The sequence below is a fragment of the Macaca nemestrina genome, chromosome 11, assembly GCF_043159975.1.
Source record: "Macaca nemestrina isolate mMacNem1 chromosome 11, mMacNem.hap1, whole genome shotgun sequence".
Classification (NCBI taxonomy): Eukaryota; Metazoa; Chordata; class Mammalia; order Primates; family Cercopithecidae; genus Macaca; species Macaca nemestrina.
Window position 1 is genome coordinate 14,604,409 of NC_092135.1, and position 288,358 is coordinate 14,892,766.

Consider the following 288,358-nt stretch of genomic DNA (forward strand, 5'->3'; position numbering starts at 1 on the left):
GATTTGATAATTACATCTTTCTCACACTATCATGGGTTGGGTCTGCCCCATGACTGCTTACTCAGCCCATCTCTCTCTACCTGACAGAGGTCCTGCATCAGAGAATAAGAATGATATTGAATGATACAATGTATTCAATGATTAGAAAGCAGTCCTCCTCTATCCCCACCCCCTCTTAATTTGGGTTTCCAACATTAATTCAATTCCCTGAATATTTTTGTGAAACTAAAATTACTACAAGTCTTTCACTGACTTTATTAATTGGAAATATTAGACTCAATGAAGATGAGATTTACAGTGGCTTGCACAGTAGGCAGCTTCTGTTGGCTTGATGGTATCTGGGAAAGAATCTCCGTAATCCTCTTCACCATGCCATTATGGTCACACGATCACTGCCTTCATTCTAAGCATCATTTTCCTATCTAAGTGAGGTAGAAGGGAGAGATGGTAGCGTTTTAACCAAATCTATTACTTTTACTCAAGAAAACGAAAAGCTATCTAGATAAACCTTACAGAGGACTTAATCATTTTCTCGTAGACCCACATTGAATTTCCCATCTATGCAGAGCTACAAGGTAGGATAGGAAATACAGGGTTTTAGATTTTTAATCCTCTGTAGTCAAAAGTAGCAGAGAAATGGTTTGGAAATACCTTTTGGGCAGTCAATCTCAGTAGTTGCTTAATAGTTTGCTTGCAATGTAAGTTAATTTTGTTTACATTAAACTTATTTCTTTTAGTAATTAAGAACTCATTCAAGTGTCCAGAGACTTTAATACAGTAACTCTGATTTTTACCATTCATAATTTTCCCACAGTCTCTTCTTCCAACTTTCTAATTATTAGTCTCATTTTTGTTAGTTTGAGCTTAAAGATATACTGCCTCCTTTGTAATTGACCCCTCAACTCTCATACTCTCTTGAAGTACATCTACACTTAGAAAATAGAGTAGATAAAAGATGAATTTTTCCTTTGAAATAGCTTTATAAACCTGCTTCAAACTTTATGCAATCCTCTCTCACACCTGAAATTATCAACTCTTGGGGATTTCACATGAGAGAATTTATGCAATTTAGGCATAGAGTGTATTATAAATGAGTTTGATCATTCATTCATCCAAGATTTACAGATTTGTTTTACTTCTTAACCCATGACATAAGGGTATACAGTATTTTCAGCTTGCTTTATTTCCTGACTCACCATATACAGAATATTTTCTCCACTTATCAGATTAACCTCTAGTTTCCATTATGTGGTAGTCAGAATAATGCTTTCCCAACCAAAAAGATGCCCACACCCTCATCCATGGAAGCTATAAATATGTTGCCTTACATGGCAGAAGGGACTCTGTAGCTGTGGTTAAGATTGATGAATTTGGCTGGGTGTGGTGGCTCATGCCTGTAATCCCAGCACTTTGGGAGGCCGAGGCAAGTGGATCACCTGAGGTCAGGAGTTCGAGACCAGTCTGGCCAACATGGCGAAACCCTGTCTTTACTAAAAATACAAAAATTAGCCAGGTGCAGTGGCAGGTGCCTGTACTCCCAGCTATTTGAGAGGCTGAGGCAGGAGAATCCCTTGAACATGGGAGGCAGACATTGCAGTGAGCCGAGATCGTGCCACTGCACTTCAGCCTGGGTGACAGAGCCAGACTGTGTCTCAATAAATAAATAAATAAATAAATAAATAAATAAATAAATTTATTTGAGATGAGAATTCTCCAACCAGGTCCAATCTAATCATATGAATTCTTAAAATCATAGCAACCTTTCCGAGCTGCAGTCTGCAAAATATACAGTCTACAGAAGGGTCAGAGAGACTGCACTGTTACCAGCTTTGAAGATGAGAGACAAAGGGGCCCAAAGAATGTGGATGACATCCAGAAGCTGGAAAAGCAAGGCAATGGCTTCTCACTTAGAGCCTCCAGGAAGAAAAGCAGCCCTGTTAACACTTTGATTTTAGCCTAAAGAGATGCATGTTGAATGTCTGACTTTTTTTGTTGTTGTTTTAAAACATTAAGTTTGGGGAAATGTGTTATAACAGCAATAGAAAGCAAATGAGAGTTTCATATCTGAAACTGGAGTGCAGATGTAAAAAATACCTGAAATTGCAGAAGTGGATTGGGAATTGTGCACTAGGAAGAGACTGGAAGAATGTTGAGTAGCATGATGGAAAATATGTGTATTGCCTTGCAAAAACTTAGCAAAAATATGAATGTGGATGATTCTGTCAGTGAGGGCTCAGAAGGAAGTAAGAAGCATGATGGAAAACCACGTCCCCCTAGAGAACACCTAAATGGTTGTGAACAGACTGCAAATAAAAACAGCAGCCTTAAAGTTAATGTTGATGGGGGCTTAGGAGGAAGTGAAGAACATGTTATCAGAAAGTAGAAGAAAGGAGATCCTTGTTATATAGTGGCAGTAAGTTTACTGCAATTGTGTCCTAAAATTAGGTGAAAAATAGAACTTGTAAATGACAAATTGGATATTCAGCTGACGAGATTTTCAAGCAAAATGTTAGAGATGTGGTCTGGTTTCTTCGTGTTGCTTAGAGCAAAATTGGAGAGAAAAACAGTAAATTGAGAGAAAGAACTGTTAAACACAAAAGACGTGGGACTTGATTTTGAAAACTTTCAGCCTATTAAGATGAAAAAAGCTTCCAAAATGAAGAGTTTCCATGTCAGAAAGGCATCCTCTAAAGGCGAAATTGAGGATGTGGCTATACAACCCTTTGCTAATATCTTAGAAGGGAACAACAGACTTTTCAATCACACAAAGATGCCTGGAAGAGATTAAAAGTGCAACACATAGACTGTCTCCAGAGAGCATCTGGAAAGCTTAAGAATTTTCTCCCTCAGTCATATAAGTAAAAGTCAAAAATATAAAAGGATTTTTCTATGAAAAATTTGTAGATGGGCCTTTTATGTAATGAGGTAAATCCATATTAACCATACAGAAAACCCACATGATTTTTGGGAATTTCACATAGTAAAACCAATGACAGTTTGGATCAAAAGGGGCAGAGAGTACAACATGAAAGACCTCAAAAATTATCCTGGCAGGAATCAGATCAGAACAACCACTCAGCTGCAGACATATATGAGCAGCATATTCTCTTCTGAGACCAGAGACGCAAGTCCAGGGAGCAGAGCTGTGAGTCCAGAGATAGATCTATGAGTCAAAGAGGATTATTCTCTGGAAAACAAATGTAGTTTACTTAGCTGAAATTTTAAATTGATTGGTGTTAGTAACTGCTTTTCCCCTTTCATTTTCTCCAGTTTACAACTAGTATGTCTAAAATTATTTTTCCATGGCTGTTCCATCATGATTTTTTTTTGGAGCCAATACCTTGTTTGTTAAGTTTCACATGTTCACAAATAAGGAAGAATTGTGCCTGAGAACAAATTAGACCCTCATTCATATCTAACATAGATAATATTTGGAATTTTTATCTGATAAAATTTAGAAGTGATTTTGTTGATGTTTAATGGGTTGATGCTTTTGGGGACCTTGGGATGTGGCGAATGTCTTCCGTATGTGTGAAAGATGTGAATTTTGAAGGTCAGAAGGTGGGCTATGGTAGGCAGAATAATTGACCCACAAAGTTGTCCATACCCTACCACCTCAAACCTGTGTCCACATGAAACATTGTCTTTATAGTTGTGATTCAGATGAAAGAACCCAATATGGGAACATTATCCTGCATTATTTAGTAGAACCAATTTAAAAGTGGCTGCATTGCAGGAACAAAAGTAGCAATACACAGCAGAACAGGTAAAACAGAATCTCAATTTTCTGTCCACAGGACTGAAATGGAACCTCCAATAAACCGTAAAAGACCAAGGAGGCCATGTAGAGGAAGGGACAAAGAAAAGATATGTAAAAATATTTATTTATTTTTTAAATTATACTTTAAATTCTAGCGTACATGTGCACAACGTGCAGGTTTGTTTTATATGTATATATGAGCCATGCTGGTGTGCTGCACCCATTAACTCATCATTTACCTTAGGTAAACCTCCTAATGCTATCCCTCCCCCCTCCCCCCTCCCCACAATAGGACCCGGTGTGTGATGTTCCCCTTCCTGTGTCCAAGTGATCTCATTGTTCAATTCCCACCTATGAGTGAGAACATGCAGTACTGGGTTTTCTGTTCTTGCGATAGTTTGCTGAGAATGATGATTTCCAGCTGCATCCATGTCCCTACAAAGGATACAAACTCATCTTTTTTTATGGCTGCATAGTATTCCATGGTGTATATGTGCCATATTTTCTTAATCTAGTGAACTCCAGAGCTCACCTCCAAGCTCTATACGGGAGGACTGATTCTAACCAGCATGCCAAACACTTTCAGAAATGAATTAAAAGATAGACCACCATCTAGGTCCCAGAATGACCATTAGATGGGACATGTCTTGAACAAATTTGAAGACTACTACCAAGGTTTTGAAAATAGATGTAATATTAGAACCAGGACACTCAGGAAGCTGAATGAAACTAGTAGCTTTACCTAATCAGTTCAATGACCTGCTAAAACAAAAAATAATAACATTTTCATAGGATGTTTTAAAACCTAGAATTTTAAAACATAATATGTAAAATATGCAGGACAAAATAAAAACTCATAAAATATTTTTTAAAAACATGAAAATTTTGACTCCTGTGGAAGAAGATAGTCAGCAACACCAACATGACATGGGTATTGAAAATATCCAATGGACATTAAAGCAGCTATTACAGAAATGCTCTAACTAGGAATGATAAATACTCTTGAAAAATGTGTTGAAATAGAAAGCCTCAAAAAAGATAAATAACACAAAACCAAAAGAAAATTGTAGATATTAAAAAAACCATCAAAATAAATCCTTACTAGATGGAGTTAATATCAGAACAGAGAAGAAAATTACAACTTGGTAAATTTGCAGATAGAGCAGTAAAACTTAATCTGAAAATGAGATTTAAAAAATAGGAAACAATGAACAAAGATGAGGGATCATGGGAAAAACAATGAAATTTCAAACATTTGTTTTATCAAAGTCCCAGAGGAGAGGACAGAGATTCCTTTCTGGAAGAAATGACAAAAATGGGAAGAAATGACAGCTGGCAATGTCTTACATTGACACGAGATATAAACTTACAAATTCAAGAAACTGAACAAACCCTAAGAAGGAAATCTAGTCAGATACATTATAACAAACCAGTGAAAACAAAAGACAAAAAAATTGGAAGTAATCAGAGAAAAATGATTAATAACCTATAGATAAACAAGTATTTAAAAGAATATAAAATTCTCATAATTATTGAGTTCAGAGGGATGTGGCGTAATATTTTTTAAAGATGTAAAATAATCCTGACTTGTATATTCAATTATTGTATCTTCTTTAGGAATGAAGGTGAAATTAAGACACTTAGTTAAAGAAAAACTGAGAAGTGGTTTACTGGAGGTATAAATTGAAACAAACTTGGAACTTAAGGAATAAAAGAGAACAACAGAATTGGAAAATATCCAGGTAAATATTTGTCTGTTCTTCTCTCGAATTGTTAAAAATAGCATTCTGGCAATGCTGATTTCAACTAAAATCAGAGAGTATAACATTGCCAGATCAGGTTTTTACTGTGTGTAGATAAAACATATAAGACACGTATGTAGCATAAAAGAACAAGGGGACCTATACAATGTTAATATTTCTATATTCCAAATGACATGGTAAAATATTGATTCTGAATAGTCTTTAAAGGTGAATATGAAAAAATTAAATATACATATTATTATACGTAATTATAAGCATATGAATAATTACATTAAATGTAAATATCTAAACATACTAATTAAAGTACAGAATTTCAGATAGAATATGTAATATAATTCAACTCTATGATGTCTACACAAAGTCCACTTCAAGTAGAATTAAGAAAAAGAGTGTAGAAAATGTTTTTTCATGCAATAATGAAACAAAGCTACAGTGGCTATATTCATATTGAACAAAAAATAATTACCAGGGAAAACAGAGATATTGATAAAAGGGATAATTCACCAAGAAAACTTAGAACTTCTAAATATGTATGCACCTAAAAACAGAGCTTGAAAATGGATGAAGCAAAATCTAACAAGACTGAAATAAGATATAGTTAAGTCCACAATTATAATTAATTTCAATACTTCCTTCTGAGTAATATTATAGAACTAGTGGGTAGAAAATAAGTGAGGCTCTAGAAAAACTAAGAACACCATAAACTAACTAGATCTGACTGACATTTATAGAACACCCCACCTAAATGTACTTGTAATACTAAACCAGATCTTTCAAACCTGTGCTACAAATTAGACCATAACAAATTTAAAAGATTTAAAACTGTACAAAGTATATTTTCAGACCTTATGAAATTAAATTAGAAATTACTAGGAGAAGTATATGAAGAAAGTGTCTAAACACTGAAACATTAAACAACGCATATGAAAATAATATTTGAGGCAAAGAGGTAATTTTAACATAATTTAGAAAATACTTTGAACTCAATAAAAATGAAAAATTAGTAAGATGCAGCTAGAACAATGCTTAGAGGGAAATTTATAGCACTAAAATGCTTGTATTGGTAAAGAAGAAATATGTTAATACAGTACCATGCTTCCACATTAAAAAATTAGAAAAATAATAGAGAAATAAGCCAAAATTAAATCAAGCAGAGGAAAGAAAGTAACAAGGATAATAACAGAAAACAACAAAAATAAGAACAGAAAAATACGGAGAAAAATGAAAACAAAAGAGGTTTTATGAAAAGATGGGCAAAGTTGATACGACTTTAGAAAGACTAAAGCAAAAGTCAAATAGTTGATAATAGGAATGAAAGACAATATATTCACTGCTAGCCTCACAGATAATGAGACGATAATAAGGAATACTATAAACAACTCTGCAAACATAACTACATAACTGTGGCAATTTACAAGAAATTTCATAGACCTAAGTCAGGCTCTTGGCAAATGAGTCTTAACAATTTCTCTATTTTTCATCCTGGAATTTCTGACATTCATTCCACCTGATCCCTATCACCTTCCAGTATGTGATTGGCACAACCAAAATCTCTACATTTTCTAAAGCTGATCTTGTAATTCCTGTGCTTCATGTTTTTAAATTTCTTTCAACTTATTAGAAAATAATTATTAACATAAAAGCTCTGTCGTGATATGACTTCTCCTATATCTCTACACTTTTTTGTATGACTTATTCTTTGTTTTGAGAAATTATGATACTTGTTTTTGCCCTAATTCACAAATATTTCTCATGTGCACCTAGAATGCCCTCCCAAGATTTAGAGTCGCAAATTTCCATATTTCTAGAAATCTAATTTACTTTCTCATTGAAGGTTGATCTTTTTTATTTAGGTAAATTTAGATGCTGTTTTCCACCTGCTGTTATTGCATCTGTTTATGTTTCAAATACTGCACATATCTCATGTTTTTGCCATTATTTGCATATCTGCCTTCTATTAGAATATAAAAATCTTGCAGTCACTTCACTGACCTGCACAGATTCTGGCACACAGTAGTCACTCAGTGGATGTATATAGACAGGTGTAAAAATGAAGTGGTCAAAATCTCACAGGTTGGTAAAAGAGTCCACAGTGCATAACCCAATTGAAAAATTAGTGCCATACTTTTCAATTCATATCAAAAATGGAAAAATATTACAAGTTAAATATCTGGAACATCTTGTTCTTTAAATTTCCCAAGACAATTACTTGAAATTTATTTCATAAAATATACTATTCATGTAATATTGATCTGCTAAATTTAACATTAAATGATCAGTTTCACATAGATTATCATCTTCTACTTCATGCATCATAATATCTAGGCTAACTTATAAAAGCATTTTGACATTAACCCTACATATACAATTAAGTCTCCTTATCACCCATTTGCTTTGCATGAGTGCACGCAATGTATGTTAGCTTGGCATTCTTTTTCTGGAACAGTGAGTAAAAATACTGTTATATCATTATTAAACATGACATATCATTAAAGATACTCAAATGGAGGTACCAAAGGGATAAAACCATGCAATATTGCTCCATCATTTCGGAGGTTGAAGCTCTTCCAGTGAGGCTGCTATAATTTATAATTTGATTCCTACAACCTGATTTATCAATATCTTGCCCCACTGACAACATCTTTATAAGAGGTTCTTCCCTCTCGATGTCTGGTATGTCTCTTCACCTTCACCTTGTGCCATTTTTACTCAGTCTCATTATACTCAGGGATAAACACTTGGGGAACTTGCAACCACTTATATCATAAATGGGTTTATGTCACAATTGGTTTTAAAGGAGAGACATAATATTTTGAATTATGAGCACTGGCCTGCTCTATGAGGTAATTCAGTGTGACAAAATGACTCATCTGGATGACAGACTATTCATGTTGAAGAGGGAAAATTTGGAAGTGACAGTTTATTCTGGTAGTCTTTTTTTTTTCCTTTGCTTATCTTGCTAGGATTAAACTAGTCAAAAGAGCCCACTTGATTGAAATGTGTCCAGTATATTCATACACCTCTCTTGGAACAGGAAAAAAAATGAGTATCTTGAGCAGGCTTTGATTTCTCTTAAAGGCAACAGAGCCATTTCTTTTTGTGATTTTTCTATGAAGAACTAGATCTTCTCTGCAGGAACAAGTGTCTTGCTCTTGACTGGTTAGCCTGCATTGAACCAGGTCATTCAGGGAGACCTCAGACAGGTCTGCACTGACCTATCTCCATGCAAAAGGGACAGCATTAGTCAGCCCACTGTTCTCAGGGCTTCCAGCAATGTGACAGCTCTGTTAAGAGAGGTGCTGAAGAGAAAAAGTGGTTGTTTGTTGAAAGGCTTACAATGGGATTGCTGCTGAAGTTGAGATTCACGGAAATGATGACGTCATGTTTGATAATTCCAAATCCATCAGGCTTGCAAAGGAATAGGTGATGTCCAAGATTTGGATTGTAGAATTTCTTCAAATGATGGGAGAGACATCCAGAAGTCATTTCAGTAATTTTGTCTATTTAATCTATGTCTTCGTCATCATAAACCTACAGCCTGACCTTCCTCAGGATGGCGAGGAAGCAGTTAAAGGAGTTCCCTGAGTAAATTGCTAGTGCTTCTCTGAATTGGCATGGCAATGGCCACTTGGATGATGCCCAGGAGCTTTATTTAGTGCATTATGCCATTTTTCTCAGAAGAAAACATGGCCTTCTAAGAATAGCCAGAATTGACAAAAGTCTACAAGTCACTTGCTGGCAAGTGTTTGTACATTTAACTTACATGCGAAGGCTTAGCTGTTTAATCAATTCTTAGAAGACTTCATTTGAACTTCACCCACAGGTTCTTTTCTTATTCATTACTGACCTGGCTTCTAGTTAGAACATAGTTTCTCTATGGCTATCCTTTCACCTTATTTAGATTCATCTTTCTCCATACTATCACAGCACGGTTCAACTCCTCACAAATGTGCAGAGTCCTTCCACAATGACGCTGAGTATAGTCTGTTTATGGTGCTACCTGCTCACACCTTGACTACTGCCTCAATATACTCCATATGGTAAGTGATAAAGACAGAGGACTGTTCATTTCCTATGGTTCTATTCTCTCATAATGTTAGCATCTGTATACTTGATACCAAGTAATACATTTGTATTTTTCAAGTGACAGAAGTGTTTCTGAACATTTTCCTGAAGAAATAATTTAAGTGTTCCAGATTCCTTGAAATTTAGTTGCAGCAATGGCTAATGAAGTTATGAAAATTGTTCAAGCTCATCAATCATTTAGAAAAAGTATAATAAAAGCTACAATGAGATGTTGCCTTATAGAATTTGAAAAAAATAGTAAAGGAAGATCTTATGAGTGAATATATAAAATAGGAAGTCATTGCTAATGAGAATAAAAACTTTTATTTAAAAAGCTAATTTAGAAAAGTTCATTAAAAGTAAAAAGTATATGCATTTTGATGCACATTTTAAAAATATTATTTATAGAAAATTTCATCATGGTGTGGTTTATCTTGGCAAAGCACTGGAGGCAAACTGAATATTTACAGAAAAAGTAAAATAAATTGATTTGAATCTAAATTCTAAAAAATTAAAAAAGAATGAGATAAAATTGCACTGGATAATCTAATAGTCAGGAGAGAAATCCACAGATACTGTTGAGGAAAACAGGTTGCAACAAAAAGTATATAATACTATCTCATTAAAATAAAAAACAAAAGAAACCCTTTTACATGTGAATACATATGTCAGCTATACTATAAGGTTTTTTTAAGGTAGATAAGTGATAGGTGGTACTAGTTATATTTTTCTACATAATTACTGCATCATGTCACTAGTTTTATTGATCATGTGCAACTTAATATTGAAACATGTGATATGGTTTGACTCTGTGTCCCCATACGAATCTCTGTCTCAAATCGTAATCCCCACAATCCCTATGCGTCAACGATGGGACCTGGTGGGTGGTGATTGGACCATGGGGGTGTTTACCCCATGCTGTTCTGATAGTGAGTGAGTTCTCATGAGATCTTACGGCTTTATATCTGTTTGACAGTTCCTCTTACACATCCTCTTTCTCACATGCTGCCATGTAAGACATGTCTGCTTCCCATTCCGTCATGATTTTAAGTTTCCTGAGTCCTCCCCAGCCATGTGGAACTGAGACGGTTAAACCTTTTTTTCTATATGGATTACTCAGTCTTGGGTAGTTATTTATAGCAGTATTAAAACATGCTAATACAGTAAAATTGGTACCATGGAGACTGGGATACTGCTCTAAAGATACTTGAAAATGTGGAGGCAACTTTGGAACTGGGTAACATACAGGGATTGTAACAGCTTGGAGGGCTCAGAAAAAGACAGAAAGAGGTGGGAAAGTTTGGAGCTTTCTAGAGACTTGTTTAATGATTTTGACCAAAATTCTGATAATGATGTGAACAATGAAGTCCAGGCTAAGGTGGTCTCAGATGGAAATTAGGAATTTAATGGGAACTGAAGTAAAGATCATTCTTGCTAAGCTTTAGCAAAGAGACTGGTGGCACTTTGCCCCTGCCCTAGATATTTGTGAAACTTCTAACTTTCGATATTTGATTTAGGATATTTGGCAGAAGAAATTTCTAAGCGGGAAAGCTTTCACGAGGAAGCAGAGCATAAAAGTTTGGAATATTTGCAGCCTGACCATGAAGTAGAGGAGGAAAATGCATTTTCTGGAGAGAACTTCAAGAAGGCAGCAGAAATTTGCATAAGTAATGAGAAGCCAAATGTTAATAGTTAAGACCATGGTGCAAATGACTCGATGGCATGTCAGAGACCTTCACAGCAACCACTCCCAGCACAGGTCCTGAGGCCTAGGAAGAAAAAAATGGTTTTTTGGGCTGATCCCAGGGCCAACTGCTTTGCGTAGCCTCAGGATTTGGTATCCTGAATCCCATCTGCTCCAGCTCCAGCCATGGCTAAAAGGGGCCAAGGTAGAGCTTGGACCATTGCTTCAGAGGGTGCAAGTCCCAAGCTTGGCAGCTTCCACCTGATGTTGAGCCTCTAGGTGCACAGAATTCAAAAATTGAGGTTTGGGAACCTCCTCCTAGATTTCAGCAGATGTATGGGAACACTTGGATGCCCAGGCAGAAGTCTGCTTTAGGGGTGGAGCCCTCATTGAGAATCTGCTAGGGCAATGTAGAAGGGAAATGTGGGATTGAAGCCCCTACACAGAGTCCCATTGGGCCACTGCCTAGTGGAGCTGTGAGAACAGGACCATCGTCCTTTAAATCCCCAAATGGTAAATCCACTGACAGCTTGTACCCTGTGCCTGGAAAAGTCATAGACACTCAACATCAGGCCATTAAAGCAGCCAGGGGGTTGTACCCTGCAAAGCCACAGGAGTGGAGCTGCCCAAGGCTGTGGGAGCCCACCTCTTGCATGTGTGCCCTGAATGTGAGACATTCAATCAAAGGAGATAATTTCAGAGCTTTAAGATTTAATGACTGTCATGCTGGGTTTCAGATTTGCATGGGCCTGTAGCCCCTTCGTTGTAGCCAATTTCTCCCATTTGGAATGGGAGTATTTATCCAATGCCTGTACCCCCGTTTTATCTTGGAAGTAACTAACTAGCTTTTGATTTTACAGGCTCATAGGCAGAAGGGATTTACCTTATCTTAGATGATACTTTGGACTGTATTAGTTAATGCTGAAATGAGTTAAGACTTTGGGGGACTGTCTGGAAGGCACGATTGGTTTTGAAACGCAAAAAGGACATGAGCTTTGGGAGGGAATAGGGGAGAAATGATATGGGTTGACTCTGTGTCCCCACACAAATCTCATTTTGAATTGTAATCCTCATAATACCCATGTTTTGAGGGCAGGACCTGGTCAGAGGTGATTGGATCATGGGGGTGGTTTCTCCCATGCTATTCTCCTGAGAGTGCATGAATTTTCATGAGATCTGATGGTTTTATAAGTGCTTGACAGTTCCTCCTACACATGTTCTCTTTCATCTGCCACCATGTAAGACACTCCTGCTTCTGCTTCTGCCATAAGTGTCAGTTTTCTGTGGCCTCCTCAGCCATGTTGAACTGTGAATCAACTAAACCTATTTTCTTTATAAGTTACCCAGCCTTGAGCAGTTCTTTATAGCAGTGTGAAAATGGAATAATACAACATGCATTTAACATTTAAACAAGAAAGAAAACAGTAGAGTTTGGGTGATATAAAACCAAGATCCTCAGTTTCTCATCTATGTATTAAAGTAGTGGCTGTCTTTTCAATGTTCTGTTCTGATACCCACAGAGATTTGCTATTATTTTTTGCCTGACTAAAGAAGGTAAACTTAGACAAATATTATTTCACTGAACAAATGTATTTAAGTTACTGGGACTTACAAGCTAAAAATAAAATAATTCCTTGAAGAAGAATGTTTTCAAGTGGGAAAAAAAAAAACAACACATGAATCTGGGCTGAAATTTGGTGGCATGGCTTATTTTAAGGGCTGACAGTTAAGGAGAAGAGTACATAAAGAGAACAAAAAGATGATTGTGGAGTGACAACGTACTACTCCAGCTCATGATCTGGTATCACAATGAGTCTGTTATTAGACAAAAATGTAATTGTTATTTTATACCTAGTTTTATTTTCCTACTAAATAATAATTGAATATATATTCATGCACGCACACATACACACACACACACACACACACACACACCATTTGTTCTATTTCTTTGAAGAACCTTGACTAATATATCTCATATATCATATATCTATCATATAACTGATATCATACACACACACACACACACACACACACACACACACACACACAGTCATCCTTCAGTATCATCTGAGAGTCCTGCAGATACCAAAATCTGTGGATGTTCAAGTCTCCCATTCAGCCCAAAGGAACCTGCTGGTATGAAAACTTGTCTCTCCATATCTGTGGGTTCTGCATTCCTGGACTATTGTATTTTTTAACCTACAGTTGATTGAATCTGTGGATGTGGAAACTGCAGATATGGAGGGTCAAGAGATATGGAGAAATGGAGAAATGGAGAAAGAAAGACACAGGGGGAGAAAGACAGACAGACAAACAGAGACAGAGAAAGAGAGAGAGATTTATTATTAAGAACCAGCTTACATCATTAAAGATGCTGAGAACTGAGAAGTCCAATCTTCCATCTGCAAGTGGAGATCCAGAAAAGCAGGGTCATAATTCAGTGTGAGTCTGCAGACTTGAGAATCAGGGAATTTAATGATGGAAATTCCAATCCTGAGGCAGAATAGGAAATTAGAGGTCCCAGGTCAAGCAATGGGGCAAAAAAAATGAGGTGAATTCATCCTTCTTTGGGATTTTTTCCTATTCAGGCCCTCAATGGATCAGATGATGTTAACCCATGTTGAAAAGGGTCCCCACCTCTAATGCTAATATTACTCACAGACACACCCAGAAAAAGTGTTTAATCTAGACATCTGGGGGCCCACCCAATTTGGCATATGAAATTATCCATCACAATAGTATACATAAAACCATTTAACAATATAACAGGTACAGCTAAGGTTTGAGTGCTTACTACGAGCCTGCCTCTACTCTAACTGCTGGAGACACATTAGTAAACAAAATTGGGAAACATTGTATCCTGGCAAACTCTACATTTGACCAGTACCCAGAGAGTTTTATAGAGCCAGATTACAGATTCCAGAGCTAACACTTACAAAGAAGAATTCTTTTCCAAGAAGGAAAAGAACCTGGGAAAGCATTGAAGCTGTTACATTCAATTCATTAGAAAAAAAGGCATGTGCTGAGTCTCAGTGTTTAGTGTGCATATGAATGTCCTAGGAAATTTGAGATAATGCCATTTTTTTTATTCCAATCTGAAAAATCTGAGAAAGAGCCCAGGAATCCACATTTTATAATACATCTCTGATGACTTGGTGTTTTGGCACCACACTTTGAGAAACAGTGGACTAGAGAGTAGCTGGAATGTTCACCCATCACACCTTAACCAGAAATTTTTCATATCCCTATCTACAGAGTGGAGGATGTAGACACCATATTAGAAATTATTCCCATCTCTACGTAGTTTATTTGTTCAGTATTGATCAATATATTTGCTCATCCTTCTGACTATAATTTATTGGTGTAGATAGAGGCATTTGAAACTAGTTAGATTTTTAATGGGGCAGTGTCTTCTTGGAACTTGAGCTCTTCCTTTTACCTTTTCTGCTATCATGCTGTTTTTCCTATTTGGGACTCCACAAGACATCCAGCATTATTATTATGCTAAATGCAACATTTCTTCTAAACTATTTTAACTAATTTTTGGTCTCGTGATCCAAGAATTCTTTCTAACAATCAAACAAAAGCCACAGGCCTAGCTTAAAGCTACCAGTCATAAGTAACAAATCTGTAAATGACTCTAAATCCATTTTTTTTTTTCTGTTACTGCATTTCCTCATATACCCTAGTTTTGCCACAAATTTACAGAGGGTCTATGGTTCTTTCTATCTGTTCTCCACTAATCCTTTAGTTAATGTGGTTCCTCATTTACAAGGGACAAGCCAATTCTATTTCAGTTCTTGCAGGGATGTCCATATAATTCCCAGTTCAAATCAGCCTAAATTTCTTGAGCAACACGGAAGATGTGAATGTTCGGTAGTTTGGGTGGGGATTAGGGAAAGGACTGTTTGGCAAACCAGTTTGAACCTCTCCATTCCAGCTGCTGGTTAACTTTTAGAGGAAAAGAGATGTGCTATTGTTCTTCAGGGAGTACATTTACATTGAGGGTGAGGTGTTATTTTTCTTGTTGCATGAGGTTGTAATTCCTTTGTGTGGCTTTCTTTCTCTGTGGGAGAAAAGAGACAGGATAACTACCAGTCTTGCTAAAGAAAAGTAATCTGTCTGGTGCCAAATATCTGCTTTGAGTACCTTCAAAGCTGACCTCCTAGCTTGTCTAATTTATTGTCCCTGGTGAGAAAGTTTATAGCTAGAAACAAAACTAACCTATTCTTAAATTCTCCAAAAGCAGCTCCCTTGCAGTTGTTTTGCAGAGGGGTTGTTGATACATCTTCTAGGCATTAATTTTTTCAAGGTCAGAATAGCAATAGAATAAAGATATAAAATATAAAACTTCAATGGGTAGTCAATTATCTAGGAAAATTTTCAGCCTTTTCTAAGAATAAGAAACAAATGAAAACATGAAAAGTATCACACATTGGGTTGTTGTTGATTGCAAAACTATTTAATCAGAAAACTATCATGGAGTATCAGGCAACTTATATTTACACAAACAAATATGGGCATCTTAATGTCTGACAGAGAGAATACTTGGTCAGGAATCATGAAACTTGGCATCAATCCTGATTTTTTTTATTCAAAGTTTATTTTTTACTTATGAAATAAAAGAATACTATCTACCAATTAAATTGTGTGAAGATCAAACTGATGATGTATGAAATGTGCATTGTAAATTATAAAAGGCTGAACAAACATGAGATTGTCTTTTTATTGTGGTATTATTTACACAAAGTAAAAACTATTCTTTTCAGTGTGAAATTCTTTGTTGATACAATCACACAGTAATGTTACTATAAGTAAATCAACATTTAGAAGAGTTCCATCATCATCTCCCAAAATATTCTTTATGCCTATAAATAGTCAAGTTCTCCTTAGGACCCCGGTCTTTACCAAACATTGATTTGTTTTGTACCCAGTTTTGCCTTGAATTTGTTTTATTTCACTTAGCATAACACAGTTGAGTTTTGTTCATGCTGTTGTGTGCATCAATAGTCTGTTTTCTTGTATTGCTGGAGGGCGTATCATTGTATGAATTTATGACAGTTTCTTTACACATTTACCAGTTGAAGAACATCTGGATACTTTCCCTTTAGATGATTATGAGCAAATCTGCTATAAATAAAAGCATGCAAATTATTGTGTGGACATATTTTTTAATTTCCCTTGAATAAATACCAGGAAGTGAGGTTGCTAGGTCATAGGATAAGTGTATATTTAAATTTTATACAAACTTTCTCCAAAGCAGCTGTGTAACATTATCCAAGTCCTGCTGTATAAGGGTTCTGGTTGCCCTACATGCTCACCAGCACGTGGTATCAGCATATTTGTTTCACTTGAACTGCTTCATTTGGTTTGTAGCCATTATGATAGGTGTGTAGGGGTGACTCATAATAATTTTAAGCTAAATTTCTCTAATGAATAATGATATTAAGCATATTTTCATGGCTTTTTGCATCCATTTATTTTATTTGGTGAAGTATCTATTTATATCTTTTGCCCATATATCATGAAACTCTATTTCTTTATATTATTTCATTTTAATATTTACAATATTCCAGTAAGTTAGGATTTATAGTTCTCATTTTACAGATGACAAAACTAAGCTATAAATACCACATTGTCTCATATGTGGAATCTAAAAATGTCTAACTAATAGATGTAGAGAGTAGAATGATGGTTACCAGAGGCTGGGTTAATAGGGATGGAGGGAATGGGGCATTGTCGTTCAAAGGTACGAAGTTTCAGAGAAGAAGAATGCGTTTTGGGATCTATTGCACAGCAGGGTGACTATAGTTAATAAAAATATATTGTACATTTCAAAATTTTTAAAAAATAAATTTCAAATGTTTTATCACAAAAATATAGTAGGTAAGCAATTTGATTGATATGCTAATTAGCTTGATCTAATCATTAGACATTGTTTGCATATATTATATTATTACATTGTAATAATTGCATAAACGTATGCAATTGCAAAATATAATGGCATAAATGTATGCAATTCTTTCTTTCTTTTTTTTTTTTTTTTTTTGAGACGGAGTCTCGCTCTGTCACCCAGGCTGGAGTGCAGTGGCCTGATCTCAGCTCACCAGTTGATGCCATTCTCCTGCCTCAGCCTCCTGAGCAGCTGGGACTACAGGCACCCGCCACCTTGCCCGGCTAGTTTTTTGTATTTTTTAGTAGAGACGGGGTTTCACCGTGTTCGCCAGGATGGCCTCGATCTCCTGACCTTGTGATCCACCTGTCTCGGCCTCCCAAAGTGCTGGGATTACAGGCTTGAGCCACTGCGACCAGAAAACGTATGTAATTCTAATTTGTCAATTTTAATTTGTCCAAAAATAGTATTTAAAACAACAAGCAAATTGTTTTTTAACTAGTCCTAATGTGTCTTAAAACGTGTACAAAGATTAGTTTGGAACTGGAAACTCATGATAATTTCTTGTGGCTATACTTATTCCACAGAAGCCAGTGTGTTTTCTAACGTCTATTAATTTCTGGTTGTCTTTAGGAAAATTATGTGCATTGAGGATTATTGTTGTACAGTTTTGAATTTGAGTTCAGCTTCCTTCTGTTTTCTAACATTTTTCAGAAGTAACTGAGGGTTGTGCACTAGTTATGTTGACTGACATGGTATAAAACAATTACACTGTTTTGAATCAGGAAGCAAATCTGCTGAAGGAAGCTGCAGGTGATTCATGCTTGAACATTAGATAGATATAATTTTTGGATCACCTCCCTCTTTGGTTTATTCATGTCTCTACACTCCTTGGTTAGTCTAGTGAATAAAAATTATTATTTATTTCTTGATTTTTACTCTATAGGTACAAGAGAGGCTTTTTCTAAAATACATATTTATGAATTAGTACAGATATTCAGTCTGCATGGAAGAGGCCCTAAACATCAATCTTCCTGTATGGAAAATAAAGATTATAAAAACTGCCACATGGAGTACTGTTCATTAAAGATGATATATGTGACATGATTCATACAGAATGTTAGTTAATGATAGTCACTTTATAATAAAAGTGCTTAGTATAGGCCAGGGATTTTGATAAATGGATTACAGAAATCTAACTCCATGTAATTGACATATTATGCAATTAAATAAATAGACAAATTACCTAAATAGTAAATGAAGATGAGATTTAAATCAGGTATATTGGATTCCATAGTCATACTCTTCACCTCTCTACTCAATTTATTATTTTAATGTGAAATATTTGAAATACTCAAAATGTTTGATGATGTTTCCAGTTATTTCTTAAGTACTTTGCACAAGTATATAAGGCCTGATTGTTTTCTTAATATAAACTGGCTATACTGTATAGGCATTACTCTTAAAAAATCAAGATTAACAACCTAATGCTTACTATTCTACTACCAATAACATCCCCTTTGTATGTGTCCATAGTGATTAATTATAAGAGGCTGTAATCTTTCGAATCATGAATAAAACAAACGAATAGTAAGTAGCTAGTTGTAAATGGTAAATAAAGAAAAATAGAAAATGTCTGTATTCATATTTGATCGGGAAACAGAACTCTTATAAATATTATAGATTAAGAACTTCTAACAGAGACTAGACACAACATAGTTGAGAGAGGAGTCTAAGAAGTCAAGGTCACAAGGGCAATTGGAGGATCAGGGAAAAGTACCAACCAGTCTTCCTAAACGGTGCTGTGGTGGAAAAGACACAACTTGCAGAAAAGTCTGGTAAGCCGTGAGGGTACAGCTGCTGTGTGTAACCATGGAGGAGAACTGATGGGGAATTCCGTGGAAGGCTGTAGCCTCTACATCTGGTGGTAAGCTTGGAATTGTTGCTGGTCCACAGAGCCAGAAGTCGGGAATAAGAGCTGAACATGAAGTGGGGTGAGCTAGCACGAGCTGGAACTCACAAGACACTTTACATAGTCTCACTGAAATTAACCTTCCCAAAGTAATGTCTGTCACTTCACTTCTACCCTTTACAACTCATGCAAGTGACTCTGTTGGCCATCTCTAATCCAGAAGGGATATTGAGGAAAGTAGATCCATCTTAGCCAAATTAACATGTTTGTTAAAAGACACAATTTGCCTCTATTTATTTTGCTCTCAAATTATTTAAAATCCATTGAGTTTCTGAACCCATAATGATCTGAATATTCTGAGACAATCTATCAGGAAAGGGAAGTTCATTTTGAGATATTTCTCTTCCCTTTAGATCACTCTTTTTTAAATTATACTTTATGTTCTAGGGTACATGTGCACAACGTGCAGGTTTGTTAATATGTATACATTTATGGCAATTGTTTATGTTGCTGGTATGCAGAGGGACCATTTATTGGCCTGATATTGTCAGAACTAATTTCCAGAGGTCACTGCTGCATATTGACTGAACAGCTTGGTTGATATTGAAGGAAAGACAACTGAATATGGAAAGGAATGGAGAATTTCCTTAGTTAATAATAACAAGGAGGGTGAAGACTATCAGTAAAGGAAGATTGAGAGTGAAGCTCGTTTCAGAGAGTAAGTACAAAATGGCATGTTCTTCTAACAAGGTCAGCTAGTAAAAAACTGATACGTGAGGGGAATGTGGGTCTAAGTTGGGTAGAGAGAAGGGTAATTAGATACACACAGGTTTTAGAAAAGAGAGGAAAAGGTGTGAGCATCTGATACAGTTCTCTCTGGAAATTTTATGACAACATGGTAAATTAGAACAAAAAGTGTGGATGTGTTGTGTTTATTAAATTCTTATTGTGTGTGTTGTTTCTTGCTCTCACATTAATCCTAATCTTCCTCCCTAAAATGGAGAATAAAATATTCCCCAATTTACAGATGGGGACACTGAGGCCTAAGAATCTTGTAAAACATCGCATAGGTAAGAAGGAGAGCTTAGTAAACCAAGTTGTCGTCACCTGCAAAACTCATGTTCATTCCACTACACTGCGCTCTTGCTTTTAAAGTTGGCAATGTGATTAAAATTCTAGGCGGATGCCCGCTTTCTCAGAATTTATTAACTTGAAATTATAGGCACAGAAAAATTTTATATAGAAATTTATCATCGTTTTACTGAAAAATATACATTTAAAAATTCCTATCATCAATAAAAAGGAGAAAAGATAAAATAAGCTATGAAATATAGGTGATATATATATTTATAAATCATGTTTTGCTATTGTATGAGCTTTTGTATAAAATGTACCCAATGTAATGTTAAGTGATAAAAACTGTTTATATTTTAAAGCACTACATGGAGTATGATCTTAATTTTGTTTATTACAAAAGTGCTATGTGATATAAACCTCTGAAAGATGAGCAGCAACATTTTAATGACACATATTCCTGAGTTGTACGCTTCTAGATTAATTTGAATACTCTATAACTTACAATACATTTTAAAGGTTATAAATAAACAAAGACAAGTTAGAGTTTGTTAAAAAGAAACAGTATGCTTTAAATGCAATTTTACTTTTATTGTTAGGTGAAAACAAACATAAATAATATAGCTATAGACCATAGGAATTGAGATTCCCATATGGGATAGGCTGAATTGTGTCCCTCCAAAATTCATATGTTGAAGCCATAACCCCCATACTCAGAATGTGACTGCATTTGGAGATAGGGCATTTAGAAAGGTGATTAAGTTAAAATGTGGTTCAGCAAAGTAGTCTTTATAAGAAGAGGAAATTTGGACACACAAGGAGACACCAGGGATATGGGTGCACAGAGGAAAGGCCACATGAGGACACAACAAAAAGGTAGCGATCTGCGAGCAAAAGAGAGAAGCCTCAGAGGAGAATCCCCTTGCTCACAACTTGGTCTTGGACTTCTATCCTCTAGAAAATAAATGTTCATTGTTTAAGTCACCCAGTCTGTGAAATTTTGTTATGGCAGCCTGGCAAACTAATACATCATTCAGACTTTAAGTAACTGATTTTTCTAGCCTTAGTAATTAGCAAATTTTCTTGTTCAAACTACATTTTCTAAGATTAGAAAAGTGAAACACTTCGTAGTCCTTTAATAGTGCAGAAATTTAGCACTAATTTTCAGCTTTGGTGATGACAGATAATTTATTTATGTGATCCAAATGAGATATATCAGCAATATTTAATACAATGCAAACATCTGGACTAGAATAATGTAAGACCTTATTGTAGGATAGTAAAACAGATATTTACATTAATATGAATCAGTCCTTGAAACCTGATGTTTTTACTTACAATAACTTTTTTTGTTTCATGTTCTTGCCTTTTAATCTTTTCTTTCTCTCTTCATTTCTTTCTTTCTCTTTCCTTCTTTTTCTCCTTCATTTTTTTCTTCTTTCATTTTTTCTTTTATTTAGATAAATATATAATTCAGTGTGATGTTTTCTAATACCCAAAACATTTATGTTGTTATACATATTGCTAAAATGAGGAATTTGGCTTTTGAAACGTTTTTATTACTCAAACTGTTTTTTATTACCCTTAAGATAGTAGCAGGAATGGTTCTTTTTTTTCTATCTTCTTCTTGTCCTCCTCTTCCATACCAGCAAATAAAAGGAGTTTATTTTGTTTATTAGTTTATTTGTTGGTATGTTGATATGATATTTTGGTAATGATCAGTTTGGATTTATAATTTGGGGGAGTGTTTATATTTAAGTATGTATAATAGATACTGATTATTATTTTAATATCAAATCATGTCAAAAATGAATATTCCCAATTCTTGTTCAAATTTAATCAATATTTTATAGCAAAATAAAACAAGACAAAAACTAAACAACAGTATACACTACAAATAAATTTCTCATATAATAGAAGAAAATGTCTAGCAGCTAGATAGATAATAAACTTCTCAGAATGTTAGAATATGAATTAATTCTCAAAAAGAAATTTACTATATTTGAGATTTTGGCATTTTATTTTGGCTTATGTTTTTATGTTTTTACACATGGATATATACATTATAAACCTTATTATTTTATATCTAAGGAAGTACTTTAAGAAAATACTGTGCAAAGAAATTAATTTATTTACAAAGATTAAACATTTATGTCCTGGTGAGAAAATAATTAAGTAAGTTGAATCAGAATACAAATAAAAAACTAAAAATATTTGTTAAATAATGATGAATAGCTTTGGTATGTAATTTAATATTTAAGGTGGAAAAAATTGTTGCTATAATTTTTGAGCAACAGGATTATGCATCAACAATTTAAAATGTTAATAACCTTATATTTCTTAAAATATAATTTTTGAAAATACGTCTAAGTAAGGCAGAAGGTTTGATTTTGGGGAGTATTTGTGAAACCTGAAAACATTCATAAAATATGAAGCTGGTTAAGTCAATAATGGTAATACCATTCAGCAAAAATTTAACAATTAAAGATATTTTGACAAGCATGTTAAGGGTATTGGGAAATGCTCAAGATAAAAATTTGAAAAGAGTAGGTTAAAAGTTACAAATAGATGTGTTGCTTCAATTATGCCTCTTGGATAACTAATGGATCAATAAGTTCATCACTGCTTTAAATGTTTGCAATCACACATATATCTTACTCATTTAGTCATATGAGTAAATATGGCCCCAGCACCAGAGAAATTACTTTGCTTCACTCTGAGCAACAAATGTGTATTAGCCCATTCTCACACTGCTATAAAGACATATCTGAGAGTGTATAATTTATAAAGAAAATAGGTTTAATTGTGTGTCAAACAGCAAGGGGAAAGTCCACCCCTATGATCCAATTACCTCCCACCAGGCCTCTCTTCCAACATTGAAGATTACTATTTAACAGGAGATTTGCATGGGAATACGGAGCCAAACCATATCATTCTGTCCCTGGCCCTCCCCAGATCTCATCTTCTTCTCACATTTCAAAATACAGTCATGCTTTCCCAACAGTCTCCCAAAGTCTTAACTCATTCCAGCATTAACTCAAAAGTCCAAGTCCAAAGTAACATCTGAGACAAGGCAAGCTCCTTCCACCTATGAACCTCTAAAATAAAAAACAATTTAGTTACTTCCGAAATACAATGGGGATATAGGCAATGGATGCATGCTCCCATTTCAAGAGGAAACAATTGGCCAAAACAAAGGGGCTACAGGTCCACGCAATTCTGAAACCTAGCAGGGCAGTCATTAAATCTTAATGCTCCAGAAAAATAACCTTTGACTCCATGTCTCATATCCAGGCCACAATAACACAAGGAGTGGGCTCCCAAGGCCTGGGGTAGCTCAGCCCCTGTGACTCTGCAAGGTACAGCCTCTCAGCTGCTTTCATGGGTTGGTATTGATTGTCTGTGACTTCTTCAGGCACTCACTGCAAACTGTCAGTGGACCTACTAATCTGGGGTCTAGAGGATGGTGGACCTCTTCTTACAGCTCCACTAGGCAGTGCACCAGTAGGGACTCTGTGTGGGGGCTCCAACTCCCCATTTCCCCTCTGCACTGCTTTAGTAGAAGTTCTCCATGAGGGCTCTGCCCCTGCAGCAGACTTCTGTCTGGACATCCAGGCTGAAACCTAGGTGGAAGCTCCAAACATCAATTCTTGTCCTCTGTGCACTTGCAGGCTTAAAACCACATGAAAGTCACCAGGCTTCCTGCTTTCACCCCCTGGAGCAGTGGCCTGTGACTTATCTAGGGCTCTTTTAGCCATGGTTGGAGCTGGAGCAGCTGGGACGCAGGGAGCAGCATCACAAGGTTGCTCAGGGCAGCAGGGCCCTGGGCCCAGCCCACAAAACCGTTCTTTCATCCTAGGCCTCCAGGCCTATAATGGGAGTGGCTTCTGCCAAGTCTCTGAAATGCCTTGGAAGCATTGTCTTGGCCATTATCATTTGGCTCCTCTTTACTCATGCAAATTTCTGCAGTCAGCTTGAATTCCTTCCCAGAAAATGGATTTTTCTTTTCTACGACATAATCAGGCTGCAAATTTTCTAAACTTTTATGCTCTGCCTCCCTTTTAAGCAATAAGTTCCGGTTTCATATTATCTTTTGTGCACACATGTGACCATATGCTGTCAGAAGCAGCCAAGCTGTATCTTGAGAGCTTTACTGTTTAGAAATTTCTTCCACCAGATACTCTAAATTGTCACTCTAAAGTTTAAAGTTCTACAGATCTCCAGAGCATGGGCACATTGTAGCTAGTCTCTTTGCTAAAGCATAGCAAGAGTGACCTTGACTCTAGTTCTCAATAAGTTTCTCATCTCCATCTGAGACCATGTCAGCCTAGACATCATTGTTCATATCATTATTAGCATTTTGGTCACAACAATTTAGCAAGTCTCTAGGAAGTTCCAACCTTTTTCTCATCTTCTTGCCTTCATCTGAATTCTCCAAACTTACTGAAAAAGATCCTGATTCAGACCCCAAGAGAGGGTTCCTTGACCTTACAAAAGAAAGAATTTCTGGTGAATCTGTAGAAAGTAAAGGAATAAAAGAATGGCTACTCCATGGGCAGAGCATCCCTGAGGACTGCTGGTTGCCCATTTCTATGGTTCTTTCTTGATTATATGCTAAACAAGGGGTAGATTATTCATACCTCCCCTTTTCAGACCATATAAGGTAATTTCCTGATATTGTCATGGCATTTGTAAACTGTCATGGTGCTGCTGGGAGTGTTACAGTGAGGATAACCAGAGGTAACTCTTGTCACCATCTGGATTTTGGTTTGTTTTAGCCAGCTCCTTTACCTCAAACTGTTTTATCAGCAAGATCTTTATGACATGTATGTTGTGCCAACTTCCTATCTCATCCTGTGATTAAGAATGCTTTAACTTACTGTGAATGAAGCCCAACAGGTCTTAGTCTTATTTTACCCAATGCCTGTTCAAGATGGAGTCACTCTGGTTCAAATGCCTCTGACAAAACTGTTCCAACCTCTGCCCGTTACCCAGTTCCAAAGTAATTTTCACATTTTCAGGTATCTTTATAGCAATCCCACAATTCTCTGGTACCAATTTTTGATATTTCCATTCTCACACTGTCATAGAGACACACCTGAGACTGGGTAGTATATAGAGGAAAAAGATTTAACTATGCCCATGATTCTGCAGACTGTACAGGCTTCTGCTTCTGGAAGGCCTCAGGAAACTTACAATCATGGCAGAAGGCAAAAGGGAAGCAGGCATATATGCACATGGCCAGCAGGAGGGAGAGAGAAAAGAGGGAAGTGCTACACACTTTTAAACAACCAGATCTTGTGAGAACTCACTCACTATCATGAGAACAGCAAGGAGGAAGTCCACGCCTATTATTCAATCACTTCCCACCAAGCCTTTCCTCCAACATTGAGGTTTACAACTCAACATGAGATTTGGATGGGGACAGAGAGCCAAACCATATCAAAATGTAAAGTGAAAAATGTTGATATTAGATAGGTATTTTTCATACTGTGACATTTTCTCCCTTCCAGCTATTTAAACTCTTAGCCTTTGTTTTCTCTCAACTTTCATACATCTCAGTCAAAATAAAATTATAATTGCAGTTGCACTTTTATTCTTCTAACTCTTAGAGATTACCTGATTCTCAAACTACCTATGGTTTTAAAATAGATAATAGTGGAATTCTCAATTTTCAAGGCTGCACATGGATGTAGCCAATGAGTAACTTGGCTAATTCTTCTCTAATTGACTTCATGCAAGAAGAAGACAGTAGTGGCTATCTTAATAAACAAGATGAGCATGGCAGAGACAAAGTCAGCAGGATTGTATAAATCTGTTCCTGGAAAGATTCGATTTTGAGATCCTTTGATATGATGCATCAGCTCATATGCCACCTCATTCATAGAAAACAGATAGTCTTCCTCTGAGTTGCATTTCAAGGAATTGATAGGGTGAGAACAATGTAATCATGGAATGCATTATGCCAGTGAATGAACTTCTGAACATGGTCAAAAAAGAAATGAAAGCATGATTACTATATTTTAATTTTTCATCTAATTTCAAAAACTACATTTTCAAAATAATAATTTCTATATTTTTATTATTGAAAAGTAATGCATGCTAACTTGTGACAACATCAAACAATATAAAATCAATGTTAATATTTGGGTATGGAGTTAAAGGGTAGAGGGAAGTAGAACACCTTGACATTCCTTTCTTTGGGAAACTACTATCTCCTCAGTTCCATATTAATTTTGCTTTGTTAAAGAGTTTTAGTTAGGACCAATGCCATCTCCCTATACCAATATTATCTCTCCAAGCCAAGTAGCAAACACATAATCTATACTTGGTCAATCATGTTGCTCCCTTCTCTTTTTGCATGAAGATATTGATTGAAAATGGGCAAATGAATCCAGACAAGCCAATTTGAATTATTTGTATATGTTTTCACAGACGTTGGTTGGAAAGCATTTTCTTCCTATGTTGCTACCATACGTCATGAAAATTCTAAAATTTAAGGAAAGGTATGAAAAGTCTGACTTCACCATTTTACCTGGATTCAGTTATGTCTGAAGTCAGACTTTACTCTAGATTTTCTTCAATTAAGGCAGTCAATGTTTATAATTTTTTAAACATGTTATTGTTTGCTTAAACTACTTTGAATTTTATTAATGATAATAAAATATACTAACTACCACAATAAAGCATAGTCAAAACTTTATGATTAAGCTAAAGGAAAACAGATTTGTTTTAGAAGTATCTGCATAAGTTTTCCCCAGTTTCTATACCAGAAGATGTTGTTTTTATATCCACAACCCCATAGACATCTGTTCGTCACCTTTTCTCTGCATCCATTCATTAATTAAATGTAATTAATTAATTAATAGAATTCCTGCATGATGAATGGGAACTGTTATGTAACATATTATCTCATCTGGCTATAATTTAACAAAGGATTTAACCAAAAAAATAAGATTGTTTCTAGTTTTCCACCTGAGAAAGTCTCTAAATATAGTAATTTTAAAATAAACTATAGTTTATGATCAAAAAGGGAGTTTCATAATTTCTACTTAAAAGTCAGACCTTAGAGAAACTAGCCAAAGGAATGGTAATTAGCTGAAGTCTAAATTTAAAATTACTTGTGATTAGAAAAGGAATTATAACTCCTCAAGCTCCAGCATCACAAGTAAGTCCAGAGAGTCAAGTGGGTATGAGAAACTGTGTGGAAAAAAAATAAGACAGAAATAAAATCTCATTCTCAGAAGAAAAAAAAAAAAAAAGGTTTTCACAGTAAAAACGCAATGAAAACATGACTCAATATGTCCCAATAGTAGATACGAGGAAAGTCTTAAAAGTAATTACATAATTTAAGAAAACAGCCTCGTGAAAAATGAAAAAGAAAACAGAGCTTTTAAGGGCAGAAGAGGGTAAATAGGAGAGAGAGTTATCCTTTGGTGATATGGTTAAGAAAAGATGTAAGGAGGATATTTTTGTTGTCTTATTAAAAACACACACACACACACACACACACATTTATGGCATCCAAACTGTAGTGTGTTGAATAGTGACCAAAGACTGAATTCATGTCCCCTTATTTGAATGGGGACTTTATTTGTTCAACATAAGAAGGGGCCCCTATTTGAGAGAGTTTTTTTCAGATGTAATTAGTTAAGGATATTGAGATAGAATCATATAGCATTGTGAGTGGGCCCTAACTTCAGGACTGGTTTTTGTAAGAAGAGTTAAAAATACAGGGAGATGCAGGGAAGAAGGCCATGTAATGCCAGAGGCAGAGACTGGAGGAATGCAGCTACATGCCAAGGAACACTGATAGCCAAGAGCAATCAGAAGCAAGAGAGAGGCGAAAGTCTATTCTTTCCGAGAGCCTTCAGAGGCAACATGGCCCTGTGCCAGCTTGATTTGAGACTTCTAGATTCCAGAACTGTGACTTTATAAATTTCTGTTGCTTTAAGTCATTAAATTTGTGGTAAATTCCTAGAGTTACTGCAACCTAAGGGAATTAATAAGGCACTTTGTTACTGCATTAATTTTGTGGACTTTGTTACTACAACCCTAGGAAATTAATGCACAATTTCACTCTACATGACACACCCCCACCCCAAAAACATTTTTGTTAAAGAGAATATGTTTTGATATATTGACAGAAGAGGGCACTTTTGAACTGGAAATCTTTTACAGCAGGCATTGGCAAACTTTTCCATAAAGAAGTGGAGAATACTTTAGATTTTGCAAGCCCAAATTCAAAATTCAGGATATTATATATTATATTGCATTATATATTATATAGATATTATATATTTATTATATATTTTGTGGTTATTTGCAACCATTAGAAGGGTCCATTTCTCAGTCACCTTATATCTAGAGACACATGAATATTTCTGGCCAATACATGTGAGAAAATGTTTTCTATATTTAGTGTGGCTTCCCCGACTCATACCTTTATATGATGACAGCAGTGGGTTGGATGTGTGACCACATTTACTCAGAATGTGACCTTATTTGGATTAATGATCTTCATCTACATAAATAAAGATCTCCAAATAAGATCACCCTGAATTAGAGTAGGCCCCAAATCCAATGATAAATCAATAATATAGCTTATTACAATAATAAGAGAAGGAGAGACAACACAGAGTCACACAGAGGGAAAGGGCCTGTGAAGGTGAAGGCAGAGATTGGAGGGCAGCCACAAACCAAGGAACACAAGGATTGCGAGGGGCAACTGGAAGCTAGGAGAAAAACATGGAATGGATTCTTCAAATCAGCGCATCAATTTGTGATAACTTTTCTTTTTTTTTTTTTCATTATACTTTAAGTTCTAGGGTACATGTCCACAACGTGCAGGTTTGTTACATATGTATACTTGTGCCATGTTGGTGTGCTGCACCCATCAACTTGTCAGCACCCATCAACTCGTCATTGTGGTAATTTTTCATGGCAGAGAGAATCCAGGCTTATATAAGCCTAATAACACCAAAGATTGGCAGAAAATCACTAGAAGCTACAGAACAGCCACTGCAATTATAATTATTTAAATGTAGATGAGGTTATACTAGAGTAAGGTGGGCCACTTATTCAATATGACTGGTGTCCTTATGAAAGGGGGAAATGTGGACACCGAGACACACATGCAAGGATAATGCCAAGTGAAGAAGAAGGCATAGATTGAGATAATGCTTCTTCAAGCCTAAGAACACCAAAGATTGCCAGAAAATCACTAGAAGCCACAGGAGAGGCATGGAACAGATTCTTTCTCACAGACTTCAGAAGAAAATAGCCTTGCTGGCACCTTGATCTCAAACTTCTAGCCTCCAGAACCATGAAGCAATACATGTTCTATAAGCAACTCAGTTTGTGGCGCTTTGTTACAGCAACCTTAGCAAACTAATACAGGAAAGTTATTCGTTCAAATAACAAAATAAGTTCAGAGGCAGGGTAGATTTCAACTACGGTTTTATCAGATTTCTACTAATTCTCTAAGGCATTCTCTCTTGTATGTGTCACCTTTTGCTCCGAATGGCTTTTCTCATGGTAGCAAAATGGTTGCAGGAGTTCCAGGGATCACATTCTTTTCTTTGCTGTCCAGAGAAAGGGAGAGTATCTTTGTCCCAGCATTCTAAGTAAAATATTTAAATTCAGCTTAGACTGGACTAGACTATTGCTAACTAACTGTGGGATTGATAATTAGACGTGTTGAGTGATCTAAGTGAATCTGGATGGACTTTTAGATTTGAAGGAAAATTAACATTCCTTCAAGTAAATGAGCAGCATAGTCAGGGGAGCATGCCTGAGCAAAAATAAGATACCATGAGAAAATAGGAGTGGGAAAATGAAAGCCAACTAAGGGGCAAATGTATATGCCTTTGGACCAAAAATACATATTTTAACATTGTTTTTGCCTTCCAAATATTTTATATTTCTAACTTGGCAATTTTATACTTTGTAATACCTGATTTAATGTGTTCTTCAAAAATAAAATGCAATTTCTTATAGTTGTTAATTTTATATAAAATTGGTTTTTTTGTTTGTTTGGTTTTGTTTTGTTTTGTTTTGAGACAGAATCTTGCTCTATCGCCCAGCCTGGAGTGCAATGGCACAATCTCGACTCACTGCAAGCTCCGCCTCCAGGATACATGCCATTCTCCTGTCTCAGCCTCCCGAGTACTGGGGCTACAGGCACCCACCACCATGCCCGGCTAATTTTTTTATATTTTTAGTAGAGATGGGGTTTCACAGTGTTAGCCAGGATGGTCTCGATCTGCTGAACTTGTGATCCACCCGTCTCGGCCTCCCAAAGTGCTGGGATTACAGGCGTGAGCCACCATGCCTGGCCCAATTTTATGTAAATTTTTTATAATTTTTGATAATTATTGAGAATTGAATAGTTTTTTTTTACTTTAAAAATGTATTTGTTAATGTGAGTATTTTCAATTGTTATAATGGCAACACCATTTGAAACTCAGGTACATAGTATTTAACATATTGCTATTTTTTAAATGGCATTTAAAAATTTTTTGACTGGCTACCTATATTTACAAGGTGACACTCCATATTTTTCAAGGTATACATCATGTTTTCTACTGCTGAAAAAAGTCATCTGTATTATCCTTATGGAAAGAAAAAAATAGAAGTATATATTTAATAGATAAATAATTTTTCTTTGATAAAAGAACATTTAAAGGTCAATTTTATAGAATACTATTCTGCAAGTTGTTTGTTTAATTATTTTTCAATCCCATTGACCTAGATTTATTTTAATGGCTTAAAAAGAACTTCTGATGAGGAGGAATGCCATCTAGTTTAAAAGTCTTGGAATCCCACTTTAACTAGATGTACATTTTGCTGAGAAAATTTCATGAAAGAAGCATTTGGTAAGCAAGTTTAGAAAATAATGTCAGGGTATGATCTATAGTGAAATGTAATGAGAAAATATTGTATTACTGTGACGTGATCAAAAATTGAAATGAAAACTGCAACAGTATTTATCTAGAATGATTACATTCCAAAGAGCATCTGGACTTCAATGCAGTTTGCAGATTGATAAACTATGCAATTAACCAATATCCAATTTACTACAGTAGCAAGTCAAGCAATCAGATGCGACTAGGTCAGAAATATGCTTAAATACTTTTCTATTTATGAGTTTTAAATATATTTCAGAGATTAAATGAGAGCTTTTCTATTGATGTAAAAACGCTTATCATTACTTTATTAATATTATTTTCTAAAAATTTAGATGATATTTATCTGAATCTTTCTATTCCATAGAAAATTTTCTATGAAATTTTTAAATTTATTTCTTCCTTATACTCTAATTTAATTAACAGCAAGTAATATTGCATAAGACCTCAAACCTTAAGTATGTCAGTGTAAAGGATACTACAATATTTGGTCATGATATTTTTTCCTGCACTGTTTCAGAACAGACACTTATTCACAAAAAAATCCTAAATTCATAACGATCAATATAACGTGATCAGTTAATATTGTGAGATAATTTTCAATTTTTCTTTGTGCAGACTTTGCATTTTTCTTTAGCATTCTTGTATCTTACCTTTTTTAAAGAAGTGAGTTCTATTAGCTGCTGTTTTTATGCTAAATTCTAAGAATGCAAAAAAAAAAAAAAAATGAGTAAGTCCTTATTTTTGTCCTCAGGACAAATTGAGAGGAATGGGAAAAACAGATGGAAAAGAAAGAATTAAACAAGGTTGACTATTTTGTAATGATAAAAAGGAGCCTGGAGTGACATGCAGAGGCAAGCCACTTGTTCCTGGAAGAGATGACCAGTGAGATGTATTTTGAGGAAAAAGTTACCAGAGTTCACAAGATTAATAAAAGATAAGCAGAAGAGAATGGGACTGGGGAGGTAGAAGGGTACCCAAGGGGAGGAAATAATGAGAAAAGTCACGTGTGGAATTAACATTCTAAAATTACTTTTCAAAAGCTAACTGTATTGAGGGCTTTCCTTGAAGCACACACTAAGCTCTTTAGATACATCATTTCCTAACAACCCTGAGAAGCAAGTACAATGGCTTTCATTGCATTATAAGTGAGGGATAAAAATGGCTCAGTAGTGGGTTGAATGTTTAGTGTAAGGCATAGGGTAATAAGATTATGAAGCCAGAGCTAGACGGGGAGCAGTTTAAAGTAGAGTTAAAAATTTGCGTTAGCAATTTTGTTTGCAGGTGGTAAAACACATCTGCAGAGTCTTCTGCAAAGGAGTAGTATGATTCTTGACACTTGAAATAGGTTACTCTGGCCACTCAGTAAAGGACGGGTCCAAGGGGTACACAATGAAAGTACGGAAACATGCTTGGAAGTTAAACTGCAAATGCAAGGAATTCTGGGAACTAGAACCTGGAAGAGTGAGAGCAGGGCAGAGAGGATTCATTTTTACTTCTATTTGGAAGTTTGAGAATGATCCCCTTCTTCCACAAATCCAGCATTCAATTTATGCAGACATATTTGACAGAAGGAATTGTCTTAAAACAAAAACTTATGGCATTAAAAAACCAGCAATTTTATGTAGAGACAAAGAATGAACAATTTTAAAAACTGATATTTCTCTTTCCAATCCTGAAAGAAATAAAATACTGAATTGCAAACAGCCTACAATGCACCCAGGTTTTCTGATATTCATCTAATTTTGTGGAGAAAATGTTAGATGTTAGATTTAGAGTGTGAGTTGTTAATATGCCTGTGTGTTTAAAGGTATTTTATCCACTATTAGGTTTAGTGTCTCCATCTGGAAAAAAACTGAGAAATAAACAGAGAAAGCTAAGTGCTCAGCAACAAAAGAAATAGTGTATTTTTTGTTGTGTCTCTGCTAGGTTGGGTATCAGGATGATGCTGGCCTTATAGAATGAGTTGGGGAGGAGTTCCTCCTACTTGATTTTTTGAAATAGTTTCAGTAGGAATGGTACCAGCTTTTTGTACATCTGCTAGAAACTGGCTATGAATCTGTCTGTCCAGGGTGTTTTTTTTTTTTTTTTTTTTTTTTTTTTTTTTTTTTTTTTTTTTTTTTGGTAGTTAGGATACTTATTACTGATTCAATTTTGGAGCTCATTATTGTTCTGTTCAGGTCAATAACCTTGAAGAACACTGATGCAAAAATCCTCCACATATTACTAGCAAACCAAATCCAACAACACATCCAAAAGTTAATCCGGCATGATCAAGTAGGCTTTATTCCTGGGATGCAAGGACGGTTTAACATATGCAAATTGATAAATGTGATTCATCACATAAACATAACTAAAGACAAAAACCACATGATTATCTCAATAGATACAGAGAAGGCTTTTTATAAAATTCAACATCCCCTCGTGTTAAAAACTCTCAATAAACCAGGTATCGAAGGAACATACCTCAAAATGGTAAGAACCATCTATGACAAATTCACAGCCAGCATTATACTGAATTGGCAAAAGCTGGAAGCATTTGCCTTGAAAACCAGCACAATACAAAGATGTACTCTCTACCCCTATTCAACATAGTACTGCAAGTCCTAGCCAGAACACTCAGGCAAAAGAAGGACATAAAGGACATCCAGAAAGGAAGAGAGAAAGTCAAACTATCCCTGTTTATAGATGACATGAATCTGTATCTATAAAACCTTATAGTGTCATAATGAAAGCTCCTTGAGGCTGATCAACAACTTTGGTAAAGTTTCAGGAAACAAAATCAATGTACAAATATTACTAGCATTCCTATACACCAAAAACAGCCAAGGTGAGAGGCAAATCAGGAACACACTTCCATTCACAACTGCCACAAAAATAAAATAAAATAAAATAAAATAAAATAAAATACCTAGGAATACAGCTAACAATGTAGGTAAAAATATATGTATAATGAGAATTATAAAATAATGCTTTAAGAAATCAGAGATGACACAAACAAATAGAAAAACATTCCATCCACATAGATAAGAAGAATCAATATTGTTAAAATGGCAACACTGCCCAAAGCAATTTACAGATTCAATGTTATTTCTATCAAACTATCAATAACATTCTTCACAGATCAAGAAAAACTATTTTAGAATACATATGGAACCAAGAAGGAGCCTGAATAGCCAAGGCAATCCTAAGCATAAAGAGCAAAGCTGGAGGCATCACGCTACTGATTTTGAACTATAACAGGGCTACAATAAACAAAACAGCATGGGACCAGTACAAAAACAGACACATAGACCAATGGAACAGAATACAGAGCCTAGAAATAAGGCTGCACACCTCCATCAATTGATTTTTGATAAAGCTGACCAAAAAAAGCAATGAGGAAAGGGCACCCTATGCAAAAAATCGTGCTGGGGTAATTGGATAACTATATGCAGAAGATTGAAATTGGACGCCTTCTTTGCACCATATGCAAAATTACCTCAAGATGGATTAAATACTTCAATGTAAAATGTAAAACCCAAAACTGTAAAAACCCTGGAAGATAACCTAAGCAACAACATTCTGGACATAGAAACTAGCAAATATATCATGATGAAGATGCCCAAAGCAATTTCAATAAAAGCAAAAATTGACAAACTGAGTCTAATTTAACTAAAAAGCTTTTGCATAGCAAAATATACTATCAATAGAGTACACAGACAACCTACAGAATGGGAGAAAATATGTTCAAACTATGCATTTGACAAAGGACTAATATTCAGCATTTATAAGGAGCTTAAAGAAATTTACAAGGAAAAAACAATTCCATAAAAGGGGGAAAAGTACATGAAGAGAAACTTTTCAAATGAAGACATACATATGTCCAATAAGCACTTGGAAAAAAAGAAAAGCTCAATATTACTGATAATTAGAGCAATGCAAATCAAAACCAGGATGAGATAACATCTCGCACCAGTCAGATGGCAATTACTAAGAAGTCTAAAAATATAGGTGCTGGCTAAGTTGTGGAGAAAAAAGAACACTTATACATTGGTGGAAGTGTAAATTTGTTCAAATATTGTGGAAAGCAGTGTGGAAATTCCTTAAAGAGTGAAAAACAGAACTATCATTTCATCCAGAAATCCCATTACTGGGTAGATACTCAAAGAAATATAATTTTTTCTATCATAAGAAAAATGCACACATATGATGTAAATAGTTATTTGCAGCACTATTTACATTAGCAAAGACATGGAATCAACCAACATGCCCATCAATGGAAGACTGGATAAAGAAAATGTGGAACATATACACCATGGAATACTATGCATCCATAAAAAGAACAAGATCATGTCCTTTGTAGAGACATGGATGGAGCTGGAGGCCATTATCCGTAGCAAACTAACTCAGAAACAGAAAAACAAATACTGTATGTTCTCACTTGTAAGTGGGAGCTAAACAATGAAAACACATGCACACAATAAGGGGAACAACAGACACTGGGGCCTGCCAGAGGATGGGGGTTGAAAGGAGGGAGAGGAGCAGAAAAAATAACTACTAGGTACTAGACTTAGTACTTGGGTGATAAAATAATCTGTACATTAAACCCCCAGGACATGAGTTTACCTATATAACAAACCTATGCATGCACCCTTGAACATAAACTTTTTTAAAAAAGAAATAAATTCTAATTGTTCTATTCAAAACCTTGGTAGTTTCTTAGAAGCTATTGTGAAGTCTGCTGCTTTCTCATACAAATGGCCCTGACTTTAGCCCAGCAATTTCTAAAGATTAAGCATTTTATGTGTAATTTGCTTTTCTTTGGGAAAAATTATATTTAATGCTGCATGGTATAGTTGTATTTTAATTATGCAATAAAGGAAATACAATACTTTATTAAAAAGTCAAAGAATAACAGTGTCATGCACGTCTGTGTGAAGAGACCACCAAACAGGCTTTGTGTGAGCAATAAAGCTTTTTAATCACCTTGGCGCAGGCGGGCTGAGTCCTAAAAAGGAATCAGCAAAGGAAGATGGGGTGGCGCAGTTTTAGAGGATTTGGGTAGGTAGTGGAAAATTATAGTCAAAGGGGTTTGTTCTCTGGTGGGCAGGGGCGGGGGTCACAAGGTGCTCAGTGGGGGAGTTTCTGAGACTTACTGTCCAGGAGAAGGAATTTCACAAGGTAATGTCATTAGTTAAGGCAGGAACTGGTCATTTTCACTTCTTTTGTTGTTCTTCAGTTGCCTCACGCCATCTAGATGTATATGTGCAGGCTTGGGTTCAGAGGCCTGACAAATAGGTGTTGGTGAGGTTGAGAAATATGTGAATTAAAAGATACTTTCACAGAAGGTGTTGTGAAGTCTGCCACTAATGCAAATCTGAAGTTATTTCTGATAACAAGGCAGGCAGGAGGAAAAGTATTTTCATGGTAAACGGAGCTGAAAGACTCAAGGACAGAGCTGATTCTGTCACTAGAGGATGCTGTGAAACTAGGGGAAAAAATAATAGGTTCTCACCAAGGTTTTAAGAGAGATGAAATGTAAGCTAGGATAAATGTTTTCAAATATGCTTCCACAAAAAATGACCCATTTACATTCTCACCATTGTCTGAGAATTACCATTTAACTGTACCAATTATAAATGTACCTGAACAAGTTTCCTTGCTTTGAAGTTTGTCCTGACTGAAATTATAAAATATCTACTATAGCTTTCTTTTGATTATTATTAACATAGTTTATTTCTCTCTAACCATTTACTTTTGATCATATGTGTCTTTATATTTAAGGTGGGTTTCTTCTAGGCAACATATAGTTAGGTCTTGCTTTTGGACATTGGACATCTCCGAAAATCTGTCTTTTTATTGGTATATTTAGACCGTTCACATACAAAGTGATTATTGATATAGAATTAATACCTGTCATATTTGTTTCTGTTTTCTATTTGTTTCCCTTGTTCTTTCTTCCTGTTTTTGTCTTTCATTGTTTTAATGCTTGTTGTGATTTTAATTCAGCATTTTATATGATTCAATTTTCTCTTCTTTTTTTACTATAACAATTTTACTACCTCTTTATTTTTAATTTTTTAACTGTTTGTCCTAATGTATACAATATACATTTACAACTAATCCAAGTCCACTTTCAACTAACACTATACCATAGTTCAAAGATAATTCAAATACCTTATAATGACAAAATCATTCTAATCCCTACCATCCCTAACATGGTCAGCAATGTCTCATTGCTGACATTCATTTCACCCATAGATAAACATAAAAAATAAATAAAGGTATATACATATAAACGTGAGCACACAAATATAACACATTTTTGCTATTAATTTTTTGAATGAACGATTACCTGTTATTTGCTATATCAATTAAGAATAAGAAAGATAAAAATTGTTATTTTACATCCACTTATTTCTTCTCTAATGTTCTTCCTTTCCCTGTGTAGAGCTGAGGTTCTGACCTATATAATTTTCTTTAACTAAAAAACAACTTCTTTTAACTTTTTGTATGAAGCAGGTCTACTGGTGAGAAATGCACTCATGTTTTGGCTGTCTTTGAAAGTCTGTATTTCTTCTTCACTTTTGAAAACCAATTTTGCAGGATACAGAATTCTGGGTCAGTGGTTTTATTTTCTCCAAATATTTTAAATATTTCACTCCACCGTCTTCTTGTTTGCATGGTTTCTGAGAAGTTGGATATCATTCTAATTTTTGCTCCCCTATAGTTAAGGGGTTTCTCCTCCGCCCACCACCACACCCCACCCCCAGGTTCTTTTATAACTTTTTTGTCTTAATTTAATTTAATTTAATAATTGTCTTAATTTAATACTTAATTTAGGAGAGCTAAATAATTAAACATGCGGCCAAAATACATAAGAAAGCGGCAGTCTTTTATTACAAATATGCACACACTCTTGGGCGAGGTTCTCCAGTCCTCAGGTATGGGGCCAGGGAAGTCGCGCCGGCGCTCTCAGGTGAGGTTCTCCGGTCCACAAGTAGGAGGGGCTGAAGAAGTCATGCCAGTACTGGAAGGGGGAGGGCAGTGGGCGGGATAAGGGCGTGATAGGGGCATCTCCATAGGCATGGCCAGGTAAGTTTCGATGTCTTCAGATTGACGTCACCTGGTGCATGCTCGGTTGATCTGCATCTTCCCGGGTGCAGGCTGCATTTTCCTGCGCGTGGGAAAGTTGGTGAGGAAGAACCCGGAAGCAACATGGATTGTGCCTTCTTGTTCACCTTCCTCCATCTTGTCCTTTCTCCCTCACCCAAACAGTCCAACCTCTTATTGATTATAAGAATTTGGGGCGCCGTTGTCTGTCTGGCTGCTTTCTGCTGTTAGGGGGCGTAGTTAGTGTCTGAGGTTGGCAGTTGAGTGTGGGGATGCAGGAGGATTTGATTGAAGGTGACTTGGGTGCTTTCTTGGACCCTGGCTCAGAGAAATTTTATTAAAATGGGAGCAAAACATAAGGCAAGACAGAGGATTAGTATGGGAATTAGGAATGGGAGCATCTGCTGTACTATGGGCAGCAGCCATACCGGTGGTCCGGGGGTGAAGGGGGAGTTAAATTGTTGAAGCTCCTTTTTGATCTTGTTTAATGTTTGGACGTTGGTGTCAACCAGGCCTGATTCATTTACGTAGTAGCAACACTCCTCTCCTAGGAAGAGGCATGTTCCTCCTTTTTCAGCAGTAAGAAGATCTAATGCCCGTCTATTTTGTGCTGCTACCTGGGCCACTGAGGTGATTTGACCTTGTAAAGAGGCTAAGCTTTCAACTGAAGCCTCTATGGCTGCCTGGACCTGAGTGGAGAGGGTCTGTGTGGATTGAATCGAGTGGGTGAGGGCCTCTGTTCCAAGTCCTGAGGCTACTAGGGACGATGCTAGGGAAACCCCGATAATTAAGGGAAGAAAAATGGCCTGCTTTTGGATGTTATTGCTGGGACTGAGCTGGGAAGCTAGTTCAGACAATTCTCCTTCGCTATATAGGGTTAAGCTAGGCACTAAAGATACCGGAACGCAAAGGGATTGGGTGATGGGGGTATGGTTAAGAGTTTTAGATAGAGTTTGGTTACACTAAAAGTAGCCTCCAACGGAGGCCATCTGGGTCTTGCTGGGAGCTTAAGTGCAATTACACCATGAAGAGTTTGGAGTAGAGTAGCAAAAAGGAAGGGTTTGACTCTGTGGATTACGGTATAATGGGACTTGAGGCAAGGATGTTTCTTGAGAGGAGCTGGTAGAGTCGGTGGTGATATTGAAGGTGGTTGGTAGAGGGACTGCCACTAAGGGAGCTTTTCTGAGTGCAGTGCAAAGGAAGCAGTGGGGGAGGTTTTTTACTCTGGCAGCCTGGGTTAAGTCAAGTCCTTGGCACATAAGTGTTAACCATGAGAATGGGTCTCAGTTATAGAGAATCTCCATAAAAGGTTAGGATTAGTAGGAGTAACTAGGGGAATTAGAGTGAACCGTAATAATGGTAACAAAGGTGTAGAGGGTAAGTTCAACATTGCTGAAATCACAAAGGGCACCCTGCCAAGCTAGGTCTTCTATGAGAGTAAAAAGTCAGGAAACCTACTGGTTGGGGGATGGGTTGGGAAGGAGGGTGTCTATGGGGTTTATGAGGGAAAAGTCAGTTAAGATGAAGAATAGTGAGGAAGTGGGAAAATTTGAGGAGGTTGTTGATCTTTGGGTAGAACCTGGTCACCTGGAGAAAGGGAAGGGGAATAGATGTTTTGAGTTAGGTTAAGATATCTCATCCTAAGAGGGGGGTGGGACAAGAGGGCATGATGAGAAAAGAGTGGGCAAGGCATGCATAGTCCAGGCAGTAATTTAACATTGGGGTCTGGCAAGGGTTAGATGGTTTACCGTCTACCCCAACTACTGAGATAGTGGATGGCTGGCTAGGACCTCCATAGGTTGACAAAACAGAATAGGTAGCCTCTGTATTGATGAGAAAAGAAGTTGGCTTACCTGCTATCTGTAGAGTTACCCTAGGCTCAGCGAGGGTCCCAGGTTTCGGCACCAACTGTCTTAATTTAATTTAATTTAATAATTGTCTTAATTTAATACTTAATTTAGGAGAGCTAAATAATTAAACATGAGGCCAAAGTACATAAGAAAGCGGCAGCCTTTTATTGCAAATATGCATACACTCTTGGGTGAGGTTCTCCGGTCCTCAGGTATGGGGCCAGGGAAGTCGCGCCGGCGCTCTCGGGTGAGGTTCTCTGGTCCACAAGTAGGAGGGGCTGAAGAAGTCACGCCGGCTCATCCTGGCAGTGGACTTTTATGCATTGGTACTGGAAGGGGGAAAGCAGTGGGCGGGATAAGGGTGTGATGGGGCGTCTCCATAGGCATGGCTGGGTAAGTTTCGATCTCTTTGGATTGACGTCACCTGGCGCATGCTCGGTTGATCTGCATCTTCCCGGGTGTGGGCTGCATTTTCCCGTGCGTGGGAAAGTTGGTGAGGAAGAACCCGGAAGCAACATGGATTGTGCCTTCTTGTTCACCTTCCTCCATCTTGTCCTTTCTCTCTCACCCAAACATTTTTCTTCATCTTTCATTTTCTGTAGTTTGAAAATGATGTTCCTAGATGTAGTTTTTCTGCTATTTGTCTTGAGTGTTGTTCTCTGAGCTCGGTGTCTGATATTCATTTGGAGATAATTTTCAGTCATTACTGTTTTAAATATCCTTCCTGTTTCTTTCTCCCTTTATTCTCCTTCTATATTCCTATTTTGTGTATGTTATACCTTATATCATTGTCCCACATTTCTTGAATATTTGGTTCTGTATTTTTTCTTCTTCTTTTTTTTTTTTTTTAGTGTTTTATTCATTTTCTCTTCAGTTTTGGAGGTTTCTATTGAGATATCTTCAAGCTCATATATTAGTTTCTTAGCTATATCCAGTCTATATCCAGTCTAATAAGAAAGTTCCTAAGATAAAATTTTCATTTCTTTACAGTATTTTTTTTTTTATCTCTGACATTTCTCTTTGGTTCTTTCGTAGAATTTTATCTCTCTGCTTACTTTGTCTATCTGTTTTTACATGCTGTTGACATTATCCATTACAGACCTTAGCATATTCATCATAGTTGTTTTAAATTTCTTGTCTGATAATTCCAGCATCACTGCCATTTCTGAATCTAGTTTTGAAGGTTGCTCTATTTCTTCAAACTGTGTTTTTTTTTTGCCTTTTAGTATATGTCTTTGTCCATTTTGTGTTGATAAAAAGAACCCGAGAGTGGCTAATTTATAAAGAAAAGATGTTTACTTGGCTCATGATTCCGCAGGCTGTACGAGTAGCACAGCACCAGCATCTACTTGTGGTGAGGGCATAAGGCTGCTACCACTCATGAAAGGAGGCAAAAAGGTGCTGGTGTGTACAGAGATCATGTGGCAGGAGGAAAAGTCAAAAAGAAAGGGAAGAGGTGCTAGGATTTTTAACAACCAGCTCTCACAGGAACTAATAGAGTATACTCACTCACCCCCAAGAGAGGGCATTAATCTATTCATAAGGGATCCAGCCCCACGACCCAGACATCGTCCATTAGGCCCCACATTTCACAACTACCACATAGGGGTTTAAATGTCAACACGAAATTTGGTGAGGACAGATATCCAAACTATAGCATTATGTCTTGTAACTTTTTGTATAGCCAGACACGATGTACAAGGCAAAATACACTGTTCTAAATAAGCTTTTAGTAATGTGGTGATAGGTTGTGGGGGAAGGGGAAATGTCCTATTGTCTTATAAGTGAGTTTCAGTCTTTTAGTGAGCCTGTAGCTCTGGACTATGTATTTCACACTTGCTTCTCAGTACTCTTCCCTTGCTTTGAATTGTATGCCTAGAGCCAGCTAGAGCCGTATGTTTCCCATCCCCCAGGAAGGTTACGCTCTGATAAAACCCCAGCAGGTTAGGCTCAGGAAACAGTTGCTCCTGAAGGCAGACCTAGTTAAAAAGAACAGAATGGTCTGTTGTATTTTAAAATGGTCCCTTTACCCCTCCTTTTGCTGGAAGCATAAGGGAATTTTTCTCTGATATTCACCTGTAAGAACATGGTCTAGTTCCCAGAGGTAAAATTCACACAAGCATGGAGACCCTTCTATGACCATTTACCCTGCAATCTTTGTCTCTCAGACTTGTCCACACTGAGTCTCTTGCAATTCAATTACAGTTCAATTTTTTCTACCCCAGCCTTGGTTCCTACAAAGGTTGCTGCTTGTGAATTTTTGCTGTGGTAAATTGTGATTCTCTGTAATGTCTGTCTGTCCCTTCAATGTTGTGGACAGCAGTTTGCTCTGTGACTTCACGTATCTTACAGAACTAAGAAGAGTTGTGGATATTTTAGTTTATTCTGCTTTTGGCTTGTTGTTAAGATGGAGTGGCAACTTTCTAGATTTTTACATGTCAGACAGGATACTGGAAAGCTTAAAGCTATTTTAAAATCTCAAAACCGTGTCATCATCATGTCTATTTTATTTTATATGTCCCAATGTTTATAATATTACTGACTTTGGTGCCTTACTGTGATTATGAAATGCTTAGAGACCCAAAATACGTACAATAAATTCTCAAGCTGAAGGTGATTATGGGTTCTGAATCATCAACCAATTGATATTTTTGTTGGATCATTAGTCCTAGTTGATTCCCCAAAGGCAAACTCAACAAATTTGGTGTAATTTGTTACATCAACCATTGATATAACAAAGTTTATGCATGAAAACAAAGCTGTTACTTCAAGCTTTGTTTAAATGCGTAAACTTTACTTGTTACATCAGTAATTTGTTTGGTGTGTTTTTTACATATAAATTCTGTTTTCAACTTAGTTTTTCATTACAAAGTATGCGCACTCTGATTATTCTTAGTATTATATAATTCAGTGTGTCATCTGTTCTGAAAAATTATTAAAAAGAAAAGGTGTTTATCTGTATCTAATTCCAATGAATAGTTCCTTAAAAGTTTTCTCATACCGGATGAAAGATAGATTCTACATGGCAAAATCCTGTCTTTAGAACATATAGGTGATTCATCTACCTAGAACGCAGTGTTGAACTTTCTTGCTGCGCTTATATTGCAAATGACTTTGGAGCTGGATTTTCCCTCCTATTCTTGGTATGATCATGAACACCTCTAGGATTATTTGCATAAGCAACAACCCGTTTCCCCCGAATTCCCATCCGTCATTCTCTACTAACTCTGTTAGAAGCAAATATATCTTAGTAGTTTATAAACAAACATACACTTAATGAAAAAAATTCATGCATAAACATAGGACTTCCCTACCTTTATATTGTAATCGATATAATACACCTTACGTTAATTTTTCACTTTCAGATTTTAATATGAACCCATGACCTTTTAAGAACTGAATTTATTTTTATTTGTATTAATAATGAGTTTTTAATGTCATTATTAATTTTAAATTGTAACAATTTAGACAGTGTAAGCCCTCTTAATATCGTTCTTTTGTGACTTTTTTGGTTAATATTACCGAACCCCTTCCAGACATGTTTGACAGAATCAGCATTCTATGTTTCAAGTCCATATTAAAGGTTTTCCTGCTTCCAAGGAGGATAGCCATTTTTCCAATCGAGAACACACTGGAAAGCAAAATCTCAGGAAAAAAATGAGTATCAGTGTTGAAAAAAATTGCTGTGCTTATCTGACATTTGCATTGATATTTCCAGTTTAATATATTGGAGATTAAACTATTTTGTCAGATGCATTTTTTTATTAGTCACTAAGACGTTCTATGATGCTGAAAAGCTGAAGAGAGTGTAGCATGGAGAATCAGTGTACTGATTTTGGGCCTGAGGTTCTTCTTTAACTTGCTTTGTATTGCTTACTGGATAAATATACTCCAATGCCAAGAGTCATTAATCATAACCAAGAGGAAGATAAACATTTGCTTACTGAACTTGTCTCAGTGAGGGAGGCAAGAGGTCATTAGGATAATATAGTAAGATTAGAGGGACATGAACCAATAGTAGTGAGAACATTGATAAGGGGCAGGGCCTTGACTGTGTAGCCAGATAAATAGATCACACATTATGTGATCTCTACTAGGCATTTTCAGTCTCTAAAAGTTCCTATTCCTGTGGTTCGGATTTCCTAACATACTTGGTTCCCTTTCTTTTATTTGTATAGGCAAAGAAAACAATTCTTTTCTAAGCTGAAATAAGTATTTTCAAAGAGGACTCCACAGAATGTTAATACTAATTCTATACGATTAATAATAAAAAGAGAGAAACAATGTCTCATTCCCAAATAATTCTGCTATATTGAGTTAAAAATTAGCTTATTTCTTAATTGCAGAATTGCTCAGAGCCTTTAGTATCCTTATGTAGACAGTAACACACACAGTTTTTAATATAATATTTGACCATTCAAACCTCTTTTTAAGAAATACTAAAAATTCCGAATATATCACTTGGATAGTTACCTGGAGGAATCATTGAGAATATAAACAATATTTAAAGTCTGGTTTAGAATAAAATATATAAATAATTGTTAGACAATTTATCCATGAAAATAAGTGCACTTTCACACATAATTATTAGCAAGCAGAAAAAAAAATTAACCAAAATGAATTTGTAATTAGTCATATGATGCATTGGCCTTGGATATTTGGCTTTACCTCTGAGGAAGGAGATTTGAGGCAAATATGTGGTATATGTAGATAAACTTGAGAAAGTGACCAATTATTTTTGCGTATTTGGATGAAGAATAGCCTCTTAAAAGCTTTTACATACATTGGTTCATTTTACTCATTTTATTTTTAGTTTAGAAGGAGTCGCTGAGTTTGCTTTACTAAACTGATTTACGTGAGACTGGCAAAACTCTTAGTCTCCTATGACTTTGTTCACCTTTGAAAATGAACAAGCAGTAATTTTTAGGGAATTAGTTGGGTTCTTATTGGTGATTAGCACATAAAAGCTCTTTGTTATGATGAATGGATAGGCCTTCAATGAAGTTAGGAAAATTTGATAGAATGAGACAGGTTATAGGGTGTGATTGCTGCTACTTTTACATATACAGAACCGTGCAATTCCTTACTCTCTTTTATTAATCTTTTACTTTGGGCTTTTTTTTTTTTTTTTTTTTGGTAGAATTTCAAAGTAGTCATAACTAATTTATTTATTTATTTATTTATTTTTGCTAATGTGCTGTGTTACTTCATCAACCTCAGAAAGTTACTTCTCAACCCATTCGCAGATCTATGATAGGCCTTGAACATAATAAATTCTTTATATTCCTCTTCAAATCTCTCAATTCTTTCAGTTAGGAGCCATAGGAAAACACAGTGTTTTAACCTTTTTCTTTCATTATTGGAAGAATAGATAGTAGCTTCAAGGATTAAATTCAATGGTTGATTTCTAGCGATGAATATTTGGACACTTGTTTCCAGAAGTCTTCAAAAGGTACCATGAACTATGAATGTGTGATTTCCTGACATGTAAATATGCCTTCCCGAGACTTGAACATTTTACATTTTGGTAATGTAACAGAAAGGGACGAATTTCTTAAAAAACAAAAAAAAAATACAGGGTCTCACTCTGTGGCCCAAACTAGAGTGTAGTGGTGTAATCACAGCTCACTGCAGCCTCAAACTCTTGGGCTCAAGGGATCCTCCCACCTCAGCCTCCTGAGTAGCTGAGACTACAGGTGCATGCCACCCACACCCAGAAAATTTTAAAAATATTTTGTAGAGATGGGGTATTTCTTTGTTGCACAGGCTGGTCTCAAACTCCCAGCTTCAAACAATACTACCACCTCAGCCTCACGAAATGCTGGAGCAACAGGCATGAGCCACCATGCCTGACTGAATTTCAAGTCAGCCTCTATTATGTTTGTGTTTACATAATGCTTGCCAAGTTCTGTTGGATACTGCACTTTTGGGAGAAATAGAAAATGTTGTGTAAGAAATTATCTGTATCTTCAAACAATTTACATTATTTTTAGTAATATAATGCCCATATTTAAATAATTACTTATAACCAGCATAATTCAGTATCTCTACATGTGCTCTAGGAATACAGTTGCAAACTCTGTGCCAACAGAATATACCAATTACATCTCCTGTATTTGGACATTAGTTTTTGAATATTAGGTGTTCTCACATTCTACCTAATCAGTACTTTACTGTATGTTCCCATTCATGGATCATTACTCTCAAAGACATAAAACAAAAACAAGATAAAAACTTCCTTTCACAACCAGCTGCAATGGTTCATTGCTTCCTTAAAAAGAGTTTTTCTCACAAGCAAAGAAATAATGTGCCCTTGTAGTATTCTGAGAAGGGTAGCTTTTAAAATATTCAGTGTTAATTCTTGGTATTAGAAAACTGAGGCCAGGCACAATGGCTCACACCTGTAATCCCAGCACTTTGGGAGGCCGAGGCTGGCAGATCACCTGAGGTGAGGAGTTTGAGACCAGCCTGGCCAACATGGCAAAACCCTGTCTCTACTAAAAACATAAAAATTAGCCGGGTGTTGCGGCACATGCATGTAATCCCAGCTACTCGGGAGGCTAAGGCAGGAGAATCTCTTGAACCCGGGAGGAAGTTCCATTGAGCCTAGATCGTGCCACTGCACTCCAACCTAGGGACAGAGTGAGACCGCATCTCAAAAAAAAAAAAAAAAAAAAAAAAAAATAGGAAAACTGGGCAGGGCAGTGGGGTTATAATATATATAATATATATATGTATATATACACACAGACACATATATGTATTAGTCTAGCCAAACTACAGCAGTCAAATGTCTCATAAGCTTGAAAATATGAATAAATGTTGTACTTACCAACTGGGACTCTTGTAGAATTAATCAGAGAAAAGATAATCTTTTGACCAACACAATATCTGGATAAATGCTAACTTTTGACCAACACAATATCTGGATAAAGCTCTCCTCCTTTCAGTGTGAAGGCACAAACAAATAAAGAACTACTGATGGGCTTTTGAGAAAAAAAAATACAGGACTTATGGTTCAGTACAGCTGATAAAACAACTGCCCTTATTTTCTCTTTTTACCAAAATATTACAAAAATGGCAGCAAAGGAATAAAAAGGCGCAGGCACATCAGTCAAAGAGAAGAGCACTACTAGGCGGTCTACTCCCAAATTTGGACTCTGACTCACAGAAACTGAGACAATATTTGCTGTTTTAAGCTACTAAGGTTTGGAATAATTTGTTAGGCAGTAGTAGACAACCAAAGATCACTAAACTTTTGAGAAAAGCAACTAACATGATAAAGAGAGGTACAAATGCAAATAGAAAGGAGGAACACTGAGAAAATAGAAGCAATCTACTAGTAGTAAAAAAATGCAAATAACATAGATAATATTATCAGAGATATAAAAAAAATTCGAGCCTCATATGCCAGGCAAGTTAAATCACCTACCCTCTATTTGTATAGAAAGAAAAAGCTATTAACAAGCAGTATTCAGAAAATTAAAAGAGGCCTTCAAACACACACACACACACACACAAACACACACACACACACACACAAATAAAATAGAGAAAAAACAAGCAAATCACCTACCCTCTATTTGGATAGAAAGAAAAAGAAAGCTATTAACAAGCAGTATCCAGAAAATTAAAAGAGGCCTTCAGAAACACACACACACACACACACACACACACACACACACACAAATAAGATAGAGAAAAAACAAGCAAAAAAAGCTGTAGGATGAAGTTGAAGAAACACCACAGAGATCTAGGACCCATAAATTAAAAATAAGAGGAGAAAAATATGGAACATTTAGTATAAGAGTTCAAACTAATGGATATTTATAAGAGAAAATGAAAGAGAGAAACCATTAATAAAGTATCCCAGGAAATTTTCCCAGAACTGTAAAATGCTAGAAAATCAACACGAATTCTTTTGTGTTTTCTAATTGGAAAAGAAGGAAAAAGAGGCTGAGAAAGAGGAAAACATGAAAACTCCACAGCAAAGAATATCACCATAGAATTTCAGAACTCTGGTGCCAAAAAATTAAAAGTATAAAATGTTCAATAGGAAAAATATTGGTCTCACATAAAATAGTGACACAGTGATGTATGTGGTATCAATCTTTTACCTAGCAACACTGGATCTGGGAAACAGTAGAGTTATGCCTGGACTATCAACTAATTGTAAGAGTAGAATAACTCTAATGTTTTGCCTGCCAAATATCTTTCTCAAGATGTTTTTAATCAACAAATTGAAATGCAAGGAAAGCAGGAAATAGGGTTCAACCATAAGAGAGAAATAAAAGGAATGTCTATGTCAGAGGAAAAGGATTAAGAATAACAGCTACTTTTTTGTTCTATTTTTTTATTTTATTTTATTTTTTTAAGATGGCAAATTAGAAGTTTTTAGTGTGTGCCTCAGCCACTTGGAAACAGCAAGATAGTGCATGAAGATCAGCTCTGTGAGCTTTAATTCAAAAAGGAAAACAGGAATCCACTGGAATTGTGAAGGACACACGATATCACAGGGAGGAAAGTCTGGGCAAACAGCCCCTAAGATGGCATCCAGCTTATTAGAAATAAGTGAAGCTCCAGTATGTGAAAGAGTCAGAGAGCCTCCCTCTGTGATTCACCTTTCCGTGGGGATCCAAGACACCGAGGCTAAGGGATGGCATCTTGTTTCTCCACATCCCTGTAGCTTGGGAGAGGTTTGGAGATGCTGTGAGGCAAAGGCACTGAGAAAATCTTCAGGCATTTTCTCAGGTTTAAAACTGACAGCAGGAAGTTGTTTTTAACCTGGGAGCGTACAGAGTCAGCTATTCCCAGGTGACATGACAATGTGGATGTGCAGGCATTTTTATCTTGGGCCAGTGATTGGAGCTACTGGCCCTGCAGCAAGGTAGGAGTCTTCGCAGCCAGAACTGAGGAAATTGTCTCAGCAGCAGGCCTGGGGTGGAAGAAATGCTACTACAGAAACAGTTTTGTCTGGGTGATGAGAGTTGCAGCCAAGGTCAGCTTGGCAATCTAAAGCCAGTTTGCCTGTGTTGTTGCTGAGTGCCCTAGCCTGCTCCCCCAAGATCATGGTGTAGCAGGACCCTCTCTGCTTCTCCCATAGGTAAAAATTCAGACATTTGGATCACTCACTTGCCTGGACCAGCAGTCTAAGCCACCCTACCCTTCATGGACGTAGATTGTGGTGCAGCAGATCCCTCTATACTCCACACCCAGGCAGATCACCAAGTTTTTGGAGCACCACATTGCCTGGATAAACACCTGAGCCAAACCACCCATTATGGACATAGATTGTGGTATAGCAGGTCCCTCTCCACTCCACATCCAGGCAGATTCACCAGGTTTTTGGAGCACCCCCTTGCCTGGATCAGCAGCCTAAGCCACCTCACACTTCCTACTCAGAGATCCTCATTTAATGGAGCCCTCTTCACTTCCCACATAGACAGATCTCCAGGCATTTAGAGCTCTGATTCGCATGGACTAGCAGTCTGAGTTGCCACCCTATCCCTGCCTATGCAGAGATCCTGGTGCAAGGGTTCCTCTCTGCTCAATGCCTGGGCAGATCTCCAAGCATTTGGCACCTATTCTCCTGGATTAGAAGTTTAGGCTGCCTGTATCCCCATGTAGAGAACTTGGGGCCAAGGAGGTTTCCCATCTTGATGCCCAGGCACACCTCTGGGTCTTTGATGGCTGCCCACTAGATTCTTCCTGGTGCTGGTGCTTGTGTCTGCCACTGGAGGATCTGTAGGCAAACCTGCACAGTCCAGTCCCACTCATGTGGCCCTCTTGGGGCTGACCAAGAGGGCCAAACTACTGTGTACTCCATAAATCAGCCAATTGCTTGAGGCAACAGAGTCTCTCTCAGTAAACAAACATCAAATGTATACCCAAACTCTTTGCCTGAAGGTGGCTTTTACCCAAAGATGCCATCTACTGGTTTGTAGGTCAAACTGCACAGCCCAATATAAAACCTACTAAAGGAAGTGCATAGGGCTATAAAAGCAAAGGCAAAAGACTCTACCCAACATCTCTATAGTCACAAATCCTATGGAAAGGGGGAAAGAGAAAGGGAACAAAAACAAAACAATGCTATAGAGAAAGAAAGAAAAAGAAAAATTCCTACTGACATGAAAATAATTTCAAAAAGTAGAAGTGCCAGCATTTCCAGATAAGAAGGAACCAGTGCAAACAGTCTGCCACTATGAAAAATATGAATGCAGTGACATCACCAAAATAACACACTAGCTCTCCAGCAATAATTCCTAACCAAAATGGAAAGGCAGACCCAGATAAAGAACTCAAAGCAGGGACTGAAGGGAAGCTCAATGAGATCCAGTACAAGGTTGAGTGTCAACACTATGAAACTTCTAAATCGATCCAGGAAATTTAGGATGAGATTTAACATTTTAAAAATAAATCAGGTAAAGCTTCTGGAATTGAAAAACTCACTTAAGGAATTTTAATATAATTGAAAGCTTTATCAACATACTGGATCAAGCAGAGAAATAATTTCAGAGCTTAAAGACCAGTTTTTCAAACTAACCCAGTCACACAAGAATTAAAAAAAAAAAAAAAAATTAATGAACAAAATCTTAAAGAAATATGGGATTATGCAAGTGACCAACCCTACAAATTATTGGCATTCCTGAGAGAGAAAGACAAAAGTAAAAAAAAAAAAAATCAAAAAAACCAAAAACCTGAAAAATGTATTTATTTGTAAGAATAATTCAAAAATATTTCCCTAATCTTGCAACAGAGGTAGACATACGGATACAAGAAATCCAGAGAGCAACAGTGAGATACTATATAAAATGAACATCACCAAGGCATATAGTTCCCAGACTTTCCAAAGTCAACACTGAAGAAAACATTATTAAAGCCAGGTAGAGAAAAAAGTCAGATCTGTACCAAGGGAACCCCGTCACGCTAACAGAGAACTTGTCAGCAGAATCTTTACTGGCCAGGGGAAGTTGGGGCCTATTTTCAGCATTTTTAAAGAAAATAAATCCCAGCCACGATTTCATATCCCATCAAAGCTTCATAAGTGAAGGAGAGGCCAGACTCAGTGGCTCATGCTTGCAATCCCAGCACTTTGGGAGGCCAAGACCAGCAGATTGTTTGAGTTCAGGAATTCAAGACTAGCCTGGGTAACATGGTGAAACCCTGTCTCTGCTAAAAATACAAAAATTAGCCAGACATTGTGGCATAGATCTGTAATCTCAGCTACTCAGGTGGCTGAAGCAAGAGAATCACTTGTACCCAGGAGGTAAGGCTGCAGTGAGCCAAGATCATGCCACTGCACTCCAGCCTGGGTGACAGAGCTCACTCTGAAGACCCTGTCTCAAAAAAAAAAAAAAAAAAAAAAGGGAAAAGAAAAAAGAAAAAAAGTGAAGGAGAAATAAAATATTTTCCAGATGTGAAAGTGCTAATGGAATTTGCAATCACTTGACCAGCCTTACAAGAGATCCTAAAGGGAGTTCTCCCCATGGAAACAAAAGAAAGATACCTGCTACCATAGAAACACACTTAAGTGCGTGTCCCATAAACCCTATAAAGCAACAACACAATAGAAACTACAAAGCAACCAGCTAACAACTTCATTATAGAATTAACCTCACATATACGTATTAACCTTGAATGTAAATGATCTAAATACCCCACTTAGAAGTCACAGAGTTGCCTGTTGGATTAAAAAACAAGTCCAGTTGATCTGCTGTCTTCAAGAGACTTATTTCACATGTAATAACATCCATAGGCTCAACATAAAGGGTTGGAGAAAGATCTCTCACACAAATGGAAATCAAAAAAGAACAGGAATTGCTATTCTTGTATCAGAAAAAAAAAAAAAAACCTTAAACAAATAACAGTAATGAAGCACAAAGAAGGGCATTACATAATGATAAAGAGTTCAATTCAACAAGAAAACTTAACTATTCTTAATATATGGACATTCAACATTGGAGCACCCAGATTCATGGAACAAGTACTTTGAGGCCACCAAAAGACCTAGACAGTCACACAGTTGAATAGGGGAGACTTCAACACTCCAGTAAAATCATTAGACAGATCACTGAGGCAAAAACTAACAAAAATATTCTGGACTTACATTTGAACTTGCCTAATTGAACTGATACCTACAAAACACTCTACTCATCAACCATGGAATTTACATTCTTCTCATCTGCACAGGGAACACATTTCAAGAATAACCACATGTTTGGCCATAAAGCAAGTCTCAATAAATTATGAAAATCAAAATCATACCAATCATAGCTTCAGAACAGTGGAATAAAAATAGAAATCAATACCAAGAAGATTACTCAAAACTACCAATTACATGGAAATTAAACAACTTGCTCCTGTGTAATTTGGGGGTAAACAACAAAAGTAAGGCAAAAATAGAAAATTCTTTGAAATAAAAATAGAGACAAAATATGCCAAAATCTCTAGGATGCAGCAAAAGCAGTGTTAAGAGGAAAATTTCCAGCACTAAACATCTACCTCAAAAAATCAGAAAGATCTCAAATTAACAATTTAAAATTACATCTAGAGGAACTATAAAAATAAGAAAAAAACTAATTTCACAGCCAGCAGAAGAAAAGAAATAAATAAGAGCAGAACTGAAAGAAATTTAGACCATAGATTATATGAAGAATCAGTGATATCAAAAGTTAGTTATTCAAAAGGGTAAACAGGATTGATAGATTAAAAGTTAGATTAACAAATTAAAAAGAGAGAAAATCCAAATAAGCACAATTAAAAATAATAAAGGTGACATTACAACTGATTCCACAGAAATATAAAACATCCTCAGAGACTATTATGAATACCTCTATGCACATCAACTATAAAATCTAGAGGAAATGGACAAATTGCTGGAAACACACAATCTCACAAGTTTGAATGAGGAAGAAATTAAATTCCTGAATGGATCACTATTGAGTTCTGAAATTGAATAAGTAATTAAAAATCTACCAACAAAAAAAGTCCTGGACCTGACGGATTTAAGGACAAATTCTACCAGATGTTGAAAGAAGAACTGTTATCTATTCTATTGAAACTATTCCAAATATTGGAGAAGAAGAAACTCCTCCATGACTCATTGTACAAAGCCAGCGTCACTGTAATATCAAAATCTGGAAAAGACACAATGAAAAAAAGAAAACTAAAAGCCAATACCCTTGACGAAAATATATACAAAAGTCCTCAATGAAATTCTAGCATACTAAACTCAACAGCACATAAAAAGATTATTTCCTCATGATTAAATAGGCTTTATTCCTGGGATGCAAGGCTAGTTCAAAATAAGCAATCAATAAATGTGATTCACCACATAAACAGAATTAGAAACAAAAACCACATAATCATCTAAATATATGTAGAAAATGCTTTCAATAAAATTAAGCATCTCTTATTAATATAAACCTTCAACAAACTAGGCAGTGAAGGAACATGCCTCAAAATAACAGGAGCTGTCTATGGCAAATGCACAGGCAACATTATGCTGAATAGGCAAAAGCTACAGACATTCCCCTTGAAAACTGAAACAAGACAAGGATGCCTGCTTTCAGCACTCCTATTCAATACAGTACTGGAATTCCTAGCCACAACAATCAGGCAAAATGATGAAATAAAAGCCATCCAAATAGGAAAACAAGAAGTCAAATTATCCCTGTTCGTGGGCAATATGCCTCTATACCTAGAAAACTCTAGAGACTCTGCCTAAAGGCTCCTGGTACTGATACATATCTTCAGTAAACTATCAAGATATAATGTCAATGTACAAAAATCAGTAACATTTCTATACATTCATTACATTCAATCTGAGAGTGAAATCAAGGATGCAATTACATTTACAATAGACATCGAAAAACCCCACCTAAGAATACATGTAATTAATAAAGTGAAAGACCTCTATAAGGAGAACTACAAAACAGTACTCAAAGAAATAATAGAATACACAATCAAATGTAAAAACATTCCATGCTCATACATTGGAAGAATCAATATTGTTAAAATGGCCATACTGCTCAAAGCAATCTACAAAGTCAACATTTTTTCTATCAAGCTACCAATGTCATTTTTCACAGAACTAGCAAAAACTATCCTAAAATTTGTATGGAACCAAAAAAGAGCCCGTGTTACCAAAGCAATCCTAAGCAAAAGTAAAAAAGCTTGAAGCATCATATTACCCACCTTCAAATTATACTATAAGGCTGCAGGAACCAAAATAGCATGATACCAGTACAAAAACAAACACATATACTAATGGAAAAGAATAGGGAAGCCAGAAATTAAGGCGCATGCCTACAACCATCTGATCTTTGACAAACTCAATTTAAAAAAGCAAAGAGGAAAGGAATCCCTATTCAATAAATGGTGTTGTCATAGCTGGCTAGCCATATGCAGAATAATGAAACTAGACATCTCCTTTCCACCATAGATAAACATTATCTTAAGATGGATTAATTATTTAAATAGAAAAGCTCAAACCATAAGAATTCTAGAAGAAAACCTAGGAAACAGCATTCTGGACATTAGCCCTGGAAAAAAAAACGACTAAGTTCTCAAAACTAAGTCGACTAAGTTCTCAAAAGCGATTGCAACAAAAACAAAAATTGAAAAGTGGGACTTAATTAAACTGAATAGCTTGATTCAGTTTGATTAAACTACCAACAGAATAAACATACAGCCTACAGAATGGGAGAAATATTCAGACATCATGGATTTGACAGAGGTTTACTATCTAGAATCTATAAAGAGCTTAAACAATTCAACAAGCAAAAAAAAAGCTCGTTAAAAATAGGCAAAATATATGAGCAGACACTTCTCAGAAGACACAGAAGCAGCAAACATATGAAATACTCAGCATCACTAGTCATCAGAGATGCAAATCAAACCACAATGAGATATCATCTTGCATAAATTAGAATGACTATTATTAAAAAGTCAAAACCCAACAGATGCTGGAGTGGCTACCTAGAAAAGGGAACATTTATACATTGTTGACGGGATGTAAATTAGTTCAGCTACTGCGGAAAGTGAAGATTTCTCAAAGAACTGAAAACAGAACTACAATTTGACCCAGAAATCCCATTACTAGGTATATGTCCAGAAGAAAATAAATTGTTCTACCAAAAAGACACATGCACTCTTATTTTTATTGCAACACTATTCACAAAAGCAATGGCTGGAATCAACCTAGGTGCTCATTAACGTGGACTAGATAAAGAAAACGTGGTACATATACACCATGGAATACTATGCAGCCAAAAACACAGAATAAAATCACATATTTTGCAGTAACATGGGTGCAACTGGAGGCTGTTATCCTATGCAAATTAACACAGGAACAGAAAATCAAATGCTACATGTTCTTTCTCACTTATAAGTGGGTGCTAAGGATTGGGTACTCATGGACATAAAGATGCTAACCATAGAAACTGGGGACTACTAGGCAGGAGGAAAAGATCGGAGAAAAGGTTGAAAAACTATTGGGTACTATGCTTAGCGACAGAATCAATTATACCCCAAACTTCAGCACCACGCAATACACCTAGGTAACAAACCTGCACATGCGCCTCCTGAATGTAAAATAAATTTGAAACTATAAAAAAAAAAAAAAAAAAAACAGCTATAGAAACACGAATGAAAACTTTTAACAACATGTTGGAAACTGAATTCAAATGGAAAATAAATATGACAAAGAACCAGATGTACAAATAAAATATTCAAATTTTGCTGGAGAAAACATTAAACAATTTATGAAAAACAAACCTGAAAAGGTTTTGAAAAAAAAGTAAATTTAAACATAGTATACTCTGTGGCTGAGGAATGATACAGTTATGCATTTGGATAATGGGAGGGGATTACTAGATGTGCTTCTTTTTTTTTTCAAGAGGAAGTGAATAATCTATCAAATGTATATTTTTAATAATTGGACATTGTAGTGGTTAAACATATGTGCCTACTTGACTGGATCATGAGTGCCCAGACATTTGATTAAACATTATCTCGGTGCATTTGTTTCTAGCCTTGGAGGCTTCTTAAAACTGCAGAGTTAAAACAACAAACAAACAACAAATTTTTGTGACTTATTGTCATGACCAAGTGTCTGAATTCTTGGCAATAACTGTGGTTTGACAGTTCAGTGATTCTAATATTAAGCTAGGCTTTAGAACCACTACAGTAGGTAAGTTCAGCAAAAGCAGACAGACTGGTAAAGACTTACAAATGCGCCTTGGCAAGTAATCCAGTCATTACCTATTATTTTATGTGTTTACTGTAGGAAAATCACCATTTGGTTAGGCAATTTTGTGCCTATGTTATTTATGGCTTTTTCTTACCAAGCAACAGAAAACAATTCTTATTTAACTAAAACAAGAAAGGGGCAAGGTTACTTGAAGGAAAGAAATATAGCCAAACCTGAAAGACCCCATTAGTCTTCCAGACCAGGACAGCAGACAGAGAGGCCTTTTAGTTTTACTATTATTGGGATAAACCAGTTCCAACCATTTCATTATTCTTATCAATCTTCTCAAGATCCCAAAAAGGAGAGGCTGACTGGCCAAGTGGATCACCTGCTTTTTTTTTTTTTTTTTTTTTTTAAGAAGGGATAGTAAAGACAGTACAACGAACAAAGGGTAGTTTTCCAAAGGGAGGGAAAAATGGGATTTCATTACTATTGAAGAGGAAATAGATGATAAACAGTCAGAAGTCATAGATATTCAGTGAAAACTCCACTTTTCTTTCACGCACCCTCATATTACTATGAACACAACGGAACATTAATCCTTTATGAAAATTTCCAACATAGAAAAGTTCAAATATATGTATCATCAGATGATAATTATATCCATTAGCAAAGGCCTTCCTACATGATTCCTTTAATGAATAATCTTCCTTATTGTATTATAATATCACTCTATCAACAAGTATGGCTTCGCAAACATTTTTCAGTTGTCCATCATCACTGTAGAAAGGAGTATATACCTCTACTGTGCTTGGGAGCTTCAGGATCTCTTTTATCTTCATTAGTATTATATTAGGTTACTCTGGTAAATATAGTTCAGTGAAAACATAAGTTGGCAATGGGACTGGTTATTTAGAAGAGTTGCTAAAGCTTAAAAGAAACTAAGCTAGCCAAGGAGAGGTCTAGGGCTCTCCCAGCTTAATGCTTATTATTGGTAGCAGAGGTTCTTTTGGAAATGCATTATTTCAAAATTGTGTACTTTGCCTTTTCTACATATACTTCAAAACACCTTATTACCACTGCTGAGTACTTTTTTTTTCTTTTATTCTTTCTTTTTTTTTTGTAACTTCCAGTTTAGAAGGCACTTAGGAATATTTGGGACACATTGGATGCAAATGTCTGTATGAACATGCTGATTTTCATAGCAGCTTCTATAGTTTTCTATGTATAAACATTATGATTTCTTCTTAAAAGATGACTACAGAGTATAAATAGTCACATAAAATATATTAGAACATATATGGTGCTATGTATTAAGAAAGAAACAGATTATAGTCATCTTCCAGAAAGACAAAAAGCTTGACTTAATCTTCCAAGAAGACATAGATCTCAGATCAGATGAGAAATCTTTTAGTAAATCAAGCTAAAATAGCTCTTTGTAACAGCAGAGTGTTTCTGTGGTAGATAAATGTTTCATTTACTCAAAATGAGGTTTTTTTGAAAATAAAAAAGACTTCCTCTAGAAGATTAATTTGTTTAACTTGGGCGGATCAAAGGAGGAAAGGAATATGAACATACATTGCTGTAAACAAGAGAACTCTCAAAAGGCCTTCCCAAATGTCTAATTTGACCCTTTTCATAGATCTTTGAATTAAATAGAGGGATAACATTATCTGACAAATAATAAATTAAGGATAGAGAAGACCTCCAATTCTATGCTGTAGATGGTTCTTATGATGGGGTAACATCTCAATAAACCCATTGTAAGTTAAAAATATCATATGCCAAAAAATGTATTTAATGCACCTAACCTACCAAACACCGTGGCTTAGACTAGCTTACCTTAAATGAGCTCAGAGCACTTACATTAGCCTAGAGCTGGGCAAAGTCAGCTAACACAGTGAGTATTTTATAATTAAGTGTGACTGTCTCGTGTAATTTATTACATACTGTATTAAAGTGAAAACAGAATGGTTGTATGGGTACTTGTAAACTTGAAAAAACCTAAGTGAAACCATCATAACTCATGGATCATATGTAGTTTGAAATTATCTGCTCACTGAGCATGATCAACGGCACTGCATAAAACGTAAAAGCATACCCAGAGAGCTTACGAGTTTGTGAAGCATTCCTGAAACAAGATCCAGGGTAAAAGGGAAATTCAAAGAAGTAAGTCTGAGAAAGTTTTTCCTTGGAGATTAAGTAATTGGTAAAGGAAGTTCAATGGCTGGGACATATATTCAAGCAAACGACAGCCTTGTATTGCTTGGATGATAAAATGTATATTGAATTCATGGAAGGTACATCCTGGGATTAAAGATTAGTTGGAAATAGTTCAGCCTTTCCAGAGGTGGTAAGGCAGTTCAAATAATTTTAAAACCTAAAATTGGATTAATTTATTTCAGATTGCTAGTGTCTCCAGGCACTTTGCCAGAGAAAAAATAAATTTTCTTTTCTGCAAACAATTGCTACAAAAAATTGTAAACTAAATGTCTGATACACAATGCAAAATAACAAGTCATGATAAAAGGAGTGAAAACATAATAGAAAATCAGTAGAAACAAATTAAAATTAAAAAGTCAAAAAGGGGTTGCAAAAAAATATATCAGGAAAAAAATGTAATTAACAAACTGAACAAAATTTACATACAGAATGCTCCATCGCAAAACTGAGAAATACTTTTTTGTAAATAACAAGCACACACAGGAAATTTACAAAACATTATTACCTAGGTTTGGTTTTTCACTAAGAGAACTCACAGAACCCAGCAAAGAGTTATCCTCATGGCTATGATTTGTTACTACGAAAGGGCACTGTTATGGACTGAGTTATGTCCCCCCACTAACACAGATTTATATTTTGAAGCCTTAACCTCCACTTCTCAGAATGTTATTGCTTTTAGAGGTAGGGTCATTAAAGAGGTGCTTAAGTGAACGAGGCTATAAGGGCGGGCCCTAATCCAATATGACTGATGTCTTTATGAAAAACAAAAGTGGTCACAGAAGAGACACTTGGGACATGTATACACAGAGAAACAGCCACACAAGGACACAGCAAGAAGGTAGACATCTGTAAGTCAATAAGAGAAGCCTCAGGAGAAACCAGACCTGTCAACATCTTAATCTCAGGTTTCTAGCCTCCAGAACTATGAGAAAATAAATTTCTGTTGTTTAATCCATCCAGACTATGGTATTTTCTTATGAGAGCCCTTGTAAACAAATATAGGCACCAAGAAAAATCAGCAAAGGGAAAAAGGCGTATGGAGTAAAGTCCAGAGGAAACCAGATGAGAACTTGCAAGTGTCCACCTGCTGGGTCTACCCCTTGTCATCTGGAACATTTACTGCAAAACTATGAGCAGGAAGACTCCAGGTAGTAGAAGGAGACCAAACTGAAGTGTTGATCTCACATAGGAACTTTAGGTGTCATAGATTTATTCAGTTAAAACAAATCCCATTAACCATAGAAGTCTATTTTTAAAAGCTAGGCGACTTCCTTCTTCAGCTTCTGCATAATGCTTTTTTCCTCCTGGCTCAAAGCAAGAATTCAGGCACAGCCTAACTCTGGCCAGTAAGTTGTAACTGATATGCATGCCTTCCAGGGCTGAAGCAGCATCATGATACTTAGGATATATACACACACGAGAAACACAATTCCAGAGGGAACATGGTAGCCCATAATGACAGAGTTTACAATTGTTAGGGTTTCTCCAGAGGGATAACATTAGTCAGGCAGTAAATTTAACAGGGCCCCTGATGTGGTTTCTCACCATGGAGCTTATCACCCTAGGATTCTCAGTTCACCTCACTCAGTTTAGTCCTTGCTTTCAGAAGAACCACCTGAGGCAGTTAGTTCTAAACATTTCACTTGTCCCTGACACCAGTTCACCTTCCTTTCAGATGTGGAAGCATCTGGGGGTGTTCTGTATGGAAAGTGCTGGGGCTAAACCCTGCTGTCTCAGAGTCAGGTGTGATCATAGGCTCAGTGGTAGATTAAATTCAAAATGCTCAGAGCAGCATGGAAAGTCAACATTGGGGATTTTTTCTTTTCTTTTTCCTTGGGAGTAGAGAAAACTCCCAGTAATAGTTTTGACAAACAAAGATCATTGCCTTTCCACTTCTCCATGCCTACCCTGGTGCGAAGATTTTGATTTTCCTTGTTGTTATAAGGTCAATGTGTTCTTTTAGCAATTATAACTTCATACTTTTTCAATTATTTCCCAATCTCACTGAGGTATTTCATCTTTTTCAAACTTTCATACAAGAGGAGCAAAAGTATTTTCTTAGAAAAACATATTTCTGTACAACTTAACCAGAAAGATGCATCATGTTTGGGAACTGGTTAGGATAAAATCATGAAGTACAAAAAATAAAATTAGTTTACATAACTTTCCCTCCCTTTTATTATAACCACTTACCTAGTAAGCATTCTATAAACAATCGCACTTTTCTGGGGATGGTTGTATTTAGTAGTAAAATTTCCTTACTGATATGCGTGTACCAGGAGAAAGATGTAGAAAATAGACTGAAGCCATCCGTTTATCATTGCAATCTACGGCTGATCCAGAAAGCTAAACACAAGTCAACAACAGTTTGTGAGGTATCCCTCAGGAGGTCAAGATCTCCTGTGAAGTGTCTTTCTACCAACTTCCAGATTCTAGCCCAGATCAGAAATAGAAATACAAGCAGTGTCAGAAATACAGAGTTGACTAGGAGCTCAATGTGACATAGTCCCACCAGAGAATGAGCCCTTGTTGTGGGCATTTGTACATGGCACAGATGGTCCAGTCAACAACAAGGATATTGTCATTGTTTATGTGCCCACAGAGGGGAATTTTAAATTTGCAACAGTCTTAGAATTTTAGTTCTGTTCATTAAGCTGATGCTTGCTTTTAGTTCAACTTAGCCTATGCTGAGTCCAAAACAGCCTGTAACAGACAATACTAGATTTCAGCTTAGAGTCATATCCAGGTAATTAGGATACATAAATTCAGATTCTTTAAAAAGTCAGCGAATTTTTTTCAGCATCAGTAAAGTTGTGATGCTATAGGGCCTATGATTCACGACTGAGTGACAAGCAAGGTTTTCTTGAGCTTGTTTGTCTTGTTAGTCTGAGTCCAAATTGACCCACTCAAAAATATGCACATTACATTAGAAAATCATCAGCCTCTAAGGGTCAGATTGCTGACTTATAAGGCCTCATTAACAACTAAAAATTGTTTACAATGTCGGAAGTGCACCTCAGTTTGGATATTGACTCTCTGTTAATGCTATCTTTATTCAGAGAGCATAACATTAGGCAAAATCAGAGCCAAAGGCATGTGTTACAAAGACATATTTTGTCTTAAATGCTTAACGAATTTAAATTCCAGCCAACCCGTCAGTGATAGAAATCAAAGTTATGTCCCACTATCACTTTCATTTGTAGCTTTCACTGATTGTGAAGATCCCCCTAAGAATTTATGAAATTACAAGTATATACCATTTACAACCATTTTTATTATACAAATAACCACAAAATACACAGCCAATTAAAAAAAATATCCTTTTCTAAACTATTGCAAATTTATGCAAACCCCTGTCAGTAAATTCCACATTTATAGGTTTAAGATTATAGTTGCTGGGGAGATCTAATGGTGATGCTGTTACGGGAAAGGTGACCGGATCCAGACCATAAGAGAGTCCTTGGATCTCCCGTGCAAGACAGAATTCAGGGTGAGTCCACAGTGCGAAGCAAAAGCAAGTTTATTAAGAAAGTAAAGGAATAAAGAAAAGGCTACTCCATAGACAGAGCAGCCTTGAGAGCTACTGGTTGCATATTTTAATGGTTATTTCTTGACTGCATGCTAAACAAGGGGTTGATTATTCAGTCCTCCCCTTTTTAGACCATATAGGGTAACTTCCTGATGGTGTCATGGCATTTGTAAACTGTCATGGTGCTGATGGTAGTGTAGCAGTGAGGATGACCAGAGGTCACTCTCGTGGCCATTTTGGGTTTGGTAGGTTTTGGCCAGTTCCTTTACTGCAACCTGTTTTATCAGCAAGGTCTTTATGACCTGCATCTTGTGCCAACCTCCTATCTCATGTTGTAACTTAGAATGCCTCACCATCTTGGAATGCAGCCCAGTAGGTCTCAGCCTCATTTTACCCAGCTCCTATTCAAGATGGAGTTGCTCTGGTTCAAACACCCCTGACAGTGCAAGGGTGGGGCTGCTGCAGCAAAGGCAGTTAGGTTGAAGAAGTGGCAAGATTGTGATTCCTCCTTCCCCATCCCATTTTTATCCTCAATTAGTTGTCACTTTCTTCCAGCTCTGGAAATGGATTTAGCTGTTTTTGTCCCACTTGGAGAAGAGAATATAGAAAATTTTAACATTTTTAGCCAAAGTTCACATTTGTGACTATTTGGGCTGTTTCTTTTACTACTCGGAGTAGAAAGAAAGAAAGCAAAACCACCAATGCTGCATGCTTTAATCCTCGCTTTAGCCAGGATGGCCAAAAGCAGCTAGAGAGTGCAGCAAGCCAACGCTCATAGAGCTGCATGTATCATTTTCAAATTCCACCGGAAACGTTTAAATCTCTCAGTAGACAGCAATTTCAACTGCTGTTTCATACCATGGCTAACTCCATAGCTACTCAGGAAGTGAAGGCTTACCATTTCCTGGACGGTTGAGCTTTTCTCTTCCCAGTGTTTTCACCATCTTTCAGTAAATCAGGGTCATTCTAGCAAATTCCACTTCTGACACCTACTATACCAGGGGTTCCCAAGACCACTACCAGATTTAACGATTCACTAAAAGGAATCACAGAAATTAAAATGTAGTCTTATTTATGGCTATAATTTATTACTGCAAAAGAAAAGCAAGTTAAATCAGCAAGGGGAAAAGGTGCATGGGTAAAATCCAGAAAAAAAAAAAAAACAAAAAAAACCAGGTTTAGGATTTTGTCACTCTTTTCCCAATAGAGTCACACAGGACACACCTAATTCCTTCAGCAGTGCATTGTAATGACACATTTGAAATGGTTACCAGGGAGCTTGTTATAGATTCAATGCCTAGGATTTTCATTAAGGGTTGGTTACATAGGCATCCTCTTCATCATACATACCAAAATTCCATGGAACCCATAAGTAAAGTAAGTCTTCAGCATAAACAACATAATTTGCGCAAACATTTTAGGCACAGGGAGTTACTCTTATCAGTCTTGAGTATGATAGGAACCATTTTAATATCTGAGTTGTCAGATGCCAGCTGAGGGCCAACTTTCAAACAGGCCTTTCTGCATTTAGTTTCAGGCCTGCTATGCTAACTCATTTCTGCACATAGACCCATTGAGTCTTAATAAATGTTAGAGATTAAGTTCATGGAATCCATTCTCTTATCATAATTTAATTAAGCTTGAATTAATATCAAAATATTATAATTTAATCTCTACATGTTTGAACAAGATACACATTTAAATATCACAGGGGCCAAAGTAATGCTCATAATGGAAATAAAATATTTTGAATTGAATGCTATAATCCTCATTGGAAATCAGGGAAATGGAATGCCAAATCATAATATTATATCACTACAGTCTTAGTATGGCTAAAACACAAAAGAATAAAAATATCAGGATTTGGCAAGGGTGTGAAAAAATTAGTTATTATTAACTATCCTCATGAATGTAAGTTGGTGCAACTGAACTGTGTAAATAACTCGTGTAGAATGATAAATATATTGTGTGATATTTATATATAAGAATAATGTATGCACTGAGAATGACTTGCATTTATACACACATACATATACTTGGGTGATTCTTAAAATGTCAAGTTGAATGAATGAGATCAGGCACAAAATAATAGATATTGTCTGATTCCATCTATATAAAAATCAAAATAAGAAAAAAACTCATTTTTAATGTGTTCTTAGGTATGAAAATAGTTTAAAATCAAGAAAGCAGTGACTGAAATTCATGAAATTGTAGGTAGATAGTAGTGATTGGGGGAGATGGCACAAAAGAGATTGTCAATGTTCTCTCTTTTGAGCTGCATATAGATTAAGCAAGCAAATCCTTTTTGACATTTTAATGAGCAGTACATTTTAGTTTTGTGTATTTTTATAAAAGTGTGTTGTATTTTGAATTAGAAAAAGTTTAACTGAAGAAAGAAGTATTTCTCAGAGGAAGTAAATAAATCATGTAATAACATACATTTATTTCTATTCTAGAGGCCATCCCAGTTGAATGTCTAAATCGGGATCTTTGTACAAAATTGTACAACATTGTACAGCAAAGTTAATGGTATGACAGTTCTTCAAAATGGAACTACATCCCCATACAATCACTGAAACTAATAATACTGCTTCTATACGAAAGTAATAATCAGATATTTTCTATACTGTAAATCTACTACCTCCTTTATGTCATTAAATTATTCTTAATCTCAACACCCATAATTCTGTCTTTTTAGTTTCCAGAATATCCCACTTAGCTTTCATGTATTTCATTATTTATGTAACTGTTGATTTACAAAGTAAGTATTTTTGTGAATGTGTACATGTCACATCACAATGAAAGGAATTCGGAACCCCTTGTCAAAAAACAATACTGTAAGTTATTTCGAAACTATAAGCATACACACACACGTGCACAAACATATCTATATCAACGTACATATGTATATAATTATATAAATATATGTGTGCATATATATTCACATATAAACATTATAAGGGAAATTGAAAATTAAAATGAGGCCAACAGCTATCTTAGATGAGAAATAAAATGTAGATACACAGCAGTGAGTGAAGGTTGAAATGATAAGAAAACAACTGGATTTCTGGGTTAGAAACGGGCAGACGAGGATTGATATTCATTTCCTATGAAATTTTAGAGGGCAGAGTCAGTGATTTTGGAGACCAGAGCATGGATTTGGTTTCCCTGCCTATGTTTGAATGCTTAAAAAGTACTGTAATTAGGGCTGTAGGGATTATGAAGCTGAGGCCTACAATGATACAAGGAACAGAAAGAACCATGTACTCAAACCTGAAGAAGTTATGTATTAACTTGGGAATTTATTTCTGATTTTCTTTCTATTTTTTTTTTTAAAAAAAACCTCTTAATTTTCAACATTAAATCTTATGGTGAAGAGGATCCTACCTATTTAATTTGAAGGCAACCATAAAAGCACTAGATATGGAGGAGTACATTTGGGAAGAATGAGAGAGAATTACCCATAGGGAAAGAGTGCGTGGTCAACAGTGGGAAGAGCAATGAGGAGAGTAAGGGGGGAAAAAAAAACAGCAACACTTGGTATTTTAAGAGGTAAAAATACTAATTTGCTGAGACATAGTGAGCAAAAGTTTTTGGGAACAAGGTTAGAGGGATATGAGGTCAGGTACTAAGTCAGGTATGATTTTTACGGTCATTTTAAAGGATTAGGGTTTTATATGAACACAGTGGGAATTTTAAGTAGTCAAGCATCATAATATGATTTGTTTTACATTTATTATTTTGACTTCTTTGAAGACAAATGATCTGATGAAAGAAGCACGAAAGAGAAATGTTAATAATAATGAGACTATTTCAGCCTTAAGGAAATAAATAATGATAAGTTGAAAGTGACCCTCTGAAAATTGAAAGTAGGCATATCTAAGATATAGTTGGAAAAAAAGACATTAAAAGTCTAATGATGTTATATGTAAAAAGAGGAAAAACAGAGACCCAAGATGACCACCTAATTTTCTGGTTTGAGAAATTGGCAGGAAAGCTATACATTGAAAATTACTAACATACAGATGACATATATTGTTGCTAGAATGGATGAGATTGCCTATGAAGACTATAAAGCAATATATGGTTAAATATTGCTTACATGTATTGACTATAAACTAGATTTCAGGAAAAATGCTCTTCATATGACTTATCTTGTTTAGTCTTTGTTAAAACTCTGAGAAATCGGTAGTGTTCTATACCCTCTTTAGAGAAGCAAAACTATAACCTTAAAGGGTTATGTAACTTTCCCATGGCCACAGAGTAAATGATGGAGGCAAATTTTAAATTTATGTAGTCCAAAGTCAGAACCCACAAGCTTAACCAGTATTATTGCTACATTGAGGAAAAGAAGTGTGCTTTGAAACACACCTGAAAAATGTCCATTTTAAAGAAGGAACAGTCTACAAAGGAGACCGGAAGACAAAAAAGTATCCTTATATTAGGAAGATCAAGAGAATCAGGAGGGGAGTGTGTTTCAAGGTGAAAGATCTGGTCACTCTTGAATATTGCTGAGAAAACAATTAAGAATAGCAATTAAATTTGACATAACTTATCACTGATCTTTACAAGAACAGTTTTCCTAGAGTATTAAGTGTAGGATTAAAATTGGAGGTCTATGTAGCATCAAAACAAAAAATAATATTACATCCCATCTTATGTATGTGACTTAATAAGAATTATTGAGAAGAGACAGAGAAGAGGGAGAGGAACAGAGAAAGTGATAGCCAGAAGGAGGGAAATATTAGACAGATAAATAATGCAAGAGGTGGAAGAGAAAAAAAGAATCAAATTCTGGAGATGTAAACAACAAATGCTCTTTTCATGTTGGAAGTAGTCCAATGTTATCAATCTGCCACCAGGTAATTGGTTGATCCTGCTGAGAAATAATGTCAGGTACTCAACATTGGTCTTGGCTTTTGGCAAGTTAGGTGCACAGCAATGGAAATTGCCAGATTACCTCCTAATCACCTAGCTAGAAGAAACTCCTCATAAGGCCATAAACGTGGGTTAAGATGGAGGAGACAGTGAGTCAGGAGTAGGAGCCATAGACATCCAAGCCACATGGCCATGTAACTGACTCATTACTTGAAGATTTATTTGATCCCTCTATTTATGTACTCCTTCCATTTAATAATGAAGTCCTGCTGTCATCAACCAAATATATAGCTTGGTCTATTATACAACTTATCGATAATGAACGTAATTAGATGGTCAATGGTCAAGCATTCATTCAGCCTCTATTAAGGACCATATCAAGCCAGAAACTTTCTCAAAGGAAGCATAGTTAAATGCTGAAGACGGGATGGCTTTACTCCAAAGTTCTAAAGGATCGTGCTGTGATTCATTTATAAGTGTCTATCACTGTTCCATACAGCCTTCTATCTGCCACACATTCTTTGCGCACCTTTCCATGTACTTAGTTACTAAGCCAAATAGCAGAGCGGCGTGCCCAGAATCCTGGACCTGTTGCAAAGCATTTTCTTTTCTGGATTCCATTACAAACTGAAAAACTTTTGGAATATTTGGCAAATAGTTTTTGATAGCACAATCTGACAAGAAGTGTATTCCTCCCAAGAGCCCCACTAGACATTGTATCTGTGTCTTACTTGTAAGAATGCCAGATGCCAGCAATTCATCCTTTACCTTGGAAGGGATGACTGAACATACCCTAGACCATAGGACAGACAGCTATCTACATTTCTATAGGATTTGTTTTCCACTCTGTGACATATATGTGTTGTATTAAAATGTTTAGCAGTGTTTAGTTTACTAGTTCCATTTAGCATGATACCCTCAGCATAATGGATCAAGGTGACATGCTGTGTTTTTAAGAGGTGAGTGATTCTGGAGAGTTGATATTTCCATAGGGTAAGCAACTAAGATATACTGTGACCCTTATCAGCTAAATGCAAACTTTTCTAAATGGCTTTTATTAATAAGTAAAGAGAAAAGGGTTTTTTTTTTTTTTTTCAAACTCGTAGCTGCTTCATGGTGCCTAGAAAATATGTTAAGTTGCTTCCAACTGTAGTGCCACAAAACAACAATTTTATTAAACTAATGAATGCAGTGGGATAAGGGTTTAAGGAGAGGACTGAAAAGATGGCTTTTTTCTGTTTCATCATGTTTATTGCTTCAGCTTGGAAGACTCGAGTGAGAGTGACTCAACTAGTTAGATGAAAGAATCACAGGGAGGCTTCTTCAGCTCCATATCTGGTGCCTGCCTAGGACAGCTTGTATGTTAGGCTTGCCTTTGACTAAGCACCTACAGGTACTCTGGGTTTCCTCACAGCATGAGTGCCTCAGGTAGTCAGAATTCTAACATGGCGACTTAGCACTCTAAGGGCAGTATTTATTTATTTATTTATTTATTTATTTATTTATTTATTGAGACGGAGTCTAGCTCTGTTGCCCAGGTTGGAGTGTGGTGGCACAATCTCAGCTCACTGCAACCTCCACCTCCTGGGTTCAAGTGATTCTCCTGCCTCAACCTCCCAAGTAGCTGAGATTACAGGCGCCCACCACTGCACCTGGCTAATTTTTGTATTTTTAGTAGAGACGAGGTTTTGCCATGTTGGCCAGGCTGTTCTGACTCCTAAGGGCAGCGTTTTTAATGTGGAAGGAGGAAGCTGTGGAACTTCTTTTGATCTAATAACCTTAGAGGTTACACAGCACCACTTCTCTTGTATCCTATTTGCTAAAAGAAAGCCACATATTGTATTAGTTGTCTGTAGCTGTGTAACAAATTAATGCAAAACCCAGTGTCTTAAAACAAGCAAAGAAAAAAGCCATTTATTATCTCATAGCTTCTGTGAGTGATGATTCAGGGTGCAGCTTAGCTGGCTAATTCTTTCTCAAGATTTTCCATAGGAATAACATTAAGGTGTTAGCCAAAGTCATTTTCTCTCCTGAAGCCTCACCTAAAGGAGGATTTACTTCCAAGATCAGTCCTGTGATTGATAGCAGCATTCAGTTCCTCACTGCTGTTGGCCTGAGGATCTCAGTTTCTCCTTGGCTGTGGACCAGAAGCTCCCTCCATTGCTCGCCATATGGTTTTCCACTGGGCAACATGCAGCATGTCAGCTGGCTTCCATCAGAATGAACAAGTGAGATAAAGCAGAAGAGAAAAAGCAGGAGAAAGAATACTTTTTACATAAGCCAACCTCAGAAGGGATCTCAATACCTTTGCCAGGTTGTACTCATTAGAAGAAAGTCGCTGGGCTCTCACAAAATGAAGAGGAGGGGATTTCACAAGGTGTTAATATCAGATCAGGAGGTTAAAATTATTGGGGCCATCTAAGAGGCTATTTTCTTAATCTGCACTCTGATTCCAATAATTTGTATTCCTCCCACATTCAAAATGCATTTATATCCACCCACATTCCCCCAAAGTTCCATCACATTATATCACCAGCTTAAAGGTCACAATCTCACTGCCTAACTTATTTCCCTGTGTAATGACTCTCCTCAAATAGTAGTGCCACAAGTGCAGCTTCTTAAGTACAATTCCGGTCAATCTGTTGATTTGTCAAACTAGAGAGACACATTCTGTCCTTTGCATAATCAACATACAGTAAGGGGAAAGGTACAGGGTAACTCTTGAAGATATTACTGTTTAAAAGGCGAGGAAATGAGAAGCAAAATGAGTCACTGATAGAAATTCTGAAATCTAGCCAGGCAAATGTTGACAGCTACTTGATTAGGTCTCAAGGCCTGAGAATAATTCTCCACAGCTCTCATTTCCTCCCTCTGAGGCTTTTAGTGCACATTTTGAGTCATACTTAAATTTTGGTACATGTGTTTGAAGTCAAGTAGTATTCTCAGCTTGCTTTCTGCCTGTGGGATTTGAAATTTCAAAAATCTTGTTTCATTCATCTAATTCTGGAATGTTTTTGCTGATGTAATTCACTCAAAAACTTTGTAGGCTTCCTCTGAATATAACTGCAGTTTACTTAATTAGGTAGATACAAAAGTCACAAATTTATCTGACACAGATTTTTTTCTACTTTTCGTTCCTGTGGAGATAGTGAAGGGGCAAGGTCATTAAGCTTCCATATTAGTCTGCAAGTGCTGCCATAATAAAATACAACAGTGAAAACTGGTACTTAGTTTCTATATTTTGAGAGATGACAAATGTTTCACTTTTATAACTTATGATAATGCATGATGAATAAGAAATTTTTCAAGTTATTAAGGCTAGAGGACATTAACACCACTTAAAAGTCGTACAGCATATTAGTGTGTCAGGGATGCTGTAAGAAAATATCACAGACCGGGTGTCTTAAACAACAGAAATTTGTTTTGTCACAGTTCTGGAAAATGAAGGTGTCAGCAGTTTTGGTGTCTTCTGAGAATTCTGTCCTTGACTTACAGTCATCTTCTCTCTTTGTCTTCATATGATCTTTCCTTTATGCATGGCTATGTCGGAATTTTTCTCTTCATATAAGGACGTCAGTCATGTTGAATATGGCCCTATTTTAACTTCATGATCGCTTCTTAACTAAAAACCTCATTTTAAATGAATCACCTCTTTAAATGCCCTTTTTCTAAGTGGAGTCACATTCTGAGGCGCTGGGGGTTAGGACTCTGATGAATTTTCGGGGTACACAATCCTGACCATAACAGTTTTCTATGGACAGCTTGATGTTTGAAATAATTTGTAATGCCCATCTCATCCTTAAACTTTTTAAAAGGGCATTTGTGTGATTGAATAATACTCTGAGATATCACCTTTTTTATTTCTGAGGTTTTAACAGTTTTTATAGTCAAGGCTTTGATTCATCTTTAGATAGTATTTTCCTGTGGGTGACCTAGATTTAAACTTCAATTAAAAGTAATTTCTTAATTTCAACATCTGTATTAGTGAGGGTTCTCCAGAGAAACGGAACCGATAGAAGATAAACTATATATGATTTACATATAGGTTTTATGTTATTGAATATATAGTCTCTGAATATATAGTATATAGTCTATATTTTATATAAATATATAGTCTCTCTATATAAGTTCATTGGTTCATTGGGTGATAAGAGGAACATCTAGGGAAAGAGGCTAACTGGCAGCTGCAAAATGGGTCATGTTACTCACTTGACTATCAATATATATTTTATTATCAGGAGTTGGCTGACATAATTATGAAGGCCAAGAAGTCCTACAATCAAACCAGCTGTTTCAAGATAATGGAAAACGTGGTGAGTCCTTTAGTCAGAAGCATTGCTGTCTGAAATTATAATCCTCTTTTCTGTTAACTGTTAATATTTTTATGGTGGGTAAGGCATTCTGTAAGTTTATAGATGATAGTTTTGGTAGAAGCATTGCATGCAGGGAAGGCAAATTGATATCCAAAGTAAGTGTCTCTTCTAGTAAGAAAAAAATGTCTCCTCTTCCATAATAGAAGTTATCCACTGTAGTCATCTTCCTACCAGGTAGCTGGCTGATCACCCCAGAATCATGCCATTTCATTGACCCAGTATTGGTCTACACTGCTGATAGATTTGACACAGTGGTGGCTGTAGCCAGGTCAGCCTTAGAGATGAAGAGCCCATGTTGCTGAGCTAATGTATAACATCCATCCCTGCTACCATGACCACTTTGTTCATGAGCTCGTTGGGTGATGACATGGGTGGCTGAGGAGAGGCTGATGCTATGCATAGAATGAATTGCCCTGTCTACTTAATTATTAAAATGCTTATCTACTAAAGTCAACCTTTGGTGGGAATGCCCATGAAACACAAATATCTTTAGGTTGTATTGCCCATTCGGACAGGTCTTTTCACATACCTCTTTCATAAATTTGTTTCTCACTAAGTTTTCAATCAGGTTTCTTCGAATTCCCTGAACATCCAGCCAAACCACTTGTTACAGCCCATGAACTGATATATAATCACACATATGGCTATTTATCCTTCCAAGTGAAGTGCATAATCAGGTAGACTGTCTGAAATTTTGCCCACTGGGAAGATTTGTCTTCCTTGCCATCCTTCAGGGATGCCTGAAAATGGGTCCGTAGTGCCACAGCTATCCACTTTTTGATGGTGCTTATCTATCAGACAGAACCATCTGTAAAACCAGGCCTTAGCCTTCCCTTCCTCTGTCAACTTATCATAGGAAACTACGACAATGAGGCTACACACACAAGCAGGGAGAGAGAAGTCAGTGTAGCAGGAGGGGAAATCATAGGCATTTGTGTCATGTCTTTATATAACTTGTGACTTCAGGGCTTGCTTGGCCTCAATTATATACCCACTGCTCCATATGATGGTGGAGTTGTGCTGTACATACCCAGCTTTATGGTTTGGCGAATCAGAGAGCACCCAGCTAATGATACTCAGCTCAGGTTGGAGGGTAACTTGGTGGTCCCTGGTCAATCATTCAGTCATGACAAAGGCCCAGGCTACTTTCAAAGGAAAGTTATTTATGGATAATGGCAGGAGCGTTTCAGCAACATCTGGTGGAGGCAACCAGTGTTGCAACTCATTGAAATGACTGACAGCAATGAAACTCCAAATGGTGCTGCAGACAGAACCATGTAAATATAAAAGTAGCATTCCTTTTAGGATAAGTGGCATTGGAGTTCAGTGGCTAGAGTTGGTGTCTCTTGTTCTGCTCTCTAATCCACAAAAATCAACTTTTTAGCCCCCAAATATGTGATAATATGCAATATTTTTCTTTCTGTGCCTAGTTTATTTAACTTAACATAATCACTTCTAATTCCAACCATATTCCTGTAAGTGACATGATTTAATTTTTTTAATGGCTGAATATATTCCATTGTATGTATTTACCATATAGTCCTTATTCAGTTATTCATTGATGGACACTTGGGTTGATTCCATGTCTTTCTTGTTGTGAAAAGTGCTGCAATAAACATATGATTGCCAGTATCCATCTGATATATTGATTTTGTTTCCCATGGATAAATACTCAGTAGTGGAATTGCTGGATTCTATAGTAGTTCTATTTATAGTTTTCTGAGAAATCTCTGTCCTGTTTCCCACAGTGGTTGTACTAATTTACATTCCCACCAAGAGTGTGTAAGGGTCCTCTTATCTTCACATCCTAACAGTATTTGTTATTTTTTGTCTTTTTAATGCTAGTCAGTGTGACTCAAGTAAAATAATATCTCATTGTGGTTTTGATTTTGATTTCCCCGATAATTAGTGATATTAAGCATTTTTCATATACCTATTGTGCATTTGTATGTGTTCTTTTAAGAAATGTCTATTTATGTCCTTTACATACTTTTTAATGACATTATTTTTTTCTCACTGTTGAGATTTTTTAGTTGCTTGTATATCCTGAATCACTTGGCATATGAATAGTTTAAAAATATTTTCTGCCATTCAATAGGTTGTCTCTTCACTCTATTGATTATTTCCTTTGCTGTGAAGAGGGATTTTAACATAACTCTATTTGCCTGTTTTTGTTACCTTTGCTTTTGAGGTCTTAACCATAAAAATCAGTGCTTAGACAAATGTCTTGTAGTGTTTCCTAAATGTTTTCTTCAAATAGCTTCATTTTTTTCAGATCTTACACTTAAGCCATCTTCAGTTTATTTTTGTCTATAAGGAGAGAGAGGGGTCCAGTTTCATTCTCTAATGTGCCATGGAGAAGACTTCTTGAATTGTATGTGCTTAGGAATATTTAAGCTTCTTATATCTGTATGTCTGAATCTCTTTCTAGACTTGGGAAGTTTTCAGCTATAATTTTATTAAATAGGTTGTCTATTTCTTTGGTTTTGTCTTCACCTTTTGGGACTTTGGAAATCCAAATATTTGGTTGCTTTGTGTTGTTCTATATGTCATGTAGGCTTTCTTCATTTAATTTTTATTCTTTTTTCTTTATGTTTGTCTTATTGCTGTCCAAACCGGGCTGGGGGCGGTAATAAGAGCTATTTATGACAAACCCACAGCCAATGTCATACTGAATGGGCAAAAACTGGAAATTCTCTTTGAAAACTGGCACAAGACAGGGATGCCCTCTCTCACCACTCCTATTCAACATAGTGTTGGAAGTTCTGGCTAGGGCAATCAGGCAAGAGAAAGAAATAAAGCGTATTCAGTTAGGAAAAGAAGAAGTCAAATTGTCCCTGTTTGCAGATGACATGATTGTATATTTAGAAAACCCCATTGTCTCAGCCCAAAATCTCCTTAAGCTGATAAGCAACTTCAGCAAAGTCTCAGGATACAAAATTAATGTGCAAAAATCACAAGCATTCTTATACACCAATAACAGACAAACAGAGAGCCAAATCATGAATGAACTTCCATTCACAATTGCTTCAAAGAGAATAAAATATCTAGGAATCCAACTTACAAGGGATGTAAAGGATCTCTTCAAGGATAACTAAAAACCACTGCTCAGTGAAATCAAAGAGGACACAAACAAATGGAAGAACATACCATGTTCATGGATAGGAAGAATCAATATCGTGAAAATGGCCATACTGCCCAAAGTAATTTATAGATTCAATGCCATCCCCATCAAGCTACCAATGAGTTTCTTCACAGAATTGGAAAAAATTGCTTTAAAGTTCATATGGAACCAAAAAGGAGCCCGCATCTCCAAGACAATCCTAAGTCAAAAGAACAAAGCTGGAGGCATCACGCTACCTGACTTCAAACTATCCTACAAGGCTACAGTAACCAAAACAGCATGGTACTGGTACCAAAACAGAGATATAGACCAATGGAACAGAACAGAGTCCTCAGAAATAATACCACACATCTACAGCCATCTGATCTTTGACAAACCTGAGAGAAACAAGAAATGGGGAAAGGATTCCCTATTTAATAAATGGTGCTGGGAAAATTAGCTAGCCATAAGCAGAAAGCTGAAACTGGATCCTTTCCTTACTCCTTATATGAAAATTAATTCAAGATGGTTTAGAGACTTAAATGTTAGACCTAATACCATAAAAACCCTAGAAGAAAACCTAGGTAGTACCATTCAGGACATAGGCATGGACAAAGACTTCATGTCTAAAACACCAAAAGCAATGGCAGCAAAAGCCAAAATTGACAAATGGGATCTCATTAAACTAAAGAGCTTCTTCACAGCAAAAGAAACTACCATCAGAGTGAACAGGCAACCTACAGAATGGGAGAAAATTTTTGCAATCTACTCATCTGACAAAGGGCTAATATCCAGAACCTACAAAGAACTCAAACAAATTTACAAGAAAAAAAACAAACAACCCCATCAAAAAGTGGGCAAAGGATATGAACAGACATTTCTCAAAAGAAGACATTCATACAGCCAACAGACGCATGAAAAAATGCTCATCATCACTGGCCATCAGAGAAATGCAAATCAAAACCACAATGAGATACCATCTCACACCAGTTAGAATGGCGATCATTAAAAAGTCAGGAAACAACAGGTGCTGGAGAGGATGTGGAGAAATAGGAACATTTTTACACTGTTGGTGGGATTGTAAACTAGTTCAACCATTATGGAAAACAGTATGGCGATTCCTCAGGGATCTAGAACTAGATGTACCATATGACCCAGCCATCCCATTACTGAGTATATACCCAAAGGATTATAAATCATGCTGCTATAAAGACACATGCACATGTATGTTTATTGCAGCACTATTCACAATAGCAAAGACTTGGAATCAATCCAAATGTCCATCAGTGACAGACTGGATTAAGAAAATGTGGCACATACACACCATGGAATACTATGCAGCCATAAAAAAGGATGAGTTTGTGTCCTTTGTAGGGACAAGGATGCAGCTGGAAACCATCATTCTTAGCAAACTATCACAAGAACAGAAAACCAAACACCGCATGTTCTCACTCATAGGTGGGAACTGAACAATGAGATCACTTGGACTCGGGAAGGGGAACATCACACACCGGGGCCTATCATGGGGAGGGGGAAGTGGGGAGGGATTGCATTGGCAGTTATACCTGATGTAAATGACGAGTTGATGGGTGCTGACGAGTTGATGGGTGCAGCACAGCAACATGGCACAAGTATACATATGTAACAAACCTGCACGTTATGCACATGTACCCTAGAACTTAAAGTATAATAATAATAAATAAATAAAAATAAATAAATAAATAAATATTGTTTTTAGTTATTTTCTCAACATTTCATAAATTTATTTTTCATTAGAATCTGTTGCTAGATAATTATTGTATTCTTTTGGAGGTGTCATATTTCCTTGTTTTTTCATGTTTCTTGTATCCTCGCATTAATTTCTACACATCTGATGTAACAATTCCTTCTTCCAATTTTTTGAACTTCTTTTCCTAGGAGAGGACTTTGTCATAAAGTCGTACCTATACTGTTGCTTGGGTAAGACATTTTGGCTTTTATTCTGGGTGCATACACTAGTGCAGTCTCCACATAATTTCTTCTGATGGAAACAGTATCAGTGGTGTGTCTGATTTCCTCAGTTGCTCGGGGTGCGGTTCTTCATGGAGGCTGTGGTGAAGTTGTTGCTGTGGATGGGGATGCCAGGTGGACCAGTACACAGGCCCCTGTGGTAGCAGCCGTGGGCCAAGCATGCCTGTCCTTGGGCTTGAGGATGGCGTATGTTGGCACTGGTGTTAGTAGATCCAGGTGGGCCAATTATTGGGTCTCCAAGTGACTTGCTTGGGTGCTGGCAGTGGCAGTAGTGGGCCAGGAAGTTGCATGGGTCCTGGGATCCCTGGGCAGTAGGCATGGTGTAGGTGATAGCTGTAACAGTAATGAGACAACTCTCTGGCTCCCAAACAGTCCATGCTGATGTTGGTGCTGGCTGTGATGAGCTGGGCAGACCAGTCTCTGGACCCACAGATGGCATATACAGGTCAGTGCCAGCTGTGGGGGTAGCATCAGGCTGCCTGAGCCCCCAGGAAGAGCACTCAAGTGCCAAACACGGTGAATGGTGCAGGGTGATCCCAAGTCCACAGTTTATGTGCTTGGACACTGGTGGGGGCAAAGCTAGGCCAGGCAGACCTGTCCTCAGGCTCCCTGGTAGTGCGTATAGGCACTAGCTGTAGTCATCTGGTCTGGGATGATGCCCAGGCCCTGGTTATGGAGGTCTTGGGTGTGGTCCTACTGCTGGGGAGGGCAGGTTTGCTTTCAGCAACTGTAGGCAGGCAGCTGGTGAGTATGTGCTTCAGCCTCAGGTGGCATTTGTTCCTCAGGGCACTTGTTAATGAACAGTAACACCCCTGCTTGGCTGCTTGGCATGGGAGGGTCACTGCCAGTGCATGCTTTGGCCCAAGTGGCAGCAGTCAGCAGCAGTGGTAGCTGCATGTGGAGGATGTCACTGTGGCTCTAGGGTTGTGGAGATATGTAGTTTGTTGAGTCCCAAGGCACCATGCAGTTTGGTGGGAGGTGGACTCTTGAAATGGCACTGTGCAGTAGCTGCTTAATGTTAATAAACATCTCAGGGGATGTGTGGGACCCAGTGTGAGCTTCCTCTCTTAACTAACACTGTTGTGCAGTCTGCAGGCAGTTCCCTGTGTTAGTCTCAGGGCCTGCAAGAGTTGAAGGGCTCTCCTTTGGCTAGGATTGAAAGAGTTCATGGTGGACTGCTGTGAATTGTTCACTTAACTTCTTCCCCACATTGGGGAGACTCTCTGGGGCTCCAGGTGATCCTGGCTGGGCAGACTGACTCACTTCCCTCTCCTTTGTTGCCTTAAGTAGTGTTTTCTATCACTCTGCTGTTGAATTCCAGTGTTCTCTCTTAGATGATCCATTCAAAGTATGAATATCTACTCACTGTATTTGTGTGTGTGTGTGTGTGTGTGTGTGTGTGTGTGTGTGTGTGTGGAGGAGGCGACTGCCAAATGCCTTAGCCAGCCATCTTGAAGCTAAAAAATGTATAATCATCTTAACAAAAACAGAAAATGTAATTGAAAAAATATAACTTCAATTTCTGATAAAAACTCAGTAATCTGAGAATAGTAGAACATTTCCTAAGCCATCAGGTTTAGGATATACAGCACATATGAAAAATGCATATGACAAATTATGATATAGGGCACATATGAAAAATGTCCATCTCATATTTAGTGATCATAATCCAAATTATTTTATTTTTAGACTGAGAACAAGGAAAGAATGTCTACTTCTACTTCTTCACCATTGTACTAGTAATTTTAGCCATTGGGGGAAAAAAGAGAAATAAATAAAATGCTAAAATAAAACTGTCTCATTACAGATGTCATGATCATCTGTGTGTAAAATACTACTGAATCTACAGAAGAAGCTAGTATAACTAATAAGGGAGCTTGGCAAGGTTGTAAAATAGATCAATTACAAATGGTATTTCTATATGCTAGCAATGAGTATATAATGTAGCATGTAATAAAATTCCTATCACTTACAATAGCATTAACATGCAATAATTATGGTTAAATTTAAAAATATGACAAAATATGCATGAAACTCACAGAAGAAAATCTACACAGCATTCTTGAGAGTTATTAAAGAAGGCCTAAATAAGTGCAGAGATACACTTTGTTCATGGTTCAAGAAACTCAACACTTCTAAGATATCAATTTGAAAATTAGTCTATAGATTCAATGCAATGACAATCAAATTTCTAGCAGGCTTTTCTTCTTGTGAAAATTGATGAGCTGGTGCTAAAGTTTTTATGCAAATGCAAAGGACCAGTAGAGCCTAAATATCTTTGGAAAAAAACACATTTATCTGGCTTACTTGTCTTATTTTCAAATTTATTATGATGCTATCATTATCAAGATAGTATAGTATTGGACTAAAGATAGTCAAATTGATTAATGGAAGATAATAGTTTCCAGAAATGAATCCTCTCGTATATAGTCAAATACTTTTAACAAATATTTAAAGGCCACTCAATGGATAAAGGAAAGGATTTTTTTTAATATATAAATGAAACAAATGACTAGTTACATTTAAAAAATAAACTTTTATCCATACCTCACAGCATGTTTCAAAAATTATCTCAAAATAAACCATAGACCTAGGTATAAAAGCTAAAATTATAAAATTTCTAGAGAAAAAATTATGTGAAAATATTTATGCCTTGGGCTACAATGATGTAAGAAGTAGGGTGGAAAACCAAACCAAACCAAATTATTGTGACGAAGATGGAGAAAATCTAGAATGTATTAGGAATCTATTTAAAAAAAGAAAAGAAAAAAACTTGTTTGAAAAATTGGCAAAAAAAAAAAAAATGTGAATAGTCATTTTGAAATAGAGGAAACCTAAATATTAATGGAAATCTAGACAAATAGTTAATAAGGAATTGCAAACTAAAGAATAGATACTATACTTGCATACCTATTAGATTAGTAAAAAATTGGAAAGGCAGACAATTTCAAGTTTTGATAGGAATATAGAATAAAGAGAATTTGCATATACTCTACTAAGAATGCAAATTGATACATCCATCATTTAAAATAATTTAGTAGTATCTGATGAAGCTGATCATATACTGAATACTCCTTCAGTCTTAGCGATTTTTATCTCTACATGTGTAGCCCAAGGTATTCTTATGCATACTTGCATCACAATAGAATTACCAGAATGTTTATTGAACACTAGCTGCATGTTTTTATAATAGCTGCAAAACCGGACACGATCTAACAAGGTATCAAAAATAGAATACATAATTAAATAATTATGAAATATTCACATAATATTCTAAAAAATGTATAAGTAAATGATTATGGTGTATTCACATGAAATAATATTCTAAACAATGGATTCCGTTCCTATCAGGTGAGATTAGTAAACTGTTTTTTGCAGGTTGGCTGCCTATTTTTGTAGATAAAATGCAGTGTTACTGAAAGACAGGCATGGATATTTATTTGCATATTGTCTTTTGCTATTCACAGGCTACCAAAAGCAAAGTTGAGTAGGCGTGACGGAGAATTATGGTGCATAATTTTAAAATATTTTCTGACCTTTCTGGACAAAGTTTGCCTATCTTAGAATAAAATTCAAAAGCAGGTAAAACTATACCATATTTTTACAGATACAAACATATCTGGTAATATTGTCAATAAAATAAGGGAATTATAACAAAAGTTTCAGAGCATGAAAAGAGGTTTAGGGTGGTAAAAAACTCAATAGGTGATTCTACTATTAAAATTAAAATTCAAAGCTAGTGATATTCAATTTCTTGACCTATGTTTTATTTACAATTTCTTGTAAAACGTTCTCTGTATGTTTTGACATGCTTTTCAAAATATATGCTACTTTCTGGGGGAAATCTTTTACTCTGTTATCTTTGTTACATATGTTCTATAACTTGAGAATTATATCTCCTTTGAAGTTTTGAAGAACTTCCAAAAAATGTGTATGTGTACTACTCACTCAATTCCTTTAGTAGTAGATCTATCATATTTTCTATTTCTTCTTTATATTTTTTCCAAGTTATGTTTTAAAAGGAATTTATCTATATACATATAAACAAATTATTGGCATAAAATGTCTCATAGAATTCTAAGGATATTTTCAAAATCCTAAATCTTTTGTTAAATTAATTTCTCTATAAAATGATTTGTTATAACATTTTATGGTAGATATACAGTAGAGACTAACATTAAGTATCATGTTTCTTATCAATCTACTTAGAAAATAGAATACTATTCATATCTTTGAGGTATCATCTACTCCGGTATTGTTATAACAGTCTTTGTTTAACTCCAAAATAACCAATATCGTGAATTTTCTATTCATCACTTTTCTTTTTTTTTCTAATAATTTTTTTTAATTATTATTATTATTATACTTTAAGTTCTAGGGTACATGTGCATAACGTGCAGGTTTGTTACATATGTATACTTGTGCCATGTTGCTGTGCTGCACCCATCAACTCGTCAGCACCCATCAACTCATCATTTACATCAGGTATAACTCCCAATGCAATCCCTCCCCCCCCCCCCTCCCCATGATAGGCCCCGGTGTGTGATGTTCCCCTTCCCGAGTCCAAGTGATCTCAATGTTCAGTTTCCACCTATGAGTGAGAACATGTGGTGTTTAGTTTTCTGTTCTTGTGATAGTTTGCTAAGAATGATGGTTTCCAGCTGCATCCATGTCCCTACAAAGGACACAAACTCATCCTTTTTGATGGCTGCATAGTATTCCATGGTGTATATGTGCCACATTTTCTTAATCCAGTCTGTCACTGATGGACATTTGGGTTGATTCCAAGTCTTTGCTATTGTGAATAGTGCCGCAATAAACATACGTGTGCATGTGTCTTTATAGCAGCATAATTTATAATCCTTTGGGTATATACCCAGTAATGGGATGGCTGGGTCATATGGTACATCTAGTTCTAGATCCCTGAGGAATCGCCATACTGTTTTCCATAATGGTTGAACTAGTTTACAATCCCACCAACAGTGTAAAAGTGTTCCTATTTCTCCACATCCTCTCCAGCACCTGTTGTTTCCTGACTTTTTAATGATCGCCATTCTAACTGGTGTGAGATGGTATCTCATTGTGGTTTTGATTTGCATTTCTCTGATGGCCAGTGACGATGAGCATTTTTTCATGTGTCTGTTGGCTGTATGAATGTCTTCTTTTGAGAAATGTCTGTTCATATCCTTTGCCCACTTTTTGATGGGGTTGTTTGTTTTTTTCTTGTAAATTTGTTTGAGTTCTTTGTAGGTTCTGGATATTAGCCCTTTGTCAGATGAGTAGATTGCAAAAATTTTCTCCCATTCTGTAGGTTGCCTGTTCACTCTGATGGTAGTTTCTTTTGCTGTGCAGAAGCTCTTTAGTTTAATGAGATCCCATTTGTCAATTTTGGCTTTTGCTGCCGTTGCTTTTGGTGTTTTAGACATGAAGTCTTTGTCCATGCCTATGTCCTGAATGGTACTACCTAGGTTTTCCTCTAGGATTTTTATGATATTAGGTCTAACATTTAAGTCTCTAATCCATCTTGAATTAATTTTCATATAAGGAGTAAGGAAAGGATCCAGTTTCAGCTTTCTGCTTATGGCTAGCTAATTTTCCCAGCACCATTTATTAAATAGGGAATCCTTTCCCCATTTCTTGTTTCTCTCAGGTTTGTCAAAGATCAGATGGCTGTAGATGTGTGGTATTATTTCTGAGGACTCTGTTCTGTTCCATTGGTCTATATCTCTGTTTTGGTACCAGTACCATGCTGTTTTGGTTACTGTAGCCTTGTAGGATAGTTTGAAGTCAGGTAGCGTGATGCCTCCAGCTTTGTTCTTTTGAATTAGGATTGTCTTGGCAATGCGGGCTCTTTTTTGGTTCCATATGAACTTTAAAGCAGTTTTTTCCAATTCTGTGAAGAAACTCGTTGGTAGCTTGATGGGGATGGCATTGAATCTATAAATAACCTTGGGCAGTATGGCCATTTTCACGATATTGATTCTTCCTATCCATGAGCATGGTATGTTCTTCCATTTGTTTGTGTCCTCTTTGATTTCACTGAGCAGTGGTTTGTAGTTCTCCTTGAAGAGGTCCTTTACATCCCTTGTAAGTTGGATTCCTAGGTATGTTATTCTCTTTGAAGCAATTGTGATTGGAAGTTCATTCATGATTTGGCTCTCTGTTTGTCTGTTATTGGTGTATAAGAATGCTTGTGATTTTTGCACATTAATTTTGTATCCTGAGACTTTGCTGAAGTTGCTTATCAGCTTAAGGAGATTTTGGGCTGAGACAATGGGGTTTTCTAAATATACAATCATGTCATCTGCAAACAGGGACAATTTGACTTCTTCTTTTCCTAACTGAATACCCTTGATTTCTTTCTCTTGCCTGATTGCCCTAGCCAGAACTTCCAACACTATGTTGAATAGGAGTGGTGAGAGAGGGCATCCCTGTCTTGTGCCAGTTTTCAAAGGGAATTTTTCCAGTTTTTGCCCATTCAGTATGATATTGGCTGTGGGTTTGTCATAAATAGCTCTTATTATTTTGAGGTACGTTCCATCAACACCGAATTTATTGAGCGTTTTTAGCATGAAGGGCTGTTGAATTTTGTCAAAAGCCTTTTCTGCATCTATTGAGATAATCATGTGGTTCTTGTCTTTTGTTCTGTTTATATGCTAGATTATGTTTATTGATTTGTGAATGTTGAACCAGCCTTGCATCCCAGGGATGAAGCCCACTTGATCATGGTGGATAAGCTTTTTGATGTGCTGCTGAATCTGGTTTGCCAGTAATTTATTGAAGATTTTTGCATCGATGTTCATCAGGGATATTGGTCTAAAATTCTCTTTTTTTGTTGTGTCTCTGCCAGGCTTTGGTATCAGGATGATGTTGGCCTCAGAAAATGAGTTAGGGAGGATTCCCTCTTTTTCTATTGATTGGAATAGTTTTAGAAGGAATGGTACCAGCTCCTCCTTGTACCTCTGGTAGAATTCATCTGTGAATCCATCTGGTCCTGGACTTTTTTTGGTTGGTAGGCTATTAATTATTGCCTCAATTTCAGAGCCTGCTGTTGGTCTATTCAGGGATTCAACTTCTTCCTGGTTTAGTCTTGGAAGAGTGTAAGTGTCCAGGAAATTATCCATTTCTTCTAGATTTTCTAGTTTATTTGCGTAGAGGTGTTTATAGTATTCTCTGATGGTAGTTTGTATTTCTGTGGGGTCAGTGGTGATACCCCTTTATCATTTTTAATTGCGTCGATTTGATTCTTCTCTCTTTTCTTCTTTATTAGTCTTGCTAGCGGTCTGTCAATTTTGTTGATCTTTTCAAGAAACCAATTCCTGGATTCATTGATTTTTTGGAGGGTTTTTTGTGTCTCTATCTCCTTCAGTTCTGCTCTGATCTTAGTTATTCCTTGCCTTCTGCTAGCTTTCAAATGTGCTTGCTCTTGCTTCTCTCGTTCTTTTAATTGTGATGTTAGAGTGTCAATTTTAGATCTTTCCTGCTTTCTCTTGTGTGCATTTAGTGCTATAAATTTCCCTCTACACACTGCTTTAAATGTGTCCCAGAGATTCTGGTATGTTGTATCTTTGTTCTCATTGGTTTCAAAGAACATCTTTATTTCTGCCTTCATTTTGTTATGTACCCAGTAGTCATTCAGGAGCAGGTTGTTCAGTTTCCATGTAGTTGAGCGGTTTTGATTGAGTTTCTTAGTCCTGAGTTCTAGTTTGATTGCACTGTGGTCTGAGAGACAGTTTGTTATAATTTCTGTTCTTGTTCATTTGCTGAGGAGTGCTTTACTTCCAATTATGTGGTCAATTTTGGAATAAGTGCAATGCGGTGCTGAGAAGAATGCATATTCTGTTGATTTGGGGTGGAGAGTTCTATAGATGTCTATTTGGTCTGCTTGCTGCAGAGATGAGTTCAATTCCTGGATATCCTTGTTAACTTTCTGTCTCGTTGATCTGTGTAATGTTGACAGTGGAGTGTTGAAGTCTCCCATTATTATTGTATGGGAGTCTAAGTCTCTTTGTAAGTCTCTAAGGACTTGCTTGATGAATCTGGGTGCTCCTGTATTGGGTGCATATATATTTAGGATAGTTAGCTCTTCCTGTTGAATTGATCCCTTTACCATTATGTAATGGCCTTCTTTGTCTCTTTTGATCTTTGATGGTTTAAAGTCTGTTTTATCAGAGACTAGTATTGCAACCCCTGCTTTTTTTTTTCTCCATTTGCTTGGTAAATCTTCCTCCATCCCTTTATTTTGAGCCTATGTATGTCTCAGCATGAGAGATGGGTCTCCTGAATACAGCAGACTGATGGGTCTTGACTCTTTATCCAGTTTGCCAGTCTGTGTCTTTTAATTGGAGCATTTAGTCCATTTACATTTAAGGTTAAGATTGTTATGTGTGAACTTGATCCTGCCATTATGATATTAACTGGTTATTTTGCTCGTTAATTAATGCAGTTTCTTCCTAGCCTCGATGGTCTTTACATTTTGGCTTGTTTTTGCAATGGCTGGTACCGGTTGTTCCTTTCCATGTTTAGTGCTTCCTTCAGGGTCTCTTGTAAGGCAGGCCTAGTGGTGACAAAATCTCTAAGCATTTGCTTATCTGTAAAGGATTTTATTTCTCCTTCACTTATGAAACTTAGTTTGGCTGGATATGAAATTCTGGGTTGAAAATTCTTTTCTTTAAGAATGTTGAATATTGGCCCCCACTCTCTTCTGGCTTGGAGATTTTCTGCCGAGAGATCTGCTGTTAGTCTGATGGGCTTCCCTTTGTGGGTAACCCGACCTTTCTCTCTGGCTGCCCTTAAGATTTTTTCCTTCATTTCAACTTTGGTGAATCTGGCAATTATGTGTCTTGGAGTTGCTCTTCTCGAGGAGTGTCTTTGTGGCATTCTCTGTATTTCCTGGATTTGAATGTTGGCCTGCCCTACTAGGTTGGGGAAGTTCTCCTGGATGATATCCTGAAGAGTGTTTTCCAACTTGGTTCCATTTTCCCCCTCACTTTCAGGCACCCCAATCAGACGTAGATTTGGTCTTTTTACATAATCCCATACTTCTTGCAGGCTTTGTTCATTTCCTTTTCTTCTTTTTTCTTTTGGTTTCTCTTCTCGCTTCATTTCATTCATTTGATCCTCAATCGCTGATACTCTTTCTTCCAGTTGATCGAGTCGGTTACTGAAGCTTGTGCATTTGTCACGTATTTCTCGTGTCATGGTTTTCATCTCTTTCATTTCGTTTATGACCTTCTCTGTGTTAATTACTCTAGCTATCAATTCTTCCACTTTTTTTTCAAGATTTTTAGTTTCTTTGTGCTGGGTACGTAATTCCTCCTTTAGTTCTGAGAAGTTTGATGGACTGAAGCCTTCTTCTCTCATCTCATCAAAGTCATTCTCTGTGCAGCTTTGATCCATTGCTGGCGATGAGCTGCGCTCCTTTGCCGGGGGAGATGTGCTCTTATTTTTTGAATTTCCAGCTTTTCTGCCCTGCTTTTTCCCCATCTTTGTGGTTTTATCTGCCTCTGGTCTTTGATGATGGTGACGTCCTGATGAGGTTTTGGTGTAGGTGTCCTTCCTGTTTGATAGTTTTCCTTCTAACAGTCAGGACCCTCAGCTGTAGGTCTGTTGGAGATTGCTTGCGGTCCACTCCAGACCCTGTTTGCCTGGGTATCAGCAGCAGAGGCTGCAGAAGATAGAATATTTCTGAACAGCGAGTGTACCTGTCTGATACTTGCTTTGGAAGCTTCCTCTCAGGGGTGTACTCCACCCTGTGAGTTGTGGGGTGTCAGACTGCCCCTAGTGGGGGATGTCTCCCAGTTAGGCTACTCAGGGGTCAGGGACCCACTGGAACAGGCAGTCTGTCCCTTCTCAGATCTCAATCTCTGTGTTGGGAGATCCACTGCCCTCTTCAAAGCTGTCAGACAGAGTCTTTTGTGTCTGCAGAGGTTTCTGCTGCTTTTGCTGTTGTTTAGTTGTGCCCTGTCCCCAGAGGTGGAGTCTACAGAGACAGGCAGGTTTCCTTGAGCTGCTGTGAGCTCCACCCTGTTCGAGCTTCCCAGCAGCTTTGTTTACCTACTTAAGCCTCAGCAATGGCAGGCGCCCCTCCCCCAGCCTCGCTGCTGCCTTGGGGTTAGATCACAGACTGCTGTGCTAGCAATGAGGGAGGCTCCGTGGGCGAGGGTCCCTCCCGGCCAGGTGTGGGATACAATCTCCTGGTGTGCCCGTTTGCTTAAAGCGCAGTACTGGGGTGGGAGTTACCCGATTTTCCAGGTGTTGTGTGTCTCACTTCCCCTGGCTAGGAAAAGGGATTCCCTTCCCCATTGCGCTTCCCAGGTGAGGCGATGCCTGGCCCTGCTTCAGCTCTCGCTGGTCGGGCTGCAGCAGCTGACCAGCACCGATTGTCTGGCACTCCCTAGTGAGATGAACCCAGTATCTCAGTTGAAAATGCTGAAATCACCGGTCTTCTGTGTCGCTTGTGCTGGGAGTTAGAAACTGGAGCTGTTCCTATTCGGCCATCTTGCTCTGCCCCCCACTTTTCATACTTCTTGCTCATTTTGTTTACCATAGGTGTTTCTTTACCCAAGAATATATTAGTTGGTTTTACTCGCAATAAAGATTTACATAAATAGAAACATATTTGCATATCACTGTGACTTGATATTTTCTCAAAATTATTTCTGAAACCTGTTGATACATATAGCTGTAATTAATGTGTTTTCTCTGATGCAGAGTGAAAAATTTTATGAATATACCACACTTTGTTCTTTCTGGTATGTATGATCAATTTTGTTACTAAGGCTATAATTATTTTCAGTGCTGTTATAAACATCCCTCGGTATGCAAATATAAGAGGCTTTTTAGTACAATATTTTTCCAGAAGGTTAAAACTCATTAGTGGCCTGTGGAATTAACTTAGTGAATTGCAACCATTATTTTAAAATAAAACAAAATAGAATGTAATAAACTAGAAGAGAGTATAATTAAAAAGGAAATATGGTGCACTGCAATAATAAGCATTCAAATGCATGTATGTGCACTTATACAAATTGCATATGTATGTCATTGTATATTATTGTATATGTGCGCTGACTTAGATTTTAAAACGTATGTGCTACTGATGATTACTGTAGATTTCAGTCAAAACTTTTTGTTTGTTTGTTTGTTTTTGTTTTTGAGACTGAGTCTTGCTCTGTCATCCAGGCTGGAGAAGAGTGTTGTGATCTTGGCTCACTGGAACCTCCATCTCCTGAAATCAAGAGATTCTCCTGCCCTTAAGCGATTCTCCCGCCTCAGTCTCCCAAGTAGTTGGGATTACAGGTGCATGCTACCATGCCCGGCTAATTTTTTGTATTTTTAGTAGAGACGGGGTTTCACCATGTTAGCCATGCTGGTCTCAAACTCCCAACCTCAGGTGATCCGCCCACCTCAGCCTCCCAAAGTGCTGGGATTACAGACATGAGCCACCACGCCCAGCCAAAAAGTTTTAAAGTCACAAGAATTGCTTGGTCAAAGATACATATGCATGTCTTCAATTTTAAATGGAATGACAGCGTTTCTAATAGTGTTATTCAAATGATAGGATTCATTATATGGAACATGTAATTAATAAAACATAATCCTACCTTTAAGGATATTATAGTCTCAGTAAAAATATTTTACATCAATATATTCAACCTGGACCACCTTTTCTGAGTGCCAGATTTTACATCTCATCATCTACTCCTTTTTCAAGATAAGTTTGGTTTCTGGCACATACTGATTACATTTTAGTGGATTGTCGAGTGAATGGATAAAGGATAGAAATGAAAAACATTCCAATAATATAGGATAGCATTTGCTACATTTTTTGAATGGCTCAGACGTAATATTATAGAGTGAAGAAGAACAGACCATGTCACGTTTGTAAATGAGAGATGTGCTGAGATTTCACTGAAGAAATAGAAATTACGATTTCATATCTTTCCTGCTTGCATGTTATTTTATTGCCAGATCAACTACTATGTAGAATTCAGTTTCAAGCAGAGTTTAGAGTACAGGCATTTATTTCCAGGTGTCACAAACCTACTGATAATCTAGGCAAGGCAGGCCATTTTATTTACACAAACTTTTACCCATTTTGTAAGCACTAAGAAATAACTGACCCAACATTATTTTATCCTACCTCCAACTCTTATAATACCATTAATATACAAGCTTATTATGTCTCCATTACTCACATTAAAAAAAAAAAGAAGCTACATATGAAGTCTTCTTTAACAATGATTTTTACTAGGTTGAAATTTTGACTGGAGTGCCATACCAGAGATCTTTACCTACAGAGCGTCTGAGTTAATTGAGGACCATATTTTATTTTTTGCGTACGTATAGATGGGAATTTCTTTTTGCAGTTTCCTTGGTTGAACATGTCTTCATTAGGACTTTAAAGGTTTACAAATATGCTCTGCCCATGTGAAATTTAATCTGTTAATTCCAACTTTATTGGTCAATATCGTGATACTTGTTGACACTGTACATTTAAATGTTTCCAGTTCTGTTTCTGATGCTTCCTCATCCTACATCTAAGATCAAAGTTCCGTTAAAATAGAAGTTGTTCCCTCTAAATCCATCCTTTTAGCTCAGTGGCTATATACTTGATAATAGAATACTCCAAAAAATAGTTGGTGTCTTTATCATATTTCATTTTACCTCTTTTCGAATTATGTTTTTTTCTCGTGTTGCCCTGTATGCTTGCTGGAGGGCTAATACGACAGCATGAGTTTTGAGAATAATCGTACCCTTTATTAACAAATTAAGTACAGATTTTTTTTTATAGATAAATGAATAAATGGGCTAGTTTCATTTTTACTCAAGCCACTTTTAGAATAATGTAACTGGTTGTAACTCTACACCACAAGAAAGGTACAAAATAGATGGATAAAGAATCCCATGAAGGACAGGGTACAGCAATAGTGAATCCGGTGACCTAAAACAGTATCTCTTTTTTAAATTGATTAACTGTTTTATTTAGGTAATGATGATGCAAAATTCATTATATTTGTGGAAAAGAAAGATAATGACATGTGTTGAGTGCTCTAGATAAATAAAAAAAGAGAGAGAATGTTAACGTTAAACCGCAAATCTCACAGCTAGGCTATTCCAGATACTTGACTAAAACTGAAGCCTGACTATATCCAATACCTATATGCCTTTTCTATTTCTTCTGCTCATTCTTCTTTGTTTAGTTACCCTGAATTCATATTCTGAAACTGAAACGTGTTTTTTGATATTTCTTTCTCACTTAATAAGCTATGCTCCTGCCTTGCTTTCTTTACATATTTTTGTTTTTTAAAAAAACAGATTTATGTGTTCATCTGTCAGCTGGATGAATTTCAATTATGATGTTCATAGGTGAAATTCTCATTTAATGACCTTTATTTTTACTAATTAAATCACGTTAAAAAAAATACATTGTACTGGAAGTCTGTGCCGGAGTCTTAACCTATAAAAATGATACAAAGCTGGCTATGGTCTACCTAAGCAGATTAGAGACAACAGTCGGGATCGACCCTGAGTAGCTGCATTTTACATTGGCCACTCCAACTGGGTTGATAAATAAGTAGCAGTTTTTTCCACTTGGAAGTTACAACTGAAGAGTACATTATAAAATTATTTTAGTAGGACATTGCCAGCATTTTTAAATGAAATGAAAGAGAATAAACTAGATCAGAGGACAGTAAAGTAGGACAGGAAATCTCAGAATGCATTGTATAAATATTTAATGAAGTACACAGATAAGGGATATACTGAGTCATCACCAGATCACTCTTTGAAATTTCCTATGCCCTATCCTTTCATGCTGCATTTTATTTTGCTGCCAGATCAACCTCCATGCACAGCCTATTTCTTACGTCCCCTGTAGCGACTCAGTTTCCCATGGCAGACATCGCCAGTGTATCCCAGAACTCCTTCCTGATGAATCTAGAAGAGATTTAAAATTATTCTTTTCAGGGCTCTATGCTAATACTTACAACTTTACAATTTCTGGTGTTCCAAGCTGCCATTTATCGATTGCATCAAGATAGTAAAAGAGTAGAAATCAGATCTCAACTCTAGCCCAAACTCATGTTTACATGATTATGGAGGTGAAAGTTAGCTGTATCTCTGTGTCCAATTGTTGATGATCTGCTTATATCCAAGCCACGTGTTACCGCTTTCAATACTTTCCCGTGAAGACTATTTTACGAAATCTCGAAATCTTAGAATTAAATACACTCTGTAAAACAGAATTTTTTTCTTGCTAAAACAAAAAAAATAATATTTTTGGAGCAGAAACTTAATTGTAGAATTCCTGCTATTTGAAGTTTATGGTGGAGATGATATGTACATAAATGTTTTATTTTCTTTTGTTTGCCTATGCACCATTTTAAGATCTTTTCAATATTTTGGCATACTGCTTCTATGTTTGAAACAGGGCCCTACCTCTTTTTATAGAATTCCCAAGTCTAGACCCTTAGTCCTGATTTCTGAAAGGTCAAGTTCCCATAGAAATCTAACTCAAATTGTCCGGGCACGGTGGCTCACGCCTGTAATCCCAGCACTTTGGGAGGCCAAGGCTGGCAGATCATGAGGTCAGGAGATCAAGATCATCCTGGCTAACACGGTGAAACCCCGTCTCTGCTTAAAAAAAAAAAAAAAAAGAAGAAGAAGAAGAATACAAAAAAATTAGCTGGGTGTGGTGGCGGGCGCCTGTAGTCCCAGCTACTCAGGAGGCTGAGGCAGGAGAATGGCGAGAAGCCAGAAGGCGGAGCTTGCAGTGAGCAGAGATTGCGCCACTACACTCCAGCCTGGGCGAAAGAGTGAGACCCCATCTCGGAAAAAAAAAAAAAAAAAAACCCCTCACATTTAGTTACCTGGACACATGCTTCCACTAGAAGTTTGCAGTCTCAGAGAAGCGCAGAACCATAGGGGCACTTAATATCTCTCTTCCTCCCTCCCTCCCTCCCTCCCTCCCTCCCTCCCTCCCTCCCTTCCTTCCTTCCTTCCTTCCTTCCTTCCTTCCTTCCTTCCTTCCTTCCTTCCTTCCCTCTTTCTTTCTTCCTTCCTTTCTCCCTTTCTTTCTTCCTTTCTTTTCTTGTCTCCCTCTCTCTATTATCTATCAGAATTTCTTTAAAGTGATGTTGTAGAACACTAAATTCAGACTTGTGTACCCAATGCATAACTAATGGCACACAATGACACACTGTTGCTTGGAGATACAGAAAAGTTTATTCAATTTAACCAAACCATGAAGGCAGGAGAGTAAGCTCCCTCAAATCCACCTTAAAAACAAACAAACAGCAACAACAAAAACTGAAAGTTTTTATATGGTTAGAGAGTAAGGAGGGGAAGTTTCAAGGAATGGAAGGATAATGTCTGTACTTCTTCAATCTCAGATAACACCTTGAGCAACTAGACCTCTAAGAGTGAGCAGCCAGTTGCAATGTCTGTAAATGCATTCATTCCTTCTGAGAAAATATTTTGTAACTCTGAACTTTTACCTCCTCCTTGACAGAGAAACAATACATCAGCAGTTTATAATTATATTATGGTAACAGGAGATGTTTGCTTTTGTGCAAGCAGGCAAGGGCCTGATCAGAATTTTTATTATTTCTGTCACCAAAAATGTTGGGGTACTGAAAGCTCAAAGGGCCTGACTGTCTTTATCTATTACTCATTAAGGTAGAAAAAGGGGTGTCATTTTTTTCTAGCAATTCCTGCTGATAAGGGGTGAAGATGTGGGAAATCGAGAAACAGAACCTATCCACTTGAATTTGAAAATATTCACAGGTGCTGGGCCAGTACCCTGCACACTGCCATACCATTATCTGAGTACTCTTATCTACAGTCTTAGACAAGCACCTTAAATCACATTTGATGATGACATTAATAAAGACATAAGCTACAATAATAATTCATAAGAGGCTAGATGAGGTGGATGATGACATTAATAAAGACATAAGCTACAATAATAATTAATAGGAAGCCAGGTGAGGTGGCTCACAACTGTTATCCCAGCACTTTGGTAGGTGAGTGGATCAACTGAGGTCAGGAGTTCAAGACCAGCCTGGCCAACATGGTGAAATCCCATCTCTACTCAAAATACAAAAATTAGCCAGGCATGGTGGTGTGGCCTGTAATCTCAGCTACTTGGGAGGCTGAGGCAGGAGAATCACTTGAACCCTAGAGGCGGAGTTTGTAGTGAGCTGAGATCACTCCACTGCACTCCAGCCTGGGTGACAGAGCGAGACTCTGACTCAAAACAAAACAAAACAATACAATAATAATAATAATAGCTGGGCATGGTGGCAGGCACCTATAATCCCAGCTACTTGGGAAGCTGAGGCAAGAGAATCACTTGAACCCAGGAGGCAGAGGTTGCAGTGAGCCGAGATTGCACCACTGCACTCCAGCCTAAGCGACAAGAGTGAAACTCCATCTCAAAGATAATAATAATAAATAATAATAATAATTAATAAGAGAGAGGTAAGCCAAATTTCAAGATGCCAAAAAATACAAATCAGATCCCTGTGAGATCCAAGAAAATAGTACAAAAACCAATCACCTAATCCTGCTTCATCTTTTACTTGTTTTAACCATGAAGCTTGCTTTCTTATTTTATCTATATGCATTTTAACTTCGGCCGAATTATTAATCTAAGTGCAGCAGGAAGAGTTTGGAATTATACCTACTCCATCTTGTTCAGCCAGCAGGTAATCTAATGCTATGCAATTATTCAAAACAACTTCAACTAGAGAATCCAAAGACTTTTGCCATGCTGCAATGGCAGCAGCAGTTTCATCAGATATGTTCCTTAAAGTGACAGATAAGTTTCTAAAAACATTGTTGATGAGAAGCCACCCTCATCATAGGAGCAAAATGTATCCAAAGAAGTATGCTGGGCCATCAGGAATCCTCCTGAAAATTTTTTTCAGGGACCACCCCCATGGAGTCTTCCAAACTTCCTTGAGACCCTGGAAAAGTTTTAAGGAACTTGTCTAGTAATATATTACTGTGTTTTGATAATGGCATAACTGAGTATCCCAATAAACATTGTCCATGATCTCCTCCCCTAAAGCACCTGTAGGTCCAAAGATGGTTTCCCGACTGCAGGTAGAAAAACATCCCACAGGATCACAGGTCATGGTGTCAATAGTTGTGGCTGTTATTAAAGCCAATTAGTCTACCCATGGACCTGTTATGCTGTTGTCACACTCGGGTAAGGCTGGGCCTATCCAATGTCCTTCCCATGCTGCAAAACTGGGGTCAAATGAAGTTCTATACAAATCATCATCCAACGAGAATTTTCATATGCCCTCCTTTAAAAATGAAAGGGGACATCTCTGTCAAGAAGCCAAATACAAACAAGGGGGTTTGGTAGCTCCACAAATGAGTCAGATGAGGCATACCTGATACTCCACTCTTTGGGGAGTCTTCGGATACTCAAATGTGCAGATACAGATATTTGAAACATTATAAACTGTCTGCATCAGAGAGTCATAATGGTCTAGAACAGATGAGGTTTAGGATGACATATCCAATACCAAAATAAGTTAGCAGAAGAAGCTAGAGGTTGGTAAATCATAAAAATGAATTTTCCTTCCATGAAAAAGAAGAAATCAAGGCAATCATGACCCAAACTATAAAGACCCAATTCATTTTGCTTTTCTGTCAGTAGACTTGGCTTGAAACAGCAACCCCAAACACTCCAGTAGCTGAGGTTTTTCTTTTCCTGTTCAAGTTTGTAGGGACAAGTTTTATTCAAGTGTGATGGATACAAAATTCTATTCTGGCTAGCATGGCTGGCAAGTGGGGAGTCAGAAGCACTCCTAGGGACTAGTCTGTTGGGGGATGGGTTGGTCCCCTGGTCTGCACTCTGTCCACAATTTGAGAAGGAACTTGTTACCCCCTTCAAAGTGATGGAGGGGTACATCTGTTGGGATCAGTAGGCTGTTAGAAGCAGGCTTATAAGCAAAGGTTAGAACTCCATTTAAGATCTTTAAATATTGTTTAATTGCTATCTGCTTTTGTTATACCAGGCACCTTTCCTCTAGCAAGGCTAGGAATGCTTTTTCATACTTTGTTTTAAAGCAGCTCAGTTGGAGCTTACTTTGGGCCACTACCCAGATTCACATCAGGGAAGAGCATAACACTTTATTCAAGGTTAAACTGGTTTCTTCACAGATTTTTTCCATCATTTTCTTCAAGGTGTGATTTAATCTTTTTAGTCTTTCCAGTGGACTCTGCTCACCGTAGGGCAGTTTTCAATTTATTCTGAAAACATTTGACACTCCTTAAGTTACACTGGAAGTAAAGGTGGCCACATGATCACTCTGAATTGTTACAGAGAGTCTACACATAAGGATTATTGCTTTAAGTAGGGCTTTAGCCACTTCTGTGGCCTTCTCTGTTCTGCGGGAATGGTTTCAACCCACCCAATGAAGGCATCAACAGACACCAAAAGGGACCTGATGTTTCCATATGCTCAGAGCTACATGACGAAGCTCACCTGAAAACCCCTGGAAGGGGCTAGTTTCTTTTGTTGGAATCTTTTTAGAGGGAATGGCCCTGCCTGGGGGCTCTTTTCAGCACAAATTACACACTGTTGCATTCTCTTTTGACAGTTTCTTGTAAACTAGGGCGAATTAAATATTTTTAAAAATCTACTGCAAGGTGGCATTCCTTCCATAATCACTGCTTTAATGAATTTGACTTATGATTTCCTTTAAGAGGTCCTTGTACATCAGAGTGCTAACCTCTGAAGTGTATTTCCAGCCAAGATGTATTGGGGTGGAAGAGAAAACCAAATTATTTGGCTACGATTAAATCCTCTTGGTTATATTGAAACTAAACATTGACAAAGTCTATTTGGGAAATTAAGAGTTCCAGAAGGGTTTCAAATCTCTGGGTCCTTCCCATCAGCTTAGCTGCTTGATCTGCAGCTTTGCTGGTTTCTTTTTGTTATTAGAGAATTTCCCTTCTGGTGCCTGGAGCAGTGCATAACAGCTACTTCCTCAGGGTTTTCGCAGATTTCAATAAGGTGAAAATGTCTGGGACATATTTGAGGTCTTTATTTTCAGTAGTTAAAAGTCCTCTTCCTTTCCATATGGCCCTGTGTGCATGCACCACTGAGAAAGCATACTTTGAGTCTGTGTAACTATTGACAGATCTGTCCTTACCGATTAGGAAAGCCCTGGTAAGGACTATAGGTTCAGATATCTGAGTTGAGGTGTCTGGAGGCAAAGCCTTGGCTTCTAAGGTGATCTGCAAGGTGACAAGTGCATAACCTCAACAATGTCCTTGGCCCATGAAACTACTTCCATCAGTACATATTTCCAACTGTGGTTGCTCCAATGGTCACTCAAGTCACAGTGGCTAGAAAATATGTGTTTAATAATATAAACATTCAGTAAAACAAGTAAATCTCAACCCAAGAGGAGAACAGGACATTAAGGCATAAATAAAAAACTATGCTTCAGGCTTGTGTCTCCAAGATGACAATCTAAACGTTGCACGAAGGGGCAAGTCACAGTTCCCCTGACATTCCCGTAACCACCATAGTCTCCTTTGAATCAGGGAACAAGGGGGTGTTAACTACATATGAAGTGGCCCCTGTATTAATAAGAAAGTCAATCAGTTTGTTCTGCACTGTCCATTATAATAAGGGGTCTTGTGTGGATATGATACTGATCGCTTCAGATCTAATGGAGCCCTGGGGCCTCTTCATTGTTCAGCTGTATCTCTCTCCTTCACTTCCAGTATCTGGGCTGAGGGAAGCTTACCTTTCTTTGTTGCCTTCACCAGTTTGGGATAATCCTTTATCCAATGTTCTTCTTCTTTGCAATACACACATTGATTCTTTCCCCAAGGAGGGGGCTTTCCTCTTACCTTCCATCATCCTTCTTTTAAGCCCTTTCCTACATTCCTATCAGCTCAGCTGTTGAGTGCTGCTGCCAGCAGGGTAACCTGTTATTTCATCTTTCCTTTTCTTTCACTTTGTCTTTATTGTTGTAAACCTTAGAAACAAGCTCCACCAAATGTGAGATTGACAGTTCAAGGATGTTGTCTACCTTCTGCAACTTCCTTTTGATATCTGGAGAACTTTAGCTGATAAGGGTCACAGTTACCATTCTCTGATTCTCAGAGGCCTTGATATTGACATCAGTTTATTTTCTATATGCCTAGCATACTTATTCTAAAAACTGAGATGTGCTGTCCTGGGATTTCTGCTGAACCTCCTGAACTTTACTGAGGCTTTTCAATTGTAGGAATCCTTTCTTTGATCTTTCCATAATACAATTTCTAAAATGCTCAAGCCAATACAGCTCCCCACTGTTCACATCCCAGCTTGGTTCAGCCATCGGAACAGCATCAGAAGATTCAGGGCAGTTGTTTTCAACTTCAAGGTGAAGCCAATGGACTTGTCTTTTCAATAACCATATGATGTCCTACAGCCATGAGCAAAGCATTCATTAATGCCTATCAGCTCAGGTAGGGTAACATGTCAAAAAGGTGGACGACAACAACTTGGCCATGAATCTAGGGTCATACCAATAAAAAAGTTTATTATTTTTTTCAATTAATTAAATCCAGGTGGGGAATGGGCAGTGTGTCCACATCATCCCTACAAGCTGTCCATTCGAATTTAGCCCTCCAGTTGAGAATTGGCAAAGTGGAAACTTCCCTGCCTGAGGAGTCCCAGTCCTCGGGTCAAATTGGATACCCTGTCAGGTACAGGATGGTGAGATTATATCCTTACTTCCTGACTTTCTTCCACCAGGGGAGTTTGTCCCATTCTGCACCCCATCCCCCTTATCAAGGCTGGGTCTACTGGAAAACGAGGTAGTGGTTCAGGTGCAAATGGAATTGGCATCAGCTGAGAGGGTGATCTGGCCCCAGTGGTGGGTGGTTCATTGGCATGGCAGAAGGGTTCAAAGCATTGATCAAGACATTGTTCTCCTCATCTAGTTTTTGAGATTCTAATACTTTGGACTTGACATTCTCAGCCCCTTGCACCATCAAATTGAACATTCTCTGTGTGGACTTATTCTGAAGCAGTAACATAAAACCCTGCACATATGGAATTTCATCCTTTTCCTCTTATGAAACAGTTCTAAATCACGTAATAATAACAGTTAGGAGATCCATTAATGGTCCACATTTATCTCACCAACAACTTAAAAAGTAGCCTATTTATCCAAGATTTATTTAAGTCATGGGAACTTGGAAAGCAAGCTATTTAATTTATGAATACTCCTTTAATAATAAACCTATGTGGTACCATATAGACACAATATACAGGATAATATATGTACAAACACATATTCACACACATGCAAACAAGGATCCAATAGCTTTTACCTAAGAACTCTAGTCATGCGATAGCAGCACAGTATCCCCAGTTTACAAAAATTTGCTAGATCCAAGTAATTTCAGATGGAATTAGAACCTGTTCACACAGCTAAACTTTATTTGCCCTCACAGATAATCAAATGAAGGCTGTGAGACAAAAATTTGGGCAAAACCTTTTCCATGACAGGTTGATTTTAGAAACCTGTTTTACCCTTTTGTTCCCTTCAGTTTCAAATGAGTTTCAATCTTTACATTTTAGGGAGAACTGTATAAGAGAACAAAATCTCCAAGTAGTCTTGAATTAGTAGTATCAAAACAGTGAGTTTTATCTCAATACCAGTAGCCAGTAACAGCAGATTCAAAGTAGGCAGAAAAATAAAAGAGAGAAACAGGGAGCTTTAGAAGACTCTACAGTTTAACATTATAGCTGCAAGTCGACCATTTGAGTTTTGTATTTTCTTTTGCTATAATTTGCCTACCTATTTAATATGTGCACATGCATGGACCATAATATGTAACCAGCTGGAGTTATAGAAGACCTGGCATGCCTTTGAACTTTTTCCATAGCTCAAACATGGAAGCCAAAGGAATTCCTGTGATTAGTAAGTTACCCATCGCTCTTACCTGATGAAGATGTATTTTCCAGTACTGTTAGTGTGATCATCCCCATAAAACTTATGGACTAGTTGAGTCTTAGCTGAACCTAGGGAATATTGTTGCAAGGCTGTGTTATAAAAGAAAATTTTTTTAATGCTTCATTGGTTCCTAACTAAAAGCAATGCAGTTCTGGAGAATGTAATCCAAAGGGCTGCATTTGGGGATCAAATTTGAGTTTCCCTTAGTTGCACACTTGCATACAAAATAAATACACACGTTTACACAAAGAATAAAATAAAATTTCTACAGGACAAAAAGGTGGAGTCCAACAGTTTCCTCAACTGTCCCAAATAAGGGTCCCTCTTTTCAACAACTAACAAAATGCAAATGGAGAGACAGAGAATCACAGCTGTGCATGTCAAAGCAACTCACCCAGCAAAGGCAAAACTGAAAGCAGACTGAAGTCTGGCGTGTTATCTCCACTCTGATTGTTGTCCTGAAGGTTGTTGGCATCGGCAAGAAGGGAAGTGATGAGAAGTATTTCCCGGGCAAAACTCCAGAACAGCAGCAGGGACGCCCTGTGTGCTCAGATCCTGCTGGGGCTGCTCACCTATGAGCACAATATCCTACCATGGTCACCAGAATTGTTGAAGAACCCAAAATACAGGCTTGTGTATCAAACACATGGCTAATACTAAACACTGACACACCAATGCTTGAAGAAGATAAAGGTTTATTCAATTTGGCCAAAGCAGGAGTGCAAGATCCCTCAAATCCATCTTAACGAAAAGAAGCAGCAGCAAGTTTTTATGTAGCTAGCCAGTGAAAAGGGGCGTTTTAGGGATCCCTGGGGGGAAACATCTGTCCTTTTCCGACTCAGATAACACCTTGAGCAACCAGACTTGTGGGCTTCAGTAGCTGGCTGCATGTTCTTAAAGGCATTCATTCCTTCTGTGAAAATATTATGTGACCCTTAAGTTATCTCCTCCTACTTAACAAAAAGACACTACAATAGGAGTTTATAACAAGGGATGTTGGCCTTTGTGCAAGCAAGCAAGATCTTAATCAAAATTTTCATTATTTCAGCCACTAAAAATGTTGGGGTACCAAAGTCTTAGTTACAGTAACAGTTCAGTAAAATAGAGTGGCCCTTATTGCTCACTCAACTGTTTGGGCACAAGTGCTTCATTCCAGGGTAGGCCTGGATAAACAAATTTTTTCCTGGCTCTTTTTTAAAACAAAAAACTTAGAATGTGAACTGTAGCTTTACAACAAGTCCATTTCATTTACTTACAGTAATATCCTATGTTTCCCATACTCATCAAAATCTACAGAATTACATTCTGACTGCATAGTATTTCCTTGAGTTAAAACACCATACTTGATTTGCTTCTTTTCAGCATTGTACACCTAGATTGATTTCAAATTTTTAAATAAAATACTATTTTAATGTTTACTTATATAAAAATATTAGTAGTTGGTGTGGCGGGGCACTGGCTCATGCCTGTAATCCCAGCACTTTGAGAGGTCAAAGTGGGTAGATCATCGGAGGGCAGGAGTTCGAGACCAGCCTGACCAACATGGTGAAACCCTGTCTCTACTAAAAATACAAAAAATAGCCAGGCGTGGTGGTGTATGCCTGTAATCCCAGCTACTAGGGAGGTAAGGCAGGAGAATCACTTGAACCCAGGAGGCAGAGGATGTAGAGAGCTGAGGTGGCACCATTGTACTCCAGCCTGGGCAACAAGAGCAAAACTCCATCCCCCAAAAAAGTCAATATTTGGAATAATTTTTACGTAAATTGGTGAGTCAAGACAAATGGATATTTTTAGACTTACGTATTACCAAGATGTCTTTCCAAAAGGAACACAAAAATCATCTTTATAAACAATGCATGAAAATACATTTTCACTTTTTAAAATACTTGGCATTTATCAATATTATTAATCTTTGTGAACCTTATAAAATAGGTTTTTGTTATTTTTGTTTTCCATATATTTGAATAATTATGTATTTGGATCAATATTAAGTATTTGACTAACTTTAGTTCTGCACATCAATTGACAGTCTATATTCTCCTTGGCAAACTGTTTTTCCTCAGGTTATTCATATTTTAAATTTTGTCTTATTTAGTTGGAAGAGTTCCTCACATAGTACAGATTTTAATCCTCTGTCTTATAAGAATTTTGATGCACTTTTACAAAGGGCTTTCTACAGAATATATCGAATTAATTGTCAAACATCTGTTTAAACAATTACTACTGTAGTTAAGAATGAAGTCTTTAGAGTCAGAGATTTTGGGATTCAAATCTTGGCTCTAGTATTTACTAGTAATATGACACTGAGAAACTTGCTTAATCTGGCTTTATTTGTTAAAAGAAAATAATGTTTTCTAAATCACTGTTGTTTTCACAATTAAAGTAATATAGGTAGAGTGTTTAGTTTACAATGTCTGGCACACTATAAATACTGAGTAAATATTAGCTGTTGCAATTCCAAGTAAATCACTCAGAAGTATTTAAATACACATTACAATTGATCCACGTGAGCCCAGTCAACTTTCTCCTTGCCAGCTTCTGCCTTCTTTTCATTGAGTATCAGCTGTGAGAGTATAATGTTGACAGTGATTCTCCCTCCAAGGACTCTCTACACAGCAGAATTTGGTGATCCCTTTTCATTGTGTGGTACTAAACACAGATTCTATACTATATAGTTAGTAGACATTATCCAGGATATATTTTTCAGATACAGACATAAATTAATCAGGAACTCTGATAGTAGAAAACTTACGGTCTAATGTTCTACCTTTTTATTTTGTTTTTGCAATATTTTATTAAGAGTTTGTCTTGGTTCTGAATTTTGGTAATTGTTCAGTACATTTTTGGGGTGAGTCTTCCTGCAAATTACAGTTACTAATCGAAGAAAATAGTAAAAACAGCTACAACAATAATGATATGGTTTGAATGTGTGTCCCCTCCAAATCTTATGTTGAAATGTGATCCCCAGCGCTCAAAGTAGAGGAGCCTGGCAGGAGGTGTTTGGATGAAGGAAGTGAATCCCTCATGAATGGTTTGGTGCCCTCTCTGAGAAAATGAGCGAGTTCTCACTCTATTAATTCATGCTAGAGCTGTGTTTTCAAAAGAGCCTGGCACCTCCTCCTCCCTGTTTTGTTCCTTCTCTTGCCATGTGACTCTCGTGCTCCCCCTTCGCCTCCCACCATGATTGTAAGCCTCCTGAGGCCTCACCAGGAGTAAATGCTAGTGCCATGCATCTCATAGAGCCTGCGGAATCATGAGTCAAAATAATTACCTTTTCTTTATAAATTTCCCAGCCTCAGATATTCCTTTATAGAAACACAAATGGACTAACACATATAATAACGCCAGTTTGACAACCTTGGAAAGAGTACAAACACATAGAAATTGGAGGAAATTTTACTCTTGAAAGATTGTGATTCAGCTAGATAACTATCATGAGTTTGTTGCTGCTTTGCTTGTGGTCACTACCCAACGCCTCATAGCTCCAGTTGGTCACTACCCAACGCCTCATAGCTCCAGCTGAAAATAATTGCAGCCTAACTGACTAGAAAAAGAGAGGAGCGAGTTCATGGCTGGCAGAGAAGATGAAAAGGTATAGGTTGTATTCAAGAAGCAAGAGAGCCATGGAAGGAAGATGGACCCCAAATCTGGATGTAATCCTGGATGACTCCTAAACAAACACATGCATGGGGGTCTCTCCCAGCAACTCAGTGAAAAAGAAGGAAGAAACCAGCAAAGAAGTCACCATTTAAAGAAAGGAGCACACTGGGTGAGATTTGTGAGTTTGGTCTATTTTCATCGTGTGATTCTTTAACCTGTGAACAAGTCAGACAATAGAAAACACATTATGTCCGGGTGCAGTGGCTCACGCCTGTAATCCCAGCACTTTGGGAGGCTGAGGCGGGATCACCTGACATCAGTAGTTCAAGACCAGCTTGGCCAACATGGTGAAACCCCGCCCCTACTAAAAATACAAAAATTAGCCGGACATGATGGCGCTCACCTGTAATCCCAGCTACTCGGGAGGCTGAGGCAGGAGAATTGCTTGACCCTGGGAGGCGGAGGTTGCAGTGAACCGAGATCACGCCATGGCACTCCAGCCTGGGTGACAGAGTGAGACTCTGTCTCAAAAAAAAAAAAAAAAAAAAAAAAAAGAAAAAGAAAAAGAAAAAAAGAAAAGAAAAAGAAAACACATTAACATTGCTGGATTGAGATGTCAAAGAATAGAGCTTGGAGCTGCCAGAGTAGCTGGAAAGGTAGAGGGAAGTGCTTGAAAACAATGAAACCACAGAAAGAATGAGTTTCCAAGGGTGAATATCAACTTCTCAAATCTTTAGCTAACTACTAAACTACGCGTGTTCAGGGGAGATGAGGGGATAGGAGAGGTGAGGGGAGCAGGCGAGAAAAAAATACAGTAGCTGGAAACCAAAAGAACTGAGCAAGATTATTAGCTGCTGAACAAGGCAGAAAAGAACAAATTTGCTGTGTGAATGTAGGATATAGGCTAGTTAAAATACTGCTAGAAGGAAAAAATCCTCATAAGAACACAACTGAATGCAGAATAACTAGCCTCTATCATTTATTATCCACAATGTACCATTTTCAACCAAAATTATATTACATGTTCAAAAATTACAGAAAAGTTTGTATCCTGATGGTGTAGGGAAGGATTGATAGAATGTAATGAGAAAGCTTTTAGAGAGTGGGAGAATTGTTTACTAACTTGATTGTGGTGGTGGTTACATGGATGTAAAATTGGTCAACATTTGTCCAAATGTGTGTATAAAATGGGTGCATTTTAATGTAGAGACTATAATTAGTAAAAATGAGAAAAGGCACATTAAAAAAAAAAAAAAGTTTTCCCCCAGTTCCAAAGACAAGCAAACAGGAACTATAGAAGAAGTAAAAGAGTAAAGAAGTGGTTGAACTTTGTTATAATTCGTTAACATAGAGTGTCTTTTGTTTTTGTTTGTTATCCTGACATCTTGTTTGTTCTTCTTTGTTACCCTCCGATTATCTGACACTTGGAAACAATAACAACAACAACAACAACAAAACGATGTTTTTTTAACACCTCACTTTTTCCATTCTCCTTTTGGGCATATTTTCCTCTATTAAACTATGGCTTCTTTGATGATTTTATTTATAATTGCTTTCTTGGGCATAGTAAGAGCTTGATAACTGTGTGGTGTTGTTTGCTTGTTTATGAATGAAAAACTAAAAAGAATAATTTCTCTCCTTTAGAATGTGCCTCCCCCAAATTCTTCTTGTCATCATTTAGGTCTTTCAATTTTTTTAATGAACATATAATAATTGTACATATTTATAAGGTACATAGTGATGTTGTGATACATGCAATGTATAGTGATCAGATCCGAGTGATTAGCATATCCATCATTTCAAAGCTTTATCATTTCTTTGTTTTAGGAACATTCGATATCACCTTTCTAGCCATTTGAAACCATATATTGTTAACTACAGTCATCCTATAGTGTTATAGAACACTATAATTTATTTTTTCTTTCTAGCTGTAACCTTGAATCCTTTAACAAATTTCTCTGTATCCCTCCCTCTTCCTCCTGCCTTTCCAAGCCTCTAGTGTCTTCTGTTACAATTTTTCCTTTTATGAGATCAACTTTTTAAAGATTCCACATATGAGTGAGAACATACAGTGTTTAACTTTCTGTTCCTGGCTTATTTCACTAAACATAATGTCCTCCAGTTCCATCTATGTCGAGGCAACATAGCCTCAAATGATAGAATTTCATTCTTTTTGATGGATGAATAGTACTCTATTGTTGAAGACATTGGTCGATTCTATATCTTGGCTATTGTGAATCGTGCTTCAATAAACATGGGGTGCAGATGTTTCTTTGATACACCAATTCATTGTTCTTTGGATAAATAACCAGTAGTGGGATTGCTGCATCACAAGGTAATTCTACTTGTAGTTTTTTGAGGAACCTCTGTAGTGGCTATACTTGTTTTCATTCTCACCAACAGTGTATGAGTTCCCTTTTCCCAACATCCTCACCAGCATTTTTTAATTTTTGCCTTTAGTAATAGCCATCCTAATTGGTAAAATCATACCTCATTGTGGTTTTTAGATGCATCTCCTTAATGATTAGTTATGTTGAACATTATTTCATATATTTATTCGTCATTTGTATGTTTTCTTCTGATACATGTCTGATCAGATCATTTGTCCATTTTGTAATTGGATTATTTGATTCTTGATGTTTCGATGTTTGAGTTCCTTGATATATATATGACCCCTGCTAGATGAATAGTTTGCAAATATTTTCTCTTATCCATTAGATTGTCTTTTCACTCCATTGATGTTTTTCCTTTGCTGTGCAGCAGGTTTTCGGGTTGATATAATTTCATTTATTTACTTTTGCTTTTGTTGCCTGTGTTTTTAAGGTCCCATTCATAAAATTATTTCCCAGATCAATGTCCCGAAGAATTTTTCCTAAGTTTTCATCTAATAGTTTCATAGCTTCGAGTCTTACATTTAGGCCTTTGAACCATGCTGAGTTGATTTTTATTTTATTTTATTATTTATTTTTTGAGACAGAATCTAGCTCTGTCTCCCAGGCTGGAGTGCAGTGGCACGATCTCAACTCACTGCAACCTCCACCTCCTGGGTTCAAGTGATTCTGATGCCTCAGCCTCCCAAGTAGCTGGGATCACAGACATGCATCACCACATCCAGGTAATTTTTTTTTGTATTTTTAGTAGAGGCTGAGTTTCACTATGTTGACCAAATTGGTCTTGAATTCCTGGCCTCAAGTGATCCACCTGCCTCAGCCTCCCAAAGTGCTGAAACTAAAGGTGTGAGCAACCATACTGGGCCTGGGTTGATTTTTTTTTTTTTTTAATCAGGTGAGAGGAGGGAAATCTAGTCCATAATTCTGCATATGGATATCCAGTTTTTCTAGCACCATTTATTGAAGAGATTTTCTTTTCCTTATTGTATGTTTTTTGACACCTTTGTCAAAAATCTATTGGCTATAGATATATGGATTTCTGCGTTCTTCATTCTGTTCCATTGGTCTTTGTTTCTGTTTTTATGTGAGTACAGTGCGATTCTGGTTACTACAGTTTTGTAGTATATTTTGAAGTCTGGTAGTGTGATGTGACCAGCTTTGTTCTGTTTGCTCAAGATTGCTTTGGCTGTTTGAGGTCTTTTGTAATTCCACACAAATTTTAAAATTGTTTTTCCAATTATGAGAGGAATGTCATTTGTATGTTGACAGGAATTGCATTATATCAGTAGATTGTTTGGGGTAATATGGTCATTTTCACAATAGTAATTCTTTCGATTCGTGAGCATGGGATGTTTTTACATTTGTTTGTATTTTCAACTTTTTGTTGGTGTTTTGCAGTTTTTCTTGTAGAAGACTTTCAACTTCCTGGTTAAATTTATTTGTAGGGTTTTTTAATATTTATTTAATTTTTCTCTTGTAGCTATTGTAAATGAGATTGCCTTCTTGATTTCTTTTTCCATTACCTTGTTGTTTGTGTATAAGAAGCACTACTGATTTTGTTTGTTGATTTTGTATTCTGCAACTTTACTGAATTTGCAGTTGTTAATCTGAATTTCTCTCTTTCATGTCACACTTTGTTTATAGATTGTTCCATTTATTAAACTATATATACTATAAAGGCACAGCTTTTTATTTAGTCATGGTTGTGTTCTTAATACCTAGTGTAGTACATGGCCTATAGTAGGTGCTTAATTTCTTGACTGACTAACAAAAGACTGACAAAGAGATCCATCTGGATTATTTCCTAGCCCTCTTTTTCCTTCACATAATCAGTTTGGGGTGCAGGATTCGGTCCAGCTTGGCACAGTGAGTAATTTTCTTCTTACAATTCTCTTAACCTCATACATATTTTCCTTTAGTAAGGTTGAAAGGGAACTGGATTTCTGCCACTCAACAGAGAGTGATGAAATACAGCTGGGTTTAGTGCCACTCAGTCATACATTTTACTTAATTTTACTCCATGGAGTCTCTGTAATCTGCATGAGTGTGCCATTTGTAAATTTTGGAAGCAAGAGAAGTGTATGTAACACCTGATTTTTCTGTTGTTTATTTTGTTTTTATAGTACAAGTTCCTTTAAGGAAACTAATCCACTCATTACAAGTCTCAATGATTTTCCCCAGATAAACGGAAAACAGTTCTCTCTCTCCCAATAATTGTTCCAAATTTCAAGTTAACATTTTTGCAAAATGAATTTAATTGCTTTTAGTGATGTGTTATTAACATAATGTGATTTTTCTGGATGTTTTCTGAATATCTTCCTGACTTTAAATCAGGATGGTTTTTCTCTCCTTGTTCTCAATAGGTCATATGCACTTTTCTCATACAGCATAGGTCTTATGGAAATCCTATATCATCTATAAACAGTTTTAGTTATTTTTAACTTAGAGTGATGTCTATTCTTTAGTGTGACAGCTTTTACTTTATGTATCATAAACTTTCACCTTTGATTCCATCCTTCTTATACGGGTCTGTAGCCTTTGTCACTGTTAATTGCAAAGTAAGAGTTAAGGAAAATTCAGTTTATTTTTCTTGAACCCTTCATAGTGAGAGACAGGACTAGCTGTATTTCCTAGTAAAACTAAGATTTCCTAAGCCTAGCTGAGGAAGATGACCACACTCACCTTTAAATACGGGGCTTGTAACTCAGCTCACACCCAACCAATCAGGTAGTATAAAGGGAGCTCACTAAAATACCAATCAGGCTAAAAGCAAGAGGTAAAGAAACAGTCAATCATCTATCGCCTGAGGGCACAGGGGGAGGGACAATGATTGGGATATAAATCCCCTGCAATCTAGCCTTCAGCGGCAACCCCCTTTGGGTCCCCTCCCATTGTATGGGAGCTCTGTTTTCACTCTATTAAATCTTGCAACTGCCCACTCTTCTGGTCCGTGTTTGTTCTGGCTGGAGTTGAGCTTTCGCTTGCTGTCCACAACTGCTGAACAACGCCTTCGCAGATCCACTGCTGACTTCCACCAGTCCAGATCCAGCAGGGTGTCCGCTGCTGCTTGGGATCCAGCGAGGCACCCATTGCTGCTCGGGATCAGGCTAGGGGCTTGCCATTTTTCCTGCACGGCCAAGTGCCCAGGTTCATTCTAATTGAGCTGAGGATTAGTCACTGGGTTCCATGGTTCTATTCCATGACCCACGCTTCTAATAGAGCTATAACACTTGCCGCATGGTCCAAAGTTCCATTCCCTCTTGGGAGGTCTAAGAACAAAGATCCTCTGGTAACAATAGTATCTAGCAGAGTCCTGGATGCATGCTCATTGATTAACTTATGAGGAGACGTAACTTTCATTCTGTTGCTGTGGTGAGGAAAAAATTTTCAGAGTCAGCGGCGTGGAAATTTTAGTTTTTAATATATGTTTGGCTGGCCGAAATGTCATTACAAGTTTGAAAATCTCTGCTGAATATATGTGTGTCACAACATATATTTTGCCTTGTGATTGGAGAAGGTTGAATATAATGGAAACTGCATGTTAATAACTCCAGCATCTCACTTCACTCAGAGTGGGTGCTTCCTTCGCCAAGCTGCAGGTCATTTCACAGACCTGGGAGTGAGGCTGATGTGTGTGCAAAGGGTTTCTCAAGACAATGCTTTTTAGGATTAGTTTAACTTATCGCCATAAGTAGGTGATTAATTCATAAGTGTTTAAATAAATGCTCACTTTTTACCAGACCCTGCAAATACTTATGTAGGAGTGTCCCTCATAAAATATCACCTGATTTTTTTTAATGTCCTCTCACATGATGTTCCTTATACTGGGACTATCCTCTTCACTTACTCTTACTTTATCTTTTATACTCAACACTCAGCTCAAGTATATGTCTTTGGAGTCTTTCTGATTGCTCAGTCTGAGTTATGTGTTCTCTTTTTCATCCTCCTCTTCTTCCGTCCTGTGATTACATCAACACATATTTGCCATATTACTTTGTCTATTTTCTGCTACAAGACTTAGAATTAGATTGAAGAGTAATTGGGAAAGGATGGCTGCTAAACTGTATTCTTTCACCTAAATTAATTTAAAGGTGTTTATATGTAAGCAAGCATCTGAAATAAAACAATTAAAGAAAATATTTCAACAGGAGTCTTAACGCTGTATTTGTCCATGATTGAACACTTATGTAGCTCACACAGCCAAAAATCATATGAAATTTAGATCAATAATTTTTCTTAAAATGGGAATATATAGTTTATATTTTTATTTAGTAGGTCTAGTTCAAAGGTGTTTCTTCACTGAATTAACAATTTTAAAGGAAATTTAGAGCCTCTGAAAAATATTATGTTTACAATAAAATGATTGTAAACCAGATGATTTATGCTGATTCTTTCTACAAGTATGCAAATAAACCTATATGGACATTATTGTTGCAATGGCAAAGATCACTTTTACTTCTATACTTTAAAAATTAGGATATAATAAAATTTTCATGAGTTTCTATGTAGTGCTGAAAAAGTAAAAAATTATGTTGTGGACAACTAACCTGTGATATTCCTTCCAAATTAAACAAGGAAATTCTAAGACCACAAAAATGACTAACTTCTTTTTCTTTTCACGGACATATTTTCTGAGTGATTTTTCCTTCCTTGCCAAGGAAAACTCTAATACTGCTTAAAACTTCCACCTCCTATTTAAAAATATTAAAATATCCAATTTCCGACTTTTTCCAGTTTCAGAAAGACAGCCAATGAAAAATCGGTGTTCATGGGTTTTTTGTTTCATCATGGCAGATTAGAAGCATTGCTAGCACACCTCTCCCACTTGGAAGGGCAAAATAAAGGAAATTCATACCATAAACACTTCTTTTCAATAAGTGATTCAGGAACTGAGCAGGAAACTGAAAGATTCCACAGGCCCTTTGAAGGAAGTACCAGGCTGCAGCCTACGCCGTGAGTCAGTCAGAGGCCTGTGAGTCCTCCGAGTATGAGAGTGGGAGAGGCTGTCTCCAGGATACACACTCTCACCAGGGATCTTGAAAGTACAGGCCACAGAGGATGGTATTAACCCTACCCAGCACAGGAACTGATTTGGGGAAGGTTATGGAATATAAAAGTAGGAACAGTACGGAGAAGACCTCTGCCTGAACTCCTAGTCTCCAGCATAGACCAAGGGAAGCCATTCCATATTTTTCCTCACAGAGGACCCTGCAGAGGTCGGCCAAATAGTTTAGGCAGTTGTCACGGGTTGAAAGAAACACCCAACTGGGATTTGCAATGCAACCTTGGGTGGAGACAAACTTCCTTGACCACAGTTGGGGAAAGACAAGTGAAAAGCAGGCTGTAGCCACAAGCACAGGAGCCAGGCACCTGGCTTCGTGGGAAGACAAGGAGGAGCGTATCTTGGAAGCCACAGTTGCTGTCTCCACAGGGAAAGATGATGACCTGAGGCGTCTGTGAGTTTTGAGTGCAGGCTGCCTGGAGCTTAGCTCACTGCTGCTAGTGACACGCTTAACACAAAGGACAGAAATTTTTGGGAGCTTTATGACCCTGCCCATTGCCTGAGAAACCAGAGTATCTTTCTGGGCAACATAAGGCAATCAAAATCCCACTGCTGCTACCACAGAGGGTGCTCTTTTTGCAAGTGTCACCTCCTGGCTGGAGGCCAACCAACAATCCATTACAGCACCTCCTGGTAGAAAACCACTGCACCCAGGAAGGAGAAAACAGCTGTGCAACTTCAGTTGTCACTACCACCTACACCACTCTGGCTAACCAGGAGGTCCTAAGTCTGTCCACGTGATCAGTTCCCTACTAGTATAACTGGCATTTGAAAAAGCCAACACACTAAGGCTATCTAAAGCTGAGGAATCTCACAGAGTCTATGTCACTACCCTGCCATCCCCATGAGAGCTGTTCCCACTGCTGGGAGACTTGAGGATAGGTCACATCACTGGATCCCTTGAAGACATTCCGCAGTACCAGCCTAGAGTGTGGCAACTTCACTGGGGGGATAGACCCAGAGGAACAACAACACTCGCAGTAGTCTGTCTCCAAGGGGATTCTAGGGAAAGTGGGGGTGTACCACAAAAATGGAACACACTGTGGGCTAAAAGAATCCAGACCACAGGCCTTGAGCACCAATCAGATCTTTCAGCTGGTGGTGAGTTTCTTTCAGCAGAGGCACAGTTGCAGTTCTGGGCTCAGCAGGGAAAGTCTGCAGCTCCAACCCAACAGGCAGCTCTGGTATGTGTGAAGGATGTTGGAGAAAGGGAAGTATTTCCTCCTCATCCATCACCACAGGCACAAGTGGGGCTTTTCCCGTGGGAGCTTGGCATGGGCACAACTATAGACAGCCTTTCTGGAACGTGTCAGGGTGACTGCATCTGCAAAGGCTCACAATTCCTCTCTACTTGGAACATCAACATTGCCACAGATGAAAAGAGGTGTGTGTCTGATTTGAATACCTATATCACTGGGACAGAAGTATGGCTGGGTCATGGGTAGCTTTCCTATTGTCCTGGCAGGGGAGCTGGGGTGGCTCCAACCCTTTCTCCTGATAAGCCCTCAGTGAGACTCACTGAGAGCTCCTCCATCCACTCTATCAAGGCTGGGACCTCTGCCTATATTGGGTATTGCATTTACCCACCTGATTTAGCCACAACTAATTCCTACACAGGGACATCTCCTCTATTGGCCTAAAGCCCTGACCATCAAACCAATAAAATAAATACTGAGGAAAAATAAATAAATAAGAAAGTGCATGCCATGGGGGTATGAGAAAAAGCTTCAAGAGACCTCTACTATTCCAACCCTATAGAAGACAGTGAACTTGCTCACACACTGAGCACACTGCTACTACAACCAGCACATGAGAAAGTCATCATACAAAGATTTTCTATAGCCAAGGAAGTCTTACTGAATTTTCACTGCTGAAAACACCAAGAACTCAATTAGGCTGCAATTAATTTTAAACATTAAAGTCACAGACATAAGGGGAAAACAATAAATTTTTTAAAAAGTCAAATCAAATATAAATTGAGGAATAATTAGAATAAATAGTCCACCCAAATGAGAAGGAAGGAGAAAATGACTCTGATAACATGACAAAACAGGGTTCTATAACAGCTCCAAAAGATTACACTAGCTCCCCAGCAATGGACTCAAACCAAGTTGAAATATTTGAAATACCAGACACAGAAATCAGGAGGCTGATTATTAAGCTACTCAAGAAAATACTAGAGAAAGGTGAAGACCAACATAAGGAAATTTAAAAAGGAGTTCAGGATATGAATGAAAAATTTTCTAGAGAGATGGATATCATTAAAAAATCAGGATTTCTGTAAATGAAAGATACACTTAGGGAATTTATGAAATAGAGTGGAAATTTTTAACAGTAGACTAGGACAAGTAAAGGAATTTTAGAACTTGAAGACAAGGCTTTTTTATTAAGCCAGTCAGACAAAAATAAGAAATAATAATAAAAAAATGAACAAAGTTTCCAAGAAATATGGGATTGTGTAAAATCGACAAACTTAAGAATAATTAGTGTTCCTGAGGGAGAAGAGAAAACCTCTGGAAAATTTATTTGAGAGTAAACTGAGGAAAACTTCCCTGGTCTGGCTAGAGATTTAGTTATCCAAATCCAAGAAGTTCAAAGAACTCTTGGGAAATGTATTGCCAAAAGAGCTTCACCAAAGTGCATAGTCATCAGGCTATCTAACGTCAACATAAAGGAAAGAATTCTAAGAGTAATAAGACAAAAGCATCAGGTAACCTATAAAGGAAAACCTATCAAACTAATGTCATACTCCTCAGGAGAAACCTTACAAGCTAGAGAAGATTGGGGTCCTATATTGTCTCCTCACACAGAAAAAGCAAGAATTTTGTATCCAGCAAAAGTAAGTTTCAAAAAATGAAGGAGAAATAAAGTCATTTTCAGACAAACAAATGCTGAGGGAATTTGTCACTACCAAACCAGCACTATAAGAAATGCTAGAAGGAGTTCTAAACTTTGAAACAAAGGCTCAGTATGCACCAAAATAGAATCTCTTGAAAGCTTAAAACTCACAAGGCCTAAGAAACAATAACACACAAAAAAATCAAAATATCTAGGTAAACATCAAACATAATGAAGAGAACACTATCTCACATCCCAATATTAACATTAAATGTAAATGGCCTAAATGGTTCACTTAAAAGATATGAAATGGCAGAATAGAGAAAAAATTACAAACCCCAAATACCTGCCATCTTGAAGAGACTCACCTAACATGGAAAGATTCATATAAACTTAAGGTAAAGGGGTGGAAAAAAGTTATTCCATGCCAACGGAAACCAAAAGTGAGAAGTAGCTATTCTTATATCAGACAAAACAGACTTCAAAGTAACAACAGTAAAAAAAAGACAAAGTTATGATAAATAATAAAAGGATCAATCCAACAAGAAGATATTACAATTCTAAATTTATATGAACCTAACACTGGAGCTCCTAGATTCACAAAACAATTACTACTGAAACTAAGAAATGAGATACACAGAAATACAATACTAGTGAGAGACTTCAATACACCACTGACAACACTAGGCAGATGATTGAGAAGAATTCAACAAAGAAACAATGGATTTAAACAACACATTAAAAAAAATTGACTTAAGAGATATTTACAGGACTTTCTACCCAAGAGCTGCAGAATATACATTCTTCTCATCGGCACATGGAACATTATCTAAGACAGACCCTATCATAAGCCACAAAACAAGTCTTCAATAAATTTTAAAAATTGAAGTCACATCAAGTATCTTCTTAGACCACAGTGGAATAAAACTAGAAACCAACTCTAAATAGAATCCTCAAAACTATACAAATACATGGTAATTAAATAATATGCTCCTGAATATTTTCTGGGTTAACGGTGAAATCACGATGAAAATTTAAAAACTCTTTGAATGGAATGATAATAATGACACAAGTTATCAAAGCCTTTGGGATACAGCAAAAGCAGTGCTGAGAATAAAGATGGTAGCACTAAATGGCTACATCAAAAAGTCTGAAAAGATACAAATTGACAACCTCATGTCACAGGGCAAGGAACCAGAGAAACAAAAACAAACTAAACCCAAAGCTAGAGGAAGAAAAGAAACAACAAATATCACAGCAAAACTATAGAAAATTAATACAAAATAATATAAAAGATCAACGAAACAAAAATTTTTTCTTTGAAAATATAAACAAAATTGATAAACCATTAGCTAGAATAACCAAGAAAAGAGAAGATCAAAATAAGCTTAATTAGAAATGAAACTGGAGACATTATAACAAACACCACAGAAATGCAAAAGTGCATTCCAGACTACTATGAACACCTTTGTGTGCATAAACTAAAAAACCTAGAGGAAATGAATACTGCAAACTACCCTCCTAGATTAAATTAGAAAGAAATAGAAACCCTGAACAGACCAAAAACAAGCAGGGAGATTGAAACAGTGATGTAAAAATTACCAACAAATAAAAGCCCAGAACTAGATGTACTCACAGCTGAATTCTACTAGATACACAAATAAGAATTGGTGCCAACCCTACTGAAAGTATTCTAAAAGATTGAGAAGGAAGGAATCCTCCCTAAATGATTCTATGAAGCTAGTATCTCCCTAATACCAAAACCAGGAAACAACATAACAAAAAAGTAAGCTACAGACAACATCCCTGATGAACATAGATGGAGAAATCCTCAATAAATTACTAGCTAGCCAAATCCAACAGCATATCAAAAAGATAATACATCATCATCAAATGGGTTTCATACCAGGGATGCAGGGATAGTTTAACATACACAAGCCATCTGTTCTACTAATTTACATTCCCACCAGCAGGGTATAAGCATTTTCTTTTCCTCACATCCACACCAACATCTATAGTTTTTGATGTTTTATTAATGGCCATTTTTGAAGGAGTAAGGTGGTACCTCATTGTGGTTTTAATTTGCCTTTCCCCAATAATTAGTAATGAGCTTTTTTTAATATATGTTTTTTGGACATTTGTATATTTTCTTTTGAGTAATGTCTACTCATGTCCTGTGTCCACTTTTTTGATAGGATTGTTTTATCTTGCTGATTTGTTTGAGTTCCTTGTAGATGCTAGATACTAGTCCTTTGTCAGATGCGTCCTTCGCAAATGTTTCCTCCTATTCCATGGCTTGTCTCTTTACTCTGATTATCATTTCTTTTGCTGTGCAGATGCTTTTTAGTTTAAATAAGTATTATTTATTTATTTTTGTTTATGTTGCATTTGCTTTGGGTCTCTCTCACCTGTTGCCGTGTAAAATGTTTCTTTGCTTCTCTTTCACCTTCCACCATGATTGTAAGTTTCCCGAGGCACCCCTGCCAGCTATGCAAAACTATGAGTCATTTAAACCTCTTTCCTTTATACATTACCCAGTCTCAGGTATGTCTTTATAGTAGTGTGAGAATGGACTAATACATACCATAGGAAATACTACTCATTCATAAAAAGGAATGAAATAATGCCTTTGCAGCGACTTGGATGGAGCTAGAAGCCATTATTCCAAGTGAAGTGATTCAGGAGTGGAAAACTGAAAACTGTATGTTTTCACTTATAAATGGAGCTAAGCTATGACTACACAAAGTCATACAGAGTGATATAATGTACTTTGAGAATCAGAATGGGGAGAGTAGCAGGGGGACTAGGGATAAAGAAACTACATTTTAGGTACAATGTACACTACTCAGGTGATGGGTGCACTAAAATCTCAAAATTCACCATTCATCCATTAACAAAAAATCACTTGTACCCCAAAAGTTGTTGAAATACAAGTTAAAAGCAAAAAGGAATTGTTGTTCACTTCCCTATTACCTTTTTAGAATTACCCAATATGGCTCCGACCTGGTGAGATTTCTTTCCCAGATCTCCCTTACTTAGATATTCTGTATTTCCCCGGATTTCATTTTCTCTTCTAGCATGAAGCAAAATACACAAACTTAATGTTTTTCTTTTTTTTAGCTGCAAACGAGTTCTAGATGGACTTTGTCTTTGGTCTGTGAGACTGCAAATGATTAAGCATAAAGCAAACATTTCACAAGTGATGTTTCAATTTATAGACCAGGAGTTTGGCAATAATGTTAAGTGCAATTAGAAGCAATGTGTTGCCTAGATACTTAAGTTCTAGATTAATTTCATCGTCTTCACAGTTCTAGAACCTCATTTCTGGACTGGGACCTGAGCGTTAATGTCCCCTGTATGACTGGTCTGAAGTGTTTGGGGTCTATCCTTTAACCAGGTGAAAGAAAGAAACAGGTTAAGCTTCTATTTATTGCTTCTAGGATTGACTTTACCTACTTGTTATGCATTCATTATGAACTACTGGGGAAAAAAAAATCAGTTAAATAAATAGTATTTTTTTCCAGCAAAATCTTAAGAGCTGGTGTTAATTGTGAGATGCAAATATTGCTTTTGTCTTAGGTCATTCCACCCTCCTCTTGTTGTGACTTTTGCCACATTGTAAGCCTAGATATGTCCATAAACAGCAAATAAATGAGGTGTTCTGTTATATCTTAGCAATTAGATTATTCCTGTTTTCTAGCCTCCATGCTTAGGTAGGAAATACCCAAGAATACATAGATCTCACATACTAACTGACCAGGAAATGGACATTAAGAAGGCTATTATTTCATAGATGATGAAATGCAGGCTGACAAACCAGGGGACCAAATCATGAGCAGTTCCATCTTCAAATCTCGTTGCTTAATGGCGAGGTTTCTACCCTCCCACAGTTCCATTAAAGACATTCTAACAGTGTAAACAAGCAGGAGAGAAGACCCATTGCTGCAGCAGTCGTGATTATGTTAGTAGGAGCCATCACATCTAATTACTTGATTAGAGAATCCTAACCGTCTTTCAAGTGTTGGCTTCAGTAATGGGAAGCAGTTAAGTCCAGATATGAGTAATTGGAGTTGATTTCACCACCTGAAATGAAAACACATTTCTCTCAATGACATGGTTCTGCCTCTGCCTTGTAATATTGGAGCTGATGTATGGTAAGGCACTTCTACTCTTATATATTACCACTGATGACACATAGTACATATTTCCTTTTAACTTTGTCATTTTTGCTAGAAGGAGAAATAAAATACAAACGTGAAATCGGGACTGAAACTGTAGAGACTGACATTTATTACATTATTTACAACAGACACAGTCATCTGGCATGTTTTGTCTGGTTTGCATATCTGTATTTGGGGCTTGTTAAAAATGAATAATTGAACAAATATTTCCAAATAGGAGGACACTCTTCAGTTTGCTCCTTTGGACTTCTTTCTTCTTTGTGGTATACAAATATGACTTCAGTGCCCTAAGCCCAGTGAAAGTCAGGGAATTCAATGAAGAATTGCAGCTCAGTTTTTGGTGTCATCCTTAGAGCATTCAATTGGAACTTAAAAATAAAAGTGGTATAGACTTTTTGGAGAACAGTGTGTCAAAAATTGGCACCATACTTCCATGAAAAATTGCTGTACTCAATGTCTGCTTATTGCTGCAATCACAATCAGAATTTCCACAGGAAATCCATTCTCGTTGGCTGTCATCAATGAGCACTCACAACTTTACATGATGCACCCATTATTTCTCCCACTACCTCACTAAGGAGACCTAGGGGGCAAATGATTGGGTGGATGGCGAGTGTGTGTGTTGGAGGATTATTTTTGGAAAATATGATTATTTTCACACCCAGCATGTCCCCTACATGAAAGGAGTACATAGACTAACTGGTAAAAGCTGAGGGAGTTAACTGTTAGCTGCTGTTGCAAAATGCCTTTCTTTGCCTGCCTTCTTTCTCAGCCAAAATTCCATTTCACTAGATTTTGGAAGCTGTCTAAGTGCAATGAAATTTGATGACAGAAGGGTCTCTTTGAAGATACGCAGTGTAACTCAACTCTGAGCCACATCTCGCTCAGTATATAGTCAGTTAATCCATTTATTGGAGCAAACTAGACGTATATGATTATTATAAAAAAGTAATTGTGTCCTAGAGATAACACCAATTCTTTTGAACTGCTCAAACTGCTTGTGGTGGAATACTTTAACTTAATCAACCAAGCACTGAAGAGAAGAAAAAACAGTTTTATTTTTATAGAACACTTGTACACAAATGCAGACTTATGGATCGTCAGCAACCTGAGTGTAATGTTAAAGAAATCCCCGTATAGAAATTCAGGCAAGCTTGTACCTTTTCTGGCGGCTGCCACTCGGCACAAGAGAGCTTTGAATGGTATGTGTATACATAATGAATACATGAATCATTATGTCATTATGAATATCATGAGCCATGTAGATTTGCATACTTAACATTCAATGTGTTAATGAAATCATTTGCATTTTTCATTGATCAGCTTTAAAGAAAACTGAATATTGTGTAGGCACTCACCTATTATAGTATTAAGTTTTTCATTAATAATTTAGGCTATGAGCAAACGTATACAGCCAAAGTTTTTTTTTGTCTCCTCCAAAATTATTTCTAATTTTCAGCTTTATAACTTCTCTGATGGTACAACTGCCATATAATTTCATTAACAGTATTCCAGTTGTTGAACTGGCATCCCTGAAAATTAGGACACTAAGCCTTTTTTGAGTCTATTTTAACCTACGATTTGACTAAAGGGTATTTTTTTGTCCAATAAGTGTGAGAAGGCTGCACATCTAATTTTGTTTTTAAACTAAGAACCAGAAAAACTTAGTATATATCAATCAGTTGTATCTTTCTAGCTATGATGCTTTGTTTTGATAATACTGCAAATGATTTCACCGTCAGGACTTGGATGTAATACATGTAAAATGTAGCCCTTGAAATACTACTCCCTCTAACACCCAGTCTGACAAATGTACTCGTTTACCAGTCATCTTCTCAGGAAAGAAACCTCAATCATTATTTACACTGGAAAATTAAGAGTTGTATTTGTTCCTTCATTTTCATTATCCCTTAGGTACAATCAATAAGTGCAATAATGTACCTTCAAAATAGTTCCCAAATAACTCCATTGCCCCCATCTCGCTTTTTAACAATACCCTGTTCAAGCAGCTATCTTCATTTATTTCCACTATTGAATTGCCTCTTTCTGATATCTCTCTATGATTAAATCTTTCTAAGTATTTTTATCAACAGCAACTGAAGTGATACACTTTTTAACATACATCATCACTTTATTGAAATCCTGCTTGAAATGATGTAAGAGGTGGGTAAATCTTTTCTATTGAATACATAAAGGTATCCCTTTTCTTTCTAAAATGACATTAAATGACCATAACAGGTAAGGAAAAATAACAAGTATAAAAATGAGAAGAGATAGGGTTTAACAATTTCAAAAAATCAATTAAATGAGCAATAACTGACTTGACACATCTCAGAAAACTGTTATGAAACTTACAAGGAGAAAAACCATAAGCAGCAGGTTATTTCTGTTGCAATTCTCAGAAACTAGGTGCATACAAGCACAGTTCAGAGTTGGATGAAAATCAGAAGGAATAATTGAAAGTTTCTATGAAAAGTAGTTATTTAACACCAGATACTTTCCCCCATTCTAAGGGATCTGGGAAAACAGCAACACAAGGGAAGGACAAATAGATACTGATTTTAAAATGTTCATTTCCTTATTTCCTCGAGTTGTAGCATATTACATATATATGCACTATGCTCTTTTCACTCTATTTCTTCATTCATTCATTCATTCATGAGGATCTCATTCATTCTCACAGACTCATAGTACTCTACTATATGAGCTGTACCATTATTTATTCAAACATTATCTTAAGTATGGGCTCATAGTTTTTTTCTTCCCAATTATTGTCATTACAAAGGATGCCACATAAAACATTTTCTGGGAACCTATTTTTGTATTACTGGAAACATGTCTCAGAGTGAATTCTTAGAAGCGAACTTGGGGGATCAAAGAGTAAACAAACCTATGTGGTTTTAGGTAGATGTTGCTAAATTCACCTCCTGAGGGAATGTACAGTTTTGTGGCTATTTCAACACAGCTTCTCGAAAAGAATGAGTGGTCAAAACGTTTTTAATTTTTAAAAAATTATGTAAGTGAGAATTGACATTGTCATGTAGTATATTTAAAGAAACTTTTTTTTTTTTTTTTTTTTTTTGAGACAGAGTCTCGCTCTGTCGCCCAGGCTGGAGTGCAGTGGTGCGATCTCTGCTCACTGCAAGTTCCACCTCCCACGTTCACGCCATTCTCCTGCCTCAGCTTCCCAAGTAGCTGGGACTACAGGCGCCCGCCACCAAGCCCGGCTAATTTTTTGTATTTTTACTAGATACAGGCTTTCACCGGGTTAGCCAGGATGGTCTTGATCTCCTGACCTCATGATCCGCCCGCCTCGGTTTCCCAAAGTGCTGGGATTACAGGCGTGAGCCACCACGCCCGGCCTAAGGAAACATTTAAGAATAGTTTTAGTTTATGGAAAAATTATGCAGTACAAAGACTTCCCATATATCCAGACTTTCCCTTATTACTACCTTCTTACATTGACTCGGCACTTTTGTCACAATTAATAAACCGATATTGATACATTATTATTAACTGAAGTCTATTCTTTATTAAGATTTCTAACTTTTTACCTAATCTACTTTTTTTCTATTTTAAAATTCCATCCAAGATATCATTTTGTACATTTAGATATGAGGTCTCCTTAGGCTACTCTGGCCATGACAATTTGTCAGACTTTGTTTTATAGAATGTCCCTCATCTCTGTCCTGTCTGACATGTTTCTCATGATTAAACTAGGGTATGTGTTTACAGAAGGAAAAATATAAAAGTGAAGCATCATTTTCATCATATTCCAAGGGTTCGTACTATGAAGACTTGTCACTATTGAGGGGAACCTTGATCACAAATAGTATTTGTCTAGTTTCTTCATTGTAAAGTTACTCTTTTCCTCTTTTGTTCCCATGCATTATTTAGAAGAAGTCACTATGTACAACCCATATTTAAGGAGGCAGTTATGCTTTACTTCCTTGAAAATGAAATCTAGATACATTATCTAGAATTCTTCTGCTTGAGAAATTTGTTTACTCTCTATATATTTGTTCCAATATTATATCAGTATGGACTCCTGAATAATAATTCTTGTGTTTCTTTGGCATGCCCCCTTCATTGTGTGTGCATGTGTGTGTGTATGTGTGTGTGTGCACGTGTGTGTGTGTGTGTGTGTGAAATATGGTTTGACTCTGTGTCCCCACCAAAATCTCATGTTGAATTGCAATTCCTAATGTTGGGGGAGGTACCAGATGGGAGTTGATTGGATCATGGGGGCAGATTTCCCCCTTGCTGTTCTCATGATAGACAGTGACTTCTTATAAGATCTGGTTGTTTAAAATTGTGTAGCACTTCCCCTTTTATACTGTCTGTCTCCTGCTTTGTCATGGTAAGACATACTTTTGTAACTTTCCTGAGGCTTCCTAGCCATGCTTCCTGTATAGCAGGAAGAATTGTGAGTCAATGAAACGTCTCTTCTTCATAAATTACCCAGTTTCAAGTACTGTTTGATAGCAGTGTGAGAACAAATACAGAAAATTGGTACTGGGAGTGGAGCTTTGCTATAAAGATACCTGAAAATATGGAAGTGAATTTGGAATTAGGTAATGGGCAGAATTTGGAAGTTTGGAGGGCTCAGAAGAAGATAGAAAGATGAGGGAAAGTTTGAAACTTCCTAGAGACTTGTTGAGTGGCTGTGGCCAAAATGCTGATAGTGATATGGACAGTAAAGTCTAGGCTGAGGTGGTCTCAGATGAAAATGAGGAACTTATTGGGAAATAGAGCAAAGATCACTCTTGCTATGCTTTAGCAAAGAGACTGGCAACATTGTGCCCCTGTTCTAGTGATCTGTGGAACTTTAAACTTGAGAGAGATAATTTAGGGTATCTCATGGAAGAAATTTCTAAGCACTAAAGCATTCAAGATGTGGCCTGTCTGCTTCTAACAGCACATGCTAATTTGCATGAACAAAGAGATTATCTGAAACTACAACTTATATTTTAAAGGGAAACAGAGCACAAAAGTGTGGAGACTTTGCAGCCTGACCATGTGGTTGTAAAGAAAAACCCATTTTCTAGGTAAGAATTTAAGCCAGCTGCAGACATTTGCATAAGAGGAGTCAAATGTTAATAGCCAAGACAATGAAAGAAATGCCTCCAAGACATTTCAGAGACCTTTAGGGTAGCCCATCCCATCATAGGTCTGGAGAACTAGGAGGAAACAATGGTTTCATGGGACAGCCCAGGGCCTCAGGACATGGCAGCCTGCATTGTAGCTACTCCACCTCCAACTGCAACTGAAAGGGGCAAAGGTACAACTCGGGCCATTGCTTCAGAGAGGGCAAGCACCATGCCCTGGAAGCTTCCACCTGGTGTTGAGCCTGTGGGTGCACAGAGGGCAAGAGTTGATGCTTGGGAGCCTCCACCTAGATTTTAAAGGATGTATGGAAAATGCCTGGATGTACAGGCCGAAATCTACTGCAGGGGTGGAGCCCTCACGGTAAACCTGTACTAGGGCAGTGCACAACAGAAATGTGGGGTTGGAACCCCCACACAGAGTTTCCACTGGGGCACTGCCTAGTGGACCTGTGAGAAGAGGGCCACTGGCCTCCAGACCCCAACATTGTAGATCCACCAACAGCTTCCATCATGTTCCTGGAAGAGCCACAGGCACTCAATGAGAGACTGTAAAAGCAGCTGTGGGGCTGTACCCTGCAGAGCCACAGGAGTAGAGCTACCCAAAGCCTTGGGATCACACCCCTTGCATCAGTGTGACCTGGACATCAGACATGGAGTCAAAGGAAATTATTTTGGACCTTGGATATTTAATGACTGCCCTGCTGGGTTTCAGACTTACATGGGGTCTGTAGCTGCTTTGTTTTGGACAATTTTTCCCATTTAGAATGGGAACATTTACTCAATGCCTGTATCCCCATTGTATCTTGGAAATAACTAACTTGTTATTGACTTTACAGACTCATAGGTGAAAGAGACTTGCCTTGTCGTAGATGAGACTTTGGATTTGGACTTTTGAGTTAATGCTAGAATGAGTTAAGACTTTGGGTGACTGTTGGGAAGGCACAATTTTATTTTGAAATGTGAGAAGAAAATGAGATTTGGGAGGGGCCGGATGCTGAATGATATAGTTTGTCTCTGTGTCCCCTTGGAAATCTCATATTGAATTGTAGTTTCCAGTGTTGGGGAAGGGACCTGGTGGTAGGTGATTGGATCATAGGAGCAGATTTTTTTGCTTGCTGTTCTTATGTCATTGAGTTCTCCCACGATCTGGTTGTTTAAAAGTATGTAGCACTTCCTCCTTTGTCTCTCCCACTCTACCATGTTAAGATGGACTTGCTTTTTCTTTGTCTTCTGCCATGATTGTCAGTTTCCTGAGGCCTCCCAGCCATGCTTCCTGTACAACCTGCTGAACTGTGAGTCAATTAAACCTCTTCATTAATTACCCAGTCACAGATAGTTCTTTATTACAGTATGTAAACTAACTAACACAGCGTGTGTGTGTATTTAACAATTTCTTAATTTCTAGCTGTACAAAATGCTTTCTGTTTACCTTGTGTATATCCTGCCCCAGACCTAGAGTCAGTCATTTCTGTTAGCACTCCTGGTTCCTTTTATTAGATAATGGTATTTGAAAATAAGATCTGGCTCTAGGTATATTTTTTTTTAATGAGAGTGTTGTTGCCTCCAGGCCCTGTAAGCTGACAGGGAATATATATGTGTGTATATTATGCAGATTATATATAAATACATATTTACATATTTCTGTATGAAACTATGTGTATCTGTGTGAAGCACAACAGGAGTTCATACTTATTTCTCTAAATCAAATTCATTTTCACATGGATTGTTCCACCTTCACCTCTTTCTTCTCTGAAACTTCACACACAACAGTAAGAAACTTGGCTTTTACTACCCATCACCAATTTACTTAAATATTAAATTCTTTTATTCATGTATTGTGGTTTTAGAATTATTAACTCATATTCCTGTGTAAATGACTTCTTCAGTGAGAGTACAGGCTTATGGTCAGCTTGCCTTTAGTCTTAGAGACTCTACTTATTTCCAAATATACATAGGTTTCTACCTTTTCTCTTTAACCCCTACAGCAAGTTTGTTTCACACATATGATACAGTGAGGTTCCATTCTCTCCTTTTGCATTTTATCATGAGATCCCTGAAGATCCTAAACGTTTATTTTATTTGCACATATTAGGTTAATTTTTTGCATCAAGTTCTTGATAAACATATTATATCGTGTATCCACGATCACAGTATCATATAAAATTAGCATCACTGTCCTGTGCTGTACCTGTTCAATCCCTTCCCTTGTCATTCATGACAGGCACTACCATGTTTATCATCTCAATAGCCTGGCCTTTTCCAGAATGTCATTTAATGGTAACATGCCTTTTCAGACTGGCTTTTTTCACTTAGTAATATGCATTTCGTTTGTGTCTTAGTGTTTCTTTTTATCTTATTACTTTTAAACTCTTGCTATGGTTTGAATGGGTGCTCTCCAAGATTCAGGTGTTGCCAATATGATGGTATTAAGGGGTGGGGCCTTTAAAAGATGATTAGATCATGAGGGTTCCTTTCTCATTAATGGGATTAAGGCTTTCATAAAAGAGGCTTCTTGAAGTGTTCAGCTGGCTTGTTAGCTTGATCTTCAGCTCTAGTTTCTCTTTCTTCTAAATAAGGATGCAGCAAGAAGGCCTCACTAGATGCCAGCACCTTGATCTTGGGATTCCCAGACTCCAAAACTGTGAGAAAGAAATGTCAGTTCTTTGCAAATTACTCAGTCTCAGGTATTTTGTTGTATCAGCACAAAATAGACTAGAACAATTCTGAATTGTATTTTATCGTATGGGTATACCTTAGTTTGTTTATCCATTTACCTATTGAAGGATGTGTTAAGCCATTCTTGCATTGCTATAAAGAAACACCTGGGCTGGGCATGGTGGCTCACACCTGTAATCCCAGCACTTTGGGAGGCTGAGGTGGGCAGATCATGAGGTCAGGAGATCAAGACCATCCTGGCTAACACGGTGAAACCCCATCTGTACTAAAAGTACAAAAATATTAGCTGGGCATGGTAGTGGGCACCTGTAGTCCCAGCTACTTGGGAGGCTGAGGCAGGAGAATCACTTTAACCCAGGAGGCAGAGTTTGCAGTGAGCCAAGATCGTGCCACTGTACTCCAGCCTGGGTGACAGAGTAAGACTCTGTCTCAAAAGAAAAGAAACACCTGAGGCTAGATAAAAAATACTTAGTTGGCTAATGGTTCTGTGGGCTTTACAGGAAGCATGATGATGGCATCTGCCTCGAGTGAGGCCTCAGGAAGCTTACAGTCATGACAGCAGTCAACAGAGAGCCAGCATGTCAACATGGTAAGCGCAAAAGCAAGAGAGTGGTGTGAGGAGTTGGCAAACTTTTAAACAACCAGATCTTGTGTGAATGAACTGAGCAAAAACTCACTTATCATTTAAGGGTGCGGTGCTAAACCATTCATTGGAGATGCATCCCCTTAATGGAATGACCTCCCATCAGGCCCCGCCTCCAACATTTGGAATGACATTTCAACATGAGATTTGGAAGGGACAAACCTCCCCAGCATATAAAAAGACATCTTGTTTGTTCCCAGTGTTTGGTGATTGTAAAGAAAACCATTATAAACATTCATACGTAGTCATTTGTGTACATATATCTTAAAATTAATTGGGTGAAAACCTAACAGCAAGAATTCTGGGGTGGTATGGCAAGACAATATCTTGCTACATAAGAAACTCCCAAACTGTCTTCAAAAGTGGCTATACCATTTTGCATTTTTTGCCAACAATAGATGAGTTTCTGTTGCTGGGCATCTTCACCAGAAGTCAATATTGCCAGGGTTGTTAGATTTTTAGCCAGACTACAGAGATAGCAACAAACAGAAAACAAGAAAACATGGAACAAATAGAAACAGTACAGATATCAAAAGATTATTTAAAAATTAGCATCCTCACAGAAATAAGACAGTGTATTGAACCGTGGAACAGAAAAATGACACTATAAAAAGACATCCATAAGACAAGAGTTTTCAAAGTGAAAATGTGGCAGCAGACCATAAAAATTCAACAGAACAATTTAAAATGAATATGTATGGATCATATTTGTGAATAAATGGAAGAGAGAGAGTCAAGAAGATATAAACCGAGAGGAAAAAAATAAGGAAATTAGGTAATTTTGATTGCAACATCAAGTTAATAGATTGAACAAAGTAAAAGTAATCATATTTTCCAGATTTAATACTGTCAAAATTCCTGAGCTTGAAAAAAATAATGTTCCAAAGAAAATAGAACAAGTACAATAAAAGAAAGAAGACCCATGTTAAGACAAATTTTTGCAAAATTTCAAAGTACTAGGGATAAAGGGATAATATTAAAATATTTTAGGGAGGGGAAAATCAGAACAACAAAAAGAAACTATGAAAATAATCAAAATGAGTGACACTGGTCTTTTCCTAGAATGATACCAGAAACTGGAAAACCAAATATACCTAGAATCCAATACTCAGTTGTATTGTGCTTATTCTTTATCAATGAACATTATTTCTTAAAGCTCTTCCACATTTTTTCATTACTTCAAATCCTAGTACTCCCAAGTTCTCCTTCTACAGTTACACAGTTAATACAAGTTCATTCCTTTCACCATAAACATTGTTCTTTATATGCACCAAATTGTTTATTTCTATTTTTGTCTGGTTTATATGTCTGTTTATTTCTACTACTATTTGTGTTTGAAGCTCTGTTGCACAAATCTGCTCATTTCTATACTTCTGATGCATAGAATAGTGCCCCACTTAATAGATACACTTAATGAATTAGTAAATATTATACTAATAAAGAGCTCTAGCTTTCCTGTATGTTTCCCTTTTAGTGGGAATTAGATATTTGAATTCTCCCTTTATCTGAAACCAGGCTAACTTCTCAAGGAAGGACAGGAAGTACATCTTCTAACCTCATCATCATCTTAAATTCACAACACCATTAATTTAAAGATATTACCTTTGTGTTTACTGTGAGGTGATTACTACACATATCCTCGTTACCAAAGATCCATGTAATTCTAGCACAGATTTTCATGTTCTGGAGCAGGCTTCACTCTTTAACTGTTCATGCCCATCACATACAGCTTACTCATCATTTTTCCTCCTGATTTCTTGGCGTCACTTGATGTGTACTTGGATCACAGACTCCAGGATCTTAAAATCGATAAAAATTTGCCAGTTAAACTCTTATTCTTGGGAATTTTCTGAAGAGTGCAGTCTGATTTTTAAATTATACATCTGAGCATACAAGTGCAGCTGTTTTTACAAAGAAGGCATCTGGGATGCCTCTGTGAAAGACAGGCATAGACAGGAGGGCATTTCTGAGTTTTGCAGGAAGTCATTGCAGGGCAAGAGTGTCTTTGTATGTTTTCTTTCAAACATAGTGACATAAAATTCACCCTCAATAAATTATTTCCAAATTGAAAGCCAACGTTGTGAAGAATTGAGATGTCATGGGGTTGGCACTACAGGTAGAAATGGAGTTGCTTCACTTTTTCTTTAATTTGGGACATGTACTTTTTTTTCTCTTTATGGCAGTGTAATGCCTAAGGAGATTACTGCTTCTTCCTCTTTCCAAGTTCATGTTAGTGTTCTAAATAAACAAATACAGTCACTTTTTCTATGCATGTCTGGGTGTTTGTCTGGGCTTTGTAGTCATTTGTTCTCTGCCAGTCACAAAGTGATGTATTTACATAAAAGTCTTGCCTCAATTTCTTCTTTCATTTTAGCTTCTGTCTTGAATTTTAACTCTTTTAGTTGCCAGGAAGGTTATAAGGTTATGGATAGTTAGCTCCTGCTTTCCATTTTTTTTTTTTAATTCTAGTAGGAAGGAAAAGGAGAGAAACAATGATATGTTTTGCCAAAAGGCTCATCCTCCTCAGCATTTCCTAATATATTATTTCCTGTCAAATCTACTCCAAATAATCTCATATTCACCCCCATCCAACATACCTTATAAAAGGATTTTGAGGAACACCTGAAAATATGTATACAAAAATGCTTCACAGACTTTAAAGGTTTATCGGATTAGTCGATGGATTGATTTTTGTGTCCATAGTTGTATTATCTGAGTATTGTTGAGAAAGTCTTCTAAAGCAAAAATAGTCTTACAAAAACAGCAGGAAATATCGAAAGTTGTCATCATTCAAAAAAATCTACCAGTACTTTTATTAACATATAAGATGTAATGCCTAAAAAGACCGAATGAAAATTGATTCATAATGTATCTTGAATATAAGTCTGAAGAGTGTCCTGTTTATCCCTGTAAAGGAACATCATTGTGAAAGTAAGTATTTAGTAAAATTAGTTCTGCAATTTCTTGCAGGTTGGATTTGCATGGCACAGCTGGAAGTAGAGATTAGAGAAAACTCACATAGCTCATGGTTACAGTCATAAGAAATTGACCAAGGCATTCCTTGATTGGACCATCTCATGTAAAGACTTGACTTGGCATAAATAAAGTATGATGTAAACAGTGTTTTAACCTAAAATATTCAGTGCTCAAAAGGACATTCCTAATTATAGCTTCTTGATAACTAATGAGTAAGTTATTATATTTGTATATTCAAAATGACTTTGACTGTCTTCTGTCTCTATTTAATGGGAATGATTTAAGCTATCATTCTTATAACTTCAGAGTCCAATAAAAGAACCTAATCAGGCAAGTATTTCCCCAGATTCAATTAGACTTTCCATAGATTTTTGAGAGCCTGCTGTTTCCTCTTGAAACACTTAATGGCTTTTGTGTGCGGCTTCTTCCCAGAATAATTTACATCATAATCTAACCTCAGAATGAGAGAAATCAGAAATTTTTATAGTGTGATTCATGGGAGAATACATAAAATATCTACTTGACTGAAATCATTGCTAGTTCTTATGTGGTTAGAATTCTCAAGTTCTGAATAAGGTATCGAATATTTAAACGCTGTTTTGTATGGTACAAATTTTCGTATTAGAAAAGAACAGCAATATTCACACCAGTAGGCACATATATAATATCTATAGTTGGTTCTTATGTTATTAGAGCTGTGTAGACTATTTTCTCTGACAGTCTACTAGATATCTTCCAATTGAACATTCTGCATATCTACTCCTGAGTGTTAAATATAAATATTTGCTTGCAAGAATATAAAAAATTATCATAAAAAGTGATTAAATGTATCACATGCATTTGAGTCTGTCCAGGACTTGTTTACCTTCGAACCTGCTCCTTATTCTTCCCATATATTGCTAGGTATTCCAGGTGGGATGACCCCTGGAAGCAGTTTTCGTGGTTATTTTGTCAGCTGCTGCCGGTTGTGTTTCAGCCAATGGGAGACACCGGCAGGCGATTTCAGAGCGTGATGCAGCGGAGAGAGGAAAAGGAAAAAGCTAGGGCATATGTACTCCAGTCTATATGCCGAGGCAGTGCGTATGACAGCATGGTATCTTGTTGACACCACCAGTCCCTCCTGTGGTTATTCCACTTTCTGCCAGGTGACTTCACCCCCTGAAACTCTCTCTCTCTCCTCTCTCTCTCGCTCTCTCTCTCTCTTATTTTTCCTGCTGACTCTAATGCAGTAGTGAGTTTCTATAGTTGGAGATCTCTGAGTTGTCTCCTTCTCTCTAATTGGCTCCCTTGGTCTTCCAGCACCTGTGTAACCACATCTCTGTACTAAATTATCTGTAATATGCTTAAAATGCTTGCTATTTTCCCGAGTTGGACCATGAACACCAGTGAAGTGTTAATTGTATTTAGACTTTAATTTATCGTTATATCAAAATATATAGACAATCAATCACTTTGCAGAAAAAGCAAGCAGCAGGCCTCTCCTTTACTTGTTTCCTCTATCTGATTCTCTTTTCAATTGAGGAGTACTATGAACATTTTTGTGTCTCCTTCAGGGTAGTTCTTTATATATGTGGACATACACGTGCACAAACATAACTTTGAAACTTGTTTCTGTTTATTTAAAAATGTCTCTGTCAGTTCACATAGAGCTGCCTAATTTTTTAAACCGCTAACTTGTGACATAATATAGGTGTTCTGTAATTATACATCACTTTATAGGTAGATGTTTAGGATACACATTCTTATCAGATATTGCTATGTGTTATACTACACCCTTAGAAATGTGTAAGTACCTTAAACTTTTTAATGTTTGCCAAAATGTTGGATGGTAACAATCTCATTTTAATTGCACTTAAATACTAGAAATTAAGATTTTTTTGTATAATTGTGTTCATTTATTTTACTTATATTTCTAGTTCATATTGTTGTTTCTTTGTTTTAATATTACTTGATATATATAACGTTGTTGTCATTCATAAATAGGTTAGTCGCATTAGCTTTTTTTTTGACAAGAGTCTAGCTCTATTGCCCAGGTTGGAGTGTACTGGTGCAATCTCTGCTCACTGCCACCTCTGCCTCCCAGGTTCAAGCAATTATCTTGCCTCAGCCTCCTGAGTAGCTGGGATTACAGGTATGCGCCACCATGCCTGGCAAATATTTGCATTTTTAGTAGAGATGGGGGTTTCATCATGTTGGCTTGGCTGGTCTCGAACTCCTGACCTCAGGTGATTCACCTGCTTTGGTCTCCCAAAGTGCTGGGATTACAGGTGTGAACCACCATGCCCAGTCCACATTAGTGTTTATATAACATTTTCTTAAATAGTGTTTTTTGAGTATATGATCATATAATTTTTTAAACAACAATTTTCTACCTTTCTTCTAAAATTAACCATCTTAATAATTTATCTAGTTTTATTCACAAGGATCTCTAGTAAATGGTTTATACTTGCAAAGACAGCAGTCAGGCTTTTTCAGTTGTAGAAGTCAGTGGAAATTTTCTAACATTTCAGCATTATAACGGTTGCTGGAGATTATTTTTTAAAAATTACCATGTATTCCTTAATGTTGGCATTTTCTTTTGAGTCTAACAACTTTTTTTGTCTAATCTCAGAGATGTGTGATGTTATAAAAATATTTTTATGTGAAAAAATTATTTAATTTCCCTATGCCATGAATTTCATTAATAAAGTCCTGAATATTAAAATATTTTACACTTCCTTGTAAACCATGTTTAGTGTGTTATTTTTTCAACTAAATTATTCATGTGCTTGGCTGACAGTTTTTCTTTCTCTAACTTTTCCCTACTGCATCTGCTTCCCTTTTTTCTTTCCCTCTCATTCTGTCAACTGTTAGGTTTTGATGTCACAATCACTCTATAAAATATCCTTTTAGAATACTACAGGATGCTAGCCAGCTTTTCCTGGGCTTTAGAACAAGTTATATAAATGGTGCTTAACCATCCCTTGAAGTATGATAGGATTTACATCCTAACTGTATGGAACTGGCGCTTTTGTTATGGGTTGCATTAGTTTCCCATTGCTGCTTTAATGAATTGTGATAACTTGATGGCTTGAAACAACTTTTTATTAAAATCAAGAGTTGCATTTCTCTTGTAGCCTCTAGAGGAGTGTATTAGTCCGTTTCCATGCTGCTTATAAAGACGTATCGGAGATGGGGTAATTTGTAAAGGTAAGAGGTTTAATTGACTCACAGTACCCCAGGGTTGGGGAGGTCTCTGCAACCTTACAATCATGGTAGAAGGGGAAACAAACACATCCTTTTTCACATGGCAGCAGTAAGGAGAAGTGCAGAACGAAGGTGGGGGGAAAGCCTCTTATAAAACCGTCAGAAATCATAGGAACTCATTCACTATCATGAGAACAGTATGGAGGTAACTGCCTCCATGATTCAATAGCCTCTCACTGTGTCCCTCCCACAATGTGTGCGGATTATGGGAATTACAATTCAGGATGAGGTTTGGGTGGGGGCATCAATATATATAAGTTTCCTTATATTCCCCAACTCTTTGGGCTGCCTGCATTTCCCCTTCATGGCACTCTTTCTTCCTCAAGGCAAGAATAGTTTGTATAATTTTCTCACCATCATTCTAACCATTCTAGCCTTCACTCTAGCCATCAACTTTTTGTTCCTCCCCCTTCCACATTTAAAGACTTACAATTATATTGGTCCCACTTGGATAGTTCATTAGAATCTTTCTATCTTAGAAGTCATAACTTGTCTTTGACATGTGGTGTAACATATTCACAGGCTCCAGGGAGTAGGAGGTGAACGTCTTTGGTATGCAATTTTTCTGCCTATCACAACAGCATTTGACCACCTTTAAAGTTTATTCTTTGTTTTTTTCTTCATTACTTCCTTTAAATCAGTATTGTTAAATAACTTTTCACCAGGGAATCATATGTTAAGTTTAGAGTTTCAAATACATGATGTAAATTTGTACATTCTTTTAATTATTTGATGACATATGTATCAAAAAATATGACTATATTTTTATGTTTTGCTGTTGTTTATGTCATTTTATTTTTCAACAGAAATAAGCACTTTTCTGCATTTTAGTAATATTGCTTTTTTACAAATAACCAGCTTTCCCTTATGTCAATAATTTTTTTGGTAGTCTCTTTTTAAAAAAATACATTTATTTAGGTTTTAATTATTAATCATGTTGTTATATCTTGTGCTTATGTGGTTCTTCCTTTTTCCTCTTTCTCATGTGAAAATTGAATTTTAGTCTTTCTTTTGTAAAAAGTTAATTTAACACCAAATTTCCTCTGAGTAATTCATCAGCCATATCCCAAAGTTTTTGTTGTGTCATGCTTTCATTATCATTCATTTTTAAGTTATTGCCTACATTCCCTGGCAGTTAATAAGGAAATAAATAAATTATAATAAATAAGTTATTTGTTTTTATTTTATCCTTAAGTCTTCAACATATTCAGATCAGTTTTTTTAAATAAAATATCCTAGTGAACACAGTTTTTCTTACAATTGACTTGTTACATTGTCATTTAAAGTATGATGACCAAATATGTTATTTTTTTATATATATATATAATTTATTAATGATATGGTCTGTCTTTGTCCCCATCTAAACTTCATCTTGAATTGTAACTCCCACAATTCCCATGTGGGAGATAATTGAATTATGGGGGTGGGTGTTTCCTGCACTGTTCTTATTGTAGTGAATGAGTCTCATGAGATCACATAGTTTTAAAAACAGTTTTTCTGCTCATTCTCTGGTTTTTCCTGCTGCCATCCATGTAAGATGTGACTTGCTCCTCCTTGCTTTCCACCATGATTGTGAGCCCCCCACCAGCCATGAGGAACTGTAAGTCCATTAAACTGCTTTATTTTCTAAATTGCCCAATCTCAGGTATGTCTTTATTAGCAGCATGAAAACAGACTAATACAGTAAATTGGTATTGGGAGTGGGTTCCTGTTGAAAAGACACCTGAAAATGTGGAAGCGCCTTTAGAATTGGGGAACAGGCAGAAGTTGGAAGAATTTGGAGGACTCAGAAGTAGACAGGAAAATGTGGGAAAGTTTGGAACTTCCTAGAGACTTGTTAAATGGGCTTTGTCCAAAATGCTGATAGTGACATGGACAATAAAGTCCAAGCTGAGGTGGTCTCAGATGGAGATGAGGAACTTGTTTGGAACTGGAACAACATTTGCTCTTGTTATGTTTTAGCAAAGAGACTGGCAGCATTTTGCCCCTGCCCTAGAGTCTGGTGGAACTTTGAACTTGAGAGAGTTGATCTAGAGTATCTGACGGAAGAAATTTCTAAGCAGCAAAGCATTAAAGATGCAACTTGGGTGCTACTAAAAGCATTGACTTCTATAAGGGAAGCAGAGCCTAAAAGTTCAAAAAATTTGTCACCTGATAATGAAATAGAAAAGAAAATCCCATTTTCTGAGGAGAAATTCAAGCTGACTGCTGAAATTTGCATAAGTAACAATGAGCCAAATATTAATCCCCAAGGCAATGGGGAAGATGTCTCCAGGACATGTGAGAGACCTTTGTGGCAACCCCGCCCATCACAGGCCTGGAAGTTTAGGAGGAAAAAATTGTTTCCTTGGCTGGGCCCAGGGTCCCTCTGCTGTGTGTGGTCTAGGGATAAGACACCCTGCATCCCAGCTGTTCCAGCCATGACTAAAAGAGGCCAAGGTACAGCTCATGCTGTGGTTTCAGAGGGGTAAAGCCCCAAGACTTGGCAGCTTCCATGTGGTGTTGAGGCTGCAGGTGCACAGAAGTCAATAATTGACATTTGGGAACCTCCACCTAGATTTCAGAGGATGTATGGAAATGCCTGAATGCCCAGGCAACAGTTTTCTGTGGGTGCAGTACTCTCATGGAGAACCTCCACTGGGGCAGTGTAGAAGGGAAATATGGGGTCAGAGTCCTCACATAGAGTCCCCCCTGGGGCACTGACTGGTGGAACTGCGAGATAAGGGCCACCATTCCCCAGACCCCAGAATTGTAGATCCACCGACAGCTTGCACTGCACTCCTGGAAAAGCCACAGACACCCAATGCCAGCCCATGAAAGCAGCCAGGTAGGAGGCTGAATCCTGCAAAGCCATCAGGGCAGATCTGCCCAAGACCATGGGAACCCAACTCTTGCATCAGTGTTACCTAGATATGAGATATGGAGTCAAAGGAGGTAATTTTAGAGCTTTGAGATTTGACCGCCCCACTGGATTTCAGACTTGTATGGGTCCTATAGCCCTTTTGTTTTGGAAAATTCCTCCCATTTGGAAGGGCTATATTTACTGTATGCCTGTACCCCCATTGTATCTAGGAAGTAACTAACTTGCTTTTGATTTTACAGGCTCATAGGTGGAAGGGACTTGTCTTGTCTCAGATGAGATGTGGGACTGTGGACTTTTGAGTTAATGCTGAAATGAGTTATGACTTTGAAGGACTATTAGGAAAGCATGATTGGTTTTGAAATGTGAGGACATGAGATTTGGGAGGAGGTGGAGTGAATGATATGGTTTGTCTGTGTCCCCACCCAAATCTCATTTTGAATTGTGACTCCCACAATTCCCACATGTCATGGGAGGAATCTGGTGGGACATTATTGAAATATGAGAGCGGATATTTCCTGTGCTGTTCTTGTGAGAGTTAATGAGTCTCATGAGCTCTGATGGTTTTAAAAATGGGAGTTCCCCCTGCACATTCTTTTTGCCTGCTGCCATCCATGTAAGATGTGACTTGCTCCTCCTCCCTTCTGCCATGATTGTGAGGCCTCCTCAGCTTTGTGCAACTGTTAGTCCGTTAAATCTCTTTCTTTTGTAACTTGACCAGTCTCAGGTATATCTTTAACAGCAGCATGAAAACAGACTAATACACTAAGCTTTTTGGTTTTATGTAATACATCATTCCTCTTTATTATGCATTTATGATAATTAGAAGATATTTTGAATTCCTTTTAATAAGCACAAAATTGTGGAATAATAGCCAGACACAGGAATTAAGAATATTGACTAAGATATAAATACAGAAAATAAACCATGCTGCCCATCCTATCTATCAGTATATCCATTTTGTTTTATTTTCAATGTAGATTTACTATTTGGCCATTTTTAGCTATTTCTACTGATGCAAGTTGGTCCAAGCCACCATAATGTTTTACATGAATTATTGCTATAGGCTTCCAATGTGTTCCTGTCATTCCACCCTTACTTAACAGTTAATTTTATTTTTCCCACTAAATTACCCAGTCCTGCAATTTTATGTAAACCAGATCATGTCATTGTTCTACTCAAAATTTCCTATTAGCTTTAACTCTTACTCCTCCTTTGAGCTTTACTCAATGTCTTATTCTTAGTGAAACCTTCCCTAATAAACCCAAGTGAAACTGCAATCTGCTCACCCACCCAGGCTCACTTTCCTCTTTCTCTTCAAATACTTACTACCTTGTCATATGTGGTGTATTTAATTTACTTTTTCAATTGTCTGTCTTTTCTTATAAAAATGAGAAGTTAAAATCTTTAGATCTGGACGTTTCTTTTTTACTGTCACAATCTAGAACACTCAAAAGAGTAACTGTCACACAGTGAGTACTCAAAAACATTTGTTGAATAAATGGCTAAACTACTTTTATTGTGTCATTCAAATCCTCTGCCTTATTTATTGTTTTATTCTTTTGCTGATTTCTGAAAATTCTGTGTTAAATTCTACCGTTGTGTTTCTAGAATTGACAATGCCTCACTTTCTGCTTTTGCTTTATATATTTGGTAGCTTTTGTCTCACATGATTAAAGTTTAATGATTTATATTTTCTTATATTACCTTTTGTTAATACAGAATTTCATGATAGAATTAAAGTCTATTTGGAGTTTCATCAACATTTTAACGTTAGCTTTCTTTCATCAGCACTTGCTGGCATATATATCATTTCTCCTATTTTTTTATTTTTAAAATTTTATCTTAGGTGAGTCTCTTAAAAGTAAAATAAGGCTGTATGTTGTTGTTTTGTCTTTTATATCTTTAATTGAGTGAAAATTAGTGAATTTTTATTAAGAAAATTTAAATTTTCAATATGTAACTGATTTGTAATGGTTAATTTCTCAAGTACATATGTTTTATAACATATTTTTTATGAATCACCAAGATAAATCAATTATTCCTTCATCCTCTTACTCTTCACCCGATTTTCCTTCTAAGAATAGATAACCTAGCATGCTGTCATTTCCTCCTGCCCCCCCATCTCCCATGTTGAGTTCATCTGGGATTGTTTTATTGAAGTTAATTATAATTTGTTTTTAATTTATGTATAAATGCTTATTTATATTTATCATTACATGATTATATTGCATACATATAAATGATATATATTATGAATATATTATTTATACTTCCAAATTATTAAACATATATTTTAGTGGCTTCTATAATCTAAGTTTAAAATGTTGTATTTTATTACATTATTTTCTTTGGCTGTAGTATATTCTTTCAGTGCTAATTCTTTCAGAGAGAGTCGATGGGTTTTAGATTTCTTATGTTAAATTTCTTACTCTTTGCAAGTTCTGAACTTTCATTACGTCTTTAAAATTAACTGTTGCTATGTTCTGTTTACATTTCACATAATGGATTGACTGGTTTCAAAATAATTTTCCTTAAATCTCTGTGAATATTGCGGCATCATCTTTCAACGTGTAATTTTGTTAATGAAATGTCAACATAGTTTTCCTTCTTTTGCTTTTTAGATACGGTCTTGCTCTAAAAGTTTTTAGTATTTTCATGTCCTGTTACAAAGCATGAAGCTTTGGATTCAAATCCTTGCTCTACTACTTACCTACTACTTACCACTACTTCTATTAAAAATATATTAGCCCTCTTAGATTAATCCTTGATATCTTCTAACTTTTTACCACATTTTTAAAAAATGCTATCTTTAATTCCCTTGTCTTGGTATTTTAATTTTCTGTTTGAGTTTTATTTATTTGATTTCATTTTCAGCCTTATGTCAATTATTTTTAATTTAGGCAATGTTTATCAATTTGTCTATAATTCTTTCTGATTGCTTCATTTTATCAATCCTTATAGTTGTTTTCTGGTTTCAATTATCTCTCAAATTTCTCATAACTAGCATATATATTTTATTAAAATCTCCTTTATTCCCTGAATTTCCTTTTAGCATCTTTTCCAGGCACCTTGACTGATTTCTTTATTTTTTTCTTTAATATTTTTTGTTTTCTTCAAGTAGCATATGATTCTTAGTGATTGGTTTAGATTGCTGATATGAGTTTAAGTAGAAGGGATAATCAACCCCTATCTGTAAATAGTCAAGAATAGTTTTGTTAAGTTCACTCAGGGTCTATTAGTATGAGGCTTGCAGCAAACTTTAGGACAGTCTCTAGCAGCTAAAATAAGGAATAATTTCTTTCGACACTTAAAACATAAGTAAATTTCTTCCATGAATGAAATGACTTCTCTCCCATCTCCCCACTCCATTTCTCAACCTGTCCAGACTTTCCTGAAGCTCTCTCCTTCTTTCTCATTATTCGGTATGTTAACAAAACCTGACCCCAAGCAAGTAGTTCATATTACTTATGGTATAGCTTTTGGTTTTTAGATTGCCATTGGGTATTAGTGGTTGTGGACAGAAAGTAGTTGGACTCATTTGACCAGCTGGTTAGGATTTTTGTCTTTAATTAATTACTATGATAGCTGACTTAGTACTCTCTCTCATGCTTTGTGGATCTCCACTCTTCATTTGTCATATTTGGATTATAGTTTTTCTGTTCTTACTTATCTGATATTAATGACTTTATGCCTTTTCTACATTTTTCATAAATTTTGGAATTCCTGTTTCTTTCTATAAAATCGGAAATTAGTCTGGTGTGTTTTCATGTATGCATAAACATACACACTTGTGTATGTGTGTAACATATGCACACATATGCAGAATCATCATAAGAGATCACATAGAAGAGGACAAGTCAAGTGTATATGCTCAGACTATCTAATTAGTCCATCTTTACTATGTTTCAGAATTTTATTTTGTGTACCAGGATATTTGTGAATAGTGACTGAACAGCCAGAATGTTCCTTTATACAATGAAACAAGGAGTTTTCTATTGTATTAAAAAGTTAAAAATATAATTCTCACATGTACTCCGTCATCAATGAAATCCCATGAGAATATCTAGGTCTTTTAAAAGCTTGGATGTTCAAACCGCTCCTCTGCAGCAAGAATTTCCCAGGCTTGGCAACCTGTCCTGATTCAACTCTAAGTAGAAATATGTGACAAATATTCCTTTAATTTTTTTCTTTTTCTTTTTTTCTTTTTTTTTTTAGAGAGACAGGGTTTCACTCTGTTGCCCTGGCTGGAGTGTAGTGGTACGGTCACAGCTCACTGCATGTTTAACTCCTGAGCTGAAGTGATCCTCACACCTCAGCATTTGAGTAGCTAGGACTACAGGCATATACCACCAATCCCAGATGATTTAAAAAAAAAATTTTTTAGAGATGGGGGTCTCACAGGCTACATGACAACTATTCCCTTAAGATCTTCACATTATTCTTTCTACATCAAAATGAAAAACAAAACAAAACAAAAAGTGTACTACCTGATGTCACTTTCAAAAATTCTAAAGAGTACATTTACATGTACTCTTTAGAGTTGTCTGTGTCTTAGAGCCTCTTGAAGAGGCGATGTTACAATCTTTACTAAGTTATACAAAGCTCCTGTTATCCCTCCATTAATTTGAGCAATACTTACAGAGCACCTACTATGTGAAGGATACCATCCTCAGCATTGAGATACATGTGTAAAGAGAAGAAAACAAATCAATATTTCTTTCCTTATTAACTTACATTCTAAAAGAGTATCTCAATATTTTCTCCTCTCATTCACAGTAGAACTAAAGTTAATGGTAAAGGGCCTAATGTTTTAAAAACCTCTAATTTAAGTCATTTGCACCAAATTCAATAACTATAAAATACATTGGAAATAATATAGAATAATAATTACAGATCTTCTATATTGATACTTGATGGTATCAGCAGTTAATAAGTTATAAAATGGTTAAAGTGTCTACTTTTATATTAAGCATTTAACATGGTTTGTCTATAAATTTTTGACGGTTTCTCTTATTTTTCCAAATTAGACTAGTAACACCGCAATTCAAAAAATATTTGATTTTAAGGTATGCCAATCATTCTTAAATAAGATTCTAGTTCAGAAAAAGGGCTTTTTCAGATGAAGGCTGGGTCAACAATCTGCCAGAGTTTCTAGTTCAGAAATGAAAATGTCAGTCACTCATAATGTTTCAAAATATCTGGATACTTGACACTGCATAGATAGACAAATCCGTGGGTGAGGGAGCTGAATTTTTATGTTATTTCTGTTGTTCCATCAGCATATACCGATGTAATGCAGTCACAGAGGCACTCGCTCAGTTCAGATTAGTTTCAACAAGGTTCAAGAAATTAAGAATAGTTTAAGCCACCATATCAAGATATTTCAGGGTACGTCAGCCTATTCTGATGCAACTCCATGGACATTATAGGACAGTTATTCCTTTAACTCTTTATCATTCTTTCTTCAACCTCCATGTAAAAAGAAATCCAACTAATTCATGCTACTTTTATGAATTAAGATGTATTGTCATCTTAGGGCAAAGTAATTTTTCTCTCCTCTGATGCCATACCACAATGAGCTGAATACCTTCGAAACAGTTATATACAAATCAGCCTAAACTTGAATCAGAAAAATTTCCCTGGTATTCTCACTTAGACCTAAGAATAAATAATATAGATAAATCATATGGTTTTATGTATGACATATGTATTCATATTATATATCACATATATAATCTTATATATTTAATATATCTATATAATGTTGCAGTGGTATGTGAAATATGAGGTAGTCAGCATCAGTTATATTGCAGATAGCTATTGCTATCCTTCTTGACATAGTCTCAATTTTATAAATTTTACTAAAAATAATTCACTTTTTAATCGCTTTTTGTGGTTATCAAGCATGATTTTATCAAATTCTTACATGAGGCTTAAATTGAAGATACGAAAGTTCTGATAAATACAGCAGCACTTGCCACATGTAAGCTACCTTTTAGGCCACTGATCTTATCTTACTTCATGTTATGTCTGCTCATAGAGCACTGCTGTCCTATACAGCATCGTTGTCTCTGAGACTTGTTTCTACTTTTATACTCTCTAATGAACTCATCTGAGACAGTGGAGATTAGGCCACAAAGCAGGCTAAGACGATGCCCCCGAATACAGTGACTCTACTCATCGCCAAAACATATACAAAAGAGGAAATGATCTCACGGGTCATCAAAAACATGGTCATCTGTTCCCTGGGGAAATTGAAACCTAACTAGAAACCCTTAAAACTTTGAAAATTCGAGTTTGTGATCTATATCCTTGCTCTCCTACTCCTCACCATTTCTACCCCCATTAACTTGGGATTGAAAAAGTTCAACACCTACCCATTAACACCTGGAAAGGATTTTGCTTTCTTCCTCATTCTTCCTGTTCTCCAGACATTATAGTAAGAAATTACTGTCTTAGAAAAGCTCTTGAATTTAATCTGCTATGAAAAGATTTGATTAATTTTTTCTTTGCAACTTCTTCTGTTTATATGCCTTTGGAAGAGTTTAATAAATATTTCTTTCTTATTCTTTGCTTTAAATTGATCTCTGGGAAATACTTAGGAGGTTATATGTATTCTTCACAGTTTTTCACTTTGCTTCCCTAATACAAAGTGACAATGGATTTTTAGCTGACTATTCAATTTATCAACAATTTTGAAAGTTTTCTTGCTGTTGTATCCATTATTATTTTTATTAGTTTAATTAAACCAAAACATTTATCCTGATTACACATTTCCTGTACCTTCCTTAACACAAACAATTAATTAGAAAATAAAGTACAGAATACAATTTTTTCATATGGAACTTTTCAAATAAGTGTCCCAATCAAGTAAATATATACGTTTAGAGAGAATTGACATAGTAAGGTTATACTTACTCTTATATCCCTAGCTAGTCATGCAACATGAGAAAACCCCCTAGACTTCCTGGTCCTTTAATATTTTCATTGATAAATACAGAGGATGAGATAAGATTATTCTGAAGCTTCCTCCACATATATAATGACTAAAGCATAGTCAGTGTAGCTTCTTAGACATTCACATTTTATTCTATATTTAGCTGGGTATTCTTTGAAAATCTTCACAATAGCAAATAACCTTTTTTTATTTATCTATATGTGAGATTGACTTTTGCAATCTTGAAGACAGGACTTAAACGTAGAACCTAGAGTTGTAAAAAAGAAAATCACAAATTCTTCAGTTAGGGCACAGTGAATTCTACTTAGTTCCTGGCCTCAAGCACTTTACTGTAGATACAATAATTTACAATTGTGATTGATTGAACGTGCACACTGAATCCTGGCTGAAAGTGTCTTATCCTTATAGGGCAACATTTTGTAGCTAATGTCTCAGCTATACCTTCTTTAGGTTATTTCAACATCTTATGAAGTCATTTTCTTCCAGATAGTGCCAGAACATGATACAACTTTCTTGCTCTAGAGTAGGTCCATTGGTTATGTGGGATCCTATGTAAGGGATCACATATTCTGTGAGCTCCAGGATGGTAGTGCTGATTTAGGTCTTGTGGACAGGTAAGGGAAATTCATATCAAGAATATATTTGTATTATATTCCAGCCAGGCGCAGTGTCCCATGTCTGTAATCCCAGCACTTTGGGAGGCTGAGGCAAGCAGATTGCTTGAGGCCAGGAGTTCCAGATCAGCCTGGGCAGCATAATGAAATCCTATCTCTACTAAAAATGCAAAAATTAGCCAGATGTGGTGTCATACTCCTGTAATCTCAGATACTTGGGAGGCTGAGGCATGAGAATCACTTGGGCCCTGGAGACCCAGGTTTCAGTGAGTCAAGATCTTGCCACTGCACTCCAGCCTGGGTGACAGAGTGAGACTCTCTCTCTCTCTCAAAAAAAAAAAAAAAAAAAGAAAGAATATAATTGTATTCCACTTTAGATGATTGCTCTCTCTTCTAGGATGAAAGGGATTAATGTAGTCAACTTGCCAAGTGTCTATGTTCTCGTTAAAAGATGGTGACATATAGAGGACTTAGAATGTATCTATTTGTTGTAGTTAGGGCAGCAGTAATAGATAAATCAGCTTTGGGAACAGGGAACCCTTACTTTGGCATTTATGAATAATCGTCCTCTCAGCCAACGTAGCTACTTTGTAAATGACCCTACTATATCAGCATAAGTGTGGCTGACCAATGCAGAGGCTGGCTGCAGCATACCAACTGAGTCATTTTGTTTACTTGATTGATTGTAGCTTCAACTTTGGTATATGCTCTCTGGTGGATATTAACACGTGATACAGATCTTCACACCTGATCATTCTCATAGGTCCATCCATATGTTTCTTCCACAGAAGTTTTTCAACCCATTCGTTCAATATCTCTTTCTAGTTCCATTCAGCAACCAGCCTGTGAATCCATATAAATTCTAACCTCAGGACTGGGGCCAACTGGCGTAATAGGAACAGTTTTTTGAAAGGTGTTTAGTTCTTTGCTTCCAATGTAACTAACTTGCTCTGGAACAATATATGTCTATATTGCAATTCTTCTTTAGGCCTTGTCATAAAATTTACATGGTATCTTCTCCCAACACAGATATCTCTAAAACCCTGGGTCTCACTGGATCATATATCCTAAATGATAGAACCACCAGACAAATTAGGAGACCACATGTAACACCTGGAACTCAGCACTCTTGGAGGATTTTCCCTCATCACTGTCTCTCTATGTCATTTCTAAATAGGGCTATAGTACAACTGTCATCCATTTTCAATGTGCATAAGCTGCTGAGTTTATTCATCCATATACCAATATTTGACATCTTTCTCCTCTGTCAAGGGACTCCCATGCGGCTATTTGTGTGATCTGAGGCAATAAGGCAGGAGAAAAGTGGTAGATAACATGGGGGATCTAGGCTACTTCCTGTACAGACATTTTGTGTCCTATGCTTTTGTTTGGTAATGAATGCATTACTTACATCCTACAACTGATTCCTGCTGGTCCAATTCAGCCTATGACTTGGCATGTATGATAAAAGCCAGCTTATAGTGGTTTTTTCTACATAGGTAGTTTATGTCCCATCATCAGGCGATCTGTCTGTAGAAGTATTAATTGGTACACTAGGAACAGTTTTTTGAAAGGTGTTTAGTTCTCTTTTTCCAATGTAACTTGCTCCAGAACAGTAGAGGTCTATGTTGTGATTCTCTACTAGGTCATATATCCCAAATGACAGGACCTCTTAGATCTCAATCTGGGGTTGCTGCAAAGCCTATGCTTACTCTTGGCCTCATTCAAAGCTGAGTACGATATGTCATCAAATGTGTGAGTTCAGCAGGATTCCTAAGTGCGGAATATGCTGCCTCAGGAACCCAAAGGAGGCCTACAATGGGCCATGCTTTCTTCTTAGTAGTGAGAGGTACAAGACGGAATCATTTGTTTTTAGCTTGAAGGGAACACCATATACTATTAACTGTCTCCACAATTCTATGTGAGTCCCCCAGCTTTCTCTCTGACCTGGTTTTGACAGCAATAAACAACTTAGCTTGTATCCTTTCAGGAACGTGCCTTCCCCACTGCTATCATGTAGTGTAGTTCTGTAACTGTATCTCCTACCATCAGCTGTGAACTTTAGAGAACACATACCCAGGGCTTCTCGGTGATGCTGGTGACTCTCGCATTAATATGCTCCTTATTGTTTTTGTAAAGGAGGCGTCCACCAGGAACACAGTCATCTTCTGAGTATCCCAATATTACATACTATATCCACTTTAGTGTATCCAATGCTCAGAACCTTTTGATGCCTTACTTCACTCTGTATCATAGTAGTCCAAATACTGTAATCCACTGGCTTTTCCAAGTTTCCATTAACCATATGAGCACTGGTTGGTGCAATACCCAAGGTCTTTTCCAGAGTATTAAATTGTATGAACTGGAAGAGGAATCTCACATGAATAAACTTACCTTTATCCACCTTCACATTTCACTGCCCCCCTGCCCTGATTTAACACTCTTGAAATTTATTTCCATACATAACACTCCCAGTTCTTGCTCGTACAAGTTGGCTAGTTCTGCAAGCCATTCAGTGTGGAGCTTTTTTCTTTCATTTAAGGCCTAGAACTTCTCCAGCTCCATTATCTTGTGATATAGCCTTACTTAATGGTGTTGTAACCAGAAGGTAGTTAGAGGAAGATTAAAACAGTCTCTGCCTTTAAGCACAGGGGGTAGACCTAGCTTTCAACAGCGAGAAGTGAGCCATTTCTGCAGGCCATAGAAATGGAAGATTTGAAATGTGTCACCCAGATATTCCTAACTTCATGTTTCGAGGGCCCTTTCCTTCCCAATCAGAGTCTTGACATTGAGGTAGCAGACGTGATGAGACTAAGAGTTCAAGATTTACTGCAATTCTGATTACAGCTTTGAACTGAGCTTTCTCTGCCCTCCCAGTCTGGGAAGTGAGTCGCATTCTGTACTGCCAAGAAGCACTTGTGATTTTTTCAAGTAATATTTAATTGCTGATTATCACTCTCAGCATCTTATTAATAAAATTAATAAATCCTATTAATTATTAAATATAAATTAAATATGTGTGCTCACATAATGCAATCAACAAATTATACAGTATCAATTGCTCCCATCAACAGCTATCCAGTTGCACTGCTTTATTATTTTCTCTATTAGACATAAATACCCCAGTGCATTTGTCTTTCACTGACACAACCCAGGCCTAGAGAAAACTTGAGAAGGTCATGAGATGAGCTTTTAAGTGTGAGAATTTGGAAGTTTGGGTATCTATGCTGCTCTCAGTTCTGCTGCCCCATTGATTCTATATCTCTCTAGGTACAAAATCTGAAACTAATATTTTTTGTTCTCATAAAATGCCTTCAGTCCTCAATTATCCTCAGTGGCCTGACAGTAACATGACTAGGTGACTGTGCATTCCCTTAGATTACCACTAAGTTTCACTTCAATTAAAACCAGGAAATCTTTGCATACAAAAATTTTAATATGCAGAGTATACATTTAGCTTAATGATTCCTATTGTCACTTAATGAAATAAGGTTAAAATGAGGGGAGTACAAGCAACAGGAGAATAGACCAGTTTGTTATTTGTGTAATTCTATAATGTACTTTAAACCATTTTAAATGTTTAAACGAAAGTTAAACTGTAACATGGGGAACATTTATCATGAGCTGTTTTCTGTCTTGCTTTAGGAATTGTTTCTACTCCTTGGGTGAATTTGCACCCTCAGGTTCTACGTTTTGATATGTGGAATGATGCTATTAATTTATGCTTTATATAAACATTGAATATTTTAGGTAGTTTCTTTTATTCATTTTTTTCAAACCCAAAACTTAACAAACCAACAAAAATAACCAAAAAAAGGAATCAAAAATTAAAATCAACAATAATAAGGGAAAAAAATTTTCTATTGTTCAGCTATTGTCCTATAATAAAGCACTGAAAAAGTCAGTAACATACAAGAGTATAGAAATAGCATGCTAATAAGCCTCTGGTCAGCTGGAGCAGATCCATATAAGGCTGCAGGTCTGTGAACCAATGAGAATGGCTCTGCTTCATGCTTTTCTAGGACTAGTGGACTTCCTGGAAATAGGGTAGGAAACAAGATATATAGAATACAACCTGATTGATGATTTGAGATATAAACCAGACATGCAAATTATATTGCCTTTAAAATAGTTGAGAAAGTTGAAATTATACAAACTATTTTCATTATTTTATTTAAAAATATTGATTTAGCCTTTGCATATCATGTGCCAAACATTGTGGTAAATCCTAAAGATGCAAAGTTGAGCAAAGCAGACATATTGTCTTCCTCTAGGAAACTCACATGATGATGTATCCAAGAATGGATGTTCAAGCTAAAATCTCAGATTCTCATTTGGCAAACCTCTTTTTCATGTGGCTGTATTTCAACTCAGGTAAATGTACATAAGAAAATTTTTACTTATTTTTAAGAAAAATTGTCCTTTTTATAAAAATGTTTTAATCTTTAATTTTAATTCAATTTTACAATATTATAAAGCCTGAAATTAATTTTTTTGAGGCAGAGTTTTGCTCTTGTTGCCCAGGCTGGAGTGCAGTGGTGCAATCTTGACTCACTGCAACCTCTGCCTCTTGGGTTCAAGTGATTCTCCTGCCTCAGCCTCCCAAGTAGCTGGGATTACAGGTGCCCACCACCACATCTGGCTATTTTTTTGTATTTTTAGTAGAGATGGGGTTTCATCATATTGGCCAGGCTGGTCTCGAACTCCTGACCTCATGTGATCCGCCCACCTCAGCCTCCCAAAATCCTAGGATTACAGGCGTGAGCCACTGTGCCCAGCCTAAAATTCATTGTAATCCATCACTCATTTGCTGTGTAACTTTGAAAACTTACTTTGTCCAGTATTCTCTGGCCAGTATTCTCATATATAATATAAAATAAATATGAATGATAATCTTGATTCTCCTGGCTCAAAGTATTCTCATTTCTCATGGGCACCATTCACATATTAATCTTTTACATTTTAATCCTTAAAGAACCTGTTAAACCTCTGCTCTTAAGCTCACTTCTTGTGTGTCCGTGTCCTTGATTTCCTTGTCATGAGAAAATGAACCTCGGATATCATCCCAGACAACAAGGCTGCTTCAGAAGGGATCCAGTTTCAACTTCTTCATATGGCTAGCCAGTAATCCCTGCACCATTTATTGATTAGGGAGTTATTTCCCTATTGCTTTACTTGTCAACTTTGTCAAAGGACAGATAGTTGTAGGTGTATGACTTTATTTCTGAGTTCTCTAAACTGTTCTGTTAATCTGTGTGTCTACGTGTGTACCACTACCATGATGTTTTGGTTACTGTAGCTCTGTAGTATAGTTTGAGTTCAGGTAGTGTGGTGCCTCTAGCTTTGTTCTTTTTGCTTAGGGTTGCCTTGTATATTCGGGCTCTTTTTAGGCTTCATACAAATTTTAAAATAGGGTTTTGTTTTGTTTTGTTTTGTTTTGTTTTTTAGTTCTGTGAAAAATGCTATTGGTAGTTTGATAGGAATAGCATTCAATCTCTAAATTGCTTTCGGCAGTATGGCCATTTCCAAAAAAAACGATTCTTCCTATCCATGAGTATGTAATATTTTCCCATTTGTTTGTGTCATCTCTGATTTATTTCAGTGTTTGGTAATTTTCATTGTAGAGAGCTTTCACCTCCCTGGTTAGCTAGATTCCTAGGTACTTTATTCTTTCTGTGGCTATGTGAATGGGATTGCATTCTGGATTTGGCTCTCATCTTGGATGTTATTGGTGTATATAAATGCTACCAATTTTTATACAGTGATTTTGTATCCTTATACTTTGCTGAAGTTGTTTATCAGATTTAGGAGGTTTTAGGCAGTGACAGTAGTGTTTTCTAGGTACAGAATTATATAATCTATATACAGAGATAGTTTGACTTCATCTCTTTCTATTTGGATTCCTTGCATGTCTTCCTATTGCCTGATTTCTCTGTCTGGGACTTCCATTACTATGCTATATAGGAGTGGTGGGATTGGGCATCCTTGTCTTTTTCTGGTACTCAGTGCTTCTAGCTTCTGCATGTTCAGTGTGATGTTGCCTGTGTATTGGTCATAGATGGCTGTTATTACTTTGAGGTATGTTCTTTAAAAGCCTGGTTTGTTGAAGGTTTTTAATATGAAGGGATGTTGGATTATATCAAAAGTCTTTTCTGCATTTTTTGAGAGGATCATATAGTTTTTAAACATTATTTTTATGTGATGAATCACATTTATTAATTTTCATATGTTGAACCACCCTTTCATCCCAGAGATAAAGCCTGCATTATAGTGGAGGATTAGCTTTTTGATGTGGTGCTGGATTTGGCTTGCAAGTATTTTGTTTAGGATTTTTGTGTCTATGTTCATCAAGAATATTGCCACAAGTTTTAAGTTTCGTATTTTTTGCTGTGTCTCTGCCAGGTTTTGATATCAGACCTTATAGAATGCTGACCTTATAGAATGAGTGAGGGAGAAGTACCTCCTCCTGAATTATCTGGAATAGTTTCAGTAGGAATGATATCAGCTCTTCCTCATACATTTGGAAGAATTTGTCTGTGAATCCATCTGGTCCTGGTCTTTTTTCTGGTTGGTAGGTTTTTTACTACTAATTCACTTTTGGAACTCATTATTTTTCTCTTCAGGGATTTAATTTCTTCCTGGCTCAATTTTGGGAGACTGTATATTTCCAGGAATTTATTCATTTCCTCTAGGTTTTCTAGTTCGTGGGCATACGGTTTTTTTTCTAATAGTATCTGAGGGTTTTTCGTATTTCTGTGGGATCAGTTGTAAATTTCCTTTTGTCATTTATTATTGTATGTATGTCTTTTTATTTTATTAGTCTAACTAGAAGTCTATCCACCTTATTTATTCTTTCAAATGACCAGTTAATAAGTGTGTTAATCTTTTGTATGGTTTTTCACCTCCCAATTTTATTCTGTCCAACTCTGTTTTGCATTATTTCTTATTTTCTGCTAGCTTTGGGGTTGGTTTACTCTTATTTCTCTAGTTCCCCTAGTTGTGATAATGGGTTCTTAATTTGATATGTTTAACTTCTTGATGTGAGTGTTTTACACTGTAAACTTTCTTCTTATCAATGTTTGTGCTGTGTCCCAGAAATTCTCGTATTTTATATCCTTGTTCTCCTTAGCTTCAAAGGATTTTTTGATTTCTCTCTCAATTTCATTGCTTACCCAAGTGATTCAGTAAGAAGGTTGTTTAATTTCCATGCAATTGTATGGTTTTGAGTGATTTTTTTTTTTTAGTATTAATTTCTACTTGTATTACACTGTGGTCTATGAGTGTGGCTGATATAATTTCAGTTTTTGTGAACTTGCTGAGGATTATTTTATGGTCGATTGTGTGGTTGATTTTAGAGTATGTGCCATGTGCAGATGAGAAAAGTGACTATTCTCTTGTTTTGGGGTGAAGAGTTCTATAGATGTCTGTTAGATCCATTTGGTCAAGTGTCAACATTCTGGTCTCAGATATTTTTGTTAGTTTTCTGCCTTAATGATCTAATACTGTCAGCGGGATGTTGAAGTTTCTCATCGTTACTGTGTGGTTAGCCACATTTCTTCAATGATCCCTAAGAACTTGGTTTTATAAATCTAGGTGCTCTTTTTCTGGGTGAATACATATTTAGGATATTTAGATTTTCTTGTTGAATTGACCTCTTTACTAATGTGTAATGCCCTTCTTTGTCTTTTTTTTAATCTTTATTGTTTTAAAGTCTTTTTTTTCCCCTGAAATTTGAATAGCAATATGTGTTCTTTTTTTGTTTTTCATTTTCTTGGTAGATTTTTCTCCATCATTTTATTTGAGTCTATGTGTGTCATTGACTGTGAGATGGATATCTTGAAGACAGCATAGAGTTGGGTCCTGTTTCTTTATCCAACTTGCCACTCTGTGCCTTTTAAGTATGTGTTTCACCCATTTACATACAAAGTTGATGTTGATATGTGTGGATTTTATTCTGTCGTAGTGTTGTTAGCTGGTTATTATACATATGTGATTATGTGCTTGCTTTATGGTATCAATGGTCCATGTACTTACATGTGTTTTTTTGTGGCAGCTGCTAATGGTCTTTCTTTTCCATATTTATCATGCCCTTCAGGACCTCTTGTAAGGCAGGTCTTACAGGTGTAGTAGGTCCTTGTAGTCCCTTAGCATTTACTTGTCTGAAAAGGATCTTATATCTCTTTGGCTTATGGGGCTTAGTTTGGTTGAATATGAGATTCTTAGTAGAAGAATACTGAATATAGGCTCCCAGTCTCTTCTGGCTTGTAGGGTTTCTGCTGAATGATCTGCTGTTTGTTAGCCTGATGAATGGGGTGCTCTTTATGGGTGACCTGCCCCTTCTCTGTCTTTTTCTTTCATTTTGATATTGGAGAATCTGATGACTACGTATCTTAGGAATGGTCATCTCGTACAGCATCTCAAAGAGGTTCCCTGCATTCCCTGAATTTAAATGTTGGCCTCTGTAGCAAGGTAGGGGAAATTTTCGTGAATGATTTTCTTAAATATGTTCTTCAATTTGCTTGGTTTCTCTCCCTTTCTTTTGGGAATATCAGTGAGTCATAGATATGATTTCTTTACATAATTCCATATCTTTTGGAGGTTTTGTTCATTCTTTATCATTTTTTCTTTATTTTTGTTTGATGGAGTTATTTTGGAGAACCAGGATTTGAGCTCTGAGATCCTTTCCACAGTTTGGTTGATTACTCTTGTTTATACTTGCAATTTTATTCTGAAATTCTTGAAGTGATTTTTTTTCCTCCATCAGATCAGTTTGGTCCTTTCTTAAAATGACAATTTCATCTTTCAGCTCTTGTATCATTTTAATGTATTCTTTAGATTCCTTGGATTGCATTTCAATTTTCTTCTGAATCTTGATGATCTTTGTTTCTATCCATATTTCGAATTCTGTTTCTGTCATTTCAGCCATTTTAGGCTGGTTGATAACCATGCAGTCCTTTTGAGGTAAGAAGACACTCTTTTTTGAGCTGCCAGAATTCTTGTGCTATTTTTTTTTTTCTCATCTATGTGCCGATGTTCCTTCGGCCTTTGAAGTTGCTGTCCTTTGGATAGGATTTTTGCTTTGATCTCCTTTGATGCCCTTGTGGGTTTGATTGTGGTATATGGTGGATTCAGGTTGTTGGCCTTGTTTCTGAAAGATTTCAGGAAGCCAAGGCTCAGCTTGGCGTTTGCATGTTTTAACTCTGTGGGGGCTGGGACTCTACCTTTCAATTTTGTTCTGTGGCTTTTTGAGGTTAGAAACATGCTGTGCCTGAGGGACTGAGGTGCCCAGTCTCCTGGCCACAACACTCCAATGGGTGGTGCTGGCTAAAATGCTTTATAGGGGTGGTGGCAGTGGGATCCATGCTCGCTTATGCATGCCAGGAGTCACAGTAGCATGGTGGAGTGCATGTGCATCAGCTGGGGTAGGGTACCAGCAGGAGTGGGCTTTGACATTCCTGTGTGTGCTCATGCTAGCAGCAGCAATGATAGAATGCTGGTGGGAGCAGGGCTGCTATTGTTCCTGTGCACATTTACACTGGCAGTGGCAGGTGCATGACAGGTGGGCAATAGGGGTAAGGTTGCTGGAATCTGAGTGAGCGTTCCCATCGGTAATGATGGCATGGCTGAGTGCCTACACATCATCAGGGAATGGGTGGGGCAGTAGTTGTCCTTCCACCTGCAGCAGTGTTTGGTGGGGTCTGTGCATATACGCAGGCTGGCAGGGTGTGGGGAGTAAGCCCCCGTGTGTGCCAGCAAAGCAGTGTGGAAATGGCTATGGGCAAGTGTGTACTGGCAAAGTGGTGGGGGAAGGCTGCAGAGGGAGAAGGGTAGCGTGCAGGGACGCTGCAGGTAGGCTGGCACATGTTGGCAGTGGCTGGTCTACTGGAGCTCTCTGATGGTCCGGTGTGGTCTTCTGGTAAAACAACTGTAATGAGGGCACTGAGAGGCACCCTGGTTGGGCATCCAAAGCTGTGCTGCAAGTGGGTACAGCCAGGCTGGGGCCCCAGGAGAGGCAAGTGGACAGGAGAACACTCAGATCAGACTGGCCCTATCTCGCAGGCAAGACCAACCTGCTCTGTCTAGGTCCAACAGTCACCTTATGGCTAAAGTCTCCTATAGGAGCATGTCAAGTCTTAGGGGATGGGCATCCTTGGTTGTACTGCACCCCTGACATTCTCCCATCAACCTCTCTGGACTATATACAGGCTGGACTCCCACCCCTGTAACCTCTTTAAGCAGCTCTCTGCCAGCTCATGTGTCTGTGAGGGTCTTCAGGTCGCCTGCAGCTAAGATTCTGAGGTCCATGGTGAGAATACGCCATTCCTTGCCTTTTCAGCTTACTCCTTCACCAGGAGTTGCTGGAGGCCAGGAAGCAGTCCTGGTGCTCACTAGCCCCATCCAAGGTTTCCAGCTTTCTCCCTTTGCAGCTCAGCATCCATGTCCCCCCTCCATCCATTCTCAATGCCTTCCCTTTAAAAATCTGCTCAGAGTGTGCCAGTCTTCCCAGTGTTCCTCCTAGCTTTGTCTGATAGGCCATCTTGGCTCCCTCCCCTTCTCCTTTAAATCTGGACTGGCCTGTGACTGCTTAACGAATAAAATACAGTGGAAGTAATGTTGTGCAACTTCTAGGCAACTCTTGAAAAGGACTGGCAAAATTGGCTTTGTCTCTATTGGAAAGCTGCTTCCTGTCATACTTGCTCTCAGAACCCAGGCGTTATTCCGTGAGAAGCACAAGTCACATGCAGAGGCCATGAAGACAACCAAGCTAAGATAATAGTGTAGAGTCGTAGCTGCATGCTCAGTGATTGCCAGCACAAATTGACAGTCATGTGAATGAATCATTTTGGATATCCAGCTCATCAAGGACTCAGATGACTCCAGCCTTCTCTGGCATGTAATTCCAACTACATGAGGGACCCTAAGCAACTACTTATTAGTTGATTCTATCCAACTCCAGAGATGTAAAACATATAGGAAGAGTTAATTTGTAAATTTGGGGGATGATTTAATATGCAGCAAAACATAACTAGGATGGGCACCTTTAGAGCTACTTACTTTCATGGGTGTCTTCTCAGGGCTCCAATATTTAATTTTATATTCATAATTTTGTACTGTTTCCCATGAGGCAGTCCCCTCCAATTGTGTAAGCTTCAGGTACCCAGGATTTGCCTACTCTCTTATTTCCTCTAACCTCTCTTCCCTCCTACTTTCTAGCTTGCTTTTCCCATTCTCTCTTTACCCAACCCTCCACCCACCTTTTGAGTAAACTTCGCTAATTTAGAAAATGCCAGTACTTTGCAATTTTAAAATATGCATGCCAATAAAGTTATTTGCTTTAACCTTATGATCGCTTTGTTGCTTACTTACTCTGAGTTCCAGTTCACCATATTTAGAGAAAACAACATGTCCCCATATGGTTGTGGAGCAGATTATAAAAGAAATGCCATGTATATTACTTAACACATGGTCTTGTTTGTAGTTTTCAGTACATACTCAGTAAACATTTACTTCTATTTTCTCAGCTCTAGCTTCAATATTGCCTCTATTGATGTTTGCCTTGCAGAGTGGCCTTGATGGCTGAAATTTACTCCGTTCTCTGCCCTAGCTTACCTCAGCCACATTGTCCCCAGTTACTGGAAAAAAAAAAAAAATCTTCACTTGATTATAGTTCCTGGAGCTCATTAAGCTTAAGCCTTCCAAGCACCAGAATTTGATTACTGCATTAAAAATGAATTCTCTGGTGGTTGTTTTTAGATGTTGCTTCTAAACAATGGCGTGTTTAATTAACACAATTTATATCAAGTCACACAGATATACACATTCTCACAGTGTAGCATATTTACCCAAAATAGACAACCTAATTACTTTAAAAAATCGGCTGTATTTGCAGAACTAGAGCATTGTAAGAAAAATGAACTGCAATTATGAAACAGAGAAGGATGGGAAAATGCCAAATTCTTGCTATTTTTATTTTGTTTAAAAAATGTTAATTAAGTTATAGAGTTCACAAGTACTGTAGAGTTTAGCACAAGTGAATGAATAAGTCTCTTCAACATGGATAAAAGGAGAGATTCTTCGTTTCTAGCTTACTTATCTTGAATTCATAAATCCTAAGAAATTGCTGCTGAATAATCAGAACACAGTAACAAAGGCGGCACTTTGTCTCATTTGCGCAGAGAAGCTGGGTGCTCAATAAAGCCAGTGAACTTGTTGGGAAGTCATTTAATAAAATTTGGAAGATACATGATTAATTTAATTATTATCAACACAAATTTCTTAGAATTAAATAAGAGAATGGTGTTAAATTTAACTTTTCTCTCTGGTGGTCTTTGTGTTTCTACTTTTCTAAAGCAAGGTCCTTAGGGAAAAAAAGAAGTAAAGGGAAAGAAGAAAAGCCTTTATAAATGTAAAGATAACCATATTTTCCCACAGAGGTCATCCAAGGAAATGATAATTTTAATTTGTTTTTTACTTGAGGCTTTTGTGCCTGATAGAGATCTTTTATTAATTTTAACTATGTAGTGACTACAGGCAAGTAAGAACAATATAAGAAGCAAAGATAAAAATCTTTTATATTAGTACAAATATTTATCTTTTTTTTTTTTTGCAATGCACTATACTTGTTATTAAGAAAGTTACAATGAAGAATTGAGAATTAGTTTCTTATTTTATAGACTTTTTGGGGACTAGGACACAGAGATATTAACAAATGATATGAATATAGAGTAAATATTACATCAAGATAGACATATGTTCAAAATGCCATAAGAACGTAGGGCAAAAACGTAAAATCTAATCTGGCAAGGAGGCCATGATGACTGAAACGATATTTGACTGAATCTGGCCATTTCTATATATGGTGCCCAGCCCCATTATTAACAAATAATGAGTATTCAGTAAGTTTAGATTAAATCAATAAATGCAATGGTAAGAAGTTTTTAAAGAGGAGAATACCATGGAAAGATGGTACAATAACACAAAAGGTCGTGTTGTCAGTTCAGACTCACATAAATCGGAGATCACATTCAGTATCAAGCTTTAGTAATAACGTCAAAGACAAAGCTAATCACATGATATTATGGAGCAGCCACCTTTCTTCCCAAGTATTTCTTCGCCATGTGAGAATGTGCCCTGAACAAAATTAAACATGCAAGTGGAACATCATCATGCAATTTAGGTTACAAAAATCCCTAGTTTATAATCTAATAATTGCATAGCTTAAATGATACTTTTTGACTTATGAAACCGTACATTTCAATTTAATTTATTTGACTTAAGCAATCAGAATGGTCCTGGTACATCATGCAAAAGCATTTTGTCGATAAGGACACTCATGCTAGTGAAGGCTAGCATAGGATATGGAGGCTTCCTTTGTGAGGTCTGTTACTAGCATGTTAACGAGGGAATTTGGCAGTTATCTTACTTTCCCGGTTAGATTAGGGATGAAATAAACTGCGGGTTGCTATTAACACTCTCTTTTTTTCAATGGGAAAATCAAAGAGATAGATTAAGATGGTTTATTAAGGTCTTTGTTACTTGGTTGCCATATTTTATTTTAGGAATTGGCTTTTGAATGAGAGCCACATGAATGCAAATCCTGACTCCCCAAACTTGGGTAAGTTATGTAAACTTTCTCAGTAACCATTTTCCAATTTCTAAATTGTGAGAAACAAACAAACAAACAAACAACATCAAACTCACAGCATTGTGATGATAAATAAATAAGGTAGCAAACACTCAGCATAATGACAAGCATATATTAGATACTCAATAAATACCTTTCTCATTTCACATTTACCCCCAGATTTCTAGTTCTCTCATCCAGATGTACTGGATGAACCATGAGGCTGCTCATTCAATAAATCCACTGTTTCACAGTGTGATCCTTTCAAGGTATGTTTTCTTTCCCATATCTCAATATTCCACATATCACCCAACTCAGTCATATTTATATTTGATACTTTTGATCTCAAACCAGATTAAAAGCTTTATGAATACTGAGCCATGTCCAAGTTATCTTTTATTTCTCCAAATTTCTGTGTGTAATACCATATGCACAAATATTGCCAATTTAAAACTGGCTGATTAATTGTTGATTGGGTAACTTATAACTCAATAATTAAAGTGAATACATAGTTCAACCCAGCTATGGTAAAATGGACATTTATTAATGCAAAAGAAAATTAGTCTTTATTTTCTCTATACCATACATTGTAACCTTTTATATTACCTAATTTGAAACTTACTGAGAAGTTGAAAAGATAGTACAAAAACTTTGAATATTTTGAGGGTAGAGGTACCATCTCTTGAGAATAAGGGGTTTTTCTAACAAAACTACAAGAGTGTAATCAAAACCAGGAATTTATCATTGATACAATACTATTATATAATTCTGGTCCATACTCAATATTTTTTAAATGTCTAAATATTTTCGGTACTTTCTCCCATCAACTACCACTATCATCTTGGCCATAGCTCAGTCTGAGGATTGCCTGAAATTAGCATCAAGTTAGCCACTTTTAGTTGAGTGGAACATACCCTCAGCCCTTTTCTAGCTTGTGTAGCTTTGAAATTTTTGAAAAACATAAGCCAAATATTTTATAGAATATCCATTAATCTAGGTGTGTCTGATGTTTCCTAATGATTATATTTAGGTTAGAGACTTTTGGGAGAAATATCATTGAGACATCAGAGTTCCTTAGTGGATCATCAGTACAAATAGAACGTCAGTCTGTATTTATCCATTTTCAAGCTGATAATAAAGGCATACCTGAGACTGGGCAATTAACAAAAGAGAGAATTTTTTTTGTTTTGCTTTTTTTTTTTTTTTTAATACAGCTCAATAATTCCTTGAAAAAATGATAAAATGTATTTGGTACAGTTTAACTGAAAATATTTTTTTATTAGACTTTATGAACTTACAGTTCCACATGGCTGGGGAGGTCTCACATTCATGGTGAAAGGCAAGGAGGAGCAAGTCACATCTTAGGTGGATGGCAGCATGCAAAGAGAGAGCGCTTGTGCAGGAAAACTCCCCTTACAAAACTGTCAGATTTGGAGAGACTTACTCACTATCATGAGAACAGCATGGAAGCGACCTGCCCCCATGATTCAATTACCTCCCACTGGGTCCCTTCCGCAACATGTGGGAATTCGAGATGTGCTTTGGGTGGGGACACAACAAAACCATATCATTCCATCCCTGGCCCCTCACAAATCTCATGTCCTCACATTTTAAAACCAATCATTTGTTCCCAACAGTCCCCCCAAAGTCTTAACTCATTTCAGCATTAACTCAAAAGTCCACAGTCCAGCCTCTTCTGAGACAAGGCAAGTCCCTTCTGCACATGAGCCTATAAAATCAAAAGCAAGTTAGTTATTTCTTGGATACAATGGGGGTACAGGCATTGGGTAAATACAGGCCTTCCAAATGGGAGAAATTGACCAAAACAAAAGGGCTATAGGACCCATGCAAGTCAAAGATCCAGTAGGGCAGTCAAATCTTAAAGCTCCAAAACAATCTCCTTTGACTCCATGTCTCATATCCAGGTCACAGTGATACAAGAAGTAGGTTCCCATAGTCTTGGGAAGCTCTACTACCCCTGTGGCTTTGCAGGTTACACCCTACCTCCTGCTGCTTTCATGGGCTGGCATTGAGTTTCTGCAGCTTTTCCAGGTGCACGGTGCAAGCTGTCAGTGGATCTGTCATTCTAGGTTCTTGGGGTCAGTGGCCCTCTTCTCACAGCTCCACTAGGCAGTACTCCAGTGGCTACTCTGTGTTGGGGCTTCAACGCCACATTTCCCTTCCACACCACCCTAGCAGAAGTTCTCCATGAGAGCCCTGTTCCTACAGCAAACTTCTGCCTGGACATCCAGGTGTTTCCATTCATATTCTGAAATCTAGAAACAGGTTCCCAAACCCCAATTCTCAACTTCTGTGTACTTGCAGGCTTGACGACATGTGGAAGCTGCCAAGGCTTTAGTACCCCCTCTGAAGCCATGGCCTGAGCTCTATGTTGGCCCCTTTCAACCATGGCTGGAGTGGCTGGGATGCAGGGCACCAAGTCCCTAGGCTGCACCCAGCAGAGGGACCCTGGGTCCAGCTCACTAAACCACCTTTTCTACTAGGCCTTTGGGCCTGTGATGGGAGGGGCTGCCATGAAGACCTTTGATATGCCCTGGAGACATTTTCTTCATTGTCTTGGGGATTAACATTGAGTTTCTCATTACTTGTACAAATTTCTGCAGCCAGTTTGAATTTCTCCTCAGAGAATGGGATCTTCTTTTCTAACACATTGTCAAGCTGCAAATGTTCTGACCTTTAATGCTCTACTTCCCTTATGTAACTGAATATATAACCCTATAACCTTTATATAACCTTTAACAGCATCCAAGTCACTTCCTGAATGCTTTACTCCTTAGAAATTTTTTCTGCCAGTTACACTAAATCATCTCTCTCAAGTTCAAAGTTCCACAAATCTCTAGGGCAGGGGCAAAATGCTGCCAGCCTGTTTGCTAAAACACAACAAGGGTCATATTTGCTCCAATTCCCAACAAATTCCTCATGTCCATCTGAGACCACCTCAGCCTGGATTTCATTCTCTATATCATTATCAGCATTTTTGCAAAAGCCATTCCACAAGTCTCTAGGGAGTGCTAAACTTTCCTACATTTTCCTGTCTTCTTCTGAGCCCTCCAAACTGTTCCAACCTCTGCCTGCTACCCATTTCCAAAGTCAGTTCCACATTTTCTGGTATCTTTTCAGCAACACCCCATTCTAATGGTACCAATTTACTGTATTAGCTCGTTTTTACACTGCTAATAAATACATACCCGATACTGGGCAATTTATAAAAGGAAAAGGTTTAATGGGCTTACAGTTTCATATGGATGGGGAGGCCTCACATTCATGGTGAAAGGCAAAGAGGAGCAAGTCACATCTTACATGGATGTCAGCAGGAAAAGAGAGAGAGTTTGTGCAAGGAAATTCCCCTTTATAAAACCATCAGATCTCGTGAGACATATTCACTATCATGAGAACAGCATGGGAACGACCTGCCTCCATGATTCAATCACCTCCTGCTGGGTCCCTCTCACAACACGTGGGAATTCAAGATGAGATTTGGGTGGTGACACAGCCAAACCATATCACAGCCTTTGTCCAATATTGACGTTATTGATTTTGATAACTTGGTTAACATAGTGTCTACCAGAATTTCCACCATAAAGTTAATATATTACTTTTAAAAATGAACACATCATGTTGTGAAAACATTCCTGTTCTTCATCTATGTAAAGTTTCTATTATTCATCAAACCCTCATTAGGTTTAGTGGTCATTAATGACTTTATAATTTTGTAATTTCTTCTGTATTTAATGACATACTATAAAGATGAACTTTTCTTTCTCTCTAATTTTTCCTTTTATCAGCACAGACTTAGGCAATTTTTCTTAAATTTAATGGTAGATAATACTTCACTATCACTGTTAATTATTATTAATTATTATTTTTCAGTGGAAATCCATTCATTTCAATTATTGTCTTCCTTCAATAGGTCTCCTTTATTCTCTGAGAACTTCTTCGCTGTTTTGCATATCAAGCTCTTCCAGAGCCATGTTACATTTTCCCTTTTTTAGCCCTGGAATTAACTATTTCTGTAAAATGGGTGCTAGGTATAATCCATTGCTGCTGGTGTGTCATTTTTTTATACCCTGTCAGTACTCAAAGCTAAGAACCTAAATTATCTAATTCCTTTATACTTAATATAAGTACTCATTTACCCAAACTTAGAATATGCAAAGAAATTGTTTCACAATTACTAACCCATAGCACTATGAAAAGCACACCAATTAACTGAAATTCAATATGTGCTTCGTACTTTTGTTTTTCACATGGAGGGAGGTGTAAAACATACACAGAGCAAACTACACAAAACTTAAGTAAACTTCATCTACAGCAATCTCCCTCATTCTGGAGACTGTGTGTGCCTTAGGAATGGGTTGGCTGCATGGATTCTCCAACTGCTACTCTCCTGCTCTTCTATTATTCATCTAGGTTTATAGAAACATCTCCTAGTCTTCTTCTAGCACCATGTGGCTAATCCACAGGCTTAACATTTTAGCTGTAATCATGGGTTATTAGTCAAGACAGGGAAACTCTGAAATAAACTACATCAAACTTGAGGTCTAAAAAGGCATGGACTGACTCTCAGCATGCACCTTATCCTACCTTCAAGTATCTTCATATTTCACTGTCCAAGCTTCAATAATTTCCTTGCATATTTGATGGTATATTTTCTCATGTTGTTTACAGTAAATTTTGAGAGAAAACATCAAAGCAAACATGCTTTCCCTTGGTCATCATTATTCGTACGTCAAGTAGGTCATAATTAGGTACTACAACTTACTGATACTCTTAATTACCAAGATTTGCATTTTATTTAAATTATTTATTTATTGAATTTTAAATCTATGTTGCTTATATTCGAGACACTTGTTAATACTGGATATATATCAACATTCATAAACATTTATTTATAAGTCTTCATGTTACCATAGATGATACTAAGGTAAAAAATTATAGCCATTAACTAAGGTTGCCCTGCTAAATTTGGGAAAAAGATTTTAGCAGGTCTGGGAACCAGATTCTCCTGATTTTTAGTGCAGTCAGTTTTCACTAGTTAATACCCTACTCTATTTAGTTACCTAGCCAGGCAGAGGTTTCAGGTGAACAAGATGGGAGAATGTTGAAAAAGATGCTATTCATCTTATTGCTAGTGACAAATATATCCTCTTTAATTATTGCCATAGACATTAAAGAAAGAATTGTGTGATCTCTCATTTTCCCTTATATAAATATAATACTCTATTGGTAATAGAGAAACAACAATAATGGAAGTTTATAAACCTATTCTTTTCTTTTATGAACAGATTCAGTGGCATCAGAAATATATCCCTGAAAAAAAATATTTTATTTTTCAGTGTTTTAGAGTATCTCGGGGGACAGGAAGATTGTCAGGATTGTTAGTAGTGCCATGATAAGTTTTAAATACTAGTTTCTGTTTAATTCAAAAGATGGTTGAGATATAAAATTCAATTACTTTATTTAGATGCAAATGGTAATAATAAAATGCTGTTTTATCTCTTTGAAGATAATTAACACTTTATCTCAGTTAGATTGCCTTTTCTTGCAGTGATGTTGTCTAATTTATCATAAATGTTTAAATCTTATAGAACAACCTATTGCTATTAATTTCTAGTGTTCTAAAATATTTTCAAAAATTGAGAGTATAGTCTCTAAACTATGCTAATTAGTTTCAATATAAATGAATTTAATTTAATTTTTACTTAAATTAATCTTAATAATTGAAATTGATATTGTGTTCCAGTCTATTGGGGGAACATTTATGATCTAAATCTTCATGAACAGTCTAGACTTGTCACTATAAAAATAGCAATCAGGAAACCATCATTCTCAACAAACTATCGCAAGAACAGAAAACCAAACACCGCATGTTCTCACTCATAGGTGGGAACTGAACAATGAGATCACTTGGACTCGGGAAGGGGAACATCACACACCGGGGCCTATCCTGGGGAGGGGGGAGGGGGGAGGGATTGCACTGGGAGTTACACCTGATGTAAATGACGAGTTGATGGGTGCTGACGAGTTGATGGGTGCACCACAGCAACATGGCACAAGTATACATATGTAACAAACCTGCACGTTATGCACATGTACCCTAGAACTTAAAGTATAATAATAATTTTAAAAAAGAGAAAAAAAATAGCAATCAAAAAGTCAGTGATCTCATAAAGTATCAGTAAAAATTAAAATTAAAATACAAAATCTAACAGTCAGAAAATGGTATCATAAAGTAAAAATTGAGCAAACCCACTATTCAAAAATGATATGAAATATTTATAAAGGAGAATAAATGTGTATAAGGATAAAATTAGAATCAATAAATACCAGAAGAGTAATCAGTTGACAGGAAAATTAACATATGTGAAAAGAATCCAACCAATGGAACAGAACAAGGATCTCCTCAATAAATGATGTTGGAATATTCACTTAGAAAAAAGTTACACTTAGTCTTTCCTTTACACAATCATATAAGCCAATTTCCTCTAAAAATTTTTTCAAAGAAGATGCAAAATCCACAAACCATAAAATAACTGACTGACAAATTTAATTTAATTACAATTGAAAGCAAAAATATGCATAAGCAAATAACAAAAAAGTGTTAAACTGAAACCACCTTGAAGAAAATGAAGAAAATTTATAGTCTGAATGAAAAATCTGTTTATATAATAAATGATTAATATTAGTAATACATTCATAAACTATTTCAAAAATAATCGTTTTAAGTGTCTATATATAAAAGATCAAAAATATGAATAGACAATTGAGATGAAGATATACATGTATGGCTAATAAACATACACAAAGATATAGGAACCCATTATTAAATAGTACAAGTTAAAATCATAATTAAATCTTGTTTTAGATCATTCAGAATGACACAGCATTTTGTTAAAGGTCGTATGAGGTCAGTGCAGCAGCTCATGCCTGGAATCCCAGCACTTTGGGAGGCCAAGGCTGGTAGATCACCTGAAGTCAGGTGTTTGAGACCAGCCTGGTCAACATGATGAAACGCTATCTCTACTAAAAATACAAAAATTAGCTGGGCATGGTGGCAGGTACCTGTAATCTCAGGGGAAGCTGAGAAAGGAGAATTGCTTGAACCCAGGAGGCGAGGTTGCCGTGAGCTGAGAGATCTCACCATTGCACTCCAGCCTGGGTGACAAGAGCAAAACTCTGCCTTAAAAGAAAAACAAAAGAAAAGAAAAGGAAAGAGAAGAAAAGAAAAGAAAAGAAAAAGGAGATATAGTTGAGGGTGTGGTACATAAGGACTTTTAGACACTGTGATGAGACGTTATGTTTAGTAGAAATAATTTGGACAATGATTTTTATAGAATGCACTGAGACACATGACATAAAGGTATACATTGATACATGAAAATAATAATCAAATTCAGGACAGAATTTTTATCTGGACAGAAAGAAAATACATATATACACACGTGTGTGTATATATGTATTTTCTTTCTGTCTAGATAATTCTGTCAAATACATATATATACACACAAATATATATAGGTGTGCATATATATATGTGATAGGAGAGAAATACACAGGACTAGTTTAAACTATACTGAAAATGTTATATTTTTAACCCAGTTGGCAATTTAAGTGTTTGGTTTATCTTTTTTGGCATTTTAAAATATCTTTTTGTGTATTATGCATTTTATATATTGATTATTTTCAGAGAAAACAATAGAAGTGGTAAATAAAATGTGTTTTTTGGAAAACTTTTTCCATGATAAGGAAATATGAACATTTTCAGACAGTTCAGCAAGTTCTGAAGGGGAAGCGATGGTTTCCTTAGTTAATTCAGGATACATAAAATTATATTTATATGATACTAAATTAATAAGTTGATAAGAGACGTTTTAGATTCTATTCTCTATGTCACAATCTCTCCAACTCTGAAAAAAAATGTCTGTATGGGAAAATGTCTATATAGGAAAACTGAAGGGAAAGAAAATACAAAACCAATCACATAAAGACAACTGATCAATCAGATTCTAGAAAGAAATCAAAGTAAGCTAAATCAGGAAGAAAACATTAATCAGCTTTGGTTGGGCATTTCTTTTAATTGCTTGTAATACGTGTCCTTTAACATCAGTTAACTTCTTAAGATCAACTGCAAAATGGCTGAGCAGGTATTTGCAAATTATTTCCCATTCTAACATTGATTTTCATTTCTAACAAAATGTTCCTAATCAAGATAAAGTCAGATTCTGTTTTCTAGATAGTTACAGTAAGAAAAACATCACATACATTTAACTCCCATATTCGAATCTGCTTTCAACTCTCCTATGGCAGTTACCATCATCTGATCAAAGCATTGAACTTGGCTTTGCCACTTACTCTGAGAATGGGATTTAACATTCTGGGCCCAAGGTGACTTCTCTCAAAAATGAGGACGCTAAAGAGGAAAGTGCAGGTGCCAATTACTGTCCTACCACCCATCAACTGCGTAATACTAAGCAAATCACTTAGCTTCCCTTTATTCATTTTCTTACTTGTAAGTCAGAATTACTAATTTCTCACTGTCAAGGTCATTTTAAGGATTATATGGCAATGTTTGTGTCGATATATATAATGGTTGACATATGACAGATGACCACTTCTTCAAAGCACATTATATCTCTGCATCTGCTCAATAGGCTTGTCCTACCTTTGAAGACATTTCTATCTTTTAAGGGCAGAATTATCCAACAATTATGAATTCTTTACTTTTGTATGAGACAGCTTATTGAAACTGAGGGTTTAAGGTTGCATCTCGTCTCACAATGGACAAGCTTTTGTAACACGTGTGGAAGCAACAAAACAAAAGAAGTTAATTAGAGGAATGGTCATCCTTTCATGTTTTTTGTTTCTTTAGCATTGGCTTCACAACTAGTAGAAGTTAAAGGAATAAAAGTAAACAAGGACTTTAGCAATCTATCAAAAAGTATTACCCAATCTAACTTTAATTCATTGGAATAATTTCATATTTGTATACCAGAGATAAGAAATTTCAACAATTCTAGTTAAATATGAGTATGTATTTGTTACCTTTCAGATAGTGGAATTTAAGTTCCCACACAGTCGTTTCAGTATGTCAAGGTAAGCTGATTCAATCGTCTACTATTCAGCTTTTGCTTAATCAAGCACAGTGAGCTAAAACAGAGTGGCTTTGATAGACATCATTCTTTAAAAGGAGGTGAATTTCTTTTCAGTTTATGCTGCATGAGGATTTATACTCCCATTTATGCAGTTGTTTCTGCCCGGTTAAAAAATAAATACTTTCTTATTTGTGCTTCCCATTATCATTTACTGTGCCCTTGGAAGAAATGGCTGCCTCCCTCTTCAGCCAGATGAATCCTATTCACTTGTCAAGATGCTCCTCCTGAAATCCTCCCTAGACTTTCTCTATAATAATTGAGCCATTGCTTTCTTTTTCGACTATCGTGTTTACTTTATGGCTCTATCTCAGATTTTAATAGTTATTATACCCTATACAGTATTACAAACATTTTTGAGCATATGTTTTTCATATAGGTATATAAATTCATATTATGCTATATTAAATATCTTTTAAAATAGGATAAATTAGACAACTAACAAGTATAAAGAGGGTAGGTCAAGGCATGACTGAAGCTTGTAATAAAATGAAAACCATGGAGCTGCACATATTTGCTAGATTTGAAATGTATAAATTTGACTTCAACCTTCATAGTAATGAAAGCCAGGTGGGAAAGGTAGTCAGTTACATTAGGTTCTGAATAAATATGATGAAACCCAACCAAATTTCTAAAAAGCATAAAATTTCCTGATGCAAATAATTTGTCAGATGGCCCTCGAGGAGAGGATATTATGCAATGTCATGATCTTTCTCACCAGCGTCATTTTAGGGCCCATAGCAATGATATATGTGGCATCATTTCTTTAAATAGCCCTCAGTGCGGTTAAGGACATCTCAGCAAAATTCAATTCGGTGAAAGAAGTTCTACTGGATATCTACCTGCTATTGTTTAGCTGTTATCTTCATCTTAACTTATGTTAAGGGATCAATTTTAGACTCTCAGGAGAAAGTATGAACTGATAGATTTTAGAAAATCCTTCATAAATTTCCTTTCTCATAGCTGAACTTTTATATAGTAGATTGGTGGAATGTTCAAAACAAAGTAAAGCTCCTTTCAATTCAGAGCTGTATTTATCAATTGATCCTGCTGAGAATAAGTGTGATATTCTTTTATAACATTAGAAAGTGAGTATAGGGTAGGGTCTACATAATAATCATGCCTAAACAAGGTACATAGTTCTCATGGCAACCACTACAATATCAAAAAACAGGAACAATGTTATGAGGTTATAACTAAGGAGTGGAATAGAAGGTAGGGAGTCAACACAGAATAAATCTTTTTGTTGTTATTACTAAATTTATTTATAAATTTAATTTTAAAATTAAAATATTTATCAAGATATGGCTATTTCCAGGATGCAATTTTAGGTTTGCCCTAATGAACAGACAAATGAGTTTCTGGGAATAAATCTTAAAACATGGCCACTTGTATCTGACTGTAATTAATTACTAGACCACTTACCCCCTAAGATCACTGATCATTCGTTATAATTAAGTAGTGGCATCTACTTGTAGGGATAGACATTTCTTTCCATTGTATATATTGAGAATATATATGTATACGCGCACACACACACACACACACACACACACGTGTGTGTATATATATATAGTATTCAGTTTTTACAAACATGGTATTAGATAATTAACAAAAAGATTAAAGTGAATAGGGGAAGCTTTGACATGTAAAGAGTTTTGAAGTTGTCATTCCCATTCTTACTGAATAGGGATCACACAATAAATCACTACTGGGTAATCTACAGATATAGGCTATTTTAGACTGATAGTTGATATCTGCTTACCTGAAGCTATAAACTAGCAGGAAAATATAAATGGTAATTGGAATGAATTACTGGAGGCTCCTTTGAGAGTGGACAAAAGTCATGGAGGTGGGGGCAGGTCCCAAATTCATGAATTTTTGCCATTGGGAACTTCATCAGATATCAATGATAGAGTCAAAAACGGTCTCTTTATGGACTGACACAGGGAATAGAAAGGTAACCATATGAAATATGGCCAGAGAATTGTCCATAACAAAGGCCTATTCTCCATTAAAACATTTCATATATAAGAAAACAGAAAGATCTAAAATCAATAATCCAAATTTCTACCTTAGGAAACCAGGGAGAGAGAACAATTTAAGCCTAAAGCAAGCAGAATAAAATATATAAGTAAAATTAGAGCAGAAAGCAATGAAATTGAAAAACAGGAAAACGATAGAGAAAATCAGCCTGAAGTATTCTCTCTCTTTCTTTCTTTCTTTCTTTCTTTCTTTCTTTCTTTTTTTTTTTTTTTTTTTTTTATATATCTGTGCCAAGTTTTAGAATCAGGATGATGCTGGCCTCATAAAATGAGTCAGGGAGGAGTCTCTTTTTTTCAATTGTTTGGAATAGTTTCAGTAAAAACAGTACCAGCTCTTCTTTGTACCTCTGGTAGAATTCAGCAGTAAATTCATCTGGTCCTGGGCTTTTTTTGATTGGTAGGCTATTTGTTACTGCCTCAATTTCAGAACTTGTTATTGGTCCATTCAGGGATTCAGTTTTTTCCTCGTTCAGTCTTGGGAGGGTGTATGTGTTCAGGAATTTATCCATTTCTTCTAGATTTTCTATTACAGTTTATGTGTATAGAGGTGTTTATAGTATTCTCTCATGGTTGTTTATATTTCTGTTGGGGTCAGTGGTGATAGCTCCCTTATCATTTTTGATTGTGTCTATTTGATTCTTCTCTCTTTTCCTCTTTGTCTAGCTAGTAGTAATCTAGTTATTTTATTTTTTTTTTTTTCTCAAAAAACCAGTTCCTGGATTGGTTAATTTCCTGAAAGGCTTTTTGTGTCTCCCTTTCCTTTAGTTCTGCTTTGATTTTGGTTATTTATTGTCTTCTGCAAGCTTTGGGATTTGTTTACTCTTGGTTCTTTAGTTCTTATGGTTGTGATGTTAGGTTGTTGACTTGAAATTTTTCCAGCTTTTTGATGAGGGCATAAATTTCCCTCTTAACATTGCTTTAGCTGCATCCCAGAGATTCAGGTATGTTGTCTCTTTGTTCTCTTTAGTTTCATATAACTTCTTGATTTGTGCCTTAATTTCATCATTTACCAAGGTGTCATTCAGGAGCAGGTTGTTTAATTTTCTTGTAGTTGTGTGGTTTTGAGTGAGTTTCTTAACGTTGAGTTCTAATTTAATTATGCTGTGGTCTGAGAGACTGTTATGATTTCAGTTGTTTTGCATTTGCTGAGGAATATTTTACTTCAAATTATGTGATCAATTTTTGAGTTAGTACTGTGTGTCCATGAGAATGTATATTCTGTTGTTTTTGGGTGGAGAGTTCTCTATATATGTATCAAGTCCACTTGATCTCTAGCTGAGTTCAGGTCCTGAATATCTTTGTTAATTTTCTGTCTTAATGCTCTAATATTGATAGTGGGGGTGTTCAAGTCTCCCACTATTATTGTGTGAGAGTCTAAGTCTCGTTGAAGGTCTTTATGAATCTGGGTGCTCCCGTATTGGGTGCATATGTAGTTAGGATAGTTAGCTCTTCTTGTTGAATTGAGCCCTTTATCATTATGTAATGCCCTTCTTTGTATTTTTTTTTTATCTTTGTTGGTTTAAAGTCTATTTCATCAGATACTAGGATTGCAACCCCTGCTTTTTTTCTCTTTTCCATTTGCTTGGTAAATCTTCCTCCATCCCTTTATTTTGAGACTATGTGTCTCTTTGAACATGAGATGGGGCTTTTGAAGACAGCATACCAATGGAGTTTCACTCTGTCCAGCTTGCCATGCTCTCTGTGTCTTTTAATTGGGGCATTTAGCCCATTTACATTAAAGGTCAATATTGTTATGCATGAATTTGATCCTGTCATCATGATGTAGCTAGCTATTTTCAGAGTTGTTTATGTGGTTGCGTCATAACGTCACTGGTCAGTGTACTTCAGTGTGTTTTGTAGTGGCTGGTAATGGTTTTTCCTTTCCATATTTAGTGCTTCCTTCAGGAGCTCTTGCAAGGCAGGCCTGGTGGTGACTCATTCCCTCAGCATTTGCTTTTCTGAAAAGGATCTTATTTCTTCTTTGCTTATGAAGCTTAGTTTGGCCAGATACAAAATTCTAGGTTGGAAATTCTTTTCTTTCAGAATGTTGAATATGGGCCCCCAATTGCTTCTGGCTTGTACGGTTTCTGCTGAGGGGTCCACTGTTAGTCTGATGGGCTTACATTTGTAGGTAACCTGGCCTTTCTCTCTGGCACAAAAGATGGTTTATTGAAAGGATTAGTAAAATAAGTCCCTAGTCCTGTTAACCCCAAATAAAAGAGGGAAGATACAATGATCAATTTCAAAAATAAATAAAAATAAATAAATAAATAACACATACAAAAGGACAAAAGAGAGCCCATTACTACTGACTATGTTAAAATGCTAATAAATGAATACTATAAACATTTCTAGGCCCACAGATTTGTATTTGATATCTTAGATGAAATAGAATGCTGCTTGAAAGATAAAAACTACCAAAACTAAATGTCAGAGACACATAAGTACACACACACAGATACACATGTATTTCCAATGCCTATCTCAGTGTTCATGTAATAATTGGGACTGGGTAAAAATTAGTAAAAAAGAATAATCCAATTCTAGTGGTTATGCTTAAAACCTTTGGACTTTTGCCTTGCATTTCAGAAGACTTACCAGTCTGATCATCTAAAAAAACAGAACATACTCTAACTCTTTCACTTGTTCTCCAGTCTCCAAACATGTAGACAAATGCCCCCACTATTTTTATTTTATTTTATTTTTTGCTTTTATTATTTTTAATTGACACATATAATTGTAAATACTTATGGGGTACAGAATGATATTTCTATGCATGTATACAATGTGTAATGACCAAGGTAATTAGCATATCCATCACCTCAAACGTTTATCATTACTTTGTGTTGGAAACGTTCAAAATCTACTCTTCTGGCTATTTGGAAATTATATAATAAATTGTGTTCATTATATTCACCCTATAGTGCTGTAGAACACTAGAACTTACTCCTCATCACCAACCCTTGCTCTATTTTAAATTTATACAGTAAAATGTATAACAGCAGTTTATGACAAACCTTACACACATTTTGTTTATGTGAACAGTTGCAGGCCAGCATCGGGCCACACTGGCTCTGTTCGAGGGGAAGTGGTCACCTTCTCATGTTTCTCCAGTTGTGTTCTGCTCCCCCAGATATGAGCAAGACTGAGGCTGCTGAGTGGCCCATCTCTGGGCCATGCCCCCAGATACCACATGTGCTTCAGATACAGGCATGCCAGGTGACAGTGCTGCTGTCTCTTGGTTGTGTCTCTTGGTTGCTGTCCACCATTGTAAGCTGTGCTCATTAGGATGATCTACTTAGTCATCCTTTTACCTTTCATCTTTTCAACTCTTTTTTTTTTTTTTTATACTTTAAGTTCTAGGGTACATGTGCATAACGTGCAGGTTTGTTACATATGTATACTTGTGCCATGTTGCTGTGCTGCACCCATCAACTCGTTGGCACCCATCAACTCGTCATTTACATCAGGTATAATTCCCAATGCAATCCCTCCCCCCTCCCCCCTTCCCATGATAGGCCCCGGTGTGTGATGTTCCCCTTCCCGAGTCCAAGGATCTCATTGTTCAGTTCCCACCTATGAGTGAGAACATGTGGTGTTTGGTTTTCTGTTCTTGTGATAGTTTGCTGAGAATGATGATTTCCAGCTGCGTCCATGTCCCTACAAAGGACACAAACTCATCCTTTTTTATGGCTGCATAGTATTCCATGGTGTATATGTGCCACATTTTCTTAATCCAGTCTGTCACTGATGGACATTTGGGTTGATTCCAAGTCTTTGCTATTGTGAATAGTGCTGCAATAAACACACATGTGCATGTGTCTTTACAGCAGCATGATTTATAATCCTTTGGGTATATACCCAGTAATGGGATGGCTGGGTCATATGGTACTTCTAGCTCTAGATCCTTGAGGAATCGCCATACTGTTTTCCATAATGGTTGAACTAGTTTACAATCCCACCAACAGTGTAAAAGTGTTCCTATTTCTCCATATCCTCTCCAGCACCTGTTGTTTCCTGACTTTTTAATGATTGCCATTCTAACTGGTGTGAGATGGTATCTCATTGTGGTTTGCCCCCACTATTTTTATATATGCAACCTCACTTATGATAAAAATCTCTCTTCAAAAAGAAAGAATTGGCAAAGTTAAAGTCTTCTTTAGATTAAGAAAATGTACGTTACTTTTTACCTGTTTTAAGGCAGTGGTAACTTAAGCCAGGAAATATATTAAGATAAATGATTACTATTTGAGGTGACAGGGGGTAGTAAAGTGAGGTATGAATTATGAATACTATAATTCATTCACTAAGTCATCACTTCCCAAAATCTACTAGCAAACAAAACAGGGAAGGAGAAATAATTTGTACTTTTCAAATATTACAGTCCGTTTTGTATAGTGATATTCATGGATTTTTGAACTTCTGTTTTTTTTTTCTTGAAAACTTGTTAGTGGTAAAATAATAAGCATGATAATATAAATTCAACACTAATTATGGGTTGCTATGTGTTTAAATGAATTAAAATATAAAAACATTTTTCCGCAAACTCTAAGAATGACCCAATAATCTCATGTCATTTTGCTATAAGTGCATAGCCTTTGAAATTAAGAGATTTTTCCCTCATTTACTTCAGGTTATGATGTGCCAGTGGAAACAGCATCTATAAAGGGCATATTGGGTGTGCTAACATATGATGGAATGGTTTCAGTATGCGGGCAGATCCCTATTTTAAAATACTATGTTCCCTATTAGTTCTGTTATTCCACCAGGATATATTCTACTCTCAGTAGACAAAAGTGTGTAACAAATCTCTAAGGTCTGTACTTTTCTGATGAAAATATTCTGATCAACTTTATTCACTTATAATTATCATCAGTTCTGAAGTGAACATTTCGTCTCCTTTCATTTTTCATTGCTATTCCTGCTGATGAAGATAAAGTGAATGCGTGAAGAACTTATACTGAATTGTTGCCATTGGTGCAATTAGTCTTCCAATTTCAGTTAGAAGCTTTATTTACCTAAATAATATTTAAAGAGACACATATTGGTAGAGTAGTAGAAATAAAAATTGCTTTTATGCAGTACATCTTAATGAAAGTTTTGATATAGATGACAGAATGCATGGTGGAGTATGAGAAGGGAGAAGTTGAAAGTACAAGGTCAACATGAAATCTGTGAATTATAATAATTATTATTTTCCCAAAGGGCTTTCAGGTGAAAAATATCAACAGGAGATAGAAATATCCTGCAAATGTTACATATATTATTACCTAAGTCAAGATATGAGGAATATAAGGTCCTTTTGAAGATTAAGTTAAGAAACACAATTTATACTCTGTTAGTTTTCAGAGAGACCATCTGTGTGGCTTTATTTAGTATTACTTTATACTATGTGTGCCTATAATTCAGCCCAGAGTTGCTTTATAATTAATATTTTTCATTAAAATTTGTTAATATGAATCTCAAGGAACTTCTGTATTCACTGCTTTTCTCTATTTAAAATAAGCTGGTAGGCTTTCCCCCCCCCCCAAAGCATTTAAGAAATAGGATAATAGAGCTTATTAATCTAACAGAATTGTTATGATTGTGACAAAAACAACTGGAGTCCTTTGGGTACTGAGAAATGAAAAATTGTAGAATTAGGTATTGTAGAAAGCAGGAACTTAAACATCTAACTCCTGCTACCAGCATCACGTATGGTGGTATGTTCTAAAAGATACTGATAGTGTAGAACAATTATACCATGCATGTTATAGTCTTTCTGTGAGGCCAGTTATTTTAAATGATATTGATAAATATTGCCAGGGCTGTCCTCCAACAAATATGTTCAGCACACACATTAGGCTATCTGTAAATAGGAGGTTAACCTGAGAATATTGCTATTGGCATTACTGATTCTTGAGCAACAGTGAGGTAAGAAACTCCTACAACAGAACTCAAATTGTTTAAGAGGGCTGATGTAGTCACAGACCAGTATCACTCCCTTTGTTACCTCTTAAAAATGGTAAAAGTAGCCGGACATGGTGGCTCACGCCTGTAACCCAGCACTTTGGGAGGGGAGGCCAAGGCAGGCAGATCACGAGGTCAGGAGATAGAGGCCATCCCACTAACATGGTGAAACTCCGTCTCTACTAAAAATACAAAAAATTAGCCGGGCGTGGTGGCACGCACATGTAGTCCCAGCTGCTCGGGAGGCCGAGGCAGGAGAATCACTTGAACCCTGGAGGTGGAGGTTGCATTGAGTGAGATCATATCATTGCACTCCAGCTTGCGCAACAGAGGGAGAGTCCGTCTCAGAAAAAAAAAAAAAAAAAAAAAGGTAAAAACAAGTCCTGTAAGCAGGAACACTATTGAAATTCCCCATTTAAGCTTTAGAAGTTCCATAGTTAAAAGCAAACAATGTTAAAAAAGGAAGGCACAATCAAAGATGAATATACAAAAAGGCAAGCCACTTTGATGAATTTACATAAATGATAAAAAACTGATTTAGACCACCCGAGACTAAAAGTGGTAGAATTATTGTATGAATAATATTTTTAAAAACTACTTGTGAAACTGTTTAAGAACATAAGGGATCAAATCACAAAAATGGACAATTTTAAGATATTTTTATAAATGAATACATCAGAAAGAGAAAATGAAACTAAAAGTAACTAAAATAACTAAAACTAAGAAATTTATAAATTTAAATAAACATCCAAAAATGTAAACAGTAGATTAAACACTGCTCAAGAGAAAGATAACATGCAGGGAAATAAATAACAATAAAATATACAGAATGAAGTAGAAAGTAATAGAGATTGAAAAGAGGAAGGGGATATTAAGAGATAGGAAAGATAGAATTAGAAAGTCTAATGTGTATAATTGGAGTACAAGAAGTAATGAACTGAAAAATGTGATTTTTTTGCATATTCAAACAGAGAAAAGCATAAATTCACATATTTTGCTCTTAATTTTTTTTGCAGAGACTCCAATTAAATGTATATACAATGCTAAAATATCTCTGGCCTCCACACACAAAATATCAGGAGTTCTCTTAAGTCACTATAACATCCAAAAACTTTCAGATGCAATTCTGTATGTGTTCTATCCACAAGATGAGAACATGAGAATTTGACATATCATGATCAGGAATCCATATTTCAGAAGTAGTTAACATAATTGAAACTGAATATCTGAATTAAGAAATTTAATTTAAATTTTTGACATTCATGATATTTAAGAAATATAGTTGTTAGAAATAATACATACTGCTTCAGCATAAATAGGGTATGAAATTCCATCAACTTCAAACTATTCAATTTAGTGCTATAATTCTTTTTTTTTTTTTTTTTTTTTTTTGAGACGGAGTCTCACGCTGTTGCCCAGGCTGGAGTGCAGTGGCGCGATCTCGGCTCACTGCAAGCTCCGCCTCCCGGGTTCCCGCCATTCTCCTGCCTCAGCCTCCTGAGTAGCTGGGACTACAGGCGCCCGCCACCGCGCCCGGCTAATTTTTTTGTATTTTTAGTAGAGACGGGGTTTCACTGTGGTCTCGATCTCCTGACCTTGTGATCCGCCCGCCTCGGCCTCCCAAAGTGCTGGGATTACAGGCTTGAGCCACCGCGCCCGGCCAGTGCTATAATTCTTTAGTTTTGTATCACCCCGTTTCATGTGGCACTCTGTTGCCTAAGAATCCTAGATTGACTTATTATGCTGTAAAAATATTGTTGCACATACCGTAGACGAACCTTTCAGTCAACAAGCCTGTTGGAATGCCCGAGGACAGAGCTTAGAGTGAGGCTTCTCTGAACTTTTAGGAACATGTTCTGTAGTTATTTTTGTGCCTGCTTATCAATACATATTTGTAAGTTTGGAAAAACCTAGTACAAAACTTTTAAAATTATAATATTTACTTGGTAGTAGGGCTGTACGTGAGGAATTACAAAGGTTCTCTACATCTATAATGATCAGAGCCTACAGATATTTACTAAAAGAACCCAATACTTGCCTAATGAACAAATTGGTTCAGGTCAGTACGCGCACACACACACACACACACGTAAATCTATATAATCATGCATATATAAAAGGTAGGGTATTAATACTGTGATGTCATGTTTTTACATATGGAAAAGCACTGGGATTGCCACAGAGAAGAACTGGTAGCAAATAGTTATTTTCCAAATAAAAAGTAATCAAATGCCAATGAATATGTCCTATTACTCTGCATTAGAAAATGTAGGTTTTTATTTTCAAGTTAGAAGAATGACTTTTTAAACATGCAGATAGGAGTGTTGCAACAAAATTACTGTCTTTGACATGACTATTCGATAGGGCTCAATACTTAGTGATTAAACTTTTTGGAAAATCATTTTGCTTTATTATAATACATGTACAAAAATGCTTGAAACAATCTGCAAAAATCAGTCTTATATTTTTGTTTTATTAAAAACCTTTCTTAAACTCCAACAATATTATCCAAATTGATTACTTGCATATTTCATTGAATTGCCATCAGATGTGTTTTATATTTATCCTCTCAGGACAGAAATCAATCATGACTAAAAACCATTAAATCAATATTATCCAGATACCTATCTATATACCCAGCTATGTGCACAACCATATGCACATAGTTTCCAAATCCATACATGGAAACACTGTTGGAATAATTAGCTGCTTGAAAAGGTCATACTCAATTGGATATATAAATGGAGAATAAATAAATAGGATTGTATATTTAATAGCACATAGCATATTCTTTTTGTTTACAGAAATGCAATTTTTGTCTTCTTGTTGACTACTCAAATACAGATCTACCATCCCTTCTTTTTTTTTTTTTTTTTTTTTTTTTTGAGACGGAGTCTCACTCTGTCCCCTGGCTGGAGTGCAGAGGTGCAATCTTGGCTCACTGCAACCTCTGCCTCCTGGGTTCAAGCAATTCTCCTGCTTCAGCCTCCCCAGTAGCTGGGACTACAGGTGCGTACCACCATGCCCAGCTAATTTTTTTGTATTTTTAGTAGAGACAGGGTTTCACCATGTTGGCCAGGATGGTCTCGATTTCCTGACCTGGTGATCTGCCTGCCTTGGCCTCCCAAAGTGCTGCGATGACAGACATGAGCCATACCATCTCTTCTTAAAACACTTGGGCCGGGCGTGGTGGCTTAAGCCTGTAATCCCAGCACTTTGGGAGGCCAAGAGGGGCAGATCACGAGGTCAGGAGATCGAGACCATCCTGGCTAACACGGTGAAACCCCGTCTCTACTAAAAAATACAAAAAACTAGCCAGGCCAGGTGGCGGGCGCCTGTAGTCCCAGCTACTCGGGAGGCTGAGGCAGGAGAATGGCCTAAACCCAGGAGGCGGAGCTTGCAGTGAGCTGATATCCAGCCACTGCACTCCAACCTGGGCGACAGAGCGAGACTCTGTCTCAAAAAAAAAAAAAAAAAAAAACAACACTTGGAACAAGTTATAGTTCAGATTTCAAAATTTCTCAAAGGAAGATACATAATATATGATTAACAGTTCACAGGAAGGGCAGGGCCATTGATATTTTTTCAACAGAACATGGGAAAACCCACACTGATTGATATACATAAAGATTCTAGGTTGTCTTAGATTAGGTCATGCTAGTCTGCCAAGTGGGTTATGCAAAAACAAACAAACAAACAAACAAACAAAAAAACTTCTCATACATTGGAATTCAAAATTATAGACAAATAATAGTGGACATGTGTTCATTTCTACAAGCTTTCTTTCACTTCACAATGAAGCCTCATTGTGAAGGTTCACATTTCACCCATATGTAGCTTCAAGGGAAGACTCCAATTCTGAAGAATTTCTAATGTCACTTTATTTGTTATTTATTTTTATATATTTTCATCTTTGATGACAGTCAATACCACAGGAATACTTTGTAATTTCACTTTTGTACTTTTGATACAGGAACTAACTCTCTTGCTGTGTGACATCTTCACCATGTCTTGTATTCTCAAGCCCATAAGCTTCTTTCTACAAGTTGTTACCTCAAATAGAATACAATTGAATTTGTATTTGATAAATAACAGTGAATCTCAATACTTAATAATATTTTCAATGACTTTGAGTTCAAAGATGAGGTCATTGCTAACTAAAGTTGAAAATAGATTCTCTTAACTCTCTTTTTATTTTATAAGAAATACTAAAAAAATCATAATACTTCCTAGAATGGAAATTGCAATACTTCTATAAAGCTACTATGGGTAATTTATTTTGTCTTTCTGCTATAGTCCATTTAAAAATTTTCACACTTTTTCTTTTCTTCACTTGGGATTGATTAGTTCAACCATTAGATTTAAATTGGCTATTGAGATTATGTCTAGTCATTTGGTAGGCACGAATAATTATTGCACATTCAATATCTCTGACTGTAGGGGCTCTACGTTCTTCCTGCATGTAAACCCTTAATAATTGCAATACAAATGAGTGAATGTAGGTAATTTAATTATCATTTCTGGTTCTAGTATCTCTTTGACATTCTGGAACTGTCACCATCAAAATGAAGTGTTGATTCTAGGTTGTCTTCATTTGAAATTATTACTCATTATCTGGTACTAATTGTTTAGTTCACAATGGTTGCTTCAGTGATGTAAATCACTACACACATTATAATTGGTATAGGAATTTCTATTACTGAGTCATATGCTAGCTAGATAAGGGAACGTTTTGTTTAACATAAATAAAAGTAATTGTATGACAAAAAAGTTTCCTTGGCAACGATAATCTCTATGATTTCTCCCGGGATGATGATTCTGATTAGTGTTGTGACCCTTTGTTATTTCTGGAAAATATTATTTCTGCCGATGTATGACTGGCAGTGAACATTAAATCCTATCTGAACAAATGAGATCTTGAATTTATTGAACCCTATTTCTTGCACTGCAGTATATTTGCAATCAATTATTCCAATTCTTCCAGTACCCAAATTACTTGAATGACATTGGAAAACCGATACTAAACCAAGCAAGCCAGAGCTCCAGAGATGCAGAATGTATTAAAAAAAGGAAAAATATACAAGATATAAAAATCAGATGAAGATAAAAAAATACTTCTAACATGATGGGATAAGTTGGATATTATAAATGAAATGGAGAATAAGACAAAACAGTGTGCAATCACTTTGTGTTTTCCAGAACATATGTGGGCAGACTTTAAAATATTATGAAAATATCAATACAATTATGGGTATACAAATCTAAATGCACATCATCGAAATGAGAAATATGAAAGTTGAAAAATAAAAATCAAAAGAATATTGGGTGGTGCATCAATAGATGAGGTTAAAAGAAGCCAGCTAAATTCAGTCAATTAGCGAGCTGGGATATTGGTCAATGAATTCTACAATACATCACACAAGTGTGTGTGAGTATGTGAGTGTACATGTATAAGACAGAAGAGGGACAGGGAAGGGGAGAGGAAGGCAAGGAGAGAAAATAAAATTTAATACACGAAAGAACACATCAAATTCCATCATCCATCAGTACTTGTTATATATGAAAGTGACAACAGAGTGTGGAGAGTAGGAAGGAAGATAGTTAACACATAATTTTTAAAAGTTCCTTTAAAAGCTCTGAAAAGGAAACACAAGTCCTTAGATTTGTATTGTCTACCTAAAATAAGAAGGTAAATTTAAAATGATCAATACATTGTCGTATCAGAAAGAAATTTCAGAACACCAAGAATAACTCCATTGGAAGTTCTGTGGGATGGGATGGAAGTAGAGGCTGCTATGAAATAGCAGGAGATAGACATCTGGATTCTCATTAGTAATAGTAAGTGCGAGACTCTGAAAGATTATCTGTCTAAATGTGAAGTATGACTATTTCACTAGAACTCTTTATTTAACAAAACCAACATTCAACTGTGAGCACAAAATAAAAACACTGAAAGCATGCCTAAACACACAATGTTTCCCAATGTCCACCCCTGTCTGGAAGAATTACTAGAGGATACATTTTGAAAAAAGGAACAGTAAGTCTGAGAGAGAGATTGTATAAGAAATAGTGAAGAACAATAAAACCAGTATAATTTATGCTTAGGCATAAATAAAAGTAGCTTTTGAAGAAAACAATAGGACTTTTTATTTTAGATTTAATTTATTGATTATCTTAATGTAGAGTAGGCTTTTCAATGTGCTGATATAGAAGATGGCAGGGGGTGGGAGGAAGAGCAAAATAATTGCTAAGATTCTTGATTTATGTGAGAAAAATATAAAGAAAATGATTAACAAAGGCATTGCATAGATGTAGCAAAGCTTAAATACACGTTAAAATTTTGAGGGCAACCATTTAAAAAATATTAATGAGATGTCAGACTTTCAAACCATTAGAGAAAAATAAACATAAGGTAACTGCATGAATTCATCAAAAGACAAGAATACTATTTTTTAAAGCAGAGAAAGTAGAAAACATAAAAGAAGTTGTTAAAAAATGATTTAAACATCTCAGTAATCACAAATCAAATCAATATCTAAAAACAATTTAAATGCTTAGTTTCAAACTGGGTTTTAAATAGCTCTTTTGTTTAAAAGAGCATTAAACATTTAATCTTAGAAAATAAAATGACTCATTAATAGAGGTAGCAAAGAAATAAAAGAATATCAGTCATATGTCCAAAAAAAAACAAGTGTGTTAATATTGGTGTTAGGACAAAGAAAATGTTAATTGAATACATTTAAGAGGACATCTTAAATATCCCTTAAAAGAGGATATCTTTAAAATCTGTCACACTAGGAATATATTTTGTGCTAAGCCTATTTTGGCCTCTATAAAGAAGCAAGTGACAGATATAATTTCACAGGTTTATAAAACAAAGATCACAGTTGCCTTAAACTGAGATGGCAAAGACTGTAAGAAGTGGTGTACTGATGACATGTTAAAGTCTGAGAGTTAAGTTTGGGGTATAATTGTTTTGAGTTGCGTATTAGAACACTAGGTATACATATTAAGTAGAAAGTTGACTATAAAAGTCTTTGAATCAGTGTTAAATCTAGCTACAAGGTATAAATTTAAAAATCTCTAGTATAAAAACTGCATTTAAAAATACGTGACAAAATGATATTTGGTTGGTGTACACATGTCAAATTTTTAAAACTTAGGTAATCCAAGGACTAAGTTTTTGGGCATTCCAATGTTTTTAGAGCAGGAATTGAGAGAACACAGTGAAGCAAATGCAAAGATAAGAGTACAAAAGGACATTCAGGAGAGTGGGGACAGTATAGAAAAAGTTAAACATTGTGTATTAAAGATGAGAACGGCAAATACTGCAGATAGATCAAGCAAGATGAAGACTAAGAATTGACTATTGTAATCAATGATTAAGAAGTCAATGCTGAGCCTGCATTAGAAGTCTTTTACAGTGACAAGAGCAATAGGCTTGCTTGGAATGGGCTCAAAGGGTAATATGAAAAGAAGCATTACAATAAATGAGGGAAGTGAAGTGTTGTAAGGAGTGTTGTTGTAAAGAAAAAAAAAACAGGCTTTTATATAAAGCAGAGGGAGAGGCAGGATCAGCAGTGAGCTCAGCAGTTTATAAATTTGTTTTAAGATAAGAGAAAAAGCTACATCTTTCACATAGATGTGAAAGATCATGCACACAACTAAAAATAAATAAAACAAAGGTAAAAATTGAAGAAACAGGGTACTTTAGGAAAATGGTGATAGTAGAATCTGTTGTAGAACTGAAGGTGTTGTCTTTGGATAGAAGCATGAATAATTTATTTCTAATGAAACAGGAAAAATGTATATATTGTCATAAAAACTATTACAAGATTAAAATAGTGGTGGAAGCATCTAGAAGGTATTTTGGCTGCTACAATTTCTTTCATAAAGCAAGAGCTGACCTCATCAGATAAGAGTGTAGATTTTGGAGGTCTGTGAAGAAAGGACAGGGTCTGAAATGGTCATCTAGGAAGATGGCAGATTGAATGGAGAATGGAAACACCTAATACAACTGTTTAGCAGCAGTAGGAGTATGTAAGAAGCTGGCAAACATGCTTCTATATGTGAACAATCTGCATGATAGTGTGTTTTACACCACTAAGTTCAAGTAGTTATATAGAGGTTCAAGGTACGCAGAGAATGTGAACCAGGGTTGTGGTGTTACCAAGGGAGTTGAAGACATAGGCGAGGTATTGATTATAATGTTTTACCATGAAATTTAAGCTGGGTAAAGATACAAAAGAAGGTAAGAAATAACAGAGGAATGATGTAATACAAGAGGGGCAGTACATCTTAAGTTCTGGTTATTGGTGTTGGGATCTTAGAGCATGTAAGCTAGTGAAGGGGTGGAATTAGAGAGGAATTGAAATTGACATTATGGAAAGTTTGTGCTTATTAGTAATGGTAAGTTCTAGGGTACAAATATGATTGTTGGGTGAGTTATCCACGTCAATATTTAAAGCATCAAGAGTTATGAAAGTAGTCATGTTGGACAGACAGCCGGTACACTAGGAGGTAAAATTCTATGGGATGTGAGATGAGCCTAAGTGTCTATGATATTTGTTAGAAGGAGGATGACACCAAATTTAAATCTGTTGTTCTTAGGGATGAAGAAGGAACATCATTGTAGCTAGGCGTTTTGAAAGAAAAGGGAAGAAAAGAGATTGGATGTCACAAAGAGGGTATCTTTCGCATCTCCATAGTATTAGGAGTAAGGAAAGTGAAACAGCTGCCAGTTGAGAATCTTACAAGAGAAGCAGTATTCTTGAGGGTAGGGAGTTTAATAAAAGCACTAATAATACAATAAATAAATATTTTTAAAAAGTGATTCAGATGATTTTATCAATTATTTGTTTCTGTTTAACAAACCACTAAATCTTAGGATTTAAAGTAGCAATCTTTTTTTTTTTTCCCTCATAAATCTACACCCCAGTCAATAGGTTCCACTGATTTGGGACATAATTACTGATCAGAATTGGGCTTGCTCAGGTGTTTGCGTTCAGTTAGTGAATTGGCCAGGGCTGGCTGGTTACTGTGCTTTGCCCAGAAAGCCTGAGTTCTGCTCCACGTGTTTCTCATATCACTCCAGCTACCATTCCCTCTACCCATGGTAACGGCAGAAGATTTGAATTAACTATTTAGAAAGAAAGCATCAGTGGCTAATAAACATATTACAAGAAGGTCATTTCTCGTTACTAATCAGTGAACACACATTAAAACAATTAAAAGATAAAATTTTATACATGTTAAGAAACGTTTATAAAATTCATTGTTGGTGAGGGGGATGGAAAAATATATGTTTTCATTTAGTTTCAGAGAGAGAATATATTATTCCTCCACCTTTGGTAGGACTTTCAGCCACGTGTATCAGTTTTTAAATTGAAGCTACTTTTTAACCCCAAAACTATTCTTCAAGCTATCAACCATAAAAGAATATTCGTTATAAAAGAATACTCACAGAACTTATAAAGACGTTTAAAGATGTTCATTGTAGCATTGTACAAAATATCACACATTGTAGGAAGTTAAATTTGTAAGTAAAGATTAAATATAGCAATTCCTCATGCATCAAAGACTTAGATGAAAACAAGTGCCACACTCAAATTAAGTAACTGAACATATTTTAATAAAGGCATTGTTTACAACGATATGGGTACAAGTTTAGGAAAGTCAGAAAGGGAAATGTAGTATCCTGGGGTTTATAACTATGGAAAACTCCCAGTGTCTCTTGGCCTAATGGGAAACTCAGGACAGCTGTGTGTAGAAGGCCACCTGATAAAAGGTATGATCCTTGGTGGGGGAAGATGGCAAACAAATAGAAAACAAGCATGCAGGAAGGTGGGAAGTAAGTGTCTCAACTTTGCTTTTCTTCTTTCTGTATCTCCTGCCAGTGACTTTCACTGCACTGACAGATACAATCAGAAGCCATAGGGCAAGGAAGGTATTGAGGATCAAGAGCTCTTTCAGGCAGTCATTTTAGTTCAGTTTCCCAGGACACAGAGCAGTGTGAAGAAGAGTGGAGACTGGATTGGACAGACGAAAGGAAGTTATACAGCATAACCCACAAGTCAGTATTCAATAGCAGAAAGGAGGTCCAGGTAAGTTCATACTTATTTATATAGAATGATTTGTCCAAAATGGGTAAATGAAAAATTTTAATACCTGCAATCTCATATTTTTAATATACAATATACAATGTGACCATATACTTCTAAATCTACATACGTAATTATTTCAGTGAAAATATATACCTTAAATTGTTAACAATAGTCATCATTCCTATAGCTAGTAGTTAGTGGATATGGGTAGAAAGTTGAGAGGGATTTTATTCACCTGGATTTTGAAGTTTACAATGAGCGTGCATTTATGTACCGAATTTATTTAACTGAAATTTAGATTTTTTACATCAATAAAATAACTAAAATTCTATAGAGCAGTTGGGCAAGGGGCAGGAACAAAATTTATATTATGATAAACAATAATGTATCTTCTAATATATACAATATAGAGAATCAGAATGAGGAAATCATGATGCAAGGATGCTTATTAAATAATTATTGAATTGTGAATTGAATTGAATTATGAATTGAATTATAAACTGAATTCAACTATGAATTAAATTATGAATTATGAGTTAGGAATTGAATAACAAGAAATAGGTAATGAGGGTGGCTACCACCAGTCTAATTCTGAGGTTTGAAAAGGTTTACAGTGGAAAATGGGTACATACATACTTTCAGTAAGTAATGGTGTTTAATTGTATTTAATTTCTCCTATTTTTTTAAGTGACTGTTAATTTTTTAGGAAATATGTTATTTGGACCTAAGTGTATACTAAACAGGATTTACTTCTTTTGGCTTAGGGGTACTATGAAAAAAGTCACTGAGATACTAAGGGCACGGTGAACAGAGAAAGGTTGAAAACCTCAGATCTAAAGTATTAAAATCATTCTCGGGCAAATCACAAAAGTTCTACGTACATATTTCTAAAGATATAAGCATGTTAACTGGAAACTTATTCTACCTCTAGATTATCAAATGGCACTTCACTCTTTTACTGTTTTTTCTTTTTAATTTTTTCGGGCGGGCAATTCATTTACATGGACTCCTCTTTTGTGTAATTTGTATCTAGATGAAATATTTTGGGACTTATCATTGAGTGTAAATAGAAAGATCTAATGAGAACCAATGCCTTTCTCCCGTCATCCACTCAGTTTATTTCCCTAACGTTTGCTAATCACTTGTGACTAATTTGGCAAAGAAAATACACTAATATGCATAGTCTAGCAGAAAGCAGGTGTTAAGCATTGTACTGTGAAATTATACTAGTTGATACTATGCACAGGAACATGAACAGAAATATAAAAAGGGGAAATTGCATCAGGTTGTAATGTAGTGCTCAAAACTAGGAATCAGAACATAATCTGTGCCCCATCCAGCTACATGATCATGGGCAGTCATTTACTGTTCTGAGCCTCAGTTTTGTTTTCACAGAGAAATGAATCAATCTAACAGTAATTGACCAGTTTCTTGAGGAACTTAAGGACCAGGATAAAATAATACCTAGTTGGAGTTACTACATAATCTATTGGGTCAAATTAGACATACAGTTACTTAGATATATGCATAGCTACTTATTTTAGAAATGCTTGAGGATTCCAGAAAATTTTCAAACTCCTTAATTTGGCACACTTGGCCTGGCCTAGTATTTTGTCAATTAGCCATGACTTATTTTCACAATTCTGACTTTTACCACAAACCATACCAGATTATTACTAATTTAAATTACAATGTTATGTAGTTTCATTTTTCCATGCTGTGGCTCTAATAAGTGATCTTAAATATATTAATGAGTGAATAATATCTACATAAAATCTAATAATGACTGATGGAATGTATTAGAAATGTGAGGGAATCAAAATCTGCTATAGGAATTTGGAAAAAGTGAAGATTAATTTCTATGAGAAATGAGTTTTATTTTCAAAAATGGTATCTGAACTAAACCACAGAGATGGGTAAAAGCTACAGCAGCAAAGACTATATGAGGGCTTTAAAACAAGAGGAATAGCGTACGTGTGGAATAACTCAGGCGTATGCCTGCTTTCAAGAGTTTTTATTCAATTTTTTATTTTATTTATTTTTTATTATTATTATACTTTAAGTTCTAGGGTACATGTGCATAACGTGCAGGTTTGTTGCATATGTATACTTGTGCCATGTTGCTGTGCTGCACCCATCAACTTGTCATTTACATCAGGTATAACTCCCAATGCAATCCCTCCTTCCTCCCCCCTCCCCATGATAGGCCCCGGTGTGTGATGTTCTCCTTCCCGAGTCCAAGTGATCTCATTGTTCGGTTCCCACCTATGAGTGAGAACATGCGGTGTTTGGTTTTCTGTTCTTGTGATAGTTTGCTAAGAATGATGGTTTATTCAATTTTTTCTTGCTAACTATGCCTTTTCTAATCTAGCTTATAATCTATTCAATTCAAAACTATGAACATTTGCTAGACATAAATGAGGTAGTCTTCAGCTCACAGGAATTCTTCTGTTCTGGAAATTTCCCCATGGTAGCCAAGTTTCTCCTCCCTGATATCATTCTCCTTATCCTCCTATGACCCTGGCTGATTGTTGCTGTTATTACCAATGAGTGTTGGTAGTAACAATTGCAGCTGTGCTGGAAACGTTTTACTTACCAGATTCAACCTTTGCCCTTCTCCATTCTGCTATCTGCCAATAAGATGGTCAAGGGGGAAGCATAGTAGTTCAGTCAGAAGAAATGATCGATATTGGAGGGTATTTTTTTCCCCCAAGATGGACTCTTGCTCTGTAGCCCAGCCGGGTGTTCAGTGGTGTGATCTCGACAACCTCAGCCTCCTGAGTAGCTGGGATTACAGGCACCCGCCACCATGCCCAGCTAATTTTTGTATTTTTAGTAGAGACAGGGTTTCACCTTGTTGGCCAGGCTGGTCTTGAACTCCTGACCTCAACTTATCTGCCCACGTTGGCCTGCCAGTGTGCTGGGATTAAAGATGTGAGCTACCACACCCCGTACTGGAGTTTTTATTTACTTTACTTCCTTACTGTACGGTCTCTCTTAAACTTTGCTCCCCTAGGAAAAAAAAAAAAAAAAGAAAAAAACAGCTCTTGTCAAGAGCAAATTCACTATAAAACTTTCTCTTCTTGGAATCTTTGCTTCCTTTCATCCCTTTAAGTAGATGGGTGGTAATAGCTCTGTTCTTATTACTGGTAAAGTTTTTATATTTTTCCTTATGGTATCATTCAATTACTTATGTTAAAAGAAAATTAAATGACTCGCAGTTTCAGTTTTCACGTGTAGAGAGGTTAGGAGTTTTTACTCTTATTTTTGCAAGAAAAAAAGAGCATTCAAAAAATTGAAAATGTATGACTTTTCTTGGACAAGGGAACTGAGGTTTTAGAGCAACTCAGAATGTGGAGAGACAGGTGAATCCAGAGTCATTGCCAACACCTGCTTACCTGAAACGGGAGTCACTGGAGTAAAAAACTGGTAGGACAACTTACATGGTAATGTTGACCAACTGTTGGAGGCTGAGCGTGGACTAATGAGAAACTATAGGAGCTGCAGTCTTACTGCTCTCCATACTTTTTTGAGCCCCACTGAGTTTTCCTGGTGAGGATCTGAGAAACCTACCCTCTTGCCTCCAGCAGGGGAAAGAAAAGAGCAATTTTATTTTATTTTTTAATGCCTAGAGCATTTTCCATAACAAACACCCACTCTTCTGAGAAAAAGGCTTTATTAGGGATTTTCCCAAATAGAGAAAGTCATTTCTTCCCATGCCAGCCCCCTACTGCTTTTCTATTTCACCAAATGAGGGCAAGGAGGAAGGTGGGGTGTTTTGTTTGGTTTTGTTTTTTCTTTTCTCTCTTTTTTTTTTTTTTTGCAGGGGATGTTAAGGAGGACTATACCACTGGTGAAGATTGCAGTCCTAAAATACAGGCCCACTGGAAGACTGAGATTTAATAATGAGATTATAGAATGCTTCACCCCCTCACCCATACACATATTACCTTCACATCATTAGGGGTCTAGTGTAAAAAGAGTGAATTACAGTTAAATGTGCTGCAAGACATAGACTCAGAGATTTTTCTGCAGTGAGCAGGTCTATGCAAACCTACCCACAAAGGCCTAGGAAGCTAAGGGGCGGAATAAAGAGGCTGACAAATCCAGTTTCACAGAAACAAACATCCGTTAATTGTAGGGACTTACAAACAGAAGACATGTCTTGAGCAACCAAGGGACAAGACGGTGAATCCCTGTGCCCAGACCCAGGGTTTACATACCATATAGAAATTGCCTAAGGGCAGGATTTATGGTAAGTAAATGTTTACAATAAAATCAAAGTTGTTTTGACCTAAGGGCAGAATTTATGGGTATGTGAAAGTAGAACTCTTAGATGCATTCCCAGAATTGGGGTTAATCAGAAGTCAGCATGATGGATGTGCGTCCAAGATAAAGTTGCTTCAGCCTCCACAAAGGTGAAGTTCTTAGGGAGGCCAAAGTGAGTGGCGAAGATTAAAAAAAAAAAAAAAATTCAGAAGAGTTTGAGGCTCTGGCAACTAGAGCTATATAAAATATTAAACATAGCCCAACTCCTAGCCAGATTAGCATAAATAATCATACAAAATGTTTACTTACCTCCGTTCTTATTACTATGTACATTATGTTTGAGTTGCAGCAACAAAAAATTACAGAGCCTGTTAAACGGTGGGAAAAAGAAATTTAAAAGCAAAACTAAATGATGCTATGAAGAGATAAAGTCCTCACGAGAATGAAACTCACATATTATACAAGTTTTCAAATTGTCAGGAAGGGAATTTAACTATAATCATTTAATTATTTACCTCACACTTTCTGGCTCTACTAGCTCAGTTTTAACTTTCTTGGCTAGTCTACAGTAGGTGATCACAGCAGAGGAGTGAGTTACAGCATTTGATCTCAATGATAGTAAAATGATCAATTAATAATGCCTTCTATGAATAAAACAGGGCAAGACACAGACTTATGGAATGTAACACTTTAATTTCTGTTCTAGATCCTTCATTTTAAAACACCAAATGACTGCTTAATAAATGGCTTTCAACCTCAGTTTTATTTCCAAGCTTATGGATACCTTGATTTATTTATCCATACACTCTGGTGATGTCTATACCACAGCCTCCTGAAGGTTGCTCTAAAACCTCTGTCCTATGCTTAGCCTCTGCTCCAGAGAAAGAAAAATAAATACTTCCTGAAGCTGTGTTTCACTCTTAACACTTCTAACTTCCTCTTGTCCAGTTTCTAGTCCTAGCCTTTCACCTAGGAGGATGCAAACCCCACAAGAAGCCAGTTAGATTTGAGTAATAGAGAAAACTTAATAGCAGTTTAGAGGAAGTGTACAATTTTTCCTACAGGCAATGTAGAATAAAAAAATGCTTCTGCGCAATGAGGTCCTATGTCTTTCTTGTATTTCTTAATGGAAAATATCATTCAACTTATATCAAATATAAAATATCTGACCATTGGAATATTTAGCAAAATTTTAATTATATTTTTATTCTATTTTAGATTACTTGAATATAAGCAGGTCTCCTAGGTAACCCAATCCATTGCTGGTGGAAGCTAAGCAGGAGTGATTTCGGCAGTGGCTATCTGAGAGAAAAGTAATTATAGTAAATGCGCTATGCAATACAAATGAGATAGAGCTATTGAAATTACTCCAAACATCTTTACAAAGAAAATATCTGAAGAGTTTTTTTTTCTTTTCTTTTCTCTATTGCTTTTGTGTTTTACACTGTCAAAACTGTTTTTATAATGACATTATTTTCTGGGCAGGATAAGCAGGAGTGTATATATATGAGGTAGCTTGTGCTAAAAATTGAAACTTCCAAATGATAAAAAAAAAAAAGACCAACTGAAACTTCAAAAACAGAACTTTTAAAGCTGTGTTTATTGCTTAAACTCCAAAGTGAGATGTTATTTTTTATTTTGAATTGACTTAAGGCCAATGAGATTGAATTCTTTAATTTCCCATTTCAGCATCAAATGTGAAATTGTGCATACAATGTAGTCTAATTAAAAACAATAACATTTGTTTTACAGGAAAACTTTCCAGAGAATAACTTTATAGGTTATTGTGATTAGCATTTACTTAAAATGTAAAATTAAATTATATAGATTTTATTTTTCTGTTGGAAGATAATGACATCAACTACTTTTAAGCAGCTACTGTTAAATTTTTAATAAACACAATAGCTGAAAATGTGAAATTGTTCTACTTTAATATTTATTTTTCTAATTCTAGTACTTTTACGAATTACTTGCAACAATATTAAGGCATACCACCCTGTTTCATACAGTTATATACAATAGAAAGGAGAAGTGGAAAAGTCAATCCCATAGTACATCCTTTTTGTAGGGCTCATCTTGTTTTCAGTTCTGTGAGATTGGAAAAGATACTTATTTTTTTAAGTCTAAGTTTTATCTTATGTGAAATGGGTGGAAAGAAGGTACTTCTAAATTTGTTTCCAGAGCAAAATACCCATCTTTATGTGATGTGTTTCACACACAACCCAGAATATAATAGGAATCAATATTTTTACTTTCTGTCCACATAGAATGAAGATCTCTCGGTTTAGTGTTTATCAATAGATTAGGACAAACTTTGGTGTTACTAGGACATAAAAGCATTGTAATAAAATCTGTGCCTTTATTAATGAAGATACTAAAGCATTCCACTGATTATTCCAGTTTCCTAATATTCAGAGACAGGTTTACTTTTTGTTACCCCAAAACCTCAACTCTCCTATCCCTGGGAATTAGGCAGTTAATTCATTCCACCTCCTTTCCAGGAAGATGTGTCAGGGCCAACGTACATCCACAGATGAATTTCAGGGCTACTTTACACACCTTCAAACCCCAATGCTTCAGCTTTGTATGACAATATTTGAAAAATATTCCCTACGTAAAAAAGCATCGAGGTACCCCCTTGGGATAGAAAGGAATTTCTGTATCAGCCCGTGTTGGGACATAGAATAGGCAGCCAATAACTATTACTATGATTGAATCATTCTGACTTTAAGCAGTAAGCATTTATCTTCACAGTAGGTGACTGCCACTGTGCTATGAGCGTGAAAAAGAGCTATGAGATCATCTGTGCCCACAGGGAGCTTATAGCCACATGAGAGAAGTGTTTCACAAATATGAAATAGTTAGAATAGATGCTACTTGACTTCACATACTTTTTACAAGTACTGTTGCTATTTGGAGAAAGGGTGCAATCTCTGCTGGCCGTGATGTACAAAAAGCCTATAATTTTCCTACCTTTTTTTTTTTTTTCAGCAGCTGTGTTTTCAACTAAGCCATAACATTTTGGCACATGTTTCCACACATCTTGACATATAGTTTCATGTTTTGACACAGTATCTCAGAGATCTCAGAATGGGGAAATAAAGTCTGCAATTTACAAGGCTCAACTAATTACCAATGTGTATAAATTCCCAAGTTCAATCTGAATTGTATCTCCTTGCAAAATGGAATGTCAAAGAATGCTAAAATATTAAGACATAATTCTGATTTGTTATGTGACTTAAAAAAAATCTAGGCAAGTAATAAGAAAATATATAAACAAAGAAGTATAACTCCCATTAAAATTAAAATGTACTCTGGTGGCCCATTTTTAAATTTACTCTTTTGAAAGTGGAATAACTGAATAAATTGGCAACCATTCAGCAGATCTGTAGACAGGATTTCTGTATGAAAAGGTCCTGAGACCGGGAGAACTCACAGAGGATGTAACATCCATTTAACCTAACCTCTGGATTTAATAGATGAAGACTATTACAGAAAGTCTAAGATATTTGCCAGGTACAGAGAAGGTGGCTTAGGGTGGTTATAGTCCATTTATCTTACAATTTAACCACTTTTATGAGTCATTTAATTGTGAAAACATCAAAAGTAAAAGTAATTTACTTTGTTGCTATAACTTAGGACATTCAGAAATATGGCTATGTGGTATTTGAAATAGATGGAAATACAGTGGCTTTATATTAATAGCACTGATATTAAATAATAAAATCTTTGAACATTAAGTAAACTAAAATAAATTGAAGGGCATATTTTATGTAAGAAATCTTTTTCATTTAGTAATCTGAGACTCAGATGACATTTCCAAAGTTTATCCGAAAAACATTTGCTGGAGTTCTAGATGGGTCAGGCATAGTCAGAATTCTTCACATAAGTGTCGGGAGTGACTTTATTCAGAGCATCTATTGAAATGTCACCTTCAAATGTAGACCAGTGAGAGACGTGCGTTCATAATTTTCTTCCTGATAAATATTTCTTAAGCACTATGTGCCAGATACTATTGAAAGTAGATGAAATAGGCATAGTCTCCACCCTCATGGAGCTTATACCCTAGTGGGGGGAAGATAGATGTTAAATGGATAATTGGTAATGAGATGATGACGTAGGAGTCTTGGGAGAGCAAACGGAATGGATGTGAGTGCAGAAGGCACGACCTGAGGGTGACTTGTACAGGGTGCGGAGGGATCTATCTACAGGGATGAGATTCAAAGTGAAAGTTAGTGAAAGAATTATTCTGCCATGGGGGAGAATCCAGATGAATAATGTCCCAGGCAGAGAGAATGGCAAGCATAGAGGGCTCAAGGTAAGGAAGATGCAATGTGTTATAGAAACTAAAAGGAGATTAAAAAGGGTCTGAGGTTAGTTAACCTGAGAAGAACGGCTCCAAATGAGAATGATGGATCAAAAGGAGTGAGATCATTCAAGATGACAAGTTTGCTATTTTGTAAAAATAAATGAGAATTATATGAAGGACTTTAAAGAAAATGCTTTATTGACACATAAATAATGAATTATTTTATTTTATTTTATTTTTTTGAATGTGTGTTTTTTTTTATTTTATTTATTATTATTATACTTTAAGTTCTAGGGTACATGTGCATAACGTGCAGGTTTGTTACATATGTATACTTGTGCCATGTTGCTGTGCTGCACCCATCAACTCGTCAGCACCCATCAACTCGTCATTTACATCAGGTATAAGTCCCAATGCAATCCCTCCCCCCTCCCCCCTCCCCCCTCCCCATGATAGGCCCCGGTGTGTGATGTTCCCCTTCCCGAGTCCAAGTGATCTCATTGTTCAGTTCCCACCTATGAGTGAGAACATGCGGTGTTTGGTTTTCTGTTCTTGTGATAGTTTGCTAAGAATGATGGTTTCCAGCTGCATCCATGTCCCTACAAAGGACACAAACTCATCCTTTTTGATGGCTGCATAGTATTCCATGGTGTATATGTGCCACATTTTCTTAATCCAGTCTGTCACTGATGGACATTTGGGTTGATTCCAAGTCTTTGCTATTGTGAATAGTGCCACAATAAACATACGTGTGCATGTGTCTTTATAGCAGCATAATTTATAATCCTTTGGGTATATACCCAGTAATGGGATGGCTGGGTCATATGGTACATCTAGTTCTAGATCCCTGAGGAATCGCCATACTGTTTTCCATAATGGTTGAACTAGTTTACAATCCCACCAACAGTGTAAAAGTGTTCCTATTTCTCCACATCCTCTCCAGCACCTGTTGTTTCCTGACTTTTTAATGATTGCCATTCTAACTGGTGTGAGATGGTATCTCATTGTGGTTTTGATTTGCATTTCTCTGATGGCCAGTGATGATGAGCATTTTTTCATGTGTCTGTTGGCTGTATGAATGTCTTCTTTTGAGAAATGTCTGTTCATATCCTTTGCCCACTTTTTGATGGGGTTGTTTGTTTTTTTCTTGTAAATTTGTTTGAGTTCTTTGTAGGTTCTGGATATTAGCCCTTTGTCAGACGAGTAGATTGCAAAAATTTTCTCCCATTCTGTAGGTTGCCTGTTCACTCTGATGGTAGTTTCTTTTGCTGTGCAGAAGCTCTTTAGTTTAATTAGATCCCATTTGTCAATTTTGGCTTTTGCTGCCATTGCTTTTGGTGTTTTAGACATGAAGTCTTTGCCCATGCCTATGTCCTGAATGGTACTACCTAGGTTTTCCTCTAGGATTTTTATGGTATTAGGTCTAACATTTAAGTCTCTAAACCATCTTGAATTAATTTTCGTATAAGGAGTAAGGAAAGGATCCAGTTTCAGCTTTCTACTTATGGCTAGCCAATTTTCCCAGCACCATTTATTAAATAGGGAATCCTTTCCCCATTTCTTGTTTCTCTCAGGTTTGTCAAAGATCAGATGGCTGTAGATGTGTGGTATTATTTCTGAGGACTCTGTTCTGTTCCATTGGTCTATATGTCTGTTTTGGTACCAGTACCATGCTGTTTTGGTTACTGTAGCCTTGTAGTATAGTTTGAAGTCAGGTAGCGTGATGCCTTCAGCTTTGTTCTTTTGACTTAGGATTGTCTTGGAGATGCGGGCTCTTTTTTGGTTCTATATTCAGTTAGGAAAAGAAGAAGTCAAATTGTCCCTCTTTGCAGATGACATGATTGTATATTTAGAGAACCCCATTGTCTCAGCCCAAAATCTCCTTAAGCTGATAAGCAACTTCAGCAAAGTCTCAGGATACAAAATTAATGTGCAAAAATCACAAGCATTCTTATACACCAGTAACAGACAAACAGAGAGCCAAATCAGGAATGAACTTCCATTCACAATTGCTTCAAAGAGAATAAAATACCTAGGAATCCAACTTACAAGGGATGTAAAGGACCTCTTCAAGGAGAACTACAAACCACTGCTCAGTGAAATCAAAGAGGACACAAACAAATGGAAGAACATACCATGCTCATGGATAGGAAGAATCAATATCGTGAAAATGGCCATACTGCCCAAAGTAATTTATAGATTCAATGCCATCCCCATCAAGCTACCAATGAGTTTCTTCACAGAATTGGAAAAAACTGCTTTAAAGTTCATAAATAATGAATTATAAAATTCACACATTTAAAGTGCAAAGCTGAATGATTTTAGTAAAGAGTTGTGCAACCCTCAGTATAATCTAATTTTACTGTAGTAAAATATACATAAAGTCTAGTATTTAATTTAAAATGTTTCATTTTATGGCATTAACAATCAGTGTTGTTCAACCACCTCCATTATCTAATTTCTGAACTTTTGTTACCCTGGATGGAAATCTCATACTCATTAAGTAGTGACTCTTATTATTCCTCTTCTATGCCCCTGTAAACCACAAATCTGCTTTTTCTTGCTATAGATGTATCTACTCTGGATATTTTGTATAAACGGTATCCTATAATATGTGGCCTTTTGTGTCTGGCTTCTTCCATTTAGCGTAATGTACACTAATGAATCATAGAAGCTCTATTTACAATAGCCAAAGGGTGAGAATAACACAAATGTGTATCAAAAGAAATGAAATGATAAACAAAAATGTGGCATATCTATACAATGGAATGCTATTTAACCATAAAAAGAATAATGTTATGATACATACTAAAGAATGAACCTTAAAACAGAATTATAGTACAATTTGTATGAAGGGTTTCTAAACAAGATGTCAAATAATATGATTTACTTTTGAACACATCTCAGAATGCCCCATTGATCTCTGTATAAAGACTGGATTGAAGGGAGGGAAAAAAAATGAAATACTAGTTGAAAGGCAACTGCAGTCAGTCAAGTGAGATATTGCGTTTGTTTAGAGTAGGAAAGTTACAACAGAGGGGGGGAAGTGATACATTAGAAATATATTTAGAAATAGAATAATTGTGCTTTGTGCTTTATTGAATGTAGGGACTGAAACAGAAATCAGTGCAGACACACAAATATAGAATGCAGCTATGTCACTATGATGTAGAAGAAACAGATTTGGGGGAGAAAGGATAAGATGAAATTAAGTTCAACATTGTGTGTTGAGGATGTGGGCGATGAGGATGTGGGCGAACTAGAATTCTCAATGGAGGCATATTTCTATTAAGGGTATTTTACATGGAAATATAATTTATACTACTACTTTGGAAAACTGTTGAGCATTATCTTTAAAAAAACAAATACGCACATGAAATATACCCTAGTAATTTTATAATACATACCCAATAGGAATAAGCACATATATTTACAAAAAAAAATGTGTAAGTTTTATTGCAAGATTATTCGTAACATTCCAAAACCAGAATCTACCAAAATTCCCATTGACAGTGGAATGACTGAATAAATTGTGACACTATCATATAAAAGAACACTGTAAAACAACAAGCTCCAGCTGCATGCAACAACATAGATAGATCTTGAAAATATCATGTGGATTAACAGCAGCCTGACACAAATGAGCACATATGGTATCATGGCAACCATTACAAAGTTTTAAAAGAAGCAATTCAGGCTCTAAGATTTCAGGGCAAGTTATCCTGGGATGGGGGAAGAGGCTTTAACAGGAAGATGGCATGAGGATTTCTGGGGTTCTCCACTCCCTGACGGCTCCTGTCTTGGTGGCTCTACAACTCTTACATATTATAAACAATTTTTTTCATGTGTGTATCTTTGCATAAGTAAGTGTGTGTTCTAGGTATGTCTGTATGTCTGTTTTTTCCAGTAGACTTCGAGCTCCTTGTATAATAGAGACTGTATTTTATTCAGCTTGGAACCTGACACATAGTAGAATCAGAGTAAATGCTGAATGAATGAATGAATGAATGAATGAATGAATGAATAGCAGGGTGTTAGGAGACAAGAGGATATGGATCGTTGTATCAAAGGCAGTACCTAAAGGAAACATACGCAATGCTTATGGTATCAGATGTACCATGGCAGCAGGCAAAACTCAAAGGTCCATATGAAAATGAATTTGGCAACTTTCAGTCATATTGGAATACATTTGAAGTGATAGTTACTCAATTGTTTTGGATGACTTAAAAAGAAACTTATTCCTTGTAATAGGACTTCTTTTTAACTGAGATGCAATGTGTCCAGAAAAAGATGGTCTTTTCTAATTTCTGTGACTACTAGGAAGGTAAATGAGAAGTAAGCGAAATATCAGATAGTTCTGTTAGAAAATTTCCTGAAGAGGAGTGCAAATATTTGTCCCCTTCTTATCCTCTTCCCTACCAATGCACACATTTTTAGCTCCATGCCTGGAGTGTGGATGTGATCATGGGAGCCACCATGAATCTGAGGTAGCCTTAAGGACAGAAGACATATACTAAAGAAAGCAGAGATAAGGACCCAAGTTTTCCGTGACTTTTTGGAGTTTTCATACCAACCCTGGACTGTCTTCTCATGCTTACTTTAGAGGCAAGAATAAACCCATTTGTGTTCAGCCATCAAAGTTTAGTTTCTGTTTCTGGCAGCACTTGATAGTTTCTAACTGACACAGAAGCTGATCTCTGTGCAGGTAAGAAATGTCTCCTATATCACGCAGCAAGTAAATAGTAGAGCTGACTATAAATCCGTCAGTGTACCAAAATATTTTATTCACTCCATATCACTGAATGCTCCCTCCCCTTTTCATGTTTTCTACTGTCTTCTTAACTTACAGGTAGAAAACTGTAGCCAGAGGGACAATCAGAGGACTATACCTGAAACCTCTATGAATCAGGGCAGAAGTTTCAGGATTTCTAGAAAATTATATTAGGAAGATCTAAATGATCCCAATACATCACCATGACTTCCCCATGGCACCTGCACCGCACAATGACAATGAAATTGCTGTTATCAAATGGAAGAATATTTTGCACAGCACAATCTTTCTGATACATCACAGTGGCTGTCAACTGTTAAATCATGCTGAACACGGTGAAAAGAATTAAAAGTATAGGGTCTTAGCACTTATGCCTGTCAGCCAAGCAGTTGAAATAAATACACGACTATCTAGGAAAATTGAAACCAGTGTGCTGCCTCACAGACTTCTACATCCTTCCCAAAACAAAACAAAGCAAACAAAATAAAAACTCGGAGCCCTAGAGTTCATTGAGTTCTGAAACAGGGGGTGTTAAGACACAAAAAAATGGTGCAGTCCACATACTCCATCAGCTCCTCAAGAATCACTCCAAAAGTTTTTTGTGTCCCATGCCATCTTAATGGGGAGCAATAGGTTGTTTATACTGCAGGGAGACTTAATAGTAAATGGTTTATCCATGTTGCCCAAAACCAGAGATTACCCAGAATTTGTTTTTCCCTTTCTCTGGTCTCTCCCAGAAATCCAATCTATTTTCTGCCAGGAAACCACTTTTTTCACTCAGGTCTGCAGCTTTCACTGGACATGCCCTTTTACCCTATAGGGTTTCATGGATGGAAGAATTTTCATAAACCAAAGCAGAGATTGTCTTTCTCATTAGATGTTTTGCTTAGTAGATACAGAGAGGATTTGTGTCCACATGGATTATTCCCACCTGGAACTTCTTTTCATCTTGCCAGAGCCAGGCTTCTAGGATGTCAGCAAGTTTTACCCGTATATCTTTCCAGTAGTTTTAGGCAGTTAAATGGAATATCTACCTTTTATTTTTCCCTGTAAGTGACTTTCTTGGTGTATTTTAATTTACCATTAAATATACCATTCAGTATATTTTTATTTACCATTTCACTTCGAAGATAATATGGTGCATTCGTTTCCTCAAGCTGCTGTGACAAATTACCACAAACTGTGTGGCTTAAAGTAATACAAATATATTTGCTCACAATCCTAAAAGCCAGGAGTTTGAAATCAAGATGTCCTCAGGGCTACACTCCCTCCCAAGGCTCCAAGAGAATCCAGTCCATGCTTTTCTTTTGATGGCTGCTGGTAATCCTTAGGATCCCTTGGTTTGTTGCTGCTGGTAATCCTTAGGATTCCTTGGCTTATAGCTCCTTTTGTCTTCACATTGCTGCTTCCTGTGATATCTGTGTCTTCCTTTTTTTTTCTATTAGAAGAACATTTCTCATTAGATTTAGGGCCTGCCCAGGTAATCCAGGATGATCATATCTCAAGATTTGAACTTTATTATGTCTGCAAAAACCCGTTTCTCGAATAGGTTAACATTTCACAGATGTTGGGGATTTGGGCATATCTTTCTAGGTTCTGCCTTTCAACTTACTACATATATGGTAAGATCAAAATGGGATATGTGCCACAGAGTGTAACAAGTGCTTTCCCAAACTAGTTTCTAGTTTTGTTTTGTCTTGTCTTTAGTTTTGGTTGCCTAGTTACTGTCTATTTTACCTGGGCTAAGACATTATACAATATTTTCTGCTCTTGTCAGCAAAAGTTCAAGTCTGTCTATAGCTCAACTCAGTCCTGAACTGTGCTGGTGTCCTCCAAAACTGGCTTATATAGAAACATGTATAATCAATATTTTATAGGTTAATATTCTTCAGAAAAAAATACTAATGAGATATAATCTGGTTTCATTGTTCTAGATTTCTCTTTTAGATATGTTGCCTGATAATCAGCAATATTGGAAGATCAGATTTCTAGCCTCATCTACCTATGTAGGCAATATTATTTATCATCTTATTCAGAAAAAATATTTTAATCAGATGACAAGGATAGAAAATACATAAAAACATTTGAGGGAGTTCTGACCTCACCTGCATTGTAACTCTAGATCTTTGGTTACTCCACTGACTGATAAATATTTATAACTTTCATTTAATTTTCTTTTACCCTATGGAAAGCTTAATGACTTCTAGAAATATTTATTTCGCTTACTGTGGAAAACTTGATGTAATCAAATCAGAACAGTATACTTTATAATTTTAGCTACAATCATAATGATTATTTATCAGAAACAGTTACTTTAATTTCCTTCTCAAAGCAGGTGACTGCCAAGCACAGTCCCATAAAGCTAATTAATTATGGCAATTGTATCATACAGCGCTTAAAGATGGGTGTTTACAGACATTGGTGGGAGAAATGCTTCTATATGTAGTTTGACAGAGTAAATTTCTACTTTCAATTTGTATTCTTCCATATTCCACCAGATGAATAATTGTCCTTCTGGAGAAAGAAACCAATATAGAGTATGACATTCTCCAAAGTCCCGTGGTAGTCCAGCCTAAGCCTGTCATACAAATGGATTAATGGTCCATAATATTCTGTGCATTAAAATATTTGTCAGAAAAATGAATGTATACTTTCTCCCCCTTCACACTCTGCCCTCGTTAGAGACCTTCTCAAAAGAAATTATTATCTTTTTTTTTTTTTTGGAAAAATATTCTGTTCTTGGAAGTATAATCCCTGCTATTGGAATGATAAAGAAAAATACAACAATACTTTTAGATATAATTCTCTGAAAAATAGTTCTCATGACAGAATATAATAGAACACACAATAATACAAAAATAGTTCTTATTACCGTGGAACATGTTAGAGTGTATTACTTTAGAAAAAAAAAAAAGTAAGCCAACTGTTAAAATTACATTGTGTTTTTATTCTTTAGATTTCTGCTTTATTTTTCTCTGAATTCTTTAGATTGAGATAGGCTGCTAAGCCTGTCACACATCATGCCTATTCTGTGAATGCAATTAGAGAGGGCTCAGCTGGAAAATTCTCTGCATCTAGATAGCTCCAGAAAGCACTTTCACTGGCCTGGTTTCTTTCATGGCAAAATATAGAAGGAAGGGATTTTACCATTTACTTCCTTTGTTTCTTGTGTTCACACGATTGCTAACATTGATTCTGAGAACAGAATTAATCTATTTAATTAACTAGAGTTGGACACAAATTGAGATTTCTTATTCATATGCTAAATTGTAGGTATTTTTGCCTCATGTAGCAATCCTAGCTTGTGATATTAGCAAAATGATTCTTGTGGTCTCAAATCAAAGTGGAATCCATATTTATCTAGTAACATAAAAAAGAAACTATTTTTATATATTTTATAAATAATTCTATATCTTTGCTCTTTTTATACTTTTTTCGGTAAAAACTGGCATTAATATTATTTACATATCATTAAAATGTATTTAAATCCCTGTAACGGCCCTAACGGATCTATCTACATTATTCACATAACACCAATCTAGCCAGTTAAAATATTAAATACATATTCTAAGTTTTATTCAACATTTCAACTACATTTTAAGTTCCTTGACAGCAGAAGTTATGCCTTTTCTCTTTTCACCTATTTTCAGCATATTTCATTGATGGGTATGATACCAAAAGTCAGATGCTCAGTGGGCATCAGCTGTAGTAGTCTATCCTTGTACCAGTACTTGGCATTTCTCCACAATCTTTAAAAAAAAAAAACCAAAACCTCTTTAAAATAAAGTGCAATCTGAGATTTACTATAGATTGTGCACAAAAAGTATATTCATACCACCATCAACTCCAGGAGACAGACTTTCCTTTAAGTCTTTGTTCATTCTTTCTAGCATCCAGGGACCACCTACTCCCTTTACCCTAGCCCCTGACATTGCTAAGCTCTTTAGCTTCCTCCCTCTTTACTTTATTGAGCTAGGTGTCTTTCTCTTTCTGCCTTAACATGCTTTCAGAGTTCTGCCCCTCAACAGACTTTTCAAAGCTATTTTCTCTACAAAGAAGCTTTCAGACCAATTGCCTGGAAGATTACAATTTCTTGGAAGAGAGCACTACAACTGTATAATGGGTGTTTTAATCAAAGGAGAAACATCACGTTCCAACAGGGGTTCTAAGAATCGGAGCTTCCTTAAGTTCTGGTTTTATCACTTGTATAGTGTGTGATAAATTATTTATCCTCTCCAAAACTTAGTTTCCTGGTTTTTAAAACAGTTTAGCCATATGCAGAAAACTGAAACTGGACCCCTTCCTTATACCTTATACGAAAATTTACTCAAGATGGATTAAAGACTTAAACGTTAAGACCTAAAACCATAAAAACCAAAGAAGAATACCTAGGCAATACCATTCAAGACAGAGGCATGGGCAAAGACTTCATGACTAAAACACCAAAAGCAATGGCAATAAAAGCCAAAATTGATAAATGGATCTAATTAAACTAAAGAGCTTCTGCACAGCAAAAGAAACTATCATCAGAGTGAACAGGCAACCTACAGAATGGGAGAAATTTTTTGAAATCTGTCCATCTGACAAAGAGCTAATATCCAGACTCTACGAAGAATTTAAACAAATTTACAAGAAAGAAACAGCCCCATCAAAAAGTGGGTGAAGAATATGAATAGACACTTCTCAAAATAAGACATTTATGCAGCCAACAAACATATGAAAAAAATCATCACTTGTCATTAGAGAAATGCAAAACCACAATGAGATACCATCTCATGCCAGTTAGAATGGTGATCATTAAAAAGTGAGGAAACAACAGATGCTATGCTGGAGAGGATGTGGAGAAATAGGAATGCTTTTACACAGTTGGAGGGAGTGTAAATTAGTTCAACCATTGTGGAACACAGTGTGGTGATTCCTCAAGGATCTAGAACCAGAAATACCATTAGACTCAGCAATCCCATTACTGGGTATATACTCAAAGGATTATAAATCATTCTGCTATAAAGACACATGCACACATATGTTTATTGCAGCACTGTTCAAAATAGCAAAGACCTGGAACCAACCCAAATGTCCACCAATGATTGATTGGATAAAGAAAATGTGGCACATATACACCATGGAATAATATGCAACCATAGAAAAGGATGAGTTCATGTCCTTTGCAGGGGACGTGGATGAAGCTGGAAACCATCATTCTCAGAAAACTAACACAGGAACAGAAAACCAAACACCGCATGTTCTCACTCATAAGTGGGAGTTGAACAATGAGAACACATGGACCCAGGGAGGGGAACATCACACACCAGGGCCTGTCGGGGGTGGGGAGGCTACAGGAGTGGTAGCATTAGGTGAAATACCTAATGCAGATGATGGGTTGATGGGTGTAGCAAACTACCATGGCATGCATATACCTGTGTTACAAACCTGCACATTCCACAAATGTATCTCAGAACTTAAAGTATAATAAAAAAATGCTAGTATTACACATACTATGTTAGTTGGATTATTTAGCAATATTATTTGGGAAGCATTATTTGGGATGCATTTTATCTTGTGGAAAGTAAGACTACAGACTCAGAATGTTTAAAAAGCCCTTGTCCTTTATTTTAGGGAAAAAGGAGATGAATGAATACCAGCCAGTAGCTGGGTGACTACAATATCTATGTTTCTTAATATAGTAAATTTATGATTTATATATGAGTGAAACTTAAGACCCCCAAGAAATTGTCTCCTAGTGAGCAAGGAAAGAGAAGTTTTTGGACACTGGGAGAGGAGAGACCATGCTATACTTAACAAAGAGAAAGGTATACCTTGCAGACAAGAGTAGGAAACAATAGCTATTTAATGAGATATTGATACCATGCAGTTGAAAAAAAAATACATTATGGTGATAGACTTAGGATCTATGAAGGAGTCTCATAATTTGTCCAACAGGGTAGAATACCGAAGATACATAATGGGGTTGCGGTATTTGTTCTGCATCACAAAATGTGAAGTTGCCTTTGTTTTTTGAGATTTTAGCTTTCCAACAAGGCATAAAGTTTTGTTTATTGCAGAGACTGATTTCTTCCTCATTGGCACAGTGTAATAAATAGAATAAATGTGCATTCTGTATTGAATTTTAATCTGCATAAAAATGATTGGTTTGCCTAAGTATTTAATAGGTTTGACACCTTGTTTTCATTTTATAAAAACCTTTTAGACTATGTTTCAACAGATATCTTTATTAATAAAAGAAAATATAAAGAAGGTTCATTTCAATTCCAGGAATACATCATCACACCTATCAAATAAAAATGGGAAAACAGGAAGCTTTTTATTAAAATGGAGTTATTGACATCAGATAGATATCTCTGCACATGTTATTCTCATTCTTACATCACCTATTGAGAAAAAAGAAACTCGAGAGTGGCTCATGCTTCAGGGAATGGAATTGAGATCAGAATAATGAGATATTGGTTAAAGAAAGCTATGGTAAACAAGCATTTAATTTGCTTTAGATGATGTCAGCTTTCTGACTGGTGAATTCGAATGTGTTTTTTGTTTCATTTTCTTTTTTTGTTTGTTTCTGTTTTTTGATTTTTTCTCTGACCAGTTTTCTTCTTGCACAAAGGAAACAGTATCATTGATAATTCCACCTGCATTTGACTGTATAAGCTTCTGAGTTGCTGTATGATGAAATGTGCGGCCAGCGAAGCTTAAACACACGAGGAGCTCTTTTTCTCATTATATTTCAAAAATTCCATTTTAAATGTTGGTCACAATATAGCAATCAAATCTGAAGTCATCATCCAATTAGTAATGGGAAAGGTGAAGAGGTTCAATAGTTGGCATTTGAAATCAGACCTACCTAAAAATGTAACTTTATATTTTCCTTTACCTACTGATCAAAACTGCAATTTTAGCTTCTCTTGATTGAACATCAGTCTATGCCTATGTCACATTAAATGCATACATGTCTGTGTATAAAGAGACAGCATTATACATTACATACATAGAGAATATTTGTTATATGTGGGTATTTTATTAATCATTCTATTAAATCAATGATATATGTGTATATATAATATAGGTATCATTTTACAGTTACTGAAATTGAGTGTCAAAGATGTTAAGAAACATTTTCAACCTTACATATTAAGGAAACAACATAAGTAGTTCTGACTCATTTCAGCTATTTCTCAACGACATAACACTGTTGAAAAAGGAAGTGGATCCCCCAAAATTTGCCACATATTTGGTGGTTATCTTTTTTTAATTATTATTTTTTTTGAGATGGGGCTCGCTATGTTGCTCAGGCTTGGCCCAAATTTCTGGGAACAAGTTGTACTCCTGTCTCATCATCCTCAGTAGTTGTGACTACAGGTGCACACCACTGCACCAATTGAGTTAACGTTTTCAATATCACTATTTTAAAATAAATCTTATCTGAGTCCCACTTATCTTGATAAATCAGGCTCATGTATTCACATCCATTATGTAAAACCTAGAATAATTACATACTTTATGAACTCTGCATCTTACTTCTTATAGCCCCTTTGGCAAACTGGCTATCAGTTATTACTTGCTGCTATTGTCAATGTTTGCCCATCTTTGTTCTAATTTTATCTGTCTCCAGGACTGGGAACTAAATGGCTACGGTAGAACTGAGAATCAAGTAGTAATGTACAGGGTCTGAGTATGGCTCAATATAGACGTTGGCAGAAGCAGTACCAGACACACGTAAAGCCCATCTAAATCTATCCACATTGGATTTATACGTACAAAATATTTACCTCATCAGAAATTTATAACTGCAGGATACTGCAAGCCTTTACTCCTATTCTCATGACATTTTGATCACATAATTAAAAAGAAACTCAATCTTCTCACTATTAGTTGGTTTACATTTAGGCTTCCTTTTTTATCTAACACTTCACTTCTTATCTACTACGTAATTCATTTTTTTCACTGGGTTCTGTTCTGATCTCACCCATTAATCTCAATAAAGTACCACTTCTAAATGGTTTGGTAAATCCCTTCATCACAATCCAGCCTTACTATTTTTTTTCTCTGGTCTTGCTAATCAACTCTTTACCCAGTTGAGCTATAAATGACTAATATCTCTAATTGAAAGTCTTGTAGCTCCTAAGAGTAAAAAGCAGAACTAGCTCTCATAATGTGAAAGACATTGATTAAGAGATATATTTACTAGCACAGTATTTATTGAGAGTGGCTGGGTTTGTTTTATGTGCAGAAGAAAGGAATGCCCTGTTTTTCCATCAATCTCTAATCTTAAGAAAACACTACCTTCTTCACAAAGCCCAGTTACCAACATGTCAATGTATATAATACCTCTGAATTTCAAAAGACAATGGTGATATTTTCCCAACTCAAGTAAATCATATTGTCTATGACATGCCTTTGTCATTTAATCATATACTGAATAAAATTTAATCCTATTCTGAATTTTAGAGACATATATAATCTAGATTTTCTACCCAGTAGATTTTTTAAGACTCTATTTTTTAGAGGAATTTTAGGTTCACAGCTACGTTGATAGAAAGGTATGACTATTTTTCTACATAATCCCTGAACCCACAGAAGCATCGTTTACTCCATTATCAGCATCATTTACCAGAATGGTACATTAGTTACAATTGAAAAACCTACATTTTCATATCATCATAATCCAAACTCCATGTAATATGAAGTTTTTTTCATCCGCTCATTGTTCATCGATATATTTTCTTTAGTGAGATTCCCATTAATATCTTTAGCCTACTTTTAATTGATTGTTTTCTTGTTGAATTTTAAGAGTTCTTCCTGTATTTTGGATAACAGTTCTTTAACAAATATATATTTCATAAATATTTTCTCTTAGTCTGTGGCTCATATTTTCATTCCCTCTGCAGTCTTTTCGCAGAGTAGAAATTTTTAATTTTAATAAAGTCAAGTTTATCAATTTTTATTATACTTTAAGTTCTAGGATACACGTGCAGAAGATGCAGGTTTGTTACATAGGTATATATGTGCTATGGTGGTTTGCTGTACCCATCAACTCATCATCTACGTTGGGTATTTCTCCTAATGCTATCCCTCCCCTAGCCTCCCCACCCCATGACAGGGCCCAGTGTGTGATGTTCCCCTCCCTGTGTCCATGTGTTCTCATTGTTCAACTCCCATCTATGAGTGAGAACATTCAATGTTTGGTTTTCTGTTCCTGTGTTAGTTTTCTGAGAATGATGGTTTCCAGCTTCATCCATGTCCCAGCAAAGGATATGAACTCATCCTTTTCTATGACTGCATAGTATTCCATGGCATATATGTGCCACATTTCTTCATGCAGTCAATCATTGATGGACATTTGGGTTGGTTCCACGTCTTTGCTATTCTGAACAGTGCTGCAATAAACGTACGTGTGCATGTGTCTTTATAGTAGAATGATTTATAATCTTTTGGGTATATACCCAGTAATGGGATTGCTGAGTCTAATGGTATTTCTGGTTCTAGATCCTTGAGGAATCGCCACACTGTGTTCCACAATGGTTGAATTAATTTACACTCCCACCAACAGTGTAAAAGCTTTCCTATTTCTCCACATCCTCTCCAGCATCTGTTATTTCCTCACTTTTTAATGATCACCCTTCTAACTGGCATAAGATGCTATCTAATTGTGGTTTTGATTTGCATTTCTCTAATGACCAGTGATGATCTTTTTTCATAAATGTCTTATTTTGAGAAGTGTCTGTTCATATCCTTTGCCCTCTTTTTGATTTTTTTTTTTCTTATAAACTAGTTTAAGTTCTTGTAGATTCTGGATATTAGCCCGTTGTCAGATGGATAGATTTCAAAAATTTTCTCCCATTCTGTAGATTGTCTGTTCACTCTGATGATAGTTTCTTTTGCTGTACAGAAGTTCTTTCGTTTAATTAGATCCCATTTGTCAATTTTGGCTTTTGTTGCCATTGCTTTTGGTGTTGTAGTCATTAAGTCTTTGTTCATGCCTCTGTCCTGAATGGTTTTGCCTAGATTTTCTTCTAGGGATTTTATGTTTTAGGTCTTACATGTAAGTCTTTAGTCCGTCTTGAGTTAATTTTTGTTTAAGGTGTAAGGGAGGGGTCCAGTTTCAGTTTTCTGCATTTGGCTAGCTAGTTTTCCCAACACCATTTATTAAATAGGGAGTCCTTTCCCCATTGCTTCTTTTTGCCAGGTTTGTCAAAGATCAGATGGTTGTAGATATGTGGCATTATTTCTGAGGCCTCTGTTGTGTTCCATTGGTCTATATATCTGCTTTGGTACCAGTACCATGCTGTTTTGGTTACTGTAGCCTTGTCGTATAGCTTGAAATCAGGTAACGTGATGTCTCCAGCTTTGTTCTTTTTGCTTCGGATTGTCATGGCTATACAGTCTCTTTTATGGTTCCATTTGAAATTTACAGTAGTTTTTTTCTAATTCTGTGAAGAAAGTCAGTGGTAGCTTGATGAGGATAGCATTTTGGGCAGTATGGCCATTTTCACAATATTGATTCTTCCTATCCATGAGCATGGAATGTTTCTTCATTTGTTTGTGGCTTATTTCCTTCAGCAGTGGTTTGCAGTTCTCCTTGAAGAGGTCCTTCACATCCCTTGTAAGTTGTATTCCTAGGTATTTTATTCTCTTTGTAGCAATTGTGAATGGGAGTTCACTCATGATTTGGCTTTCTGTTTGTCTATCATTGGTGTACAGGAATTCTTGTGATTTTTGCACATTGCTTTTGTATCCTGAGACTTTGCTGAAGTTGCTTACCAGCCTAAGGAGATTTTGGGCTGAGATTATGGGGTTTTCTAAATGTGCAATCATGTCATCTGCAGAGACAATTTGACTTCCTCTCTTCCTATTTGAATACCTTTTATTTCTTTCTCTTGCCTGATTGCCCTGGCCAGAACTTCCAATACTATGTTGAATAGGAGTGGTGAGAGAGGGCATCCTTGTGTTGTGCCAGTTTTCAAAGGGAATGCTTCCAGCTTTTGCCCATTCAGTATGATATTGGCTGTGGGTTTGTCATAAGTAGCTCTTATTATTTTGAGATATGTCCCAATAATTGCTAGTTTGAGTTTTTAGAATGAAGTCATGTTGAATTTTTTTGAAGGCCTTTTCTGCACCTATTGAGATAATCATGTTTTTTGTTTTTTTTTTTGTAATGGGTTCTGTTTATGTGATGGATTATGTTGATTGATTTGCATATTTTGAATCAACCTTGCATTCCAGGGACAGAGCCAACTTGATTGTGGTGTATACGTTTTTGATGTGCTGCTGGATTCAGCTTGGCTTAAAATTTTCTTTTTGTTGCTTCTCTGCCAGGGTTTGGTATCAGGATGCTGCTGGCCTCATAAAATGTGTTAGGAAGGAGTCCCTCTTTTTCTATTCTTTGGAATAGTTTCAGAAGGAATGGTATCAGCTCCTCTTTGTATATCTGGTAGAATTCGGCTATTAATCCATCTGGTCCTGGGCTTTTTTTGGTTAGTATGCTATTAATTACTGCCTCAATTTCAGAACTTGTTATTGGTCTATTCAGGGATTCAACGTCTTCCTGCTTTAGTCTTGGGAAGGGTGTATGTGTGCAGGAATTTATTTCTTCAAGATTTTCTAGTTTACTTGCATAGAGGTGTTGATAGTATTCTCTGATGGTAGTTTGTATTTCTGTGGGATTAGTGGTGATATCCCCTTTATCTTTTTTTGTGTGTCTACTTGATTCTTGTCTCTTTTCTTCTTTATTAGTCTGGCCAGCAGTCTATTTTGTTGATCTTTCAGAAAACCAGCTCCTGGATTATTAATTTTTTGAAGAGTTTTTTGTGTCTCTATCCCCTTCAGTTCTTCTGTGATCTTAGTTATTTCTTGTCTTATGCTAGCTTTTGAATTTGTTTGCTCTTGCTTTTCTCGTTCTTTTAATTGTGATGTTAGGGAGTCAATTTTAGATCTTTCCCACTTTCTCCTGTGGGTATTTAGTGCTATAAATTTCTCTCTACACACTGCTCTGTCTGTGTCCCAGAGATTTCAGTACGTTGTGTCTTTGTTCTTATTGGTTTCAAAGCCTTAATTTCATTTCTTATCCAGGAGTCATTCAGGAGCAAGTTGTTCAGTTTCCTTGTATATGTGCAGTTTAGAGTAAGTTTCTTAATCCTGAGTTCTAATTTGTTTGCACTGTGATCCAAGAGACTGTTTGTTATGATTTTCATTGTTTTGCATATGCTGAAGGGTGTTTTACTTCCAATTATGTGGTCAATTTTAGAATAAGTGTGATGTGGTGCTGAGAAGAATGTATATTCTGTTGATTTGGGGTGGAGAGATCTGTAGATGTCTATTAGGTCTGCTTGGTCCAGAGCTGAGTTCAAGTGTTGAATACTGTTTTTAACCTTCTGCCTTGTTGATCTGTCTAATATTGACAGTGGGCATTAAAGTCTCCCACTATTATTGTGTGGGAGTCTAAGTCTCTTTGTAGGTCTCTAAGAACTTGCTTTATGAATCTGGGTGCTCTGGTATTGGGTGCATATATATTTAGGATAGTTAGCTCTTCTTGTTGTGTTGATCCCTTTACCATTATGTAATGCCCTTCTTTATCTTTTTTGATCTTTCTTGGTTTAAAGTCTGCTTTCTCAGAGACTAGGATTACAACCCCTGCTTTTTTTGTTTTCCATTTGCTTGGTAAATATTCCTCTACCCCTTTATTTTGAGCCTATGTGTGTCTTTGGACATTAGATGGGTCTCCTGAATATAGCACACTGCTGGTTCTTGACTCTTTATACAATTTGCCAGTCTGTGTCTTTTAATTGGGGCACTTAGCCCATTTACGTTTAAGGTTAATACTGTTATGTGTGAATTTGATCCTGTCATGATGCTAGCTGGTTATTTTGCCCATCAGTTGATGCATCTTCTTCATAGTGTTGATGGTCTTTATAATTTGGTATGTTTTTGCAGTGGCTGGTACCGTTTTTTCTTTCCATATTTAGTGCTTTTTTCAGGAGCTCTTGTAAGGCAGGCCTGGTGGTGACAAAATCTCTCAATATTTGCCTGTTTGAGAAGGATTTTATTTCTCCTTCACTTATGAAGCTTAGTTTGGCTGGATATGAAATTCCGGGTTGAAATTTATTTTAAGAATGTTGAATATTGGCCTCCACTCTCTCCTGGCTTGTAGGGTTTCTGCAGAGAGATCTGCTGTTAGTCTGATGGACTTCCCTTTGTGCAAAACTCGACCTTTCTCTCTGGCTGCCCTTAACATTTTTTCCTTCATTTCAACCTTGGTGCATCTGATGATTATGTGTCTTGGGGTTGCTCTTCTCGAGGAGTATCTTTGTGATGTTCTCTATATTTTCTGAATTTGAACGTTGGCCTGTCTTGCTAGGTTGAAGATGTTCTCCTGGATAATATCCTGAAGAGTGTTTTCCAACTTGGTTCCATTCTCCCTGTCACTTTCAGGTACACCAATCAAATGTAGATTTGTTCCTTTCCCATAGTCTCATATTTCTTAGAGGTTTTTTTTCATTTGTGTTTGGTTTTTTTTTGTTGTTGTTGTTTGTTTGTTTGTTTTGTTTTTTTTGTTTTTTTTCCTCTAATCTTGTCTTCATGCTTTATTTCATTAAGTTGATCTTCAATCTCTGATATCCTTTCTTCTTCATGATCGATTCGGCTCGTGATACTTATTTATGCTTCATGAAGTTCTCATGCTGTGTTTTTCAGCTCCATCAGGTCATTTATGTTCTTTTCTAAAGTGATTATTTTAGTTAGCAATTCCTCTAACATTTTTTCAAGATTCTTAGCTTCCTTGCATTGGTTTAGAACATGCTCCTTTAGCTTGGAGGAGTTTGTTATTACCCACCTTCTGAAGCCTACTTTTGTCAATTTATCAGACTCATTCCCTGTCCAGTTTTGTTCCCTTGCTGGTGAGGAGTTGTGATCCTTTGGAGGAGAAGTGGCATTCTGGTTTTTGGAATTTGCAGCCTTTTTGTGCTGGTTTTCCTCATCTTCATAGATTTATCTACCTTTGGTCTTTGATGCTGGTGACCTTTGGGTGGGGTTTCTGCATGCATGTCCTTTTTGTTGATGTTGATATTATTCCTTTCTGTTAGTTTTTCTCCTAACAGGCCTCTCTGCTGCAGGTTTGCTAGAGTTTGCTGGAGGTCTACCCCGGACTCTGTTTGCCTGGGTATCGCGAGTGGAGGCTGCAAAACAGTTAAGATTGCAGTTTCTCAGGGCTTCTCTTGGCTAGGGGTTGGAGTACCCCGACCCCTTGAGCTTCCCAGGTGAGGCAACACCGCACCCTGCTTCAGCTTGCCCTCATGGGCTCCACTCACTGTCTAACTAGTCCCAATGAGATGAGCCAGGTACCTCAGTTGGAAATGCAGAAATAACCACCTTCTGCATTGATCTTGCTGATGTGTCTGGAATTGGTGGGTTCTCGGTCTTGCTGACTTCGAGAATGAAGCTACAGACCCTTGCAGTGAGTGTTACAATTCTTAAAGATGAGGTGTCTGGAGTTTGTTCCTTCAGATGTTCAGATGTGTTCCAAGTTTCTTCCTTCTGGTGGGTTCATGTTCTCACTGACTTCAGAAGTGAAGCTGCAGAATTTCGTGGTGAGTGTTACAGTTCTTAAGGCGATGCGTCTGGAGTTGTCTGTTCCTCCCTTTTCCGGAGTTGTTCATCCCTTCCGGTGGGTTCATGGTCTCCCTGGCCTCAAGAGTGAAGCCGCAGACCTTCGTGGTGAGCGGTACAGCTCAAAAAGGTGGCACAGACCCAAAGAATGAGCAGCAGCAAGATTTATTGTGAAGAGAGAAGGAACAAAGCTTCCACAGCATGGAAGGGAACAGGAGTAGGTTGCCCCTGCTGGCTGGTGTGGCCTGCTTTTATTCGTTATCTGGCCCCACCCACATCCTACTGTTTGCTCCATTTTGCAGAGAGTTGATTGATCCACTTTACAGAGAGCTGATTGGTCCATTTACAAACCTTTAGTTAGACACAGAGTGCTAATTGGCACATTTACAATCCTTTAGACACAAAAGTTCTCCAAGTTCCCTACCACATTAGCCAGACAGAGTGCTGATTGGTGCCTTTCCAGACCTTTAGCTAGACACAGAGTGCTAACTGGTGTCTTTACAATCCCTTAGCTAGACACAAAAGTTCTCCAAGTCCCCTACCACATTAGCTAGACACAGAGTGCTGATTGGTGCGTTTCCAAACCTTTAGCTAGACACAGAGTGCTGATTGGTGCATTTACAAAGCTTTAGCTACCGGGAAAAGTTCTCCAAGTCCCCACCAGACCCAGAAGCGCAGCTGGCTTCACCTCTCAATGGCACTCGCTGTGGGACTTGGCTGCACCTACCCAGGGCACTCCTGCAGCCCAGAGGGAGCTTCTCCCCTGATCAAGCCCAGCAGGCGCCAGCCTGTTGCCCCACGCAGGCCTGCTAGTGCCAATTGCGCCCCAGCTCCTGACTGCACCTCTCCCTCCACACCTCCCTGCCAGCAGAAGGAGTCAACGGGGTCTTGCCTAAGGGCCATCCCCAGAGAGGGCAGGCCCCCACAGCACAGTGGTGGGCTGAAGGGCTCCGAGGCCCAGGGCATGCGGAGAGCGAGGGATGCTACCACGTTGTCACCTCTCACTGGGAGCTGCAGATCGGAGCTGTTCCTATTCTGCCGTCTTGCCAGTCCCTACCCTATCAATTCTTTCAGGGATTGTGCCTTTGATTTCATGTCTAAAATACAATCATCAAACCCAAGATCACCGATATTTTCTCCTGTATTATCTTCTAGTAGTTTTATAGTTTTGCATTTTACATTTAAGCCTGTGATCACTTTGAGTTACTTTTTACGCACAGCTTATAGTCTCTGTTTAGATTTATTTTTTTGACATGTGTATATCCAGCTATTCCAGTATTATTGAAAGTACTACCTTTGTTGCATGGTCTTGGCTCTGCTGAATGATAAAAGATCAGTTGATTATGAGACCTTTGTCAGATGGGTAGATTGCAAAATTTATCTCCCACTCTGTAGGTTGCCTGTTTGCTCTGATGATAGTTTATTTTGCTGTGCAGAAGCTCTTTAATTTAATTAGATCCCATTGGTCAAATTTTGCTTTTGTTGCAATTGGTTTTGGTGATTTCATTATGAAATCTTTGCCCGTTCCTAAGTCCTGAATGGTATTGCCTAGATTTTCTTCTAGGAATTTTATAGTTTTGGGTTTTACATTTAAGTCTTTAATCTATCTTGAGTTAATTTTAAGAAACTTGAACAAATTTACCAGAAAATAAACAAGCAAATTCATTAAAAAGTGGTCAAAGGACATGAACAGACACTTCTCAATATAAGACATTCATGAGGCCAACAAAAATGAAAAAAAAAAAGCTCAACATCACTGATCATTAGAGAAATGAACATTAAAACCACAATAAGATACCACCTCATGCCAGTCATAATGGTGATTATTAAAAATTCAAGAAACAACAGATTGTGGTGAGGTTGCAGAGAAATAGAAATACTTTTACAATGTTGGTGGGAATGTAAATTAGTTTAACCATTGTGGAAGATGGTATGGTGATTCCTCAAAGATCTAGAACCAGAAATACCATTTGACCCGGCAATTCCATTTCAATGCAGCGCTATTCACAATAGCAAAGACATGGAATCAATCCAAATGCCCATCACTGATAGACTGGATAAAGAAAATATGGTACATATATAACATGGAAGAGTATGCAGCCATAGAAAGGAAAGAGATTATGTCCCTTGTAAGAACACGGATGGAGCTGGAACCCATTATCCTCAGCAAACTAATGCAGGAACAGAATACCAAACACTGCATGTTCTCACGTATAAGTGAGAGCTGAACAGTGAGAGCACATGGACATATGGAGGGGAACATCACACACTAGGGCTTGTCAGTGATGAGAGGGAGAGCATTAGGAAAAATAGCTAATGCATGCTGGGCTTAATACTGAGGTGATGGGTTGAAAGGTGCAGCAAACCACCATGGCACATGTTTACCTATATAAGGAGACTGCACATCCTGCACATGTACCCTGGAGCTTAAAATGAATTTTTTAAATAAAAATAAAATTAAAAAGAACAGTGGGTTATGTTTATGTGGATCTATTTATTGGCTCTTTTTTCTATTCCATTAATCTATTTAGCTAATTTTTCACCACTATTACAATCTCTTGATTACTGAGTTTCATAGTAAATCTTGAAGTAAAGATTTTCATTCCTTCAATTCTATATATTTTCAATATTGATTGACTATTCTGGGCTCTTTGCCTTTACATATAAATTTTGGAATCAGTTTGTTATGCACAAAATAACTTGCTAGGATTTTAATTAAAATTGAATTGAATTTATTGCCCAATTTTGGAAAAACTGACCTTGACAACACTGAATCTTCCTATCCATGAATGTGAAATATCTCTTCATTTATTTAGTTATTCTTTGTTTTCTTTGATCAGAACTTTATAGTTTTCCTCATATAGATCTTACACATATTTTGTTATAACTATTTCATTTTTAAATGTTAATATAAATAGTATTGTGTTTTCAATTTTAAATTCCACTTCTTCATTGCTGGTATATAGGAAAGAAGTTGATTTTCATATTTTAACATTTCTATGAAGTTTCTATGAAGTGTATTAGTTCCAGGAGATTTTTGATGATTATTTCAGATTTTTGACATTGTTTAGACTCATCTGCAATCAAGACAGTTTTATTTCTTTCTTCCCAATCAATGTGCTTTATTTTTTTTCTCTTATTGTGCTAGTCAGTACTGCTAGTATAATATTGAAAAGGAGTAGTGAGAGGACTCATACTTGTCTTGTTTCTCATCTTAGTGGAAATGCTTCTAGTTTCTCACCATTTAGTTTGTGTGAGCTGTGGGTTTTCTGTAGGTATACCTTATCCAGTGGAGGAAGTCCCCCTCATTCATATTTCACTGAGTTTTTGGGGTTTTTTTTAAACACAAATAGTTGTTGGAATTTGTCAAAGGCTTTGTCTGCATCTATTGATGTGATCATGTTATTTTTCTTTTTTAGTGTATTCTGACGGTGGATTCTGCTAATTGATTTTTGAATGCTGAAGGAGTCTTGCATATGTGGGATGCCCCTTTTGGTCTTGGTATGTAATACTTTTTATACATTGTTGGATTCAACTTGCTAAGATTTTACTGAGGATTTTTGCATCTGTGTTTATGAGAGTTATTGGTCTGTGGTTTTACTTTTTTAGAAAACTTTTTTATCTGATTTTGGTATTAGCATGATGCAAGCCTCAAAGAATGAGTTATAGAGTATTACCTCTGCCTCTATCTTCTAATATAAATTGTAAAGAACTTGGCATAATCTCTTCCTTACATGTTTGGTAGAATTTACTAGTGAACCAAACTGGGCTTGGTGCTTTCTGTTTGGAAGGTTGTTAATTTTTGTTCAATTTTAAATAGATATAAGACAATCCAAATTGTCTGTTTCTTCTTGTGTGAATTTTGGCAGATTGTTCCCCCCACCACCACCCCCAAGGAACTGACTCGTTTCATCTAGGTTATCAAAGATGTGGGCCTATGGGCATGGTGGCTCACCCCTGTAATCCCAGCACTTTGGGAGAATGAGGCAGGTGGACTGCTTGAGGTCGGGAGTTCAAGAACAGCCTGGCCAGCATGGTGAAACCCGATCTCTAAAATATACAAAATAATTAGCCAAGCGTGGTAGCACATGCCTGTAATTCCAGTTACTCAGGAGACTGAGATGAGAAAATTGCTTGAACCCGGGAGGCAGAGACTGCAGTGAGCCGAGACCTAAAGTTGTTCATACTATTCTTTTTTATCCTTTGAACGTCTGTAAGATCTATAATGATGTTCCTTCTTTCATTTCTGACATTAGTAATTTTTGTTTTTTCTCTATTTTACTTAGCCTGGCCAAAAACTTATCATTTTTTTTTTCATTTATTTCAATCTTCTAAAAGAACAAGTTTGTGATTTTATGGGTTTTTTCTTCTGTGGATTTCCTATTTTCAATTTTATTGGTTACTGTTCTAATAGTTATTGCTTCTCTCTGTTACACATTGGATTTAATCCACTTTACTTTTCCTAGTTTCCTAAGCTGGAAGCTTAAATGATTGATTTTAGATACTTCTTTTTTTCTAATATATGAATTCAATGCTATAAGTTTCCTCTAAGTACTGCTTTTGCTGATTCCTATATTTGTATTGATTTACAGTAGTTGCACATATTTTGTGTGTGTGTGTGTGTGTGAGATATTTTGATACATGTACACAATGTGTAATAATGAAATCAGGATAATTTTGATAAATTGTGTTTCCATTTTTATTTAGTCAAAAGTGTTTTATTATTTTTATTGAGATTTCTTCAACTCATTTTATTTAGAAGTGTATTGTTTAATTTCTATGGGTGTCAAAGTTTTTCAGTTATCTTGCTATTGTTGATTCCTAGTTTAACTCCATGTGGTCTGAAAGAAGACATTTTATGATTTCTATTCTTTTAAATATGTTAAAGTATGTTTTATGGCCCAGAATGTGGCCTATCTTGATAAATGTTCCTTCCATGTTAGCTTGGGAAGAGTTTATATTCTGCTGCTATTGGATGAAATTGTCTATAGGTGTCAATTATATTCGGTTGATTGATGGTTTCACTGAGTTCGCCTGTGTCCTTACTGATGTTCTGTCTGCTGGATCTGCCTATTTCTGATAGAGGGTTTGTTGATGTCTCCAACTATAATGTTAGATTTATCCAATTCTCACAGTTCTAATGGTTTTTGCTTCGCATATTCTGATGCTTTATTTAGACACATACACATTAAGGGTGGCCGTTCCTTCTTTGAGAATCCACCCCTTTATCATCGTGTAATATGACTTTTTACCTATTTTAATTTTTATATTTGCTTGGAAGTCTGCTTGGTCTGAAATTAATATACCTATGCTGATTTTCCAAAATTAGTATTAGCAAGCTATATCTTTCCTCATCCGTTTGTTTTTAATCTATATATGTCTTTATATTTTAAGTGGGTTTTTTACAGACAATATGTAGTTCGGTCTTTTCTTTTTCTCTTCTGACAATTTTTGTTTTTCCCTTGGAACATCTAGACCGTTGACATTCATAGTGATTACTCATATACTTGGATTAATATCTACCCTATCTGTTACTGTTTTCTGTTTTTGCCCTTGTTCTTTGCTCCTATTCCTATTTTGTCTTCTGTTTTTTTAACTCTTGTGATTTTAATTATGTAGTTTGCATAATTGTATTTTTCTCTCATTCCTTAGCATACAAAGTATCATTTTTAAAACATTTTGAGGGGATTGCTGTAGTTTGCAACATACATTCACAACTAATCCAAGCCTCCTTTCACATAACACTATAGTGACCAATGGATAGTGTGTACTTTCAAATAACAAAATAATCCTATTTTCTCCCTCCCATCGCTTGTATCATTGCTGTCATTCATTTTACTCACATGTATGTAAGCAAACTTATATACTCTCTCTATACACACACACACACACACACACACACATACACGAACATTTAATTGAATACATTGTTTTATTTAGCTCTCAGGATTTCCCACATTAAGCCTCTAGCAATACATCAAATACAGTTCAGATTTTTTTCTTACCCTGACACTAGTTTGCCCCCCACCTTCCCAGAGAAGATATAGTTGTTAGTTTTTGCTTCAGTGAGTTATGACTTAATAAATTTTGATTTAAGTTTTCTACCTATATTCACCGAGACTTAGTTTTCTTATCTGTAAAGTTTGCACAATAACAGGCTGGTTTTTTTGTGGGGGTAAATTAAAAATTTTTGTGGAAAGCTTAACCTTCATAATGACTACAGTAGAGCCATTTCTCATCTTGGGGTAAATTATAAATTCAGCACTGAGTCAGTAAAACAGCCTTCCGTAGATACTTTTATGTTTCTCTACACTTTTAAAATTAATATTTATTTCTTATTCATTTCTGTATTTCTTCCTGATACCAATGACAGAATTACCACCAGGTCATCTAGCCAGATTTTCAGTTATTAATCAATGAACGGTAAATCTTAGAATCGCTTATGTATTTCTTCCTCAGGTTTTACCAGTATGAAAGATTACTTCATGTTTCATTACTTAATTTACTTCTTAATTTCAATTCATTTTCTAGCATGAATAAACATGCATTTTTACACACACACATATACACACACTCTCCTTGATATAGAGCAAACAAATATATGTATATGTATATATGTGTCAAAAAATATGGATAAGAATGTATATGACAGTGCTTTTATAACAGGCCCAAATGGGAAACAAATGAAATGTTCATAAACAAAATAATTATGTACATACATTGTGGAGTATTCAATTACTAAGATATTTTACAGCCACGATAATAAACTACTCCCACATATAACATGGAACAATATGGATGCATCTCATAGACAATATTAAAAGATGAAATAATACATAAGGTGTAATTTCATACCTTTTATCTACAAATAAAGACATAAAATATACATAAATATACTCCCACATATACACTTTTCACATGAAGGAAATATGAATCCTATGTGTCAGATATCAGGATAGGAGTTTTTTGGGGAGGAGAATGAAGTAAAGATTGATGAGGGTCACGAGGGAAGTTTCTGGGATGGTGATAATTTCCTACTCATTTACAAGTGTATATTTTCGGTGGCATATAGATATGAAAGCTTATGGTTTGTACACTACTCTATATGCTATACATCAGTAAAAATGAGAAGTTGTTTTCTTTAAATTATAGAAATATGGATTCCTATAAGTTAAATGTACTAATAAGGTATATTTAATAAATGATAGCATACCTGTTGTCAGAAACACACAGGTTCTTAATAGAAGTTAGCTTTTCTTTATAGATAATACTGCATCTACTGTACCTAGTGCTGGGGTGTAATGATGAACCCATTGTTATCAGGTAATTGACAGCATGTACCCACACATAAGAGACTCTAGGCTGCTAAAGGGATTTTACAGCATAAACCTAAGGAAGTTAGTTTCTTTAAAATAAAAATACAATTTTAGCTACAACTATTAGGTAAATAATAAATTGATATTAAAATGTGGTATTAACAATAAAAACATGCTTAGTGTTAAATTAACTATTAACAGTAGCTTGCAACTTTATAATTCCTTGCATTCATCAATTTTTATATATTTTTGTTCACACTTCTGGGTTTAATTGAAAGATCCTTTTCATGTGTTTATTCCTTTCACAATTGTGTTTTTAGCTTTTATTTGCCACATTCTGTGGTAGATTCAAAGACACAAAAGTAAAAGATATACCCCTATCTTTAAAAACTTTTCATATAGAATATTACAAATTAAGCAATGATGATAACACATTGCAATTTGTTCTGATAGTTATTCTCACGGTGCTACGGAAGTAAGAAACAGTGGTTTACAACTCCAAAGGGAGTGGATCAGAACAAGGCAGAGGTTTTCTGACTAGAAGGTGACCAATTGTAGTTGGACAGTGAATGAAGAAGACCATGCTCAAAGGCACTTTCATCATTCAGTTTATTCTATTAAATATTAATTATTATTTATTTAGTAGCCATCCTTCAATAAAAGACTTGAAGGGATGGAGTTGGACTCATCATTAATCACCAATAGCTGTCATTTTTTGAGAGACAAAATACGACAGATCCTTAAATAATGGGACAATCAAATTTAATGTAGCCATTAAAATAGAGTACTCCTAACAAGGTCTCCACGAAGCCAGCAAATCATTGCTAAAATGGCTTTGAGACAATAACACTATCTAGATATGAGACCAACATAATTCCGGCAGAAAAGGCTTGACCTTGTGTTGATCCCGGCTGCCTCTACATCTTTATTGTTAACAGAACTCATGTTCTATTTGGTGGGGTCTTTAAATAATTTACTAAGAGATCAGGTAACTCAGCCATAAATGAAAGATCAAAAGAAAGAGACATGACACTTAAAATATGGAATAGGAGGGCATGAGTAGAGAGAGTTATTATTGTTCTAGAGAACATACTTTCATTTTTTTATGTATTTTTATGACTGGGAAATTTTCATGTCCTGAATTATTCTAATCTGCAAAAGTAATATTTTTATCTTTGTGACTTTACTACCATCACCCAAGAAGCCACGGCTTTTATAAATCCTGTGTAGTCACTAAAACTACTCTACATGCACTTGGCTTTATTAATGTCCAAGATAAATTAAAAAGCAAAATAAATTTATATTTGCATGTTTTCAGGAAGAATCCTCAATTAGATATTATTTATGGAGAAAAAATATTTTGTTAAGTTATAAAATTTCTAAAAATAATTGGATATTCTAAATAAAAGAACCAGTGTAAAACTGGCCCAAATGGGAATAGTCAGATATTAGAAACTGTCTATCCAAAGTGCAGATGGTAACCAGGAGTTAAACAGAAATTACGAGGCAGGTATATCAAGGAAAATATATGGCAGTGCCAAATGGACTATGAAACGATGTTTGCTTCATTTATTCCACTCTCTTAAACCAATTTGTTGTCTACTTTGTATAAGACAATGTTCTAGGTGCTTGAAATACAATGATAATAATTCTGTGAGGATCTCTCCCCTTGAGGAACTCATATTCCAGTGGGAATAGACAATTTCCAATAAAACCTAGCTTTCCATCTAAATGCAGCTAGAAAAGAGAGAGAGGCAAAAATAGCTTTATTGCTAATGCACTTTGTTCGTCCCCTATTATTCATCAGCAAACAATTGTTGGATACCTATTTGAAAAGGTCTTCTGTTCTTGTGATAGTTTGCTAAGAATGATGGTTTCCAGCTGCATCCATGTCCCTACAAAGGATGCAAACTCATCCTTTTTGATGGCTGCATAGTATTCCATGGTGTATATGTGCCACATTTTCTTAATCCAGTCTGTCACTGATGGACATTTGGGTTGATTCCAAGTCTTTGCTATTGTGAATAGCGCTGCAATAAACATACGTGTGCATGTGTCTTTATAGCAGCATAATTTATAATCCTTTGGGTATATACCCAGTAATGGGATGGCTGGGTCATATGGTACATCTAGTTCTAGATCCTTGAGGAATCACTCATAGGTGGGAACTGAACAATGAGATCACTTGGACTCAGGAAGGGGAACATCACACACCGGGGCCTATCATGGGGAGGGGGGAGGGGGGAGGGATTGCATTGGGAGTTATACCTGATGTAACGATGAGTTGATGGGTGCAGCACACCAACATGGCACAAATATACATATGTAACAAACCTGCACGTTATGCACATGTACCCTACAACTTAAAGTATAATAATAATAAAAAAAAAAAAAAAAAAGAAAAAAAAAAAAAAAAAAAAAAAAAAAAAAAAAAAAAAAAAGAAAAGGTCTTCTGCCAAATGCTAAAAAGATACAATGAGACATGGTTTGCCTACAAACTGCTGATTATCCTGGAAGTCGGAGATAGCCACATGTTCAAAGTATTTGGCTTCTCTGGAACTCCTGCTCTCTTGGACAGCTGGTTTTTGAGGACATACTCTTCATAGTGAAATAAAGTCAAGGTTGTTTCGTTTCTACTGATTAGAAAACATGAATGTGTAATAAAACTCTTCCATTGTTGGGCAGGTTTAATTATATAATGTCATGTATGTGAAAATATTTGTCTAGAGCCAAATAGAGGAATTAGAATTACTGGGTTAAAAGGCCCTTTGAATTTATACATCTAAGAGAGTTAGTTAAATTTTCCTTTTTGATAATTTTATAAATTTATATTCCCAAGGGCAATATTGCTACACAACCTCAATAACACGGTGTTACTGGACTTACATATTTTGGTCATGTGGATTATGAAAAATAAATATCATTATATTGTGTTTTCTTAGTAAATTGAGATTGAGCATGCTGTAATATTTAAGAGGTATTTACATTTCCATTTATTTGAATTACCTATTCATATCCTGTGTTCATTTTTCTATTGATTTGTTAATATTTTTCTTAGTTATTTCTGGCAGTTCTTAATCCTTTGCAATATACATTGCAAATGTTTTCTCAGCTTTTAATTTGTTCTTTGGCTTAGGTTATGGTATTTCTTCATATATGTGATATTTTTAATGCTGTTGACTTTACTCTTCAAAAAATAACCTTTCATAGCCTCTATATTTTGAATCATAGAAAGGCCTCAGCACCTGGAATGATATAAAGTAATTCTTCTCTGTTTTTCTCATGTATTTTTATGATTTTCATTTTTTTAATGTTCGAATATGTGATGCACTTGGAATCTATTGTGATTTTATGTACAAAGAGGAATGGCACCACCTTCAAATTTTTCCAAATAACCCCCAGTGTTCCTAATACCACTGATGTAATGATTCATTTAATTATCCACAGGACTTGAGACAACCCTATAAAATATATTCAATCCTTATATATATTTGGGCTTATTTTTGGACTTCTTATTCTGCTATTAATCTTTCTAGAAACAGACAATATTATTTCATGTCAATAAAATTTATGTCAATCCTACATAGTTATTGGGAAATATGTTTTAATATCTATTATGGCTAGCCATTGCTTTTCCTTGTTTAAAATTTCTTGGGTGTTTGCATCTCTTGGTATGATTTTTTAAGTAAACTATTTTATCGAGTCCTTTTTCTCCCTCAAAAGATGTGAGAAAAACTATTGGTATTATTATTTGCATCATGCTAAATTTAACAACTTAGAGTTGACATCATTTTGTTATTTATCCTTCCTCTCCGAGAACATTGTTCAAGCCTTTCTTTAAAATGATTTTAAAGTTTTCTTTACATAGGTATTGCATATTTCTAGTTAGGTTTATCCCTAGCTATTTTATCTCTGTGAATCAATGTTATTTTTGCCTGTGTCCCTTTATAGGCCTGTCTGGATTTGGTCTTTTTCTGACATTGAATGCATCTGCAAGCACGTCTCCTATCCCTGTCCCTTGCTGTCCCAAGCACATTCTTACTTCATAGGTTAATATGTACGTCCATTGTAAATTTTGTTTAAAAAGCAGTTATCTGTGCTTCAATTAATTTTTATCAGTTTAAACCACCACACCCCCCACCTACCTTGGACATCCTCAGTCTTAGAATGCTGAAGTGTAGGATGGGTGTGGTCTGTGTTATCCTATCACCTAGTTATCCTCTTCCTAGGAAAAGAGCAAGTTATGTGCTTGCCTTTATAATCTGGCAATTATTTATTCTGCAGAAAGTGAAAGCACATAATTGTTGTTTCTTTCTCTCCAGAGTTTTTATTTTGTCTTTTGGTTTTATTTATTTGTTTTCAGAGATTATTCTCATGCTTGTTCTCTTCTTCTGTGGGTAAGCATTTAAGACCCCCCTCCCCTAGCCAGCTGCTAGTCTTCCTGCAGTTATCATCTCTTCCCACCCCACACCCTCATGCTCTCTCAATGTTTGTTTCTTTTTTCCTGGTCATCTTTTCTTTGGCAGGGTCTCTATTAGAAAGTCCAGGCTGACTCTCTCCCACTAATAATGCTGATCTTTGGAGCAGTACGTGCTTTCCTCACCCTTACTTAAGTGTAGTAGGAAATTCAGTTCAATCTTCTTTCTCTATAGTGCTATTTAGGTGCAGCTCCAGAATGATTTTCATCTTTAGAGAGTTTGTGGTAAGAGGTAAACACTATTAGAATGCCAAAGGGTGAACAGATGTCCCATTTTATTGCTGTTGTTTGTTTGCTTGCTTCTTTGTTTTGAGTGGGAAAGGCCCTCCTCACTTTCCCCATGGAGAGGATGGCAAGTTAGAGTGCTTGGAAATGCATAGAATTCCAATTTTGCTATCCAAGGGGACTCTCTCTATGGACTCTTCACACCCCACCATTTTACAGGTGGGGTGAATGACCCCTAATGCTAGTAGAAGTAGGTTTTATAGCGTCACTTTGCAATACATATGTTGTCTAGCAGGTTGCTTTAGGATGTAGGGGTTCTAAGTACCCATTCTCCTCTTTTTGTAGTCTCAGCTGAACTGAGACAGAATGAGTTCCATTTTAACACTCAAATATAATAAAAATACGGCATTGCAGAAACTTGAAGATGAAAGTACATGGAGGTCACTATAATAAAGCACCTTTTGATTTAGACTGTGGTCCCCGTTTATTATAGACTACACTGACATTTCTCAGAGGAATAAGTTATTTGTAAATCTTTATTCATTTAGGTTCACTGGAACTTGAGTGAAAAAAATAAAAACAACAGGTGGATCAAATCCAATAAGATAAATTTATATTTTCTCTCTTATGTTCATCTGCATGATAAAGCTCTGCCATTTTCCTTCAGGTCATTTTTCCAGTTCCTTTCACATTTTACCTTTTTCTCTTTCATTTCTAGAAAATATTACTCTCATTTGGATAGACCAGTCTCCAGCCTCCTAAGAACATCTCAGAGTTGACATTTCTACATACTTGTTTATTCCTTTCAAGGAGTAAATATATTGTTCAGAACAAGCTGAAAATATTGTTGTGGAAGTATAATGCTAACATAAAATCATTTCCCACTGCATCATTCAATTAATGCAAAATGGCTACGGTTTCTTAAACCCTCTTGCTTTTTCATGTTTTTGTTCATGCGATTATACTACCTCTAAATACACAACTTTCTTCTCAGTCTCCTTTGACCATCATCTACTCACCCGTCAGGATTTAGTCAGGCCTATGTTGAAAAATAAGCTTAAATCAAAGCTTACCTGAGAATGCCATTGTTAAGGATATACAAAATAGCAAGTATTAAATTTGATGACTTTCTTCATAGAATAGATGTAGAATATTTTGTTTGAATGCTGTTTAATTCAGATTAATATACACACATACATTTATGCGTGTGTATATATTAATACACATATGTGCATATGTATATATATACACACACAAACACACATGTATGTACACACATCTACTATAACACTATTAACTTTTAGGATAAAAATGTCAAAATGTGAAATTTTTTTATTTTGATATTTTTTCTTTGTATGATTGGCATATAAAAGGACTAAACCTATACTCTACGCATGTATCAGAAAATAAGTACCATAGAGTCTCACTATTTGAAAAACTCTTAAAGTTTATCCAGATGAAATTTCTACTGAATCTGAGAATTTGCTCCACTACATAACACTATAATCCACACTATATTGACAGATCGTCACCACCTATTTGCTTGAATATTTAGGGTGAGGAGCTGTGGCCTTTCGAAGAAGAACCTTTTAGGGTAATTTCTGTATCATAGGTGCTTTGTAACTCTAAAGGGTGAAACTGAAACCAGTTTGAGTGTCACTGGGTAACACATTTCAGTTCATAATTCAAAAGTCATCTATATTGACTCTTCCTCGATATAGAAAAGACTGTTTCACCTAAAATAAAACCAGGATATCAAAAATGACTGAATATTTGTTTTAAGACAATAAAAGGAATTTTTCATGGTGTGTGTAGTCTTTAAACAGAGGCAGGTAGAGAAGATGAAGAGGATTCTAGAGACTAGATTCTAAGTTAGCAATATGGTGACTATGGCAATGATAAAATCATGTCAGTCTATAAAAATACAAAATAAACAATTACCCCCTCTGAAGAAAATACTAATTTGTACATGTGTTAGGAAAAAAGATTAATATATGAAGAAAATGCTTTATAGAGGAGGACTTTTTTTGAAATAAAATCCATTGTAAAGGGATTTCTTCTTTAGACTACCACGGAGCAACAGAGATTAAAAAATACCCACCTTTATGAAATCAAACATTATAGAAAATACACAAGACAATGGTTTTCAAGGTAGTGGACATCAAAATATGGATGACAGTGATCCCTGCAAGGTGGGAAACAAATGAAGTGAGCCTTATGATTACCTAACTTAGCACCTGAGAAGTTCTTAGAACATGACACATGATGAGGTACCCAGGTAGAGCCTGGTGGTCGCCATAAGACCATGAGATAAAGCCGAGAGCCCAGGAAGGCCAAGATGACAAGAGTAAGCAGGGCAGAGTAACAGGAGAGAGCTACACATAGAATTCTGGAGAAATGTACAGAGTCACCGCAAGTCTTAAGGCAAAGACTTACCAGTGCGGTCGTGAAGAAACTAACTAAGGGAGAGGAAATAACCATCTAAAAGAATTGGAAAAAAATCTAGTGCTGACATAAAGTTATGAATAATTCTGTTTTTATTAGCCATAATAAAATACAATTCAAGAAGCATTGGGTAAAGTAGTGATAAGGATTCTGCCTTAGTATTGAGTGAAAAATTAGTTTTAGGCAACATGCTGCTCTGGTTCCACCTAACCAATTTTAGCAGCAAGGCAAAGAAGATCAAACTGTTACCCAGCAATTAAATGTGTCATAGGTTGGAGCTCAAAATTATGTGTAGAAATGCAAAAATGTCTAGAAGCCAATAAGATAAAGTTCAAAATGCCTGGTATCCAGTTAAAAAGTATGAGTCGAAATGAGAAAATCCCAGAATCATAAAGACAACAGCGACAGCAAATGACTTGAACAAGTCCAGTGTGGCGAGGACATGAGTTTAAGACATATATGAGGCACTCCTGGATGGCAACCGGACAGCTGTAGAGATTTGTGCTGCCTCTTATCTCTAAGCTACTTTTAAACTGATTTTTTGGCTATTTGCCTACTATGTTTAAACAATGAGACTGTTTTTTTTTGGCAGGTTTCTCAGATACTTTTTGGGATCTGAACAATTCTTTATTTATTTATTTATTTTGAAACAACAGTCTCACTCTGTTGTCCAGGCTGGAGTACAGTGGTGCGATCTTGGCCCACTGCAAGCTCCACCTCTTGGGTTCACGCCATTCTCCTGCCTCAGATTCCCGAGTAGCTGGGACTACAGGCACCCACCACCACTCCCGGCTTTTTGTATTTTTAGTAGAGACAGGGGTTTCACTGTGTTAGCCAGGATGGTCTCCATCTGACCTCGTGATCCGCCCATCTCGGCCTCCCAAAATGCTGCGATTACAGGTATGAGCCAACATGCCCAGCCAGATCTGAACAATTCTAGAGTTAAAATCTAAATTACCTGAACTTTTAAAAAGTACTGATTGTGATGAACAGCACATTAGATATTACAGAAGAAAAGTTTCAGGAACTTGAATACATAGCAATAGAAAATATCCAAAATAAAACACAAAAAGGAAAAAGACTGGAAAACATAGTAAACACAACTTCTGGAGCCAATGAAAAACTTGAAGCTGGTAAATATGTAATTAAAGTCCAAGGAGAAAAGGGGACAGAATAATATTTAAAGAAAAACAGTCATCCTTTCTTCAAATTTGATGAAGGCTCTAAATCTACAGATCCAAGAATGCCAATTAACCCAAAGCACATGAAATATGAAGATATATTTTCCATAGTGCATTATAATCTAGAGAAGAGACAAATACAACATGCAGAAAAATGCAAATTAAGGACTGAGAAAGAAAGTTTATTTTTGGACACAATTCAAAAAACAGGCAGAAAACAGTACAGCAATATCTTTAAAGAAAGTATTCAAATGTCAACCTAAAATTCTTTAAAGAAAAAATATTTTTTTCAAAAATGAGGGAATAATAAAGATGGTTTGAGAGCTACAAAACTGAAAGAACTCGTCAATAGTAGGCCTAAACTACAATACGTAAAGAAGTCCATGGGGCAGCAGGAAAATTAAGTAGAACAGAAATCCTGCATCAACAAAATGGAAAGCAGAGCCCTGGAAATGGTAGCTACAAAAATAAATATAAATGCATGGTTTTATCATTTAACATGCTTAAAAGCAAAGTGACTTTTAAAGCAAAAATAGAAAAGTGTACTGTGAAATTGATGACATATGTAGAGATTCAATTAAAAAAGGGATTAAAGTGCATGCTGCTTATAAAAAGCCCAATTAAATATACGTAGGGGAAAAATAAAAGGATGACAAAATATATATCATCCAAATTCTAACCAAAAGAGTAGCTACAGTAATATTAGATAAGGTAGACTTGATATTAAAGAGGATTACCAGGGAGAGAGACAATAATTTCATAATATAAAGTTAAATGTATGTACTTAACAAAAGATATAACTTCTGGTAGTTACCCCCAAGAAATGAAAGCACGTGGTAACAGTAAGATACTGGTCAGTATCTTTTCTTTCTTTCTTTCTTTTTTTTTAATTATACTTTAAGTTCTAGGGTACATGTACACAACATGAAGGTTTGTTACATATGTATACATGTGCCATGTTGGTGTGCTGCACCCATTAACACGTCATTTACATTAGGTATATCTCCTAATGCTATCCCTCCCCCCCACTCCCCACAATAGGATCCGTTGTGTGATGATCCCCTTCCTGTGTCCAAGTGACCTCATTGTTCAGTTCCCGCCTATGAGTGAGAACATGCGGTGTTTGGTTTTCTGTTCTTGTGAGAGTTTGCTGAGAATGATGGTTTCCAGCTGCATCCATGTCTCTACAAAGAACACAAACTCATCCCCTTTTTATAGCTGCATAGTATTCCATGGTGTATATGTGCCACATTTTCTTAATCCAGTCTGTCACTGATGGACATTTGGGTTGATTCCAAGTCTTTGCTATGGTGAATAGTGCTGCAATAAACATACGTGTGCATGTGTGTTTATAGCAACATGACTTATAATCCTTTGAGTATATCCCCAGTAATGGGATGGCTGGGTCAAATGGTATTTCTAGTTCTAGATCCTTGAGGAATCAACACACTGTTTTCCACAATGGTTGAACTAGTTTACAGTCCCACCAACAGTGTAAAAGTGTTCCTATTTCTCCATATCCCATCCAGCACCTGTTGTTTCCTGATTTTTTAATGATTGCCATTCTAACTGGTGTGAGATGGTATCCCATTGTGGCTTTGATTTGCATTTATCTGATGGCAAGTGATGATGAGCATTTTTTCATGTGTCTATTGACTGTATGAATGTCTTTGAGAACTGTCTGTTCAAATCCTTAGCCCAATTTTCATGGGGTTGTTTTTTTCTTGCAAATTTGATTGAGTTCTTTATAGGTTCTGGATATTAGCCCTTTGTCAGATGAGTAGATTGCAAAAATTTTCTCCCATTCTGTAGGATGCCTGTTCATTCTGATGGTAGTTTCTTTTGCTATGCAGAAGCTCTTTAGTTTAATTAGATTCCATTTTTCAATTTTGGCTTTTGTTGCCATTGCTTTTGGTGTTTTAGACATGAAGTCCCTGCCCATGCCTATGTCCTGAATGGTATTACCTAGGTTTTATTCTAGGGTTTTTATGGTTTTAGGTCTAACATTTAAGTCTCTAATCCATCTTGAATTAATTTTCATATAAGGAGTACGGAAAAGATCCAGTTTCAGCTTTCTACTTATGGCTAGCCAGTTTTCCCAGCACCATTTATTAAATAGGGAATCCTTTCCCCATTTCTTGTTTTTCTCAGGTTTATCAAAGATCAGATGGCTGTAGATGTGTGGTATTATTTCTGAGGACTCTGTTCTGTTCCATTGGTCTATATCTCTGTTTTGGTTCCAATACCATGCTGTTTTGGTTACTGTGGCCTTGTAGTATAGTTTGAAGTCAGGTAGCGTGATGCCTCCAGCTTTGTTCTTTTGGTTTAGGATTGTCTTGGCAATGTGGGGTCTTTTTTGGTTCCACATGAACTTTAAAGCAGTTTTTTCCAGTTTTATGAAGAAAGTCATTGGTAGCTTAATGGGGATGGCATTGAATCTATAAATTACCTTGGGCAGTATGGCCATTTTCACAATATTGATTCTTCCTATCCATGAGCATGGTATGTTCTTCCATTTGTTTGTGTCCTCTTTGATTTCACTGAGCAGTGGTTTGTAGTTCTCCTTGAAGAGATCTTTACATCCCTTGTAGGTTGGATTCCTAGGTATTTTATTCTCTTTGAAGCTATTGTGAATGGGAGTTCATTCATGATTTGGCTCTCTGTTTGTCTGTTACTGGTGTATAAGAATACTTGTGATTTTTGCGCATTGATTTTGTATCCTGAGATATTGCTGAAGCTGCTTATCAGCTTAAGGAGATTTTGGGCTGAGACGATGGGGTTTTCTAAATATACAATCATGTCATCTGCAAACAGGGACAATTGACTTCTTCTTTTCCTAACTGAATACCCTTGATTTCTTTCTCTTGCCTGATTACCCTAGCCAGAACTTCCAACACTGTGTTGAATAGGAGTGGTGAGAGAGGGCATCCCTGTCTTGTGCCAGGTTTCAAAGGGAATTTTTCCAGTTTTTGCCCATTCAGTATGATATTGGCTGTGGGTTTGTCATAAATAGCTTTTATTATTTTGAGATACATTCCATCAATACTGAATTTATTGAGCATTTTTAGCATGAAGCATTGTTGAATTTTGTCAAGGGCCTTTTCTGCATCTATTGAGATAATCATGTGGTTTTTGTCTTTGGTTGTGTTTATATGCTGGATTACGTTTATTGATTTGTGTATGTTGAACCAGCCTTGCATCCCAGGGATGAAGGCCACTTGATCATGGTGGATAAGCTTTTTGATGTGCTTCTGGATTCGGTTTGCCAGTATTTTATTGAACATTTTTGCATTGATGTTCATCAGGGATATTGGTCTAAAATTCTCCTTTATTGTTGTGTCTCTGCTGGGCTTTGGTATCAGGATGATATTGGCCTCATAAAATGAGTTAGGGAGGATTCCCTCTTTTTCTATTGATTGGAATAGTTTCAGAAGGAATGGTACCAACTCCTCCTTGTACCTCTGGTAGAATTCGGCTGTGAATCCATCCGTTCTGGACTTCTTTTAGTTGGTAGGCTATTAATTATTTTCTTAATTTCAGAATCTGCTATTGGTCTATTCAGGGATTCAACTTCTTCCTGGTTTAGTCTTGGGAGAGTGTAAGTGTCCAGGAATTTATCCATTTCTTCTAGGTTTTCTAGTTTATTTGCATAGAGGTGTTTATAGTATTCTCTGATGGTAGTTTGCATTTCTGTGGAATCAGTGGTGATATCCCCTTTTCATTTTTTGTTGTGTCTATTTGATTCTTCTCTCTTTTCTTCTTTATTATTCTTGCTAGTGGTCTGTCAATTTTGTTGATATTTTCAAAAAACCAGCTTCTAGATTCATTGATTTTTTTGGAGGATGTTTTGTGTCTCTGTCTCCTTTAGTTCTGCTCTGATCTTAGCTATTTCTTGCCTTCTGCTAGCTTTTGAATTTGTTTGCTCTTGCTTCTCTAGTTCTTTTAATTGTGATGTTAGAGTGTCAATTTTGGATCTTTCCAGCTTTCTCTTGAGGGCATTTAGTGCTATAAATTTCCCTCTACACACTGCTTTAAATGTGTTCCAGAGATTCTGGTATGTTGTATCTTTGTTCTCATTGGTTTCAAAGAACATCTTTATTTCTGCCTTCATTTCGTTGTGTACCCAGTAGTCATTCAGGAGCAGGTTATTCAGTTTCCAGGTAGTTGAGCGGTTTTGATTGAGTTTCTTAGTCCTGAGTTCTAGTTTGATTGCACTGTGGTCTGAGAGACAGTTTGTTATAATTTCTGTTCTTGTATATTTGCTGAGGAGTGCTTTACTCCCAATTATGTGGTCAATTTTGGAATAAGTGTGATGTGGTGCTGAGAAGAATGTATATTCTGTTGATTTAGGGTGGAGAGTTCTATAGATGTCTATTAGGTCTGCTTGCTGCAGAGTTGAGTTCAATTCCTGGATATCCTTGTTAACTTTCTGTCTCATTGATCTGTCTAATGTTGACAGTGGGGTGTTGAAGTCTCCCATTATTATTTTATGGGAGTCTAAGTCTCTTTGTAAGTCTCTAAGGACTTGCTTTATGAATCTGGGTGCTCCTGTATTGGGTGCATATATATTTAGGATAGTTAACTCTTCCTGATATATTGATACCTTTTCCATTATGTAATGGCCTTCTTTGTCTCTTTTGATCTTTGATGGTTTAAAGTCTGTTTTATCAGAGACTAGAATTGTAACCCCTGCTTTTTTTCGTTTTCCATTTGCTTGGCAGATACTTATCTGTCCCTTTATTTTGAGCCTATGTGTGTCTCTGCGTGTGAGATGGGTCTCCTGAATACAGCAAACTGATGGGTCTTGACTCTTTATCCAATTTGCCAGTCTGTGTCTTTTAATTGGACCATTTAGTCCATTTATGTTTACAGTTAATATTGTTATGTGTGAACTTGATCCTGTCATTATGATATTAGCTGGTTATTTTGCTCATTAGTTGATGGAGTTTCTTCCTAGCATCGATGGACTTTACATTTTGACATGTTTTTGCAATGGCTGGTACCTGTTGTTACTTTCCCTATTTAGTGCTTTCTTCAGGATCTCTTGTAGGGTAGGCCTGGTGGTGACAAAATCTCTAAGCATTTGCTTGTCTGTAAATAATTTTATTTCTCCCTCACTTATGAAACTTAGTTTGGTTGGATATGAAATTCTGGGTTGAAAACTCTTTTCTTTAAGAACATTGAATATTGGCCCCCACTCTCTTCTCACTTGTAGAGTTTCTACCGAGAGATCTGCTGTTAGTCTGATGGGCTTCCCTTTGTGGGTAACCCTACCTTTCTCTCTGGCTGCCCTTAAGGTTTTTTCCTTCATTTCATCTTTGGTGAATCTGACAATTATGTGTCTTGGAGTTGCTCTTCTCGAAGAGTATCTTTGTGGCATTCTTTGTATTTCCTGAATTTGAATGTTGGCCTGCTTTATTAGGTTGGGGAAGTTCTCCTGGATGATATCCTGAAGAGTGTTTTCCAACTTGGTTCCATTTTCCCCGTCACTTTCAGGCACCCCAATCAGACGTAGATTTGGTCTTTTCACATAATCCCATATTTCTTGGAGGCTTTGTTCTTCTACTCTTTTTTATCTACACTTCTCTTCTCACTTCATTTCATTCATTTGATCTTCAATCGCTGATACTCTTTCTTCTAGTTGATCTAGTCAGTTACTGAGGCTTGTGCATTTGTCACATAGTTCTCATGTTATGGTTTTCATCTATGTCAGATCTTTTAAGGTCTCTCTGCATTGATTATTCTAGTTATCCATTCATCCATTCTTTTTTCAAGGTTTTTAGTTTCTTTGCACTGGTTACGTAGTTCCTCCTTTAGCTCTGAGAAGTTTGATGGACTGAAGCCTTCTTCTCTCACCTTGTCAAAGTCATTCTCCATCCAACTTTGTTCCATTGCTGGCGATGAGCTGCATTCCTTTGGAGGGGGAGATGCGCTCTGATTTTTTGAATTTCCAGCTTTTCTGCACTGCTTTTTCCCTATCTTTATGGTTTTATCTGCCTTTGGTCTTTGATGATGGTGACGTACTGATGGGGTTTTGGTGTGAGTGTCCTTTCTGTTTGTTAGTTTTCCTTCTAACAGTCAAGACCCTCAGCTGTAGGTCTGTTGGAGTTTGCTTGAGGTCCACTCCAGACCCTGTTTGCCTGGGTATCAGCAACGGAGGCTACAGAAGATAGAATATTGCTGAACAGTGAGTGTTGCTGTGTGATTCTTGCTCTGGAAGTTTCGTCTCAGGGGTGTACCCTGCCGTGTGAGGTGTGAGGTGTCTGTCTGCACCTAGTGGGGGATGTCTCCCAGTTAGGCTACTTAGGGGTCAGGGACCCACTTGAGCAGGCAGTCTGTCTGTTCTCAGATCTCAACCTCCATGCTGGGAGATCCACTACTCTCTTCAAAGCTGTCAGACAGGGGCATTTACCTCTGCTGAGGTTTCTGCTGCTTTTTGTTTAGCTGTGCCCTGTCCCCAGAGGAGGAGTCTACAGATGCAGGCTGTCCTCCTTGAGCTGTGGTGGGCTCTACCCAATTCGAGCTTCCAGGGGGCTTTGCTTACCTACTTAAGCCTCAGCAATGGTGGGCGCCCCTCCTCCATCCTCTCTGCTGCCTTGTAGTTAGATCTCAGACTGCTGCGCTAGCAATGAGGAAGGCTCTGTGGGCATCGGACTCTCTGGGCCAGGTATGGGATATAATCTCCTGGTGTGCCATTTGCTAAGACCCTTTGATAAAGTGCAGTATTAGGGTGGGAGTTACCTGATTTTGAAGGTGTTGTGTGTCTCAATTTCCTTTGGCTAGGAAAAGGAATTCCCTTACCCCTTTCACTTCCCAGGTGAGGCCATGCCTCGCCCTGCTTCAGCTCTGCCTGGTCAGGCTGCACCCATGGACCAGTGCCTACTGTCTGACATGCCCCAGTGAGATGAACCTGGTACCTCAGTTGAAAATGCAGAAATCACCCATCTTCTGTGTCGCTCATGCTGGGAGCTGGAAGCTGGAGCTGTTCCTATTCAGCCATCTTGGGTGTGCCCCCCTGATCTGTATCTTTTCATGCAATTTTTTTTTTTCCTGGCTTTGGTAGCAGAGTACTTTTGGCTTCAGAGAATAAATTATTTATTTCTCTTTAATTTTCTGGAAGAGTTTGTTTAGAATTGTTACCAATTCTTATTTAGGTGTTTAAAGTGATTTACCAGTCAAGCTATTTGAGTCAGGATTTGTTGGGTTTTTTTTGTTTTTAAGAATTTTAAGTGAAAACTTCAATTTGTAAAAGAACAATGTTCAGTAGGAAAGTACAGCTATTTAAATAGACTTGGAATCTTTGAGTTTTACAGAGGTCTACTGATTCTCTTTCCCATTTTTCCTACATGTTCAAGCAGAATGTTGCTGTATTTAAAATGCTGGCTTATGCATTAAATGACAATAAAATATCTGGTGCTTATATTTCCATTAATATAGTTGAGATAGGCTGTTATATTAAAATTTTTTACAAAAACATAAAAATGAATTTATAGAAAAAATAAGCTACCCATAAAAACATTTTCCTAAATAATGTCTTAGGTTTTAATAATTATTATAGAAATGACAAAGATTAAAGCTTCGTATCAGACAAATATAAGATGCAAAGAATGCTCTGCTGATGATATTTAATTTTAGGAAGGCTAGGAAATCCAGAAGTTCTCAGATTCTTGCCTGCCAATGACTTATGCTCTGTAGGGGTTTTATGGGAGAAACATAATCAAGGAACACCAGCAGAGGGGATTCAGAATTTGTTGTCATTAATAGTTGGCCTCGTTTGCAATTTGCTTTTCCATCCTAGAAAACATTGCCTTGGATCCATGACAGAATAAGTGAGCCTCTTACTTCCCTTTTGTGTGTGTAGATAACTGAAGCCAGTTCGAATGACTATAGACAGTGCTAAGAACAGCCCTGAATCCACTTATTCATCCAATACATATGGGACAAGGAAAGAGATAAATTAATTGGCCTATGAATGTTCCTTCTTGGTGTAGAAAAATATCTACAGCTAAAGGTATTACTGGGGTATTGATTGTTTGAATTGTTCACCATTTACTAGATGGTGCTATAGCAACAAACAGCCTCAAAAATCTCAATGATTTACCACAATAGAACTGTACTCCTCATTCATGTTATGTGTTAATTGCTGATCATCTATGGCTCTATTACAGGCTGAAGTAGCATGTATCAATCTTAAATTTGAAACTGAGAGCAATGATGCAAAATCCAGGGCAAATGAAAGAGACTGGGTTTGGAATCTCAATGGATGGTTTAGAAGAGGTGCTCAGAGAACAAAGCAAGATAAGGAGAGCATAAAAATATGTTACAATAATTAAAATGATAGGATTAGCACTCAGAATTTACAGGGATCCGCAGATGGCAGAAATGTGACCACATCCATACCTTAATATCAAACGAATCAAATCGAAATATTCATGTGAGGATTTAGGGGAAAAAACAAAGCCTGATTAAAATGGAAATGTACCCAGAAGAGCATCTCAGAATCTTGCATATGAATGTAATTCTAACATTTTTGTACATTTAGGGTTGTACTTCTCTCAAGAAACTATGCCTTTATTATAAGAAGGTTCAAGGTATGGTCTAATAAGAACTAGAAAGGGAAGAAGGGATGCTCCAGGAAATAAGATAGGATTCTCTGAATGTAGAAAATTATGATATCATATGAAACTCAAAAATAGAAAATGTTTAATTACGTTCCCTCCAATGAATTGCCAACACAGTAGTCTTTTACTTCAACTGAAAGAGGATATAGTATTATAATAATAAAGATATTTTTATATAATTCTGTATTATGTACATAGACAACTAAAGATCTCATCAAGCATTCTGGAGAGCAAATTAAAATGTGCCCATCAAGTTCAGCATGCTAGTAAAAAGCAATTAATATATCATAGCCATGGGCCTTTGCCAAAATTAAATTTTTATGTGTTTAGAATTTTATCATCCTGACAGTTTAATAGCACAAACAAGACAAGTAAAATGTGGACTTTTTCCACGAACAATGTTATGTATTTTATTTACATTAAAATATGTGGCTTTTTTCAGCTTAGTGGAAAAATAAGCAGAGAATGTCTTAACTATTTCTTGAATTTGCCCATTTTTGAACTACTTAAACTAATTTTTAAAGTCACTTCTTTACTGTCTCTGATTCAAAATAGATTGAGTTCCAATGCAAAAGGATTTATATTAGAAAAAAATCTAGCACAAAGAAGGTCAGACTGTATGTAACCCCACCTAAAAGGTTTTAATTACTAATGGATCAGAGAATCTCATTGTAAGGTAACGTTTAACTTATGGACCCCCAAAATATCCCGCACGTTAATTGCTTCTGCTTTCTTTATGCCACTACTTTTCCTTGAACTGTGTCTCGCAACGACTGTCATGATGAAAATTAATGTATCTGTCCTTATCTCTATTAACCCAGGGAGTCTTTCCTTCCATGACTTATAGTTGTTTATTTTTGTATCCCCTGTATGTTGCACATTGCTGGGCACCTCATAATCATCCAGTTTCATTTTCTTACACTGAATTGATGGAATGAGAGTGATATCTAAGAATAAACCATTTAAAAGACCTCTATCTGGGTAGAAATGACTGCTCATTGACCCTTTGACTGATTGGGCCTTTTGCATCCATTTCACATTTGGAAGGGTAATGGCAAATCTCTAATTACTCTGATCAATATCACACAGTTCCTGAAACCCTGCAGAAGTAGGGAGAGATACCCTTATTGACATACTGTTTCTGTGAGCAGTTATGCTTCCTTTTCAGTTCTTCCTGGCTGCAGTGAGAAGACAGTAAGTAAAAATCACATGGTGCTAGAAAGAGTATTTGGACACTTGGTTGTCTTGTTAATAAATAGGCTGTCTCCTGTAGAATTGTAACATTTTGTTGGCTACTTTATTGTTCATTTTAAGTGAATACATGGGTTACAGGAACATAATGCTGAAATCGTGAATTGAAATGGAGAAATGTTAGCCTACTTTGTGGATGGGACACCTCAGATTTAGAAGTTGGAAAATATTTCAAATAATTGAATTTTGGAATTCATTTAATAATTTCTCCCCTTCTCTAAAAAAATAGCTGTTAGATAGCTTATCTCTATACTCATTTTGATAAATTTTTCACTTTATTCAACTACAAATGGTCTTCATTTTTAAGAAATAGTATATTGATTATGTAGATAGATACTGTCTATGTTACATAATAGACATTTTCATGAACAATATAATAATAAATCTGAAAATTAATATTATCTCCACTTAGATGTATAAGTGGAGGTATAAATATTCTAAATAAATAATTCAGGATCACGTAATTACAAGCCTAAGAGTCAAAAAGAGTTCAGTTGACTTACTTTCCTTTTTCCTCTATACTATATTATCTCTTTGAGAAGGGAATATTATGGAGATCAGGCAAATATCATATATACATGTGATTATTTAATTGATAAAGCAATTCATTACCAGCTTAGAACATGTCCTTTCTTCACACTCAAAAAAAAAAGGAGTACTACTTATGCTTGTCAGAATTAAATAAGCAAAGACCATATTAAAACCATTTTTTTCCAAGAAAATACACTGCAGGCCCTTGTCAAATCTATAATAGGGTAGATTTATATATGTGTTTTATCCTGTTTTCAAAAATAAGCACAATAAATGGGCCATACACATAGCTATGTTTCCATCTGAATAAAAGTGTGTGGAAAATGGGATAAAAGGGAGTTTCAGGCATTCCTTTAATTATAAATTGAATTAAAAATTACTCAATTTGCCAGACATTGTCAAAAGTCTACATTGAAAACGCCATTGAAAAAAAAATGATTTTTCCATTTTCCTTTCAACCCAAAATTTGGACACTGTCCTTTGGGGTGGCCTGCCAAAACAAAAATAGTCTGTGTAGGATAATTTTTAAAATTCTCTATTTTTTATTGAAGATTCTGATTTCCAGTTCCATTGAAAAGTATTGGGCTTCTTTTTCTACCAAAAGAGGAAAAAATATGTGTGTGTGTGTGTGTGTGTGTGTGTGTGTGTGTGTAAATGATTTTACACATTACACACAAAATCGTGCAGCATATTATAATCTGTTTCTGAATGAGCTAAATAAAAACCTCAAATAGTTAGATTATAAACGTTTGCTGACTGCCCCTTTATCTTCATCTTTTAAAAAATAAGAATCTTTTGATCATTGAGCAAACTCTCCAGCTTTGTTTCTGATGCAAGGAAGGAAGAAAAGTAGAGGATGTAAGTTAGCTGAGTTGTTCTATGTGAAAATACAAACTGGGGGACTAGATGTTGGCTGCTTATGAGTGATTTTGATAAATAGCAGAAGAGTGGAGAAGAAGAGAATTTAGGGCACAAGAGAGGGAAGATTATATGAGCCATTACACAAAGATGGAAACTTTTAGGAGGAACATTTATATGAAAAATTTAAAGAAAACATTCAGTATATTTTGTTAATGACTTTTTCATATACACTTTTAATGAATTTGAATAGTTGATATATCTTTTCAAATTTAATTTCTGAGTCTGCAGTTTTGTTTGTTTGTTTGTTTGTTTGGATTACTAAGCTGGTCGGTAATCTAAAAGTCACCCACTTGTGTTTCCTTTAACTTTTGAGGTCTGACAAACAGGATATTGGATTTGATGTGCATTATCTAGCTGTATGGCACCAAAAATACCTTTTCAGCATAACCAAGACATTATCATATTTAAGGTATATGATAACTGACATCAACTAAAAGTAACCCACAACGTTCCTTTTATTCTACCTTGACATAAGCAGAAATGGCACAAACCACTCTATCAATTAGAATTTCGATATGATATAAACAAGCATAAGTAGTTGTATGTGTGGAATGTGCTAGTAGATGTACACAGCATTGGGTTAGGCTTTCTGGGTAAGAAAATCTAAAATATTTCTTGGCATTTCAGCATTAGTTTCAGGTTCCATGAAGAGATGATTTGTTAAGACATTAAAATCATTCCAAGAGGGGAAGAAGGGAAAACTGTGATAGACCTGGTTGGATTCAGACCAGATTGAGTTCAGGGCCATTATAGGGCTTCATCAGATGTAAGCGGTTTTGTTGAATATTGACTTCATCAGATGTAAGTGGCTTTGTTGAATATTAAGCTTCTGTGGTAGGTAAATAATCCAGCCAGCTCTGCAGCCATAGGTAAAGCCCAACCAAATGTGGAGAAAATCATCCCAGATTTGGAGAAAATGATAGGGTTCTTCCCTCAGCTAGACAAGAAATAAAGGAAGCCTAGTGTAAACTAACTTATGAGAAAACAGAAGAGAAATTGAGACAGAATCTAAAGGGGTAGAATGTGAAAAATGGGAGAGAGGGAGTAGGCCACATTTACTGTCCATTTTTTGACTTGAGAGGCAAGGTGGATTTTGTTACATAAACCAATATAGAAGATACAAAGATTAAAACCAGTTTAAGATAGTGTTGCCAGAACTAGGATACAGGTAAAGATAGTGGACTGTGCTTTGTGCATATATTATTTGATATGTCTATAAGATATTTACAGGGGTTTTCTACTAGGCAGAGTATATTATGTGAATCTGAAATCTTGCAATTGATGGCATGATTTATAAAGGATAAGGGTAGAAGCAATCCACTAAGAAACATGGGGTGCAATAAGAAATGGAAGAAGCTAAATAGATTTAAGGAATCTTTTCAGTTTTATATGGAAAAAGACCTTTTTTAGCTGAGTAATACCTGAGAGACTATATGAAGTAGAAGGTCTTTCGTGTACATCTAAATGTTAGATTCCTAACATTTTAGGAGTCTCAGTATAGAGTACAAGTCTCTCATAGTAATTCATACCTTTTGCTAGGTTCAAATCCTGGGACAACAAAGCATCGTGTGACCTTGTATTGGAAACTAAAACCTCTGAACTGCAATTTCTTCACTTATGAAGGAGGATATAAATATGTGACCTTTAAGAGTACAGTATTATGGGGATTCTATTATAAAGGGTGTAAAACAACTACAACAATTCCTGGAACCAATAATGGGTTGCTGTTTCTACTTCTTCAACTTCCTCTCCTTCTCATTATTTTTATGATTGTTTTTCTGGTTGCTTTGGACATGCAATCTAGGTGTATAGTTAAATGCTATCTACCTACTGATCCTTTAAAATTTACTATACTTTGGTGGAGCCCACTGTTGCTCCCACTCGATCTGGAGGCAGAATCGGACAGCAGCGGGAGGCAGCCTGGAGAGCCAAGCTTTGGAGAGAGCAGTGGCTCTCCCAGAACAGAGTTTGAGATCTGAGAATGGACAGATTGCCTCCTCAGGGGGGTCCCTGACTCCCAAGTAGCCTAACTGGGAGACACCTCCCAGTAGGGGCTGACTGACACCTCATACAGGTAGGTGCCCCTCTGAGACGAAGCTTCTAGAGGAAGGATAAGGCAGCAACATTTGCTGTTTTGCAATATTTGCTGTTCTGCAGCCTCTGCTGGTAATACCCAGGCAAACAGGATCTGGAGTGGACCTCCAGCAAACTCCAACAGACCTGCAGCTGAGGGTCCTGACTGTTAGAAGGAAAACTAACAAACAGAAAGAAATAGCATCAGCATCAACAGGAAGGACATACACACCAAAACTCCATCTGTAGGTCACCATCATCAAAGACCAAAGGTAGATAAAACCACAAAGATGGGGAGAAACCAGAGCAGAAAAGCTGAAAATTCTAAAAACCAGAGTGCCTCTTTTCCTCCAAAGGATTGCAACTCTTTGCCACCAATGGAACAAAACTGAACAGAGAACGACTTTGAGAAGTTGACAGAAGTAGGTTTAGGAAGATCAGTAATAACAGACTTCTCCAAGCTAAAGGAGGATGTTCGAACCCATTGCAAGAAGCTTAAAACCCTTGAAAAAAAATTAGACGAATGGCTAACTAGAGTAAACAGCATAGAGAAGACCTTAAATGACTTCATGGAGCTGAAAACCATGGCATGAGAACTATATGACACATACACAAGCTTCAGTAGCTGATTCGATCAAGTGGAAGAAAGGGTATCAGTGATTGAAGATCAAATGAATGAAATGAAGCAAGAAGAAAAGTTTAGAGAAAATGGAATAAAAAAGAAAAAACAAGCAAAGCCTCCAATAAATATGGCACTATGTGAAAAGACCAAATATACGTCTGATTGGTGTACCTGAAAGTGGCGGAGAGAATGGAACCAAGTTGGAAAACACTCTGCAGGATATTATCCAGGAGAACTTCCCCAACCTAGAAAGACAGGCCAACATTCAAGTTCAGGAAATACAGAGAACACCATAAAGATACTCCTCGAAAAGAGCAACCCCAAGACACATAATTGTCAGAATCACCAAGGTTGAAATGAAGGAAAAAATGTTAAGAGCTGCCAGAGAGAAAGGTCGGGTTACCCACAAAGGGAAACCCATCAGACTAACAGCAGATCCCTCAGCAGAAACTCTACAAGCCAGAAGAGAGTGGGGTCCAATATTCAACATTCTTAAAGAAAAGAATTTTCAAACGAGAACATCATATCCAGCCAAACTAAGTTTCATATGTGAAGGGGAAATAAAATCCTTTACAGACAAGCAAATGCTTAGAGAATTTGTCACCACCAGGCCTGCCTTACAAGAGCTTTCTGAAGGAAGCAATGAACACGGAAAGGAACAACTGGTACCAGCCACTGCAAAAACAGGTCAAATTGTCAAGACCATCAATACTAGGAAAAAACTGCATCAACTAATGAGCAAAATAATCAGCTAACATCATAATGACAGGATCAGATTCACACATAACAATATTAACCTTAAATGTAAATGGGCTAAATGTCCCAATTAAAAGACATAGACTGGCAAATTGGATAGTCAAGAACCAGCAGTGTGCTGTATTCAGGGGACCCATCTCAAGTGTAGAGATACACATAAGCTCAAAAGAAAGGGATGGAGGAAGATCTGCCAGGCAAATCGAAAACAAGCTAACAAAAAAAGCAGGGGTTGCAATCCTAGTCTCTGATGAAACGGACTTTAAACAAACAAAGATCAAAAGAGACAAAGCCATTACATAATGGTAAAGAGATCAATTCATCAGGAAGAGCTAACTATCCTAAATATATATGCACCCAATAAAGGAGCACCCCGATTCATAAAGTCCTTAGAGACCTACAAAGAGACTCAGACTCCCACACAATAATAATAGGAGATTTTAATACCCAACTGTCAACATTAGACAGATCAACGAGACAGAAAGTGCACTCAAAACTGCACAGCTACATGGAAACTGAACAATGTGCTCCTGAATGACTACTGGGTAAATAACAAAATGAAGGAAGAAATAAAGACATTCTTTGAAACCAATGAAAATCAAGACACAACATACCAGAATCTCTGTGACACATTTAAAGCAATGTGTAGAAGGAAATTTGTAGCACTAAATGCCCACAAGAGAAAGCAGGAAAGATCTAAAATCAACACCCTAACATCACAATGAAAGGAACTACAGAAGCAAGAGCAAACAAATTCAAAAGCTAGCAGAAAGCAAGAAATAACTAAGATCAGAGCAGAACTGAAGGAGATAGACACAAAAAACCCTTCAAAACATCAATGAACCCAGGAACTGGTTTTTTGAAGAGATGAACAAAATAGACAAACCACTAGCAAGACTTAATAAAGAAAAGAGAGAAAAATCAAATAGATGCAATAAAACCAATCCAGATGCAAACCGAATCCAGCAGCAAAACAAAAAGCTTATCCACCACGATCAAGTAGGCTTCATCCTTGGGACACAAGGCTGGTTTAACATACATAAATCAATAAACATAATCCATCATATAAACAGAACCAAAGGCAAAAACCACATAATTATCTCAATAGATGCAGAAAAGGCATTCAACAAAATTCAACAGTCTTTCATGCTAAAAGCTCTCAATAAGCTAGGTGTTGATGGGTCATATCACAAAATAATAAGAGTTATTTATGACAAACCCATAGCCAATATCACACTGAATGAGCGAAAACTGGAAGCATTCCCTTTGAAAACTGGCACAAGACAGGGATGCCCTCTCTCACCACTCCTATTCAACATAGTGATGGAAGTTCTGGCCAGGGCAATCAGGCAGGAGAAAGAAATAAAGGATATTCAGTTAGGAAAAGAGGAAGTCAAATTGTCTCTGTTTGCAGATGACATGATTGTATATTTAGAAAACCCCATCATCTCAGCCCAAAATCTCCTTATACTAGTAAGCAAATTCAACAAAGTCTCAGTATGCAAAATCAATGTACAAAAATCACAAGCATCCTTAAACACCAATAACAGACAGAGAGCCAAATCATAAGTGAACTCCCATGCACAATAGTTTAAAGACAATAAAATACCTAGGAATTCAACTTACAAGGGATGTGAATGATCTCTTCAAGGAGAACTACAAACCACTGCTCAAGAAAATAAAAGAGGACACAAACAAATGGAAGAACATTCCATGCTCATGGATAAGGAGAATCAACATTGTGAAAATGGCCATACTGCCCAAGGTAATTTTTAGATTCAATGCCATCCCCATTAAGCTACCAATGACTTTCTTCACAGAATTGGAAAAAACTACTTTAAAGTTCATATGGAACCAAAAAAGAGTCTGCATTGCCGAGACAATCCTAAGCAAAAAGAACAAAGTTAGAGACATCACGCTACCTGACTTCAAACTATACTACAAGGCTACAATAACCAAAACAGCATGGTACTGGTACCAAAACAGAGATATGAGACCGATGGAACAGAATAGAGCCCTCAGAAATAATAGCACACATCTACAACCATCTGATTTTTGGCAAACCTGACCAAGAAATGGGGAAAGGTTTCCCTATTTAATAAATTGTGCTGGGAAAACTGACTAGCCATATGTAGAAAGCTGAAACTGCATCCCTTCCTTACACCTTGCAAAAAAATTAATTCAAGATGGAGTAAAGACTTAAATGTTAGACCTGAAACCATAAAAACTCTAGAAGAAAACCTAGTCAATACCATTCAGGACATAGGCATGGGCAGGGACTTCATGTCTAAAACACCAAAAGCAATGGCAACAAAAGTCAAAATTGACAAATGGAATCTAATCAAACTAAAGAGCTTCTGCTCAGCAAAGAAACTGCCATCAGAGTGAACAGGCAACCTACAGAATGGGAGAGAATGTTTGCAATCTACCCATCTGACAAAGGGCTAATATCCAGAATCTACAAAGAACTTAAACAAATTTATGTGAAAAAAAATCAAACAACCCCATCAAAAAGTGGGCAAAGGATATGAACAGACACTTCTTAAAAGAAGGCATTTATGCAACCCAACAGACACATGAAAAAATGCTCATCACTGGCCATCAGAGAAATGCAAATCAAAACCACAATGAGATACCATCTCACACCAGTTAGAATGGCAATCATTAAAAAGTCAGGAAACAACAGGTACTGGAGAGGACGTAGAGAAATAGGAACACTTTTACACTGTTGGTGGGAGTGTAAACTAGTTTAACCCTGTGGAAGACAGTGTGGCGACTCCTCAAGGATCTAGAAGTAGAAATATCATTTGACTCAGTGATCCTATTACTGGGTAGATAGCCGAAGGATTATAAATCATGCTAATATAAAGACACATACACACGTATGTTTATTGCGGCACTATTCACAATAGCAAAGACTTGGAACCAACCCCAATGTCCATCAATGATAGACTGGATTAAGAAAATGCGGCACATAGACACCATGGAATGCTCTGCAGCCATAGGAAGAGATGAGTTCACGTCCTTTGTAGGGACATGGATGAAGCTGGAAACCATCAGTCTGAGCAAACTACAACAGAGACAGAGGGCCAAGCACCACATGTTCTCACTCATGGGTGGGAGTAGATCAGGGAGAACACTTGGACACAGGGCGAGGAGCATCACACACTGGGGCCTGTCGTGGGGTCAGGGAGGGATAGCATTCGGAGAAATGCCTGGTGTAGGTTACGAGTTGGTAGATGCAGCACACCAACATGGAACATGTATACATGTGTAATAAGCCTGTACGTTGTGCGCATGTACCCTAGAACTGAAAGTATAATAAAAAATAAAATAAAATTTACTATACTTTATCTCCAGTAAATTAAAGTCACCACTGTGGCTCAGACTAACCTAGTATGGGTTCTCTTTTGGAGCAGCAGCTGTCCCATCTTCAGTAAGTGATTTAATATTTATTAGCTTCAATTTCTGTAACTCAGGCTAGTATTTACTTCAGTGATACATAGCCTCTAAGATGGAATCAGGACTCAGGCATTAGTAAGCACTCCCCTTACTGTAGTGTTAGGGTTACCTTGGTTTATTTGTAATAAATTTGTTTGTGTCAGAAAACGCTTGCATACCTGCACCAACCAATGCATAGTGATATATGACATTGGCTCCACACAACATACTCCATCAGAGCATAGCAAACCCAAATAATCCCTTTAATTATTTTTTTCTTAATCATATATCAACCAACTTCAGGCAACAGATTAATTTTAATGGGATGTTTGGACAACAGACTCCAGTATTGATATATAGAAAATATTTTTCAATGGTTTGCTAGTTTTTTTTATTGTTGTTGTGGCCGTTGATGTTTATTACTCTAAAAGAAGAAATAATACACTACTTGGGTCACATGTGTTAATGGTTTGGAAATAAATATTTTAATAAGTTTAGTTATGTAAATATAAAGAAAGATGAATTGATAAATTATTTAAAAAATACTAAACAATTATTTATAACAGTGTGTAAGTTTCAGTTTATGGAGAGAAGAGTTATGTTCTTGGAAATCATGTTATTGAGAAGTTTATTGGACTGAGACAATGAGGAAACAGTATTTTTTATACCCTAATCTCAAAGAAGCAAGTGTGTACTCTGGATGGGGAGAGTATGATTAGGGTATTTCTAATGTGTAGGCCGAGGGTGGGTTCTGGAGCAAAGAAAATGATTATAGCATCAGTGGAGACAAAATAGTTGTCCATAGACTGGTAGAGCTTATAGGCATTGGAACAATAGTATCAGTTATTGAAAACACTGATTTTAACATGGCAAGAATGGAAAGTGAAATACTAGCCCAGAGCAACAGAGAAGAAAATACAATTCCCTACATGATTTCTACAGACATAATGATGTTAGTTCTCCATCCCTCCTCAACTTTCAGTTCCAGCAAGGATAAGTCATTGCACCCACCTCCCTCTAACACTGTCTTCTCACACGCAAAGCCCACCCTGAATCTTCTGTGAATTAAGGACAGTCAAGAATTCACCAGGAGCTCTTTGTCAATAAGAACATCTTTTTATAGTTTTTTAGGGTTTTTGGAGCAATGTGATAGTGAACACACTCAATATAGATTTGGTTTTTTTCTTCTCAATATGAGATAGATTAAAGAAAAAGAATTACACACATTATGCAGTCAAAAATGTTTAATTTTCTATTGATTAGCTTAAGAGTTTCTGCTGTGTGTGCAAGTGAAGACACACACATTTCAGTCATCTTCTGAGATAGTAAATTAGCCAGATAAGTAACTTCAGGATACAACAGTTGATACAGAGTTTAATTTTTTGGAGGTTGGAAACCATTTTGTCTAGAGAACATAAAACAGTAGGACTACTGTTAGTACTGCAGGTTATAAGAAAGGCTAACAGGGAAATAGAATTTCCAGGATTCTAATTTGTCAGTATGACCATTCTAGAATCTATAAGGGATGTGTTTGCCCTTGACGAAGTCATTATGCAGTCACACAGTGCTGGAATCCATGGGCTTAAGACCTTGAAAAGATACTTGCTAAGCTAATAACCAAAATTCATGATAAAGTGGCCATGGGAATGATAACTCAATACGGTTCCTCTTCTAAAACAGTATATTCTATTTTTAATAAGGGCCTTCCTAGGGTACTATGTCTAACAAATCCAAGTGTCTTAATTTCAGGGCCAAACCAAGAAAATAATTCTTGGTGGGCAATCTCTTTCTCTGCTTGAGTTTGGCAATGGCAGAAGCCATACAATAACATAAAGTTTCCAAAAATATCCTGCCATGGAATCAAAGGACACGGAGGGAGAAACAGGACTGAAATGAAGAGCAAGTGAAAGAAACGATTTCCAAAGGTCTGTGCTATCTACTTCCAAATAAGTATTTTGACTTCATATGGCTTCAAGCCACATGATCCTGCAAATCTTCAGAGATTGAAATGTTTTAATTATGCAGTTCCTTACCAAAAGCAATACAATCAAAGCGTTTTAATATGTCGGGATGTTAATGTTATCTTTCTGTTGCAGGAGAAAAAAAGTCTACATGAATAGATACTGATTTTCTGACTGCATGTTACTTAGCAGTTTACCTGGTGTTAGTAACTGATAAGCCTTTCATGGGATTTTGTTATGGAGATTCTGTTTGTCCCAAGCCTTGTGCAGACTCTGATGCCAGGTCTTTCTATTGATGCATGTAATCAGATGGACTTCAAATGAAAAGCAATGAAAATCACATTAGTCTGTCTACTAGATTAGATGTTATTAAGAGTAATGGGGTAATACTATCCGAGCTTCATGTCTTAATGTTTGGTTCTTAAAACCTAAAATTTCAGACAAATAAAGCTTGTCATGGGTTATTACTCATTGTCATACACAAATACTGATATATTTATCACTGTTGGCTAAAGGAGTGGCATCTTTAAGATAATTATTTTCCAGGAGATTGGTTTAGAGAAGAGGAAGAAACATAATAAATAAAATTAGGAGGCCCACACAAAGGTGGCATGGATGTGAATACATTGAATAAAAGTGTAGTGCCTCAAAGGATGATGATAATGTCATATTAACAATGTGTCTATATAAATATGTTTTATCATATTTCCTGAAATATAGTTGTAACTTACTATACCACTATGTATCCTGTGATAAAATTATAAAACACCATAAAATCAGATATTACAGGTAAGAGTATAAAATTGGAACCATATATTCAAGAGTATCTTTATATATGAAGTAGTACAAAAAATAAATATGTATATATAAAGTATTACAATAGAAAAGAAAATGTAATATATGAAATTATTATTCCATACTAACATATTAGCAAACCTTGGAGAAGACTTGGGTCTCCTGATTTCTAATTGCATTTTCTTTCTACTGCAAGGTATTGAATTCTCATGCAATTTCTCCCTTAGAACTCTAAAGTGTCTTTTTATTCATTTAAGTGTACATAGTGTCAATATATCATTTGATTACTTACCTTGTGTTATTAAACTCTGACTGCATATGAATAATTGCAATGAGAAGACTGATAAGTTCATCTCCATTTACAAATGTCTGTCAGTTTCATGTTTATGATCCTAAACTTATTAAGCCATGAGCACAAAAGAGAGTGATGTAAGGGAATATTCCAAACTACCAGAGTCAGATTAAACATGGACACATGACTCAGAACTATTCTGACCATGGATATACAGTCACAATTTTTCTTTCTCTATTAAAAACCATAATGCTTGCCCAGTGTGTTTTGTGAAAGAAGGCACTGTGGGCCACTTGTATATTAATAGGTCTAATTGCCTAAGATTTCTTTGCAGACTAATGAATTGTATTTGGTGGGAGGCATGGCAGTAAGAGGACTGAGAGCGCAGCAGCATTGTTGAACTTTATTTTAAACTGTAAGGACCCTGTAAAATCATATACTTTTCATGTTGACTTATCTTTTCCAATGTCTCTTCATTTTGAGCAAGGACAAAACAGAAAAATATTTGGAAAATTTACGCAGGGTTGTTCATGAAAGAAATACCACATTCCTAAATCCAGTTACCTTCTTTACTCTTCATTGAAAATAAGCATCACCAAAATTACTTGAAGCTCTCTGTACTCACCACAGAAAGCGGTCTTCTTGTAATGGTGTATTTTGTGCGTACTTACTAACATTACCCTTTACAAGGACCTGTGTGCATTTTCCCCTTCGTTATCATGTCTACGAGTTAAAAATAGATAAAATAACTTGCTGAAGAAGGTCACATTGAAGAAGCATATGCAACCTATATAAAAAGGGGAGAAGAATAATCAAATGAGGTTTATGAGAGACACATGATTCAAGGTAGGGCATAAATATAGGAAAGCCATAATATAAAAGCAAAAGAGTATGATAGTCCTAGCTAAGAAGTCAGTATACACAAGCAGTTCTCAGATTGATGGCTGTGACTCATTAGATCTAAAATTAGGGATGAGAATTTCATTCCTGAAAAATTCCCAGGCAATGCAGATACTATTGGTCCATGGACCATAACTTGAACAGCACAGGTACATATGCATTGACCCTCTTAGCCCTGAAGACTGGTATGAAGGTACAAGATGAAATTAACATTGCTAAATGAAAAATTGCAGGGAGGGGCAAAGAATGGCTGAAAAGTAATTAAATTGTGTAGCTGTAACAACAAAATGTTATCTCCAAGAACCCTGAACCGCATAGTCATTTAAAAATTGTGTGCCTTTAGGCAACATTGGCCTGAATATACATCTATAACGAGATATCCTTATTTATCATTTCAGCACAGCACAGTGAATATTCATTCCATGCCAGGAATTGTGCTGTATGGAAATACAGAAGCCAAAGTTCTTGTTGGCTTGTTTTTTGCCTCCCAGAGTTGCAGGTTTATAGATAGAAAATATATAGATGCATAAATACAAACACAAATGATTATATGTAATTAATGTGTCCTATTTCTTTACAGTGTGGTTTCAAATCTCATGCTCCATTCCAATCCTGTTGGAAAAATTTTATTTTTTTTAATTCTAACTCCCTATGTTAAATGAAAGGGCCCTGAAGTCTTACTAAATCCAAGATTGTTTAGCAAGAAGTGGGATATTTTAATCCATCCAGCAGAGATCCCCTTCACAGTGACACTGGTGTGGAAAAGCCACCACCTTGGCACATTATGGCACTGCTGACCTAGCAGTTGTTTCTAGAAGTTGAAGAGTAGAGGAGGAGCATCTTTCAAATGTTACTGCTTCGCTATGTAGCTATGAGCTCTAAATGTCATAATACTTTAAATACTACAGAGACAGTTCTTTGGTTTAAATACTTTTGAGGCAGAGCTCAAAGTTTTCTCAAGGATTCACAAATATGGCAAGTCTGGTGGGTGTAGCCCCATAATACCTGACTTATATAGTTTGAAATCAGCTGTGTTTTTTTTTTTTTTTGTATTCTTTCCACAATGTTAAATTTCAAATGAAGCGCTAAACAATTCCCCTCCCACTCTTGAGTCTCATCCCCATCTGCTCTGCTCTTCAGCTTCCTCCACATGACTTTTGCTGTCTCCCCAAAATAGCACACCTCTGCTTTGCACTTTCTGTTTTCTTTCCTGCAATGTTGTTCACCCAGATAACCAGCTGCAGGGCCCACACTATCATGTTATTCAGGCCTTCATTGAAACTTCACTTTCTCTGTGAACATTACCTCATTACCTTATTTCAAATGAAAACAACTTTTCCAACTCTCTGAATTTTGAGTTTTATTTTTCTTCATAAAGCTTACCGTCAACTAATTATCAGTTTTCATTGTTTCTACTGGGACATAAGTCTTACACAACATGAATTATTTAATCTGCTTTGCTAAGTATCTCAAATACCTAGAACTTTGCTTCAATGATGGAGTAAGTGAACGAATAAAAAATGAAGCATATCTACAAATTTCCAAATAAAATGTTTTTAGGAGTTTTCTTTCTTTAAAATCCACCAGAAATTTCAGAAATAAATGTGACAATAGCAACATAACATGAAGTCAAAAAGTATAGCTGTTTATCTCTTTTGAAAATATATATATGTATACACACACATACATATATACACACACCTATGTATATTAAACATGACTTTAATATGCATTTATTCCCCTCTTGGCACTATAATTATCTTACCTAGAAAGAAATCGTGATACGAAACACATTGCTTGATGTAATTGACAAGAAGAATAATTTGTTTCTTTACAATTCTTCCCATTAGAATGTTAGTGATGTTTTTCACTAGTAAATGAAATTAACATTTTACCCCATTGTCCACTGTGAAAACAATTATTTAAAAACTGTAAATTATACACAAATTTTGTAAGAAAACTGCAAAATGTGAATGGCAGTACCGTGAACAGCAACTAGAGATTAGTGTCTCATCAGTTATAAGTCCATATGAAAGAACATGAACAAATATGAAGAAAATCATCTTTATCAATTACTGCATTCAAATGAGAAATGAGGTAATAGTATGTTTTGCTATACAGATGGGAGAATGTTTTATGTCAATTACTTTCCCAAAAAAACACATACAGAAATAGACCTACTAAGGTAGTTTTAGTAATTCATCCCCCTCCCACACACTCAAACACGTACATTTCTCCAATTCAAATTTCTATCCTTGATGAAATAGATGCTTTAATAATTACCCCTACTGCTATCTTTTGAATAAATTACAGTATTGTTTGTTTTCCCCCACGTTTTTTTCCCTGTAAAATTGTATTCAGGTATATGAAAGATTCTAGTCCCTGTGTTAAAGGGATCCCATTAAAGTTATTTGCCAAGGATATCAAATGATATAAACTTGACTTATATTTCACAATAATGACAGGATAACAAACCACTTGAGTTTTAATTTCACATTAATAGTGTAGGGTTATGACTATTAAGACAATCTATCAGGCACTTAATAGAAACAGTAAATGTTACTGTTGGAAGAAAACATAATGTTAATTTAAATGCTGCATAATTGAAAGGGTAAAGCATGTGGAATGAAGAGATTTAAATGAAGCTCTGGTTTCAGCCCCATTTTAATTGGGTGTCTGCAGAGAAGCCATTTAATGATGGTTAAATCACTAGCAGAAAGTTATAACAATTTCAGGTCTACCTAACTTCCAGAGGTGTTTATAGGATCAAATCAATTGCTCTGAGTAAACAATTTTAGGTAAAACATTGAACAGATAAGGAACATTCATCTTATATAGATTGAGAGCAAATGTATAATTAGTGGCATGTCTGTTGACTCCCAGTCTAGAGTGCTTGAGTATGAAAAGTGCCATCATGGTCAAGAGAATCAAGAACCTGTCACCAATTATGCATTTATCCTTTTATGATACAAGTATGAAAAATAGAAATGTTAGCTTAGTCAGATTATCTAAGAGTGACTCCAAGTGTGAGCCCTGGACCAGCAACAACAGCATACTCTAAGATCTTGTTAGAAATGCAAATTATTGGGTCCCAACCCAAACCTACTGAATCAAAAACTCTGTATATATGGACCAGAATTTTGTATTCCTAAATTTGTACTTTAATTCCTGCAGATGGTTCTGATGCAACTTAAGGGTTGAGAACTACAGCCACTTTTGATAATGGTTTAACGTCTCTACTATGGCAGAGTTCACTTAGGTAACTTTGCCTATAACAAAAGCTATATAGCCCTGAAGGGTTTGGTCACTTCTTAATTCTAAGCCCCATCTCACCAAAAGCCCCCTTGCTTTCAGAGGTTCTCTCACACTGTCTTTTCTTCAGTTCCTTGCATGTCATATAGCCTCAAGGCCTTTCTGGGGATATTTTTCTCCTTGCTCTTAAGCTTTCTTCTTTTTTTCCTAAATATCCTTCAACTCTTTAATTCAAGCATTGTTTCATCGTGAAAATCTTTTCTAATCCCCAGATTAGATAATATCTCACCATAACTCTTATGACACTCTATTTTTTCTTTATAGTATGTATCACAGTTTATAGAGATATATTTTTGCTATTATCTGATTAATGTGTTTCTCACCTACAAGAATGCATGCTGCATGTAATCAGAGCCTGTATTAGTCCATTCTCACACTGCTATAAAGAACCACCCAAGATTGGGTAATTTATCAAGGAAAGAGGTTTAATTGGTTCCCAGTTCCATGTAGCTCAGGAGGCTTCAGGCAACTTACAATCATGGAGGAAGGGGAAGCTGGCATATCCTTCTTCACAAGGCAGCAGGAGAGAGAAGTGCTGAGTGAAGGGGAAAGAGCCCATTATGAAACCATCAGGTCTCCTGAGAACTCACTCACTATCATGAGAACAGCATGGGGGAAACTACCCCCATGATCCAATTACCTCCACCTGGTCCTGCCATTGACACATGGGAATTATGGGGATTACAATTCAAGGTGATATTTTGGTAGGGACACAGAGCCAAACCATATCAGAGTCCATGTCTGCTTTACTTGCCATAAAATCCCAGTAGCAAGCTCAGTTTCTGCATATGGAAACTGACCAATAAATATTACGGAAGAAAATGATACTCAACTGTGCTTTTATAACTTCCTGAACTGCAGAAAATGGAAGGGCATAATAATAAAGTGGAGCAATGATATCTAATCCCATGAAGATCAAACTTATGATTTAGCACAATTGGCATCAAAAACTCAATATTAAACAGAATTTCCACAGCTAAGTTACTATAGTATTGAACTATAATTTTCTAGGTTGGAAATTTTATTATTTATTTGACTTAAGGTAGTTCATTTAGGATAAAATAGCCTGCAAGTAACAACGATAATAAAACAACCATAAATGGCTTTTTGATTCAGAAACATTACCTTACCTAACAACAGCCAGGAGGCAGGGTGGTACTAGCTTTGGCTAACTAAGCAGTTTAAGGACATTATCAAAGGCAAGGTTGGCTTTGTTGCTTTTTAATATTCTTGCTCAGTATTCCTCAGGGTATTGTGGATTTTCTTTAATATTGTATTCTTACTTTTATTTTTTTACAAATTGTCTATAGCTGTTTTACTGTAACATCCAACTTGAATAGTTTCCTCAGAGACCTCATAACTTGAAAAGTCCAAAGCCTCCCAAAGTGCTGGGATTACAGGCGTAAGCCACCACACACGGCCCATATATCTGACCCTTTACAGAAAAAGTTTGTCAGCTCTGAGGCAAATTATGAAAAAATACTAAGATGACTTGGTTATTTATTACTAAATACCCTCTTTGTCACAGCTTGGTGCCTGTGTAAATGAAGACAGAGTTAGTGTGAATACTTTTATAATTAAGTGACCAGTCCTAAGGCAGTTTTGATATATGTGTCATTTCAGCTGGGCTCCATAGTATTTTCCTCAATCCACCAGATCTGATCTAGCCACATGAGAGGAAGAAAGAAAGGAAGAGATCCAGATGTAAAGAAATGTTTATCCCAATATTTCTTCTAGCAAAATTTACCTTCTTCCTCTACAGTACAGTGATCTAATTGTATGTCTATGGGAACAACATATTGACCATGATTCATCTCTAAACTTCTCTTTAAAGATTGAGTGCACAATGGAATACTATTCAGCCCTTTAAAAAAGAAATTTTATTATTTGCAACAATATGGATGGGATTGGGGAAAATTATGCTAAGGGAAATAAGCTAGGCACAGAAAGACAAATACCTCATGTTCTCACTTATTTTTGTGAGATTTAGAACAATCAATCGAACTTGAAGAAGTAGACAGTAGAATGGTGGTTACCAGAGGCTGGTCTCAGAGGAGTAGAAGGGATGAGGAGATGATAGTAAAAGAAAATAAAGTCTCAATTAGACAACAAGAATAAGGGTGTTTTTTTTCTTTTAGATATATTGCATGGCACGGTGAATATAGAAAACACATATTTCAAAAAAAATTTGTTTTCACTGCAAAAATAGTATTTGAGGTGATGGAAATGTTAATTAGCTTGATTTACTTATTTCCACATCGTATTCATGAGTTATAACATCACTTTGACCCCATAAAATTATAAAACTATAATTATCAATTTACAAGTAATAAACTTTTTTTCAACATTGAATGCAGACCATGAAGGAAGAATGTATGGTACTCAATAACTCTTAAGGAGTTAGAGGATATGAATGATTCTATCTTTGTGTATATTGTGTGTATTTATTTCCCCTGGTATTTATCATCAGTTGTTCAGACCTTGGGGGAAAAGCTGAAGTGTGTACAAATTAAGCAGTGCTTCAACACAGAAGATTCTGAAAAGCAGCCCTTTTTTTCATTTGTTTATCATAATATAAAACCTCTACTGCTGTTTTCCCCCACTGAATAGTAAGTATTGGATTACCAGGAATAATGGACAAATTAAATATGGACAAAATATGTGCTTATTTAGTGTAGTTAAGTGCTGTCTTCACTTAAAACTAAAATCTGCATGAAAACTGTAACATAAAATCAATTATTTGGATGTCTGGACTAAACCATTGCAGAATACTTATAATCATTTAGATGACTGAACATCTAAATGTTTATTTTAGACTATAAATAGCCATATTTACCCACATTTACTCTTACAACAACTCTTTATAGAATTTCATTTCTTTGTCAAATAATTTCATATATACTTTTCTTTTTTTTCTTTTTGTTAAAAAATGGAGTCTCACTCCATTGCCCAGCCTGGAGTATAGTGGCATGATCTCGGCTCACTGCAAACTCCGACTTCTGAATTCAAGTGATTCTCCTGCCTCAGCCTCCAGAGTAGCTGGGATTACAGGCACATGCCACCATGCCCGGATGATTTTTTTGGATTTTTAGTAAAGACGGGGTTTTACCATGTTGGCCAGGCTGGTCTCAAACTCCTGACCTCAGGTGATCCATCAGCCTCAGTCTCCCAAAGTGCTCGAATTACAGATGTAAGCCGTGCACCCAACCCATATATGCTTTTTAAATTTCATTTAACAACAGCACTATACAGGTAAAGACACTGAAGCTAAAAAATCATAAAGCTAATGAGATTTATCATGGAGAGTCTAACAAATCATCTACATGTAATATCTGCAGTGTTTTACTTTTTTCAGTTGCTTATGAGTAGATTTCTTATACAGTCATCCCTTGGTATCCATGGGGTATTGGTTTCAGCACCTCCCACAGATATGAAAATCCAAGGATGCTTCAGTCTCTTACATAAAATGACAAGGTGTTTGGATCCAACCTACACACATCCTTTTGTACAGCTTAAATAATCTCTAGATTACTTATAATAACACAATTGTGTTCTTTGTAGGTTCTGGATATTAGCCCTTTGTCAGATGAGTAGATTGCAAAAATTTTCTCCCATTCTGTAGGTTGCCTGTTCACTCTGATGGTAGTTTCTTTGCTGTGCAGAAGCTCTTTAGTTTAATTAGATCCCATTTGTCAATGTTGGCTTTTGTTGCCATTGCTTTTGGTGTTTTAGACATGAAGTCCTTGCCCATGCCTATGTCCTGAATGGTATTACCTAGGTATTCTTCTAGGGTTTTTATGGGTTTTAGGTCTAACGTTTAAGTCTCTAATCCATCTTGAATTAATTTTTGTGTAAGAGGTAAGGAGGGGATTCAATTTCAGCTTTCTACTTATGGCTAACCAGTTTTCCCAGCACCATTTATTAAATAGGGAATCCTTTCCCCATTTCTTGTTTTTGTCAGGTTTGTCACTCGTAGGTCGGAATTGAACAGTGAGAACACTTGGACACAGGAAGGGGAACATAACACACTGGGGCCTGTTGTGAGGTGGGGGGAGGGGGGAGGGATAACAGAAGATATACCTAATGTAAATGATGAGTTAATGGGTGCAGCACACCAACATGGCACATGTATACATATGTAACAAACCTGCATGTTGTTCACATGTACCCTAGAACATAAAGTATAATAAAAAAAAAAAGAATCCACCCTGTATCATGTCATTACATAAACACTGAATAACAAATGAGACCAATTCATTTTAATGAAAATCAAAATAGTGGTTATCTTTGTAGTTGTAATAATTGAGGGGGTACTAGGGAGTTTTCTGTGGTGTTAGAAATGGCTACATCTCAATCAGAGGGTGTTCATTTTATACAGAGTCAATTTGGCTGAACACTCATGATTTGTGTATGTGGGTATGCACGTTGTACTGTAATAAAATCTGTGTAGAGTTAAAAAAAACAATTGCTGTGTAAAGTTGTTACATTGTATTTTTAAAATTTGTGTTTTTGTTTTATTTTGTATTTTTTACAAATATTTTTGATCCATGATTGTTGAACTCATAGATGCAGAGCCCACAGATGTGGAGTGCTGAATGTTCTCAAGTTTAAAATCTGAATTGCTCATATACACACATATACACACACACAAATAGGTATCTACTTGCTTTGTGAGCAGGAACACTATTTTTTTCACTTTTTTAAAAGTTCACAATTGAAGCGTAGTGCTGAGTGCTTAACTACTTAATAAGATGTGTCTTTCTCATGACTTGGTGTGTTTATTCAACAAACATTCATCCAAGTCTGAATCTCAACTATATTTCAGTAATCCACAAATACCTGTTTTCACCCAGGCTTCTTCCATGAATGAGTTCAACACTTATATCTACAATTGTACGTTAAACAGCATAATGTAAATATTTTACAGAATACCAACTATAAGTTTTAAACTTTTAAACCAAACTCATACTTTCCCTGTGAATTTGTCTAGTTCTCCTGTCTTCTCTACCGCAGTAAACTGAAGAGCCAGCTTTCCCTGCCATGAACCTATGAGGCCTCTTCACCTTATCACATTTGTCAATTTGGCCATTTTGTTGTTTCTCAATCATATTTCATAGTTTTAATCCAATTATCAAGTTTTAAGTCATTTTCTATAATTTCTCACTCATATTTTCTGAAATTGGTATTTAGTTGCAATTTCTGTTGCCAGTCTTGCATTCTGTGTCCCTCATTGCTGCCTTTTACTGGTTGATTAAAGGACATATTTAACCACATTATTCTCTCATAAACTACACCCATTGCCTTTAAACCTTTTATTCCTGCCTTTCCAGACGCCTCTCCATTCATTCCTAATATACCTTGAACTGCAGTTATCTTCAGTGACTATAGTTCTTGGTATATACCGTGTGCTCCCATCCACATGTGCCTTTGCTTAACCTCTGCCTTTTCTACCCTCCTTTCCCAGCCTTCATATCATTGCATTCACTGCTTGAATATTTTTATTTTTCCTTAAGAGTCATCTCAAATATCATCTTCTCTGGTATCAGTTTCCTGATCTTCCAAGGACATGTTATATCCTTTCCCATGTAGGAACACTCATTGAATACTTATATTGTCTGGATTGATACTTGGTAATTTAGCATCTGAAGGATTTCCTCTTTTAATGTGTTTCATCATTGCAAGAGACAAGCCAGGAATTTATTTCCCTGACTTTTCTCCCTGTAATGGTTCTGGCTTTGAGTTGTTCCAGTAAGAGACACTCTAGAAATTTAGAAGGTAGAAGAGGAGGAATAGCCATTATTCTCTTAGCACAGGTATAGTTTGATGTGTGGGGCACACAGACAATTCAGTGGCTTCCCAATGAGCTTCTGAGAACCACTCACTTTGCTTCTGCAGAGTTTTGACAGGAGTTTCTCAGAGAGTCCTGAGAATTATAGCAGCTTTGTTGTGAACTTTTGAGAATGACCTGCTTCAGTGCTTCAAGGTGAGGTCTTTAGTGACATTTATATGGTTTCGCTTTGATGACTTCATTCTGTGTCAGCTAATCTGGAACTATGTTTCACAGAATTTTCTCTCTTATTTGCTTCTGGGATGAGATTGACCTCAAAAGAAATTCAGGGAGATTTGTAGGTGAAAGTGAAGCAGCTTCCACAGGAATGGAAACTACGTCAGTATTGGTTTAGGCACTGTTTAAATTTGCATGGTGATGGATCCTTCTTTCTACTTCGTGGGCATGAAGCAGCAGCACGGTCTGTACCTCCTCCGTCTTCTTCAGTATCTCCTTCTTTAGCTTTTCTGACTCCCGAGACGGGTGAACATTTAGGTGACCACCTTTGATTTCAGGTTGTTCATATCACAGAAGGTGAGGTTAGACATCATGAGATGCTCAAATGTGTTTCAGCTCATTCTCACAGGTTACAGTCCTCATGGATTTCAATTTGTCCTTGCTTTCTTCCACTCCGCATTTCCCTTCCCTTCCTGACTGCCTGCCTTTCTGACTTCAGGCTAGCACTTGACAGAGAAACAGTAGTTGGACATAAACTTGTTAACCAACTCCCACATTGTGTAAGGTCAAAATCCTATACTAGGGATATTAAATTCCACATCATTTCTAGTCATTCTGCTTCTTTAACCCAACCTTGACTCATGAATTCCCTGATCTTCAATGGAGATGTCTTTCACCTCAAACCTCTCAGCTCTTCCAGTAGTCACACATGCCCAGAATTCCTGTATAAAACCCTTTATACCTTGAATCCATGGAATCACTATTTTTCAACATTTTTTTCTCTAAGTAGGATTAACATATTAGGTTCATGAATATATGAGTTAGTGGATTCTTGAGACTCGATGAGATTAGAATTTTGGTCACATGCAATTCAAAAGGAATTGACTAATTCAAATACTTTCTGGTTATACTCCCATGTTGTCAAAATTGGAGCTAAAACTTGTTTACATTTCTATTTTTAGTGTCTAATGTAATGCCATAAACATGCTTTAAAAATGAAATAATAAACTGCTAGCCTATAAATAACATAAAACAATTGCTCACTTATAATAGAGAACATTTTTTAAAAAGCAAAGCTCTTTCTGCTCACAAAAAAAATGTTAGCGTCTGAGGAGAACAAGTCCACAGAATGAAGAAGGCACAGTAATTACAATTAGTTAAACATATACAATTAGGTAAAAAATATTGTATGTCATCTATCAAACCTGCTACATGGAAGATTATAGAATTGGGTTTGGATAAAAGTAGAAAAAAATAAACATTACAAATTATATAAAAATAGAATTGCGTTATCCAAATTTGGCAAACCTCCAATTAATAACTAGCTCAACCTATGTCCATATGGAATTTTAGTGTTCATTTTATTGAATTTTAAAGATGAAGTAAAAATCAATAGAGACAGAATCTGGAAGATTATAAAGAAAGAGAAACAACTCTAATGCACTAGTAAGTAGTGTAGAGGTTAAGTGAAAAAATATTGGGTTGACACAGGAGATGTACAAAGAATATACCCAAATCCATCTTAAATGTATATGTCTAATTTATTTTCTATTTGGACTCAAATCTCTCCTCATAAGTCAGTCCCTTCCCCTCTTCCATCCTCTCTACTTCATTGGTTCTGCAGCTCTGTTTGTACCTATGCTGACCACTGTGATTCACAGCTACTCAGGCTATGCATGTCACATCCAGCACTCCAAATACTGGTTATTAGGAAGCAGCAGAGTGGGTGAAAATGGAGTAAGCTTACCCCTCAGGGCTTCCCCCAAGCTGGTTATCAAATTAATCATCTCCGCAAAGCAGGTATTTACCTCAAAGCATTACATATATTGCCATTTCTGTTAAACTGCATGAATTATGGAAAAAATAGGATATAATTAGAATATATTCTACTTGGGTCAATAAACTACATCAATTTTAGTCCATTATCAACTCATAATTTTGATTGGATAGATCAAATAGATGAGGAAGATTAATGTTCTTCTCTGATCCTCAGCTATATTGCAGCGGGATAATTAAGGAATCAGAGACCCAGGGGTTGAGGAGGAATTATTTAATTATTTAGGTGCACTGACCCAGTTGGATTACCATCCAAAGGACTGAGCCCCAAAGAAAGAGTCAAGCTACCTTTTAAGCATTTCGTGGGGTGGGGGGAGATTTGTGCAGGGGGAAGCATATTACAGAAGTGAGAAACAAAGACAGTTGTTCAATTAAGACAATCATTACCTTATTTCTTTTCAAGGAACAACACGTTTTACGACTTGAGATGATCTGTTTAGTGATGTTGCACCTGCACGGCTAGAGAAACAGAGTGTTCACAATGCTGGAAAAGGAAGAGATAAGGCTTACTAACCGCAGAAAAACAGCCAGTCAATTTTTAAAGGACTTCAGCTCTTTCTTTTCCTCAGGGGGAATTGGTTTTTCTTACATACAACTGAGTTTTTGCTTACACATTCTTTAATTTCTTTTGATTCCTGTTCCAATATAATACATATATATATACACATATATACATCTGTATACACACATATATATATGAGGCTCTGTCTCATATATGCATATATATATTTTTGAGATAGAGTGTCACTCTGTCACCCAGGCTGGAGTGCCTGGTGCAATCTCAGCTCACTGCAACTTCCGCCTCCCGGGTTTAAGCAATTCTCCTGCCTCAGCCTCAGTACCCATTTCCAAAGATCATAGCACATATACACATAAATCAGACATATGTGACATTTCCTTCTCTTGTTAATATGCATGCTAAGTAATATGAAAAGGCGAAACAACTCATCTCACACCCATAGGTTATTTGTGTATATATAATTATATAAATGATTCCATTAAAAATCAGTAATATAATCCACTCAATTCCCCAAATTATGAATTTTTTCCAAGAACCCACACTTGTGGATATTTTATATACAACACAAAATAGATACAATAAAGAAAAAACATTTAAACAAGTGTGCTATTTCCCTGGGAACTATTTAGTTGTAAATATTCCTCTAAAGTTTATAGCCATTTATCTGCTACCACAGCGGCCTGAAAACCAAGTGAGAATTTTCAATATTCTGTCCATACTTTTGCATCCTGAAGGAAATATATGTAAAACTGATTTGTTCTGATTCCACTGAGATATTTAGTGCATAAACGCATATAATTTATGTGTGTGTGTTTTCTTAGATGTGTACATAAAGTCCCATGAGAAAGTCTCAATAAGTTTAGTTGTAGCAAACATTTATTCCTTAGACTTTAGTCATCATGATTTAAGATACATGAGACTTTACAAGTTAAACTTTAACAATAATCTATATTTCATTGTCTATAACATATTCACTAAACCTCATGTTTAGTAACCCAACTTTTTCTCCCCAATGTACACATAGTCGTGTTGATTTTTAAACCAGTTCTCTTGGAAGAATGTGCTGATTTTAGCTTTTGTCATGAAACGACTTTTTCTTATCTTCTAAAGCATTGTGGTTATTGTTCTCAAGCCATTCGCAGCCATGTGACGATGTTATAGTTGATTTTTTTCTTGATACAATAAAATCAGCATCATGTCAATGGACACTATGCCATTTCAACAGAGTGCATTAGCTTGATGGCTTAAATAAGGAACAAAACCTCAATCATTTATCATATAACATTGTAAAGCTTTAAGCTTGCTAAATTTTAAAGCAAATTTTGTAGAGACTTCTAGCACAACCTCAATGAATTTGACAGGTGTTAGCTCATGAGAGCCAATCAGCTTTGTGTTTACAGATGGGAAAATTACATCTGGCTCCATAAATCTATCACACTGTCAGTTTCCTTAAAGCACTCCTACTATAATTTTTCTTTTCCTTCTCAACGGAATGCCTTTCTAATCCTATTTTTTGTTTAGTGACAATAGATTACATTCTCATAGTCCTATTCAGCGGTGTTAATTTCTCCCCCAAGGTTTAAGCTTATGCTATTTTTCCCACCACTCCATATTAGAATATATTTTACTCTCCTCTTCTTAAAGTTCACGTATCTTTCAATACTTAGGTTCAAATTCATTTGCCTTAAAAATGTGGCTCTGCTAGAAAGAAACATACAAGTCATGTTACCTTAGAAAAGAGAAAAAACATGTTCCCATTAGTTACGCCTATGTATGCATACTTTCTTCCCTATTCGGCTACTACAAAGTATATAGGACTATAGTTAATGATAGCAAGTAGCTTGCAATAGGTGCTATTTGTATGGTTGCTGGAAACTGAGATTTGTCTTTTTACTCAATTATATTGATTTCTTCTTGGATTGTCTTTTTATGTACAATATTGTATGGGTGGTGAAACTGGTTGGTTTTTAAATGATTATTTTCACTGACATTTTATTTAAATAATAACATAATCAATTACCTTGCTTTCTTCCAGGAAACTGAATGCAACATAAACAAGAGTAGCTACACCTATAAATATGGAATATGTTGACCTAGTCTGCATCTTTTTAAAGCATATTATACAATGATTTGTATGCCTTTTTCTACATTTTTTAAACAAAGAACAAGAATATAGATTTAGCAACCACATAAAGGACGAGTTATATTAAATTTATGTATAAATATTAAATTGTGCTGTTAAATGTCACTTACATTTTAAAATGGGAAGTTAAAATTAAAAAGGAAATAAAGATCTTAGGTATTGTGAATGTGGAAACCTCTGTAGTCACTTTTATCAAATTCTTCCTCTTTTTTCTTTTACTGAAAATACCAAGAATAATACCTACCACAAATTAGCTACGTCTGTACAATAATTTTACGTCATTTCCTTCTATTGTTGCCTATTTCACCCTTAAAGTCGGAAATGAGTTGCAGCTGTTGGATTAATAATGATGGGGGGTGGTGGGTTCTGTTCCCTCTTTCCTCTATTTTTTCATCATAGCATGAGCTACCTTTATCATTATTTACCTAAATATTCTTGTCTTCTGTCTCCACATATGATCACTATTCTTTATCTTTTTGTGTTGATGCTGTACAATTTTGTCCTTTTTATACTTTCATATCTAGTCTTAATCAAATGTGACTTTCCCTCTTAATTTATTTCTTTTATTCCTCTTCTTTCCCTTTTGCATAGTACATAGGAAAAAAGTGTCTGGGCTATGAGTCTCATGTTAATGAATGTGTGAAAGATTTGAGATGGTGATTAAGATTAAAGGAGAAATATGGTCATGTGAGGTTCTGAGAGTCATATCTAGTGAAACACATGTTATATATAATGTGTATGAGTATATGTTACATATAATGTATTTGTATATTTGTATATGTTATATAAAGCATGTGTGCATGTGCATATGTTATATAAAACATATAAACTCTCCTGTGGGGAGAGATCTATCTGGCATTTTATTAAACAATGTGTATATATGCATATATATAATATACATACATATGTACCTATAAATACATATATACATATGTGTATATGTGTGTAAGTAGGTAGGTATGTAGATAGGTAGACAGACAGAGAGATAGATAGATCGATCGATCGATCGATCGATCGATCGATCTCCCCTACAGGAGAGCTTCTTCAAACAAAGTAACATTAAACAATGGTGTGTGAACAGTGCTTATGGTAAGAAAATCTATAGAGAAATGAAGAGAAAAGTAGTCAACATTTGTTGTGTCTTTTATTTATTAGGTACTTTCTAAGAAACTAGAGGATACAGATATATACAATGTAAGATTCTGCAACTCAAAATCTATGCTCACTTTTATTCTGTTTGGTAACAGAATACAACATCATTCTAATGACCCTAGGTATCTTCTTTCTTGTCTTCTCTCTCTATATATTGATCTCTCTCTTTTCAGTTCTCTCTATATACACATCTTGACTCGTGGTATTTACACACACACACACACACACACACACACACACACACCCCATTAATCATACATTCTCTTAAACTCTTGCTACCAAAACTCTTAACTCATTTTGATCCATAATAATCCTCTTTCTCATTTCTCCTCTTCAGTTAAGTAAATAAACTTGGCATTCTCTTATCTATGGATGTCTCTATGTGATTTGGCTCCTCTACTCTATCATCTTTTTAAAAACTTGGTAATATCAATTATGCTTGCTTGCTTCTTAATATTTAACATTTCTTTAAAAAACATTAAAATTACCATAAAAAATAATGCTCTCTGATATTACATTTTAAAAAGTCTAAACTTCCCTGGACCGCATATTCTTCTGAAATTCTCTCTCCTTTTGACAGCCAAACTATTATGAAGGTTATTAATGCCTGCCATCCCCACTTCCTTGTTTGAAAGACTTTCCTCACTCCACTCCTGTCTGGCTTCTGCCCTATGTCTCATTCCAAATATTGCCTATTCAGAACTCAATGCCTTCACTGTCCTTGAAGCCAATAATAATTTTTTTTATCTCCCATAGGACTCCTACCCTAATTCTCCTCTTTGAGTTCAGAAGCATAATCTCAGAGGCTTACTTGATTTTTCTTTTAAATATCTTAAGACAACTCTTTATTATTATGTCCAAAAAGAAACTTATCATCTTTCTGCTCCAAATCTTCCTGCTCCTAAAAGAGATACAAATGAATAAGCTTGGGTGTTCAAGGAGTAGACAGTCCAGTGTTAGAAACTCACAAAAAATAAATGCCAAATTACTATGTAATATGTGCTATTATAATGATGATCGGGACGAAAATATATATATATAATTCAAAAGAGAAAAAAATGCCAAAACTATAATCAAGCTAAGATGATAATATCTTTTTATACCTAGAAGGTTGGCAACAATTCAGCAGTGTGACTATATCAATCATTAAGTGTTGTGAGAATTTAGGGGAAAATACCAAAAGCAGGATACTTAATAAATGCTACAAGAATAGGGATTTTAGGACCTCCTGACAGGATGAGACAGCACTGTGACTGAGTTTTGCTTAAAAAGCAGGTCTAATTGACATGATTAAGAAGGGAGAATAAATATTATTAGGAAAGGCAGAGGGATATAAAAGGGATACACATAGAAGTGTTCAGAAAAACTGAAAGTGGAGGAGACTAAAGAAGAAAAACCACAAAGGCATAAAGAAATAATTTAATGTCGGTCCTGCTCAAGAAATTGAAGAGGTACTATTTCATTTGACATTTCATTATGTATAATCTGAGTTAGAAAAATAATGCAAATGTGTTCAACTTAACTCCACTCTTCAAATTCAGTTCATGCTTGTTTGCACATTTTGTTAGATATTCAATACATTCAAGAGATCCATACTGTAGGTAATTTTTTTCTATATTTTATGTTTATAAGTCCAAAGTTAAATTTATATGTTTAATTTTTCATAATTTGAATTATGGCAGCCCTCTGACCATATTGGTCTGAAAGGAGTAAAATCTTGAAAAAAGTCACAGAAGGATTTTTACTTTCTATTTAATTCACAGTTACAATTTTTTTCCTGTATTCTAATTCATACAAACTATTATTTTCTTTCCTTTAAATATCTGAAGGCAGAAAGTAAGAAAAAGAATAAAAATGAGACATGATTGGCTATGGGTTGGTAGCTGTTGAAGTTAGGTGATATGTGTGTGGAAGTTCATTATCCTATTCTGTCTACTATTACGTATGTTTGAAATTCACCATAATAAAATGTTAAAAAAAATAGACAAATCTCAGGCTCTGTAGTCAGACAGCTATAGTTGAATTCTAACCCTCTCATCTCTGTTATTTCAAAGTGTGGTTCTTTCATTTGTGCTTTCCAAGTCTCTAAAGCAGATCTATCATTGAAGTTTCACTTCCAGAAGGCAAGTCAGGAATTGTTATTACTGCTTAGTTAGGTCGATCACAAGAACCTCGTGTTGGCATGGATGACATTGGCAAATTTATCAGAGTTCTGAGTGTGGTCCTCAGACTCAAAAGTTTAGAAATCTTGTCTTGTTTTTCCTTGTAAAAGTGACATGTCTTTCAGGGGAAAAGTTATATTACACAAGCCACATATTCTTCCCTTGTAGGTGGCTTTAAGTTAAAAGTCAAATCATTATTGTTATTATTTTCAAACATATGTAGAGTTCTTGCTATGTGTCAGACACTCTTCAAAGCACTTTATAAATATCCCATTTTGTCCTTGTAACAATATCTTTACAGATGAGGAATAACTGAAACAGAGACATCAGATTATTTTCCAAAATTCATATATCTCAGAGTACCAAAGCTTGGATTTGAATCCAGCCAATCTGAATTTAAATCTGTGCTCTTAACCATGTAACATTTGGTATTCATCAAGAAAGAGCTAAATGAGTCAACACAATTACAGTAAGAGTTCTCTAACTCTTGTTGAAGATACCCAGAACAATAATATTCAAAATTTAACAGCCGTAGGTTCTATCTTCTCAGCAAAAGCTGAGATGAATGCTTCTAAAAGAAGCCTCTCTAACATTTGTTTTCTATTTCTTGGAAGCTGCCCAACTCTAATTGTGGTATGTATTATTACAAGACACTTCAGTGTCTTCTAAACTTTCTCTCTCTGACTCAAGGGCCATTTTACTTTTTGATGACAAATTTTTGTAGCTTTGAATTTGTCTCTTAGTTTGTGTTTTATAGGAAACTTCAAGTTACTATAGTCAATTTCAACTAAAATCACTGAGGTCCAAATAGGTTAAATAACTCACTTTATGGCAACGCTGGGAGAGCTAATGATTCGATTCCTAAAGGAGAGCAATTTACATATTATCTTAACAGTCCTAAATTAAACAGTATGTCAACATCAAATAAGGTGGTATAGGATAAGTTTTTAGAGATACCACACTTTACCAACTTTTAAACATACCAAATATATGGTGTGTGTTTTTCTGTCAGTATTGAACAAAGAGTCATTTCCAATTCTATTTTGTTTATGTAAGTCATGACCCTGATTGAATTCTATTTTATTAAATGGAATTTTGAAAGACTATCCTTTTCTGAGTGTGCATTCTTGAGGTCTTTGTTGAAAATCACTTGGCTATAAATGCATAGATTTCTTTCTGAGTTCTCTATTCTGTTATATTAGTCTATATGCCTGTTTTTATGCAAGTAACATCCTGTTTTGGTTGCTATAGCTTTGTAGAATATTTTGAAGTGAGATAGTGTGATACCTCCAGATTTGCTGTTATTGCTCAAGATTTTTTTTTTTTTTTTGCTATCCATTGTCTTTTTCCTTTCCATATGAATTTTGAATTTTTTTCTATCTCTGAAAAATGTAATTGGCATTTTGATAGAAATTGCATTGAATCTATAGATTGTTTTCAGTAATGCAGACATTTTAACATTACTTTTTCTAATTTGTGAAGAGAGTATCTCTTTTCATTTATTTGTTTCCTCTTCAATTTCCTTCACTATTATTGTATACTTTTCATTGTAGAGACCTGTTATATTCTTGGTTAAGTTTATTCCTGGGTATATATTTTTGTAGCTATTATAAATGAAATTACTTTCTCGATTTCTTTTTCATATAATTCACTATTGGTGTAAAGAAATGCTATTGACTTAATATGTTGGTTTTGTATCCTGAAACTTAACTAAATTTGTTTATTCTAATAGTTTTTTTGCTGGAATTTTTAGGGTGTCCTATATGCACAATCATGTCATATGCAAACAGGGACAACTTCCTCCTTTCCAATTTCTATGCATTTTTTTCCTTTATTTTGCCAGGTTACTCTGGTTAAGGCTTCTAATACTGTGTTGAATAAAGATAATGAAAATGGGCATCTTTGTCCTGTTCTAGAAAAATTTTTCAACTTTTACCCATTCAGAGAGCTGTGGATTGTCATATATAGCTTTTATTGTGCTGATGTATGTTCCTTCTATACCCACTTTGTTGAGGGTTTTTAATCACAAAGAGATATGAAATTTTATCAAATGTGTTTTCAGCATCCATTTAAATAATCACGCAATTTTTTACCTCGATTCTGTTAATGTAGTAAATGACATTGGGAAAACTGTATATCCACATGCAGAAAAATTAAATTAGATCCCTATCTCTCGTTATATAAAAAAATCAACTTTAAATAGACCAACAACTTAAATGTAAGACTAAAAAGTATAAAATGATTTTAAAAAACGGAGGCAATTATTCACAAACTGGAGTGGGTGAAGAATTTTTGAGTAAGACTCAAAGAACAGACAATCAAAGCAAAAATAGACAAATGAGATTTTATCAAAAGGAAAAGCTTCTGCACAGCAAAGGAAACAATAAAGTGAAGAAACAACCTACAGAATGGGAGAAGGTATTTTCAAATTATGCATCTGACAAGGAGCTAATGTCTAGAAGATACAAGGAACTCAACTCAATAGCATACATACAAACAACGACAACAACAACAAAATCCAATTTAAAAATGGGTCAAGGACACAAATTGACTTTTCTCAAAAGAAGACATACAAATAGCCAACAGGTATATGAAAAAAATGTTTGTCACCACTAATCATAGGAGAAATGCAAATAAAAACTAAAATGAGATACCACCTAACCCTCATTAGAATAGCTATTATCAAAAAGACAAAAATGTGATAAATGCTGATGAGGATGTGGAGAAAAGAGACTTCTATACACTGTTGGTGGGAATGTAAATTAGTATAACTATTGTGGAACCCAGTGTTGTTTCTTCAAAAATTTAAAAATATAAAAAAAGAAATTTAAAAATAGAATTACCATATGATCCCGCAATCCCATTACTAGGTTTCTATCCAAAAGAAAACAAATAAGTAGCAAAGGCATGCATGTTCATGTTTATTGCAGAGCTGGTCACAAAAGCCAAGGTACAGAATCAACCTAAATGCCCAGCTAATGAAGAATGGGTAAAGAAAATATGACTGTATACATAATAGAATCCTATGTACCCATAAAACAGAATAAAATTCTGTCATTTGCAGCAACATGAATGAACCTGGAGAACATTAAGTGAAATAAGCCTTTGGCAAATAAGACAAATACTATATGATCTCATTCATATGTGAAATCTAAAACAATTTGATTTCATGGAAGTAGAGTGTAGAATATTGGTTACCAGAGACTGGGGATACAAAGGAGAAGAAAGGGAATGGGAGAAGTTAGTCAAAGGGTACAACGTTGCAGATAGTAAGAATATGCTTTAGTGTTCTTTGCCCACTAGGATGACTGTAGCAAATAACTACATGTAGTAAAAGCTGGAAGAAATTTTGAATGTTGTCGTTAGAAAGAAATCATGTTAAAAGTGATGTATATGGTGGTTACCCTGATTTAATCATTACACTGTACATACACGGAGACATTACATTGCATATCAGAAATACATACAATTATTATGTGTCAATTATAAGTAAAAAATAAATTTAGAAATGAAATATCAGCAGACCTCTAGGATTTGCTATTTTTTTCTCAATGACAAAATATTTATCTTTGAATTCTCAATCAGCATAAAGGTATTGTCTCTATAATGTCTTCTATTATATTTCTATTTTGCTTCAGTCTGTATAGTTTGTTCAAAATTCAGGAGTCTTTGAACTCAATATTAATAATCTACATGGACAAATTTATTATTCTGAAGGGCATGAATCTAGTTTCTCTATATTACACAGAGATATTTTGCAACAACCTTTTACTGGAGTTTGTTTTTAACAGTATTCTATTTTGCATTTGTAAGAGTTTGGCTATAAATTAATTTCATAGTCCATTCAAATGTTAAGAAAATAATCAATTATGTAACTTCATTAACAAACTTCATTAACAAAGTCATCAATCTGCTCAAATACAAACAAGTTGTTCTGATACTCAATATTCTGTTATGTTAAAATGTTAAATTTTAGACTCTTATTCATAGAAATTCAGTCTCTTCAGTAGATATATTTGGTATTGCAGATATTAAAGAGTAAGATGTAATTTATGAGAGAGAGAGTGTATCAACTGCCACTCCATCATAAAGTATTCTGTCACTGTTGATTTAGCTCTGTTGATTGATAAATCATAAGGAAAGGCATTATCTCTTTTTATATTCCATGTTGAAATTCAAATTGGTTTTTTCTTCTAAATAATTATCAATTGCAGTAGATATAAATATACTAAAAACTGAGACAGGACAAAATATTCAGTATTTTAAAATTATTTTGAAATCAAACTATTGCTATAATCAGAAACTATAGTTGCATTTTTAAATAAAATATTACCTTTTCTGAATGACTTTCAGGAGATGCTGGCAAAATTTTTTCTCTGTTTATTATAAAAGCTGTTATATTAATATGGTCATAATAAATATTAGCATATATTAATCTAATACTTCTAAGTATGATAATATGAGAATATAATTGAGACAAATACAAAATCTATAATGTAAAAAAGCGAAAATTGTAATTGAATGTTAATGATCAATAAAAATTACATCCTAAGCAGTACTTTTACAAAAGTAGCAATGATTGATAGAAAACATCATTCAGATTGGCACAAATAGAATAAAATATTTTTGAATCAGTAGAAACTTCTTTATTTTATGTAGTTTACTCTGAGAAGTATCATGTGAAATAATGCAAGAATGCATCTTTCCTTAGAAGTTTGAAAGAAGGACACTCAGTAATTTGAGTGACCTATTCTTGTTATATTTCCCTTCATCTGTTCTCTTTCATATTTATTTATTTATATTTATTTACTTATTTATTTTTGATATGGAGTCTTGCTGTGCCACCCAGGCTGGAGTGCAGTGGTACTATCTTGGCTCACTGCAAACTCCGCCTCCCTGGTTCAACCGATTCTCTTGCCTCAGCCTCCCGAGTAGCTGGGATCACAGGTGTGCGCCACCATGCTTAACTGATTTTTGTATTTTTAGTAGACATGGGGTTTTGCCATGTTGGCCAGGGTGGTCTTGAACCCCTGACATCAGGTGATCTGCCCACCTCAGCCTCCCAAAGTGCTAGGATTATAGGCGTGAGTCACTGTGCCCGGCCTTGTCTTTTAGTTATAAATTTTAAGGTGAGAATATTTCACAGTTTAGTAAGAGAGAAAGGGAAGATGCAAATTACCATTATGAATACATATGTGCTTGTAAGCCTGTGTCTATCATGTTTCATCCATAAATATCTTTGCAGTCCTCAAAAATCATTTGTATTCACTATACATTCTGCCTTGATTTATTACATTTTAACTCTTTGAGTGCCCCCACAAAAGTATGGACTTAGTTTATACCAGTAAATGGTACTATTTAAAATATCCAACACATGTTCCTTGTCAAAACTATAGAAGAGTAAAAATATATTTAGTTTCACATTTCACAAATAGCTATTATTATTATTTTTCCAAGTGTGTGTATGTGTTGTGAGGGCTGGGGTAAGGTGGCTATGTCTGTGCATGTGAACAGAAAGTTGAGTTTACTTGAGAACAGTTCTTAACTGTATTCTCCTCTGAGTTTTATTGGGGGAGATGGATTGACAAATGCTTCAGACAATTATTGAAGAATAAAAGTAGATTTTCTACACTGATATTAGTCCACTGCAGCGGGTAAAATAGTGTTCAGTACGTCAATCAATGGACGTGGGAAAAGTAATTCTAACTTGTGAGGAATTCAATGAAGCTAAATGACAGAATCCAAACGAATGGAAGGAATGAAGTGAAGGAATAAAAGGCGGTATACAATTAGCAAAACCATAAATTGTCTAAGCTTAAAAATAGAAACATTAAAATATTTCATCTATCCTTCTCAGACCATCAGGATTCATTCCTCTAGGCCATATAAGAATTTCTGTTTGGTAGATGTTTTTGGATATTATTGTCCATCTGTTGAAGCATCTGTAATATTGACACCTAAATAACTTTTAGCCCAAAACTTCTTTAAATCTGTGATTTCAGTGATTTCTGGGTGCCGTTACTAAGACAGCCTAGAATTCTCATGTGTGTGTATATATGTTATGTGCGTATAAATGTGCACATATATGTTATATGCATACATACACATTTTAGCTATAAAAATATAGAAATAACACTTACATAAATGCTAGCTTTGGTAAACTTGTGTTACCTATTGATTTATATTCTATTGCCTAAGATGGAGTTCTCCCAAGCCTCTTTATGTCAAGCGTTTTACCTGCAATATCTTAGCTATGCCCAAACATAATCTTGTCAATTACGTGTTGTTATTCTCATTTTGCAGATCAGAGAGGTTAGGTAATTGAATCCACACAGTGAACAAGTAGCAGAAACAGGATTAAAAAAACTATTTCTGTCTTCTTTTAGAATGTTGGGCTTCATACGTAGACACGTCTTTAATGAGAATTCCAAACTCCAGAGTATTCATTAGTGTTTATAATTTGAATCCTATGTGTCCTAAGCTTGACTGCCTCATTCCCATCACATAACTAATGAAAAACTGCTCTTTCTGCATTTGGTGGGAGATGTATGACAAGCACCGCAGAATTGTGCTTGAAACAAAAATAAATACACATTTTTATATTTCACAAAATCACTGTTTTCCTTATTCACTATTTTTTTTCATTTGTTTCCATACACAAATAGAACAACCCAATACATTACTGCAGCATTGAAATGTAGAATATAAATCGCAGAGATTTTTACATTTTTGTCTTTCTTTCTTGTTACTCTATGAGAATCAGAGAGGGCTATGTTGAATTTCTAACTTGGTTATATCCCAGGTTAAAAAAAAAAATGCCTTTCCTCCCCAGAAAATGTGTTTCTGAAAAAATAATTATAACTATTTCAAAATCAGAAACTATATTTTCTGATTATACGTTACAATTAGTACAAATACAAATCTATAAGCGTCACGTGAAATGCCCAATAGAAACTTTTTATATAAAGAAACAAGTGCCAAATTATTCTATAAAGAAGACTTACCAATCATTTTTAAGCTTGGATTTATATTTGAAGAGACTGTCATTAAAATATTGCTAACTGGTTTTGGCCAACTGTAATGTGAACATCCTTTGGAAGGAGTGATAACTATTTTGAGGCTACAAAGCTAAATGAACACATGAGCCTTCCTTCCTCTTCCCCATATTCTACATTTTGCCTCTGAGGCATAACTTTTTTGACCTTCTTCATATAAGTTAAATGTAAGTTGCTTTGCAAATAAGGTATTGTGGCTTATTTTTCACAAAAATAATATGACCTATGCTATATCTGTTCAAAGTATTCTATCTACAGGACCCTCCTGTGGTCTCTCATTTGCATTGCAATAAAATCCACTGGAGGATTTTATCTAGTGATATGGCCAGGTGTTTATTTTATCAAATATAGCACCTTCAGCACTATTACAAATTATTTAAATAGTAACATTTTAATATGGAGATTTCAAGTTATGTATTGTTGTCCCAATGAAAATTTCCCTTAACTCTTTTCTGAGTCATGAGCCCATTATATATACACTCACATAATACTATTTATTTTCCCCTTATAACACATTACATTATTTATAATTATAAATGTATTTTTTAGATTGTTTGATTAATGCCTTGATTAACTTAGTTTCACAAAGATAGAGACCTTGTCTAATTGTTTTCTCCATTGAATTTCTAAAGTTCTGCCATGCAATATATTAAGTAGTTCATAAATAATGTATTTAAAAAGCACACTGATAGGTGTGCAAATATAGAAAGAGATTCACCACAAAGTTAACATTAGACATCCTATGTAGTGTGAGTATAAATTATTTGATTTAATCTTAACTATACAGGTTTTCTAATATCTATATTTTATAATGACAGTATTTTCAAAGCAAAACGATATAAATCTTTATGTCAATTAGTACCACATAGACACAATTCCAATTAGAATTCTTTGTTTAGGATATCACTTCTGCTTTCTTGTTTTTAAGATACAGTTTCATTCCTTGGAACATGCCCCACCTGTAAACTGATATTTTAGAATCAAAATTTATTTCTTGTCTTGAAAACAAGACATTTAAAATTTGTCTTCTATATCAATGACTTGATTATGGTTATTTCACAAAAGCTCTATCAATCATTTATATTGATTTATTTAGGACCTGTAATGTTATTCAACTGGGTTCTAGAGTCATAAAGGTGGTAAAGACGTATTTCTTGCCATAGATAAGTGTTTAGAAAAGAAGTAATTGTAGAAGTCATATTGAAGTAACTGCTTATAGAGCCTAATATTTGGTGTGATTTGAAGCCTGAGACAAAAGCTGTGAGCTATTCTAATGAGTATGTAAGGTATGGAATTAGTCTAATCACCTTCCAGAAAGATTTAAAATTGAGCAGAACCCTGGAGGAAGAGTAACCACTCATCAAGAATTAAGTGAGAGAAGAATGGATTCCTGGCAAAGGAAATGGCACAGGCAGTGAAGTGGAGACGTGAAAGTGAATGCTGTCTTCAGGGAATAGTAACAAGAAAGGCAAGGCCAGTCTATATGGCACTCAGAGGAAGTGTTAGGAGACAAATCTATGGAGTATTAGGAGCTAGATAATGAAGCAAATCTTACGCCTTGCTAAGAAACTTGGCTGGCTCATAAACAAGACATTATGCTGTGTTAGAAGGCAGAATGGATTCCAAATATTGAAACCGTGAACTTCTCTAGGTAGTTACCTCAAGAATATAATGGTATTATAAAGATATAGAATAAAGTCATCTGCTTTAGGGCCCGTTATTCACTCTGAGTCATTAATTTTGATGTGAAAACAAAAATTGACTAGTAAAACATGCTTTAGTAGCAATGATAATATGAAAAGACATTTTCCACATCATTCCTTGTGGAAAAATAGATGGCTTTTAATTCCCCCTTTTTAATAATATATGTTCATATTAATGCATGTTAGCCTATGTTGTCTCCCAGAAAATAAATTTGGATGCTTATTCAATGAACTTTCTAATAAAAAACCTCAGATATGGTAGGTAATATTTTACTATTTTCAGTTTCTTATTTGTGAGCATTCATTATTAAACAATGATTTGAATTCCAGCTCTTGAGTCCATATTCTGTACTGTCTGTGTAATGTCCATTCCTGTGAATTCCTCTCAGTCTCTATTTCCACCTGAGTAAAATGGCAATAATATCTGCCTGGCAACATTAAATATTGCTTCATTAAATGTATTTCATGAGTCATCAGTCTTATTCTCTTGATCAACCTTTATGCATACCTTACCTACAAAGAGTTGGGGTGTAGACAAGGTCTCTGGAGTGAGCAGGCTCTGGGTTACTCAGAAACTGAACCATACCCTTGAAGCACCATGTACTCTATCAGTGTTTATTTGATTTGCATAAGCTCAGAACACTTTTAAGGGAAAGAAAACAAGTATTGCCTTGTATTATTTTATTTTTATATTACTTGAACATACAAATGTAAACTTCTCATTATAACCTTTATACAACTAAAAATACAAGTAAAAACCTTAGATTTAATTCAATATAACTTAGGGTATCGAAAATTCTGCCTGAAAGGAGCTCAATAAAGTATTTTAAAAATACATACAAGAACATCAACCTGACTGTTGATACTCAGATTTTGTTGTGTTTGACATTCCTGTATAATCATTGGCCACAAAGTTACGGTTCAATTTTCCCACTGTTTTTCTCCCTATGATCCTATAGTTAAATATTTTTATAGTGCTTCTGCATGTCGTTTTGCATTAAACCAAATTAAGTATATTATGTCTACATTAAATCTATCCCTATTTTTATTAGTCAGTGATAAAGTAGTATTTTATGCATCAATATAACCTGAAATATAAGTGTAAATACCAATATTGGAAATTGCCTAGAAGTGCTTATCAATATAGTTCATAGTCTAATAATTGCATTATGCTTTTATTAATATTCCATTTTAATATAATATACAATTAAACATATGGATTATCCATGGACACTAAAAATATTTCAGATAGTCATGAAGGTTACAGAGAAATCTAGTGTAAGAAAGAGTGGTCTAAAACAACTAAGGTAATATGACGCTTAGGAATGAAAGGATTTTTGAGCAATATTTGATAGCTTCAAATAGTATTTTGCCCTTAGCAGCATCTTCATATTTTTTAATTTTTTATTTCAGTTTTTATTATGTATTATTCTTTAGATACAGTCTCATCATTCACCCAGGCTGGAGTGAACTTTTTAAAATTTTAACTGATATATAACAGATGTACATATTTTGAGGGTAATTTGATACATTCACATGATGTGTAATGATCAAATTAGCTTAATCAGGATACCCATCACATTAAATATTTCTCTTTATGCTAGGATCATTTAAATTAGTCTCTTCTAGCTATTTTGAAAAGTACAATAGATTAATGCTAACTATAGTCACCCTATTGAACTATTGAACACTGGGTCTTATATCTTCTAACTGTATATTTGTACCCATTAATCAAACTCCCTTCATCTTTGCCTACCTCTTTTGGCCTCTGGTAACTACAAATCTAGTACCTTCATGGACTCCACCATTTTAACTCCCACTTATGAATGAGGACATGGAATATTTATCTTTCTGTGATTGCCTTATTTTACTTAATTTCAATTCTATTCATGTTGCTGTAAATGACAGAATTTTATTATTTTTATGTTGAATTATATACCATTGTGTAGTTCATATCACTTTTCTTTGTCCATTTAAACATTGATGGGCACTTAAGTTGATTCCATATTTTGTCTTATGAATAGTTCTGCAAAACACAGGGGAGTGTAGACAGCCCTTGGATATATTAATTTCGTTTTTTGGATATATGCCCAGTAGTATAATTGCTAGATTATATGATAGTTACAATAAAAAACCCTCAATAAACTGGGTATAGAAGGAACATACCTCAAAAAATAAAGTCAATAATGTTTCCTATAGTGGCTGTACTAATTTTCACTCCCACCGACAGAGTACAACAGTTCCTTTCTTCCACATCCTCACCAGCATTTATTATTCCCTGTCTTTTCAGTAAAAGCCATATTAACTAGGGTGAGATAATATCTCATTGTGGTTTTGATTTGGAGTCATCTGATGATTAATGATGTTGAGCATTTTTTCATATACCTATTGACCATTTGTATGTCTTATTTTGAGAAATGTCCGTTTAGACTTTTGCTCATTTTTAAATAAAATTATTTGGTGTCTTTGATATTGAGTTGTTTGAGTTCCTTTTATATTCTGGTTATTAATCCCTTGATGATGGAGAGTTTTCAATTAGGTTATTTTATTCTGTAGGTTGTCTCTTTTCTTCATATCTTTTGCTATGCAGAAACTTTTTCTTTTGAAGTAATCTCATTTGTCTATTTTTTGTGTTTCCTTTAGTTTTCTTGTATTAATTTCATAATTTCAGGCCTTAGATTTAAGTCTTTAATCTCTTTTGATTTTATTTTTGTATATGGGGAGAAGAGGGATATAGTTTCATTCTTCTGCATATGGTTATCAATTTCCAAACCAGTATTTATTTAAAAGAAGGATACAAAATCAATGTGTAAAAATCACAAGCATTCTTATACACCAGTAACAGCCAGCCAAATCATGAATGAAGTCTCATTCACAATTGCTTCAAAGAGAATAAAATAACTAGGAATTCAACTTACAAGAGATGTGAAGGACCTCTTCAAGGAGAACTACAAACCACTGCTCAAGGAAATAAAAGAGGACACAAACAAATGGAAGAACATTCCATGCTCATGGATAGGAAAAATCAATATCGTGAAAATGGCCATACTACCCAAGGTAATTTATAGATTCAATGCCATCCCCATCAAGCTACCAATGACTTTCTTCGCAGAATTGGAAAAAACTACTTTAAAGTTCATATGGAACCAAAAAAGAGCCCGCATTGCCAAGACAATCCTAAACCAAAAGAACAAAGCTGGAGGCATCACACTACCTGACTTCAAACTATCCTACAAGGCTACAGTAACCAAAACAGCATGGCACTGGTACCAAAACAGAGATATAGACCAATGGAACAGAACAGAGTCCTCAGAAATAATACCACACATCTACAACCAGCTGATCTTTGATAAACCTGAGAAAAACAAGAAATGGGGAAAGGATTCCCTATTTAATAAATGGTGAAGGGAAAACTGGCTAGCCATATGTAGAAAGCTGAAATTGGATTCCTTCCTTACACCTTACACAAAAATTAATTCAAGATGGATTAGAGACTTAAATGTTAGACCTAAAACCATAAAAACCCTAGAAGAAAACCTAGGAAATACCATTCAGGACATAGTCATGGGCAAGGACTTCATGTCTAAAACACCAAAAGCAATGGCAACAAAAGCCAACATTGACAAATGGGATCTAATTAAACTAAAGAGCTTCTGCACAGCAAAAGAAACTACCATGAGAGTGAACAGGCAACCTACAGAATGGGAGAAAATTTTTACAATCTACTCATCTGACAAAGGGCTAATATCCAGAACCTACAAAGAACTCAAACAAATTTGCCTTTGTCAAAACTGAATTGGCTGTAAATATGTGGATTTATATCTGAGTTCTCTATTATATTCCATCGTTCTGTGTGTCTGTTTTTACCCCAGTAGCATGCTGATTTTTTTTACTATATCCTTGTAAAATATTTTGAATTCAGGTATTCAAACACCTCTGCTTTTGTCCTTCATGTTCAGGATTGCTTTGGCTATTTGAAGCCTTTTGTGGATTGACATAAATTTTAGGCTATTTTTTTTTTCTATTTCCCTGAAGAATGTCATTGGTATTTTAATAGGGATGTTTTTGAATATGTAAATTGCTTTGAATAATATTTTCATTTTAACAGTATTAATTTTTCCAATAATTAGCATAAACCACCATTTTTTGTTGCCTCTTCAATTTATTTCATTATTGTTTTATAGTATTATTTTTGTATAGTATAGGTCTTTCACATCTGTTTTTTTTTTTTTGTTTGTTTTTGTTTTTTTTTTTTTTTTTGGAGATGGAATCTTGTTCTGTAGCCCAGGCTGGAGTGCAGTGGAACAATGTTGGCTCACTGCAACTTCAGCCTCCCGGGTCCTGGTTCAAGTTTTTCTCCTGCCTCAGCCTCCCAAGTAGCTGGGATTACAAGCACGTACCACCATGCCTAGCTAATTTTTGTATTTTTAGTAGAGATGAGGTTTTACCATGTTGGCCAGACTGCTCTTGAACTCCTGACCTCATGATCTGCCTGCCTCAGCCTCCCAAAGTGCTGGGATTACCAGTGTGAGCATCCATGCCCAGCCCACATCTTTGGCTAAATTGAATCCTAGGTATTTTATATTATTTGTAGCTATTGTGATCAGGAATGCTTTCTTGATTTCTTTTCAGATTGTTTGCTTTTGCAGTGTATAAATGCTTCTGATTTTTGTATCCTGTAATTTTACTGACATGAGCAGTTCCAACAGTTTTTGGTGGACTCTTTAGGTTCTTAAAAGATCATGTCAGACAAACAAACTTAATTTGACTTCTTCCATTCCAATTTCCATGCTCTTTATTTGTTTCTGTTGTATGATTGCTCTGGTGAGTAATTCCAATATTATGTTGAATAAAAGTGGTGAAAGCAAATTTTTCTTGTTCCAGATCTTAGAGAAAAGGCTTTCAGTTTTTCCCTGTTCAGCAGGACACTGGCTGTGGCTTTGTCACATATGGTTTTTATTATTTTGAGTTACTATACCCAGTTTGTTGAGGGTTTTTTTTTTTTAAATCATAAAATGATATTGAATTTTATAAAATTATTTTTGGTGTATATTTGAAATGATTGTATTGTTTTGTTCTTGGTTCTGTTAAAATGTTTTATCATGTTTATTGCATTGCAACCAATAATAGTGCAATTATTGATTTATTGAACCATCCTCTCATCCCTAGGATGAATCCCACTTAATCATGGTGAATAACCTTTCTAATGTGTTGTTAAATTGAGTTTCCTTGTATTTTTTGTTGAGAATTTTTATATCTATGTTAATCAGTGATATTGGCCTGTAGTTTATTTTTCTTTGTTGTTGTTGTGTCCTAGTTTGGTATTAGTTATCAAAATAGTGCTGGCTTTCTAGAATGAATTTGGAAATAGTATCTCCCTGTCATTTTTTTTTTTTGAAAAGTTTGAGTAGAATTGGTATTCTTATTAAATATTTGGTAGAATTCAGCATTGAAGTCATCAGGTCCTGGGCTTCTCTTTGATGGGGGATGTTTTATTATAACTTTAATTTTGTTGCTCTTTATTGGTTTATAGAAGTTTTTTTTTATGTCTTCATAGTTCCTTCTTGGTAGGTTGTGTCCAAGAATTTATGAATTTCTTCTAAGTTTTCCAATATGTTGGCATAAAGTTGTTCCCAGTAGTCTCTAATGATTTTTGTTTTTTTTTTATTTCTGTAGTCTGTTTTATGTCATCTTTTTCACTTCTGATTCTATTTGGGTCTTCTCTTTTTTTAATATATATATATTTATTATTATTATTATACTTTAAGTTCTAGGGTACATGTGCATAATGTGCAGGTTTGTTACATATGTATACTTGTGCCATGTTGCTGTGCTGCACCCATCAACTCGTCAGCACCCATCAACTCGTCATTTACATCAGGTATAACTCCCAATGCAATCCCTCCCCACTTCCCCCTCCCCATGATAGGCCCCAGTGTGTGATGTTCCCCTTCCAGAGTCCAAGTGATCTCATTGTTCAGTTCCCACCTATGAGTGAGAACATGCGGTGTTTGGTTTTCTGTTCTTGTGATAGTTTGCTAAGAATGATGGTTTCCAGCTGCATCCATGTCCCTACAAAGGACACAAACTCATCCTTTTTTATGGCTGCATAGTATTCCATGGTGTATATGTAACACATTTTCTTAATCCAGTCTGTCACTGATGGACATTGGGTTGATTCCAAGTCTTTGCTATTGTGAATAGTGCTGCAATAAACATACGTGTGCATGTGTCTTTAGAGCAGCATGATTTATAATCCTTTGGGTATATCCCCAGTAATGGGATGGCTGGGTCATATGGTACATCTAGTTCTAGATCCTTGAGGAATCGCCATACTGTTTTCCATAATGGTTGAACTAGTTTACAATCCCACCAACAGTGTAAAAGTGTTCCTATTTCTCCACATCCTCTCCAGCACCTGTTGTTTCCTGACTTTTGAATGATCGCCATTCTAACTGGTGTGAGATGGTATCTCATTGTGGTTTTGATTTGCATTTCTCTGATGGCCAGTGATGATGAGCATTTTTTCATGTGTCTGTTGGCTGTATGAATGTCTTCTTTTGAGAAATGTCTGTTCATATCCTTTGCCCACTTTTTGATGGGGTTGTTTGTTTTTTTCTTGTAAATTTGTTTGAGTTCTCTTTTTTTATAGTTAACTTAAGTTTTGCTGATTTTAGTTTTCAAGAAAAAGCTTTTTCATTTATATGGTTTTCTGTATTTTTTATTTTCATTTATTTCCAGTCTGATTTAATTCTTTCTTTCTTTCCACTAATTTTGGATTTGGTTTGTTCTCGATTTTCTAGTTCCTTGAGGTGTATCATTACATTAGGTTGTTTATTTAAAGTCTATTTTTATGCAAATATTTATTGCTATAAACCTCATGCCTAGTACTACTTTTGCTGTTTCTCAGATTTTTTATGTTGTCTTTTAAGAACTTTTCAAATTTTCCTTCTTCATTTATTCATTGACCCATTGGTCATTCAGGAGCATGTTGTTTAATTTTGATGTGTTTGTGTAGTTCTTGAGTTTTCTCTTATTACGTATTTCTACTTGTATTACAGTGTGTTCAGAAGAAATACTTAATATTATTTCTATTTATTTGAATTTATTGACATATGTTTTGTGGCCTAAGATATAGCCTGTTCTGAAAACATTTCCATGTGTTGATAAAAAGAATGTTTATTCTGTTGCCATTGGGTGAAATGTTCTGTAAATTTCAGTTATTCCTACTTTATCTAGTGTGTAGTTTAACTCTGATGTTTCCTTGTAGATATTCTGTTTTAGTGATCTGTCCATTACTGTAAGTGGTGTGTTGAAGTTTTCAATGGTTATTAAATTGCAGTCTGTATCTTCCTTCAGATTAATTCATGTTGTTTTATATACTTCTGTGTTTCAGTGTTGTGTGCATTAGTATTTATATTGGATATATCCTCTTGCTGAATTGAAATATTTATCATTATGCAGTGACATTTTTCTCTCTTACAGTCTTGACTTCTAGTCTGTTTTATCTAAACATACCTACCTTTATTTATTTTAGTATCTACTAGAATGGAATATCTTATTCTTTCTATCCCTTTACTTGCAGTCTATGTGTGTCTTTACAGGTGAAATGGATTTCTAGTAGACAGCATAGTTGGTTTTTGTTTCTTTATTCAATCAGCCACTCTTTTTTATAACTGGGAAGTTAAGTTCAATTGCATTCAATGATGTCAGTGGTAATACACAAGGACTTACTGCCATTATTTTTTTTGCTTGTTTTATATTTCATTCGAAACTCTTTTGTCCCTTTTTTCATTTTTTTAATTGTCTTTGTGGTTAAGTGATTTTCTCTGGTAGTATATTTTAATTCACTGCTTTTTAACATACCTATTGCAGGTTTCTGCATTGTGGTTACCACGAGGTTTACAAAACCTATTATAGATGTAATAACTAATTTTAAAGAGATATCAACTTATAAAAAAAGAACAAAAAATGTTTAAAACTACATTTTAACTCCATTCCCCCCAACATTTTGACTTTTTGTTGTCTCAATTTACATATTTTAATATTGTCTATCTCTGAACAGATTTCTCTTACTATTTTTGGTTTTGATATATTTGTCTTTTAGGCTACATACTAGAGATAGGAGTGGATTGCATCTCACAAAATTCAGCATTAGAGCATTACAAGGTGGTCTATTTAGTTAACTTTTTCTGCAGGATTTATACCTCTAAATATCTTTTTGCAATTTTTTTTTTCCTTCAGATTGAAGCACACTCTTTAGTATTTCTTGGAAGGTGGGTCTGCTGGTGATAAATTCTCTCAACTGCTTCTCTGTGAAAAATCTTCTCCCTCCTTTATATTTGAAGACTAGTTTTGCTGGATGCAGTATTTTTGAATGGTAGTGGTGTTTTATTTGTCTCATTTTCTCTCAGTACTTTGAAAATGTTATCCCATTATCTGTATGGTTTCTATTGAGATGTCTGTTGCCACATGAATTGGAGCTCCTTTATAGGTTATTTGCTTCTTTTATCTTGCTACTTTTCGGATCCTTTCTTTGTCCTTGACTTTGAAGAGTTTGATTACTAGTCCAAGAAATCTGCCTTGTGCTAATCTTATTTAGAATGAATCTATTTGGTATTCTCTGATCTTCTTGTATCTGGATATTTGTATCATTCTCAAGTTTTGGAAAGGTTTTGTTATTATATCTTTGAATAAGCTTTCTTTTCCTTCCTCTTGCTAAATTCCCTCTTGAGTATCAATTATCTTTAGTTCTGGCCTTTTTGAGGTATTTTTCTATATTCTATAGGCAATCTATACTGTTTCCCTTTTTACTCTTTTGTCACATTTTTCCCCCATGTGTTTTCAGATATCCTAATTTTGAGCTCGCTGATTCTTCTTAATTCATTTTGATACTGGAGGCTTTTAATATATTTGTCAGTTTAGCAATTGTATTCTTCAGTTCTAAGAATTCTGCTTGATATTTTTAAATTATTTTAATATTGTTGCTAAATTTCTTGATAAATGTATGAATTGCTTTTCTATGTTATCTTAGAGATCACTGAGTTTCCTTAAAATTATTACTTTGAATATTTGGTCATAGAGCTCACATATCACAATCTTATAAGGGTTAGTCACTGCCTCCTTGCTTTGTTAATTTGAGGTCGTCTTTTTTGTCTGGTTTATTTTGATTTTTCACTTGGATATGTTTGCTTAGTCTTGCAATTTACCAGTTGAGTTTCTTTATCTCCTGCTGGGTCTCTGTCTCCTTTTTGACATTAGATGTTTCACCCAGGTTGGCCTTGGCGATAGTAACTGATCAGAGTACTGCCTGTTTCAAATGGTAGAAGTCCCTAAGGAGATATCCCAGTAGTGAGGGAAGGCTGGCTAATGGTTCATGCCTAGGGGAACTAAAGAGTGTACCTTCTATAGCACAGTGCTTCTGAAAAGACTATCTGATTTGGTGTGTCTTTTTACCTATTTATAGAGCAAAGTTTCCAGGGCTGGGGATAGTAATCGCATTCTCTGCGAAAAGGTTTCCTGCCAGGGAACCAAGATGGTTGGAAAGCTGGTTGTCACAGGAGTTCTACTTGTAGAAATTGTGAGTCGGGGAAAACGCTTGCACACTTGGTGCCAAGCAGATTGGAGGCTTGATACCACAAATATGACAATCCAATTATTTTACCATCTCCTTGGAGATTTCACTTCACTGTGTCTGTGGGAACTGTCTCATCCTCATATTTCAGATTTGTTTTATTACTGGTGATAATGTGTCTGGAACTGGTCGGTTCTTGGTCTCGTTGACTTCAAGAATGAAGCCACAGACCCTCGCGGTGAGTGTTACAGTTTGTAAAGATGGTGTGTCTGGAGTTTGTTCCTTCAGATGTTCAGATGTGTCTGTACCTTCTTCCTTCTGGTGGGTTCATGGTCTCGCTGAGAGGAGTGAAGCTGCAAACCTTCTCAGTGAGTGTTACAGCTCTTAAAGGCAGCGCATCTGGAGTTGTTCATTCTTCCCAGTGAGTTTGTGGTCTTGATGGCTTCAGGAGTGAAGTTGCAGACGTTTGTGGTGTATGTTACAGCTCTTAAAGGCAGCATGGACCCAAAGAGTGAGCAGCAGCAAAATTTATTATAAAGGGCGAAAGAACAGAGCTTCCATAGTGTGGAAGGGAGACCCAAGAGGTTTGTCTCTGGCTGGCTCCGGCAGCCTGGTTTTATTCTCTTATCTGACCCCACCCACATCCTGCTGATTGGTCCATTTTGACAGAGTGTTGATTGGTGCATTTACAATCCCTGAGCTAGACACAGTGCTAGACAGAAAAGTTCTCCAAGTCACTACTAGGTTAGCTAGACAAAGAGTACTGATTGGTGTATTCACAAACCCTGGGCTAGACACAGAGTGCTGATTGGTGTATTTACAAACCCTGAGCTAGACACAGAGTGCTGATTGGTGCATTTACAATCCTTTAGCTAGACACAGAGTACTAGACAGAAAAGTACTCCAAGTCCCCACTAGGTTAGCTAGATACAGAGTACTGATTGGTGTATTTACAAACCCTGAGCTAGACACAGAGTGCTGACTGGTGCATTTACCATCCCTTAGCTAGACATAAAGGTTCTCCAAGTCCCCACTAGACTCAGGAGCCCAGCTAACTTCATCTAGTGGAGCCCGCACCAGGGCTGCAGGCAGAGCTGCCTGCCAGTCCCAGCTGTGCCTGCACTCCTCAGCCCTTGGGCAGTCATGGGACTGGGAGTCATGGAGCAGTGGGCGGAGCCCATCGGGAGGCTCTGGGCGCGGGAGCCCACCGTGGAGGGAGGGGCTTGGACATGGCAGGCTGCAGGTTGGGAGCCCTTCCCCTTGGGGAGGCGAGGAGGTGGCTGAGGCCCGGTGAGAATTCAAGCATGGTGCATGGGGACTGGCAGTGCTGGGGGACCGGGCGAAACCTAGGCAGGTGCTGGTCTGGGTGCTAAGCCCCTCACTGCCCTGGGCTGGCAGTGTCAGCCGCCACCACAAGCAGAGGGAGCCAGCTCTGGCCTCAGCCAGCCCAGAGAGGAGCTCCCACAGTGCAGTGGCGGGCTCCTCAAGCCAGACAGAGTGGACACCAAAGGTGAGGAGGCACTGTGAGGACTGCTAGCACATTGTCACCTCTCAATAATATTAGTGCTGTATATTTGTTTTTAATGATCTGTGGTGGGAAATAAAGCCAATTTGCATATATCCTGCTACTTTGGAACTTGAAAGTTCCAGTATCTTCATAAAATAAGATAATATAAATGTTTTAAGAAAATTTTCAGGCTACCTTTTAGATAACATTCAGAAGATATTTGAGATTTTTAAGATACAAAACAGTTTTATTTTTTGTACCATAGAAAATCATTCTCATTTTTTTCTATAGGCTCTGAGAAACATTTCATAAGAGCAATTAGTTTTGTTTTGAATTTTGAGTTCATGAAACATGTTTTGTCATTTCAGTGGCTAAAACGTACTTGATATAGAACATCCTAACTGATGTCTTACAAAGAACATTTTTTCTTAAATTTAACTCTCATATTGTGTGTCAAAGATTATAATTCTTGTTTTGATTATGTAGCAACTGAGGCTAAGAAGAGTGGAAGTAATTCACTAAAGTTCTGCAGTGAGCAAAAGATATAATCAGGAGCTAAACCCAGCCTAATGTAACTCCCTAACCCCTTATTCTCCACTCTAGCAATAGGTGTGTCCAATTTTTCAGAACTGTTTTTAATACGATGCTTATCTCTAATATGTGAGGTCTCGTGTGTTGATTATACAGTTTTTCTACTTATTTTAATAAAATACATATATGTACATCTATTTGTACATAGTGAAAAACTGTGAATTCAATTCTAGTTTCAAAACTTCTAACAGCATTTTTGCATCCAGATAGGTAACTGGTTTATATGCTAATCCAAAAACAATATGATACTCTAAATATTTGAAAAGTCATGGTCACAAATATAAGGAGGCAATTTTGGTGCTTTCCATGAATTCCCAAATCTCCTAGAGTTATGAAAGCATCTTCAAGACATCTCACAAACCTCCCATTATCTGTTAAAGATGAAATCCAATATTTGTATCTTTTGGTTATTTTTACAGTGACATTTTCTAAGCATATAAGCAGATGTGCAGGGACCTTAGGGGAAATAAACTCCACTCATAATTACCTCTCCTCTGCTAAGCCAGAGTACACCTGTGAAATCTTTGCAGAACAATATTTATAAGCAGGAAATGTTAAAATTTAGAATGAATTCATTTATATTCTTTTTATACATATGTTTTCTATTGTTGTGAATATCAGGTGACAAATCAAGCACTAAAATATTAAATATTTCTATATTAGTATAAATGTTAGTGAAATAGTATGTGTAAATAAAATATTAGATAGCCAGTGCCAGTCATCATTTCCCTGCAGAGACACCAGCATAAAAATAACATATAGACCAAAATACCTTTTGAAAACACTGAAACCCAATTAATAAGTTGCAGTACCCAAAGTTTAGTGCAAAGCTACCAACAGCCACATTGAAATAGGTAAAAAGAGACATTTTGGTTTACCTGCAATTACCCCACCCCCAAACTCTCATGGCTTAATTTCCTGAGGAGGGAAGCCTAGCATGCAGCTTCTTCACAGGGGAGGGAAAAGAAAATTGGAAGGTGTATTCTGGCTTTTTGGAGGGCTGATCTTGTATCAATTTCTGCCTTACCTGACTCAGAAAACTGATGGAGTTGTGAGAGTTTGGGTGGCTGGGAAAACTGAAAACAAGGGAGAGTGAGGGTGGCATAGTGCAGCACCAAAGAAATTACAGTGCTTTTATAAATACTCTAGTACCACTCAACAGAACTGGGAGGGTGTGCCCAATTTGGGGTTTCTCCCTCAGGAGGGAGAGAAAAGAGTGGAATATGTGTCTGATCTTCTGATTTTCCAAAAGGCTATCTACAGAACTGGTTTCTGTCTTGCCTGACTTAGAGTATGGACAAGGAGCCAGCATACTTTGGATGTCTTGGACCACTGAGAATGAAAGAGTACAGGGAGACTTGCTGCTGCAGCACCACAGAACCTGCAGTACTGCGGGCAAACACCAGAAATAACCAGAGATTACCAGCTCCTGAAAAGAAAACCAGCAGCTCCCTCTAATTGGGGTTACATGCACAGACTTGGAGAATTTTCAAACCCCCACCAAGAGGTTTTATAGGTCCCCAGAATCTCTAGTCAGATTGCCTGTTGAAGATATTACCAGGTATGAAGCCAGCCCATAAGAACTTGCAGAAGAATATATTTTTCTAACGCATAAATCTAGGCAACCAAAAGTACAAGGCAAATGAGACAAAACAGCAACAACAAACAAACCAGAGAATCAAAGCTTAGCAAAAAAACAGCAAGAACAAAAGTCTCTGAGAACTAATCTCCCAAAAATGGAGATCTCTGAATTACCTAACAAATAATTCAAAATATTTATTGTTTAAAAAAATTCCATAATCTACAAGAGAATGCAGATGAGCAATGAAATAAAATCAGGAAAATAATTTAAAAACAAAATAAGATCATTAACAAAGAAATAGAATATATGCAAAAGAACTAAATTCTGAAGCTGAAGAATACAATAAGTGAATTGAAAGCTTTACTAGGAGTCAAAAGCAGAATAGCAGAAATCAGTGAACTTGAAGATAATTCATCTAAAATTATTAAATCAGAGAATTCTTTAATAGAAAAGTAAAGAAAGCTTAAATAATTTTTTACTTTCAAGCCAACCAATATATCCATTATGAAAATTTCAGAAGAGTGAAAAGAACAGAATGGTTATGTGAAGAAATAATGATCCAAGAGTTCAGAAAGGAATGGACATTAAAATTCAAAATTTTTAAAGAATTATAAATAAGATAAATACACAGAGATTCATACCTAGAAACATTATCATCAAATTCACAAAAGTCAAAAGACAATAGAATTTGAAAGTAGCAAGAGAAAGGTGACTCATAACATAAAAGAAAGCTTCTATGTAAGTATCAGCAGATATCTCAGCAGAATAATTTCAGGCTAGAGGAAGTGAAATATTCAAAACGCTGAAAGAAAAAAAGAAATTTTATACTGAAAATAGTATAGCCAGCAAAACTGTTATTCAGAAAAAAGGGGAAAATGAATACTTTCTTAGGTAAACAAAACCTGAGAGAGTTAATCACCACTGCACTTTTATTATAAGAAATGCTAATGGCAGTCTTGCAATGTGAAGCAAAGGGGAACTAGACAGAAACACGAGATCTCATGAAAATATAAAGCTCACTACTACAGGTAAATATGCAGACAAATACAGAATACTGTATTATTGCCATAGTGGTGCATAAAACATTTTTAATTTTTATATAGA

At 36.2% G+C, this 288,358-nt stretch overlaps 2 long non-coding RNA genes across 2 annotated transcripts; one reads left to right on the forward strand and one right to left on the reverse strand.

The window, feature by feature from the left end:
- Positions 1-235: 235 nt before the first annotated feature.
- On the reverse strand, positions 236-8,170 carry LOC105492515 (uncharacterized). The gene is made up of 2 exons (XR_011609516.1): positions 8,037-8,170; positions 236-422 (listed from the first exon to the last, which is right to left on the reverse strand). It is a non-coding gene; the product is annotated as an uncharacterized lncRNA (long non-coding RNA).
- Positions 7,860-214,549, forward strand: LOC105492514 (uncharacterized). The gene is made up of 3 exons (XR_011609517.1): positions 7,860-9,563; positions 71,067-71,141; positions 213,728-214,549. It is a non-coding gene; the product is annotated as an uncharacterized lncRNA (long non-coding RNA).
- The last annotated feature ends 73,809 nt before the right edge of the window (positions 214,550-288,358 follow it).